This window comes from Oryctolagus cuniculus, chromosome 8 (genome assembly GCF_051225735.1).
Source record: "Oryctolagus cuniculus isolate XC-2025 breed Fujian yellow rabbit chromosome 8, ASM5122573v1, whole genome shotgun sequence".
Lineage (NCBI taxonomy): Eukaryota > Metazoa > Chordata > Mammalia > Lagomorpha > Leporidae > Oryctolagus > Oryctolagus cuniculus.
In genome coordinates, this window is record NC_142874.1 from 55883741 (window position 1) to 56172098 (window position 288358).

At 38.6% G+C, this 288358-nt stretch overlaps 1 protein-coding gene, 1 long non-coding RNA gene and 1 pseudogene across 5 annotated transcripts; 1 reads left to right on the top strand and 2 right to left on the bottom strand.

Moving 5' to 3' along the window:
- Nucleotides 1-5857: 5857 nt before the first annotated feature.
- Nucleotides 5858-111402, bottom strand: LOC100349010 (L-lactate dehydrogenase B chain-like; annotated as a pseudogene).
- A 3519-nt stretch (nt 111403-114921) lies between these two features.
- On the bottom strand, nt 114922-126839 carry LOC149125026 (uncharacterized). Its single transcript, XR_016212550.1, has 3 exons — nt 126736-126839; nt 123822-124047; nt 114922-115157 (listed from the first exon to the last, which is right to left on the bottom strand). It is a non-coding gene; the product is annotated as an uncharacterized LOC149125026 (long non-coding RNA).
- Nucleotides 126840-127514: 675 nt separating this feature from the next.
- SLC7A11 (solute carrier family 7 member 11) lies at nt 127515-233046 on the top strand. Of its 4 annotated transcripts, XM_089302476.1 has the most exons (13): nt 127515-127654; nt 147816-148084; nt 152841-152967; nt 156617-156732; nt 166571-166696; nt 171246-171345; nt 177632-177676; nt 214420-214543; nt 216328-216431; nt 217220-217316; nt 218824-218973; nt 220168-220345; nt 228540-233046. In XM_089302476.1, the coding sequence occupies exons 2-13, from the start codon at nt 147886-147888 to the stop codon at nt 228602-228604; spliced, it is 1431 nt and encodes a 476-aa protein (XP_089158602.1). In that variant the 5' UTR covers nt 127515-127654; nt 147816-147885; the 3' UTR covers nt 228605-233046. The 4 variants fall into 4 exon arrangements, with proteins under 4 accessions (XP_089158602.1, XP_089158604.1, XP_089158603.1 ...); XM_008267436.5 differs by lacking the exon at nt 127515-127654 and having other exon boundaries at nt 147525-148084; XM_089302477.1 differs by lacking the exons at nt 127515-127654; nt 214420-214543; nt 216328-216431; ... (2 more) ...; nt 220168-220345; nt 228540-233046 and adding an exon at nt 204822-205595 and having other exon boundaries at nt 147488-148084.
- Nucleotides 233047-288358: the final 55312 nt, after the last annotated feature.

A 288358-nucleotide genomic window follows, 5' to 3' on the forward strand; every position in this document is an offset into this window, starting at 1 on the left:
AAAGCATGATTTGTTTTTCCATCTGCCAATGTGGGGGTACTTCAAAAAGCTCATGGAAAAATATAACTGAAAAATGTTTATTTTGGTGAAAAATGTTGAAATCTGTATATAGTATTTTTATAATACACATATTTCATTAACTTTTTGAAGCTTCCTCATTTATGTCAATATTGTTAGAAATTTATTTTCAAATATGATAATAAATCTGTCTGATGTCTCTGCCATGTCTTTTGAGCTTATTTCATATTAGGAGCAAAGCAAAACAAAAAACAAGTTGTCTATTAGTTACATCTAGTATTTGTTGTCCACTGAAGAGAAAACTGTATTACTTTCCATGTCCTTGCTCCCCTTCAGATTGTTTATTTATTTTGTGGGGTGGGGCAGATGTGTATCTAGCCCCAGCAGACATGATCAGTCCAAAACCATTAGAGATATTTTTGCTAACATTTAAGTCAAGGACAGGCATGTGACTGGGTTTTACAGAAGGTTATGTAAGTGGAAACCAAATGGAGGCTTTTCATAAAGATTAAGCATCACTCTACGAGACAGGTACAAAAGAAGAAAGACTTTTTGCTTCTGCCCTCTTCCTGCTGGAGAAGACTGTGGAGTGATTCTGTAATGCTTGCTCTGCAGCCCACATGTGGTTGTGAAAGGATATATCATTGGTACTTTATAGGTATCAGAGCAAAAAGAAAGAGCCATGCTCTGAAGATACCATGGAGCTACTAAATTAACCTGCCATACTTCACATTCAGACACTAAAGTATGAAGTATATTATAGTTCCAGAAAATAAAATACTCAGTGAAACCCATAATGAAGGGACACGGGAAGCCAACTGGAGAGCTGATTAGAAAGCTTAATTCCATTTGTAATCATTTGTTTTTAAAGATTTATTTATTTATTTGCAAGTCAGAACTACAGAGAGAGAGGAGAGGCAGAGAGAGAGAGAGATAAAGGGAGGTCTTCCATCCAATGGCTCACTCCCCAATTGGCCTCAACGGCCGGAGCTGTGCCGATCTGAAGCCAGGAACCAGGAGCCTCCTCTGGGTCTCCCACGTGGGTGCAGGGGCCCAAGGACTTGCGCCATCTCCTACTGCTTTCCCAGGCCATAGCAGAGAGCTGGATTAGAAGTGGAGCAGTCGGGTCTCAAACCGGCACCCATATGGGATGCTGGCGTTTCAGGCCTGGGCGTTAACCCACTGCACCACAGCGCTGGCCCCTCCATCTGTGATGTTAAATCCTCTTTGTCATGCCACTTAACATATTACAGACTCCAGAGATTAGAACGTAAGACATCTTTGTGGCGGGATGCTAGAGTTCTGTCTACTATACCTGGCCAACACCACTTCAGCCAGGTGCTCAGGACTCACAACAGCAGTGATGAGTCATGTTGACAGGTCACGTGCACCTGACCTGGGGTGAGAGTGCTACTTTACCTCTATGGTCTTCCTCCTCCAGACCCATTACTTCAGTCTAATCATGAGAAGAAACACCAGACAAGTCTCAATTAAAGGACATTTTATAAAGCATCTGAGCAGTAATACTCAAACCGGTCGAGGGTCACTGTGGTGGGAATGTGGGTGACTCAGAGAAACTAGGAAAGATAAAGAAACAAATCCTCACGTTGAACCTCCAGTGAGATACAAACCCTCCCAATAACTTGATTGAAGTCCAGTTAGATCTGTATTGGACTTGTAACCTATGGAACTGCAAGAAAATAAATTCAAACAGTTTTATACTGCTAAATCTGTGCTACTATTTTACTGCAACAAAAAAGCTGATATAATCACTAAAAACAAGAAAATTTTGAAAAATTGTCACAGCCAAGAGGAGAACAAGGAGACCTGTCACCTAAATGTAATGTGTCTAATTGGCTGGGTCCTGGCACAGAAAGAAAATGGGTAAAAAAAGGACATCTGAATAAATATGAACTTCAATTAATAATAATGTTTCAATATCAGTTCATTAATTGTGACAAATTGTTAGTAACAGAGGAAGCTGAGTGTGGAGTACATGGAAACTTTTTATAGTAATCTTGATATGCTTCTGTGTTTTCCAAAATAAAACATTTATTTAACAATAAACACAACATAAAGGAAATGTATGTGTCCCAGTGTGTATTATCATTTTGTTGTAATTAAAAACCTGAAGTAGGCTAACTTTAAAAAGAAAAGAGGCTTTATTTTGGCTCATGAGAGTCCAAGATTGTGTAGATTGTGTGGGTTCCATTGGTTTGGCCTATGCTAATAATATTCTTGCTGCAGTGTTGAGGTGGTGCAGGGCGTCATCTAGCAAGAGACAGGGAGCATGCATGTCTGTTTCTCCCCTGGGGTCTCCACTTAAGTGTTCTAATCCAACCTGGTCACTTCCTAAAAGTACTAACTCTAAACACCATAACTGGGTTATGTTTCTACCTCTTAGTACCATTAAGATAGGACTTTGGGGATTCAGTTGCATTGTATCAGAGCTAAATCATTTTCAAAGCATAACATGATGCTTTAGATGAAAATATACAAATGAATTTTCTGGATAATTACTTCATTGAGTATATATTTTGTACAAATGTACTATAAAGAATAGAAAAATAATTTATCAAAATTTATCAAGGGTTCCACTTTTAAGGAACACAGGATTGAGATGGGAAGACAACATGTTTGTGAATTGCTGTAGCATAATGAGAAAGCAATATAGACATAAAAGTCAAAAGAAGGTCAAAGGACAGGTGGATAAGAAAAAGGAATTTCCACTTGAGGACCCTGTGAAGGAGGTAACATTTGCATTTTGCCTTAAAGAATAATTAGAGTTTGTATACGCATTCCTAAAGAAAACTGGCAAGCCAAAAGTATTAGAACAAAGGCCTAGAAAAGACGTTATTAACAGGAAATATGTAGAATTTTATTACCTTATAGACTGGAGCTACGGATCTTGTCCATCACTTGTAACCTCATTGCTTCCAATAGAACATGCAGCAGTTTCTCCATAAACACCTGTTAAGTGAAAGGTAAATATTTGGGAAATAAGACCTTGAATGCCAAATGAACTTGCTCCTAATTAAAAGTTTTAAGCAGAACAACATGATTTGAACTGTATTGTAGGAAGTTAAATCTGGCCAAAAAATGCAATTCAGATGCAAAGGGAGAGAAAAGAAAATACTGAAATTGTTCAGGCAAGATATTAAAATTCTGTTAGTCTTATTTATTTGCTAACATAATCACTAGTCTCTGTTAAAAATTAGATTCTATTTATATCAGATTAACAATTTAAGAAAGTGGATGATTATAAACAAAAAATACCAGTCTCCTATTCAAGTAAGACAATCCAATTTCTCTGCATCAGCGCTAAGAGCTTTCAGCTATTTTAACAATATTATTGCAATATTTATTACTTATGTTATGTATTATTATTATTCAACATTTGCCCCTTTATTTTTGCACATCAAACATGTATAGCTAGTTCTCATTCTTCTTTTAGATAATATTTTTGCCTCTACTGTTGAAAATGAGAATTTTGCTTTCTCACACTAATGTATGGTTTCCTATATTCACTTCCATAATGCCTTTCCCTCATTCTTCTAGTAAAAATACATTAACCATTTTTATTGAGTCAGTATTTGGTGTTAATACCATAATTAAATAAACATACATGGCTAAGCCATGTGGACCACTGTGATTACTACATTCCCATTCTTAGAGAACACTTTGTGTTGAAGGTAACCACTGTCTTGTTTTTTCTTAGCTTAATGTCATTCAGCTCTTTCAACATGGTTACACGCATAGAAAATCTAATAGATTTTGAACTCCTGCACCAGTTTGAATCAAATACTCTCTGAGATTCTTTTCAGGATAACTTGTTATTACATAAAAAGACGTATTATCTTTGAAATTCCAACTGCCTTTTTTCTTATTGACTAACCTACTACTTCAATTTTAAATTTCCCTCTTTATTATTGGTTTTCTTGTAACATATCCTCCAAATAGCTTATACAATAACTGGAAGGTAGTATTTTTTAAAGGTTATATGTCTACCTTATTCAAATTAATGCATTAAGTGGATATACAAGTGTAGTCTGAAATTAATTTTTCCTCCGAGATTTCAAGACAGATCAATTATCTTCCCTGGCTACTGATGCTGCTGAGCTCAGTATCGCTTTGATTTCTTCCGTGTGCTTGTTATCCCTGGGAGTTATTAGAAATTTTAGGATGCTCACAATGTTCTGAGACTTCACTAATGTGTGGCCTGGTGTGGGTGTGTCTTTCTCATTCCTCGTTTGTCTTTTTTCTGTTTTCTGGCAGTTATTCCCCCAAGTTTTAAAATCTAATATATTGGTAGAAACAAATATTCTTAATCTCCTTGTGCTATCTATTTTGTGAAGATTTTTTTAAAGATAAAATTTCTGTTCCCATTTTATGGCTGTAATCTTTTATCTTTCTAAGATTATTAATTACAGTGTTGGGAAAGTTTTACTCAGAGTTCTTTTTCCCACTGGTTTTATTTAGCCTTTCATGTCTTCAAACGGCTAATGATCCCTGACTTCCACTCAGTCTGATTTAAAGATCTGTACACATGGGTGAAACATCTCTGTAGGGTGAACAGATGGAGTGCCCACTGTTTTCACAGGAATCCTCAAGCGTCAAATGGATAGGTCTGTTATTTTTGGCTAGCTTGGGTGAAAAGCCCTCCAGTCTCTAATATTGCTCCCAGGAGTATCAACCTTCCTGATCTTCTCTGTGAGCCAAGCAGGGGCACTGGGATCGGCAGGGATTCCACAGTCTTCCCCCTGTAAACTTTCACTTACTCTCCCTGTTCCAAAATGGTACCTTCTGTTAGGCTTTAGAGTACAATGTCTACAGAAAGTAGAAACTCTCAGATTTAATTCCTCCAGAGAGTAAATATCACTTCCTGCTGTGATGGAGAACAGTAGGGGAGGAATCTTGCACCAGAAATAGCTCATTAAGCAGTTCTACAATCTCTTAGCTGAAACCCTTGGACCCAGATATGTTTAATGATTCAGATTTCATATTTTATAAAATGATATGGTACACAACTGATATATTACCTTATGAGATCTGTAGCAGCCTTCTTAAACACATTGAATGTTCTGAAGTGGAACATGAATATTCTCACTAGGATGGATGCATAAAGATTATAATTAGCTTTACCTATTTTAGATCGTATTTGACAGCAAAGTAATTTGTCTAGTGTCAAATTTTGCTACAAAGTGAGTTTTAAAAGTTTTCTTAGTTTTCAGAAATTTTGGACTTAGAAGTTGCAAGAAAAGGATTACTGAACCTTTATCTCTCACCTTTGGCTTTGAAAATAACAATGCCCCCAATTCCTCCTGTAAGTCTTATTGACTTTTCCCTTTGCAAGCATAGGGTTGTGTTTTTCTGTTCTAAGTTGTCACTATCTGTTCATCTGCTTTCCTTCCATCTCCCAAAATTTGATTGATATATGCCTTCCACTTCTGTATCTTCTGTCATAATGTTTGAACAGGTACCTCTTTACCTGTATTATTCCTTAACTGCTTCCTTAATGGAGTTCAGGGAATTAGCAGAGATCATTGGATGCATCCAGTATACCATGTTTAACTTGAATTCACATGGAAATGTTAACCAGAACCTTGTGATCGAGATGAAAATGGTTTACTGAGTTAAGAATTATATTTTCCTCTCTACACTGGTTAATTTAAGAGCTCATTTTGCAAGCATTAAACTGGGCTATGCTTTAAGTCTGAGCCTGAAATTCAGTTATTAAGAAAGAGAAAAGCAATCTGTGCTCCACATACATGGATGAAAACTATGGGCTCAGGACTAATCACATTATAGGTTTAAGTTTCCCCAGCCTAGGACTCAGGATTCATATACCTTTTGTGTCCTTCTGGTAGTCCCACAAGGTGTCTGTACCTTTCTATCTTTCTTTTTTTAATTACAAATTTATTTTTTACGTGCTAGCTCACTCCTCAAATGGCACAATGGCCAGAACTGTATCAAGCCAAAGCCAACAGCCCTGAGCTGCTTCCAGGTCTCTCATGTGGGTGCAGGGACCCAAGCACTTGAGCCACCTTTCACTGCTTTCCCACGTGCAATAGCAGGGAGCTGGATGGGAAGCTGTACTTTTCTTGAGCTGAACCACCTCATTGATCTTCAGCTTCTGGTTGATGAAACTGGTTAATCCCTGGGTGTTGATGACAACATGGAAGAAATCAAGAAGACTTCATTCTCAATGCCATGCATTCCATTCACCATTGTTGACACTGGATGAACCCTGGAGAGATTTTTCTTTTTTTTTAACTTTCATTTAATGAATATAAATTTCCAAAGTACAGAATATGGATTACAATGGCTCCCCCCCCAATAACTTCCCTCCCACCCGCAACCCTCCACTTTCCCACTCCCTCTCCCCTTCCATTCACATCAAGATTCATTTTCAATTATCTTTATATACAGAAGATCAGTTTAGCATATATTAAGTAAAGATTTCAACAGTTTGCACCCCCATAGAAACACAAAGTGAAATATACTGTTTGAGTACTAGTTATAGCATTAAATCACAATGTACAGCATATTAAGGACAGAGATCCTACATGAGGAGTAAGTGCACAGTGACTCCTGTTGTTGACTTAACAAATTGGCACACTTGTTTATGGCATCAGTAATCACCCTAGGCTCTTGTCATGAGTTACCAAGGCTATGGAAGCCTTTTGAGTTCACTGACTCTGATCACATTTAGACAAGGTCGTAGTCAGAGTGGAAGTTCTCTCCTCCCTTCAGAGAAAGGTACCTCCTTCTTTGATGACCTGTTCTTTCCACTGGGATCTCACTCCCGGAAATCTTTCATTTAGGTAATTTTTTTTTTCCAGAGTGTCTTGACTTTCCATGCCTGAAATGCTCTCATGGGCTTTTCAGCCAGATCCGCATGCCTTAAGGGATGATTCTGAGGCCAGAGTGCTGTTTAGGACATCTGCCATTTTTCAACATATTCATTTAAACCAGTTGATGCACGCTTTTAGCTTGATGACTTCATAGGCACTTTCCATCGCCATGTTCTGTACCTCTTTCCAGTTTTCATTATCATTGTCCATTCCTATATCTGGAAGCAGTTTCAGGAGAGAAACACCTGTCACATTCACTCTACTCCAGACATCCACACTTGAGTCACTGTGTTCTCCAAAAATCTAGGCATGGCAGCTGCTGTGAAGAATGTCAAGTTTTCAGACATGAGATAGCAAAATCTAGCAGAATCCAGATTATACTCACTTCTAATAACACAATGCTTGGGAAGTCCACTTAATTTCCAGATTACCTATTTAATTGGGTTGGAAATCATAGTTATGATTCAGTCAGGGGCTGGCGCCATGGCTCACTTAGTTAATCTTCCCATATAGGTCCCTGGTTCTAGTCCCGGTTGTTTCTATTCCAGTCCAGCTCTCTGCTCTGGCCCGGGGAAGGCAGTAGAGGGTGGCCCAAGTGCTTGGGTGCCTGCACCCATGTGGTAGACCAGAAAGAAGCACCTAGCTCCTGGATTTGGATCAGTGTAGCTCCAGCCGTTGCTGCCATTTTGTGGGTGAACCGACAGAAGGAACACCATTCTCTCTGTCTCTCTCTCTCACTGTCCAACTCTATCTGTCAAATAAATTTTTTTAACTTTTATTTAATGAATATAAATTTCCAAAGTATGGCTTGTGGATTACAATGGCTTCCCCCCCCATAACGTCCCTTGTGGGGAGCAATCCGGACTAGACTAAGTTACTCGAATTAGGACTTATTCTATGCATCTGCTCTCCCACAATATGGCGCTGGGAGAGAAGTAAACAGCTTCCGCACAGCTGCCTCCAGTTCAACTAATAAACTGTAGGACTTGCTCCTGATTGGAGGAGAGCAGCGTACTCGGCGTGTGGGCAGCCGAGTTGGGATTGGCGGAGGAGGACTATAAAGGAGGAGAGAGACGGCATGCATCAGGAACATCTAAGGGGAACATCTGAAGGAACGCCTGTGCAGCCCCCGAGAGAGCCGGCCGGCGGTGTGCCGCTCCCCTGCGGAAGTGGGGAATGTGGCCAGGGGGAACTGCCCTTCCACGGAGGTGGAAGGGATAGTAGCCAACCCGGGAAGAACCAGCAGCAAACCCGGGGAGGGCCGAGCAGACGAAAGAACAGCGCAGGGTCCTGTGTCGTTCCTCCACGAAGAGGGGGAGCGACATAATGGTGCCGTGACTCGGATAGGAAACCTAACTCGGATAGGAAACCTAGAATGGATAGCAAACTTAGGAGGGAAGAAACGGGAAGAACTGGGAAATTACCAGAGAGAGAGACTAGCAAACAGCCTAGGGAAAAGCCGGACGAAAAGAGGTGCCGGAAGAAGCTGTTGAAAGCCTAGGCATAGACTCGTATATGGACTACGGGGGGAAGCTGGGAGAAATCTCTAAGGGCGAAAGCGAAAGTGAAAGCTAGAACAAACAGACTCGGACGCGGACTGTGGGGAGAGGCCAGGAGAAATGAGGGAGGAATATTGTTGGAGGAAAGCTTGGGGAAACATACCGGGTAGAGAAAAGTGTTAGGGAAATTGAAGCCGTGGGGGGCAGGCCGAGGCGGATACGAAAGCCACTTTGGGATTCTCAAGTTAGCCCGGGAATAGGGGGCGAAAAGTTGAAACCAGAAGCTGAAACGTGAGCCTGGTTGGGATCCGTCTGAATAGCCCGGGGAGCAAAGGACGGGAAGCCAAACCGTGGGGCGGAGACGTACGCTGGGTTGAATTCGCCAGGCTAGCCCGGGGAACTTAGATTGAATGCTAGTGGCGGACACGTTAAGCTACGCTGTGTTACTCGCGGAAGCCGCCGCGTGCAGAGAGAGCACGGGGCGTGAATAGATAGGGAACGGGGCTGGCGTAGGCCGTGGTTCAGACGCGAAAGGGTTAAGCGTGGAGACCGCGGAGCGCGCGAAACCGAGCCCCGCAAAGCCGGGAAGCTGCGCAGATGAGAGAGGCGCGCGGGCTGAAGCGGCGCAGAGCCGGGAACCCGCCGGCGGGGCGAGGTGCCGGGAAGCTGCGGGGATAAGAGAAACAGAAGTTTAGAAGTAAGATGAGAAAAATAGGAATGCTGGAAGATAGAAGTAAAATGGGAGAAATAGGAATGCCCGGAGATAGAGAAATAGAGAAAAATAAGGCCTCCCCTCAACATGGCAATTAGAAGGCTTGGATTCGGTCTGCCCGATTAGTGAGGCGATGAGCACCTGGGCGGCTAGCAGCTTGTGCGCCGCAGGTCACCGAAGACGGGCACGAATTAACATCAGTAAGGCTTCCCCACAATACAACCATTAGGAGGCTTGGATTCGGTCTGCCTAATTAAGGCGGTAAGCGCCAGCAAGCAGCTCGACCAGAGTATGAGCTGCAGGTCACCGAAGATAGGCACAAACCAACACTAATAAGTCTCCCCCACAATACGGCAATGAGAAGGCTTGGATTCGGTTTGCCTGATAGGTTTTGTAAACACCTGCAGGCAGTTCTAGCAGAGCAGAGCATGCGCTGCAGGGCACCGAACACAGGCACGCATCAGCGCCTAAAAACCTCCTCACAACATGGCGAAGAGAGGACCCGGATTCGGTTTGCCTGATAGGACTTGTAAGAGCCTGTGGCAACTCTAGCAAGTAGAGCAGAGTGTGTGCCGCGGGACACCGAAGACAGGCGCGTATCAACGCTAAAAAATAAAAAGAAAGGGGGATCTGTGGGGAGCAATCCGGACTAGACTAAGTTACTCGAATTAGGACTTATTCTATGCATCTGCTCTCCCACAATATGGCGCTGGGAGAGAAGTAAACAGCTTCCGCACAGCTGCCTCCAGTTCAACTAATAAACTGTAGGACTTGCTCCTGATTGGAGGAGAGCAGCGTACTCGGCGTGTGGGCAGCCGAGTTGGGATTGGCGGAGGAGGACTATAAAGGAGGAGAGAGACGGCATGCATCAGGAACATCTAAGGGGAACATCTGAAGGAACGCCTGTGCAGCCCCCGAGAGAGCCGGCCGGCGGTGTGCCGCTCCCCTGCGGAAGTGGGGAATGTGGCCGGGGGGAACTGCCCTTCCACGGAGGTGGAAGGGATAGTAGCCAACCCGGGAAGAACCAGCAGCAAACCCGGGGAGGGCCGAGCAGACGAAAGAACAGCGCAGGGTCCTGTGTCGTTCCTCCACGAAGAGGGGGAGCGACAGTCCCTCCCACCCGCAACCCTCCCCTTTCCCATTCCCTCTCCCCTTCCATTCACATGAGGAATCATTTTCGATTCTCTTTATATACAGAAGATCAGTTTAGCATACATTAAGTAAAGATTTCAACAGTTTGCTCCCACACAGAAACATAAAGTGAGAAATAATAGATGATTTTTTAAATGCTGATGAAATCAGATCAGACCTATTGTCATGTTTAATCCCAGTGAGAGTCAAGTTGGGAATTGATAATTTCTTCTTCTTTTTTTTTTAAGAGAAGATCAGTTTAGTATACATTAAGTAAAGATTTCAACAGTTTGCACCCCCATAGAAACACAAAGTGAAATATACAGTTTGAGTACTCGTTATAGCATTAAGCCTCAATGTACAACACATTAAGGGCAGAGATCCTACATGAGGAGTAAGTGCACAGTGACTCCTGTTGTTGACTTTACAAATTGACACTCATGTTTATGGCATCAGTAATCTCCCTATGCACCAGTCATGAGTTTCCAAGGCTATGGAAGCCCCTTGAGTTCTCCAACTCTTATCTTGTTTAGACAAGGTCATAGTCAAAGTGGAGGTTCTCTCCTCCCTTCAGAGAAAGGTACCTCCTTCTTTGAAGACCTGTTCTTTCCACTGGGATCACACTCACAGAGATCTTTCATTTAGTATTTTTTTTTTACCGTAGTGTCTTGGCATTCCATGCCTGAAATACTCTCATGGGCTTTTCAGCCAGATCTGAATGCCTTTAGGGCTGATTCTGAGGCCAGAGTGCTGTTTAGGACATCCACCATTCTATGAGTCTGCTGAGTATCTCACTTCCCATGTTGGATCACTCTCTCCTTTATTTATTCTATCGGTTAGCGTTAGCAGGTACTAGACTTGTTTATGTGCTCCCTTTGACTCTTAGTCCTTTCATTATGATCAATTGTGAACTGAAATTGATCAATTGGACTAGTGAGATATCATTGGTACATGCCACCTTGATGGGATTAAATTGGAGTCCCCTGGTATGTTTCTAACTCTACCATTTGGGGCAAGTCAGCTTGAGCATGTCCCAAATTGTACATCTCTTCCCTCTCTTATTCCCACTCTTATGTTTAACAGGGATCACATTTCAGTTAAATTTCAACACTTAAGAATAACAGTGTATTAATTACAGAATTAAACCAGTCATATTAAGTAGAACAGACAAAAAAAACTACTAAGAGGGATAATGTATTAAGTTGTTCATTAACAGTCAGGGCTATGCTGATCCAGTCACCATTTCCCATAGTGTCCATTTCACTTCAACAGGTTTCCTTTTTGGTGTTCAGTCAGTTGTCACCGATCAGGGTGAACATATGATATTTGTCCCTTTGGGACTGCCTTATTTCACTCAGCATGATGTGTCCCAGATTCCTCCATTTTGTTGCAAATGACTGGATTTCATTGTTTCTTACTGTGGTATAGTATTCTAAAGAGTACATATCCCATAATTTCTTTATCCAGTCTACCGTTGATGGGCATTTAGGTTGGTTCCAGGTCTTAGCTATTGTGAATTGAGCTGCAATAAACATTAGGGTGCAGACCGCTTTTTTGTTTGCCAATTTAAATTCCTTTGGGTAAATCCCAAGGAGTGGGATGGCTGGGTCGAACGGTAGGGTTATCTTCAGGTTTCTGAGGAATCTCCAGACTGACTTCCATAGTGGCTTGACCAGTTTGCATTCCCACCAACAGTGGGTTAGTGTCCCTTTTTCCCCACATCCTCGCCAGCATCTGTTGTTGGTAGATTTCTGTATGTGAGTCATTCTAACCGGGGTGAGGTGAAACCTCATTGTGGTTTTGATTTGCATTTCCCTGATTGCTAGTGACCTTGAACATTTTTTCATGTGCCTGTTGGCCATTTGGATTTCCTCTTTTGAAAAATGTCTATTGAAGTCCTTGGCCCATCTCTTAAGTGGGTTGTTGGTTTTGTTTTTGTGGAGTTTCTTGATCTCTTTGTAGATTCTGGTTATTAACCCTTTATCTGTTGCATAGTTTGCAAATATTTTTTCCCATTCTGTCGGTTGTCTCTTCACTCTCCTGACTGTTTCTTTTGCAGTACAGAAACTTCTCAATTTGATGCAATCCCAATAGTTGATTTTGGCTTTGACTGCCTGTGCCTCCCGGGTCTTTTCCAGAAATTCTTTGCCTGTGCCAATATCTTGAAGGGTTTCTCTAATGTTCTCTAATAACTTGATGGTGTCAGGTCGTAGATTTAGGTCTTTAATCCACGTTGAGTGGATTTTTGTGTAAGGTGTAAGGTAGGGGTCTTGCTTCATGCTTCTGCATGTGGAAATCCAATTTTCCCAGCACCATTTATTGAATAGACTGTCCTTGCTCCAGGAATTGGTTTTAGATCCTTGATCAAATATAAGTTGGCTGTAGATGTTTGGGTTGATTTCTGGTGTTTCAATTCTGTTCCATTGATCTATCCATTTGTTTCTGTACCAGTACCATGCTGTTTTGATTACAACTGCCCTGTAGTATGTCCTGAAATCTGGTATTGTGATGCCTCCAGCTTTGTTTTTGTTGTACAAGATTGCTTTAGCTATTCGAGGTCTCTTGTGCCTCCATATAAATTTTAGCACCATTTTTTCCAGATCTGAGAAGAAGGTCTTCGGGATCTTGATTGGGATTGCATTGAATCTATAAATTGCTTTTTGGAGAATGGACATTTTGATGATATTGATTCTTCCAATCCATGAGCATGGAAGATTTTTCCATTTCTTGTTATCCTCTTCTATTTCTATCTTTAAGGTTTTGTAATTTTCATCATAGAGATCTTTAACGTCCTTGGTTAAGTTTATTCCAAGGTATTTGATTGTTTTTGTAGCTATTGTGAATGGGATTGATCTTAGAAGTTCTTCCTCAGCCATGGCATTGTCTGTGTATACAAAGGCTGTTGATTTTTGTGCATTGATTTTATACCCTGCTACTTTGCCAAAATCTTCTATGAGTTCCAATAGTCTCTTAGTAGAGTTCTTTGGGTCCCCTAAATATAGAATCATGTAATCTGCAAAGAGGGATAGTTTGAGTTCTTCCTTCCCAATTTGTATCCCTTTAATTTCTTTTTCTTGCCTAATAGCTCTGGCTAGAACTTCCAGAACTATATTGAATAGCAGTGGTGAGAGTGGGCATCCCTGTCTGGAACCAGATCTCAGTGGAAATGCTTCCAACTTTTCCCCATTCAATAGGATGTTGGCTGTGGGTTTTTCATAGATTGCTTTGATTGTATTGAGGAATGTTCCTTCCAAACCCAGTTTGCTTAGAGCTTTCATCATGAACGGGTGTTGTATTTTATCAAATGCTTTCTCGGCATCTATTGAGATAATCATATGGTTTTTCTTCTGCAGTCTGTTAATGTGGTGTATCACATTGATTGTCTTGCACACATTAAACCATCCCTGCATACCAGGGATAAATCCCACTTGGTCTGGGTGGATGATCTTTCTGATGTGTTGTTGCATTCTATTGGCGAGAATTTTATTGAGGATTTTTGCATCTATGTTCATCAGGGATATTGGTCTGTAATTCTCTTTCAATGCTGCATCTTTTTCCGGCTTAGGAATTTAGGTGATGCTGGCTTCATAGAAAGAATTTGGGAGGATTCCCTCTTCTTCGATTGTTCTGAATAGTTTGAGAAGACTTGGAGTCAGTTCTTCTTTAAACGTCTGGTAGAATTCAGCAGTGAATCCACCTGGTCCTGGGCTTTTCTTTGTTGGGAGGGCCTTTATTACTGTTTCAATTTCTGTCTCAGTTATGGGTCTGTTTAGGTTTTCGATGTCTTCCTGGTTCAATTTAGGTAGGTTGCATATGTCCAGGAATCTATCCATTTCTGATAGGTTTCCCTGTTTGCTGGCATACAAGTCCCTGTAGTAATTTCTGATGATTCTTTTTATTTCTGTGGTGTCTGTGGTTACGTTTCCTTTTTCATCTCTGATTTTAATGATTTGGGTCTTTTCTCTTCTTTTTTTAGTTAGTTGGGCCAATGGGGTGTCAATTTTGTTTATTTTTTCAAAAAACCAGCTCCTCATTTGGCTGATTTTTTGTAATTTTTTTTTATTCAATCCTGTTAATTTCTTCTCTGATTTTAATTATTTCTCTTCTCCTACTAGATTTGGGTCTAGTTTGCTGTAGGTTTTCTAGATCCTTGAGGTGAATTGAAAGCTCATCTACTTGGTGCCTTTCCAATTTCTTGATGTAGGCACCTATTGATATAAACTTTCCTCTTAACACTGCTTTTGCTGCGTCCCATAAGTTTTGGTATGTTGTGCTGTTATCCTCATTTACTTCCAGAAAATTTTTGATTTCTCTTTTGATTTCTTCTATGACCCATTGTTCATTCAGGAGCATGTTGTTCAATCTCCATGTGTTTGTGTATGCTCTAGGGATTCCTGAGTTGCTAATTTCCAACTTCATTCCTTTATGGTCTGAGAAGCTGCATGGTATGATTCTAATTCTTTTGAATTTGCTGAGACTTGCTTTATGGCCTAGTATGTGGTCAGTCCTAGAGAAGGTTCCATGTACTGCTGAGAAGAATGTAAAATCTTTAGCTGTAGGATGGAAAGTTCTGTATATATCTGTTAGATCCTTTTGGGCTATAGTGTCGTTTAAATCTACTATATCCTTGTTGATCTTCTGTCCTGTTGATTTATTTCTGAGAGTGGAGTATTGAAGTCCACCAGTACTGTTTTATTGGGGTCTAAGTCTCCCTTTAAGTCCGTTAACAAATCTTTTAGATAAACTGGTGCCCTGTAGTTAGGTGCATATACATTGATAATTGTTATATCTTCTTATTGAATTGATCCCTTAATCATTATATAGTGTCCCTCTTTGTCACTCTTAACAGTTTTTGTGGTAAAGTTTATGTTGTCCGATATTAAGATGGCTACGCCCTCTCTTTTTTCATTTCTGTTGGCATGGTATACCTTTTTCCAGTCTTTCACTTTCAGTCTGTATGGATCTTTGTTGGAAAGATGCGTTTCTTGTAAGCAGCAAATAGATGGGTTTTGTTCCTTAACCCAATCAGCCAAACGGTGTCTTTTAACTGGACAGTTCAGGCCATTCACGTTCAATGTGACTAATGATAAGTGGTAACTTTGCCCTGCCATTTGCCAAAGATAAGTTCTAATATATGCTTTGAATTCCCTGTGATCTTATGCTGTGAGGTTTGCTTCCTTTACCTTCTTTCACATTGATGACCGTGTTTCTGTGTTTCTGTGTGTAACACATCTTTAAGCATCTTTTGCAGGGCTGGACGAGTGGCAACAAATTCTTTCAATTTCTGTTTGCTATGAAAAGTCTTTATTTCACCTTCATTCACAAATGATAGCTTTGCAGGATATAATATTCTGGGCTGGCAGTTTTTCTCTCTTAGTACCTGGGCTATATCTCGCCATTCCCTCCTAGCTTGTAGGGTTTCTGATGAGAAGTCAGCTGTGAGTCTGATTGGAGATCCTCTGAGAGTAATCTGACGTTTCTCTCTTGCACATTTTAGGATCTTTTCTTTATGTTTCACTGTGGAGAGTTTAATTACAACGTGTCATGGTGAGGATCTTTTGGTCGTGTTTATTAGGGGTTCTGTGAGCTTCCTGTACTAGTATGTCTCTGTCCTTCTCCAAACCTGGGAAATTTTCTGCTAATATCTCACTAAAAAGGCCTTCTAATCCTTTCTCCCTCTCCATGCCTTCAGGAACTCCTAGAACCCGAATGTTGGGTTTTTTAATAGTATCCTGAAGATTCCTGACAATATGTTTTAGATTTCTAATTTCCTCTTCTTTTCTTTAGTCTGACTGTATCCTTTCCTGTTCTCTGTCTTCTAAGTCCGATATTCTCTCTTCTGCTTCACCCATTCTGTTTTTAAGGTTCTCTATTGTGTTTTTCATTTGATCTATTGAATTCTTCACTTCATTATGATTTCTCGTCACTATCACAGTTTCCTATTGTACTAGTTGTTTTGTTTCATTTTGATTCCTCCTTAATATTTCATTTTCACGAGAGAGATTTTCTATCTTGTCCATTAAGGATTTCTGTAGTTCAAGAATTTGTTTTTGAGAACTTCTTAATGTTCTTATCAATTTTTTGAGATCTGCTTCTTGCATTTCTTCTATCTCATCATCTTCATAATCTTGAATTGGGGGGTCTTTTTCATTTGGGGGCGTCATGGTGACTTCCTTGTTTTTATTATCTCGGTTTTTGCGTTTGTTATTTGGCATATTGGAGATATTTGGTTTCTTTACTGTGGTGCTTTTTCTTGTTATACTATGACTCTAGATTAAGTGGACTGTCTGTTTTTGATGGAGCCTTAGAGGCTTGAGATAGGTGTGGCCTGAGAGCCCTTTTTGGTGTGCCAAAGGTGATACTCCCAGGTTAGTCGTGATAGATCTCTCTCTCTCTCTTTCTTTCTTTTTTTGATTCAAAAGGGAAGCAATTCCGCACAGCTGAACGAAGTTGGAGGTAGTCAGCAGGCAAATGATATACCCACAGGAGCCAGAGATCGGAAGCTCTTTCCCAAGGACCACACAGGGAATTTGTTCTGCCCTCAGAGTGGGCTCAAATTCTCCTTCAGTCTCCCACTGGGTTGCCAAAGTTACGGAATTGTAGCGTCTCTGGAGAGTACTCACGTGAATTCTGTGAGTTCTCTCCCCCACCGTCTCTTTTTTCACAGTGTCAGTTCAGTAGCACCACAAATTTACTAGGTCCTAATCTCCTGTTAATTCGCCCCACCCAGAGTCAGGTTTTTCTGCTAGGCTCAGGGCCGGTGCAGACCTGAGGTCGCTCTGCTTATGACGTATGTCCAAGATGGTGCCTGCTCTTTGTCTTGCTCGCCCTTGAGAGGTGAGCGGAGAGAGAGAAACCCGTGTCCGTACCAGTCACCTTTTTTTCTCTCTCTCTCTCTCTCTTCCAGTTAGCCTGGTGAACTTTCCCTGCCCTGGGGGTCGTTCCCTCTAGTCTCCTCTCTCCGCTTGCCTGCCGGTGTCTCGGGCTATTGAGGTTCGGCTCACCTCGCGTTCCAGCGCTGGTGTGTTGAGTCTGCTGCTGGTGTCCCGAACTGTGGGCTCCCACACTCTCCACGCAGGTCCACTGTGAATCACGCGTTCCGGAAGAGTTTCTTCTGCTGTTTCCTCCCCTACTCTTCCTTGAACCTGCAGTATCTCCACTTTTATTAAACTATCTCTCCCCGGACTATCAGTGTGCTCCCTTCCTATTCCGCCATCTTGCCTCCTCCGTCAAATAAATTTTTTAAAAATGATTCATTCAGGACTGTTTTTGATGATCTGCCAAATAATGAACTGGAAGACATTTGCATTTCTCTCTACCAGGTTGAGATGAGTCTCCCCCACTTGCTGATGGACTCTTGCAGTTACCATGATGATCTTAGAATTTGAGGTCACAGGGGATCTAGAATGTGTGGATATGGAAATGACATGTGGACTTTGATCATGGGAAGATTACAGAAGAAAATCAGAGGAAGCACATTCCCAGGGGAGTGTTGGAGAGACGTGTGCTTTGGGATTTCTACAGAGAGACATTGTGGAGTAGCTTGGGGAGTACAAATATGCAGCAGCAATTGAGGATACAACTTTTTTTTTTTTATTTTTTTTTTTTATTTTTTTTTTATTTTTTTATTTATTTATTTTTTTTTTTGACAGGCAGAGTGGACAGTGAGAGAGAGAGAGACAGAGAGAAAGGTCTTCCTTTGCCGTTGGTTCACCCTCCAATGGCCGCCGCGGCCAGCGCGATGTGGCCGGCGCACCGCGCTGATCCGATGGCAGGAGCCAGGAGCCAGGTGCTTTTCCTGGTCTCCCATGGGGTGCAGGGCCCAAGCACCTGGGCCATCCTCCACTGCACTCCCGGGCCACAGCAGAGGGCTGGCCTGGAAGAGGGGCAACCGGGACAGAATCCGGCGCCCCGACCGGGACTAGAACCCGGTGTGCCGGCGCCGCTAGGCGGAGGATTAGCCCAGTGAGCCGCGGCGCCGGCCGAGGATACAACTTTTGACACCTGCAGCCAGAGGAAGGAGGAGACATAATTTTTTTCAAGTGAGTATATACCTCTAGATAGCAATAAAGCAGCAGATACTCCATTAAGCCACCAAAAAGCCATCAGAGGAGAAAACCTACAAATGTTTCCACAAATGCCATAAAAATAAATGTAGAAATACAAGGAACATTAACAAGAAAGACAACATGACTCCCTAAAAGGAACACAAAAGCACCTCAATATTAGAATGTGATGATGGAAAGATTGAGGAAATGTCTGAAAAGGAATTCAAAAGAATAATCATAATATCCCTCAAAAACACAGAGAAGCAAATACATGGGTTAAAGGAATCCATAGATTATATTGATGAAAAATTCTGCTGGAAGATAGAGACACTGAAGAGAAATCAAACTGAAATACTACAAATAAAGAAGATAATATTTAACCACAGACTTGATGAGGCAGAAAAAAGAATATCTAAGCTAAAGACAAATCTTTGGAAATATCTCAGATCAAAAACATAAAGAAAAAATTAGAAAAACTGAAAATAGTGTTCAAGGCTTAGAAGATACTATCAAATGACCTAACATTTGTCTTGGAGTTCGGTAAACTAATTTCAGTGAAATAATAGCAGAAAATGACACTCATTTGGAGGAAGATAAGGACATTCAAGTACAGGAAGAACATAGCCCCCTTAATAGAGATGATCAGCAAAGATCTTCACTACAACACATTATAGTCAAACTTTCAAAAGTAAAAACATCAAGAAAAGATTCTAAAATGTGCACGGGAGAAACACCAGATAACCAGATAACCAGATAAAAGGATCTGACAACAAATTTCTCATCAGAAACCCTGCAGGCTGGGAGAGAATTCCTAAAACAAAACAAAACAAAACAAACAAACAAAAAAACAAACGGTCAATCCAGAATACTTCAGCTAGAAAAGCCCTCATTTATAAATGAAAGTGAAATAAACACCTTCCCAAACAGAAACTGAAAGAATTTGTTACCACTCATCCAGCCTTAAAAATGATGCTTAATGGTGTGCTACACATAGAAGTGGAGAAAGGTAGTCATGATTATGAAAGAATGTGAAGGCAGAAAATCTTCTAGTTAAGTACAAAGTTAATCCAAAAGAAACAATAGGAATATTTATAGAAAAATGGCAGGACCAACTTGTTATTTATCAACAATAACCATGAATGTAAATGGCCTAAATACTATAACTAAAATATGCAAACTAGCTGAATGGATTATAAAACAAGACCCATATATTTGCTGCCTATAAGAAGCACATTTCACCAACAAAGATACATGTAGATTGAAAGTCAAAAGATGGAAAAATATATTCCATGCTAATGGAAAGCAAAATTGAACAGGAGTAGCCATTTCTGATATCAGACAATCTAGACTTTAGCACAAAAACTTTTACACAATCTAGACTTTAACATAAAAGAGACAAAGAAGGTCATGATGTAATGATTAAGGGATCAATTCAACAGGACAAGGAGATTATAGTAATCATGTATACTTCCAATGCCAGGTTGCCTGGCTACTTAAAAATATATTAATGGATCCGAAGGGAGACATAGTTTCCAATACAACAATAATGGGGGACTTCAACACCCCACTTTCATTAATGGAAAAATCACAAAGAAACAACAGGTCTAATCTACATTATGGAGCAAATGGGCCTAACTGATACCTACAGCACATTTATCCCATGGTTGAAAAAGACACTTTCTTTTCATCAGCTGGTTCACCCTTCAAATGGCCACAATGGCTAGTGCTGGACCAGGATGATACGAGGACCCCGGAGCTTTATTCAGGTCTCCCATGTGGGTGGCAAGAGTCCAAACACTCAGACCATCTTCTGTTGCTTTCGCCAAGCCTTTAGCAGGGAGCTGGATCAGAAGTGAAGCAGCAGGATGTGAACTGGCACCTATACAGGATGCCAGCATCACAGGTGGTGCTTTACCTACTATGCCACAATGCTGGCCCTGCATCTTAACATACTTAATAGACATTTATTTTCATCCTTTTTGTTTGGAATAGCTATTCTGATGTGCCTATATATATGGAAGCAGTAATATAATTTATATGGACAACCTGCTTGATTTGCTATGAATATGTAAGCAAAATAATTTCTAGAGATTTATTTATTTATCTATTTATTTATTTATTTATTTGAAAGACAGAATTACTGAAAGAGGGGGAGTGACAGAAGGAGAGAGGTCTTCAATCCGCTGATTCGTCCCCTAAGTGGTTGCAGCAGCTGGGGCTGGTCCAAGCCAGAGCTAGGAGTCAGGAGCTTTTTCCAGGTCTCCCACATGCATATAGGGGCTCAAACACTTGGTCAAGTCCTCTACTGCTTTTCTAGGCATAGTAGTAGAGAATGGGATCAGAAGTGATATAAACCAGTGCCTATATGGGATGCTGGTACTGTCGGTACCAATTTAACCTGCTACACCACAACAGTGACCCCCAAAACTATTTTTATATAAGACGTTTGATACATACATATATATATATATATATACACTTTGCAGAAGCTTATAAATGGATTATTTGAAAATAAAAATAATAGTAATCTCTATTGTTGTTGCCAAGATTTTTGTCTTCTCTTTTCCTTAATTCAAAACCAAAAAGAAATACTTGTAACAGCATTGCTACAAATGTAGATTTGCAAACTTTGTTTCGTAACTTTGTCAAACCAATGGTTGAGAACAATATACTTCTACAGTTTTAATGACCTCTGATTATTTCAAAATTTACTGTATCCGAGTGAAATGGAAATTTTTTCATTTGATTTTTGTTTCTAGCCTTTGCTTATATTCCCACTGAACTATGGTCTTCTTACCTTTTACTTGCTGAACTATATTTAGTGGAACATTAGGCCTTTGACTATAATGAAAATTAAAAATATGTTATCTCAAAAACTGAAAGAAAGGAATAAAGAAAGAGAGGAGGAAGGAAGGAGGAAAGAAAGGATAATGGAAAGAGGGAGAGAGGGAAGAAGGGAAGTATCATTGTATTCTTAGAATTGTATCTGTGAACTACATAGAATCAGTTTTCTTTGTATTAATACCACATTAACACGAGAATTGATAAATAAATAAAATTATCTTAGGTTTAAAAATTTTAATGGTTTATTGGTCATTGTCAGAAATGTTTAAACATTCATGAAAACCATTCTTAACTTAATTGCAATAGCACAAAGGCAGCTCCTCTTTTTGTATATAATCTATTATCACAACAGTATTGGGTGTCATTATTTATACTCCCAATGATTTTTGTTTTATTCTTCTGTTCAAAAGTCACTTTTTATCCTCTAGAAGATCATAGAACCTACCATTTCTTTCAACTTTTTTTCTTCGCTTAATATTTAAAAACAAATTTAAGAATAACTAATGCTTATAAAGCACCTACTATGTCCCTAAAAATCTTTCAATGGTCACTACTTTTATTAAATATTTGTGAGGCTGGTGCATTATCATCATCATCCCCACTTGATAAATAACAAAAGCACCAGAGCCCTGCTCTGTACCTGTAGTGGCTCTTGTTGTCCCGGGGACTGTCTAAACTGAATAGCTATTGACTTGGTGTGTTAACGAAATTCATCAAGACCTGAAAATCTTAGCAGGGCTCTACTGCATTAGAGATTTAGGAGAAATTTTGTCTTTGGTAACTGAGTAACTCTGCTTTATATATGTGTGTGTGTATTAAAGGGAGACCACCTGATAGCTCACCAGCTCTGCTCAGCTGTCTGACATGGAAATTTATAAACGAATCAAGCTCCAACAGAATTGTGTTTTCTAATAATCTAAGCAATAAAAATCCTTATGTTGTTATACTGGCTCACTACTCACACTTTACCTAAGCTTAGGGTTGCTTCCTCACTCTACACTGCATTTCCACAAGCTCATGGAGGTTAAGGTCAAGAATAGGCCAGTGTTTTCATGTTTCCAGATTTCCCTTTGTCTGAGAGCATAGGCGGTACCATTCCTGTGACAGAGAGCAACTGCACTGCATATGATACCCCAGGGAGAATGATTTTTCATAACCTAACTGACAGATAGCAGCCCTACAGCCAGTCAGCCATAAAAACAAGCATACTTTCTGCTAATGTAGGTAAGGTATTCTGTGTAGGGGGATTTTTGAGCTGTGGCTTATGCTCATTTCACTCTGAACAATTGAGCAATTGTAACCTGCTCTTGAATGGAGCTGGAAGCACAGTAGTCCCTCTTCTCCTAACTGACCTTCTCCTACACACTCCCCCATGTCTCTCTGGATGGATATGCAGTGACTGACATCAGAAGCTGCTGCTATGGGTGAAGAGTAGTGAATTAATGCAGGTAGCGTGGGCTCTTACATCTTAGTGGCCTCAAAGAAAGGAAGATCAAGAAGATCATGCACTGAGATCACATTACTGACTCTTGCACATTTTCTCCGTATATCAGTTTGCTCAGTGGAACTAAAGAAATGGAATTCTGGATACAATCATAGCTACCCAAGATTTAATAGGATAGGTACTCTCCTCATGTTGATTAGCAATTCATTTGCGTCATTAATTCGAGTTTATCCATTATTCCTTTAGCAGTTACTTGACAACATTTATTTATTAATTATCCAGAATAAGACTAGTGACATTTTCCAGTATTTCATGGTGTATCCAAACTATGGTAAGTTGTCTCAGGCTAATATGGATTTTTATGTTTTTAAAATGACTAAAGTTCTAATACACATCTTTCCTTGTAGTTCACTCACCTCTATTTAATAAGTAAAATGAAAGATGTAAAGGAATAAAAACATGCTGTGATCAATCTTATGGCAAAATATATGATGTTATCATAAATATTTATTTTATACTTTTATTCAAAGTTTCTAGGACTAGAAAATGCCAATACCAAAAAAGACATAGACATTGGACACTTATGTAAAGATAACTCAAATTATAAAAACCGTGTCTGGCATTCACTATCTGCAAAACATCATGCTAGATTAGACATGCAAAAATGAACACAACTTTCCGTCAAAGAGCTCATCTTCTATTCAAGAAGCCCACAGGCTAGTTTTGTACAAATTAATTCTAGTACACTCATAATAGTGTTGTTATTAAACTAATTATCCCATATGCAGTTAGAAATATTATTGTAAAACAAAAAGAACTAAAATTAAAACAATGGGGTAGAAAGAGGAACCAAATACAATCTACATCTCTCTGATGTCTGCTATTTTACTGACCCTGGTTTTGGCTGATGTGGGCTAGCTTACCACGCGTCTGTTCTCACTTCCTCTTGAAAGTCCCTTCCAAATCATGTTTTTAATGAACTTGCCCTCCTAGATAGACACTAACCTTGCGTGAGGGCTTTTCAATGAGCTGCATTCCTCTTAAAACAAGCTCAAGGTCTATTTATGATGAAAAAAGATTTCTCATTATTTCCAAGCCCTAGAGATGATATCGTGGTGTTTATTATTTTTTATGCAATAACTAAAAAGCTAGAAGCTTATTAGTCCCTGGTGTTCTTGTGTCCTCCCTTTTAGCTGGTTTCTCAAAGATTATAGAAGGATTTGGGAGATATTTACCAACTGAAGTTGTGTCAAGATTACAGGCAACTCTATTTGGAACCAAAACTCTCATTCATTAAGGCAAGAGCCAAAAATCCAGCCCTCTAGATAATATTTGATGGAAATTCACATGGAAAAGCACAGGGCCAAACTGACTATTTAAATTAATAGAGTGGAAAATGGGCTACAAAACTGCCATAGATCATAGACTATGAGAGATCCCAAGAATCTGATACTTCACCAGGGTGTGACGTTTGGAATAACTATGCATACACAGGCATAAAACAATATCCTTTCTCATAGTCCATGAGATGCTTTAGTTACAATCTATTAAAGGAACAGACCATGGGAATAGGCACCTGATATCCTTCAGGATATTTACCTACTGCAAAACATATATTTGAATCAGCATTCTCCCCAGAGTCAGTGTATCTGGGCTCAGGTGCCTTTTGCTTGTGGTATTTAAAAGTTGATTAAAATTGCATTCTTGAGGAAAGGTGGAATTCCATTCTTTTAGACTCTCTATTTTAGAATCTGTTTCTATCAAAGCATGAACGTTTGTGTGGGAGAAATACAATTATAACCCAGAACGTTACACTTTCACTCTGAGAGAAAAATATCCTGAGCTTTGCTAGTTGAAAATAACTTACGTAGTTCCATGCATCCGAGCTTCTTCTATTACACAGCTGTGGCAGATTACACCTTAGATCTCCAGAGATGCTCAAATATAGGTTTTGCTATCTAAACAGACTTGCCAGAGAGACTGCAATTACCCTGCATTTTGAGATTTATAGCATATGGTGCAATTTTAAGAAATACAAACATTTTTCAAATGTTTTAAATATTTGTTATTTCACATATAATTTACAACCTCTGTATTTCAAGTTTCATCAAATTACAGCTTCAGTATCATTTTCATATTGAGGACTTTTGTGTCCTTGTCACTTAATGGCAGAGCGTGGGGGTGAAAACGCTTGGATTTTATAGTAGAGTATCTCTAGATTGCTCTTTGCCTGCAAGTAAGTTTCAATTTCCTTTGCTTATATAATTCATGCATTTCTTCCTGATCCACTTTAACATTTTTGTTCTTTTAGGTGGTGGTGTTATTACTAAAGATAACCCAGAGACCAGACTCTTTGCTCACTTGTCTGTGTGGCTGGCTGCCACTTTGTGAATCTTCAAATCATTCATGGAAAATGCACATCATAAAAAAGCCACACATGATTTTCAAATGTTTTGCCCCAAAATAAACTTATCTTTTAATTGTATTTTTTCATTAACTATATTTAAAGTCTATTGACTTTTATATATTTGAAAGTCAGAGAGAGAGAGAGAGCAAGTTCCTATCTGCTGGTTCACTTTCTAAACTTTCTAAACAGCCAAGGCAAGGCCAGGTCAATGCCAGGAGCCAGAAACTCCATCCAGGTCTTTCACGTGGGTGGCAGGAAACCAACTCCTTGAGCTGTCATCTGCTGCCTCCTGGGATGCACATTAGCATCCTGGAATGGAAGTGGAGGTGGGACTCAATCCCAGGCAGTTGATACAGGATATGACATGCTGTGCCACAACACAGGCCCCTCCAATACTTTTTTTAAGTACCCATGTAGCGTTTAAATTGAACTATGCCCTACTAAGAATAGGACATATTCCTTGTCTTTGGAATCTCCATGCTCTTTTCCTGCTAATCTCTGGGAACATCTGGTAGTGGCAGAGTGAATATAAAGCACCCTTCCATTTGTGACCCACCTTCCAGAGGGGACACCACAAGGTATACCTGGTGTTAAACTGTATGTGACCTGAAAACAGAATCAAACCAGTTTTTACTTTATCTCTACTTATATTTTGTACCTTAGATAAGCAATTAACAATATTCTGATTGCCCCAAAAACACAATTTGAACAAAGTCTTCTTTTCTCCTTCTCCCTCCCCAACTTCAAAGCTATATGAAAGTTGTAGTGGTTTCATATTCATTTTTTAAATTTATTTGACAGATAGAGTTAGATAGTGAGAGAGAGAGACAGAGAGAAAAGTCTTCCTTCCGTTGGTTCACCCCGCAAATGGCCACTATGGCTGGAGCTACGTCGACCTGAAGCCAGGAGCCTGGTGCTTCCCCCGGTCTCCTTGTGGGTTCAGGAGCCCAAGCACTTGAGCCATCCTCTACTGCCTTCCCCAGGGCACAGCAGAGAGCTGGACTGGAAGAGGAGTAGCCGGGACTAGAACCCAGCACCCATATGGGATGCCGGCTCCACAGGCGGAGGATTAACCAAGTGAGCCGTGGAGCCAGCCCTCATATTCATTTTTAAGTCTCCCAGCAAAATCACTCACATCTATGTTTCATGAGTGTTGGGCTAATCTAGGCCTGTGAGAGATTAAGTAACCAGCTTATAAATAAATTGCAAATAGCACTGAGACAGGAAAACTATAAAGTATTAGTTCAAGGTACACAGATGAAGAATGTAGATGAATGTGATGCCAGTGATTTGCTAAAAAAGGATGAGTGCAAGCATGTCTATGTCCTGTGGCTACAAGTAACACATTTCTACTAAAGCAGTGGCTAAAACAACACAGATTTCTATACATTTCTGGAGGTCACCAGTCTAAAACGGGTCTGGCTGGCATAACATCAAGGTATTGACAGGGCTGCCTTCCATTCTGTAAGTGCTAGGGCTAAATGTGTTTGTTTGTTTTATTTATTTATTTATTTATTTCAGCTTCTGAGGTTGTCCACATTCCTGGCTCCTTTGACCTTCAAAGTCAGCAATGGCTGCTCAAGTCTCTCTGGCATCATGTCACTCTAATCCTGGCTCTTCTGCCTCCCTCTTTCACACGGATGGACCCTTGTGATATTGCCTGGACAATCAAAGAGGCAATTCCTATTTTCAGCTCAACTGCTAAGCAGCCTAATTCCACTTGAAGTCATAATTCTCCTTGCCATGCAATCCAACATATTCCGCTTCTAGGATCAAAATACGGGTATCTGGGAGGTGGGACCTTTTCTCTGCCTACCCTAAGAAAGTTTGAAGTTAAAGCTAGATAGGAGTAGGAAGTTCTGGGGTTCATTTGCAGAGTAGAGTGACTATAGATGATGAGAATATACTCTATATTCTTAAAAAATCAGGAGAAAGGTTTCTGAATGTTTTCACTATAAAGAACTGTAGAAGTTTTAGGAGACATTTATACTTGCCCTGATTTGGAGGTAAAATCACATATGCACACTCACACATGCATTCTATTTGTCACCTAAAAAATAAAATAAAAGGAATATAATATTTTCCAGTAATATGTTATAGCAAATATTACCTATCCCAGTCAAGTTAGGACTGGCTTTAACTTGACAATTAACTGTAAGGACTGACTTCATAAAAGCCTAATTATTTGCCTCTGGGGATCTACTATAATACAGGTCATAATCCTGAGCGTGATCTTCAATGGGTGTCTTTCCCACTAGCACTATCCAATTTTGTCCCAACATCTGAAAATATCTCCTGAATTTCTTGCCTTTGTTGCATCCCTTACCTTAGTTCAGTTTGCCATCATCTTTCACCAGAACAATTTCATTTATCCCCTAATAGGTATTGTGTTTATAGTCTGTGAAGTTGTTCCATATCTTTCCTGTACAAATATCAGGTGGATTTTTAAAACCCACATGTATTTACGTCTTTCACCTTTAAAAATCATTCAATGGCTTCCCATCCTTCACAGCAGGAACTCTCATCTGCATTGGAGGAATCAAAATCTTCTTTGAAGACATTTTGAAATGCACAACTATTTATGCACCTGTCCCAACTTTATAAGACGCTGCCTTAGGAATCAAACACCTTCCCTATCATTAACAAACGATTCGAAAATCACTGTATATGTGTCTGGTACACTACATAAGCACAGAGTGATTGTTTTGTCCTCTACAGTTCCTTAACGTCTTTTTCTTCTGTAATAGATGAAATCTCCAGCAATCCACTGACCTATCTAATCAATTGTAGGTAATCAATTGTAGGATCATCAAATACAGCTGGAGAGAAAATGTCACAAACAGAAACCTGAGGATGATATTCAAAATGTTATTCTCTTACCATTTACACAAAATATGTTCACCAAAATCTGTCAATTACGCTTATTAGATAGCTCTCAGATTTTTCTGGTTCCATGTTATAAAGTTTTTAGCTATACTCAAAGAGCAGGTATTTCCCTATTACTTGCTTAGGTTGATTAGTTGAAACCTTGTAGCTGGGGAAGTGTATGTGGTCAGCTTTTTCGTTTTAACCCCACTCTTCTTCCCCTAAGTTTGCAAGCATGGTTTCCAATCTTTTTAACCATGGTGGAGGAACAGATATGTGGGCTGGAACTAGACTACTCAACTGGTACATTCCGAAGTTGGTTCCATACTCTCAGAACCCCACTGAAATTCAAAGCCTGCTTCTTCTTGGGAGGTAAAACTTTGGGTCCATTTAACAGATCCTTTCTCTTTGAGCTGGTGTTTCTCACAGCAGATTAACCTATGGTTTATTTTCTCCAGTATCCCGAGAAATCCTCTCCAAAAGTCCTCCCCCAACTTTATCATATATATTTTTTAATTCAAGAAGACAATTTTTACTCTGAAGAAAATATTGTAGAACAGAGGAATATACCTATATCGTGTTTTGTAAAGGAATTTATTGATACCTTAGATCCTCAGGGTCACAGCAAATACATGAAAACTATGACAACATAATTCTCATGTTAATGGAATATTAATACAAAGAGAACCAACTCAGTCTAATGCATAGAAAAAATTCTAAATATGATATTTCCATTCATTCTTCCCTTCCTCCTTTCTCTTTCTTTTTTTCTTTCTCTTTCTCGCCTTTCTTCCTTTTCTTTCTTTCTTTCTTTCTTTCTTTCTTTCTTTCTTTCTTTCTTTCTTTCTTTCTTTCTTTCTTTCTTTCTTTCTCTTTCTTTCTTTCTTTCTTTCTTTCTTTCTTTCTCTTTCTCTCTTTCTTTCTCGTTCTCTCTCTTTCTCTTTCTTTCTCTCTTTCTCTTTCTTTCTCTCTCTCTTTCTCTCTTTCTCCCTCTCTTTCTTCCTCTCTCTTTCTCTCTTTCTTTTTTATTTCTTTCTTTCATCTTGTTTTTAAGATAATGTTTTTAATTTACATTACAGTCATTTTCTTTATATTGGTGAGAAGTTGAAGGTTTTCCATTTTACTTTTACTTCATGGGGCGATTAATGCCATGAGCTAATTTGACTGAGTCACAGATTCCCAGATAATTGTCCCACATTATTCCGGATGTTTACATGAGGCCGCTTTCTGGATGAGGCTAACACTTAAATAGACTGAGTAAAGCAGATTGCCCTCCGACTGAGGGGATGAAACCCTGCAAAGGACTAAAAGGCTGGCACTACTGCCAATAAGAGAGACTCCCTCTTGCCCAGCAGCCTTTGAAACAGGGACATCAGCTTCTTCCTGCTTTATACTACGACTAAAATATCAGTTCTTCCTGGGTCTTGATTTTTGGACAGGGACCACACGACCAGTTCTCCTGAGTCTCCAGGTTGAGGGCATGCACACACACACACACACACACACATCTTAGGGTGCCTTAGAACACTTAGTAATTTATCTCACAATTCATTTCGGTGCCTTATATGCTCAGCCCAATTCCTGTTTGAACATTCATTTACATATCTGGTATGTAAATGAGAATTTTTTTTTAGAACAGTAGATCATGCTTGTGGATGGTTTAGAGGCAGAAAAAGCATGAAAAGTCCTTCCTCAAGATCTGTGCTGTCAAATCCAAAAGACATTATTAACATGTGGTTATTTAAATTTAAAACAATTAAAATAAAATGAAATTTTAAAGAATTGAGCATCTCACTGGAAACAGGCATATTTCAAAGCACTTGACAGCCATATGTAACTGATGGTTATTAAATTACATGGTGCAGATTCAGAACATTTTCCTCTTTCTGAAATTTCTCTGGGGTAGCATTGTTCCATGTATGTTCAAGTGTATTGGAGGGTGTACCATGCCCTTCCTCCTTCAGCATAAGCCATCATCACTTTCTAATATGTCTTCATCCAGGCTATTAGAAAACCTTGTCACTGTTTAGACTTCACCCAAAGTGTAACATTCTTTCTTATTCTCTTTTTCTTCCTGTTCAACTTTTTCTTTCACTGAAATGTCCTTTATACTTTGGAATTTTCCTTATTTCCAGGAAAAATGAGATAGTTCCTATGATGCTTCATCTATACATCTACTGTAACACTTATTGACTATTACATTAAATTGTTATTGTTCACATCTTCTCCTGATTGTTCACTTGGTTCTGAATGTCTTAAAGACATGGATTGTGGCCAATGTGCCTGTATATAGCATCCCCTACACAACTTGACAGGAAAAAGATTCAAGCATATTCCTAAATAACTTGGTTGCAAAGATCTCCATTAAGTTAAAAGGCATTGGATGTATCCATTCCTGGATCAACCTGGAATCCATTCTTAATAATTTTTGCCACTTTATTTTACTATATTCTCTTATATAATTCAATTTATAATGTAGTGTTATGGGCTGAATTGTGTTCTCTCAAAACTCATATGTTGAAGTCCTAACCCATGATACTCAACTTGCACTGTACTTAGAAATAAGAACTTTGAGAAACTGTTGGGTTAAAATGTAGTCTTTGGAGTGGACGTTAGTTCAATCTGACTGGTGTCCTAATAAGAAGAGATTTGGATACACACAGAGTTACTAGGCTGCACATGCCCAGAGGGAAAAACCAAGCAAGAGCACTATGAAAACACAGTAATCTGCAAGATAGGGAGTGAGGCCTCAGAAGAATCAGCCCTGCTGCTACCTGATGTCAGCCTTCCAGCTTCCAGAACTGGGAGAAAATTGTTTCTGTTGTTCAGGTCACTCAGTCTATGGTATCTATGGCAGCACATGCAAACTTTATTTCTAGAAAGGTAGCTGATACATTCAAGTATCCTTTCAAAGTGTTAGTGTGTATATTAAGATACCACATTCCAAAAATAGAACAATTTTAATGAAGTGTTCAAGCAAGTTATGTAATGAAGCTATTTACTTGGTGTCATTGTGATCTAATGGTATATATGGGTGTCTCTATAGGCAACGGTGTCATTAGTACCTATAACACATGTAAGCAGGGTACTTCGTGGTATTCATGAATGTTGCACTGAGAAAGCAACTTTTTCTTTTCTTTTTTCAGAAAAGTGAAAATATTGGTGTTCCTGTTATACAAATTGCTCAAGTATTTGTATATACCTCATGCCAAACACCTTGGATTTCAAGATAAGCTAAATCTTAGGAAATTTGTGATGTAACGATTAAAATGCAGATTGCTGGGTTGTTGGGTTCATAGAGCAGATTATAGTTTTGAGGTCTCTAGCAGGTGGAAACCGGAAGCTGGCAGGGCTAGAAAGAAGAATGTAGCTGCCAGAGGTAACCACCTGATGGCAACAGAGGATAGGGCCCCACAAAGCTGCTTCCACCAGGCTAGAAGCTGGGCTGGGTTTCCCTAGACTGGGCTGCCATAATGTCTCACATTTGTTGGAAATTTTTCCCCAGAAAAAGACTCCAGGCAGAAACCCTGACCTAAGTCATTTCACACACTGAGAAAGGTGCTTAGCATACCACAGAGAGGAAACCCCATCACCTGCAGGGGGCCAAACTCAAATCCCATTGAAGTTTGTGTTTGACAGCATTTGTGGCTTGTAGGGGGTAAAGCCGCCCGCAGTGCCGGCATCCCATATGGAATCTAGTTTGAGACCCAGCTGCTCCACTTCCAATCCTGCTCTCTGCTATGCCTAGGAAAGCAGTAGAAGATGGCCCAAGTCCTTGGACTCCTGCACATGTGTGGGAGACCTGAAGAAGTTCCTGGCTCCTGGCTCTTGGCTCCTGGCTTCAGATCAGCGCAGCTCAGGCCGTTGCAGCCAATTAGGGAGTGAACCAATGGATGGAAGACCTCTCTCTCTCTCTCTGCCTCTCCTTCTCTCACTGTATTAACTCTGCCTTTCAAATAAATAAACAAATAAATCTTTAAAAAAAAAGAATTTGTGGCTTATTCTCACAGTTCCACTCTTAAACTTGGGGAAGTACTTTGCTCTTCTCCCTACTTCCTGATCTTGCTTCTCCTGATGGATGACAGCCTTGGGATCTTTTTTGATCGCTCTTTTTATTATCTTGGGAGCTTCTGCTGTTTTCCTATATTTCCATCTTTTCAGCATTTCACATGTGATCTGATGGTGTCTGTGATACTTACCTCCAATGTAATACCATATGGGACAAACTGTGATTCTAGACAGCAGTGTATCAGGAAACTTGAATCAAATACATTTTCAACTTGAATCTACTTTTAGAAATTAGAGGGACTAGAGGCTGGCGCTGTGACATAGTGTGTCACCTGGGGTAGCATCGGAAGATGTCCCAGGTGTTTGAGCCCCTGAACCCATGTGGGAGACCCAGAAGAAACTCTACTGGGTTTGGACTAGCCAGCTCCAGCTGCTGTGGCCATGTGGAGAGTGGAACAGCAAATAGAAGATCTCTCTGTGTCTCTGTCTGTGTCTCTCCATCTCTCTCTGCAACTCTGCTTTTCAAATAAATAAATCTTTAAAAAAGAAATTAGAGGGGCTATACTAACATGTTAGGTGATATAATACAAAGAATAATAATACATGATAAAGTCTTGAACAAGAAGCTTCATCTGGACAACCAGAATTCAAATGGACATTTGGTTCTGAAGGTTGAGCCTGTGGGAACAAATGGAATGTAAATTCTGTCCAGACCAGGGAAGCTGACTCAGTTCCTGTAGGCCCATACAGAGATTAAGTGATAGGATTTATCTTGACTATGAATTTATGCCTCACGATTGAACCTGTCTTACTAGATATATGCACAGATTATTTAATGTTTTAGCCTTTGACAGTATATTCTTTCTATTGATCAAGTTGATTTCAACCATGTCATTCTAGTGTTTCCTTTAACTTGTGGTGAGAAAATTAGAATATTTTCCAAAATTGTTATCCTCAGTTCCTAGCGCCTGAGGCAGACATCAGCACTGTTAGAATGAGCTCCTTGATTGTCTAATTCAGTTGAGTATGGAGGGGCTTGTGAAAGACCCAGAGTCACAATAGCTTTTTAGCTTCTGAAATTTTCACACTTGTTTTATAACAATGTGCAGAGGCCACCCTGTTGTGATACAAACCTGAATTTAAAAAAAAAATTTAAGTTTTATTTATTTGAGAAGGAGAGAGAGGGAGAGAATAAAAAAGAGAGAGCTCCCATTCACTAGTTCACCCCCCAAATGCCCACATAGCCACATCTTGGTGAAACTGAAACTGGGGGAAGCCAGGAACTCATTCAATATTTCCCACATGTGTGGCAGGGATGCCAACTACTGAAGCCATCACCTGCTGCCTCTGAAGTTGTGCATTAGCAGGGAGCTGGAATAGGGAGTAGAGTCAGTGCTTGAACTGAGATATGCCAAAACATGGTATGGAAGCATCCCAAGTGGCATCTTAACTGCTAGGCCAAATGCCCACCCTATACTTGAGTTCTGTAGTTCTGGGCTTTCAATACAAAGAGCTACATTGAGTTCCATCTGTAGATTTGCCATTCTATGATTTCATAGGACTGAATCTTCAGTTCTGTTGCTCCAAAGAGAAGAAATGATGGTAGGGGGGTCTGGCATTAGCACTAAAGGATTATCTTAAAAGTCATGCCTTATTGCCTTCTTTTAATATATCTGGTAGCCACCAAATGACCATTTTAAAAACCATACTTTTAAAGTGGAGGAATGTATGGACTGGGTAGGATATGTGTTTACATATGTTATACAAGAGTAGTTCAAAAAGTTCGTGGAAAACATGCTTAAAACTAAATTTATTGTGGTGCAAAAAATTATGAAGTCACAAACACTTTTTTCATAATACACATTTTCTATGAACTTTTTGAAGATTCATCCTATAAAATGCATGTGTTTATTTAAATTGGCATCTATTGTGAAATACATACCTTTCTATATTTTATAATTGGAAAAAATTATTTGTAGGCCACAGACTCAAATTCATGTAAGGAAAGAGTACTTCCTATGTACTTAAGTTTATTATTTAATTCTATACCCATAGGGACTTTTTGAAGTAGATGGTTATATCTCAGTTTTCCAGGTCCAAGGTCACTATAAAATAAGACTAGCTATTAGTGAAATAGTTATCTGTGGTTTAGCCCCACAAAGGTTAATTCTTACCCACAAACACTGATATAGAGGTTAATAGTTGGGTGGCTTTACCCCAGTTGGCTACTGAGGAATCTGGGTTTCTTCCACTATGCAATCTCATCATCTCTGAGACTTTCACTTCCAGATACACAGAGAAGGAGAATGAGTTTGGAAAATTACTTGGAATGTTTTAGGAGCCTGGGATGAAAGAGGCTTATATCACTCCCTGTTCCCCAGATTAGGCTTGGTCCAGCTCAGCCATTGTGGGCATCCGAGGAGTAAACCAGCAGTTGGGAACTCTCCCTTTTTCTCTTTCTCCCTCAAATAAATAACACTAAATAAATCACCTTTAAAAAAAATTAGGCTTGTGTTCCAACATGATGCTCTCTGTGTCCAAACAAGAGTGAACATTTCTCAAGAAAGAAAGCTATTGCAATTAATTTCTGAGGCCTTCAAAAGGCCCTCCAAATTCAATAGAATTAGAGAGTGAAGGAGCTTGTTCTAGCAGTGTTAATAACATTCTACTGCTTGACTTCAAACTTTCAGGCAAGGTAGCTGCAAGTAATGCTGAGAAACAGAGAGGTGCACACTGATGTGCTAATAGTTCTGGGCCCTTCACAAAGCAGAAAAACCCCAGAAACTCTAAAATTTATATTAGAAAATACGTTTGATAAATTTATTGGAAATCCCACAGGTGATTTAGGAAAATGAAAGAATATCTCAAACCTTCTTTATAGGACTTTCACTTATCAAATACAGATTTTAAGATATTTCCTGATTTTTTCTTGGACAATAGTAATCAAAAAACAAGCATGACCTTGGCTGGCAAAATATTCAAGGGTCCCCATTCTTGAAACTGAAAACAACTTTTAAGAAAGTCAGTATGTAATTTTTTATTAAATACTAATTAAATGGTGAAGAGATATGGCTTTCCAATATATCTATTGGCACCCAAAATAGTGTTTCTATCACTAAGAGTTTTCTAGGTAAGAAGTTTAGGGAAGTTGCATGCACAAAGTTTCAACATGTTGTACTATTTTAGGCATTAACAATTCTCTCTGAGTCTACCACTAACTAAACAGTAAATACTATTTCATACTATAAATATTGCTTTAATTTTCCCAGTGAATAGTATAATCTTTTGATTTTACAATTGTTAGTTTAATTTAGGGATGCCTACTATATGTGGCATAGCCAGTAACTTAGAAAATGCTGATTTACAGCAAGTAAAGTACATTATATCTGCCTTCCTTGCTGGTTGTGGCGTAGAAGTAGCTAGGTTTTTAATCTTGACTTTATTGTTTTGATGTGTGATCTTGGGCAAGTTTTTCCAATTTTACAAATCTCAATTGTTTAATCTGAAAAATAAAGATAAACCTAGCTTTTTGGGAGGTTTACCAGAGATTTATAGTTAAAGTACTTAGTTCAGAATCTAACATATTGTTCTTTGAAATTTAACTATAATAGCCATATAAACAATCATTGTGGATGTTACCACTATTATCTTAGTCTCAATTTCTCTTGTAGATAATAATATCTAAGTAAATGAGGTGTATATAACATGTCTGATATATAATAGGCACTCAATTGAAATTATTTCCCTAACTTTTCCTAGCCAAATGGAACCCAAATGTATCTCTCTGTTCAGCTGAAGGAAATGTGGTACGGTTTGGGGTACATCCTTTAGCTTCTAACAAGGTCCTTTAGTTTCTAATTCTACAGATAGACGTCTTATTTTTCATTGCTTGTATATAGAATATATATCATCTATTATGGGTGCCATATATAAAAATGAGTTATAGTTTATTGAAACAGTTGGATTTTTCTCTGTGCTATCTTCAGATTTAGTGCTCATGTTATGCTGCCTTGGATAATGTTCATTGTAATTACTCAGGCTTTAATTCATATACACGCCATCATTTGGCAACAGTATTAGACCCCCAAGGACACAGACTGGGTATCAGCTACAGCAGATCACATACTGCAGGAATCGATTCGTTGATATCAACTTTGTCTTCAACATTTTTAGCTGATGATTTTAAGCAAGGAAGAGAAGAAATAATGCCTAGAGAAAAATATCATCAGACCTTCTGAATTCAAAGATAGTTAATGTAATAGTGAAATGAGTTTCCCTTCAGAATGTGTGGTGTTTTCTAGTGAACTGTGGGTTTTGCAGTACTAGATTAAAGTGGAATCCTTAACTGAACTGAAGAAAGAAGAGGCTCTGAGTGAGTTCAGCTGTGTCTTGGAGTGGAGAATGCTCTTGAAAGCAATTCTGCTGCCTTGACAATTTCTCTTTCTCTTTGGGATTTATGGAAATAGCAGGTGTAGGAGAGTTGTTATTCTTGTTCTATATCGCAGTCTTTCTCCCCATCCATGTTTCTTTCTTAATTAGGATTATCTGCCATCTCATGCTGCTAAAATTTAGGTAAAAGCCACGCTTCTCCAGGCTTTTAAGCAGCAACATTGTCAGGAAGATCCGCTTCTGGCAGGAAAATGAAATTATTTTCAGTGTTAAACAAAGTAACTGCAGGATTCCACCTGCAGCCTATGTCCGACTGGGAAATGATAAAAGATGAAGTCAAGATATTACTCACTGATCAAATGGATTGCCTTTAGACATAGCTTTTAAAAAACCCACCCCAAATCACACAGTTGTCAACCTAAAATGTAATAAAAATGAACTACTTGGGGGAATTGGAGATTAGCAGACCCTGATTAAGGACCCAGGCAGAAGAAGCCATGGAAATGCAGTGTTGGGAAAGCCTGAACGCTGGCTGGACGCATTCGAGGGAAGCACAACTGTGTGCGTGTGGGGGGTGTGTGTGTGTGTGCGTGTGAGTGTGCTCCATTTGAGAGAAGCAGGAAATGTTCCAAAACATTAATGCTGCTTCAGGGAGTTGTGATAAACTAACCTAAACTCGCTTATTTATTGGGGAAGAGGTGCTGGCCCTTTCCAATATTTTCATATTAACTGTGACCTGTCAGAAAAATGTGGAAAAGATGGGTATTGACAACATGAACTAGAGGGTTGGGGAAGACCAGCCAAGCACGGGTAATGGGAGAAAGTTGGCAGCATGACTCACACCTCTCAGGTGATACTGATGCTTCTTAAATTGCTACAGGGCAGGAATCAGCATGGCTATGCTTGTGCAAAATGGATGAAGACCCACTACCTATTCATCTTCAAAAGGCTTTCATTTTCCCAAAATAAGAGCAGCTTTGCTGGGCCAAAATAATGATCTCTTCACCACAGGAAGACCTGTGCATTCAGAGTAAAGGCAGTGTTTAAAGAATGTAGATGAAGGTTCTTGATGTGCACTTATTTTGCAAAACATCCATTTAAATCAATAGAGCAGTAATATCTGTTCTATGTAGTAAGCAGATAGCCCTGATGAACGCCATTCTGTACCCAGATGAGAACATTCTTTCTATGGTTCAGCAACACTTTCGGAGAGATGGTTTTGCTTCAAGTCATTTGCTTGACTTTAGTTCTTCTTGTTTTCAAATTGGTTTTAAAGCTATTGCAGAAATGTTCTTGATCTCTCTCTCTCATACACACACACACACACGCATGCACGCACACACATGTGCAGTCAGTGGGGAAGTCCACAGGTAATCTTGACCTCCAGTGCACTTCTTTCATTCTCAGGAAAAGTTGCCAGGTGATAATGCAGAGAAAAAACATTAGGATGTGTAAACTATAGAGAACAGTCGCAGGGTAATCATTAAGCTCAGGTGAGCAGCAAGACTGCCTCTCATGTGCCCGGCTCACGGAACAGGCAGTGCAAGGCAGTTACTGCGTGTGGATAGCAGGGAGTACAGCTTAATAGAAACCGTGGCCTGTAATTATTTGGGAACTGACAGTTGCTGAACACCCCTTCTAATGATAGCTGATGCATGTCTTGAAGCTTTAGTCAGGAGAGAGTAAAGCATTTTACAACCACTGCAGGCACCTATGTTGCTGCCAGCTTCCTTGCTGGAGGGGCAATGGGTGGGACATGCCAGGACTTTGTACTTAAGGTCAACCTTTTTAACAAAATACTTAAACTCTTGAAATGCCTTCAATTACAGGTACAAGCACTATTTTTTGGATTATAATATTTAGGGAAGGTTAGTGACGGGTACTCTTGGAGCCTTAGGAGAATTCTGAGTTCCCCAGAAAAGTGCCCTATAAACTCAAGGTATAATTAGATGGATCCCTGTTGTCATTATTTCCATTTAAACGTGTTTCTATGTATGGTTGGAGATAAAAAGAAGTTTGTAGAATGTAGTTTTCAATGGCAGGAGAAATGTTGACCCTTGAAAGAAAAGCACCGTGTGGGAGAGGTCTTCACAGCTGCTGATGCATGAGTGTTTGTAGGAGTGCGGCAGTACCATCCACGGCCTTTCCCACAGCTGTGTTGTCTCACATTTGTGTCATCTGGTGAAGGTGACTACTGTGACTACAGAGGAAATAATGCCACAAATCATCCATTCAACTGCAATTGACAGAGCCAACAAGTAACACAGAGCATTTTCATCCTTTCACTGAGATTACATATCTGAATAGAGAGAGAACATTCAGAGGAACATCTGGGTAAGGTTTAGGGATGTGGAGGGCAAGGCGTGGTGAGTATGTTGTACCAGGAAGGTGGGAACATTTGTTCACTGACTATCCCGAGAGTTTGAATATACAATTTTCCAGATGTGCTGCAATAGAGATGGTGACCTCCAGATTTAAAAGGCAAGAAGAATGAGAAACTTCTGGGACCATCTGGAAGAGAAGTGCGTAGGACCCGGAGTCACTGTATTGGAGTGAGCGACGGAAAGCAAAAACAAACAAACAAACAAAACTTCTGTAGAAGATCTTTAGCTGAAGGGGGCGTAGAGGCAAGGCTACCTGAGGGATTTTAAGTTGGTTTATGTGGGGTGTAATATGCTAATCTTCTTCTCCATCTTCCTTACGAGTGTGTGTGCGTGTGTGAGTATATGTATATGTTTGTGTATATGTTTCCTTAGGACCATCCAAAGAATCACTAGTTCTGCATCTCTACATCCAGGTTTTCTCCAAGAGATCAAAAAATTGCATGTGCTGGTAAACTTAGCACCAAGAGGACCGGGTGAATGCTCACCTAAAGTTTAAGCAATATTTGTTTACATTACTGTAGAAGACAAACAGAAGCAACGAGGGGGGGGGGTACAGGGCAAGGAGATGATTAACTGTGTTTGATGATGTCAAGCCTAAGGGAGGAAAAATACCTAAATGCCGTTAAAATGGAACAGCTTGAAGGGAAGAAGAGAGTAAAATTATGTAAATTGGCATTATTATAATTATTACTAATTATTTTAAAGTAGAGTAGTGTTGAATATTTTCACACTGTCTTGCTGTTCCAAAACTTTGTATTCTACTGTCTGAGCTTTTGATTATCTGAATACTTGATGTAAGTGAACTCGGAACTTTCCTTTTATCCCTTTAGGGATGTTAGGTTAGAGTTGAAATAACAAGCTTGGTACTATCATGATATGCCAATTCAAACAAATTGAGAAAAGTTCAAATAAATAAAAGCCAAGTAGGATATGTGGAGATGTTTATTGAATTGCATCATACTCTGGTTTTCTGTTGCTATCCTTCCCTCCATCCTTAATAAAGACTGGGGAAACCTTGCATGTCATCTGACTCAGGCAGCCTGCGGATCATTAAGTCTTAAAAGCAAAAAGAACCTTAGAGATTATCACTTTCCCATCTATATTGAACTTTACCTGTGCCCTGACAATCTAGAATAGAGCGCTCTAGCCTCTGATTGAACTCTTGAGTGGTTTACAACCTGCCAATTACATTTTCTGAACCTCTCTGAATTATTGAAACGTTTGATGTAAGCTACAGCATGTTCAGTGGAATTTTTTTCTGTTGTCTCCAAGGGCCCAAAGTTAGAGAATAGACCATTCCAAATTGAGGGGTTAGATTTGCAAAGCAGAGAATCCTAAACTGGGTCTGCCTGTATTATCTGTCATCCACCTCAAGCACATTCAAAGAAATATGAGGTTGAAAGGCTTTGGAGAAGACATTTCTTTGAGGACTGTTTTCTCTGCATCACTCTTTTTTTTTTTTATTTGACAGGCAGAGTGGACAGTGAGAGAGAGACAGAGAGAAAGGTCTTTCTTTTGCCGTTGGTTCACCCTCCAATGGCTGCCGCGGCCGGCGCGCCGCGCTGATCCGATGGCAGGAGCCAGGTACTTATCCTGGTCTCCCATGGGGTGCAGGGCCCAAGCACTTGGGCCATCCTCCACTGCACTCCCTGGCCACAGCAGAGAGCTGGCCTGGAAGAGGGGCAACCAGGACAGAATCCGGCGCCCCGACCGGGACTAGAACCCGGTGTGCCGGCGCCGCTAGGTGGAGGATTAGCCTAGTGAGCCACGGTGCCGGCCTCTGCATCACTCTTAAGTAAGAAGGCTTCAAGGGAGGGCCAGGACAAAACCTTCACGTGTGTCTTGGTCAACTCTCGTTGGCTGAAGGTGTGCTACTTGAATTATTCTTAAGTAGTCTGATGGTGAGAGGCTGCAGCGGGAGCTGCATTTTCCTGGATGCAGAGGGAAGCAAAGCTCTGGGAAGGAACTGCACCTGATCCAGTGTTAAACAAAAGTGTGTCCTTCCAGGATCTAAATTTGAACCCTACAGAAGGGAACTGATTATATGCCCACCTGAGAGGAATCTCATCCCAAAGGACTGCCCACAGGGGCAAGAGGACCCCAGGAGAGGGGACCTCCAGAAACCCAAAGTAGTCATAAGCTGTCAGCTAGAGAGGTGGCCTTGCTCAGACTGACCTGCAGGGTGGGAGTGCTTAGGACAAGAGCCCCAAGGAGTCTGCAAAACACTGGTGAGAGAAACTGTCACCCAATGGGCCGCAATGTAACTATGGGAGTAGAATTTAAGCAAGAGAGAGGCACAGGAATATGGATGGAGAACTTGCAACAGTTTATTCATCAAAAGACTTCAGAAGGAGCCAGATATAACACACAAGTTGCACGAGGCCAATTTGAGACAGATTTTTGAATGAAGCTTCTTGCAAGCAAGAAGGACCCTCCTGTTTCCCCTTTCCTACATCCCACACACTCCCCCATCCCTTGCTATAAAAGCCCTGGTGAACAGTTTCATTAGGGAACTGTACCTTCCCACTGCCTCTTTTACTTGTCACAAATAAATAATGACTCCCTGTGAGCAACTCCCACTTGAGGCTGATTATTTGGTGACACCCTAAGTGAATGGACTCCTTGTGTCTGCTGATGTAATTGTACCTTGACCGTCCTCACGCAACAGAGCTCTTTTTGCTGAGTCATCTCTCTCTAGCTGGGCCTCACCCTGGAGCCAGCAAGAGAAAGGAAGTATGTGAGGATAAGAGGTGGAACTAGGAAGAGGGAGGAGGCCAGACACGCAATTCAGATTTCCAACCCAGATCCAAGGAAAGAAAAGACGGTTCTAAAGTTCTGAGTTTTTGTATTATTGGCTAGAAGTTTTAAAATTATTGCCTAAGACTCCTCTTGTGACTAAATGGAGCAGAGAGGTTTGCTGTAGATTCCATCAATGATAGGGAAAGAGGAACACCCTGGGTGTTTGGTCAGAGTTAGGTGGGTGACATGATACGATTCAAAGGTTACCATACAAAGTGTTTTTCCACATGGATATCTAAAACATTAATGATTCATTTGGTGTTTTCTACTGACCAGATGTATGACATAAAGTACCTTGCATTCCACTGTGCTTTTTTCCTTAACTATAAAAGGAAAAAGTTGGAATGAACTAAATCAAATTTCTCAAATATTTACTGAGTATTATATATAAAGTAGTAGAATACCAGATATTAAGATATGATTATATTAAAACTCTAGAAAGGAGTTTCCCAGTGATAGGGGAGCCAGACAAACACACAATTAACATTGGCACAGAGCAAATTGGGACAAGATGGAAGAAAGCAAGTGTCATGGAAGTCCATGTGGGCTCTCAAAAATATTTTTTGGACAAATGAATGAATAAGCCTCGTGCTTATTCATGAAGCCCTAAGAAGCATCTATGTCCTTTCTCATTCTAAATCCAGTGATTTTTGACACTGAAACTCTTTGAAAGAGATTCTTACCTTTGTGTAGTATTATTTGTAAATAGAAATATTTCTAGTATGTAACTTATTAGGTACATAAGATTTTAAAAATGACTGTATCAGGTTAATTTCACATTGACAGCTGTGTGGTTCTCCCAGAACTAGGAATAGCAGGTAACTTGCAGACAGGGCAGGTCTGACAAGGCAAGGCAAGGCAATAGATGATGTTTTCAAGAGGTGAAAGTAAGACACAAGCGGAAGCTATATTTACCTCCATGAGATTCTTAATGTAGTCCTACATAAGCAAACCCTCAACTTATTGGAGTATTTGTTCCTCAAATACTGCATAAAGTCACAAAGTTTAGGATAATAGAACTGGAGCAGACATCAAGATTGAAGAACTTTCATCCATACAATGGGAACAAAACAGATTCCACATTGACAACAGATCCTATGGCAGAAGAAGTTGGAATGGGGTGAGATGTGAAAGTGGGAGAATGTCACAGCTGGATTTTTCCTTAAACTCCTTGTAATCACTAATGTCACAGACCCTGGCAAGATTTGCACATAAGTACTAAATAAGGAATAATATGAGCTTACATATTTGAATAAGGTACTTACAACAGAATTGGATTAAGTCAAGTGGGTGTAAGAAGAGGGGTGAGATGGAGAAAAAGTGCTACTCTTCATGCATGGAGAAGAAATTTTAATAATACAAAGTTGCTTTTTGACTCATAATGGTCTAGTTTGGACATGTGAAATTACATAATGAGCTTAAGTAGAATTATATATTGGCAGGAAAAATAAAAGATGTTATCTGGTGAAATTTAAAAAAAGATAAACTAGGCCAGGGCCGCAGCTCACTAGGCTAATCCTCCGCCTGTGGCGCCAGCAACCCGGGTTATAGTCTCGATTAGGGCACTGGATTCTGTCCCGGTTGCTCCTCTTCCAGGCCAGCTCTCTGCTGTGACTTGGGAAACCAGTGGAGGATGGCCCAAGTCCTTGGGCCCTGCACCCGCATGGGAGACCAGGAGAAGCACCTGGCTCCTGGCTTCGGATCGGTGCCGCGCGCCAGCCACAACGTGCTGGCCGTAGCGGCCACTTTGGGGTGAACCAATGGAAAAAGGAAGACCTTTCTCTTTGTCTCTCTCTCTCTCACTGTCTAACTCTGCCTGTCAAAAAAAAAAAAAAAAAAAAAAAGATAAACTAACCATTATTACCCTCTCTTAAGTAGAATTCTCATAGCTCTCAAGACAGAGTAGAAGGAAATTACAATCAATGGGATCATAAGCCAAACAGTGGATGGTAGTGCATTTTATAAGTATTTGATCATCAATATTCTACACTTCAAGAATGACTGCAAATGCAGTCCTTTAATCTTAGCTTTGATGTGTGCAGCTACTCATTTTCTTATAAGAAGTAGGTCTGACAAAAGTTAGTTGCCTATGTGAGTCATGTGTAGTAAGACCGCTATCTCCTCTTTACCTGTTATTATTTTAAATACATCAATACTTCTTAAAAATGATCTTTTTGATTATTCATTAGGTATCTACCTTCTCCTTCTGTTTTTTAATGCTTATTTTTGTCCATTTTTATTGGCAAATGAATTTTACTTACAAACCAATTATGTGAAAAACAACAAATTATCCAGTTTTATTATTTATTTAATAAAATTAAATAAAATTATTTATTTAATAAAATTCATTTACAGATGTGGTTATTTAAATTATAGCCTAATCTTAGTCCTTTACATAATTATGACTTGTGGTTTTGTGCTTTGGGTTTATTACCCATGATTGCACTACAAATATATAATCTTTTTTTTTTTTTTGACAGGCAGAGTGGACAGTGAGAGAGAGAGACAGAGAGAAAGGTCTTCCTTTGCCGTTGGTTCACCCTCCAATGGCCGCCACGACCGGCGCGCTGCGGCCGGCGCACCGCGCTGATCCGATGGCAGGAGCCAGGAGCCAGGTGCTTTTTCCTGGTCTCCCATGGGGTGCAGGGCCCAAGCACCTGGGCCATCCTCCACTGCACTCCCTGGCCACAGCAGAGGGCTGGCCTGGAAGAGGGGCAACCGGGACAGAATCCGGCGCCCCAACCGGGACTAGAACCCGGTCTGCCGGCGCCGCTAGGCGGAGGATTAGCCTAGTGAGCCGCGGCGCCGGCCCTACAAATATATAATCTAATAACAACATCTGACTTTGTAATAAAAATCACCTGGCTCCCCCAGCTGAGGAAACCACAGGACAGGCAGAAATAGCATCTTTGGGCACTGTATGCTTTGTATTTTAATCCTTGGGGAGGAAATCTCTGATCACAAATGTAGTTGTTATCTGTTTTAACGGAAGTATTATTTAGTTTTTGTCACAATTATGTGTATAAAGATGGAGCTAGCTCAGTTTCAGTTTTGACTCAGTCCCTAACATAATACATGGTAAATGGACCCATGTTTCAAAAGGAGATGTGGAGCTGTCTGTGTGGAACCTTAAAGGAAGTGGGTATTTGTTGGAAAGGGGGTGCTTTCTTCTCACCAGAGTTGCAATGGGAGTTGCTCTAAACAAACCATTCAGAGATCAGGAAGGACATTGAGGACTGCTGCTTGCCTCGTGTTTGATAAATCTGAAAGGTGAGCATCAGCTTGAGGGGCCAGGACCAGGAGAACACAGGGATACCCTTGGGTTGGTTGGGATGTGTTATGGGTGGCATTGAACTCCTTCCCTAACATGTTAAAGTCCTGATTCTGAGTCCTGGTGACAGTAACCTTATTTGGAAAAAGGTCTTTGCAAATGTAATTAAGGTAAGGATGGACCCTAATTCAACATGACTGGTATCCTTATGAGAAGATAAGAGACAGAGACGAATAGAGCAAAGGGCACCTGCCTCGAGAACTGCTTTAGGATTTTATGCCATGAAGGTTTCCCAAGATCCTATGAATGCTCCCATTAGGGAAAGGGCTTACTCAAGCCCAACACAGCCATATTGGGGCCTACAGAATGGCTCTTGCTGGTTTTATTTCCTATTTTATTTTCTCGAGAATACAACAGATTCACCAGAGTTGTAGGAAGAGGTATTAAAGAACAAAGAGCATAAAATGAGAACACCATTCAGTCTGTCCTCTCTATCATTGGTGGTCAGTGTGAACCAGGAGCAAAGCTTTAACACAGAAATAAATCCAGAGTTGCTATTACACCGGGCAGAACACACTCATTAATATCCGAAGACTGCTTGGGTAACTGAATACTTTTCAATCACATGAGCCTGATTTGATATCACTGGACTGTCCCTAAATTCCATATAAGCTCAGGGTGTGTGTAGGGATAGAGGTTGGAGTTAGCACCTGTGGATGAATACCTACAGGAAGACTTCTTCAAGAAAAGAATGATAAGGTTTTCTATTTAACCCTATGAGTCTTGCTCACTCAAAGTGTTACAAGCATTAAATACTTTATAGGAAAAACTCCTTTTGTATACATTATTTTATTTTCTATTCACAAGAGGCCTATGAAGGAAATGGGTCAGATACTAGAAAAGAATAACTGAGAGAGAAGTAAACAGACTTGTCCATACTGATTTCAATGATGGTTTTTACATATATTTCCCCTCTGCCTGGTAAAAAAAAAAAAATGTTACCTTTCTTTGGTGCCCCAGAAAGCCAACAAGTAAAATGCTATTTTTAGCATTTCCATGTGTTTTGTGCTTGACCAGTTCACTTTTGTTTCAACTGGACTGCTTCCATCTCTTGGTAGCCATTAGTTTGATCATGTTTTCTCTTCAGGATTGTGCTAATAAAACCATTCTTCATCTGCTGTTAGTCTTGGAGTAAATGTTCCAGGATGTTGTTCTGTTTGTTAAAAATTTCCATGGAAAGCTCTGCCCCTGCTGCAGCTGATGTGGATACAGTATTTTTGGCACTTATTGAGTATACAGTTTGCTCTGCTTTAATATTTCAGTCAGAATTGTGTAAGGTGAACTAAGTGAGATATCTGTTGCACTTTATTTCTGCTATTAATTGTTAGTACTCTTCAATTTTGGCACAAATGCTGATACAAACTTCACCATCAATATTGTCTTTTTCCTTCTTAAAATGACTTATCCATTTGTAAACTCCTAGGTTCTTTTTTTTTTTGGGGGGGGGGGTGGGACACTGACCTAATTAAGTTTTTGTAGGCATTAATGATTTCATCATTCTTGCATCCAAGCTTCATTAGCAGACATGAGGAGTCTACTTGCTGGGGGTGCCACCAATTAATCAGCCTGAAGTGGGAGTAGCTTGGAAGGAAGTCTTTATTGAAACAAGTAAAGGAGACAGCGGGAAGGTATAGATCCCTAAAGCAACAGCCTCCCTGAGGAGCAATTTGCCGGAGCTTTTATAACAGGGTTTAGGGGAGTGTCCAGGATGTATAAAATGGGGAAGTGGTGAGTCCTTCCTGCTTTCAATACATATCTTCATTAAGTTGTATATCCCAAAATCTCACTCAAACTGGTTTCTTTCATCTTCACCCATCTTTTGGTTGTGGTGGTCTGCTCCCCTCTGAGCACAGAGCTTCAAGAAAAGCTTTCCTGGAAGATTCTTAGAAAACCAAGCTGAAGTGAGTAAGCTGCCTTCCACTGTTCTAGTGACAACCTTTCTGCCTAAATCCTACATTCTTGGTTACAGCTTAATTATCATGTTGATGTTTGTTCTTACTTCAATGTTGCAGAACTCAGGATTCTCGGATGGGGGTTTTTCAAACTGCTGTTTATCCTTTTTAGTTTCTCAAATTATATATATATATATATAATATATATACTTATATATACAATATACACAATATATATAAAATATACAAGTTCCCTTCATATATTTAAGGTAAATAACTCTGTTTATATACTTTCATTGAAGGTAGTCCATATGTTTCGTTATTCAGCTGTGTGTCTATAAACAAAGTGGTAACAAAATAGCAGTAAAAATATCTAGGAAGGGGGCAAAATATATACTCTTGTATTGGCTACCAGCAATAATCTGGAGTTTGTAAAAAAAAAAAACAGTGAGATTTTCTAGGCTTACGTAATGAGAACACAAAATGGTTAATAATAATAATGTAATAATAATAAAGATTTATAAGGATATGACAGTGTTGTTAATGACATAATAGCCCAATGCAAGCAGAGATGTGAGAAACCTAGGGTTCTGGTTTTTGTACTACACTGTGAGATAGTGAGAAGATTAGCTTATCTAAGCATCATTAATACAAATAAAATGGTGGTTTGGAAATTGATATCCAGGCAGCATTCAGAGATTCGGATTTAATAAATTTGAGGTGTGGCCCTCAAATCTCAGTGAACATGAAGCATCTCATATTATACAGATTGACAGCTAGTTTGTGGATATACTGATGAGATAATTTCCTAGATTACTATTCATTTCTAGTTTTATCCATATTTAAATTTTAATAATTATAACAGTAGCCACCTTTTGTGGACATTGAGTATGAATTGTTTCAGGCACTTAAATACATATCCAGTAATCTAATATCTTGCAGAGAGATCTTATTATTCTTATTTTCTGAAAGGAAGTTCATATTTCTTTCTTACAAATGCTGAGTAACTTTCCTAAGTCTATATGTGGAATATATTTTAAAAATTATAAGCTTAATTTTCCTTATGATCTGACACCAAACTGCTATTTCTATATTATCATGGTACTCATCAAAAGACTACTCCAAAATATCCTTAATAGTTTAATATTATTGATTTATTTCATCCCAATTTGTCAAATGTAAAAGACTGTAATTATCTTATAAGAAAGGATCTCAAAATTTTATAAAAGAAGAATGAATTGATGTGGTTTGTAAATAATAGTTAGCAATTTTACAATACTAATACTTTATTGCAAATTTATTTATAGCAGGCTAAGTGTTGTATTACATTATTTATTGCCATGATTTTATATAACTTACAATTTCTTAGTGGGATTCTGCCCATAACTTAGTGAAATTTCAAATTGAATGCATGTATTGATTTAAGCCCTTCACATTACCTTTATGAATACAATATCTCACATTGTTAGGAAACATATAAGCACTTGGTATTATCATAAATGACTTTCCCTTCTTGTATCTTCTCTTTTCATCCCTTTATTTGTTCTATTACTATCTTTCATTTCTTCATCATTTATTTTCCCCTTTTCTTTTTTTTTTTTAAGATTTATTTATTTGTTTGAAAGTCAGAGTTACACAGAGAGAGAGGAGAGCCAGAGAGCCAGAGAGAGAGTTCTTCCATCCAATGGTTCACGCTCCAATTGGCTGCAACAGCAGGAGCTGCGCCGATCCGAAGCCAGGAGCCAGGAGCTTCCTCTAGGTCTCCCACACAGGTTCAGGGGCCCAAGGACTTGGGCCATCCTCTACTGCTTTCCCAGGCCACAGCAGAGAGCTGGATCAGAAATGGAGCAGCCGGGTCTTGAACCGGCGCCCATATGGGATGCTGGCGCTCCAGGCCAGGGCGTTAACCTGCTGCACCACAGCACTGGCCCCCATTTTCCCCTTTTCTAACTCAAGGCTATACTGAAGAGAAGTCCCTTCTAGGTGCTTTTTTCTCATTTCAATTTCAAATACTAGATGTTGTTATTTTAAACTGGATATGGGTAGAGACACTCCTGCCATCTGGATATGAAGTGAGTGAATGAGCAGTATATGGATCAGACATAAAAAAATATCTTGTGAACTCTGTGATTCAGGTAAGTAGAAATAGTTCCTGTAATTTCTATTTGGGTTCTAAAATTCTAAGAAAGAATAAATGCAAACTTTTTATGTCACAATCAGATTTTAATAAATATTTCTGATATTTATTTGTAAAGACCTTTGAGTGTTTTGGGAGACGCTTTGGACTGATGGTACTGATTTAAATTCTGTCCATGCCTTCCCTATCTTACCCAGTTGCCTTTGTTTCCCCTCTCCCTCTATTTAATTGGAGATTTTTTTTTTTTCAAACTGAAGCTGATCTGAATGGAGTTGCGATGTGAAATTAACCAATTCCCTTGAAAGAACTAGGGGTAGCAATACTTTAGAAAGCTTGTTAATTCCTCTTTTCACTTTGCCTTCCTGCTCTGCTCTCAGGCCTCACTTGGAACCCCTGGAGAAGGAAAATTAACAAGCCCCCTGAAGCTGAACCACCACAGCCTTTCAAGGGAATTGGTTAATTTCACTTTGCCGCTCCATTTGTAGCAGCTGGGGGTACTGGTCTTGCGGGAAATAATAGGACCTAGTGCTTGAAATCTTTTACATTTTACAGAAAAACTACTAAGTTCTTAGCAGACTGAAAAACAGTATTCATCATATGTCTCCATCACTGGCTTACATGGTTGCATGTACTATTTGTATTTCGTTTTCAAGTTCCATTTCTTGAAGCAGTTTGAACCTTCCAAATTGTTTTGATTCTGATATCTACTAAATAGTTTCTTTTTAGTGTCCAATGATTGCTTATCAGTAAGCAACAAAGGGCTAAATTATCTCTTCTTCTAATACAGTTTGGGCTAGAGACACTCTGTTGCCCCTCTGCTCTGCCCCCAGTACTGTTTTTGAGAATCCTGAATCCTTTCTCCAGGGGCCTTGTTTAGGAAATTCCATCACAGTCTCTCAGTGCAGTTTATCCCATGCCTTCCTCGAGGGGGCATCAGAAGAGGGATCAGATGGCCCATGGACGCTCCATGATCTTCTCCCTGAAGTCTCTTAACACTTCTGTCACATTAGCACACTTTTAAATTCACAACCCAGTCTTTTTCTAGGTTAATAAATTCATTGAACACCAAGAGTTTTAAACTGTACTCTGGGGGCATCCCACCACGAACCTCTTTGCATTCTGAGACTTAGGCATTTGAATCCTCTCAGTTCCCCTCAAAGATGTTTAAATGACTGAACTTCACTTTTTTTTTTTTCTTTGCCCTACGGCAAATCAATCTTCTCAGTGCCCACTTGTGGAGAAGTTTCCTAAAAATCATCCTCAGAGTCTCAGCTGAATTGTCTGTAGTCTTTCTTTGTACAACCCTTCAATTAGTTCCAGAGTAATGAGAGCAAACTTGAGATGGGCTTGCAAAAGTTAATGTTCAAAAATATCACAGAGTTTAAAGTAACTCTCAACTTACCCACAGGCATTTCTGACAATCAGATGTAAGATGCCTCTTTTTTATATGAAGTTACACAAATTTCAGTGGATCATCAATTACTGTTGAGTGTTATTATATTGTGAACGTATTAAAAAGCATTTTTGAAATCCTGGAAAACTCTGGTTTGACACCAGAGCCTCTGACAAGTGCATCTGTTCTCATTATCTCAACATCTATCTTGGCTTCTAACAATCCTGCAGGTTTATGATGCATCATGATACCCTTCGCTACCTCCTCTTGTGCTTCAACATAAAGCTGCCACTTATGCTAAAACAAGCTTGATAAGATTGTCCTATATAGCCAATTCATTTAAACAGAACATTGCTGCGGACACTAACGCCCCTTTGTTGCAGTTCCTCTCAGGCTGAATTAAAATACTATGCTCAAGAGTTGGAAGGATGAGGTATAGAGGTACTATATGCACACAATCATCATGCACTCCTGATGGGTTAGAGCCTTAAATATCAAGATCCTCATTCTCATAGGAACAGAGGAAAAGTGCTGTTTTCACACTTTCTCAAATGAGGCCATAGACTTGAGCCATCTAATATACTATCCTTAGTAAGTGGACAATAAGAAGAATAATAAACCATGGTTCATTTTAGATGTTAACCCACATCCAAATACCTGAATGACCTTCTCACAAAGCTATTTTAAATAAATGGTGTATAAAATACACACCAAGAGAGTCATAAATGGCCAAGGTGATATTTGAGGCCTTATGGGAGGTACTGATTTCAAAAATTCCATGCTCTGTCACCTCTAATGATCTTTGGCTCTTCATTTAGATGATAGTTGGTTTTTTAATGAACAAATGCCCTAACCAGTCTAAATGGCATTCTTATTATGGTCATATATTTTGGAAGTGTGATGGGGAAGAAATTGATATAAGAAGAAGGTGTAAGAGAAGTAAAAGATTCCCTAGGAGATGGAGGACATCCTTGTCCCTATTAAAATGATAAATTTGGTGGGATAGAGGTACCTCTGGTGACTGCTAGCTAATGAATGAAGCCTGATATTTTGTGTCCTTACACTTTGATGAGATTGGATGTACCCGAGTATTTGCTTGGGTATAAGTCAGGGCTAGTGAGCATATACTCCAGTCCATAATCAGTATCTATGTGTCTTTTCAGGTCAGCTATAAAAACCTGAATGTTCCCTGAAGTTATAAAACAAACCTGGGTTTTCTGAGACATGCCAGGAAGTGTCAGGCCAACTTCTAAACATTTTGGAAAGTCTTGGATTCTTTTTTTTTTTTTTTTACAGGCAGAATTAGACAGTGAGAGACAGAGAGAAAGGTCTTCCTTTTGCCGTTGGTTCACCCTCCAATGGCCGCTACAGTAGGTGTGTTGCGGCTGGCGCACTGCGCCGATCTGAAACCAGGAGCCAGGTGCTTCCTCCTGGTCTCCCATGCGGGTGCAGGGCCCAAGCACTTGGGCCATCCTCCACTGCCTTCCTGGGCCACAGCAGAGAGCTGGCCTGGAAGAGGAGCAACCGGGACAGAATCCGGCGCCCTGACTGGGACTGGAACCTGGGGTGCCAGCGCTGCAGTCGGAGGATTAGCCTAGTGAGCCGTAGCGCCGGCCAAGTCTTGGATTCACAGAGAAGGAAGGGAAAATAGCTTATTAATAACTTGTTAACTTTCTGCTGGTTATCTTGACCAAGAAATTGTCTTCTGGAGATTGTGGTGGCAAAGTTTAAACAACCTTGTTTTCCCAGTCTTAACAGCCTCTGGAGCTCCTGGGCTGTACTTGGGTCCTGGCAAGAGTTACATATAAAGAGTTCCATGTCATCTTATACTTCTGTGTCAGATAACAAAAGGAACTTAACTACCATTACTTAACTACCACTACACATTGCCTCATGATACAAAGAAACATTTGGCTCTCTTCAGTGATTGTTACGGCTCCTATTCCATATGAAAGCATTTCTCCTTTGTGTTTGAAAGAGCATATTGGAGACTAAGGAGTCTGATTTATGTGCACACTGTCCACCTGCAAAAGTGTATCAATCAATCTTTGGACTTTGGATGTAGCCACATGCTATTTTAAAGGATATTGTAAAAGAAGGTGGAGGAGCAGGAGGAGAAGCAGCGGCAGCAACAGATCTTTGGCCTGGTAGTTAAGTCACTGGTTGGGATTCCCAGATTCCCTGGATTGACTGGGCTGGAGTGCTTGGGTCCCTGCCACCACCGTGGGAGACCCAGATTGAATTCGTACCTCCTGGCTTCGTCTGGCCCAGCCCTGGCTATTACAGGCATTTGGAGGACTGAACTAGCAGTTGAGAAAGATGAGAGATCTTTCTTTCCCCCCTGCCATCCCAGCCTTTCAAATAAAATAAATAAATTGAAATAAACCACATTGAGGTAAAAAAGAAAGTAAATTTTTTTAAAAAAGGAAGCATACTGTGCCAAATGATATGATCCAATTACATCTGGAGGAATTATAGGCTTTTTATCTACAAACAGAGTCATTTGCTTTTCTACTACACCAGGATGCCAGACTAATCAAGAAGCAAAAATGACATTTGATAATTGCAATAATAGAATTCCATGTGACTTGTCACCATATGGAGCAGACTAGCACGTATATCTCCAGCATATTAATTGAACTTGCTTCCAGTATTTTTAGATTTATTCTTTTTTAAAATTTGCATAATGTTTTTACTTAGATAACTGGAACCTAAAGAAAGGTAGCTTCTGTGAATTCTTTTCCATGTTGAGGACTTCATATCCAAATTCCATTATTCCAGATATAGTTCTATATGTCTGTTCCATACTTCTACCATTATGTTGATTTATGATAAGAAATGACTGTGTAAAAATGGATTAGCCATACACTTTGGTTTTTATTCTGATTTGTGTTTATAACCTAAGCTGTCAGGAAGATAAAATCAGGCGTCTGATGGAGGTACTGGTCATTGTACCTGAAATTCACAAGTTATGAGAAAGTGTTTGCTTTGTGCTGCTGTAACAGAAGATCACATTCTGGGTAACTGATAATATACCAAAAGTTATTGACTCACATTTCTGGAAGCTGAAAAGTGTAAGATTAGGAACTGGCCTCAGGCCAAGGCTCTCTTGCTGTGTCATGCCATGGTGGACGGCAAAAGGAAGAGTGAGAAGACATTAAATTCTATTCCTAAATTCTCTTACATTCAACATTCATCCATTGAGCTCTTATGATCTAAACACCTTCCCTCAGGCCCCATCTCCCAACACTATTGTAATAGAGATTAAGTTTCCAACACATTTTTTTTTTCAGGACACATCCAAATCACACAAAAAGGAAGAGTTAAAGGACATTTTTTATATTTGTCTCATAGGGCTTTTCTGTTGAATAGTGCCACCCTGCTTGGGAACAATGGCTCTTGAATATTAAAACAGAACCATTTTGTCTTGTACTGCTGCTGAAGAAGAGAAGGTAATTTTGGAAAATGAAACACCAAAATCCTTGAAGAAATCAGTTACCTTTGAAGACATTTGGCTTGGTTGCCTCAAGTGTGTATGTGCATAGGAGGAGAACAAGAAAATTGCTCCTTCTTCCATTGTCTTGAAAACAGGTTAGAATTGTCCTTGTCGTCCTTCAGACAATGCAGGCTAGAGAGTGATGGTAGGCTAAGACTGTTATATCACTGATCAACTCAATTGGGTCTGTATTTTTGTTGCTATTGGCAGTTGCATTTATTGTACCACTCTAGATGCTGCATAAATTGCTTTTTCCTTTTATGTAGCCATATCTGTCATTATTTTATGTTATAGAAAAGGAAATTTTTAAAAAGATTTTATTTATTTATTTGAGAGGTAGAATTGCAGGCAATGAGAGGGAGAGACAGAGAGAAAGGTCTTCCATCTGCTGGTTCACTCCCCAAATGGCCACAACGGCTGGAGCTGAGCCATTCTGAAGCCAGGAGCCAGAATCTTTTTCCTGGTCTCCCACATGGTCGCAGGGGCTCAAGTGTTCAGACCATCTTCTACTGCTTTCCCAGGCCGTAGCAGAGTGCTGGATTGAAAGAGGAGCAGCTGGGACTGGAACTGGCACCCAAATGGGATGCTGGCACCACAAGCAGAGGATTAACATACTGTGCGTTGACCACAAAAGGAAATTTTTTTAAAAATTGATTTCCTTGGATTAGATTATGTTATGCTCCATTAAAAAAAGTTCAGGATCTCAGTGACTTACAGTAAGAGTTTATTTTTCATTCTATGAGTGTAGGTTCTAGGAAAGCTGCAGCTCTGTCTACATCACATCTCTTCATTTAGAGATCCAGACCGAAGGAAAGGGGCTTCTTTAGTCCTGGGACAAAAGGGGAAAAGTGATGAGAGAGCCATGGGATGGGTTTCAGAGCAACTGCCCACATGTCACAGCTTTGGGCATTGTAAGTTACATGTCTTTCCCAAAGAGAAGCAGTGCAAGTCTCATGGTACAGGGAAATACGATGCTTTTTTTTAGGAAGGCAATGAAAATGAATAATTGATAAGGATAGTGGAACTCTAGTCCATTTTGAAGTCTTATGGAGGTAAACTATGATCATTTGGAAGCTGTAGATCTTGCTTTGCTGGCCTGAAAGAAGACAGACTGGCAGTAATTCCCAAACCTTAGAGTTTATAAGGACCACCAGGTTCTTTGTGTCAGCTCACCTCCATCATACCCTCACGCTCACCTCTAACATGGTAGACTTCAAGTAGGATCCAGAAATCTGTATTTGAAGAAGCACCTTAGCAACCTGTTGTGGAATCCCATCCCAGAAGATTGCTGTTTCTTTGTCTTTAGTTAATTTTTTAAAATAAATTTTGCGGTTCTGAAGTAAGGAGTACATTATCCAGAGAATTTCAGAAATCCCTAATCTTCAGTTTTCCTTATCATGTGGAAGACTTAGTCTTATCCAAAACTACATATATTAAAACATCTCTGTTATTCTCCATTCTTATGATAGGAGAACAGAAGAATAGCACACAGCCAGCTATGTTTGGAAGGAAGACCAGTATCACCAAGAAGGAGGTCTCTCTGTCTTAGAAACATTCTACTCTGAGGAACTGGAAACATACACAAGAAATGTGGTTCCTCAGAAGACCTAGGATCATTGACATATGGATGGAGGTTTGTCAGAAAAGGCAACCACGGCCGGCACCACGGCTCACTAGGCTAGTCCTCTGCCTGTGGCGCTGGCACTCCGGGTTCTAGTATGGGTTGGGGCGCCAAATTCTGTCCCGGTTGCTCCTCTTCCAGTCCAGCTTTCTGCTGTGGCCCGGGAGTGCAGTGGAGGATGGCCCAGGTGCTTGGGCCCTGCACCCGCATGGGAGACCAGGAGGAAGCACCTGGCTCCTGGCTTTGGATCGGCGCAGCGCGCTGGCCTTAGCAGCCATTTGGGGGTGAACCAATGGAAGAAAGACCTTTCTTTCTGTCTCTCTGTCTCTCACTGTCTAACTCTGCCTGTCAAGAAAAAAAAAAAAGGCAACCACCCTGGCCCCGATCAAGCTGGGATCCTGCCAGGATGGAACTGGGATTCTGCAAGGAAGACAGATACATAGTTGGCAATGAATAAGTAGAAAAAGAACATGCAGGGGAAGTAGTAAGGAAATGAGAAAGGGGAAGAAGTGAAGGGCAATTCTCTAGTAGTTTTAGACTGACCCAGCTCTCTCTCTTTCTCTCTTACAATTCTCAATAATAACCATAGCACATGCTGGGAGTGCAATATCTCGAATAAAGGAGGGAGCAGCATTCACTGTTAACCCTTCAATTCACAAATCACTATGCGTATGACAGATGCAAAATGAGCAGCTACCAGTCACCTCAATACTGTACGTGTGTTTTTCAATTAACTCACAAACAGAAAAGCATGCAACTTTTTTGCTTCCAAGTCTCTAGGTGATAAATTCATGAAATTTTACAAAACTGATGATTAAAAGAGGGAATCGTCCCATAAAGTGTAACTAAAAATATAAAACAATAATACTAGATGTGAAGTAGATGTGCTAAGAATATAGTTGACCATGAGAATGCTGATGGGGTTGTCATTTAAGTGTCTCTAGATTTGATCCCAGGAGGACTTAGTGAAAGAGAACTTAGCATAAATAAGAAAAGTCATTGTGATGAACAGGATGAAGGCATCCCAGAAGAAGTAATGCTGGCAATAAATAAATAAATAAAAGTTTCACATTAAAATAACTCTTGGAGATATTTAAGGACATTTAAAGCATGTAGTATAAAACACTAGAAGCTGATCCAAACTTAGAATATGACAATTCTCCAATGCATAGAAAGATGCTTGTTCCACATTGTTAATTAATGAAGAGAAGCAAGCACTATTCAAACTACTCTTCATTAAGTTTTTTAATGTAGAATTACAATTACAGTTTATATGCAGTAGCAAATGAAATTTGAGCCATGTTATTGATGGACTGGTGTTATTTAAACCATAGAAATGGAATATATATACTTATATATTTGTGTATATATCTGGATATGCGAAGTGAGGGCTTCCAGTGTTGTGTATTAAGCATGTGTTTTTTATCCTTATTTTTCTGGTTTTATCTTTATTTCTGATTGATACAAAATAATTATACATATCTATGGCATACAATGTGGTGTTTCAACACATGTATACATTATATAAAGATCAAGGTAATTGATATATCTACCACTCTAAGCATGTATCTTTTTTTGTGATATGGATATTCTTAATCCTTTCTTTCAGCTGTTTTGAAATATATGGGGGTAGATGTAAAAGGTCATTGAAAAAAGAATAAAAATAAGTTTAATTCAGAAATCTTGAGATTAGTACACAAGTTTTCTTTCTTTTTTTTTTTAAGATTTCTTTATTTATTGGAAAGTCATAGTTACATGGAAAGAAAAGGAGAGGCAGAGAGAGAGAGAGAGAGGTCTTCCATCTGCTAGTCCACTCCCCAGTTGGCCACAATGGCCAGAGCTGCACCGATCCAAAGCCAGTAGCCAGGAGCTTCTTCTGGGTCTCTCATGCAGGTACAGGGGCCCAAGGACTTGGGCCATTTTCCACTGCTTTCCCAGGACACAGCAGAGAACTGGATCACAAATGAAGCAGCCAGGATTTGAACCAGAACCCATATGGGATGCTGGTTCTGCAAGTGGCAGCCTCACCCGCTAAGCCACAGCTCGGCACCAGTGCACAAGTTTTCATAATGGGCATTTGCCATGAACTTTCTTAAGACCCTTATACAATGCATTATTGGTATCTATAGTCATCCTCCTCTGCAATAGATCTCACTCCTAGATGGAACTTGGAATGTGAGAGTAGAAGAGTAGTCACCAGGAGCTGGGGAGAGTAGAGAGCATGGAGAGAGGTTGATCAACTTGCACAATATTACAATTAGATAGGAGCTGCTAATATTTTTAGTTTGCATCATTTTTTAGGAAAAAAGTTTGTAATTTCTCCTAAGCAAGAGACTGTGCTTGTATGAACCTGCTGTCATGAAGATACCCAGCTTTTGATGGCTGAGCTGCATTGGTAGTAAGACCTGCAGAACTGGAAGATAAATGTATAATGTTTTAAGCCACTTAGTGGTAATACATATTCTGTGTAGTCATCAAAAACAAGAGAAGTCTGAGGAATTGTCACAGATAGAAGACTCTAAGGAGACTTGGCACCTACATGTAATGCCGATCTTGGACAGCATCCTGGAACAGAATAAAGGACGTTCTGTTTCCCTGCTATTTAGCTATTCAGGACATGTTGTTATTTTAGAACATTTGAATCCCTCTTTTCCAATGAAACTAATTGTGCATTAACCTTCAAGGCCGGACTCTAGTTTTCTAGGTGATCAAATGGTTACAAGTAATGAACTCAAGAAAGAAGTCTGCCTACCCTTTCTGTGTATTTAGATTCTAAGACTCAGAGCCAACTTCTTTCTCTTCCTGACTGAATCATCAAGCCTGTCAGTTCCCTTTCCTTATGAGTTTGTCTCCCACCCTTAATTTCTGTTTCTAGACCTAAATTCATGTACTCATTACCCCTTTTCCAGTACATGAGTTTAGTTTTAAAACACTGTTAACACTGTATTCCAGATACTCTTTTAAGTGCTTTACAAGCATTAGTTTATTTAAAACATCTTTTTTTTTTTTTGACAAGCAGAGTTAGACAGTGAGAAAGAGACAGAGAAAATGGTCTTCCATCCATTGGTTCACCCCCAAAATGGCCGCTACAGCTGGCGCTGCGCTGATCTGAAGCCAGGAGCCAGGTGCTTCCTCCTGGTCTCCCATGCGGGTGCAGGGCCCAAATACTTGGGCCGTCCTCCACTGCCTTTCCGGGCCACAGCAGAAAGCTGGACTGGAAGAGGAGCAACCAGGACAGAACCGGTGCCCCAACCGGGACTAGAACCTGGGGTGCCGGTGCCGCAGGTGGAGGATTAGCGTAGTGAGCCGTGGCGCTGTCCTATTTAAAACCTCTTAACAACTCTGTAATTCAGGTACAGTTACTGTCTTTCCCACTTTATAATTGATAAGATGTGACTTAAAGTAACTCTCCCAAATTCATAAACCTGGTTAAGTTATACAGAAACAATTTGAAACTAGTCAGTGTAACTACAAAATCTTTGCTTTAAATCACTGTATTATATTTTGTGTCATTCATTCACACATTCGTTCAGTCATTTGGCAAACATTCCCTGAGGGTTTACTGTATCAAATATTGTAAAAGGGGAGAAAGAAATGGTAAAATAAAAGGTGACGTGTAATAGATTACATGACAGGAGCATTGATAAAAAAAGGCATGGAGTCATGAAATAACCTGGTGTGTCTGGGCAAGAAGCAAGGAGTGAGGGAAGGTTTGAAGTCAGACAAAAAGTCTGAAATCACAGAAAGGACCAACGTAAGGGGACATACTTGGTTTTTGTAATGAAATTCGTACTTCAGATTCTGAGCTTCTGCCTGCGACAACACAGTCTGAATGTTTGAAGCTAAAATCAGGGAACCTGTATTTTTTAAAATAAAATTATCAAATCTTATTTTATAATCAACTGGTTTGAGACTCATGGCTTCAGTCAGGCGTCTGCCTTGACTACTCTTCAGAGATCCGCAGAAAGCTTCACCTTTCTTCTTAACAAGGCAAGGCCATTACTACCAACTCGGAAAAACCAGTCCCGATTGAATGCCTCCACCTTAAGTTCCTTTTTGAGAGAGAAGTATCTCTTGATTCAGTTCTGTGCAGTTTCACCATGCGAGGCACTGTGAATTAATACAGACAGGAAAACAGGAATTTAAATAAAAGACAAAAAGACTTGGCTTTTAGAAGTGCAACATATAGTAACCCACAACATTCTTTCACTATTTCATCATTAAGAGTGTATCATGACCTTTTACATTTGTTTATTTTTTGCCTAAAAGGTTTGAGGTAAACACAAGCTTTAAAGCTGGCTGGCATCTTTAACATTACACAGTGCATCCGACATTTGTGAATGTGAGTAGGGGTGCCGTTAGTTGATGGCTGGGCCTGGCTCGTGTGATTTTTCCATGACACCATGTTCTCTCTCACCGCAGCTGAGTTTTGGAGTTCCTGCTTTGATGTGTGACCTTTGTGGATTCTGAGCTTTCACATACGCTTTTTTTCTTTTTTCAGGATCCTCTTTCTTCCACCTCAGCTGTGGTCCCCTAGTAACCCTTAAGATCTGAGCTTAGAAACACTTCTGTCGAGCTTTTTGAATCATGAAAATTGTGCTTAGTGTCAATCCTACTTACCATCTCACTAACCTATACCTCACCTGTGTTAGCACCAACATTTTGTAAATAAATGTTTTCAACACTAAGCTGAAAGCTTTGTGAACATGAGAGAACACCTGCTTTGTTACTTCCATAGTCCTAGTGCCTAGCAGTCTTTGGGCATGTAACAGGGTGCCCCTGGTGTATTTGATGACTTAAGAATGAATCGATGATGTATTCTTTATATTTCCTGCATGAGAAGAAGTTTAATTTCTACTTATTCCAATAAACCCACACTGGAGCTGCATTAGAAGCATGCATTCAGTTCCAAAGAACTGTGTCGGTAGAATACTCATTGCTGCTTTCTGTGATAATATTTGACGATTATATTAAAATTGATGTTAGTTTTTGTGAAGATACTTTCAACGTTAATCACTCAAATGTTGGGAAAAAACTGCTACAACTTATGAAATTAAGTAGTTAAGGAGTGACATGACAAAAGTAAGCAATAGCAACTCTACTTTTGTTCAAACTGGGCTACTGAATCTACTTCCAGCTTCTCATCTACTTCTAGAAGCATGAATGCTAATTTGCAAGTCACCCAAAAACTCTTGTCTAACTGTAAGAACTCCTTTAATGTCTGTGAAATGTGGCACTCTAATCACTATATTACTCATTAGATGATCTCATCACCTGAAGTTAACTAGAAAACTCTAAATAGTAATAAGAATGATATTGATAACTACCCATTCTGCAATTCTAATCTATATGGAACACAGTGATTGAATGTTGAACATCTCATTTAATTCTCATTGCAACCATATGAATTTAGGTATCATAATCTGCGTTTCACTAAAGGGTGATAGCCAAGGTGGAGAGAAAGTTAAAAAAAGAAAGAGAAATCCATTGTTCATGTCTGGTAGTTAATAGTGATGATATTTATATTTTTGTCATGATGCCTATAAAATCCAAAGCCTTTTTTATAGGATATTGTGCTGATCCTCAAAGAATGAATTTCCTTATATTTACTGCAAAATTTTACTTCCATAATTCCATAGATTCATTTTAGTTTTGTCTTTCAGAATAACCTAGAAAAACCTCATTCCTTTTTTTTTCAGTCCAGTCCTTCAGAAATTTTTAAGTAGCTGTCACATACCCTCTAATATTTTCTGGCATGAGTGGAATTAGTATTCTTACAAAAGAGGCTACAGAGAGGGACAGAGGACCTTATGTGAAGGCACAGAGGAAAGATGGCATCTATGAAGTGGACCTTCCATAGGCACCAAGTCTATGAGCACCTTGATCTCAGATGTCAGTTGTTCATAAGAATCTGTAGTATTTTGTTATAGCAACCTGATGGACCAAGAAACTGTTACAGACTATCCCCCCAGCACACACAAATTTCTATGTTGAAATCCTAACACCTCAGAATATGACCTTATTTTTTTAAAGATTTATTTTATTTATTTGAAAGAGTTACAGAGAGAGGTAGAGACAAAGAGAACGGTCTCCCATCTGCGGGTTCACTCCCCAGATGGCCGCAACAGCTGGAGCTGCACCCAATCCAAAGCTAGGAACCAGGAGCCTCGTCCGGGTTTCCCATGTGGGTGCAGGAGCCCAAGGACTTGGGCCCTCTTCTACTGCTATTCCAGGCGATAGCAGAGAGCTGGATTGGAAGAGGAGCAGCCAGGACTAGAACCAGTGCCCATATGGGATGCCAGCGCTTCAGGCCAGGGCTTTAACCTACTGCGCTACAGTGCCAGCCCCAGAATATGACCTCAGTTAACAACAGGGTGTTTACAGGGGTGATGAAGTTAAAATACGCTTGATAGCATCAAACTGAAAAGGGGAATGTGGATACAGAAGCAAGCATAGTGGGAGAGTGCTCTGAGCACCAGGTATCTGCAGGCCTAGGAGACAGACTTGAAGCAGATCCTTCCCTCATACCCCTCAGAAGGAACCAAACCTCCAACACATTGATTTCAGATATCCAGACCCCATAATGTGAGATGATAAATGCCTGTAGCTGCCCTGTAGACACTTTGTTCTGGTAGATGTGGCAATCTACTACAACACCAGCAATCGATTTTTTTTTTATTTTTTATTATTTTTATTTTTTTTGACAGGCAGAGTGGACAGTGAGAGAGACAGAGAGAAAGGTCTTCCTTTGCCATTGGTTCACCCTCCAATGGCCGCCGTGGCCGGCGCACCACGCTGATCCGATGGCAGGAGCCAGGTGCTTCTCCTGGTCTCCCATGGGGTGCAGGGCCCAAGCACTTGGGCCATCCTCCACTGCACTCCTGGGCCACAGCAGAGAGCTGGCCTGGAAGAGGGGCAACCGGAACAGAATCTGACGCCCCGACCGGGACTAGAACCCGTGTGCCGGCGCCGCAAGGCGGAGGATTAGCCTAGTGAGCCACGGCGCCAGCCTCGATTTATTTTTTAAAAGGTTTATTTATCTGCTTATTTGAAAAGCAGAGTGAAAGAGACAGAGGGAGAGACAGAGAGAGGTATTTTACCTGCTGATTCACTCTCTAAGTGACCACAGTACCCAGAGCTGGGCCTGGCTGAAGCCAGGAGCCAGGGACTCCATCTGGGTCTTCCACATGAGTGTCAGGGCCACAAGTGTTTGGGCCATGTTCTACTGCCTTCCTAGGCTCATTAATAGGATGCTGGATCAGAAGCAGAGCAACTAGGACTTGAGCTGGACCTCTGATATGGGATGCCAGTGTTGCAAGCAGTGGCTTAACCCAGTGCATCACAACATTGGTCCCAACACCAGCCTCCTTTAGAACACTTTGCTATTCACATGGATTTTGGTCCCAGGTGTTCCAGCATATTAATATTGCACTTGAGGACAGCGCTGCGGCTCACTAGGCTAATCCTCCACCTGCGGCGCTGGCACCCCGGGTTCTAGCCCTGGTTGGGCGTCGGATTCTGTCCCGGTTGCTCCTCTTCTAGTCCAGCTCTCTGCTGTGGCCTGGGAAGGCAGTGAGGATGGCCCAGGTCCTTGGGCCCTGCACTTGCATGGGAGACCAGGAGGAAGCACCTGGCTCCTGGCTTCAGATTGGTGCAGTGCGCTGGCTGTAGCGGCCATTTGGGGGGCGAACCAATGGAAGGAAGACCTCTCTCTCTCTCTCTCTCTCTCTCACTCACTGTCTAACTCTGCCTGTCAAAAAAAATTAAAAAAAATATTGCACTTGAAATTTGATGTCAAAGCTAAAAAGATATTTTCTTACAATTGAACATAAGAAATAGCTAATTTTTTTTTTCTGTTTATTGTCCCTCAGTTAACACAGTGTAGGTTGTATTGAATTGTAACAGCTCAAAATACTGACTCTGAGTGAGCTTATAATTTTCCAACTCAGAAATAATGCTCTGAAACCCTCACGGAAGGGAATCTCTCTCCACATAGCTAATTCATCATAATACAAAGTTTGAAAAAAAAAATCAGTGAATTTCTTATTTTTCTCCACCTTGTCTCTTTGTTGATGAAGAAAGGGAAGTATGAGTTTTATCATATATTTTATCTTGTGGGGGCTAGTGTCATCCCATTTTGGAAAGCCTCTGATAGGGTATCACCTCTTCTATCCAGCTTCCTGCTAATACATGTGAGAGGCAGAAGATGGTGGCTCATGTATTTGGGTTCCTTCACCTACTTGAGAGACATAGATGGAGTTCCTGGATCTGGCATGACCCAACCCCAGCTGTTGTGGGCATTTGGAGATGAGCCAACAGATAATTCTCTCTCCCTCTTTCTGTTTCTCTGCCCTTCAAATTAATAAATTAAATATGTATAATAAACAAGCATCTACTTGTTATCTCAGAATACTAAACTGAAGATGCTCTAAATAGCTTTTTGTTTGAAAATAATGTGTATAAAATATTTCTGAATAAAAAGAGGATTTTTAAGTTATCAGTAAAAGTATCAGCCATAAGTATCACAGATGCTTACTGTAAACCTATGAAGAGTAACACTTCTAAGTACATATATAACAACATCAGGGTATATATTTGACAACATCCTCAGGTACGGATCATCTTTCCAAGCAAGTGACCTCAGTTGAGAAAGACTGCATAAATCATGATGTTGACCTTCTCTTTCTAGGCAATGTAACTTGAGTTGTTTTCATGTGGACTGTATTCAATCCACCCCTACCACCTCAATTTATCCATATTCTTTACATAGTCACAGAAACATATGCTATACAACTGTGTGTGTTATCAGTTCAGAGGAGAATGAAACCTTCAGCAATTTTTTTTTCTCTTACAAAACTAAATAACTCACACAACAGTTAGGCATATGACTTTGAATTAGTACCATGGTCCAAATGAGCTAAAAGATCGGATTTCAAGAAAATTTCTCATAGGGACATACTTGTAATATAGGCCTAATTTTTAGAAACATATTCACATGCAGAGTGTGATCATATTTTGCAAAAATTTGACATGACATGTTAGTAAGGTCTTAACTTTCTAGGCAGCAACTAATACAAATCCAAGGTTTTCCACCTTTATTTTCAAGAGTTGAATGATTTGAAGCCATTATTTGGATACAAATCTGAATGAATTCTAAAATGAGTTGCCACTGTTGTCATAAGGTAATGCCATCTTATCCTTTATCCAGGCCTCCTGCCATCCTTGCTGGTATCCTGCATTCCACAACTGTTAGTGATGCATCTGTGCTTCCCTGAATGACTTAGATAACTCTCAAGCTATTATTTTTTAATATTCGCTTTAAGAATTTAAGAGCTTTTTAAAATCCTGTAGCAATGTCATACATGTACATACTAGGTAGAAAAGCTACGCTAATACCAAGAAACACATCTGAAAATCATTAGCACTGGAAAGAAAGTTAAATGCACTGTATGATATATACAGAAGCCTATGATAGGTAGCTTTCTCAGAGGGCCTCAAGTGAGCCCCACCTTCTGCTATTCCCTGCCTTATATAATCCCCTCACCTGGAGTGTGGGTTGGACTTAGCAATTCTCTCCTAATGAATGGCTTATGGAAAAAGAGATGGGTATCATTTGTGATATTCAACAAATTTAAGAAATGCTTCAGACTTGTTGGCAAATTCTTCTCCCCTTTCTCTTTAGTTTTTCTTGTCTGCATGTTTTGATGAAGCCATTTCCCATGTTATGAGCTTCCTTATGGAGAGGCCAGAGTGGCCAGGAACTGAGAGGGACCTCTGATCAATAGCCACGAAGGAACTGAAGTCCGTAGTCTAACAGCCTATGAAGAAGGTGGTCCTGCTGATGGCCAGTCTCTAAGTGAGCTTGGAAGTCAACCCCTCCCTCAGCTGAGCCATGAGATCATTATGGTTCCTCTTGACAATATGATTGCATGAGAACTGGGAGAGACCATAGGATAGAGGCCTCAGTTAAGCCATGCCCTGATTTCTGAACGTTTGCAATTGTGAGACAATAAGTATTGTTATTCTAAGTCACTAAGTTTTAGGGTAAATTTTTAAACGGCAATAAATAACTAAATCAAGTCAAAGACCCACCGTGTTCATTTTGCTGTTAAGTTAAAGTCTCAATGGGACATAAGAGAGAGAGAAGACTAATGGAAGAAGACAGAGCATGAAAAGAAAAAGTATTACACCACGTAAGAGGAATCATTCCAAAATGTTTTCTTTCGTTTACAGTGTTTTCTACGGGAATGTTAACCTTGACTTGAGTAATTTGGAATTATTTGTGATGTTCTAGAACATACCTTTCACTCACTCTATATGTGACTTGATGCCATGTATTTTAACTTAACTGACAGAATCATACTCTTCTGTATTATCTAAAATGACACTTTTGATAGAACTTCCAGGTAATGAAAATTCTTGACCTTGAACTGTTTGTGACTATACTTTGAGTCTTCCTCCAACCAAGTGTATCTATGGACTATTGCAATAAGCAGCAAACACACATTGATAAGACTCAGCCTGTGGGTGCGATGCTGAGGAGGGACAGGCACAAGCATTGCCCTGTTATGGATGGAGAAAGGACCAACCATGCATGGCATTTGGGACTGAAGCCAATGTTTTTGTTTTTGTGTTTTCAGCCTCATGTGCCTCTCATTTGTACATTTGACTTCCTTTTGAGGATATATTGACATTCTCAGGCTAGCTAGATTCCAGAGTGAGTCATCTTTTGCCCTTTATGCTGAGATTGTTCTTGTTAACAATAGTTGGAGGAGTTATTATATCTGCAAGGAATGAGGTACTTCACTCTGCCTGCCTTTACTGTCAGGCTTTGCAGATGTTTAATTCATATGCTGGCCTTCTGAGGTCAGGATTATTATCCCTATTTAGAGGCTCCAGAAACCAAGGAAAAAGGGTTGAGTAATTTATCCTAGGTCACAAGAGGGATCAGTGTCTGAGCTAGGATTACAGCTCAGAAACCCTCCAATTCCACGACCTATGCTCAGGCTGCACTGGCCTCCAGCCCGCTCGGCTGCTTGAAATAAGTCTTCCTCCCCACTGCTGCTCGCAGAGCCCTCCATTGAGTATTTGAACTGCTGTCAGCAAATGTGAAAGAGGTCTAGAGACACAGCCTAGAAATTATATGAGACATTGGCTGCGTGGAGTGGAGCTTCATTACCGCTTAACAGGCAGCTTCACCTCCCAAACTGATTTTCAGACAGGGTATTTCAAAAAGGTTTTTCTTTTTATGTAGGGATATTAAAGCAATTTAGTCAGATTTCATTGGTCTTAATGTTGTACCTCAAAATTCCAACTCTTTGGGAGTAGGGAACATTAGCAAAAGAAACTTCATCATCACAGTGGATAATACAGACGTTCACATAGCTTTTGGCACATATGCTAGCACCTGGCTTTCCAGGCAGAATACTTCCTGAGGAGAACCTCTGTACTTACTACATGCATTTATTTTACTTTCCAGAGTTTTTTGAAACATAACTTTACAGGAAGATATAAAAAGATACACATGTCTGCATGTATGCATGTGGTTATGGATTTGTTATTAGTGTTAATATTAATAAAAGCAATGAAGCTTCTCTGAAGGAGAAAGAGAAGTTCAGAAGAAATATTTTTAGAGTACCAGGCTTGGCGGTAAGATGCCTGGGAATGTCTGCTTTTTGCCTGTTTCATGATTTTTTTTTTTTTTTTTGGACAGGCAGAGTGGACAGTGAGAGAGAGAGAGAGAGACAGAGAGAAAGGTCTTCCTTTTTCCATTGGTTCACCCTCCAACAGCTGCTGCGGCCAGCGTGCTGCGGCCGGTGCGACATGCTGATCCGAAGGCAGGAGCCAGGTGCTTCTCCTGGTCTCCCATGGGGTGCAGGGCCCAAGGACTTGGGCCATCCTCCACTGCACTCCCGGGCCACAGCAGAGAGCTGGCCTGGAAGAGGGGCAACCGGGACAGAATCCAGTGCCCCGACCGGGACTAGAACCTGGTGTGTCGGCACCGCAAGGCGGAGGATTAGCCTAGTGAGCTTAAACAAATGATCTTAAACAAATCACTTACCCTCTCTGAAAATACAAATATAAACCTAAAGGCTCTTGTTCATTACAGTGCCCAGAGGTGGGAATGATACTTAGATAGATGATAGATAGATGATAGATAGATAGATCAACAGCCATGATGCAATGTGATTATGTACATCATATTATGATTTCAGTGCTTGGAGAGCATAAAGAAGTAACAAAGCCCAGCCATGATTTTCACTGCATGCAAAACAAAGTATTTTCATTAGAATGACCGTTACAATCCTGTGTTGCAAAATTGCACAGCCCAGGTGAGAAAGTACAAGCCTGGAAGACAGGACCACTTGAATGAATAACAGCTTGAGAAAAGTTACAGGAGGTGAAATGGAAAAGAAGAGAGGAGGCAAGTCTGGAATGAGACTAAGTCTACATTATCCTGAGAAAAATGGAGCCGTTTATGAATAAAGTCCTCCCTCCCTCCCTTCCTCCCTCCCTCTCTCCTTTCCCCCCTTTCTCCCCTCCTTCCTTCCCATCTCACTTCCTTCTTTCAAATTGACAATTGCAGTGCCATGATAACATCTAGTAGTGACAAAGAGGTGAAAGTTAGAAGTACCCACTTAGGATTCTCCATGTGGAGATTACAATCATTTGCAATACAGACAAGTAAACAGCCATTTCCAGAGAACAAGTGAGTACCATGAAATATCAAAGCACAGGGGTACAGAGATAGAGATGGAATATCCAGTCTCACCTGGGAGGGACAGCAAAGACTTCGTGGAAAAGGAGGTGCTATGGATGAGTCCTAATGGGGAAAAGGAAGGGAAGGGACAACAAAAAGGTCTGGGTATTGAGGCATAAGAGCAGTGAGTATGGAGACAAGAGGAACCAAAATGGGATGCCCTCTTTAGATGATGAATAAAGCCCTGTAGGAATTTATTTAATTTTCCAACTGACTTGAGCATTATAGAAAACGCGAGACAGCTGTGGCCTGAGATGCACAGAATGGGATGCCAACAGAGGACAGATCTAAGAGAGAGATGAGAAGCAGTGCTTCCTGAGATTACAGAGAGGCACCGTCAGGACTTTGAGGAGATGTCATGCCCAGTACTCTTCATTGCCCAGGGTGAGGACAATTGAACATTATGTTGTCAAATTAAGTTTTAATGATGCTTGCCTCTTTTGCTTATTTTACTGTCCAGGAAATATTTCTCATTTTCACCAACTTAATCGTAAATTGAGGAACTAGGAAATCAGGAGTTGAGACATGGGGTTAAGAGAGCTGAGGGAGGGGCTGGCATCCCATATGGGTGCCAGTTCAAGTCCTGACTGCTCCACTTCTGATCCAGCTCTCTGCTATCGCCTGGGAAAGCAGTAGACAGTGTCCCAAGTGCTTGGACCCTTGTACCCACATGGGAAACCCAGAGGAGGCTTCTGGCTCCTGGCTTTGGATCGGCTCAGCTCTGGCTGTTGTGGCCATTTGGGCAGTGAAGCAGCAGATGGAAGATCTCCCCTCCCCCCACCAAACACACACCCCGTCGCCACCTCTGCCTCTCGGTAATTTCCTTTCAAATAAATAAATAAATCTTTTTTAAAAAAGAGATAGTTGATACTGATGGATACAGAGGATTATTACAAAGGGAAGGGGACTGGTTGGCAACTGAAAGTTGGCAGATTCGGTTGGGTGAGTATCTGAAACAATATGTATGAATATACACTGTTGGGGCCAGCACTATGGGGTAGCTGGAAAGGCTGCTGCCTGCAGTGCTGGCATCCCATAGAGGTGCCAGTTTGAGCTCTGGCTGTTCCATTTCTGATCCAGCTCCCTGCTAATGCACCTGGGAAAGCAGTGGAAGATTGTGCAAGTCCTTAGGCCTCTGCAGCCACATGGGAGACTTGGATGAAGGTCCTGGCTCCTGGCTTTGGCCCAGCCCACCTCTGGCCATTGTGGCCATTTGGAGAGTGAACCAGCAGATGGAGGTTCTCTCTCTCTCTCTCTCTTTCTGCCTCTACCTTTCTCTTTTTGTAACTCTGGCTATCAAATAAAATAAATATTAAGAAAATAAAATAAGAGCATACCTAATATTCACCGTAATAATAGCTCTCCAGATCTATAAAATGGGAGAAAATGTGACTCTATCTAAAACAAATCTCTCGATAACTTGGTGAGAGGACTACTTCTCTAGACCACACTTTTAGAACCTGCAGAAGAAAAATAAGTATATCTAAGGAGCATAAAGTAAATGGTACAATGATTCATAGGTGAATGATTTTATTATAATTATGCTGGGTTATAATACAACCTAGTTCCTGAGTTATCACGGAAAAAATACATCTTTTGCTTGCTTGATTTTAGAAGAGGAAACTGTGGCTAAATGTGAATATTTAGAAAAAACTGGAATGAGAAGTTTAAAGAAAATCTTTAAAATCTTTAGAATGGAGAGCTTCTTTTATTTATTTATTTATTTATTTATTTATTTAACAGGCAGAGTGGACAGTGAGAGAGAGAGACAGAGAGAAAGGTCTTCCTTTGCCGTTGGTTCACCCTCCAATGGCCGCTGCGGCCAGCGTGCTGCGGCCGGCGCACCGTGCTGATCCGATGGCAGGAGCCAGGAGCCAGGTGCTTTTCCTGGTCTCCCATGGGGTGCAGGGCCCAAGCACTTGGGCCATTCTCCACTGCACTCCCTGGCCACAGCAGAGAGCTGGCCTGGAAGAGGGGCAACCGGGACAGAATCCGGCGCCCCAACCGGGACTAGAACCCGGTGTGCCGGCGCCGCTAGGCGGAGGATTAGCCTAGTGAGCGGCGGCGCCGGCCAGCTTCTTAAAAACATCTTATTGGAAGTCCAACAGAGATGGCTAATGCATACTAATACAACTGAGCTATTAAATAAAATCCGTGTGGTTAAGTTATGAATAAAAAATTACTTTTTTTGGACAAGAACAGCTTATGATGAATCGTCTAACTGTGGACTGAAGAAATGACACAATGTGACAGCATATAAATCCGAAGCCAAATAAATCCATATTTCTTTAGGTTTAATGCACTTTTTTTTTTTTTGAGAGGATACAAGAAACTAGAAGACATAGCTCCTTCCCTTAAGGTAACTTATCATCTTGGGAAACTAAGATATACAATAGAATACACTGAAGAACAATGAAAGGCACTGATGTTTAAAAATAGGGTAGCATCACTGAAATTACAACCTCTAAAGGGTAGATTACTACAAGTAGGAGCAAACAGGGACTTCCTGGAAAAGCAGGATTTGGGGATGGACTTTAATGAAATGTAGCAGTTGGATTGATCACAGGAAGAGAAATAACATTTGCACATCATAATCAGAAATATAAATGAAAAGAAAAGCATATTTAAGAGAAGAATGAATGATGAAATGAGCTAAAAGTGGAACATATATATAAAACAAAGAAATCATTTAATAAATTTCCAGTGAATAGTCTGTGAGCATTTATTGATTCAATGATTCAATATTTTTTGTTCAATAGTTGCTTAACTCATGGCTAGCTACAGTGGAAGGAGAAATTTCTATGTTGAAGGCATGAGTGTGACATGAGGTAATTTACACTACTTCACAATGTGATATAAGCTTCTGTTTTCTGTTTATCTCTTTGGCACAACCCTACATTGAGTAGAGTTTAGGAGATGGAGAAAGGAACAGGGTAAGAATCAATGACTTCAGGAAGGAAATGGGGTAACATAAGCTTGGAAAGATGGCTGAAATTCAAATAAGTATCACCAACCATAGAACATTTCCTGAAATCAGCCCAGTGTGATCTTCTGTAGTTACTGTTATGAAAGACGACTTAACAACAAGGGGTCCGTATTTAACCCTGTTTGAATAGATGGCTCTTTCTGACTTTGTGTGAAGTTCATATTTCCCATGGTTTTTTTTTTCTCTTTCATTTACTTTCTAATTACAGTAGATAATGCTAACTTCTTGTCTAATCCTTGAGGCAGGAGAATATTTGAAATTTAAAGCTTCCTTGTACTGTGAAACTTAGCTAAGAATAAATCATTGACAATAATAAGCATCATGTCCTGTTTCTAATACCTGTTTAAGTAATAAGACATAATTAAGATAAAGTATGTGTCATGCCATTATTATCTATTATTATTATTACCCTAAAATGTAATTATATTAAAATGTATTTTTAGTAAAATTTAATTGAAAAATTTAGGTAATGTGATGGCTTTGAAAACTGATAATAATTATGAACCAAAGCTGAAATACAAATGTAAACACATGTGGGAGGGAATAGGTATTTGGCCCTTTGGTAATATTCCAGTTAGTAAAATGGCACCTCATATCCAAGTATCTGGGTTCAAGTTCCAGCTCCATTCCTGATGCCAGATTCCAGCTAATGTGCGTTCTGGAGGTAGCAGGTAGTTCAGGTAATAAGGTCCTGGTACCACCGAGGTAAGAAACCAGGTTTGAGTTCCTGGCTCCTAGCTATGGAAACTTGAGAATGAGTTAGGGGATGGGAACTCCCAATTCTCTCTCTTTTTATAAATAAAGCATGCTTAATGTTCTCACAGCACTTTGAAAGATGTTTGGGGGGAGAAAGTGAGATTGAGGACCTTGAAAGCATAGACAATAAAGATGTTGGTTAATAATTAAAATGAATATTCCATCCCTAGGAATATCTTGTATCTTGGCTAGTGGTTGGTCTTCTAGGAGAAGAAAGTGAAAAACTGAATACATTGTAGTTGCAAATCCTGAAACATTCTGAGGTAGCTCCTGGCTTTATTCTAGTCTAAAGAGATCACATTTCATGATGAAGGTTAGAATTACTCATGATACACTGAAATGCTGGAAAGCAATTGTACTTAAAACTCTCCCCCTAAACTTTCAGTAGTGCTGAATGGCTGGTGTAAATTGGTGTAGATTGGTAAATTGGTCATTTTTTTAAACTTTTATCTAATGAATATAAATTTCCAAAATACAGCTTATGGATTACAATGGCTTTTTTCCCCCATAACTTCCCTCCCATCCGCAACCCTCTCCTCTCCTGTTCCCTCTCCCCTTCCATTCACATCAAGATTCATTTTCAATTATCTTTATATACAGAAGATCAATTTAGCATATATTAAGTAAAGCTTTCAACAATTTGAACCCACACAGAAACACAAAGTGAAAAATACTGTTTGAGTACTAGTTATAGCATTAAATCACGATGTACAGCATATCACTTTTATGAGTGGTTACAGATTTGACTGAAGAGATTTCTTTATGAATCAATGACTTGGAAATTGCTGCTATCCTTTGGTCTCCCAACTATTGACAAATTGTTAAATATTGCAGGTGATTGATGTATTATATAATTAAATATAATATAGCTGATCATTTGCAAAACAACAAAAAGATACCCATATTTTATTTACAGATATATTTAGGAGACAGAATCAGAAAATGATAGGCTTAGGGATCAGGTAGAGTAAATGAAATTTTCAACCCACTACTTTTGATCTTAGAGAAGTGACTTAGCCTCTCTTAGCCTGAAATTCCTGGTTTGCAGTTGAGATTAATAAGATTAACTGCATAGACTTGTTCAGAGATTTACATGTGATAACCAATGCAATAATCTATCTACCTTAGTGAATGTTCAATAAATATTAGTTCCTTTCTCTTACTCAGTGAAGATTAAGTCATTGAAAAGTGGGTTTGCCAATAGAAATTAGAAGTAATTGCCAACAAATTCTAGCCTATGAGTTGCAGATAATAAGAATAAAAGATGAGAAGGCTATATTTAACATCTTTGCTACTCATCTGTGTTAATCACACACATGCAGCCCAAACTTTAGGTGGAAAGTTGTAATTAAATGGGTGGAGTTGCAGTTTTAGAATCAAACACAGGTAAAGCTTGTAAGAGAACAGACAGATGAGTGTTAAGAATCTTATTTGCTAAATAGCTCACTAGTTGAGCTTCGGGGAAGTGGATCTGTCATAAATTTGAAGTTTGTGAATTCCTCTTCTAGGCAGGTTCTTCAAGGGGAACTGAAAATAACCTCTGTCTAATTCCACTCAGTATTTCATTTCTCTTTTGTTTGCAAGGTATTAATTATTAAATGTGCTTCATATTGATAATTATACTGCATCTTATTTATTAATGACTCACTATTAAGCTTAAACTTAATATCTCAAGAGGTTCTCAGGTCTCTGTTTTTACAGGTCATTGCTCTTTTTCTCTTTGCAAGACTGAGAGCTGAGAAGGTTGCAGGCTTTGGGGTTTAAGGTAGATGGGTCTTGGTGGTGTGATTACCCATGACACAGTTCATTACCACTAATGGAGTCACCCATGCAGCCAAAGAGAGAAAAGTGAGGCTCTGAAATGGTGAACTAATAGGCAATAAATTATTGCACCAGGGAAAGGCATCATACATAGCAGCAGTAAATGGATAGAGCCCAGTAGAAAGGTCTATACTTTTTATTTTCCCTGAAGAGTGTGTATGTGTGTGTGTGTGTGTGTGTGTGTGTGTGTTTGGTTCTATTTCAGAACGGACCTCATTTATAAAGCAAAACTATTTTTTCCCACTTCTTCTTTGGGTCAGTGTTGCTACTGTAAGAGATTCAAAATTATCAAAACAAAAGTTGAGTTCAATCCTCAAAATACTACTTAGAACCCTCACTTCCTTGTTTGGGTTTCTCTCAAACAGGAAAATTTACCTGAATCCTTATGTTCAGGATTTTAGTGACATGAGTTGCAAATTTGCATTTGAGAGCATAAGAATTCACTGACTTGTCCCACAGGGAAAACACATATCCTAAATAGTAAATACTCATAAAATTGTTTTTAGGAATACATTTCATTAAACAATAAAAGCCCATAAACCTGAGTTCTCCAATACCCACGTGATACCTTTGAGACTACAATGCCTTTGGTATCTTGGTCTCCCCCAATCAGGAATCATTTCCTGACATCCATCACATTTCACTGAGCAGGCACCCTTTTCTACCTCTGCACCCCAAAGGGGTTTCCTACAACGTTTTCCTGTGGTTTACTGCTCCCATAGCTCCCCTATTTGGAAGTCTACTCCCAGTGTCTCCAAAGTAACCCCTCGGATTTCCTCATCAAGTAACAGAAATTGTTAATGGGTCCTTTCTCACACATAAGAAGGAAAGCTTCCCCGCTGCTCCTGTGCTCAGCTGCGATTTCACAGTTCCCATCCATCCCTGGATTTAGGGAAACCACAATCTTTCATCCAGGTAATGTTGCTTTTCAGTCCCTCCCTTGGGCTGAGCCAATGACTCAGGTGAACCATCCCCCTTTATGGTGACTCCAATTTGGATATCTTGGAGTCCATTTTGCATCATTTGGTCAGGAGTGGGGAGTGTGTTTTCTCTGCATTTTTGTCAAGGAGGTTAAATGAGTATATGTGGTGTGTGTGTGTGTGTGTGTGTTTGTGTACAACATGCTGTTTTTTATAAGTTTGACTTTTTAAATCATTTCAGATGTATTAAAATTAAACTGGATATGGTTCATTCAACTGTGGTAAAGATATGAGATGTTAATCGGGGAAATGGGGTAAGGGGCTTATAGGAACTTTTTGTACTATTATCTCACATGTTGTTTTGGAAATTTTAAATTATTCTCATATAAAATGTTAAAAATAAATAAAGTGACTCAACGGCCTTCAAAAATGAGAGAGCTCCTGTCTACCTCTTTCTGGTTTCCTCTGTTCACATTCTTTATGATACGTTTGTCACACTTAAGGTATCATCATTGGTAGATTATTTTTAGCTCAAATCCACATTGTATATAGATTTCACTAATTGTTCCCTAACACCCTTTTTATGTCTCAGGATTCCATCCAGTACAGTACACTACAATTTTAGTTGTCATGCCTCCTTAATTTCCTATGTGACAGTTTCTTAGGTTCCTTGTGCTTGATGACCTTGACAATTTTGAAGGGTATTGGTCAGATATTTATATTCTGTCTTTCCATTTGGATTTATCTGACATTTTCTTCAGGATTATACTAAGGCTGTTGTTTTGGAGCAGAAGGTTACAAAGGTGAGGTGCCATTCTCCTTAGAGCATGTCAAGTGCACATGCTACAGATGTGCACTTGCTAGCACTTGATGCTGTGCCGGGTTTCTCCACTGTAAAGTGACTCTCTCCTCTTTCCCTTTTCCATACTCTACTCCTTTAAATCAAATCAAGAAGCTGAACCCACAATCAAGGAATAAGGAGTTAAGCTGTACATCCTTGAAAGAGAATATTTATATAAATTATTCAGAATTCTTCTGTAAGAGAGATTTGCTTCTTCTCCCATTATTAAAATTTATTCAATCATTTATGTGTATGAAGATCGTAACTTATTTTATTCACTGATAAGATCATATAAGATCTTACAATTTTTAAAACTTTATTTACTAAGCAGAGCAAGAAAGAGCAAGATAGCGAAGGAGATAGAAATTTTTTAGCCACAAGTTCACTTTCCAAATGCCCACAACACCTGAAGGTGGACCAGGCCGAAGCCAGGAGCAAGGAACTCAGTTTAGGTCTCCAAAGTGGTAGCAGGGACCAAGTACTTGAACATCATTTGCTGCCTCCTAGGGTGCACGTTAGCAGGAAGCTGAAATCTGGAGCAAAGCTGAGACTTGAACCCTGGCATTATAATATAGGAAGGATGTGGAAGTCCCAAGGGGTGTCTTTACTATTGTGTCAAAGGCCTGTCTCTCGATTAATAAATCTAAAATGAATTAATGTCTCCATACAATCACAAGGAACTCAGATCTTCTCTGATAACTTCAATATAATTTAATGCAAAAGATTCTGCTAGCTCCATTTTTAAATATAAAAACTGGGAACGTAATGTCTAACCTGCAGAATTATTGTAAAACAGTGTCGAGTGTAAGCCAGCTCAGAGAACATGGGTGTGTTGCAGTAAAGTTGGCTATTCTAATTTTCTAGAGATTTTCACCAGTTCAGAAGCTCAAGACTGTGAGACACTGAAATTCTCAGCCATCATTGCTGAGATTACCTATCAATCTATATCTATCTATTATGTATCTCAGATGATCTTCCTTTTTAAAGTACTGAGAATCGAATTATAAATTAATGCTTAATTTTTGCTAATATAAATAATTTTTGCTAACATAAAAATAAATTCAAATTTTAAGATTCTATTCATTTCTCTACTTTCTCCACCTAGGTAAAGTTTTGGCCTATAGAGGGTTTAGTTATTTATAATTTACATAACAGAAAATAAAATTGCAAGATGCTTTCCTTTGCTGATGTAAAAGCTCTTTTCATTCTTACATTAGAATGATAAAATTGTAAAAGTGATGGATAGATGATAGTAGTACAGACAGCTAGACAGAAAAAGATATGGTAAAGAATCTTAGAATTTGAAACATGATACACACAAAAAATCGATTCCAAAAGAGAAAGGGAAATAAAAACTTTCCAACGTAATTCCTCCATTTGCTGTTTTACCTCAAAGGTAAGAATGTCAATTTCTGATATGTAGTCATGTGCTGAAATAGTGGAGAAAGTGATTTCAATACTTTCATTTGTCTGTTCACAGACTGTAATTGGGGAATCAGCTTTGGTTAGTAGATCAAACTGTGGGAGAGTTACAATACAGGATTGTGCAGAAATAGTGTTTACTACGTCAAACACATGATTTTTTTTTTTTTTGGCCTAGTTCTGTTTGTAGCTTTACCCTGAACTAATGCTGATGCTATCCTAGAGCGTTCAAGTTCCTTCCAGCTCTGGTAAGATCTGCTGCTGAGCTATCATTGCATGTGATACGCATGACGACGAACAGACAACACACACTCTCCTGTTCTGGAGAAACAATAAGACATGAAATTTAGATAGAAGAAGGGTTATAATTTATGCTTTTATGTTAGAAAGATCCATTGACAGGGTAAAAGGTCAGGCAAAGGTCTGAAGGAAATGAGAAGTGAGGGTATCTGAGAGGAGAGCATTCCAGCCAGAGGAAATAATAGATGCAAAGGCCCTGAAGTGGGGGAATCATCCAAGCATCTAAGAAACTAATACATAATAGAGCAGATCTTAGGATCTGGATACTTAGTATTTATGACTAAGCCAAAACTGAGTTAAATTAAGGTAATCCATTGTTCAAATATGGGTATACTTTTAAAAAACTGAATTAGAGGCGGCACCGTGGCTCACTTGGCTGATCCTCCACCTGTGGAGCCGGCACCCCGGGTTCTAGTCCAGGTCGGAGCGCCAGATTCTGTCCCGGTTGCTCCTGTTCCAGGCCAGCTCTCTGCTGTGGCCCGGGGAAGGCAGTGGAGGATGGCCCAGGTGCTTGGGCCCTGCACCCTCATGGGAGACCAGGAGGAAACACCTGGCTCCTGACTTCGGATCGGTGCAGCGCGCTGGCCATAGCAGCCATTTGGGGGGTGAACCAACGTAAGGAAGACCTTTCTCTTTCTGTCGTTCTCTCTCTCACTGTCCACTCTGCCTGTCAAAAAATTGAATTAGAGATATGTCAAGCAAAGTTACTTTAAACTTCAAAACCTTGCTTTATTACTAAAAATACACCCCTTGCCCAACAAAATAAGTGTGTCAAAATCTTCGAGTTCCTGGTACTCTCTGCTTTTCTTTAGTGATAAAACTTCCTTAAACTTGCTAGTAAGATCTGACTTGAGGATCTCAAGCTTTGTAAGTGCTCTTTTTCTTTCCTGTAGAACATGCTGGAAATGTGCATTCTACTTATGTGATATTGTGGAGTATCGCCTTCTTCTTCCAATGTGGCCACAGATTGCTTTGCTATAACCGGATTAACTGATCTTTGAGTCAATTTTTAATATAAGAAGCAAACACATGAGTACTATTACAGCCCTAAGAAGTGTGTTTTTCAATATTTATAAAATTTCAAAACTAGATTATGGTATCTATGACCTCTTTGGTTTCATATTTGGACTCCTTTCAATGCTATAAAATATTTTGGCTGAAAAAATCTTCGCATTTTTCTCAAAGCATTCACGTACAAAAAGTATAAGATTCTAAATTCAGACATTTTATTCTTTGTCACCAATTCAAGGTTCACAGAGGCCTATGTTTTCATTGCCGCAGGCAGTCAGATTTTGACAGCAAGTGAATATTATTTTGCACTTGTGGTATCTATAGGGACACATCTTCAGATGGGTTATGCCTGCTGCGAGCTCTATTGTCCTCCCTGTGAATTTCAGACACCCCAAGGAGTGTCTTCTTTGTGGATGATAATCGCTGTATTTTGATTGAAAAAATATGGCCCCCCTTCAGTGCACATACACGTGTGTGTGTGTCCTGTGTGTGTGTGTATATATAACTGAACTTTAAAGTTAGGTCAGTGGTTTGGTTCAGGATAAGGACACTTCAAGTGTCTTTGGAAATATTGAAAAATAAGTATTTTTAAATGACATAGGATTGATGAGGTTAAGTCAAAATTCTGTGTGGGGGCAAACTGATGAAATCTTTACTTAATATATGCTAAATTGATCTTCTGTATATAAAGATAATCGAAAATGAATCTTGATGTGAATGGAATGGGAGAGGGAGTGGGAGATGGGAGGGTTGCAGGTGGGAGGGAAGTTATGGGGGGGAAGCCATTGTAATCCATAAACTGTACTTTGGAAATTTTTATCTACTAAATAAAAGTTTAAAACAATTAAAAAAATTTCAGTCTAAAATTTTTGTCTAAAATATTGCTTTTCAAAGTAATCCATTGTGGCCCATTTGTATAGTTGCATGGGTTTTGTATTAGTCTGATTTGTGTTAGTTTGTGTTAGTCTGCTTTGTGTTATTAGTCTATTTTGTATTAGTCTGCTGTTTCAACAAAATAGTTGAGGCTGAGTGGTTTATGAAGAAAAGGGTTTACTCTGGCTCATAATTCTGGTTGGTGACTGGACGATTGCTTCTAGCATCCTAACCAGGGCTCTCTTGCCACATTACATGATGCAGGAACAAAAACCAAGCCGGCCATGTGCAGAACGGGGGCTAGCACACAGGTTGGTCCTACAGGAATTGACTGGGGTCCTCTGAGAACAACATTAATTGCTTCCCTTCCAAGGGCGGTGACCCCAGTGACTTAATTACCTACCACTGGGCCCTACACCTCAACAGTACCATACTGACGATTAAATTTTCAACACATGAAAATTTAAGGACTACAACTTAAGTCTTATTAAACCACAGCATGTTTTTTAGATAATTTCTAAAAATGGAGACATAAAACATTTATAAATTTTGAAAAAGAGAAACAGTTGCCTCAAAATGAATGTTTTCCAAGGAAATAGTTATTTTTATTTTTTTCTAAAATGGAAATATACTACAACATCATTTTTTTTTGTATGTACCAGGCAAACGAATTAGTCTTTGAGGGGAGTAAAAGTAATTGCTGCTTTCTGTATTGTACATACTCCCACTATGGGTAATTTTTAGTTACTAACAATGCAACAACTGGATCATGAAATCCCATAAAATTTTACTATCGGCTCTTTTGACTTCCTAAAAGAAGCTTCCAGGACATTCAGCAGGTATGTATCCTCTTTCTCTGGAAAAATGTGAATTTGGGATTTACTTTGCTCACTTTTAAGACTTTTTGAGTTTTCCACTTCAAACTTGTCTTTATTTCTTTTCTGATCTTGGCCAGTTTTCTTTTTTCTTTTTCTTTTTTCCTTTTTTAATCTAGGAAGGATGGACAAGTATTCTCAATATGTAGGAAGTAACAGAAGTAATGGAACAACTGTGACCTTGAAATTTCCTAGTAACTTGTTAGACTCATGTCACGTGGTGAAATGGGTAGTGGATGTCATGCTGATCCTTCTGTTTCTTCAGTTCCTTCTCTTGATGTCCAAGGAAATCCCTCTCTTCTTAGATCAAGGCTTCCCTGTACCATAACTTCTATTAACCAGACAAATAAATCTTACCTGAAATTTGGAGGCCTGAATGGCCAGTATTTTCTTCATTATAATATGCCTTCAGTTGCAAAATATATCTTTAATTTTATAGTAGTTTTCATGGGAAACAATCTTTATTCAATAGCAAATGTAAAATGCATCCATTTTCCAGAATCGGGTAGTGTGTGTGTGTGTGTGTGTGTGTGGTGTGTATGAAAATGAAGACTACACATTTTGCAGTTAAGGAAGCATGGTAATGGTAGATGGATTATTTGAATGTTTTGGTTTAGAGGCAGTACACGTATTCCAGGATTGTGCTTTTTCAACCAGGGAAGGAGGAGGAGTGAAAAGATGGATTTTTTCCCCTTACAATTAGTATTTTCAAATCATTTGAATGTCTGTATCACAACAGTGTAGGTGTTATGTGTGGATTCTAAATCTTTTAAAAAATTAACTTTGCAGCAGTTGTACTGTCAGCATTCTTAAAAACTGTACTGAAACCCTCTCAGTTTTAACTGTTAAACAATCTGATGCCCCAAATTGGAATCCTATTGGGGCCGGCGCCGTGGCACAGTAGGTTAATCCTCCACCTGTGGTGCCAGCATCCCATATGGGCGCCGGTTCTAGTCTCAGCTGCTCCTCTTCCAATCCAGCTCTCTGCTGTGGCCCAGGAAGGCAGTGGAGGATGGCCCAAGTGCTTGGGCCCCTGCACCTGCATGGGAGACCAGGAAGAAGCACCTGGCTCCTGGCTTTGGATTGGATACAGCTCCAGCCATTGCGGCCATTTGGGGAGTGAACCAGTGGAAGGAAGACCTTTCTCTTTGTCTCTCCCTCTCACTGTCTATAACTCTAACTCTCAAATAAATAAATAAAATCTTTAAAAAATAATAAAAAAGAGAATCAACAGATGAGTGAAAGTACTGAAATCACCTCTTCACTGTTTCAGCACATGACTATGTGCCAGAAATCAACATCCCTACCTTTGAGGTAAAACAGCAAATAGAGGAATTACCATGGAAAGTCTTTCTCTTTCGCTTTTGGAGTTGGTTTTTGTGTATGACATGTTTCAACCTCCAAGATTCCTTACCATTTCTCTCTCTTTCATACACACACGCACACACACACACACACCTCCTTCACTACCTCCATCTCTATATCTATCTGTATCTCTACTGTCTCTACTATCATCTATCTAATATTTTTATATCATCTATCTATATCTGTCTATCACAGTATTCAAGATATGTGCAAGAAAACAATGGTAGATTCAAAGTCTGAGCTATGAAATCAGTGTTTTCCACTATTTTTCAAAATTTTATTTAGTGAATATAAATTTCCAAAGTACAGTTTATGGATTACAATGGCTTTTTCCCCACCATAACTTCCCTCCCACCCGCAACCCTCCCATCTCCTGCTCCCTCTCCCATTCTAATCACATCAAGATTCATTTTCAATTATCTTTATATACAGAAGATTTAGTATATATTAAGTAAAGATTTCATTAGTTTGCACCCACACAAAACATAATGTGTAAACTACTGTTTCAGTACTAGCAATAGCATTACTTCACATTGGAAAACACATTAAGGACAGAGACCCTACATGAGGAGTAAGTGCACAGTGACTCCTGTTGTTGATTTAACAATTTGACACTCCTGTTTATGGTGTCAGTAATCTCCCTCGGCTCTAGTCATGAGTTGCCAAGGCTATGGAAGCCTTTTGAGTTCGCAGACTTTGATCTTATTTAGACAAGGTCATAGTTAATGTGGAAGTTCTCTCCTCCCTTCAGAGAAAGGTACCTCCTTTTTTGATGGCCTGTTCTTTCTACAATGCACAAAAATCAACACCCTTTGTATACACAGGCAATGCCACAGCTGAGAAAGAACTTCTAAGATCAATCCCATTCATAATAGCTACAAAAACAAGCAAATACCTTGGAATAAACTTAACCAAGGATGTTAAAGATCTCTGCGATGAAAATTACAAAATCTTAAAGAAAGAAATAGAAGAGGATATCAAAAAATGGAAAAATCTTCCATGCTCATGGATTGGAAGAATCAATATCATCAAAATGTCCATTCTCCCAAAAGCAATTTATACATTCAATGCAATACCAATCAAAATACCGAAGGCATTCTTCTCAGATCTGGAAAAAATGATGCTGAAATTCATATGGAGACACAGGAGACCTCGAAGAGCTAAAGCAATCTTGTACAACAAAAACAAAGCTGGAGGCATCACAATACCAGATTTCAGGACATACTACAGGGCAGTTGTTATCAAAACAGCATGGTACTGGTACAGAAACAGATGGATAGACCAATGGAACAGAATTGAAACACCAGAAATCAACCCAAACATCTACAGCCAACTTGTATTTGATCAAGGCTCTAAAACCAATTCCTGGAGCAAGGACAGTCTATTCAATAAATGGTGCTGGGAAAAGTGGATTTCCACCTGCAGAAGCATGAAGTAAGACCCCTACCTTACACTTTAGACAAAAATCCCATCAACACGGATTAAAGACTTAAATCTACGACCCGACACCATCAAATTATTAGAGAGCATTGGAGAAACCCTGCAAAATATAGGTGCTGGCAAAGACTTCTTGGAAAAGACCCGGGAAGCACGGGCAGTCAAACCCAAAATTAACATTTGGGATTGCATCAAATTGAGAAGTTTCTGTACTTCAAAAGAAACAGTCAGGAAAGTGAAGAGGCAACCGACAGAATGGGAAAAAATATTTGCAAACTATGCAACAGATAAAGGGTTGATAACCAGAATCTACAAAGAGATCAAGAAACTCCACAACATCAAAACAAACAACCCACTTAAGAGATGGGCCAAATGGCCGGTGCCGCGGCTCAATAGGCTAATCCTCCACCTAGCAGTTCTAGTCCCGGTCGGGGCGCCGATTCTTTCCCGGTTTCCCCTCTTCCAGGCCAGCTCTCTGCTGTGGCCTGGGAGTGCAGTGGAGGATGGCCCAAGCGCTTGGGCCCTGCACCCCATGGGAGACCAGGAGAAGCACCTGGCTCCTGCCTTCGGATCAGTGCCGACCGCAGCGCACCAGCCGTGGTGGCCATTGGAGGGTGAACCAAGGGCAAAAAGGAAGACCTTTCTCTCTCTCTCTCTCTCTCACTACCCACTCTGCCTGTCAAAAAAAAAAAAAAAAAAAAAAAAAAAGAGAGAGAGAGAGATGGGCCAAGGACCTCAATAAACATTTTTTTTAAAAAGGAAATCCAAATGGCCAACAGACACATGAAAAAATGTTCAAGATCACTAGCAATCAGGGAAATGCAAATCAAAACCACAATGATGGTTTCACCTCACCCCGGTTAGAATGGCTCACATTCAGAAATCTACCAACAACAGATGCTGGCAAGGATGTGGGGAAAAAGGGACACTAACCCACTGTTGGTGGAAACGCAAACTGGTAAAGCCACTATGGAAGTCAATCTGGAGATTCCTCAGAAACCTGAATATAATCCTACCATACAACCCAGCCATCCAACTCCTTGGAATTTTCCACTACTTGTTCTACTAATAAGGTCATCTCAATTATTAGTACATAATAAAAGTTACTTCATTTAGTATTCTTGGATTTTTTTCCTTCTTTTCTTGCTAGCGATTTTAGCCAAGAACCTTATTTTAGCCATTCCATAAAATTTTCTACTTATTGGGCAGAATAAATAAAGTAGCAAGTTTATGTGATACTGATAGTGTGAGAGTTCATTTAAAGCAAAATAAAGTTTTTAGACTGTGTCATTTGGGTGTCCCTAAATAATTGCCTCAAGGGTGAGTTGCTCAGAGGAAACCATTTGTTCACTTTACAAGTAAAGGAAGCAGTGGGAAGGTGCAGTTCCTGGAATGAGACGTCTCCCTGAGCAGTAGTTTCACAGAGTTTTACAGCAAGGGTTAGGAGAGCTTCCACTGTGTAGAAAACCAGGGAGTGGGTACAGGGATCCTAATGCTTGGATGCTGCAAGCAGAACACTTCTTGCGTTGAGTGGTAAAAAGATGGTGGCAATGTTCTTCCATGGGAGGCAGTCTATAATTATACTGAGGCAACGTCAGCTTGGGTCTAGAAGATATGACTCAAACTGGTTTCTTGCAGCTTTAACCCTTGTTTGTGCTGGTCTGGCCTGCTCTGGGGACAATATTGCAAGATAGGCTTTCCTAGAACATGAACTGAAAAGCAAGCTCAAAGGATTCTGCTTACAAACTGTTTGAGAGTCTCTGTATATCTCCCCATGCTCCCTTTTGTCTCAATCTCATGTCCTTGGTTACAAAGTAAGAATTTTATTTGGTTAAGGTATGTTTTATTGATAAATTCATAATTTATCAAAGAAAAGTAGAGATATTGCATGCAGAACATATTAATTAATTCAGTAAGCATGCTAGACCAATGCTTAAAAAGACCAATAGGAGTAGAAACTTTCCTCTAGGATTTTAATGTATTGTGTGAAATAAAATATAGAGTTCAAGAATCCATCCAAATCAAGACCATCAATATCCACAGAGGTTGGACCTCAGCATATGTTTTTAATAAACCTAAAGATATTTTCATGGCAATTTTCCTGCAATTCCATGTTTAGACATTTATGGCCCACAGAAATTGACCGGCATTTCTGTCCCCAGCAAATGGGATCCACAGAATGAATCAAATTGGCATCAGGAGCACCTGTTTTCTGTTTATGCAACAGGCAAGTATTAGCTCCCACCCCCTCTTACTCCATTCACTACAGAAAAAAAAAAAAAATTCTTTCTGAACATCTCCCAGCACTGGCATTTCCCACTATTCTGTAGTCTTAACTGGAGAGAAACTATTTTCATTTGGGAAAACCCAGCCAGACAAAAAGTCACTCTCAGTCAATTCTTTCTTTTCTTTTTTTTTTCTTTTCTTTTTTTTTTTTTTTTTTTTTTTTTTTTTTTTTTTTTTGACAGGCAGAGTGGACAGTGAGAGAGAGAGACAGAGAGAAAGGTCTTCCTTTGCCGTTGGTTCACCCTTCAATGGCCGCCGCGGCCAGCGCGCTGCAGCCTGCGCACCGCGCTGATCCGATGGCAGGAGCCAGGAGCCAGGTGCTTTTCCTGGTCTCCCATGGGGTGCAGGGCCCAAGCACTTGGGCCATCCTCCACTGCACTCCCAGGCCACAGCAGAGAGCTGGCCTGGATGAGGGGCAACCGGGACAGAATCCGGCGCCCCGACCGGGACTAGAACCCGGTGTGCCGGTGCCGTTAGGCGGAGGATTAGCCTAGTGAGCCGCGGCGCCGGCTCTCAGTCAATTCTATATTGCTTTGTATGGTGATTAACCAAGAGCTTTTGAAATTCTTTTTTCTACTTATTTAATGAGTCTTTACTGAACTTTTTCCAGGAAGAACATTAGGATAAGTAAGACACATGCTTCTATTCCACTGGAGAAGATCAATGAATCTTAGTATCACACGAGGCAGAAGTCCGTTTTGTGTTAACAGGGTAAAAGTTTACAAGTCCCCAAAGCTTGTTTTATGTTCAAATGAAACAGCTCAAGACACACGCTGCGAGTTCACTGTCATGTCTAATGTTTCTGACAATTCCTGCCTGCGGGTGCTTATAGTCTATGAAGTGCCTGCCGGCTTCTTTCTCTCCAAACCCAGTTCTTGATCAATTTCATCATCCTTGCCTGTGTACTCCTGGTTCTTAGCGCTTTGTCCCAAGTATGGCCACTTCTCCATGTTCCAAGAGGACCATTAGATAAGGCTGCTGTTATGGGCAGCTGAGGTTTTAGAGACAAGGGGGGTCATTGTAGTATAGAGAACAACAGCACTTGAACTTCAGATGTTATTCTGAGATTCCATGTTTAGGTCAGACATTCCTGCACATGGAAGTCACTCCCTCATAATGTTTGTCTTTCAATACAAGATTCCCAACACATTGCTGATTCATGCCCTCACAGGAACTAAAATCTACTTTACACCTCATTTCCTGAATTTTAGGGAAAATTTCCAAGTTATCAGGTAGACTCAGAAGTTGATGATAACTAGTTATGCAGGATAAATTTGTTCCTTTTAATTTAAATCTCTGTCTTGTACACCATCCTGGGAGGCAGTCTGGATGCAACCTCTAGGCCCATATAAACATTTTTGAAAATCCGACAAATTTCCCTCAAAATCTATTGCAATAGTAACAATTCTTATTTCTTGGCCCATTCCATTTTAGAAATGTAAAATAAATGCCATGGAAATGTGAAATTTTTGAATGAGTGCATGTTTTACATGAAGGAGGGAGAGAGAGGGAGGGAGAAGGGAGACAGGAGGGGGGAAGGAGAGACCAATCTTTTTGAGATGACGGACCATCTTTCTTTATTATACTGCTAAACGCTAACATAGTTACATATTTCCTGTCACAACACTGTCATTTGTTATATCTTGTTGAATGAATAGATAATTGGATGTTAAAAAAATATATGTCTGGCTATTCTAGTCATTAAAGATGAGCACCCAATCATCTGAGAAGTCTAGGAGACATGGAACACCTGTGTGGGCTGAGAAAGGATGTCTGGTGGGGTGTGGTCATCCACTTAAGCAGGCGATTAATTTTTCAACATAATTAGCTATTTAATTGTCCATTTACATAATGTTAATGAATTTGAATTCATAATTAATCTTCATTTTATTGAAAACATCTTATATCTATAATTCCAAACCTAATTTCACAGCAAGTGGCCTTGACTTTTTAAGTGAGTTTACCACCAAGTGCATGCATGTACACATTCGCACAAAAGACCAGGAAAATTAGAGGAGGAATATCTGCCACATTAGGTTTTTAGCAGACAATTTCTTTTTTCTTTTAAAGATGTATTTATTTATTTGAAAGTCAGAGTTACACAGAGAGAGGAGAGAAGAGGGAGAGAGAGAGAGAGAGAGAGAGGTCTTCCATCCGATGGTTCACTCCCCAACTGGCCGCAACAGCTGGAGCTGCGCTGATCCAAAGCCAGGAGCTTCTTCTGGGTCTCCCACGTGGGTGCAGGAGCCCAAGCACTTGGGCCATCTTCTACTGCTTTCTCAGGCCATAGCAGAGAGCTGAATCGGAAGATGAGCAGCTAGGACTAGAACCAGCACCCATATGGGATGCCAGTGCTTCAGGCCAGGGCGTTAACCCACTGAACCACAGCGCCAGCCCTGATGACAATTTCTAATGGTTGGCTATATATTATTTACACACAGAATTTTGTTGTAAAACATAGTTTTATTGCAAATTTTCAACTTCTTTTTCTAAGTTAATGTTTAACCAAAATTTTCTGTTAAAAAAAAAAAAAAAAGACCAGGTAGTACAGGTTTTAGACTTTGTGGGCCATCCAGTCTCTTTCCAAAGTCCTCAGTTCATAAATTAATGACTATTGCTGTGTTCCAGCAGAGCTTTATTTACAAAGCAGTGGGGGATTGGGGATCCCATCATATGATTTAGATTAATCTCTTGCAAATTAAGAGGGTTCTTGCTTTTAACTTTGTTCTCCTCCATTAAAATGTTTTCTACCCTCTCCTCCATGCCTCTCCTCTCCTCTTCTCTTCCTTCTTTTCCTCTCCTCTCTATATTTAAATAGATACAGTCTTTCTGTTTCAAAAATGTGCGATTAAAGAGATGCTGTCCTAAGGCAGGCAATATCTTGCCATCCTTTTTTCCTTTTTGTGATCTACCTCCTCTTCTACCGTCTGTTATTCCTTAGTTGTTTCAGGTCTGAGTTGCCCAGAATCCTCTTGAGGTGGAACCCTGATTTTATATTCCTCTTGACCTAGCATGATAAAAATCCTGTAGTCTTTTGACACAGAAAGGGGCTGGCGCTGTGGCGTAGTGGGTAAAGCCACTGCCTGCAGTGCTGGCATCCCATATGGGCACTGCTTTGATTCCCAGCTGTTCCTCTTATGATCCAGCTCTCTGCTATGGCCTGGGAAAGCAGTAAAAGATGGCCTAAGTGCTTGGGCCCCTGTGCCCAGATGGGAGACCGGAAGAAGCTCCTGGCTACTGGCTTTAGATCGGCACATCTCTGGATGTTGTAGCCATTTGGGGAGTAAACCAACAGATGGAAGACTTCTCACTCTCTATCTGCCTTTGCCTCTCTGTAACTCAGCCTTTCAAATAAGTAAATAAATAAATAGACACAGAAAATTACTCAATAGCATTATTAATATTTAAATATATTGCCACTTCTTATTTCAATGTATAAGTGTTAAGTAGTTATACTTGTATTACGTATGATTGCTTGTCTTTGCCTTTACAATTTAATTATATATTTCCCTGTTATTTTGCATTTTTATAAACATTCTTTAGTGATTACTTTTTTAAGGTAGATATGTTATCCTTTAATTCCTATTTGATTATTAGCACTGTATTAATTATTACATAACAAATAACCTCTTGCATTAAGTTAAAGAAATTACTTGAGGTTATTTAAGGTATATTCCAAATGTGCAAGTATTGTGTCACATGGTATAAATTGTTTGAAGGCAAATAAAATGTATTGCCAAATAGTTGTTATGAAAGGTTTAGGTCATTTATGTTTGTTCAAGGAGTGTCCCCAGTCAGAGGTGTACTGGAACTCAATGAGATCAGTTTATGCGAATACACATTGAGTATCTCTTCCCGACCCAGTGTTCAGGTTCTTCCAGTTGGTAGCTTAAAATTAGCCACGGTGAAAGTACTTGCAACATGGAAATTAGCAAATAGGTGTTGCGTTTGTAACCTCTCCAGACAGCAGATTGTTGAGCACGAAACAGCACATCATTGGAACACACCTTTTATCATCATACATTGAATAATAAGATTTAAATTTTTTGGCTAATGTAAAGGTTAACTATTATATATTTAGGGAACAGCCTAGCAATTAAAGCATCTGTGTCCCACACTGGAGTGGGTGGGTTAGAGCCCCACCTCTAGCTCCTGATTCTAGCTTCTTACCAATATAGACCTTAGGAAGCAGTAAATGATGGCTTAAGCACTTGGGTCCCTGCCAATTACCTGGAAGGTGCGGGAAGCCTGCATTGCATTCCAGGCTGTTGGCTGTGGCCTTAGACAAGCCTCAGATGTTGTGGGCATTTGAGGAATTGACCAGCAGGTAGGAACACTCTATCTGTCAGTCTCTGTCTTTCAAGTAAATAAAAAATATATTTGAAAATGTTTTCTTTTAGATTAATTTCAGATGTGGTTATATATTTTTGCTAACCAGCTGTTTTCCTTTTTTTTTTTAATTGGTTTACATGTTCATGCTTGTTTCTCATCAAGGATGAGTTTGTGTTTTGTGGAAAACTTTCACAACTCTGGTTTCGTCTCCCCCAACCCCATTCTAAAACTGGGCACGTTTCCATGTGTCTCTCTGGATCCTCCAGATCCACCGTGCTTCACACACAGTGAGTTCCCAATAAGTAGTTTTTAATTTGGTGAGAACAGACAGTAAATCTTAGGAAATTTCTGCCCCTACTTGCTTACACTAAGATTTATTTCATTATAAGAATATTTTTAGGAAACAAGTGCTTAATATCAAGTAAATAGTCAGAAAAAAACAACCTGTTTCACAGAGGCAGGTTGAAATACTATTTTTCTGAGAAATTATTTCTTAATGATTAAAAAATGTCATAAGAGCTATTTTTTCAATGAGTATAAGTACTGAAGCTTTTATAAATAATTATTAAAACCCATTGACATTTAGCTTATTTATATAATATAAAAGAACAAGGATACACCTGAAGCAAACAAAATAAAAAAGATCACTTTGTACTTCCATTACCATTTAAAGAAAATATTTATTTTTATGTACTCAAAGGGCAGAAAGAGAGAGAGAGAGAATCCTCCACCTACTGATTCACTCCCCAAATGCTCCCAACAGCAGGGCTGGGCCAGGCCAAAGACAAGAGACCAGAACTCCATCCAGTTTTGCCATGTGGGTGGCAGGGGCTCAGGACTTGAGATCAGAAGAAGAGGAGCCTGGTTTAGAACTGGCCCCCCAGTGCAGATGCCATCTTCCCAGTGAGGCTTAACCAACTGTGCCACAACACTAGCCCTTTCATTTCCTTTTGAAATCAAATAAAAATGTACAATAAATACAATCATGTATATGCGTGTTAGCGGTAGAACTGGTATGGAGCTGGTGGAAAGAAGAACATGAATTGGGAAGAAATTTTGAAAGAAAGATAGGATATTAGGCATATCTAGAATGGGAAGTTCCAGTCCCACTTGGTAATGCCAATTTAAGACTGAATATATTTTTCTTAGCATTAGTTTGTCGAGATAACACTTCACTTAGAGCTTTAATTAGGAATGTGAGTGGCAGAACAGGCTAAATTAGAGTCTTCCCAGACCTGTGGTACAGGTCAGATGTTCAATCCATGTGCTTTGAGATCCATCCTAAGAAAACGTATCCTTAGATGAGTACAGCTTGAGGTGTGAAACCTGGACACAGATATTCGAAAATAAAGTGCTGGACATATGTGAGCCTTGGGATAATTTAGGATGGAGGAGATGAGAATAAAGCAGATTAGGGAAGAAATGAGCCAAGGAGCTGCCAACAGATCAGCTAGAAAGGGAGTCTTTTTAAGGTTTAGGAACACCTCGTATGGGCAATAACCACCAACTAGTAGAAGCAGCTCACCCAGTACCTTAGATCATACCTCGGGAGAATTTTCTGTTGGTTTGCTGCTCTCATGTGTTCTGATGACATTGCACTCTAAACTCCTGATTACTTGAGTAAAATTTTCCTCTGTAATTTCTACTTCTGTAAACAGATTACTCATTTTTTTAAAAGATTTATTTATTTATTTATTTGCAAGTCAGAGATACGCAGAGAAAGGAGAGACAGAAAGATGGAGATATAGAGGTCTTTCATTTGCTGTTTCACTCCCCAGTTGGCTGCAATGGTTGGAAATGTGCTGATCTGAAGCCAGGAGCCAGGAGCTTCTTCTGGGTCTCCCACGTGGGTGCAGGGGCCCAACAATTTGGGCCATCTTATACTGCTTTCCCAGGCCATAGTAGAGAGCTGAATCAGAAGTAAAGTAACCAAGACTTGAACTGGTGCCCAAATGGGATGCTGGCACTTTAGGCAGTGGCTTTACTGGCTATGCCACAGCACCGACATCCAGACTACTTGTTTTTGCCTTAAAGACCTGTCTCTATCTTATTCCATTTCTTGGTCTCTTTTATCTGGTCAATACTCACATGTGTACATTTCTGCAAGGAGATCCTCTTTCCTAATTTTATTTTATTGTTATATTTTTACAAAACCACATAATTGCTTAACTTGCTTGTTTCTAGGCCATGCCTGGACCTGGTGCTTCCTTTACGTTTCTGTCAAACTAGCCACGTATTTTGCCATTCTCCATTTCCTGAATCTACATTTTAAGTTAAATTTTGTTCCAGCAGATGTTGACTTAATCTTGTTCTTATTGTGTTAGGTTGGTGTAACCAGGTATGCGGCAAGGGGGTTAATTACAGAACAAATTAAAGAAAAGGAAAGAGATTGGTTATTGGGGAAAAGTTAGAAATAAGGCTTGAGGGATCTGATGGATCCAGTTATACCCAATTGGCACCATATCTAAGTTATTTCCAGTGACTTCAGCAAAGAAGATTGGGTGCCCCAGATCACTGGTCCATGATGAGAAACACTGATACAAGTTCAGGCATAGATAGAATAGCTAGATAGATGATAGATTACAGGGGAGAAACATCCAGCTGTGTATATGGCATGGTGATGGATGATACAAGTAAATCGTGCATGGATATGATGGGACTGAAATATATTCTGTGTAGTTGGGATTAGCATCTTTAATAAAGCAGAAACAAGACAAAACAAAACAAAATAGCATTAGCCTAGACAATAATGATATTTAATTTTCTGTTATAAACTAATTCTAGAGGTACTTGCAGTGGCCTATTGTAGTGGCTTCGTGATATCATTAGTGGCACAAATGCCAATCTTTCTGCTCCAAAAACTCAGCCACATAGTTTCTACTTGATTAACATAGATCCTAGAGCTCCAGATGTTTTTTCTGCATTCCAGGACAACAGTAATAGGCAGCAGAGGAGGTCCAAACCATGTGGTCATTTTCTCCCTGCTTTAGAAGGGGCTCACTGATAGAATGGTCATACAGTGCAAACATACTGTGCAGAAATAACGGGAACTGTAGTCCTTTTAACGGGTGGCAAAACCCAAGCTAAAAATTCTTGTTTTTTAGCAAAGAAGAAGAGTAGAATGGATTTTAGGAGACAAATAGGAACCTCTTCTTAGGCCTTACTTTACTGCTTTTCAACCTATATGACTTGACCAGAGAGTTAGTTTTATGGTGTCTTTTTATGACTTAAGTTGAGTGAGGGTTGAGTTGTACAATTATGACTAGTTTTTAAATCTCACTTTAGTTTAATGAGTGTTCTTGAACACCATATTTACAAAATCCTGGGAATATAAATAAGATTTGATTCCTGCCTATGCAGTGCTTACAGTACACTGGAAGATTGGGAGAATAAATAAATTAATAGCTCTTGGGTGATATGATAAACCCAATGATAGATGTGGAAATGGTATATAAATACTTGCTAACTCATGGATTTATTTATAAGAAAAATCTTACAATGGTGTACATTTACATTTTGTCATTTCCTTGCAAGTTGTCCTTTATAAAGATAAAATGTGCAACAGGAAAATTTTAAAAGAATGCAGAAATATATACATCAAGTCTTGTAAGTTTTCTCTCGGCAATTTTCAGCATTCATTTGTAATTGAAGATGATAGGTATTGTTTTTCTTACATTTGATTGAAGAAATGCCTTTTCAGACTGCTCTTGGCAAGTCTCAGGGTAGTGTGTGCCTTAGCTTATCAACATAACAGTTTCAGTTATAAATGATTAGGCTTTCTGTCCCCAGGAATTTGCTAAACAATAAAATGACCCCTCAGTTTCAGTATTCACACCAAATAATGAGAAGATAATTTCATGAATTTGTTAAATGCTTGACATGCTGGTGTTTTCTTGTTAAAATCACTAAATAGCTTCAACTCCTTATGATTGTATACACGTCCTCCAGGTATCATTAAAATATGATTTGAACTCACATCTATCATCACAAAAATTATTGTACAGAAGTAAATTCATACTAAGAAAGCAATAGAAATTTAACTCAGAGAACTTAATGTGCGTGCCTCCCTTTGCCTGTTGCCTTAGCTCCAAACCACTGTGAATGTTGTGAGCAGCTGTTTTTGCTCATATTTATTGGTATTTAGAAGAAAGCGATGATTCTGAAAAATTAAAAGTATTCCAATGTAGTTTTCATTACTCATATATTCTATCTGACCATTTTGGAAATCAGAAAAATAGAAGAAAAATTGTATAAGCACCATCACAAAGTTTCTTACTTCTAAAGTAAGGTGCATTAGACCATTTAAAAAAAAACTATCAACATCAGATATTACAGGAAACTGAAAAATGAAAGAAAATTGGAAGAATCTAAAGTCTTATTTCTAGTTGCATTTTTGAAATTCAAATCTTCACATATTATTCAAATTATATATTTTGTTTGTTTCTGGAGTCAATATTTTCCTCACTCAAAATACATTGCAGCTTTTTGCTTTGTTTTAAAACTTTTCTGTGATGTGTAACACACATAAGAAAAGCAAACAAAACGTATATGAATTGTTACAAAGTATCAAGGTCAAGAAACAGGACACTATTCTCACTCAGATGCCTGCTTTGTGACCCTCCAAATCAATATTATGTCCTTCTATCCAAAATATAACTGCTAATCTGACTTCCCAAATTGCAGTATAATTTTTTGGTTGTGAACGCTATATTAATAGAATCATGTACCATGTATTTTTCGGTTTCCCTCCCTTGCCTCAGTATTAAGTGTGAGATTAACCTATGCTGTTCTGATTGCTGGGGACCACTTGCTTTCATTATTTTATATACCCCAATATATGACTATGACAGTTACTGAGAATTCTCAGCTCTTAACTCTTCAAATATTACTCTTTTCTCTTCAATTACATATATGATAGACTCTGTCACCTCTTGATCGTCACCTTTATGTTTTCAATACTCATTTCTGTAAATTCCATTAGTTCTCCTCTTCATGTTTTAGGTTGCCTATTTCCTTATCACTTGACTTCAAGCTAACTCTTTCTTCAGTTGCATTATTGTGCTGTTTAACCTGTACTTTACAGTTTTCTTATTACAATTTTATTTTAATATTTCTGTTGATTATCTTTATGGTTCCTAGGATTTTGCCAAAATTCTTTGTCATGCCTTTTATTTTCTCGAACTTAAGTAGCATGCTTGTTTAAATTTTCTTATGTTTACCTGGATTCTCTGAGGATCTCTTCCTACTGTTGTACTGTTTTGTTGTTTTTATTAGTGTTGTTTTTGTTCAAGTTAACCAGTCTGTTTTTGTGCCTATTTGTTGTTGAATATGTTATATTTGTTATGAAAATCTCTAGAAATAACTTAGAGCTTAACATATAATGATCTTTATTCAGAGAAGATTTACCTTGGCTTCTGGCAAGTGAGTAGCAAATCCAGCAATCCTAGATCATTGGAACACATTGATTGTGTTTTTGGAAGACTTCAGGCTCAGTAAGGACTGCTGTGTTTCCTGTATATTCTTATCTCTAAGCTTTAACCTTCAGGTTCCGAATCTGAGGCCCAAAATATTTACCAGGGCTCTGGATTCTAAACATTTTCCCCTTTGCCTCACAAGTAAGTCCAAAGCTCTACTCTGCCTCTGGCTCCTTGGATAGTAATTCTTAAATCAGTGGATTCCCTAGGAGAAGGACAGTCTGAATAGGATACCACTTGCATCCTATTCAACTGCATGGGGTAAAACAGTGTAATAGCATTTCAGAATAGTGTTAATTTGAAATCTCTCATGTAACATTGTCCAGACTTATAATAACTTCCTTAGCCACATGAAACTGCCTCTTTATTCCCCAGATCTTGTCCTTGAAATTTGTAACTACTTTGGTAGGTCTTTGAGATCTTCAAACAGATTTGTAAAATGGTTAGCCCTAGTAGTTTTAGTTGGTCTTAGGAAAAAAGTTGAATTTTTTATTTGATAAGTTTTTACTGAAAGTAGAATTGATAAATACATTTTATAATAATAATACCTTTAAATGAGGCAGAATCCTTATAAATAGAGAGAACACACATGTTGTAATATGAATAAAGACACTGTAATAGATTGATATTATGAACTATTAAATTAAACACTGACTATATTTTGGGGAATACTAATGTTATTTTTATTTATTTACTTACTATAAGACATTGTAAGATAAAAATGAAGACTATGGACTCTGGATTCATAGCCCACCTATGAAACTCTCTATTTTTGTGACCTCAAGCATGTATTTTGTTTTTTTGTAGGCTTGTTTCTTTCTCAGTAAATCAAAGATAATCAATATCCTTACTTAGAGATTCGCTATGAATGGTAAATTAAATAATTCATTCAAATACTTACAATGATTCCTACCCATTATATATGTGATGAAGTGTTGACTATTATTATTGTCTTAAAATTAGGAGTTATTTTATAATACTTTGTTTGCGTATCAATTCTTTTCCAGAGTTATTATTGAATTAAAAAACAGGTAGTGACTATTTAATAGAAAAAACTGATCACTCAGTGGTAATATTCAGTTAAATGGGATAGAAAAGTATAAAGGTTTTTGGAATTATGGAACTCTCATATCTCTTACATAGTGTCTTAAATATTTATAATGTGTTGCCTCAGCTGCTTGATTTAGTCAGGGCATTTGACAACTGGGTATTTTTTATACCTCCCATATACTCAAATTATTGTCTGATAATCATGAAGAACATCATGTAAATATACTTGAAAATCTTGTTCCTTGCTAACCATGAGGGTTTTCTTGTAAGATTTAGCTTCTATGTATATTTTGACTTTTCAAGGAAAAAATCTAACTGTAATTATTTCTGCTTCCATATTACCACAAAATGAAAAAAGAATTACGAAAAGGCTCAGAAAAAGGTGATTATAGCAAATATAACAAAATGTTATATACTAAACTAAATTTTTCTCACATGTTAAGCTATAAATGGTATTATATCTGCCTGATAATTTATGTGACTCATAGACTGGTAATATATCACTGTATTTATTCATTTAGTTTTAGGTAAACTAGTGACACACAAGTATGTTTATTTATTCATTATTTTATGTATGTGATTAATTTAAGTCCTCTTGCTTTTCAGGTGAAACAATTCATGTTGATAATAACCAAATATTCTGAATATTGCAGGGATGATGTAGACCAGTGAGACCACCAAAATATCAGTAAATATTAATTACTAATAGTTATTAAAATATCTTCCCTAATTTCAAATTCTACAAAAATCTATCATTATTAAAAATGATTTTGGAATATTTTAAATAGAACTACTGTGTTTGGACAATAATTTGCATTTAAGCATAATGTTAGAAAATTTGATATTAAAACAAGCAAGTTTAGGTAGATTTTCAACACTGAATTTAGGAAGGTAAGAAATAAATGGAAGGGCTGGCATTGTGGCTTAGTGGGATAAGCTGCTGCCTGCAGCACTGGCATCCCATATGGGTATTGAGTTAAGTACCAGTTCCAATCCAGCTCCCTGATAATGTGTCTAGGAAAGCAGTGGAGGAGGACCCAACTGTTTGGGTCTCTGCATCCATGTGGGACACAAGGAAGAAGCTCGTGGCTCCTGGCTTCGACCTCTCCCAGCCTTGGCTTGTGGCCATTTGGGGAGTGTATAAGCAGATGGAAGAGCTCTCTCTGCCTTGCCCTCTCTGTGTGTCTGTCTTTCAAATAAGTAAAATAAATCTTTAAAACAAAAAAGAATTGAATGGAAAACTAGCAAAAAAAATGCAGTCCTTAATTGATTGTTTTCTCTCCTTTCCCAGAAGGAGAAAATTTAAAGTTTTCTACATGGCAAAATGCAACATAAAACATAAATATATAAAAACTTGTGAGAAACTGCTTGCAAGACATATGGTATAATAAATGTAATTATCTCTAGAATCAGAAAGCTCCTCCAAGTTGAGAAAATTAATGGAAGAATTAAGAATTACTTGGTACAAAACTGAAAAAAAAAAAACACAAAAACAGGCAAGAAACAGAAATGGAAGTGAAAATGGAAAATAAATTTTGGAAAATAAATGTTAGAAAAATTATTAATCTGAAAGAAATTCAAATTAAATATCAATACTATTCCATTTCTACCCATAAGAATATCCAAAATTAGAGAACTGACAACATTTAGTTATTTAAAGAGTGAAAAAGGTGAGTCTGTATGCACTGTTCTTGGAAGTCAAATTTTCAATGTTTTTTTTTCCTAAAGATTTATTTTATTTATTTGAAAGGCAGAGTTACTGACAGAGAGAGGGAAAAACAGAGAGGCCTTCCATCTGCTGATCCACTTTCCAAATGGCTGCAATGGCCAGGGATGGACCATGCCAAAGGCAGGAGCCAGGAGCTTCTTCCAGGTTTCCTACTTGGGTGTGGGTGCCCAAGCACTTGGGCTCTCTTCTGGTTTCCCAGGCGCATTAGCAACTCAAATCTGTGCCCATATGGGATGCCAGCGTTGCAGGTGGTGGCTTAACCTACTATGCTACCATCCAACCACGCCACATTTTTTTTTCTTAAGATTTATTTACTTATTTGAAAGGCAGAGTTACAGAGAGGGAGAGAGAGAGAGAGACCCCAGCTTTCTAAATGTGATCTTAGAATACCTACTAAAATCAAGAATACACATTCCATTTGACATAGCAGCACATTGTTTGGGAATCTACCTTAAAGGTGAATGTTAGCCTCATGTGCAAGGGTGTTTGGAAAAGGCTGTGTGAATCAGCATTGTGTTCTGTGACAAAACTGGGAAACAAACTTAAATGCTTAGTAACAGAGAAATGTCAAAGACATTATGGTTCAGTTCCTGTCCAAACTGTACTGTTTTATATAATTGATAATTTGGGAGTGTAAAAGAAATACTTGTTCTGAAGGATAGAAGAAGTGGGTAGCATACAGTAACACTAAAGAGCTGTGATTTCTGTGGTTATATTACTTCTCTCAGGCTCCTGGTGTAGGTAAATTATCTTGTTCATTTCCTTTTGGAAAATGCAATGGGATACTGTTAAGAAATTAATTTCCAAATCTACTTATTTCTCTTCTTTCCAATTTATTTTCATATTGTTCTCAGACCTAGATGATTTTTATTTCCATGTCATGTGTACCAGTTTTCTATGGCTGCTATGAGAAGTCATCTCCACACAACACAATTGTATCATCTTAGTAGTTCTGGGGCTCAGAATTCCAAAACCCGTGTCACTGGTCTAAAATCCAGATCTTGGGAGGGCTGCATTCCTGTTACCCTCCTTTTGCAGCTTCTACAGGCTGCCGAGTGCTCCTTGGCTTTTGGCCTCATTTCATCTTCAAAGCCAGCAATGACCATTCTAATTTCTGTGGCGTGTTCTGACAGTGACTGACAGTGAGTCTTCTGCCTCCCTCTTCCACATGCAGGAACATTTGTGATGAACTGGACTACCCTGGAAATGTATGATAACTTTCACATTTTAAAGTCAGCTCATTATGAGACTGACCTTATTACATCTGCACACTGAATTACCCTTTGCCATGTAAGCTAGTATATTCACAGATTCTGAGAATTAGGATGTAAACATCTCTTTGGGACCATGATTCTGTCTACTACATTGTGTTATACAAGAATGAAATTGATTAGGACCTATCAGAAAGACAGCCAATCTTTCAAGAAAAATTAATATCTCCACCAGTACTTTGTATGCTATTGATTTTAATTTTACTCCGAGTTAAATAAAATGTGTATATATATATATATATATATTTAGCAACAGGAATATATACATTATCTTTGAAATTTAGATATCCAAACATTTTCATAGACCCCAATTATAGAATTATTCATTTTAGCAATTATTCCTGAATTATCATTGTCCCTTTTTAAACAGTTTATAGTATAAAAATACATCCTTTTTCACTGTTCACTCAAGAAAGGGGATATGCTTGTTTTTTAAGTAAAAAGAGTAATTTAATTCAAAAGTAATAACTACTTTCTCTAAACTACATTTTGTTGGCAATGAAGTCTTTAAGGTTTGTCTCTCAAGTCTGCAGTGTTGCTTATCCCCTCATCTGATCAGTAGTTACTCTGCAGCAAGGTTACTGAGGTGGCCATGGTATGTTTCTTCAGGCAACACCATATGCAAGATTTAGAAGTCAACATCACTTCAGATTACTTTGTACTCTCAAAGAAGGGCATGTCCAACTCCCTAATCTTCTCTGTTGCAATAAATAAATAGAAATAAATAGATAAGGAACTTCCATATTGTTCTATTTACATGACTCATGATTGCACTTGGATATGATTTACACTCTTCAGCAATCTTAGGGGTCTTGTTTATATAAACTTGCGGTAGGATAGTACAAGGGGGAAGTGCAATAATCCAGCAGTCATGGCACATGTGATATTTCTCCTTAGATCATTTTGCTTCATTTTCCTAATTTGCAGAATGCCTACTAATGACATTTACTTCACATAAACTTCCAGGTCCAGATTTAAAGATCTCCTTTTGTAAAACAAATAAATAAATATTGTATTTTTAAAATCTGTCTGAAGGTTAGAAAGACAAGGAGACAGAGAAAGAGACAGACATTTCATTCATTGGTTTACTCCCCTTATGCCCACAACAGATGGGGCTAAGCCAGGACAAATCAAGGAACTAGGAACTCAATCCAGACTTTCTACATGAGTGGCAGGGACCCAAGTCCTTGAGCCACCACCTGCTGTCTTGCAGGTTGGACATTAGCAGGAAGATGGCTGGGATGTGGAGCTGGGACTTGAATACAGATACTCCAACATGAGTGGCAGGTATTGCAAGCAGTGTCTTAAGTCTTAACTGCTACACCAAATGCTCACCTTTAACGTTTTTTTTTTTTCTGATACATTGTTCTTGTTAATGTAATATTAATACAAAGGGAACAGAGTCAATGTAGTTCACAGATGCAATTCTAGGAATATAATTTCTCCCAGCCACTCTCTTTTTCTCTTTTCTTTCCTTCATTTCCCTCCCTCCCTCTCTCCCTCCCTCCCTCCCTGTCTCCCTTCCTTTCTCTCTCTCTCTTTTTCTCTATCTTCTTTCTTTTTTTCCTTCCCCACAGGATACCTCTGAGCACTTGTCTTTAAGGGTGGTATTGTTGCAGTTTCATGGAAAAAAACAAGGGAGCTTTTCTTTGAATTGGTGCTTTTCCAATGTGGGCTCATGGGTGGGAATCTTTGCTTCATCAGCCTTCTTGGAGCATGGGGGAGAAAGTGTGTCTCTTACCACATGTTGTTTCTTGGACCTTTGGACCCCAGAACCTCATATCTACTCATACATGTTTTCCTCCCAGATTTGTAGTTTTATTCTTTCTGTAATCCCTGGGGACTCATTCTGTTTGCTTTCCTCTGTCAAGTTGCCATTGCTCACTGGGTACCTAAAAGAACATCCCTGCACAAAGGAGGCTGACAAATGGAATGTAATCCTTCTTCATAGTAGGCACCCATTCATTAACTCATTAATTCATTTTCTTGTTTAACTCACAACTTGCCGATTTTTAACTTCTTTTTTTTAAGATTTATTTACTTATTTGAAAGTCAGAGTTACACAGAGAGAGGAGAGGCAGAGAGAGAGAGAGAGAGAGAGAGAGAGAGGTCCTCCATCTGACGGTTCACTCCCCAGTTGGCTGCAATAGCTGGAGCTGAGCTGATCCAAAGCCAGGAGCCAGGAGCCTCCTCTGGGTCTCCCATGTGGGTGCAGGGGCCCAAGGACTTGGACCATCACCCACTGCTTTCCCAGGCCACAGCAGAGAGCTGGATCAGAAGAAGAGCAACCGGGTCTCGAACTGGTGCCCATATGGGATGCCAGTGCTCCAGGCCAGGGCATTAACCCACTGCACCACAGCACCGGCCCCCAATTTTTTTTTAACTTCTTTGGAGTGGCTTACTGTCTCACAATGCTCCACCTTAAAGAACTTCAATACCTCAAGCAGGGGGAGTGCCATGAAAGCATCCTATGCATTAGTCTGGGTTGCCTTTCCTTTCTGCTGTATAGACATGGATTTCTTCTTCTGTTAAAGGCTGCATTCTCAGAGAAGACTTTTCTGACCACTGTGTGAAGGCCAGTTTATCTCTAGTCTTAAAAACGCAGCCTTCCATATTAGTTTTTGTTTTCTAGTAGAATCCTATCACTTCACGAGCAAAATAAATCTTGATTTTGTATCAGATACTTTAGTACTCACTCAAGGAAGCAGGGCCTTCCTGCCTAGTTTACTATCTCAAGACTCTAGAGCCATCACATTAATGAGATTCCAAGTAACTCCTACCTGGGATCCTCACAATTGTGGTTTTAAATGTTTTATCCATTTATCTCTTTAGTGACTTTGGCCCTCTTTTCCTTTTCCCAGATTAACTTTGTTAACTTCAGGAAAGTAGTAGGGGTCTTAAGGTCTGCTCTAGATGCCATAATAAAATACCATAGACTGGGTGGCTTAAACAACAAACATTTATTTCTGCCAGTTCTGGAAGCACAAAAGTTCAAATGCAAGATGCTAACACATTTGGTTGTTGCTGTAGGCTCTCATACTGGCTTGCAGATGACTACCTTCTTGCTGTGTCTTTCACGAGGGCACTGCTTTCATAATGGGCTCCACCCTCACAGCCTCATCCAACCTGATTACCTTCCAAAGGCCTCATCTTCTGATATCATCATATGAGGGGTTAGGGATTCCACATCTGAATTTTGAAAAGACTCAAACTTAGTCTGTTTTATGCTGCTATAACTTAATAGCATAAGCTGGGTAATCTGCAATGAACAGAAATGTATTGGCTCATGGTTTTGGAAGATGCAAAATCCAAAAGCAAGTTTCTGGAATCTGATGAGTGGCTTCTTGATGTGTCATCTTGTGCCAGAAGGCAAGAGAGCAAGAGAGGGGGAGCCAGGGGAATGGCACTGTGGAGTAGTGGGCTAAGCCTCCGTATGCAGCACCGGCATCCCATATGGGTGCCAGTTCTAGTCCCAGCTACTCCTCTTCCTATCTAGCTCTCTGCTATGGCCTGGGAAAGCAGTGGAAGATGGCCCAAGTGCTTGGGCCTACGTCAGAAGTCCCTGGCTTGGGATCGCCCTAGCTCTAGTCGTTGCAGCCATTTGAGGAGTGGAAGACCTTTCTCTTTGTCTCTCCTTCACTTGAGTGTCCATAACTCTACTTCTCAAATACATAAATATATACATTAAAAAAAGAGAGGGAGGGGACTGAAGTCATAATTTTATAGCAAAACAATTCATATGATAACAGCATTAATCAATCCATGAGGGTGGAGCTCTCATGGTCTAATTTCCTCCTGTTAGTCTTCGTCTCCCATCAGTGCTAACATCGTTGCTTTGGGGATTAACTTTTCAACACATGTGTTTTCGGGGACACAGCAAACCACAGTTCACATATCCCAGCTGTGATGGTAGGCTTCCCTTATTATTCTTGTAGATTGTACCTGCCTTCAGAAACATTAACTATGGCTATAGCAATGACTTCTGTCTGTTAACCCTGGTTGTGAATTCTGCTACCTCAGGTTACGGTCTGAGCATCTTTCTAGAGAAAGGTTTCTAACCTTAACGTATATGCAGAGAAGTTATTTTCCTTGCTCTCTGATATATCTGTAGACATTTTATGCCTGCAGTCCTTCCTGGTCTTTTTCACAGCTTTCTGCGTACAGCATTTTTAGCACATGCTATTCTACAGAGCAGAATGGGAGAGACTTTCTTTTTCATATGAGGTATCTCTGTGACCCATTTGAACCAGGTCTCAAAAATTGCTTTCCGAACAGGTCTTCAAAGAAGGAGGTACCTTTCTCTGAAGGGAGGAGAGAACCTCCACTTTGACTATGACCTTGTCTAAACAAGATAAGAATCGGAGAACTCAGAGGGCTTCCATAGCCTTGGAAACTCATGACTGGAGCATAGGGAGATTACTGATGCCATAAACAGGAGTGTCAATTGGTAAAATCAACAACAGGAGTCACTGTGCACTTACTCCTCATGTAGGATCTCTGTCCTTAATGTGCTGTGTATTGAGATTTAATGCTATAACGAGTACTCAAACAATATATTTCACTCTGTGTTTCTATGTTGAAATCTTTACTTAATGTATACTAAACTGATCCTCTGTGAAAAAAAAAAAAAAGAAATTATCAACTCCCAACTTGACTCTCACTGGGATTAAACATGACAATAGGTCTGATCTGATTTCATCATCATTTAAAAAAAATCATCTATTATTTTTCACTTTATGTTTCTGTGTGGGAGCAAACTGTTGAAATCCTTACTTAATGTATACTAAGCTGATCTTCTGTATATTAAGATAATCGAAAATGAATCTTGATGTGAATGGAAGGGGAGAGGGAGTGGGAAAGGGGAGGGTAGTGGGTGGGAGGGACGGTATGTGGGGGAAGCCATTGTAATCCATAAATCGTACTTTGGAAATTTATATTCATTAAATAAAAGTTAAAAAAATTGCTTTCCATGGGGCATGTCCAAAGTTCACTGCAGATCAGTGCCTTCCTGCTTTTCATAGAAAGTTGAACGCTAGAAGCTACTCTGTCCGTTCTGTTAGATGAACCCCTTTCTCTGTTAGCATGTTCAAACACTCCAGGGAGGGATACCAGGTTGTAAGACTTGGGCTACTCTTGTACAGTATTTCCCTTCCTTCCTTAGGATGAGACTCAGGTTTTGAATTTAAAAAACAGTATCTGAGTTGGTGTTTAAGTATCATTTTCTAGACACTCACTTTTGTGAGAGGTCTCTGGAGGCTACAGAGGAATTGGCGTCCTCCACAAGCCCTATTATAGGAGCATTCATGAGCAGCTTGAACGTCTCGTCAAGCACTTCAAATCTGTACGGAGCTTTGCAGAAAAGCTGTAGAGGCCTCTCTGAGGCCGTGTCTGGGCTCTCTGGTGTTTCTGAAAGCTGCACTGATCTCGACGTTAACGCGTTGGCTTCTGTCCTCAATGAATGTCAGGGCTATTATTTCAAAAGACTCATCGTGCCTGTTTCTGGGGATGGTAGTTATTACTCTGCCAATGGAGATACCCCATATTAATGAAAACTTGGGATTGTATTTGGCTATCATGCTCTGGACATTTAACTGTGATACTGGGAAAGCTTGAAACTGGTGGGGCACAAAAACATCAAGCTGCCCTACATTAATGTGATTTAATCTCCCTTTTATGTGATTTATGGCAGAACTAGAACTTTCTTGTCACTTCTGAATAGAAAAAAGTGCAGTCTGGTCTAGAACAGTTTAGAATTTCAATCTCATTACTGATGTAAAACTCTTCTCCTCTTCTCCCCTCTCTAATCAGCTGTGAATGCTATGACAGAGTAGGGTCGGGGAAAGCTCTACCCCTGAGACACTGTTGTCTTCCTCTTGGATTCAGAAAAATGGAAAAGCAAAAACTAAAATAAATGTTGCCCAGTTATATTCAAATTTCACATTTGAAATTTGCAATTTTTTTAGTGCAAGTAAATTCCAAATATTGTGTGCTATTTACTTGTGTGTTGATTTTTTAATTTATTTTACATTCGAATTTAAGTGGGTGTAGGCTGGTGCTATGGCACAGCAGGTTAACGCCCTGGCCTGAAGTGCCAGCGCCCCACATGGACACCGGTTCTAGTCCTGGCTAGTCCTCTTCTAATCCAGTTCTCTGCTATGGCCTGAGAAAGCAGTAGAAGATGGCCCTTTGGCCCCTGCACCCGTATGGGAGACCTGGAAGAAGCTCCTGGTTTCTGGCTTCAGATCGGCACAGTTCTGGCCGTTGAGGCCATCTGGGCAGTGAACCAGCAGATGGAAGACCTCTCTCTCTGTCTCTACCTCTCTCTGTAACTGTGTCTTTCAAATAAATAAATAAATCTTTAAAAGAAAAAAAAAACAAATTTAAGTGGGCATAATTTATCCGGTAACCCTACAGTTACAGCCTCTGAACTTTCCAGGTGTTAGAATAAGAATTAGTTCTTCTTTAAATGTCTGGTAGAATTCAGCAGTGAATCCATCTGGTCCTGGGCTTTTCTTTGTTGGGATGGCCTTTATTACTGTTTCAATTTCTGTCTCAGTTATGGGTCTGTTTAGGTTTTCTATGTCTTCCTGGTTCAATTTAGGTAGGTTGCATGTGTCCAGGAATCTATCCATTTCTGATAGGTTTCCCTGTTTGCTGGCGTATAAGTCCTTGTAGTAATTTCTGATGATTCGTTTTATTTCTGTGGTGTCTGTTGTTACGTTTCCTTTTTCATCTCTGATTTTATTGATTTGGGTCTTTTCTCTTCTTTTTTTAGTTAGTTGGGCCAATGGGGTGTCAATTTCGTTTATTTTTTCAAAAAACAAGCTCCTTGATTGGCTGATTTTTTGTAATGTTTTTTTTTTTGGATTCAATCCTGTTGATTTCTTCTCTGATTTTAATTATTTCTCTTCTCCTACTAGATTTGGGTCTGGTTTGCTGTAGATTTTCTAGATCCTTGATGAGTTGAAAGCTCATCTGTTTGGTGCCTTTCCAATTTCTTGATGTAGGCACCTATTGATAAAAACTTTCCTCAACACTGCTTTTGCTGTGTCCCATAAGTTTTGGTATGTTGTACTGTTATCCTCATTTACTTCCAGAAAATTTTTGATTTCTCTTTTAATTTCTTCTATGACCCATTGTTCATTCAGGAGCATGTTGTTCAATCTCCATGTGTTTGTGTATGCTCTAGGGATTCCTGAGTTGCTAATTTCCAACTTCATTCCTTTATGGTCTGAGAAGCTGCATGGTATGATTCTAATTCTTTTGAATTTGCTGAGACTTGCTTTATGGCCTAGTATGTGGTCAATCCTAGAGAAGGGTCCATGTACTGCTGAGAAGAATGTAAATGCTTTAAGTGTAGGATGAAAAGTTCTGTAGATATCTGCTAGATCCATTTGGGCAATAGTGTTGTTTAAATCTACTGTCTGCTTGTTGATCTTCTGTCCTGTTGATCTGTCTATTTCTGAGAGCGGAGTATTGAAGTCCCCAGTACTATTATATTGGGGTCTAAGTCTCCCTTTAAGTCCCTTAACAAATCTTTTAAATAAACCGGTGCCATGTAATTAGGTGCATATAAATTGATAATCGTTACATCTTCCTATTGAATTGATCCCTTAATCATTATATAGTGCCCCTCTTTGTCTCTCCTAACAGTTTTTGTGGTAAAGTTTATGTTGTCCGATATTAAGATGGCTACACCCACTCTTTTTTCATTTCTGTTGGCATGGTATATCTTTTTCCAGCCTTTCACTTTCAGTCTGTATGGATCTTTGTTGGAAAGATGTGTTTCTTGAAAGCAGCAAATAGATGGGTTTTGTTCCTTAACCCAATCAGCCAATCGATGTCTTTAAACTGGACAGTTCAGGCCATTAACGTTCAATGTGACTAATGATAAGTGGTAACTTTGCCCTGCCATTTGCCAAAGATATTTTCTAATATATGCTTTGAATTCCCTGTGATCTTATGCTGTGAGGTTTCCTTCCTTTCCTTTACCTTCCTTCATATTGATGACAGTGTTTCTGTGTGCAACACATCTTTTTTTTTTTTTTTTTTTTTTTGACAGGCAGAGTGGACAGTGAGAGAGAGAGAGACAGAGAGAAAGGTCTTCCTTTGCCATTGGTTCACCCTCCAATGGCCGCTGCGGCCAGCGTGCTGCGGCTGGCGCACTGCGCTGATCCGATGGCAGGAGCCAGGTACTTATCCTGGTCTCCCGTGGGGTGCAGGGCCCAAGGACTTGGGCCATCCTCCGCTGCACTCCCTGGCCACAGCACAGAGCTGTCCTGGAAGAGGGGCAACCGGGACAGAATCCAGCGCCCCGACCGGGACTAGAACTCGGTGTGCTGGTGCCACAAGGCGGAGGATTAGCCTGTTGAGCCACGGTGCTGGCCGCAACACATCTTTAAGCATCTTTTGCAGGGCTGGATGAGTGGCGACAAATTCTTTCAATTTCTGTTTGCTATGAAAGGTCTTTATTTCACCTTCATTCACAAATGAGAGCTTTGCAGGATATAATATTCTGGGCTGGCAGTTTTTCTCTCTTACTACCTGAGCTATGTCTCGCCATTCCCTTCTAGCTTGTAGGGTTTCTGATGAGAAGTCTGCTGTGAGTCTAATTGGAGTATTTTAGGCATGGAAAGCCAAGACACCCTGGAAAAAAAAAAGAAGACCTAAATGAAAAATCTCTGCGAGTGAGATCCCAGTGGAAAGAACGGGACCATCAAAGAAGGAAGTACCTTTCTCTGAAGGGAGGAGAGAACTTCCACTTTGACTATGACCCTGTTGGAATAAGATTGAAGTCGGCAAACTCATAAGGCTTCCATAACCTTGGCAACTCATGACTAGATCCTAGGGAGATTACTGACGCCATAAACAAGAGTGTCAAATTGTTAAGTCAACAACAGGAGTCACTGTGTACTTACTTCTCATGTGGGATCTGCCCTTAGTGTGTTGTCCAATGTGAAGTAATGCTATAACTAGTACTGAAACAGTATTTTACACTTTGTGTTTCTGTGTGGGTGCAAACTGATGAAATCTTTACTGAATATATACTGAATCGATCTTTTGTATATAAAGATAATTGAAAATGAATCTTGATGTTAATGGAATGGGAGAAGAGTGGGAGATGGGATGGGTGTGAATGGGAGGGAAATTATGGGGGGGAGCCATTGTAATCCATTAACTGTACTTTGGAAATTTATATTTACTAAATAAATTTAAAAAAAGAATAGGAAAAAGGGGGTGGGCGCTGCGGCTCTCTAGGCTAATCCTCTGCCTCTGGCGCCGGCACCCCGGGTTCTAGTTCCCATTGCTTCTCTTCCAGTCCAGTTCTCTGCTGTGGCCTGAGAAGGCAATGGAGGATGGTCCAAGAGCTTGGGTCCTGCACCCACGTGGGAGACCAGGAGGAAGCACCTGGCTCCTGGCTTCAGATTGGCGCAGCGTGACAGCTGTAGTGACCATTTAGGGGGTGAATCAACAGAAGGAAGGTCTTTCTCTCTGTCTCTCTCTCACTAATTCTGCCTGTCAAAAAAAAAAAAAAAAAGAATAGGAAAAAGGGGGAAAAAAAAGAAATGAATTTCTTTGGTGTAACTCAGTGCCTTATGATAAGAATTCCTTCTTATAACTATTAATAAAACGTTCATATTGTTTTAGGTATTATACAGAAATGATTTAAAGTATATGGGAGGATGCATCTAGGTTATCTGAACATACTACAGCGTAAGGGACTTGATTGTTTCTCAGGGTTCTACTTTGTTGCCTTGGGTCCAGCAGTTCATGTGTGGGCCCTCTACTGGGGCAGCACATTCCCTTGGGAGGCTCTGCAGAAGTTTCCGAGGACTCAGCTCGTGGACCCAGGAAATGTCCTTTGTGTGATCTTTGTTGAGTCTTCCCAACCTCTGTCTCTGGTAGGTGACCCCACAGCACCCACAGGAGTTCAGCAGGCTTACTGACAAAGTAGAAGTCCAAATGCATTTGAAAGCCTTCTCTCCCCACTTTTTGGTTGATACCAGATCTCTCTGGGGGTATTCTTGATGACCCCTTCTCCCCCTGGTTTTGGGGGAACATTATTTTGGGTGGCAATTTAAAAGTTATCACTTTTAAAAACTTCCCCAAATGGACTATAGTGTTCCTCTGTATTTGGGGGCTGCATATCCATGGATTTAAACAACCACAAATCCAAAATATTAAAAATAAATTTTCTCTGTACTGAACATACACATGATTTTTCCCTTGTTTCTGTTCCCTAAGTAATACATATAGCAGCTATTAACATAGCATGTGTATTACATTAGGTATTATAGTAAACCTAGAAATGATATAAAGTGTATAAGAGGATATGTATAGGTTGTTAGCAAACACTTCCATTTTATTTAAGGGACTTGAGCATCCATGGATTTTGGTGTCTGTAAGGGGTCTGGAACCAATCCCCCATGGATCCCAATGCACATTCTTAAAACACCTCTTTATATAAGAAAGATATTATAATATTTCTTCTAAAATATGGAAAGTTAATTCATGCTTTCTGTGGGATAACTCGTTGAAATTTGCCTTTATTGATAGTTTTGCCACATAGTAATGCAATCAAATTGATTTTTAGTATTATTATAAAATTTAGGAAAATCTAAACAGCACATTTATAATTGCATACACAGTTATTTATCAAGTATTTTTGACATGAATTAATTCTTTCTTTAAAAGATTTATTTACTTATTTGAAATGCAGAGTTACAGAGAGAGGAGAGACAGAACAAAAGATACCATCCATCTGTTGGAACCAATGGCCAAGACTAGATCAGGCTGAAGCCAGGAGCCAGAAATTCCATTCAGGTCTCCCCTGTGGGTAACAGGGGTGAAAGCACTCAGACCATCATCCACTGTTTTCTCAGGTTCATTAGCAGGGAGCTGGATCAGAAATGGAGCAGCTGGGACTTGCATAGGTGGTTTGATATGGAGTGCCTGCACCCAAAGCAGTGGTTTAGCCTGCTGTGCCTGTCGCTCCCCCTCTTCGTGGAGGAACGACACAGGACCCTGCGCTGTTCTTTCGTCTGCTCGGCCCTCCCCGGGTTTGCTGCTGGTTCTTCCCGGGTTGGCTACTATCCCTTCCACCTCCGTGGAAGGGCAGTTCCCCCTGGCCACATTTCCCACTTCCGCAGGGGAGCGGCACACCGCCGGCCGGCTCTTCTCGGGGGCTGCACAGGTGTTCCTTCAGCTAGATGTTCCCCTTAGATGTTCCTGATGCATGCCGTGTCTCTCCTCCTTTATAGTCCTCCTCCACCAATCCCAACTTGGCTGCCCACACGCCGAGTACGCTGCTCTCCTCCAATCAGGAGCAAGTCCTACAGTTTATTGGTTGAACTGGAGGCAGCTGTGCGGAAGCTGTTTTCTCCTCTCCCAGCGCCATATTGTGGGAGAGCAGATGCATAGAATAAGTCTTAATTCCAGTAACTTAGTCTAGTCTGAGTTGCTCCCCACAGTGCCGAAACGCCTGCCTCAGGAATCAATTCTTTTTGGTTAGGTATCAACATGAATCAAATTTTCTGAGTACAGTTTTAACTTTACAATGATTGGAAGAATTTTCCACAATATAGCTTCTGGCTGTTTATATTTCATTTCTTGAGTCTTTTCTACCCACGTGCTACTGATACTAGGTGCTATAGAACCGGTTTTCCTTGTGTGCTGTCCTCTCCATTTGTCTGTCTGTGTCATCACACTGGGTATATTCAAATGGTATCATGTATCATGTCTCTGGAAGCCTATTCCATCCAGCAGCAATTTAATCACATGCAGAAATGACTGAAAACCACAGAATTATATCTTGCCAAACTCAATATATATATATATATATAGATATAGATATAGATATATATATATATATAAATGTATCCTCAAATCAACTTTCACTTTAGCGCATCCCTAACATCCCTAACAAGCACTCCAAGTGCAGAGCAAAGGTTGGGTTAGAAGGAGTTGATAGTCCTTAGTGACTGGAGTTGAAATATCTTATGTTTGCCTAATGTAAAAACCTCTTGACCACACAAACACTTCTTTAGATCCTGTTAGTACATTGATGGCTTCTGATGCTTAAGCTTCCTTTCCTTCGTGATAAAACCACCTCTGCTTCCCAACCCATTGAGTGTTTCCTGTGTGACTAGCACAGGTAGCTTCTCAGGTACTGAAGTCCTCTTGGGAAATCCAGCACCCCAAGGGGCTGGTGGGATGCAGTAGATTAGGCCTCTGCCTGCAGTACTACCATCCCATTTGGGCACTGGTTCGAGTACTGGCTATTTCACTTCCGATATTCAGCTACCTGCTAATGGTCTGGAAAAGCAGTGGAAGATTGTCCAAGCCCAAAAAGAAATGCAACATCTTGTCTTGTCTCCTTCAGCCTTTACAATGTAATCTGTTCAGAGTCAGTATCTGTGAGTGTTGGATCCTTTTGTTACTCTTCCCACAGCCTCAGGTACTTTAAAAAATATTTAGAAAGACAACAGTGTAAGTTTGTTTTTTCCCCCAGGAGAAACCTTAACCTTCAGGTAAATCAACATGTACAACTGAATGCTTTGGGGTTAGCTCACCTGTATATCCGTGCTCCAGCCTTCTCTTGGCCAGGAAACCCAGATACATGATGAAGTTTAAGAAACTTCAGGATGCCTGGGATAGGCTCCCTGCCCACTTGAAGACTATGGAGTACCCCGGTTTGACTTCCAGCTCCCATCTTGATTCCAGCTTCCAGATAATGTGTTCTCTGGATGAGTCAAGTAGTTGGGTCACTGCCACACACTTGAGAGACCTGGTTTAAGTTCCTAGCTCCTGTTTTCGTCTTGGCTCAGTCCCTGATGCTGTAGGCATTTGGAGAGTCAACCAGCATGTGGAAGATAGCTCTGTGTCTATCTACCTTTTGGGCTTCCAAATAAAATAAACAAATAAAAACTTTTTAAAAAGAAAAACTTTCAAAAATATCCTTTAGGATAGTATTGACTGATATTGTACAGAAAATTGGTGCATGCCCATGTTAATATTCCATTTCATTTTTAATCATCTAGACAAAAAATTAAATCTTGAAATTACTTTTGGGCCTCTGAAAATGTTATTGTCAAGGCACTTAAATGGGCTGATAACTCTCGCTCTTGTAATTTTAAATGAAGCCAGCTTCTGAGGAGCCTCCGATTAAAATTCTTGTTTCTTCATTCTGTGAAGTTATGGGTAGAATACCAAAGTCAAAAAGACCTCTCTCTGAGTATCTGAATAAAATATTCCTCATCACACTGAATTTTGCTGTTGCTTTTTTTCTTTGCATTTTTAAATTTGTAATTTAAATTGTGATTACATATAGACAATTATGCAGGTGTGTGTTGTCTATTTGAAAGGCATATAAATTATTCCTATATTTGAGACAGTTTAACAGGAACAGTATTATGTCCCTATTAGTAGTAAATTGTCTTGCCTTATAATGACATAAGCGGGGGTCACATATTTACAATAGGGAGCAATGTTAAACTACTAATACTTCAACTGCAATTTAGGAAACCGATGCATACTAAATGAATCCTTTATGACTAGCCTACAAAGTTAAGGTCAGCTGCTTTTTTGTTGTCATGGAAAAAGTACAAAAGAAAATGCTAGAATTAACACAGGAAGAGAAATTAGTATGCAGTGTATGTGCAGGGTGTGTAATAATAACTAAATTACCTATGATATAGTGTTGTTGTGACAGGCAAATAAGGTAGATTACATGAAAACACTTTGAAAAAGCACAAGTTTCTATAGCTAAGCTTAATTACATTGTGTTTTACAATTTTATTTCTCTCAATTTAAATATAAATACTGACCCAATAATCTGTGCATGGCAGGGATACTTATTAAAAAAATTCACAAACACTTAAGAGGGTTTTCTAAAAATTTCTTGGGAGCCTTATGTCTCTAATTATTCCCATTGAGTCAATATAGTTTTCTAAAAATAGCTTCCTGTGGAGCAATGCAGGTTTTAGCAAATAGTAATATGAAGAGTCTTTTTCAATGAGGGGACAAACACAAAGAAAAATAAAGAAATAAAAGCATATTCCTGGCTTGAATAAACACAGTGTAGTAACAGGCAAGATAGGGGTGAGATTTGGGCTAACAGTAAAGCTGGTTCAGATGCCTCCACCCTGTGCTGAAATACCTGCTTCCATGGAGCACCTCCTGCTAATGTGCATCCTGGGAGACAGTGGTGATGGCTCAGCGGTTTAGTTCCTACCACTCACATAGGAAATCTGTATTGAATCCCTGGCTCCTGGCCTGGGTGCCGGTTGGGGGCTGTTGTGTACATTTAGGAAGTGAACCAGCAGACACAAGCTCTCTCTTTGTCTCTCTGTTCCGAGCTCTCTGTCATTGTGCCTTTGTCTCTCAAATAAATGAATAAATAAATAAAATGATGGTTATAATAATGATGACAACTGTATTTTCTAGAAATTGCTATTCAAACTTTTTCCCCAAAATATTAAATATAATAGTTATATTCATGACATAAATAATATACATTCAAATATGAGTGGAAGTATATGTAATTTAACATAGATGTGTATATATATATATATGATTTTTAAAAACAGAATTATGGAAGAGTAGACTTTTATTTTTCTATTTAAGCTGTGATATCCAAGTGATAACAATATAATACAAATGAAGCATTTTGTTTATTGGGTTATCAAAATTGTGAAGAAATAATGCCATTGCTTAAAAAATTGTGATCATACACAATTTTTTAAGCCATAAAAAAACTAACACCCAAAGTTACTCTGACAGATGGAGATGAAGGGTACATATCAAACCAAAAAAACAGGCATAAAAGCATCTGATTTTTCATTCTAGCAAGACTCAGGCCATATTTCAGTTTATGTCTTTTCTAATTGATTCAACAGATCTGACATTGAACAGCACACGACAGAACCAGTTTAATGAAGTGTGACCTGTCTTAAGGTCACCAAGTAACTTTAAAAAACTTGCAAATACGTCCCCTAAGTTTATAGCCTCAAAATTTGACAATATTACTTGCAAATATATTAAACTATCCTGTTGCTATGCAACTTTAAGTCTTATAAAAAAGGGATGTTTGTAATAAACAGCAATATTGGAGGCAAAATCAAGGAATATTCATAATAATCAATACTGTATTACAGTACAGCAACGATTTTTGCATTTCATTAATGAAGCAAAAATTCCTTTACTGTAAATTGAGGATGTGTATCATTTCCTTTCTAATGGAAACAATAATGAAAGATCAATATCCTGAAAAGAAGTACGGTAGGGTCAAGTGGAGGTTTACTTCTTATATTCCAAGACTTGAATCTCTGTTCTGACGTTCTCTTTGAAGGATGTTTTCCTTCAACACATCTTAAAGAAATCATCAAGCTCATGTCAAGCAAAAAAACTGAATGATGAGATAAATCAGGACAAATCCAGAGAGCTGCTGTGCTGACAGTCATACCGACTTGCTCATTTTACTGTGAAAACGGAGTTGCTATTTGTATGTTGCTAGCAAATTCCTTAGCAAACAGTTTCTGCATCTGTTTTAACGTTAGAAGGGAGGGGCAAACAATAATTTGATTTCCACTCTCCCTGATAGTTTCTCTCCTATTGCAAAGAGCCATTAGAAGAGTGTTTCAAAGCTCATATTTGTGACAGACCCCAGAGAAGCAGCTACCAGTTCTACACCACACACAGCTGTCAGGCATCAGAACTGAGGGGCATCTAAGCAGAATAAATAGCCAGCATTGCCTCAAATAAATTATTTGTATTAGTCATGATTCATCCCGGGCATCTTCAACGTTGGACATCTCTCTGAATATATTTTCCTTTACCTTGAAATTCATTTTATATTTTTCTCTTTTTAAGAATTTTTATCGATATAAAAAGATTTCAGTGTTTCACGGGTACAATTCTAAGATAACCGTGCTTTCCTCCCACGCTCTCTCCCTCCCGTTTTTCACAGTTATTGATGAGCAGAGTTGATGTGGACTGACACCACTGAAAAGAAATTCCTTTAATGAGAATAGTGCTAATGTCCATGATTAGAAAACGGGTGTAATTTACCAAGGTGACACATTTGCGTTTATTTTTAAAGAATATTTCTTTATTTGAAAAGTAGATGGTAGAGAGAGAGAGAGAGAGAGAGAGAGAGAGTCATAGAGAGATCTTCTGTCTGCTGGTTCACTCCCCAGATGCTTACAGCAGCAGGTTTGGGCCAGGCAGATAGGATGGAGCTTTGACTGGAGCTAACAGTGCATCTGGGTCTCCCACTTGAGGAACAGGGACCCAAGTACTTGAGGCCATCATTTGCTTCCCTGCCAGGTGCATCAGCAGAAGCCAGATCGAAAGTAGTGGAGCTGAGACAATTGTACCTGTGGGAACACACACACTGATACAGTATGCAGGTCTCCCAGACGGTGGCTTAACCCACTGTGCCGGGACACCTGCCTCTTGTGTTTACTTTTTGATATGTCTCCCCATTCATTTAGCATTTCTAAGTTGAGAGTAAAATATTGAGATCCAGAAACAAATGTGAAAAGGAAAATATGGCAAGGATATTTACATACTAATAGTGGAACAAAACATCTAAAATACCACCATTCTTACTCTTGATGTAATTGTCTTGATGCAGGAATTCTTAAATGCTTAAAAATTTTAATAAATAAATATAATAAACTGAGATTTCAGATAAGGTTGTTGCTCTCCAACCACCCAATAGGAGAAATAATTGATGTGTTTCTAAACACACTTTTCCTTTTTTTTTTTTTTAGATTTATTTTATATATTTTAAAGACAGAATTACAGAGAGAGGTAGAAATAGAGAGAGAAGTCTTCCATCCTCTGGTTCACTCCCCAGATGGCTGCAATGGCCAGAGCTGCGCTGATCCAAAACCAGGAGCCAGGAGCTTCCTCCGGGTCTCCTACGAGGAGCCCAAGGAGTTGGGCCATCCTCCACTGCTTTTCCAGGCCATAACAGAGAGCTGGATCAGAAAAGGAGCAGCCAGGATTAGAACTGGTGCCCATGTGGGATGTGGTGCTTCAGGCCAGGCATTTAACCCGCTGCGCCACAGAGCCGGCCCCATTCTAAACACACTTTTCAATGCAAAGAAAAAATGAAAAATATTAGGAAGTCAAGAATTATATAAGCATAGGTAGAATGAAGTTTGAAAAGCAATGGAATAAACACAAGGAAGCTTCCAAATACAGATAGATCTTCAAATAAACAAGTGGACACATAAAATGCAATATGCTTTCATGGAAGATGTTTCAGAAGAAGAAATAGGTTTTGTTGGCACTCAGTGGTCAGTCTGAAGCAAGACTTAGCTTGTCAGAGTGAGGATGAAATGGAGGTCAGTAAGAATTGAGACTAAGGGAGTAAAACTTCATGTGAGGAGAACTAGAATTTAAAAATATGTGTATTCCCTCTCTCTTAAGCATATGATTCCAAGTTCATAAAGTCCATAATAAATGTAGAATTGTGGATGACAGCGTAACTTTGGAAGCTGTTATTTACAGGTTCTCTCTATCTGTAAAATGTGGATAGTAACTTAACTTACCAAATGATTAGCACTTTTTAAATTCTTATTGTGTACCAGGAACCAAGCACCTTACACATATAAGCTTGTTAAACATCAATATAATGAACTGGGCTAAGTTCTAATGCTCTTGTTATGAGGATAAAGTAGGCAAATGAATGCCAAGCATTCAAGTGAACATAGCAGGCACTCTGAAACACTAGCAATTAGGATGATCTTAATGAGATGCCTTTAAATGAAAATGAACATAACTTCATCAAGATCTAGTTACAGCGTTGTTGGTAGTGATGTCACGAATGTCGAGAAAGTCAATGAGCAGTTACAGCTGAAGTTATTTTAGTTCAAACCTCACTTTGACATCTGAAGATCAGAATAAATCACCTCGTAAATGCTGCAGTGCTTCGTATTTGTAGGCCAACTCTGTTATTCATTTTCTTTCTGCAGGTGTCTCACTGATACTCATTTATTCACTGACATGCCCTGAGAATGGGTTTCTCAAGAGATACTTCTGTGTTTGGCCACGTAGTTCTGCTAAAATAAGTTTAATATAACAAGATCCATTGAGTGTAGCAACATTTCGGCTTCTAGCTAATCCCTTAAGAATTTCCACCCTCTATCCACAGTAATTTTACTCACTGTGCCAAGGGTTAGCAAAAATCTCACCCTTCTTAAGAGAGCTTTGCAGAAACTTTGGGCCCAAGGTTCTCCAACATGTTTGAGCAGGTACTGATCCTAAAGGAGTGGAAGTTAATGACTTCAGCTAAAGTTGAAACTTGTCTTAACATTTCCTTCGTCTGTAATACAGAGCAATTAGAGAGAAGCAAGACTTGTATACTGTCTCTGCTGTGCCATTCTTTAAGTGGTGCTTATGTCCATTGCAACTGAAGAAAACGACAAAGTATCAATGCACCCTGTATGATGAGAAATGGAATCATATTTTTATTAGCACCAGCCACACATATATTTCAATTACTAATTTTTCTCTAGGGACTGAAAGAAAGAATATGGGTTTAGATTTCAAGGCTCTTTGAAAATGATAGCAGATTCTCCACAGTTGAAGAGGCCATTCAAAAACTGTTGAGAGATACATCTCCAAGCCACTCAAGTCACTTCTTTTGGGATTTAATAACCAGTCTGTCTGTCAGTTTTCTTAAACTCCCTGAGACTCTGTTCCTTCATGGGTAAAATAGGTACTGTAGTGTATACCTCACAAGTTATCATGAGCATTAAGTGGGACAATGAGTGATTAGCAGAGTAAAACATCAAGAGCAAGAGATGGATATTATAAGGGGAGGAACATTTTATCAAATTCCCACTTGTTTTTTAAGTCATATTTGGTTTTCCTCTGTAAAAATATAGAGGTAAAGTATATGAGCCAGGGATATATAAAAATAGTCAGAACAGAGGCCTCATGGATGACCTTCTCTGACAATGGAGAATAGAAGAGAGAAGCACACCCTTCAAGGATTGTGGAAGAGATTTCTAATGAACAATGGGCCCCGTCTGCATCAACTAAGTAAAGTGAATGCAACAATTTAAGCAAGGTCACAATATCCTGTATCTCTTTGGCACTGTTCTAGGCAAAGAGTGTGGCTGGAATAATGAAAAAGAAGCAAAATATCCTGATTGCTTAGAGTTTATATATGAGTTGAAAAGGCAGCTAAGATAAATAAGTAATTTATGACATATAGTTGAAAAGGAATGAGTACTTTAAAGAAAAATCAAGCAAAGAGCAGTTGTCAGGACTGTATGGGAAAAAGGACTGTTTTACTCAGAGTGGTCAGGGAAGACCTCATTGCTCATGACTTGAAATCAGTAAGGAGTAGCAGATTGCTGGGACTAAATGTTCCAAACATTTAGAGAAAAGAACAAGTGCAAGTGTGAATGCCTTAAGGCAGGCAGGAAGGTGGCAATACCCAAGAGAAGCCTGACTCACAACATAAGGGTTAACTGGGAGGAGGAAGAGGAACAAACATTAGAAAATGATTGAGGGAACTCCTAGTTCATTGGAACAGCTTCTGTTTCCACGTGGCTTCAGCTGGTAAACCAGAAGAGACACCTGACAAGACTTAACATTTTAGATCCAGAGTCACTGTGCTTCTCTGTTGCCAGTTCTCAGTGATCTGTGAAGAAGACTGGGAAAATGATTTGTTTAAAATCCTAAAATGAAAAATCGAAGAGTAAATAATAAGAAGGGTGTATTCATTCATTTTTTGCTGCTACAAGAAGATATTTGAGACTGACCAATTATGAAGAACAGAGATTAACTTGTTACAGTATGGAAGCTGGGATTTCTGTGGCCTATTGGTTCAAATCAATGACAGACTTCTTGCTAAGTCATTCCATGGTGGAAGATGGAAAGGCAAGAAAGCACATACACAAGATGTTGATAAAAGACCATAGCCTCAAGCTCTTTTATAATGTCATTAATCTATCAATTAGGCCCTAATGACCTAATGTCTGTCATTATGTCTTACCTGCCAACACTGTTGTATTGGGGATTAAGTTTCTAATACAAGCTTTATGGGGGCAGGCACATTTAAGCTAAATAATTTTTCTGCAAGGCCTCAAAATTAACATCCTGTGACATGAAAGATATATGAATCCCAAGTTGAGAGTCACAAAGTCTTAATTCATTCTAGCACCAAGTCAAAAGTCCAAAGTCTCATCTGACATATGTATGAGTGAACTTTGAGGAGTGATTTATCTGAGGCAAGTTTCCTCTGACTTGACTATGAAATCAAACAAGTTATATAATTCCAAAATACAATGGTAGGACAGGCATAGAATATATAGTCCCATTCCAAAAGGGAGAAATGGGCAAAAAAAGAGGGGTAATTTGTCTTAGGTAAGTCTGAAACCCAAAAGAGAAACATTAAATCTGAAAGCTCCAGAATAATCTATCTTGACTCAACATCCTAAAGTTTCAGAATAATCTTTCTTGACTCTATATCCTGTTTTCTGGTCATAGCTAGGAGGAAGGGGTTGTGCCTCAAGGTCTCAGGCAGTCAGGCCCCTTTGGCTTCACTGGGTACTGACTATGCTGCAGCTCTCATTGGTTGGAATCTTGTGCCCGTATGCTAGAACTGCATGTGGGGAGCACTACTCTTCGGGACTTTTGGAGGCAGCCCTGCTCCCATGGATCAACTAGAGCAGTGATTTATTTCTTACAGCTTTGGAGGCTGAGACATCCAAGATTTAAGAGCTACATCTGAAGATGTCCTTGATATGTCACAACGTGGTGGAAGAAAGAAGAGCAAAAGAGAACTTACCTAGTATAGAGTAAGTCATAGAACTCATAGCCTTAAGCTCTTTTTTTTTTTATCTATATTAATGTATTCATGAGGGATTAAGTTCTGAGACACACATTTCTACAGATCTATTCAAGTCATAAATAACAATCTGTTTATTCCAAGTTTTACTATTTACTAAATCCTGTATAGATTTAGCATTACATAATCTCATTTAACCCTCACTACTAATTTAAGTACATCATTATCTTTATTTTATAGAAAAGGAAATGAATTTACGGAGTGCGAGTAACTTGTCTAAGTTATCACGATTAGTAGGTCACATTGACATCTGATTCTAGAGTCCAAACTCTAATATGTCTCCCTCATTGAACATTGAATTAGAGTTTGGAATTTAATTTTTGTAAATTGTGTATTTATAGTTTTTCTTTAAATTTGGTTCTTTCTACAATGCAACCTAATTACTAATTTTTAACATAGCACATCACCTATTGTACTAATGATTGTGAATACATAAAAATATCTTCCCATGTTCAGCTATTATACATTGTAGTAGTAATTAAGGATTAATGACAGTTTTCTATAAATCATCTCAAATCTTACTTAACCTAACAAATGATTGTTTATTTAAAATTGATTCATAAATATTCATGGGTACTTCAAAATGTTTGTAGAAGATTAAATTAAAAAGTGAATTTATTTGGGTGCCAAAGTTTTGAAATCCTGCATAGGAGAAGTCTTCAAAAAGTTTACGGGGAAGTGTACCATGGAAAACCTGTCTGAATTTCAATTATCCTTTAATTCCATTTTCCCATAATTTTTGAATAATGCTTATGTGCTCTGTACTTCTCAATGCTTTTTTAAAGAGTCACTATATATTTATTTCTTCCTAAATTTTGACTCATGGTGTTTGTTATCCTAATGAAGTTTCTCAAAAAAAAAAAAAAAGCAGATTTTGAGAAATGGGTTATGATAAAAAGGCATTCACCTTAAATCTAAATCTCTTCCTCATCACTGAAATTCCTTATGCTCAGGTTCCAGTAACATGGATAAATTGAAAATGCAGTGGTTATTTTCAAAACACTAGCTTTTTCTCCCAATATCCCTGAAGAATCAGTGTAGTTTTAAGCTGTAGTGGAATATGAACATAATGATGAATCATGCCTTTAAGCAAACAGAAGACATATCTCACTTTGCATTTCGTTTAGAGAGATGCACCTTAGCCTGCTCATGCTGGTAGGCTGAATAATATCCCACATTTGTCTATATCCTAATACCTTAAGCTTATGAATGTGTTATCTTTTTCACATGCTCCTCAATTTACCATAGAGTTAAGTCCCAATAAATCCATAGTTGATAGAAAAATGTCATGTTGAAATTCTTTTTAATACACTGGACCTACTAACCTGCATAGTTCAGCAACACAGTTGAACACTGTTGAAGTAATAGCTTCATGATCACATGGCTGACTGGGAGCAAAAACTCACTGCCCCTTCTCAACATCATGAGAAAGTATTGTATGACATATCATTAGCCTCAGAAAAGATCAAAATTCAAAATTTGAAATACAGTTTCTACTGAATCTATATCACTTTGACACCATTTTAAAGTTGAAAAATCAAAAATGGAACAATCGTTAGTTGGGTGCATCTGTATTTGAGATAGGGAGATTATTGCTGATTTATTGGGTGGGCTCAGTGTGATCATAAGGAGTCTTTGGAAAGGGAGGCCAGGGATGAGAGAGAGAAGAATAGAGCCATGCTTCTGTTGTCTCTTCTTGGGACAATAATCAAAACTACTTTACCGACTAGATGTTAGGCACTGTGCTGAGTAATCTATGTCCATTATGTAATGTGTTCCTCAGAGCTTTATGCAAATTTGTTAGCCCCGTTGTACAGATAACTAAAAAACCCAAACTAAGTGAAAGTATTTGGTTAGCACAAAGTGGTGGAGAGAGGTATCTATAGAACCCTGGCTCCGCAGAGTGAGAAAGGGCAAAGAACTCAAAAGAAAGATTCAGTCAGGGGAGGACTTCTAGTGCCAGCCAAAGAGAGTATGTGGAGAAACTGAAGTAGAGACTTCACATGAACTGGATTGGTGTGTTCCGTGGGTTTCGGAAAGTAATAACAGGCTATGCGTGTGTGTAAGCAGGATTAGCTCAGAAGCTGAGCATGGTGGAAATGGTGACAAAACTTTCTAATCTTAGCTCCTCGCTGAGTGAAGCTGATAATTCACTGCCTATTCTCAACAGTACCAGGCTTGAGGACTTTAGAGGAATGAACATTGGGGTGACAGTAAATCCATGAATAGCAAGAGGAATGTTGTGGAGTCAAGAAGAAAGCTCTATGCTACAAAGAGAATGATGCTGCCAGTTTTTAGCAAGAGTCAACAACTTATTAGAAAGTCTACTGAATTGTGTAATTACTCTAAAAACACATGAAATTGAAGCTACTCTCTCAAAGTAAGCAAAGTGTGCTTTGAATGCTTTCATGCCAAAACAAATAAATCAAAACAAACAAATCAGGAAAAAAAAACCTTCCTACACAAACCACCAATTGATTTTCATTAACAATACTCCTTTGAGGTTTAGGTTTGTACCAGTCATTCACATTTAGCATGAATGTCTCCAATAAGTTCTTTTTTTAAGTTATTATAAGTAAGATAGAACTTTTTTGTGGAAGAAAGGATTATTTTATGTTATGGATGGGGTAATTTAGTGAAAATTAGATTAAATGGGGGAAGTTGAATAGACCAAAACCAGAACAAAATTATTCATCTGAAAATGGGGAAAAGGATGATCAAATGCTAACTTTTCCAGAATTTGCTAATTTCCTACGTGTGCCATTGACAAATGCTTTCTTTAGAAGACTTCACATACCACAGATTGCTTTCATGCTTTTAAACAACAAAAACGTTTTATTATGTCAAAATGGTAAAAATGGTGGCTCCAATTTCTATTTCTTGTATTTAAAAATGTGTCATACAAAGATGAACTATTATAATTGGGTGCTATCCTCATGACACTCTGTCTTAGATCATTTGAACTGTTATATAACAAAATAGCATAGATTCTATGGTTTATAAGAAGCAGAAAATTTTTTCTCCCAGTTCTGGAGGCTATGAACGCCAAGACAAAGGTAAAGGTAGCGTTGGTGTCTGGTGAGGGTCTATTTCCTGGTTCATAGATGCCACCTTCTTGCTGTATTCTCACATTGTGGAAAGGACGAGGTATTTCTCTGGGGCCTCTTTGATAGGACACTAATAATATTCAGGAGACCTCTGCTTCCCAATGGCCACACCTCCTGATACCATCACACTGGTGATTAAGATTTCACTAAGAATTGTAGGAGACACAAACATTCAGACTGTAGTAACCTCACAGTTAAAATGATGAAAATAACACAACAAATTGCCTATTTTAAAATAATAAATTCCTCGGCCGGCGCCGTGGCTCAATAGGCTAATCCTCCACCTAGCGGCGCCAGCACACCGGGTTCTAGTCCCGGTCGGGGTGCCGGATTCTGTCCCGGTTGCCCCTCTTCCAGGCCAGCTCTCTGCTATGGCCAGGGAGTGCAGTGGAGGATGGCCCAGGTGCTTGGGCCCTGCACCCCATGGGAGACCAGGAAAAAGCACCTGGCTCCTGGCTCCTGCCATCGGATCAGCGCGGTGCGCCGGCTGCAGCGGCGGCCATTGGAGGGTGAACCAACGGCAAAGGAAGACCTTTCTCTCTGTCTCTCTCTCTCACTGTCCACTCTGCCTGTCAAAAAAAAAAAAATATTAAAAAAATATTAAATAATAAATTCCTTTACTTTTTCCCTTTCTTACCCCCTCCCTCATCCTCTTCATTTCCTTTCTCCCTGTTTTCTTCCTTCTTCTTTCTTTGTTTTTCTTAAAATGCAATCCAATGTGGATGCAGCTTGCTAGGAAAAGCTATGTAACACTAATAGCTATAAGAACCTTATTTCATTGGCATGATTAACACCAAGATTTCAAAGCTATAGCTTGCTCAGCCTACTACCATTATTATCAAGAAATCCAAGCCACAAAAATGTGGCCAAACAATTATCTATGACAAACATGCTGAATATTGCAGTGAAAATGACAGCGTCTGACTGGACATGAGCGGAAAGAAATTTGGCCCTCTTTGTCAAATTAAAAACTCACTTCTAAACCCAGAGGTTTGCAAAATGTAAGTTTTTATCAATTATGTTATATTAGAATGTGCAGTCTCCAAGTAAAGCATAATTACCTGCTATATCACAAAATTTTGGCCATCCTTTCTTTGAATCATCTTTACTTATCATCTTCCCTATCCTTCTCAGCCTTCTCATGAACAACTGTCAAGTCTCTTCTTTAATTTCTTTTTCAAAAGGTATTATTTCATATTCATTGACACTTTTCCAGCATATGATATATGTCGTTGGGTAGCTCCAGGCTGACTTTCTTTTTTTGGTTATTCCACAAGCTCTTGATCACTGTAGGATTGGATAGGATAGACTGCGAGGTTTCAGTTTGCTCATTTACTTGGCAGATTGATCAATTCATAGTTTTAGCAGAAAGCAGAGCAAATGTATACCATTGGTGTACTTTGTCATTTCCAAGGCTACTTTAGGAGTTCTGATCATTAACAATCACATTCTTCCCTACTTTTTCTTTTCAGTCCCAGTATCCAACACACCTACAATCTACCTGACTTTTAGTGGCCATAACTACACCTGCATTTCTGAGGTCTCTGTTATTGCTTGCCTATTAACCAAAGTCTTGACATCCTTTTTCCTTTGTCCTCATATTGTACTATACCATATACTGGATTTTTTTATTACTATTTCAGAAACTGATGGGTACACATTCACCTGTATACATACAAACTGAATAAAAATTGGGTTATGCTAATTAGTGGAGAGAATTCTATTCTACCAGTTTCAATAAAGTATGATTACTGTGTGATACCAGTCAGAACTTTTAAGCAATTTATTATGGTATATTTTATCTTTCATTACTATGTCTTGTAGATTTTATTCTCTTTGCTTTATTTTTTTTCAATTATTATTTCAAAACTGTAATAAAGAGTAGAAGAGAACCTGTTAGTTTAAGAACTGGGAAAGAATTTCTCTTAGTTGAAATGATAGGGTTTTTTTACATACAGAAATTTATTAAAGCTAATATTTTCCAAATTCAGTTTAGCATAAAACTTGTATCATCATCTACGATATTATTTACGGACTTTTTTTCATATTACAAATCAGACATAAGTGGTTTGTAAAATCAATTTACTAGTCTATGCCATCATTTACATAAATAAAAATAATTGAAATGGAAGAGATAGCATACACAAAAAAGATACATTATGTTTCATGGATATTTTCTTTCTGCTGTGTGTGTGTGTGTGTATGTGTGTATGTGTATGTGTTTGGGATAAATGGACTGAGATGTTAAAACATGAATTTTTATTCTTGAAAAAAACCTTTTAATTTTTTCCAATTTTTAAATGAATGAAACCTAAAAACTCATTAGGTGGTGACATGAATATATTTTTTAAAGTAAATAACATTCCTTTAGTGTTTATTAACACTTTGGAAAACATATAGGTTATAGACATAATTAATTGAACCATCAAATAATGGATAATGATACATTTCTTAAGGTAAACACCATGGTGTACTACTTATTTTGTGGAATGTCTTCTAGTACAGAAATAGACTGACTAGTAGTGATGGAAGCAGACAAGTTGCTCTGAATGACAAAGAAGAATTTGGAGTTTCTCTAGGCAGTCGGAGAATGAAAGAGAAGGTAGAAGTAAGGAAGGCAAGATAGATTAGAAATTTAGGAAAAGGTGTTACATGCAGAAGGAGGGTGACTAGGCAAAAGTCTCCTGTACTAAGAATGACTAAGAGACTATAAAAACAGAGACTATGGTTTGGACGTGGTTTGCCCCCAAAGGTTAACATAACGAAAGACTAGTTCTTGGTATGGCTGTGCTGATGTGGCTGAAACTTTGAGGATGGCTAGTGGTTAGTGGGAAATAATTACATCACAAAGACACCACCCTTGTGGAGGGATTATCAGTGGTCTCACCTGAGTGGGTTGGTTCCTCTGAGAGCATGTAGTTACAGAAGAATGAGGCAAGCTCCTCTTCCCTCTCTTGTTTCCTTGTTCACACAATGTCCCTTCTGCATCCAACTGTCTTAGTCTCTACCATATTACATTGCAGCCAGGCTGGCACCAGGCTGTGTGGACCTTCCAGCAACCAGAATCATGAGCCAAATAAACTCCTTCCAGAGTTACCCAGCTTCAAGGATTTTGTTATAGCAACATGCAATGGACTAAGACAGCAGATAGGTCTGGCCTTTAATTTTGAGTTGTTCCTGAGTTGCTCAGAGTTGTGACCTCCGCTTCTCCAACTTCCATTTCCCCCCAAACATCACAATAGTTTTCTGAGTACACATAAATATGAGAATAAGGCATTGAGAGATTGCCATTTGGATGTGCGTTTAAAGGTTGGAGGCAGTGTCAACTGGGTGAAGAGGTGAGGAAAATTAAAGCATAAGCAAGAGGCAAAGGCAAGGTACTGATATACAAGGCAGCAAAAGTGAAGATTCCAAGCCCACAGTGAGAGCAGAAATCTAAGTGCAAGAAGTGAAGTTTGTCAGCTTTACCTAAAATATCTGGAGCACATTTAGGAAATAGGGGCTATCATCTGCACTACAATACAATCTACATTTATGAACTGAATCCAGAAGATAGCCCACAGCATCAGCTTAAAACTGTGCATTTATGAGTACTGATAGGCAAGGAAGACAAGTAGGAAGTCAGGGAGAAAGAAAATGGGGAGAAGAGAAAGATGGGGCAGTGAGATGAAAAGGTGTCAACATTCTCCTTTTATGGAGAATATGGGATTTCTGCTGGTGACTTCTCACCTCTTCCTTTCCATCTTATCTTTACCACCCCCTTGATTCCTTCTCTCTTTCCTGCCTTTTCACTCTCATTTTCTTCCTATCCATGAAAGAGAGTAGATGGAGGTAGGAGTCAAAAGTAAGAATTTAAGGAAAAGGTAACTTTCAACCAGCAGTGGCTGCCTTCTCTTTGGCTTGCGTTACAAAGGGAAATAACTGTGTGATGGCTCATGTGAGTCTCATATTTTAAACGGAGTGAAGTATGTTTACCGAAATGTGGAAGCCAAATGCGAGGTCCTCAGTGAAGAGCTGATCAGGGCATGGGAGGGAAGACAGAAGGAGGGAGGAAGTAGTATCAGTTTTCAGAGAAAAGCAATAATTGGCAACAGCTGCAGGATGAAGAGCACTGGGTGAAGCCTGGCACTGTTCTTGGGCTTGCTCAGGGCCACCAACCCTAACATTCAGATTTCCTTCTTAGAACTTATTTAAATTGTAATCATTTTTTTTAGTTGCTTCTTCCCTACTAGACTGTAAGCTTCAAGAAGGCAGAGACTATAGAGTGCTTAATCATTGCCAGACCCATAACACACATTCATTATTATTTTGCTAAGCCACTTAATGATATTCCTTTATACATTCTCACTTCTTATAATGCCTGCCACATTGTAAATACTCATATGTATTTGCTGAAGAAAGAAGTTGTCAGATGCACAAGGGAGAAGCATCAACTGAAGTGGGCAATGGATTGGCCTGGCTTTTCCAAAGCATCTGTTCTCATTGAAGGTTTGTTAGGTAGATATGGCTTTATCATTTATATGCCTACAAAAGATGTTCATGTGGAAGGAGAATTTACTTAGCAAAATTAATTCAAATATTAACTATCATAAAGATGTTTGAAGCATAATCCTATTCTCACAAAGCAACTTTGAGATAGGACTAATCAGGGAGATAGGATTAAGTCCATGACCTGGAGGCCACACCCCCTTATCCCTGTGAGATCTCACTTGTTTCCACCCACCTGTCAATCAGACTGTAACCACTCCCCTTTTGGAAGTGAGAGGCTGGAGTGTACTAGGCCTGCCCCAGATCTTCCCCCTGTTCTCTCTCCGCTACCTGCTTCCATTTTGCTCGCGCTCTCCTGCCCATTCGCCTCTCAGTTGAAGTCTGTCCTGCTCTCTGGAAAAGGCTGGTATGGAACACCCCGTCTACCCTTCTAGCCCGCTTTCCCTTAATAAAGCCCTCAAGTTCCTGCGTATTTCTCTCACTTTCCAATCCCGAACTTTACCATGCTGCCTGTCTCATTGGGGCCAGTGCTTAGAATTCTTACCTACGTGAACATCAAGAACTGAAATGTTAAATTTGGGGACAAGCTAACGCATAACATAAATGGTAACCATGAAGGGATTAGGAATCTGTCTAAAAATGGCAACATGGTAAAGGGCTTTCAAACAGTTTCCCGTGGCTTCCAAGTTCTGAAAATCTGTCTGTCTTCCAGCCTGTCTTCTCTCCGCTTTCATGGCTTCCCTCGGAAACACACTTTCGCAAACATGTGGTTTCATCTCTCACTCAGGAAAGGGGCCTGAGCAAATGCGTGAGGTTTTTGCCTCAGGCGGTTTTTCGGTTTTCTCTCAGTGTTTGCAGTTTGGGAAGAAAGTGTAAAAATGCAAGGGTTGATGTATTTTGTGTTTCTAACATTGCTGGTTTTTGAAATACAAAATGTTAGCGTTAATGGAGTTATGGAAAAAAGGCAGGAAAAAGAGGGGCCTGTTCGTTAGAGTTTGTTGAAATATAGAAGTTTCCAAATTGCTTGTGATGGGTTTCTAAGGATAAGGTAAAATTTTAAAGTTTCACCGATGGGTTTAACTTTACCTCACAATTGCCTGCCCTTGCCTCAGGTCTTTTGATTTTCAAATCAGGCATGCTTTCAGCTGTTAACTTCTGATAGGCTACCTGGTCCTGTTGCCTAGCAATTGATAGCATCAGGAATGTGGGACTCTAAACATGCTGCCTCCGCCCCAAGATGGCAGTCTCTGTGATAAACACGTGTTTGCCAAAATGGTGAACGCCGCTGGGGACTTCTGCCCTTACTGGAAGATGGGAACAGATTCCACCCCAAGATAGCAGCTAGCAGCTCCTATGGCTGGCCACGTGCTGCATGCCTGATTAAGGAAGTGACATTTTATTATGGACATTTAAAATTTAGCCTTATGCTAAAATTTATCGTTTTGGCTTTATGCTGGTTTTCCCTTTGGTCTTCTGGGACAGCATTTTCCCAGCCCAGGCAGCTTTCCCGTTTGCAGTCTTTATTTGAGTATGCTATGTTATGGCTGTGTGCTGGAAGTGGAATTCTTGGATTCCCAATCGTTATTATTCTAGATTGTTATGTTTTGGGTATGCACTGGATTCTGGAATTCTTGAATTCCCATTTTTTTCTTTATTATTTTAGTTCCTTTTCTTGGCTATGTGTGGGAATTGTGGTACCCCTAGGGTTTAGTACACCAGGAGTGTCATGGCTCTCTGGGATGGTATGTTTCAGACTAAGCGGTGTTTTCTTTTTATTTTGGTATGGTATTTTGGCTTTACAATGATTTAAAAGTGTGTAGTCCACTGTGGTTAACATGTTTGTGAAAAAATGTATATTCTAGTTCTGTCTGCCATGAGGGTACATTAGCTCGAGAGTAGAGTTGTTGAGGAGAGTAGATGAGGAACTCTGGCATAATGTAGTGTGATTTGTAATGAAATGTGGATTATACACTTCAGGGATGGATGGCATAAACTTGATCTGGATGAGGTGGTACTGGTATCTACAAATTAGTTTACACACACATTGCTTCAATGCTATTTGTGTCAGACTAGGTCTGGAAATAGGGTGTCATACTAACAGAAAGCTTAGACTTCACTCATCTTGCTCTTATGTGACAGACAGCAGTTGGTGAACTTGAACTGTCACTGAGATTTCTGCCTATGCCTTCCTCTCTATACTCTATATAGATAAGCCCTATTTGATGTTTTTCAAAATATTTATTTGTTTTAAAGGCAGAGTTACAGAGAGGCAGGGAAGAGAGAGAGAGAGAGAGAGAGAGGTCTTTCATCTGCTGCTTCACAACCCAGATAGCCACAACGGCCAGAACTGCGCTGAATCTAAAACCAGGAGCTTCTTCCAGGTTTCTCTTGTGGGTGCAGGGGCCCAGGCATTTGGGCCATTTTTTACTGTTTTCCCAGGCTATAGCAGAGAGCTGGATCAGAAGTGGAGCAGCTGGGACTCGAACCAGCTCCCATATGGGATGTCAGCTCTGCAGGCGGCCACTACGCCGAAGTGCCAGCCCCATCTTTATTTGATTTTCACAAGCAGTGCTGGTCTTCCAGTTTATGTTGTTTATTGACAGATGTCAATAGGTAGCTATGTAGCTAATAAGGTCACTTTTTCATGTCCTTTGCCTATTGAGTTTTCTCTTCTGTGAATAATCTGAGCAAATGCTCTACACTTTACATCTCGAATGGTTTGCTTTTCTTATATATTTGCACATATATCTTTTTACATCTGGGCTTTATGACACTCTAACATGCAAAACAAATGATGTCTCAGATACAGCTGATTGCTATGTTTATAGTGACTTTAAACATATGAAAAAGTTTTTAGTTTAATATAACAAACTTATAAATAGTTTCCTTTGTACTTTTTTTCATGGCATTTTTCAAATTCTATTTAGGGACTAACCTGTGCCAGGTAATAGAAAATGGGTTTGTAGCAACCAACACAGGCAATAGTGTCCCTACTTATATCTCAGTAGTGATAATCATTGCTTGAAGAAAAGTAAAGCAATGTACTAGTGTAGAGAATGATACACAGTAAGTATATGGAGTAGAATTTTGAATCTCATGAGAAGAGATAAAGTTTTTGATTAGATGACATGAGAGTAGAGAACTGGTTAAGTAATGGAGCAAGCCATGTAAATATCTGTCTTGTTTATATTTTTTTTCACTACTCAGATGATGCAAAATTTGCTCCTATAGATTCTTGGAAAATATTTTGTTAAAATTTGCATTTAATATTAATCCTTTAATCTGTCCCAAATATTTTTTGTTTATAGTGTGAGGTAAAGATCTAATTTCAACTGTTCTGTATGGGTAGATAGCTGTTCTGACACCATGTGTTACATTGGTCATTCTATCTCCACTGTTTTGTAAGACTGCCTGTCATGTATCATTGGTGCCCTATATGAGGGTACTTCCAAAAATTTGTGCTAAAGTAGAATAATAAAAGTTTATTTTGATGCACAAATTTTTGAAATCCATGCATAGTTTTTCTCTCTCTTTCTTTCTTTCTTTCTTTCTTTCTTTCTCTCTCTCTTTTCTCTCTCTCTCCTTTCTCTCTCTCTTCTATCTTTCTTTCTTTCTTTCTTTCTTTCTTTCTTTCTTTCTTTCTTTCTTTCTCTCTCTCTCTCTCTCTCTCCTTTCTCTCTCTCTCCTTTCTCTCTCTCTCCTTTCTTTCTTTCTTTCTTTCTTTCTTTCTTTCTTTCTTTCTTTCTTTCTTTCTTTCTTTCTTTCTTTCTTTCTTTCTTTCTTTTCCTTCCTTCCTTCCTTCCTTCCTTCCTTCCTTCCTTCCTTCCTTCCTTCCTTCCTTCCTTCCTTCCTTCCTTTCTATCTTTCAATTTGACAGATAGAGTTAGACAGTGAGAGAGAGAGACAGAGAGAAAGGTCTTCCTTCCATTGGTTCACCCCAGAAATGGCCGTTACGGCTGGAGCTATGCCGACTTGAAGCCAGGAGCCAGGTCTTCCTCCTGGTCTCCCATGTGGGTGCAGGAGCCCAAGCACTTGGGCCATCCTCCACTGCCTTCCCGGGGCCATAGCAGAGAGCTGGACTGGAAGAGGAGTAGCCGGGACTAGAACCCAGCACCCATATGGGATGCTGGCACCCCAGGCGGAGGATTAACCAAATGAGCCATGGCGCCGGCCCACATAGTTTTTCATAATATGCATTTTTCATAAAATATTTGAAGACCATTCCCCTAGTATAACTGAATTGAATAAAATAAATTTTGTATTCTGTTCCACTGGCCTATTTGTTTTTGTATCAATATTGCAGTGTTTAATTACTATATAAGAAGTCTTGATTTCTTTTGGGTTGTGTCTTTTGTTTACTGTATTTTTTTTCTATTGATTTTTCCTATTCTTCACTTTTAATCTTACCTTGCAAATTTGAAAATGAACTTGTCTGAGTTTTATGAAGTGCTATACTTTGATTTTGGTTTGATGTATTGATTCATGTTAGTGACTACTACCATCTTAAAGACACAAAGCTTTATCATCCAGTTAAAGAATGTTTTTCTCTATCCAAATTGATAGACTTAAATTAGGCTTTTTATAAGTACTTCAATAATTATAGTTTTCTCTCCAATTTTTAGACATTCAATTTTTGAATGATTTCAGAAAATTACAAATTCCATATCTTGTAGATCCCAGTGTACATACTTTAAATCCTACATTTATACAGATAAATAGAAGTTTTTCCTCTTTTACTGTCTCTCTATTACCCCTATTTTCCTCTTGAAGTTTTTTTTTTTAGATTTATTTTCATTTATTTGAAAGACACAGTTACAGAGAGAGGTAGAGACAGAGAGAGAGGTCTTCCATTTGCTGTTTCACTGCCCAGATGGCCGCAACGGCTGGAGCTGCGCCAATCTGAAGCCAGGAATCAGGAACCAGGAGCTTCTTCCAGGTTCCCATGTGGGTGCAGGGGCCAAGGGGCCATCTTCTATTGCTTTTCCAGGCCATAGCAGAGAGCTGGATGGGAAGAGGAACAGTCGGGACTAGAACCGGTGTCCATATGGGATGCTGATGCTTCAGGCCAGGGCTTTAACCCGCTGTGCCACAGCGTCGGCCTCCCATCTTGTGTCTTTTTTACCACACTATGCTTCATTTGTTAGACTTTCAGAACGATTTTACTTTTGTTGCTTCTTATTATCATATCAAATTTCGATATTATCCTGTGAATCTCTTTCTCTATCTTCTTTGGACTGTTATCATTGTTCTTTGTTTCATTTTTTTTCTTGTTTAAATAGTTTTCCATTCACAATGGTTATATAGCAATAAAAAAAAGTACAGAGTGAAAGTACTCTTACCCCCTTCTAATTAGTTTCTATACAGGAATTTTACACTATCATGTTTATGCATACACAGAATTATTCTTTTGTTATTTAATATCCTATATATACTATATTTAGATATATTCCTGTATCAGTGTATTTAGAGATTTTTAAATCTTTATAAAAAGCTGGTTAGTATTCCATTGTATATTTGGATAATCATCTATCCATTACCTTCTTGATGGGTGTTGATATTATTTCCAAATTTTGCTATTATAAATTATGATGCAGTAATAAAAAGTTTTTTGTATTTGACTTATTTCTTTTATACTTTTGTGGAGCCATTGGAGAATAAATTGCATATGTCATAACATCTTAGCTGTATATTTTTTCATATGCATATCTGAAGAATAAAACTATTCTATGAAATCACAATTTTATTACATATAAAAAATTAACAATAATTCCATATGTAATACAAAATCCAATTCTCATTTGTATTTTCTCAAATTTTTCAATTACATCTTTTATATTTTTTGAAAAAATCTAATGCCCAATAAAATTTCACAAATGTGTCATGTCTCTTTAGTTTCTTGTAATTTAAAAAATCTCCTCTCTTTTGGTGTCTCAAGATTTTTTTTAAAGTTTTATTCATTCATTTATTTGCAAAGCAGAGTGACAGACAAAGAGGAAGAGGCAGAGATCTTGGGTCCACAGTTATCATGAGTGCTGGTTCAAGTCTGGTGAATTCCTGGCTTCCACCTGGCCCCGCCCAGCCATTTCTGTCATTTGGGCAGTGAATTAGCAGATGGAAGATATTCTCTCTCTCTCTCACTCTCATTCTCACTCTCACTCTCACTTTCACTCTCTTTCACTGAATTTCTCACTCTCTTATAACTCTGCCTTTCAGATAAATGAATAAATGGAGAGAGAGATCTTCCACCTACCGTTTCACTCCCTAAATAGGGCCAGGTTGAAGCTAGGAATCGGGAACTCCCTGTCTGCTACATGGGTGGTAGGGGCTCAAGTATTCAAACTGTCATCCACTGCCTTCCCAGGAGCATTAGCAGGAACCTAGAATACAGGCAAAGTAGCTCAGACTCGAACTGACACTCCGATATGAGATGCTGGCATTGTCAGCTGTGGCTTAACTTCCTGTGCCACAACACCAGCCCCTCAAAAGTTTTTTGAAAAATTTAAACCAGTTATTGAATTGTTTGTCATATTCAGAAGTTTTTTGATTGTTTCCTCACTACTGGATCCAGATTAAACATGTTTGCACAAATTCTACGTAGGTGATATGGTATTGAGTTATCAGTGTTGGTTATGTCAATAGATTTTACTGCTGATAATTATTTTTGTCATTCATTAAGGTGGTATAAAGATACATTTGATCACTTAATTAAGATGATACCCAGGAGGTATACTGATAACTGTTGTAAATATAACTTTTCCTCTGAAAATTTGTAAATCAGCTCTGGATGAATAACTCTAAAATATGTGAATATTCTTTGTCAGCAAGGTTTCACCTATTGGCTTTGACCTGTGTGATCCTAGTCTGAGGCAGTTATTACATTGAACTTGAAAATCATTGATTTTCTAATTCTTTCATTCTTGTTATACCTATTAGTTGTGAATCTTTTAAAAATTTGCTTCGGGGTCAGCACTGTGGCATTGCAGGTAAAGCCGCTGCCTGTGATGCAAGCATCCTATAGGGAATCTGCTTCTGTGGAGGCTGTGCTACTTTCACTCCAACTCTCTGCTAATGGCCTCGGAGGCCGTATGAAGATGCCTCAGAAATCCGAATACAGACCTACCACCTGATCCAGGCATCCCACTCCTGGGAATTTACTCAAACCAAAGGAAATCAGCATATGAAAGAGTTATCCGTGCCCCTATGTTCACTGTAGCTCAATTCACAATAGCTAAGATATAGAATCAACCCAGATGTACATCAACTGTTGACTGGATAAAGGAATGATAGTACATATGTACTGTGGAGTACTAGTCAGCTTTAAAAAAAATGAAATTCTGTCTGAACAAAATGGACTCAACTGGAAACTATTATATTTAGTGAAATAAGCCAGACTGAAAAAGACAGATAGCATATGTTTTCCCTGATCGAGGTAAATGAGTTCCTAAAGTGTAAGGTATTGGAGTGAAATGGACATTTGAGATTCAATAATTGTTTACAGCCCTTGTCTCTTCTGTTTTTTTCCTTCATACTATTTGTTGAACCCTTTTACTTAGTGTGCGGTTAACTTTATGATCATTAAGTAAACAAAGTAGATCTTTGTAAAAATTAAGACTGGGAATGGGAAAGGAAGGAGGAAGAAGGGTTGGAGCATGGACAGGAGGAAGGGTGTGTGGGGGGGAAGTGTCGCTATGATCCCAATCTGTATGTATGAAATACATGAAACTTCTATATCTTATTTTTTTTTAAAAAAGGAAGAAAATGAAGCAGAGGATGGCCCAGGTGCTTGCATCTGGGCACTTGTGTGGGAGGCCTGGAAGAAGTTCTTGGCGCTTGGCTTCTGCCTGGCTCAGCCCCTGGCCATTGCAGCCATTGGGGAACAGTGGATGAAAGATCTCTCTCCCTCTCTGCCCTCTCTCTATGTAACTGTTACTTTCAAATAAATAACATACATCTTTAAAAAATGTTTTCCTTTTCTTCTTTACCTTCTTTTTCTCCTTTACTTCTAAGTAAACTTCACTCATCATTTTTTAAAAGAAGTATATAATTTTTTTGTGTTTCTTTTTTTTTTAAAGATTTATTTATTTTATTTGAAAGTCAGAGCTACAAAGAGAGAGGAGAGGCAAAGAGAGAAAGAAAGAGAGATCTTCCATCCACTGGTTTACTCCCCAGATGGTCGCAACGGCCAATGCTGCGCCGATCCAGGAACCAGAAGCTTCCTCCAGGTTTCCCACGTGGGCGCAGGAGCCCAAGGACTTGGGCCATCTTCTACTGCTCTCCCAGGCCACAGCAGAGAGCTGGATCAGAAGTGGAGCAGCTGGGACTCTAACCGGCACCCATGTGGGATGCTGGCACTGTAGGTAGTGGCTTTACCTGCTACACCACAGCACCAGCCCCGTGTGTTTTTTAAAATAGTTTTATTCTTTCTTCTAGCTTGCTTGCTTATTTATTTATTTACTTATTTATTTCAAAGGCAAAGTTACAGAGAGGCAGAGATAGAGAGAGATAGGTCTTCCACCTACTGCTTCACTCCCCAAATGACTGCAATGGCCAGAGCTGTGCTGATCCAAAGCCAGGAGCCAGGAGCTTCTTCCAGGTCTCCCATGTGAGTGCTGGGGCCCAAGCACTTGGGCCATATTCCACTGCTTTCTCAGGCCATAACGGAGAGCTGGATCTGAAGTGGAGCAGCTGGGACTCTAACAGCACCCATATGGGATGCTGGCACCGCAGGTGGTGGCTTTTCCTGCTATGCCACAGTGCCAGCCCTCCCCCCAGTACTTTTTTTTTTTTTTTGCTCAGATTATGCTGTCTGAAGATGCTGCTTCAAGAAAACCTCTTTTCTTGACCATGAACCTTCATGATTGAGCATATCCTTGATCTATGCAATTGCATTGATCTAAATATAAGTAAGGTTGAGCATTTTATGTATAATAGGTATTTGTCTTTCTTTATATTGGGAAGGATTTATTAATATCCCTTACTCTTAATTTTTGTTGAGTTGTTTGTCTGCTTTCTATTGATTTGTTTGAAATTCTTATATTTAGAGACTAAAACTTTAGCTGCAATATTAAGTATGTCATTCTCATTTTATTTCTTGAGTTTGTTAATTGTTTAATTATCTTATTACAATTTGTTATGGCTTCTGCAGTTAGATAAACTTTCTTCAAACTAGATTCTAAGGGAATTCTGCTATATTTTAATATAGGATTTTAATGATTTCATTTTTATATTCCTATCTGTATATATATCACAATTTTGTCCCTATTGTAGGGATTATAAAAGTGATCCAACCTTATGGTTTTCTAAAAGTTTATATAGGTTTCTTCATATCATTATTAGATCATCCATATTATTCCTTTACTTTGAGATAACACTTTTATCATTTGATAAAATCCTGAATTTACTTGGGTCAAATAGTAGGCTTTGTATTCTGTTCTATTATTTTGTTCTTAATGAACCTACACCATAAAGTTTTAGTTCCTGATACATTGATAGCCTAGTATTCTCTCAAAGCTTGGATTTTCAGATTTAAAAAACATTTGTGTATAACTGCAGAATTTCTTTTCCTGGTTAAAAAGAATACTTCTAAGGTGAGTGATGTGTCATAGTGGCCTCAGCCCTCTTAGGACACCCTAATCCCATAGTAGAGTGCCGGTTTGGGTGCTGGTTATTCTGCTTTGGATCCAGTTTCTTGCTAATGCATCCTGGAAGGCAGTAGATGGTGGCTCAATTACTTGGGCCACTGCTACTAATGTAGGAGAGACCAAAATGGATTTCCAGGCTCCTAGCTTTGACCTTGCCCAGTGCCAGCTGTTGTGGGCATTTGGGGGAGTGAACTAGTGGATGAAAGATTCTCTCTCTCTCTCTCTCTCTTTCTCTCTCTCTGTCTCTCGCTTTCAAGGGTATAGAAACACATATATAAAAAAGACACAAGGAAACAAAAATTTCTCTTGGCATTTTTATTTGTATTATGTTCTATGTATAAATGAGGGAATATACATAATAGTCTATGATTAAGACAAGCACATCCCACATCAGTGTGCCCAAGGTCTATCCCTAGCCTCAGCTCCTAACTCCAGGTTCCTGCTAATGTAGACTATGGGAGGTAGCAGTGATGACTTAGCAATTGGATTCCTGCTTCCCACACGGGAGACCTGGTTTGTGTTCCCTGTTCCCAGATCCAGCCTCAGCCATTGCAGGCAATTTGGAGAGTGATTCTAGTGAATGGGAGCATGCTCTATCTACTTGTCTCTGTCCCTATCTCAAATAAGTTCATTACTTAAGTTTGAACATAAATTAATTAACTTAGGAAATTGGCAGCTCATGGTATGAGTATTCTTATCCAAGTGCCTGACATACTTTTCTATTTGATCAAACATGCCTTTTATAATTTTATTTTATTTTATAATTTTATTGTTAAGTGTTAAAATCTGTGTTGCTATTGTAAATGTCATAATGTCCTTCATTATTTTATTTAACTTGTTTATGCATAAATAAAAATCTGATTTTTCATACTTATTTTGAATTATTACCTAACAAATAGTTTAAATCACAGTAGTACAAATTTTGTTGTTAAAATTTTTTAGGTAATTAATCATAAAATGAGAGCTTTGTTCCCTTTTTACATTTCTCATGCTTAAGTTCTTTGTTGTTGTTGTCTAATTACAGAAGATAGTTAGTTAACAGATAATGTTAAATGACAGTGGCGACAATGGACTGCCTTGTCTTATTCTTGATGTTTCTGGTGCTCCTAATTCCAGAGACTGTACAAGTCAGTGCATCTCTTCCAACTGTGTTGTATACAAGTTCACTTGGGGTGAAAGTCTTAGTAATTGTGATACAGTAGCTTGACAGGAGCTCTCAAACTCTGCCTACTAATGGAGGTTGGTGCCTTGGTGCTTTTTGACAGGCGAGTGAGTAGACTTTAGATCCCTTTTAGAAAGTCTGCATGTCGGGCTACTTCTAGTATCAGCTGTTTTTAGACAGGTTCTCCAGCACAAGATGAGCAATTATAAGCAAGTGATTAGTGCATATATGAATACTGGTCAGGGAGTTCAGAACACAGTGTGAGAAGAAGGAAGATAAAGGTGCAATGACAGGTAAAGTTCTAGCCTGAAGCTGCAGGAAGAGCTTGGGATCAATTAGACCTTAGAATTTGTCTCAACTTTGCATGTTGGACTTTCACATCCTTGGATCAGGGACTCAGTGGCCAACACCCATAAGGGTAGAAAACTTGCAGGCACTCCCTCTGGGAGAAAAGTGGGTCCATTCCTTAATTCAAGGGCAGTCCTCTGAGCAGAGTGACAGGTATGCCCTTCCAGAACAAAATCACGAGGTAGGAAATGGGTACCCAGAAACAGGACAAGTAATAGCATGAAATGTAGATAGAACATCAACAATTGGTTGCAATTCACGCTTTTTTTTCTTATTGATTTATTAAATACTAAGAGCAGTTGTTGAATTTTTCAACAATAATTATGTATTAATTTGTTATTCCATTGGATTTGTTTTACATTTATTGTGACTATTTTCTCAGGTGCATGTATGTGCTCTATCTGTGTGACTCTTCAGCCATAATAATTTTATGCCTTAATTTTATATTTTTAATAAATATATCTTAATGGGATGTTAATTTTTTATAAACCGAAGAAAATTAATTTAACTGGTGATTTTAATCAATTTAAATTTATTGATAGTGTTGATGTATTGCAATGTATTTTATCCATTTGTATTTATTTTTTCCTCACTTGACTCCCCCCTTTTCCTGATTGTAATTTAGAATAAATGAGGTTTGTCCATTTTTGGTTTTTGTTTTTTAGTTTCTTCTGGTTTAGGAGTTGCACATCTTTTTCTTTCTTTCCCTTACTGGTTTTCTTCTTCCCTCCTTTTCTCTTGCTTGCTTTTTTTGCTCTCTCTTCCTCTTTCCTTTTTTCCCTCCTTCCTTTTTTGCAAGCTATTAATACACATGGGTTGACATAATCTAAATGAGTTAATGCCTCACCTACCCAGCTTTGCTCTACTATAATAAAACACAAGCCTAACTTTATAAAGAGGTTTATTCAGCTCAAAATTTTGGAGGCTGAAAGTCTAAACAGCTCTGGTGAGGCCTCCATGATAGAGAGTGAAAACTAGTGAGAGGAATATCACCCGGTGAGCCAGAAAGCAGAGAGGGACTCAGGGGTCACACTTTGCCTGTTATAAAAACTGATTCCGCTGAGAACTTATTCCAGGAGACCAGTATTACTTCCCAACAGCCACACACCATGACCTGAGGACCCACCACTAGGCACCACCTCGGGAAGTTTCCAAATCACCACCCTAGGGACCAGGCCTCCAATACCTGAAATGTTGAGGGGACACATTTAAACTATATTCCAACCTTAGCACTTCCTACCTTCAAATAAAAGAAACATGTCTGCTTTTAGTTAGTTTTTATCTGTCTTATTTTTTGAAAGGGAGATACACACACACACACACACACACACACACATCTCCCATCCACTGTAAGTCTGAATTCCTGCAACAGCTAGGGATTTGCAGGGCTGAAGCCAGGGGTCCAGAACTCCATCAGGATCATCTGTGTAGGTAGTAGGGATCCAAGTCCTTGAGCTGTCATCTGTTGTCACCCAGGGTGCACATTCTCAGGAAGATGGAATTGGGAGTAGAGCAGGGACTTGAACCCACACATTCCAATATGGGGTGCAGACACCCTGAGTCTTAACTTCTGTGTCTAATGCCAGTGATGGTTTTTAATTTTTCATTATTTTATCTCAAATATATGAATAGCTTGTTTAATTTTTAGTTTTGTTTTTTAGCAAAGAACAAGAAAATAGTTTGAAAAATCAAGTTATCCTACAAGATTTAACACATGAACAAGTGTCCATTTAAAAAATACCCCTTTCTGGCCGGCGTCGCGGCTCACTGGGCTGGTCCTCCGCCTTGCGGTGCCGGCACACCGGGTTCTAGTCCCGGTTGCCCCTCTTCCAGGCCAGCTCTCTGCTGTGGCCAGGGAGTGCAGTGGAGGATGGCCCAAGTGCTTGGGCCCTGCATCCCATGGGAGACCAGGAGAAGCACCTGGCTCCTGCCTTCGGATCAGCATGGTGCGCCGGCCGCAGTGTGCCGGCCGCGGCGGCCATTGGAGGTTGAACCAACGGCAAAGGAAGACCTTTCTCTCTGTCTCTGTCTCTCACTGTCCACTCTGCCTGTCAAAAAAAAAAAACAAAAAAACAAAAAAAACAAAAACAAAAACCCTTTCTATTCAGGCAGGACTCCCTTGCCTTTCTCCCTAGATACGACACATTCTTCCTCTTCATCTGATTTTTTCCCCCCTTTTTGGCCTCTATATCTCTAAATAATAAGCCTATATTGATTCTTAGTTCTTATGTTATATTTTATATATCAACTTTCTATTATAAAAGATGGTGACAACTCTCTTGCTGACTCCAATGCACTTCTTTATTTTTTTATTTTAAGATTTTATTTTTATTTGAGAGGTAGCATTACAGATGGTGAGAGGGAGGGACAGAGAGAAAGGCCTTCCATCTGCTGGTTCACTCACCAAATGGCCACAACGGCTGGAGCTGTGCTGATCCTAAGCCAGGAGCTTTTCTGGGTCACCCACACAGGTGCAGGGGCCCAAGCACTTGGGCCATCTTCCACTGCCCTCCCAGGCTATAGCAGAGAGCTGGATTGGAAGATAAGCAGCCAGGACTAGAACCGGCACCTGTATGGGATACCAGCACTGCAGGTGGAGGAATCAACCCACTGCACCACAGCTTCAGCCCCTTCAATTCACTTCTTTCACTTTCCCAACCAGGCTATCTAACAGTGTTGTTTCTATTGGTGGAAGATAATAGTTTTTAAATATACTTAATAATTAATATTCTGCAATAAATAATGGGCCATGTAATTTGGAATACTGAACTAGAAATGCAATCCAAGATTAGAGATTTTATAATCTTACGAAGGAGAGAGAAATTTAGCAGATACCCCTTAAGGTAATTGTTGTGGTAATTAATAGCAGTTAGGACAAGAGGTGAAGGAATGTGGCATGTAGAGGTTAACAGGATTTTAAGCAGAAGGAATAGTGATTTCAAATGCCTAAAGGCTGGGAGCTGCTGCTTATAGAAAGAACAAGCAGTGAGAATGCTAGCAGAGCTGTGTGTTCTGTTCCTGTGTGTTCTCTTAAGCCAAGGCCAGCAAACATTTTCTGGAAAGAGAAAGACAGCTAATATTTTCCACTTTGTGGACTACGTAGTTTTTTTTGCCACTAACCCAAGTCTGCTTTTGTGGTGTGTGAGAGGCCAGACAATGTGTTCTAATAAAACTTTATTTATGAAAACCTCAGCTGTGAGCCATTGCCGTGACTTTGTATTACCTTATCATAATTGCAATCAACATATTACCAGACAAGAATTGGCAAAGTATACTGGAGCTAAGAATTCTTTTTACATTTTTAAATGACTGTAATACAAACACAGGAAAAACACTGGGCAGAGACCAGGTATGGCCATAAATTCTAAAATATTTACAACCTGGCCTTTTACAAGAAATGTTTGCCAACTTCTGCACTAGACTCACAAAAATGAGTTGGGCAGTTTTTCCTCTTTTTCTTTCATTCTCTGAAATAACTTCTCTAAGAAAGGGCTATCTTTGACTCAAAACAGAAAATAAAACAAAACTATCTCCTGTTGCTTTATAGATAATGCCAAGCAAAATTTTGTGACATAATCCCTTTCTTGGAGAAGTAATTTCAGAGAATTGAAAATTTAGCTCCATTTCAAGTACTGATAACTACATGTGGTCAATGGCTTTCATATTGGTTAAATAGAAGCTTCAATGATATACCGTTCCCATTTAGCTCTACCACTCACATACAAATGAGTTTTGTGTAGCATGGGATGGCTTACCTAGAAGGAAACCAGGTAGCTTATGCAATTAAAAAAAAAAAAATCTTGGGGCTGGTGCTGTAACATAGCGAGCAAAGCAGCTGCCTGCAGTTGCCAGCATCCCATATGGGCCCTAGTTCGAGTCCTAGCTACTTCACTTTGATCTGGCTCTCTGCTATAGCCAGGAAAGCAGTGGAAGACAGCCCAAGTCCTTGGGCCCCTGCCCCAGTGTGGGAGACCTGGAAGAAGCTCCTGGCTCCTGGCTTTGGATTGGCGCAGCTCCAGCTGTTGCAGCCAATTGGGGAGCGAACCAGCGGATGGATGACCTCTCTCTCTCTCTGCCTCTGCCTCTGCCTCTCTGTAAGTCTGACTTTCAAATAAATAAATAAATCTTAAAAAGATTCAGAGCCATTTTGAGTCTCTTAAGAACTAACATAGGACCTGATGATACTATAATTATCTAAATAGTTACTATTTCTGCATAATTTTTATTCCATGAAGATTTTTGCAACGTGGCAGGGGACATGGCTACCAGTAGTTCTGGTGGTATCCTATTTATTTTTTTTGAGATTTATTTCATGTATTTTAAAGGCAGATTTGCAAACGGAGAGGGAGATACACACACACACACACATACATACAAAGAGAGAGGGAGAGGAAGAAAGAGATCTTTCATCCTCTGGTTCACTCCCCAAAATGGCAGCAACTGCCAGGGCTGGGCTGAAGCCAAGAGCCAGAAAATTCATCTGGACCTCCCACATGGGTGCAGGGCAGCAAGCATTTGGGCCATCATGCACTGGTTTCCCAGGTGCATTAGCAGGTAGCTGTATTGGGAGTGGAGCCAGACATGAGCTGGAACCCATATGGGATGCCAGTGTCCCAGGTGTTGCCTTCACTCACTGTGCTGCAACACCAGAACCTGAGGTAACATCTTTATAGTTTCCAACAGATGAGAAAAGAGTATGTTAATCCTGTTTAGAAATATTGCACCTTGGGTCACATTCTGATAGCCTGCAGCCAGAATGATTATTTTTGGCCTGGCCAAGCTTATACCCGTATTTTTAATCATAGGACAAAAATTGTTACCAGAAAATGGTAGCCATCACAGTGTATCACATCCCTATCTTCTATTAGTTGTTTTTAGGGAGCTGGGACTATTCCTGGTATATAGTATGCACTAAATAAATATTTGTGAATGACATTAAAATGGCCTCGATTTGAAAGGAATTCTTTTTTTTTTTTTTTTTTTTTTGCTCTTTTTTTTTTTTTATTTTTTGACAGGCAGAGTGGACAGTGAGAGAGAGAGACAGAGAGAAAGGTCTTCCTTTGCCGTTGGTTCACCCTCCAATGGCCGCCGCGGCCGGCGCGCTGCGGCCGGCGCACCGCGCTGATCCGATGGCAGGAGCCAGGAGCCAGGTGCTTTTCCTGGTCTCCCATGGGGTGCAGGGCCCAAGCACCTGGGCCATCCTCCACTGCACTCCCTGGCCACAGCAGAGGGCTGGCCTGGAAGAGGGGCAACCGGGACAGAATCTGGTGCCCCGACCGGGACTAGAACCCGGTGTGCCGGCGCCGCTAGGCGGAGGATTAGCCTAGTGAGCCGCGGCGCCGGCCGAAAGGAATTCTTCAAATAAGAACTAAAGTAGGAGGAAAAGTACAAATTCATTTACTTTGAACTCATTTTTATGATCAACATAGTTTTGAAGGCCATCCAAATTTTAGTTTACAAGTTAAGAACTAGTGATTATAAGGGCTTGGTAACTTTAAAGGTAATACAACATTTTCTTTGTAACTGGATTTTCTGCAAACTTTCTGGGTGGTTAAGCAAAACGTCCTGCTTTCTTGGTCGCTACATGTGGCTTTGCAGAAATTGAGTGCGACTCTTTTTAGTACAGTTCTTTTGACCATAATATAACATTAGCAATTTCCCCCAAAATCTATATATTCTTTAATTCAGCAAGGGGTGAAAATGTCACTTGACATGGAAAGAACATTTACCCTCTTTTATTTATCTTTCTTTTTAAATGTGTCTTTATTCACTTCATTACTTGTGTTTTTCTTTTTTTCAGTTTTCCAATTTTTTTATGTTTTTAAAAGTTCTTACTAATATCAAGAACCCAGATTTTTTGCATTCCATAGGTGCAGTTCCAAGAAGACAACCACACTACTCCCCACCGATTCCCCTCTTCTCATCAGTTTTGCAAAGACATAATTCTCATCCACTGTGTATCCTCTATCTAACTTCTTGTCTGAGGGAGTTTTAATTTCAGCTTAGTAGTTTAGTCATTTATAAGAAAATTTAAAATTGAAGCCTAGTACTGTGTTGGGGAGAGAAAGCTCATGAGTTTTCTAGGGTTCTACAGGCCTCATTTTTCTTCAGAAAGAATGACTTCCCTTTCTGTGAAACAAACGCCTCTCCTCTCCCCCTCATGTGCATTAAAAAGAGAATTAGGAGGAAAATCTTTGTCTTACTTCATTTTTTAGGAGTTTCAACAAGATTGAATGGGGAAAACTTCCTATTTTTATTTTCTGAAAGACATAACATCTGACAAAAAATATTTATTTGGGCTTCATAGAAACTCTGACTTGGTATGTTGGAAACAATTTTATATAGATTTTTTTTAAAGTCACTCTTTTATTTTAATTTTTACTTACGTATTTGAAATGGAGAGAGAGAGAGAGAGAGAGAGAGATGTTTAAGGTCTTCTATAAAAAATAAATTAAAAAAAAATTAAAAAAGGGCCAGCGCCGTGGCCCACTTGGTTAATCCTCTGCCTGGGGCACCAGCATCCCATATGGGCACCGGGTTCTAGTCCCGGCTGCTCCTCTTCCAGTCCAGCTCTCTGCTGTTGCCCAGGAGGGCAGTGGAGGATGGTCCAGGTGCTTGGGCCCCTGCACCTGCATGGGAGACCAGGAGGAAGCACCTGGCTCTTGGCTTTGGATCGGTGCAGCAACGGCTGTAGCAGCCATTTGGGGAGTGAACCAACGGAGGGAAGACCTTTCTCTCTGTCTCTCTCTTTCACTTTCTAACTCTACCTGTCAAGTAAAAAGAAAATAAGGTCTTCTATCTGCTGGTTTACTTCCCAAATATTCTCAAAAGTCAGGGCTGGACCGGGCAGGATCCGATAGCCCAGAAACCAATCTAAGTCTCCTACTTGGGTGTCAGAGACCCAAGTACTTGGACCATCACTTGCTGCCTCCCAAGGTACACAGTAATAGGAAGCTGGAATTAGAAGCAGAGCCAACATTAGAACCCCTGCACTCTGAGCAGCCTCTCCACCACTGTGCCAAGCACCCCTCTCAACTAGGAAGAATTTGGGTAGATAATTTGAAAAGGAAATGTTGTAGCCTCAGTTATTTGGGTGGTGAGGCATTGATGTGGTGTAATTTTCCAGGTGCCAACATAACAGAAAATGGTTCTGGCCTTCTCTATGCTACTTCCCTAACAGCTGTTGGCTGTGTCTTTCTTGTATCATCCTGGGCCCCCTTTCCACCCACACCTACCCTGGCCCAGGCCCACCTCTCACAGGTTTTTGTTTACTGCTTCAGGAGCAGAATTTAGTGTTCAGGAGCATATTTAATGGTGTGTGTAAATGTAGCTTCAGGGTGATTCTAACATGGCATTTTTTTTAAAGATTTATTTATTTATTTGAAAGTCTGAATTAAACACAGAGAGAAAGGCAGAGAGGGAGAGAGAGGTCTTCTTTTTATTTATTTTATTTTATTTATTTTTATAGGCAGAGCAGACAGTGAGAGAGAGAGATAGAGAGAAAGGTCTTCCTTTTTCCATTGGTTCACCCCGCAATGGCTGCTGTGGCCGGCGCACCGCGCTAATCCAAAGGCCGGGGCCAGGTGCTTCTCCTGGTCTCCCATGCGGGTGCAGGGCCCAAGCACTTGGGCCATCCTCCACTGCACTCCCGGGCCACAGCAGAGAGCTGGAATGGAAGAGGAGCAACCGGGACAGAACCGGTGCCCCGACTGGGACTAGAACCTGGGATGCCTATGCCGCAGTCGGAGGATTAGTCTAGTGAGCCATGGCGTGGCCAAGAGAGAGAGGTCTTCTATCTTCTGGTTCACTCTGCAAATGGCTGCAACAGCCGAAGCTTCTTCCAGGTTTCCCACAATGATGCAGGGGCCCAAGGACTTGGGCCATCTTCTACTGCTTTCCCAGGCCATAGCAGAGAGCTGGATCAGAAGTGGAGCGGCCGGAACTGGAACTGGCACCCATATGGGATGCTGGCACTGCAGGTGGCAGCCTTACCCGCTATGCCACAGTGGGAGCTCCCATCCCCTTCTCACTGAACCTGCAACCACATACAACCATCGCCAAAAATGATATCTAGAGTTCTTTTCCTTTTGTACTTGGTTTTCAGATGCCTGGGCAAGAAAGTTGGAAGGGCTTAAAAATGTTGTGCCTTTTGATTTTTTCAAAGTAAGCATTTTAATCTCAGGTTCCATTTGTAATGCATTGGAAATGTAAAAGCATTTATAATAATAGTTCATGTAATTCAGAATAAATCTAATGTATAATTGCCTTTCTACAACTATTCTATGAGTTCATTTTCAGGTTTTTGCTATGTATCTGATTCTATGTCATTGCAATCATTGCTTAAATTTGAAATTAGAATTTTTTGATAATTTGATGGAATAAGGTGCAAATAGGAAATAAATTTCTTCCACTTAGTCCAGGAAATCACCTAGTATATCTATTTTCCAGAGTCACTGTGATTTTTAAATTTGCCACACTCATTTGAGTGTGATTTTAAATACTGATTGACCATGAGTCATAAGAAATAATTTTATCTTTAATGTGAGTCAGACTCATAGTTGTTAGGTGTGTTGCAGCAAGTAAGAGTGAAGATCGTTTTAGCTTTGTAAATATTAGATTTAACTGTGTTGCTAGGAATCTCAAACGGGAAAAAGTGAAAATAAGTATGATACAAATAATGAAATCTAAAAATGCTTGTTGCAAATAGTCTAGCTCTGCAGTGCATTCTGTCACCAAAAAAGTTGCCTGTTAAATATTTTTACTTGTGAGTTTAGGAAAAAAAGAAACTCCCTTACAATGAAGAGATCATTTCCTGTTTCATTTTTCATTTTGTTTCGGCGTGAAGAGCTTTTGCCCCTCACTAGGAGTTGCTTTCAATCTCTCTGAAGGTCTGTTCTGAATTTACTACTTTGGGATTGGTGCAGCTGCCTTTTAAGTGCGTGCTTTGTTCTCTGAAAGGCTTATGTCAGTTGAGCAACATGCTGCTACTGTTAAAAAAAAAAAAAAAGCTGAGTAATGCTGGAGCCTTCTCATGTGGCTGATGCAAACCTGGAGAATTTGCATCATCATGTAGCCGGAGTAAGTTGGTGTGACAGGCAAGAGCTTAAATACAAGCCCACGAGGAAGCTGAGCTGGTTTGTAATGATAGGGCAGCAGCCGCTGCAGCAACAGTGGTAGTGCGAGGAGGTGGAGAACTGAGGGCACCATGAACACACAGGTGTTTCTGAGTAGTAATTAGATAGCTGGGAAGGATAAAATACACCTCTGAGTTTCTACCTGTGTTCGTAATAGCGTTGAGAGAGACAATCTGAACGCAAAGAGGAGGAGATCAGTCACACCAAGAGACACTGAAGTTGAAAGTTTTGGTTTTCTTTTCCTGTGTTGTCTTTTTGCCCTGGTATCACTACTATGGTCAGAAAACCTGTTGTGTCCACCATCTCCAAAAGGAGTTACCTGCAGGGAAACGTGAACGGGAGGCTGCCTTCCATGGGTGGCAAGGAGCCCCCTGGGCAGGAGAAAGTGGTGCTCAAGAAGAAAATCACCTTACTGAGGGGAATCTCCATTATCATTGGCACCATCATCGGCGCAGGAATCTTCATCTCCCCCAAGGGTGTGCTGCGCAACACCGGCACCGTGGGCATGTCTCTGGTTGTCTGGACGCTCTGCGGAGTCCTGTCCCTGTTCGGTGAGTACGACTTCTTTCCTGGGAGGTGTGGCTGGGAAGTTTGCAATCTGCTAACTTTGAGGAGTGAAGGAATGGCAAAGCCTGTTCCTCATTATTTGATTTTTGTTGAGGTATGTGAAATGCTGCAACAGAATGCTCACTGTTGTTCTGATCCTAAGTTGCCCCAAATTGCTTCCTACAGGCTATGCTGTCTTTTCCTGACTCAGACAGACTATTTTCTGACTTTCCCCGTGGTGATGTGCGCATAGGCAAACTTTGATGACCTAGGAAAATGCATGCATGCTTTCTCTCCTGGCTGTTGTGCTTAGTTATCTCTGGTGGGGGCATTCAGGCAGCTGGCACACTGAATGAGACACCTGTGAGGCAAAACCCAGAGTGGCCTATTCAGACCCAGAACTGAGCATTCAGCTTGAGTCTCACTGACTTCTGATTAGCAAAACAAATGGGCAGCAGTCTCTTCCTTCTAAGTTCATCTGCTTGTCAATTCCTGATATTCTTTCAAAAGTCAGTGACATGGAAAGATGCATGCAGACCCTTAACTCAGTCTCTCTCATCCGTGGGAATGTGGCAATGTCCTGAACATACTTCAAATATTTTTCAACCTTTATCTCTCCTTAACACTTCTCACCTTCTGCAATGCAAGTTTTAAAACTTCCTTGGCTGTTAGCTTGTTGTGCCTGGCTGGGTCTGTTCTCTTCCTCTGTGTTTCACTTAGTTTCCAGGAAATCAAGTAATTTGTCTACCTGTTCACTGAGTTAATTTAAAGAGAAGTGGTCAAAGAAGTATGATTTTTTTTTCAAGATTCATGTCTCTCCTATTGATTTATGAGTTAATGATACAGAAGTAATAAATGATGCTTCATATCATTGGCAGATTGCTAGAAAGTTACCTGAGTTAGTTGGAAATGTTACAAAAACTGCAGTTATCAAAAATTAACTTGATTTATGCTATGCAGTGAATGCCTAAGATTATTTGCTCATCTCTGAAATAGATTGTTTTGATTTTGAAAGTTACTACGCTTTGAAGTTATTGATCTTTTCCTAATTCTAGGACCAAGTACTAACTCTTAGTCCAATAGGTACCCATACATTCAGTCTTTCTATTTGAATCTTGTGATATTTTAATCCATTGCTTTGGGCAGTCATCGGCAGGCTTATATTTTTAGGAGGAAAGTATTTTAAGTAAAATCTGTTAAAACAAAGTCAGTGTCAAAAATATTTTTAGGTTTTCAGAAAGAGTTTGTAGCATTATTTATGTGAAGAGTTTGTGTTTTATAAAATATTCAGTAATATTGTGTGTCATTGTTTTCCAAGTGTTACTCTCCATCCTTATAGAATACCTTGAAGTAGTCTGATTATGGCAAACTGACAGAACCCTTGGCTGTGATTAATATTAAAATAGTTCTTCATATACAGTTATAAATAAAGAGAAACCTAATTGTTTATCTTCATAAAGACTCTGTGCACCCTCAGCCTTGAATCTTCTTGCAGTACTTGGGCTGTTCAGAATAAATCAATATTTGATCAGAAAAACCACAGCCAGTTTCCTGGACTTTGCATACTTTTGTATATGCATTTTTCATAATGTGATTCCATTCTTGCACATACAAAAACTTATTGAGATGTAACAAACTAGGCTACTCTGAGTATTCAACTGGTAAAAGTGATGTTGACTTGGCACTATGACAACATGGTAATGCATTAGTATGTCATTTAGAGCAGTAACTCAGAGAAAACAAGCCAAAGTCACATGTGAGTTGGTATTTTTTGATTACTAATTGCAGGGAGGGAGTGTGCTCTTGTATTAATCTACTTCTCTGTATTTGCATTGACTTTGTCACTTAAAGTACTAGGAGCCTTTTGACAGGAGCACCTCCCTAACAGGAAGCAAAGCAAATGTAAGGAAAACATTTTTTTCTGGGACTAAAAGTAAAGAATCTGTGTACAAACAGTCCCTAACTCAAGATCGTTTGATTTATGATTTCACAGTGGTGTATAATAATAATAATAACTTATCCAATAAATCATCCACACTGTTCAATACTTTATTATAAAACAGATTTTGTGTTAGATGACTTTGCCCAACTGTAGGCTATTGTGAGTATTCTGAGCATATTTAAGATGAACTAGGCTAAGCTGTCATGTTCAGCATGTTAGGGGCATTAAATGCAAAGTTCATATATGTCATTTTCAACTTACACTGGATTTATCAGGAGATAACCCCATCATAAGTGGAGGAGTGTCTGTATTTGGTTTACAAATAAAAAAAAAATTATTTGGAGGGGGAGTGGGAGGAGGAAGAGAGAGAGAGAGAGAGAAACTGATCCTAACCACTGGTTCAGTCCCTAAATGCCCAGATGCCTGGAATGACCAGGTCTGGGCCAACACTGAAGCCTGTAACCAGGAATGCGACCCAAGTCTCCCACTTGGCTGGCACAAGCTCAATTACTTGAGCTATCACCATTGCTTTCTAGGGTCTGCTTTACCAGGAAGCTAGAGTTAGAGCTGGGGTTGGAAATTAAACCAGATACTCTGATATGAGGTGTTGGCATCATAACTACTAGGCTAAGTGCAAGCTTTTGCTTTGCACTTTTTAAAAGCCAGGGTCAATAGATAGATTTTTACATCCTGTTTTCAACTTTGTTTTTCATCTATGCAAAGTGATTATAGAGCTTGAAATCTTTAAATGAAAATCCTATTCCCCTAGAACTCAATTCAAATCTAGAGCAACCATCCTGGAGTTACAGCAAAGCATACATAGGTGTAGGCATTGATTTTGTGACAATAAATTCTGAGGTACTTAAGAGTTTTTCCAATAACATTTTGTATGAGAGATTCTTGGTCCCTCCTATGGGAGCTTAACTCTATTGGAGAGTAGGCGTGTAGTGTGGTCTTACAGTCTGTCTTTTATTTATTTTCTTTTCTTTATTTATTTTTTAAAGACAACTTGTTTTTCTTTTTAAAATTTATTTATTTATTTGGAAGGTAGAGTTACAGAGAGGCAGAGACAGAGAGAGACAGATCTTCTATCTGCTGGCTCATTCTCCAAATGGCCACAATGGCCAGAGCTGGGCCTATCCAAAGCCAGGAGACAAGAGATTCTTCCCGATCTTCTGCATGAGTGCAGGAGCCCAAGGACTTGGGCAGACTTCTGCTGCTTTCCAAGATCATTAGCAAGGAGCTGGATTGGAAGTGGAGCAGTCAGGACTTGAACCGGCACCCATATGGGATGCCGCTAATACAGGCTGTGGCCTTACCTGCTATACAACAGTGTCTGCCCCTCATTTGTTTTCTTTTTCTTTTTAAAGATTTATTTATCTACTTATTTATTTATTTGAAAGGCAGAGTTAGAGAAAAAGAGAAATCTTCCATCCACTGATTCATTCCCCAGACCACCCAAAAGACTCAGGCCATCTTCCACTATTTTTCCAGGCCATAGAAGAGAGCTGGATCAGAAGTGGAGCAGCTGGGACTTGAACCATGCCCATATGGGATGAGGCCACTACAGGCATTGGCTTTACCTGCTATGCCACAGCACTGGCCACCCCCCCCCCCCCTTTTAAGATTTATTTAGTTATTTGAAGGGCAGAGTTACAGAGAGGCAAAGAGAGAGAAGAAGGGAAAGAGTAAGAGAGAGAACATTTGTTTGCTACTTAAAAATTATTTCCAGGTGATTCTTGCATAGTGCTATGTTCAGGGATAAAGTGCTACTAAGATTTCACTGCATCTTCAAAATTTACTTTTGTTGAATAGCTGTACCAAAAGCATAACTGATTAGTAGCATTTTTCCATCTTTTGTTTCTGATGAAACTTGGGCAAAAGTTGTATGTTACATTTGAGTGTTTAGCAGTATAGATAAAACTTTTCAAATAATATTATTTTTCATTTTCTCATAATTGCTCAAGTTAATAGATATATAGATATAGCTGTATCTCCTGCTGTCACATATATGCATACAACTCCCCTGTGAAGTGAAAATTGAGGTCCATCTCATAGGAGATGAAACTGAGGTTCTGAGAGGTTATATTTCATGCCCAATTCCATGTGACTTGCATTCCTAAATGTTAACATTTCTGTTTATAAGTAATTTTACCTAGTGTTCTTAAATATAAACTGTAACATCCCTTTTTAATTTTAAAAGTATGTTCTTTCAACCACCCAGAATATATACTTCACAAACATCCAAATAACCTTTTCTAGCAACAAAAAATGGAATCAAAATTCATTTCAATCACAGAATATATATCCTACAAATGAAATGGAGTCTCGCAGGTCATAGGATCCATATTTTCCTGGAGAGCAGCCAAAAATTTACTTATTTTCACTTGCTATGGAAGTATCATTTGTTAAAGGATTCTCAATATAATAAGGTCAGGTTGGGACAATTATTTATTTTGGTATGAAGTTCTGTTCTTCACGAAACAAGTCACTATGATGGGTATCCACCTTCTAGTTTTCCCTTGCTCAACTCAAAATTCTGAAACCTATGGTACTATTTTAGAAGTTTGTCCTTACCATTTTAAGTAAAATTATATTGTTCAAATACAGTGAACTAGAGCTCCAAGAGAGGAATTTGGAAGAGGAACTTGGTAGGTTTCAGCAAGTACATGGCGGTTATTTGTCTTGAAATAAGGACGCCATTCACCCCAAGGAAATAGTTACAACTCAGGCAACATAAACATTGCTTGAGTGATTCTTCTGCTGGGTGGCTTGATAATATATTAAATTTGTACCTTTTTATTATAAATATTTCACAGGAGCCTTGTCCTATGCTGAACTGGGAACAAGTATAAAGAAATCTGGTGGCCATTACACTTATATTCTGGAAGTCTTTGGTCCATTGCTAGCTTTTGTACGAGTCTGGGTTGAACTGCTCATAATACGGTAAGAACATAGAAAAATATTAAGAAAAAAGAAACCTATGTGTATGTCATTCTTCTGAATCACCTTGGTTATTTTTACTAATTAGAAATATGCACCTCTTGTGACTGTGTTGTAAACATGTAAACTTTAGGATATAAAGTCTGTGATAAATACCTTTCTGAATTAACATTTTAAAACATATTTGTCACTGGCAACAGTTCACTAAAAATGCCACACTTTTAAGGTAATGCTTTTTATTAATCTTGAATTATTTTCCATGACATTTCTAGGAAAGATGCTTACTTGCAAGGATATGTAGCATCAAAGTTCACCTTGATAAATCGTACCTTTTGACTGACTGACAAAGTTCAGCATGCTGACTTGGAGATTTTGTTTGAATTACAGGGTATATCATTTGGTCATTTAGCTATTCAATTTCGTGACTAAGAAATTTCTATGCCTAATAACAACTTGGTGTGTCACCAAGACCTGCACTTTACAAAACATTAAGTTTACATCCCATAAATGACTCACTTCCTCACCTTAAGCAAATCAATGAGCTACAGTTGCGAAAATCTTTTTTGTTATTGTTTTAAGAATGTGTTCCTCTTCCTGATTGTCTTGGCAACAAATAGTGCTAAGTCACGCTGAATAGCAAATTGCTTTCAACTTCGTGGGGGAACTTATGACATCATATGAGCAGTGTACTGGGTTACATGGCCCAAAGGCTAACTACATCCATCCAAAGTGACAGAATTCAGTAGAAATAAGTGGAGAACTAGTGGTATAGGTAAACTTATCAGACCTCCAAGGAGATTCACAAGGTTCATGGAAAAATGGAATTAAAACATAATGCATATTTTCCATGAAACTTTTGAATACTCCTTTTATAAAGCTGCACACTCTAATGAGCTTATATTCTGTTATTTATGGTAAGTGGCAAATGCAGAACTATTAAGTTTATCCATTAACACTCATCATGAATTTTATGGTGTTAGATGTCTCCTTTTTATATATATCAAAGAACTTCAGAGTAGTATACAACTCATTGTTAAGACTCTTCTAATTTTGAACAATTCTGCATTATTTAAAACTTATTATATTGAAATAATGATAAAGGAGAATTTTGTTCTTTTTCTAATATCCATCATCCTGGGATGTACTTCTACTTGTTTTGAATTATTTCTTACATATTCCCCAAAGGTCAACTTTAATCCTGTCTTTTCCAGAGTTAATTTCATGCTTGTTCTAGTTTATAGAATTTCTTTTATCTCTTTATTTCTGAAAAACATAATCTCTGCTTCTCATTTGACTTTGGCCGCATACCTTGTATCCTTACTTAATATGTTAGGTGTCTGAATTCTGTTTCTTTGTTAAAATTGCAAGTATTTCAAATATGTAAGGCCAGGTCTAACAAAGTGTAACAAAAAAGTATTAGACCTGGATATTAAATTATTTTTGGATAAGTGAAATTTCAATGTTATATATTGAATACAACACGTTCAATTTTCAGATGGGAGAACTACTTATGTATATTGCCATCCCATCAGGTAGCAGGCTCTTGCATTTTGGAGCCTGATGTATTGAATTTATCTCCTTCCATCTATTAGTTACATAAATTTGTCTAATTGCTTGGTATTATTATTATTATTATTAGCATGATCATTCCATTTGCAGTAGCATGGATATGGTGCTCATTCACTAATTTATTCATTTCATAAAGTGCTACTGAATATGAATGACAAGACAGAGATATCTAAATTGGAATGAGCCACAATTCCTGCTCTCAAGTAACTGATGATCAGATGTTGCCTTAATTCTAAGACAACTGCCTCATGGTGCAGTGTTGGGTTTGTGTGTGTGTTCACAGAAGGTATTACCTAGATATATTTTAAAAACTTTAAACATGTGTTTGTTTACCCTTTTGTCATGATGGACTTGTGCTGCTGATTTGGTCCTTCAAATAGGCAGATAACAAATAGCTTAAGGAGGACAAGATGTTGAAGTACTTCAGCATTTCTCTTCTATTTCCAACACCCGTGACAGCGCAATACTTCCCAGTAAAATTATATTTTCAGATTGACTCAGTTTTTCCTGAAATAATCTGTAAAGCAGATTTCAAAGAAAGACAAATCATCCATCAAAGCGCAGTAAGGAAGAGGGTCATTCAATTCACTTATTCACTGTATATTCAATATATATTCAGTTTCTGTTGTATGACAGACTATATACTAACCAATGGGGGTAAAACCATGATTAGGAAGGACACAGTCTTGTACCCCTGGAGTTCGGGGTTAGTTGGGAGAAATAGTGATCAATCAAGAAATCATGTCAGTGTATATAAAATTGCTGTGATGAACACTGTGGAAGGGAGGACAAGGTGCAGTGGGAGTGTACTCCAGCAGCTCTGACCTACCAGAGAACTGGAGATGCTTCCCCAGGTGAAGGGAAATTGAACCAATATCTGCGATATTAAAAATAGCCAATGAGTTGAAAAGGCTTTGGGAAGAAAAGGTGCAGCTCCTCTATGTGGGAGGCAGCTGATTAAAGAGGTAAGGAGTACTTAGACCAGATGGAGGCTTGAATGCAGTATAAAGGACTTTTATACATTCTGAGTACGTTTGAAAGTGCCAAGATGGCATAATCAGCTTATATTTTATGAATGAAAATGATGGAAAACAGGAAAAATAGTCTTGTTTGGAGAGAAGAGAAGAGGAAAAAAGAAAATCAAGAAATGAATGATGCTGGCTAGTACCAGCAAGCCAAGATTAGAAACACATAATGGTGGTTGGATTTCTGATAATACAGGGACCAGGCATGGGTGTTAGATAACATAAGAAAGACGAAAAGCTAAAAGGGAAATTTGTCATAAATACTGAGATGATAACATGGACCTGCTCATGTATATAAAGAATATGCATTCATATGTACATATATTTAAAATAAGAATATGTGATATTCTCATAGAAATATTTGAAGAATTACATTAGAACATTGTATTCCTTATGTTGGTACGTACATGAACTTATTTATCTAAAATTACAAGAGTACTATTAGTTTTAAATTATACTTTGCATCAAAATATTTTTATGGAGTTAAGAATAATCACTTGGCTTTGAGTTTCTGTCTATACAGGAAAAATAAGAATAAAACTATGTCAAGTATTTAGTCATGTATTTTCAAAGGACACTTATCAAAACTCATTTTTTGGATCAAGTTTTGTGTTCATTTTCTTGACCATGCCCTAGCTCAGTAGATCTGTCATGTTAATAAATGCATACTGTGGCTGGAGCTTAATTATTGATTTATTGAGAAACAAGATTACTTTTAATAAGGCCCAGCTTTGTCAGCATCTTCTGTAATAAATCAGATTTTTAAGTGGAAAAATGTCAAATTTGGGAGAGTAGAGGCAAAGTTGATTGTATCTACCCTTGCTTCCAAGAAAATGTGAAGTTAAAAATTAGCCACTAATATTATAGGCAATATTTCATTTGGAATGTCTATGACAGCATAAACAAATATGAAGCTCTGAAAATTGCAGATTTTATGTTTAATGTTTTCCATATGATAAATAATAATGCCTCAAAGTAGAAAAAATTAAATGAAAATATTGTTTATATTTTCCTGTAGTTCACCTAAATATAAATATATATATATACACTTTTTTTAGCCCTGCAGCGACTGCTGTGATATCCCTGGCATTTGGACGCTACATTCTGGAACCATTTTTTATTCAATGTGAAATTCCTGAACTTGCGATCAAGCTGGTTACAGCTGTGGGTATAAGTGAGTATTATAGATAAAAATATCAAAAAAAAAAAGCAAGTGATTGAAGATAAAGTTTCTTTAGACTTTTTGCATGGTTGTACTACTTTCCACTTTGTATTCTTTTTGGTTATAGTTCCAAATTTGTGTTGGAAACTAAGGAAAAGAATACAACTCTCTGATGTTACATTTCATGCCTGGTTTGCATTCAGGCAATAGATATGATGACTAATATTTTAAAACAAGAAAACTTGTAAGTAAAACATTAAGTGGATTGTGTATAAAAAACTACTTTAAAAGTGAAAGTCCAATTATTTTATGATTTTTTTTTCAATTGGAGATTATCCTACCTCAGGGATATTTTGAAATATAACTCACACTTGTTGTGGAGCTATGTTAATGCATTGGGTGTGTATCTTGTGTTCATAAGTTTTATTCTATTAACAGCTCTCACCCTCAGTGTTACAGTTTTAGCTCTCTATTGATGCTCATGATTAGATTTTTCTTTGAAGATTTGATTATTAGTAGCATTTTTCAACTAGGAGGTTTCTTTATGGTCTCAAAATTAGAAACTTGTTCATTTCTTTATCAATGGTATTGGCTATTAGGAAGTGAAAAAAAGGAACATGCACTAAGTGATGTGAGTGACATAAAGGTCAAATATGTCTCTAACTTTCCCTAAGATTCCAAATAACAAACCCTTGAGCATGATGGGAAAGGACAGCATAATTTGCAATGTTCATTGAATCACTGTTTTTAAAAAAGTCAGTATGAACACTTTTGATTAAGTTTTAACTGCTCAGAAATGGGAAGGTAGTCAGAAATAAATGAATTGTGTACTCATGAAAGAATTTTTGCCATGTACAACTTAGGTGTTTCAACAGAACAATGAAGAAAAATACGCACTTTTGACAACAGCAAGCTGAGTGGTTACTTTCTAGGCAATCATTAGAAATTACACAGAAATTATAGAGTGCCAAGTAAATATAGTTCTTATTTTTAAAAAGATTTATTTATTATTTGAAAGAGTTACACAGAAAGGAGAGGCGGGGGTGGGGGGAAGAGGTCTTCCATCCATTGGTTCACTCCCCAATTGGCTGCAACAGCCGGAGCAATGCTGATCCAAAGCCAGGAGCCAGGAGCCTCTTCCAGGTCTCCCACATGGGTTCAGGGGCCCAAGGACTTGGGCCATCCTCCACTGCTTTCCCAGGGCACAGCAGAGAGCTGGATCAGAAGAGGATCAGCTGTGACTAGAACTGGTGCCCATATGGGTTGTCAGCGCTTCAGGCCAGGGCGTTAACCCGCTGAGCCACAGCGCCGGGCCCTAAATATAGTTCCAGGCTTAATTAGGTTCATCTTGAATTTCCCATTTTAACCACCAAATATGTGAGTATAATTGTTCTTCAGTGAAATCTCTGAAAAGCCAAAGAATACTGTAAATGGAGATTTCTGAGTTTGGCGAGGCAATGGTGTATTTGATTCATCTTGCCCCTGACACACAGTACACACGTGACACACGGAGGCAAATCACTGAACTTTCCCTCTGCACCTCAGCATTCTTATCCGGCAACCGTGCTAGTGTTATACAGTGTTGGGAGGACTAAATGATGTTCAATGAGACAATATATAAAAAATGCTTTCAGTAATACCTGCAAGTTTTTAACACAGTATTAATGATAGCTATTTAATGTAATGATAGAACTTGAAGTTCCATGAGACTAAGGACTATTTATTCACTGTTTTATTTCCAGTCCCTTCACACTTCCTGGCATGTTGTTTGTGCTCAAAAAATATTTGTTCACTGACTGATCTTATTAGAAGAGATATAAAAAGCTTTTCTCTAGCAGAATAGTCTATAATTTATTTATGTTTTAAACTTGGAGGATTGGGGCTGGTGCTGTGACATAGCAGGTAAAGGAGCCGCCTGCAGTGCTGGCATCCCATATGGGCGCCGGTTCCAGTCCTGGCTCCTCCACTGCTGATCCAGCTCTCTGCTAATGGTCTAGGAAAGCAGTGGAGGATGGCCCAAATGCTTGGGCCCCTGCATCCACGTGGGAGACCTGGAAGAAGCTCCAGGCTCTGGGCTTTGGATTGGCCCAGTTCTGGCCATTTGGGTCATTTAGGGAGTGAACCAGTGTATGGAAGATCTCTCTCTCTTTTTCTCTCTCTCTCTCTCTCTCTGCCTCTGTTTCTCTGTAATTCTGCTTTTCAAATAAATAAATCAATCTTAAAAAAAAAAAAAAAAAACAGGGCCGGTGCCATGGCTCACTTGGTTAATCCTCTGCCTGGGGCGCTAGCATCCTATATGGGCATTGGGTTCTAGTCCCGGTTGCTCCTGTTCCAGTCCAGCTCTCTGCTGTGGCCTGGGAAGGCAGTGGAGGATGGCCCAAGTGCTTGGGCTTCTGCACCTGCATGGGAGACCAGGAAGAAACACCTGGCTCCTGGCTTTGGATCGGCACAGCGCGCCTGCCATATCAGCCATTTTGGGGGGTGAGCCTGCGGAAGGAAGACTTTTCTCTCTCTCTCACTGTCTAACTCTGCCTGACAAAAACAAAACAAAACAAAACAAAACAAAACAACCCCAAAAAACAAAAAACCCAAACTTTGAGGATTGGACTCAAGCATCAGAAAATTGATGGTAAAATGAAACAGTTACCTTGAATATGCTGTTCCTATTTAACATGATGAGTTTTTATGGGATGAACCATTTTGGCATAGTGGTTTATATTATAGCTCAGGATCTGGAGGTAAAAAACCTGAGATTGAAATTTAGTGTAACAGTTTCTTAATTATGTGATCCTGAGCTAATTACTAAATTTCTTTAAGCCTCAGTTTTACTTATTACTAAAATACTTCTGGAAAGATTGCTTATCTTGAATGGCAGTAGAAAAATAAATTAACTCAGAAATTTGAAGGCCTTTAATAGAATGCCTTACCCATAGGAAATTCTTAAGAAACCTGTTGTTGCAGGGCTGGCGCCGTGGCTAACTTGGTTAATCCTCCACCTGCGGTGCTGGCATCCCATATGGGCACCGGGTTCTAGTCCCGGTTGCTCCTCTTCCAGTCCAGTCCAGCTCTCTACTGTGGCCCGGGAGGGCAGTGGAGGATGGCCCAAGTGCTTGGGCTCCTGCATCCGCATGGGAGACCAGGAAGAAGCACCTGGCTCCTGGCTTTGGATCAGCACAGCACCGGCTGTGGCGGTCACTGGGGGGTGAACCAATGGAAGGAAGACCTTTCTCTCTCTCTCTCTCTCTCTCTCTATCTATCTAACTCTATCTATCAAATAAATAAAAAAAGAAAAAAATCTGTTGTTGCATTGAGTTTGGACTAACATTTTTATATCACCATATTCTTTTCTCTTGAATGACTGATGTAGAACCTTATTGAAATGATCATATTTAGAAAAAAAAAAGGCTAGAGGTAGTATTTTTGAGAGCTATGCAAGTTAACAATAGAGGTTATTAATCCAAAAGTGCAACAGCAGTGAGCATTTTGGCTTGGCAGGCTGTCACTGCATGGGACACCTGCATCCCATATCAGAGTGTCGATTTCAGTCTGCACCACTTCGAATCCAGCTCCCTGATGATGAACACGGCAGGGCAGTGGAGGCTGGCCCAAGCACTTGAGACCCTGCCATGTGGGAGACTCAGATAGAACTCTGGACTCCGGGATTCTGCCTGGCCCAACCCCTGTCATTGCAGTCATTTGCAATTCAATTTTCTCAACCACTCTCTGTCACTCTGCCTTTCAAATAAATAAATCCTAAAAAATAATGCTATAATCAGAAGACTTTAAATAGGTCTTATGTAATCTTTTAAAAATCCACAAGTTTTGTCCACTTTGTGTTTGGAATTGGATAGATAATAATATATTTCTATTTTTGTCCATATAGATGACTCTTCTTATTTGTCCAAATTCTATAAAACTTCTTAAAGAGAAAAATTTGTATTTAGAGTATTCAGTGGAAACTCTTCAAACCAAAACTTTAAAGTAGTTACAGGAAAGGATAAGTAAGTTGCGGTTCACAAAATGTATGTAGCAGAGATTGGAGTGGAATAGTTAACAAAGAGCCTGAGTATGTCTTGGGTGAACCTAAACATCTCCTGTTTGCCACTGTTCTATAGGATTAATTTATAAGTTTTGATGCTCCTTTTGCAAGCTTGAGATTCTGAGAAGGAAATGTGTTTCCAGGGTAGAAGCATTGAGAAAACTGAATATCCTTATAACTCAGTGGGAGGTAATGTAAATTGGTGGCCTAATTGGGAAAGTCAAACTGTCTCTAACAGAATTTAGCTTTAATGGAGCAACAGGAGGTGGAGTTGCAGATAGAGAAGGAGAAATTTACCTGGGGGCAAATCTCTCACATCCTTCCTTCTTCAAAGTGAGGAGAGGTGATTTTCTGCCTGTTAGGGGCGGAAGGTTCCTGAGATGTAGAAAATAGAGTTTAATTGCATGAATTGCTTCCCTGTGTTCTTTGGGGGAAGGAAACAGTCTGTTGCACTTAGAAAGCTCTAGTTCACTGGAGAAAAAAAGTTTTGACTTTTATGAAACATTATTCAAGTATTTGAGAAATGATAATAGGGTAAGGGTGGGGGTTAACTGAATGCTTATTTGCCTCAATTTAAAAAAAAATTCTACTTCATTTCTCTCAGATTAATAAAGAAGAAAATTTTTTTGCTTATTCAAAATCCTGTTCTGGTAAACAAGTCAGGCACATGGAGTTTTAATTGGAAAATCATACTTTCTCACTTGGCTGCTTTCTGTAGCCCAAACTGACATTTGTCTCTTTACCTTCTATAAAAGATGGGAGTTCTCATGGCTGTTGTAGTTTCAATAAACATTAGTGGATGTTCAATATTTAGAATACTGTTGTCCTTGTCTCCTAAAACTACACTCTGTATAAATACACATGTGAATGGCAGAGTTCTTTTAAACATATGTGCCTTAAGATGTGAGATCTAGGTCCAGATCCACCCCTAATAAACTCAGTCTCAATTTCCTTGCTAGCTTATTTTACATGTTGAGGTAAGAGCTCCATACTACCTCTCAGACCTTGTGAGAGTGATTGGGAGGAGCAAACAAAATACCATTTGTGTGTGCATTGTGAAAACAATTAGCTGATTCTACAAATGTCCTGCCATATTTTTGTTTTCAAAACTGCATTTTCCCATCACCATTAAACTACAGGAAAGAACTTCTAGGGCTAGTTCTGTGTTAGCATTTCAGTATAGCACATGGAATGGCTCAGGTTAAAACTTCTGAAGCCTGCTATGCCCTCTCCTCTTCTACCAAAACTAAATTACCAAGACAAACAATTCTTAGAGAGAAATCCTGCCTAAGATAAATCTGAATCTTTGCAGGGAGGAAGAGTCATCCCAAGCTAGAAAAAAACTAGTGCTAATGAGATCATATGTATTTGAGCCAGTTCCTCATTGTTTATCTGTGAACTAATGGTGAAAGTGTGGGCTCCAAATTTGGACCATCTGGCTCCAGTCCTATCTTCACACTTACTACTTATATGAACATAGACAAGGTAAATAATGTGCTGATTATCAGCTGCTAATCTGAAAACTAAAGCCAGTATTAGTAACCTGATAGGAGGATTAAACAACATTGTCCATGTAAGGTCTTTGTACTATATTGGCCATTAATAATAGTTTACATTTCTTTACATTTTATTCCCAACAGGGAGAGATTAGTTACCAATCTGCTGTCTGCTTTTGAAAAGCATTTATTGCTACATATCATCTCTGAAGTAAATGCATCCTCGAAATGAATGCTAGCAGACACAAAAAGAACTCAGGCAGCTATTACAAAAAATGGTGGAACCCACATCATCTCACCATGTAGCATGCGGGGATAATATCCATTTATTTTTATCAGCCTAGCATGCAATAGTTAGAAGCGCAAAAGAACTTGAACCTGGAAGAAAAATTTATGCATCCAAACTCTGTAATCTCATTCTCCAAAACCAAAGGCAGTCCCAAATTATGGAGAGTGTGCAAGAAATATTTGCTAGTACACAAATCACAGTGTCAATCTTTAACATTTCCCTAAACATCCTCTGCAAATACAGCTTCCTACCAGTATGTATTTCTTATGTCCAGGATTTATACATGCAGCTTTCATTGCTACATTTCAGTCCTTAGGAAACCGTATCACAACCAAGAAAATAAAAACTACCTATCCCTGTATTTTCATTTTGATAAAATTTAAGGCAAGCAAAAGAAAAAAAAAAACCCCAAACTGATGTAATTATTTACTCATGTGTGAAATTAGTAATTGTTACTCAAAGGAAGTAAAGCCAGGATCAGAGCACTGTCTCAGATTGCCTTCATTATTACCATGTGAGTAGATAGTATATATAAAAAAAACAGATGTTTGTTTCAGAAGCTCAGAAAACTCTTGCATTTAGTGAGTCCCAAATCCCTTTTCAATATTGTTGGGTAAGCAACATGCATAGTCTTAAATATCACTGTAAAGACACATGATGAAACAGCGGTTACAGCCCCTTGAGAACCGCTGCTGTGCCTCAGTGCTGGCTGCCTCTTTGCTTGTTAAGCTGTACCTGCAGGGTCACACAAGTCCGTCTCAGCTGGAATTTGGTGTAACAAATAATGAGTGCGAGGTCTGGATGCCCAGATAAAGCAGGGTTTTGAGAAACCTTTGAGAAAAACCAGTCAGATCCAGAATTTTGTTTCAGTTTTCTGAGAGGAAAGCAAGGTGAGATTATTAGTCTGTAATATTTGTTTGGTTTTGTCCTCCCTTTGTCTAAGAAAAATTTGCAAAAAGGAGGGCCCAATACTCACTTTTTTTTCTGTTTCAGTAGGCATCATATATTTATATATTTCCTGAAAGTAGGAACCCTGTTCCCTCTTTTTAAATTCATAGATGGTTGTCTGCTCCAATAAGATCTCTCTCCCTCCCTCCGTCTTCTTTTCCTTCCTCCTGTTTCTTCCCCTCCTTTCCTCCTTTTCTGCCTTCTGCCTCCCCACCTCACTGTTTTCTCTTTTTTCCCTCTTTCCTTTCTTTTTCTTCCTTCCACTCTGTATAATAGTTCTTTTCTATTGTCAGTACTTTCAAAAATAGAAATTAGTTTGGATTTTAAAAGGTCTATCTGAAGCAAAACAGTGCTCTTTTCTTCCTGGTGGGAACATGAGACCAGTTTTTTCACTTTCTTGCCAAAGTTGAAACTCCTTAATTTAAAAAATAATTTTCTCATGGTGACTCATTTATCACAATGTTTCACATAGAAAAGAAATCACTGGATGGTGAAGAGGGCAGCTGAGTTGCACTAAATTATTTTCAACATAAAAGTGCTTTAGGTTGGGGAGAGGTAAATAATTTTGTTTTATTTTTCATTCTTAATAAAGTAACACATTTTGTTGATGACAATGGGCTTATCCTTTCATGTTTTCAGCTTTGAACATAGATAAAATATCCTCCGTTAGCCTCTTCTGTAGGTTATTCAGTATTCTAACCTTTTAAGCATTTCCACTGTTACTTCTTCAAAATATTTTTTCATTAATAATCCTCCATTTGACTGTGTGTGGCATCTTCTGATTCTTAAGTTTTTCTCATCTTGGAATTTATTTCAGAAGTTAAATTTGCTCTACTGCTTCATTTATTTAAAAACTTCTCAGCTATATTGAAGCATGTTTGATAAATAAAATCGTGTTATTTTGAAGTATACAAAGTAATGATTTGTTGTACATACACTTTGTGAAATGATGACTGCAACCAAGTTAGTTAATGTATCTATTGTCTTGCTTAGTTAGCTTCCTTCATTTTCTGTGTGTAAGAAATCTAAGCACATTTCAAGTATGCAGTACACGTAACACATTTTTCTATAGTTCTGATGCTATACAGATCTTCAATTCATTTATGAAAGACTAAAATGAATGAAAGAGGAAGAAATTCAGTACTGCCAACAATATCATCAACATGTTATATAGTCATCATAAAATATATTTAAATAGTGCAGAAAAATAATACTAGAAGTGGAAAATTTGATGTTCTGTCATCCATAAACACTTGCTGTTAATGATTTGGTAAATAGTCTTTCAGATCTTTTCCTTTCTCTCTTTGAGTCTGTCAGTAGATAGGTTGATCAATAGATCTATCCATTCATCTCTGCATAACTTACTATATTAATAATATATGATGAACACCCTTTCATGTAGTAATTACTTAACTGCATCATGATTTTAAATATTTGCATATGAATCATTAATAGAAGCAATAGAAAAGGAAGACCTTTCTCTCTGTCTGTCTCTCTCACTGTCCACTCTCCTGTCAAAAAATAAATAAATAAATAAATAAAAAAGTATACATCCTAACTAATCTCCATGTGGGGATCTAGGTTCTTTAAAAAATTTTTCCCATTTTATATGATGTGTTGATAACATTTGGCTATTTTTTAATTTTGAAATTTTATTATTCGTTTATTTTATCTACTTGATAGGGAGAGAGAGAAATCTCCCATCTGCTGGTTCACTCTCTAAATGCCCTCAACATCTGGAACTGGGTCAGGCTGAAGCCAAGGACCTGGAATACTGTCTGGGTCTCTCACATGGAGTCAGGGACCCAACTACTTGAGTCATTACCCGCTGTCCCCAAGGGTATGAATCGGCAGGAAGTTGAAATAAGGGGTGGTGCTGGGACTTGAACCCAGGCACTCTGATATGTTGTGCAGGCATTGCAAGGGGCATCTTTACCCCTATACAGAATGCCCACCTCTGTACTGAGATACAAATTCCAAAATGAGCTAGTGATTATATTATGCAATGGAAACTGTGAAGATAAATCTTATTGCTGTACGTAAGGAAAACTTACAATTGAATTATAAAAATTCTGTGTTTGTGTTCATCCTCTGAGACATAGTTTCACACAGTTTTAATATTTGGAGAAAATGACACTTTATAAAAAATAAAGGTTATAGATAATACCTGCAATTGTCATAAATGTGGCAGCATTTTGTTGTTATTGTTGTTGTTACCATTAAGCATGAGGTTTTGGGAAGAGAATAAAGTTGATATTTACTGTCTAGAATAACCTCACTCATCCCAGCAGGAAGAAAGGAAAAATCTTAGAGCATCACTATTCTCTTTTGTGCCTGTTTTTCTGAGGATCCAGTTCGTTCATTAATTCAATAAAATGTGTCAATTGTCTACCTAGTTCTGAGTTAGAAACTAGCAATACAGAAATGAATAGCCTTATTCCTTCCCAAGGTTTTCATGGTGCACAGGCAGGAAGGGTGAATACTAACTGCTGCTTGGGAAAACTGTAGACCGACTAATTAAGTCTACACTTCTAGGGTAGATTAAAAGTCATGCTTGATGTACTCATTAGAAAGCAGAGAAGAAAACGAAAAAAAGAGTGCTGGGTAAGGTTAGCCCTGGAGGTGGAAAGTAAGATCCCTCTCAACTACTTTTCATATCCTTCCTTTAGAGTGGTCCATACTGCAGGTGTCCCATTATGGAGGTGCTATATCAAGTTAATGTGTCAAACATAGTCATCAGAATGCACACTGGCTTGGCTTCAGGATTTAGCTAGAAGATATTTTTGACCAGCAGAGTCCTACAATATATACTCATTCTAGCAATGTATGCGAAGAACAAGAGAGTAATTCTTACTGCTTAGAAGTTTTATCCAAGCTTTTCAAAATCATATGGAGGCCTTGTTGAAGTGAGATTTTCATTCATTAGGTCTGGAGCAGGGCCTGAGATTCAGATTTCTAAAACTCTTGTAGGCAATGGTAATACTTTTGGCTTGTAGATTACCCTTGGGTGACAAGGACCCAAGATGTCCTCATGTCAATGAGGATTTGCCTTTTGTAACTTCTTCTGTTTGTTTGCAGCTGCAGTGATGGTCCTAAATAGCATGAGTGTCAGCTGGAGTGCCCGGATCCAGATTTTTCTAACCTTTTGCAAGCTCACAGCAATTCTGATAATTATAGTCCCCGGAGTTATGCAGTTAATTAAAGGTATGAACTGAAAAGTAAATGCTTTTTAAAATACGTATCTGCTTTTGGTCTCTTCTAACATTAACTTTTGCTTGTACTAGCAGAATCCTTAATTAGTCTCTGCCTGTGAAAGTTAAACTCTACTGTCATCTAATTGATATGAAAAGCTGCCACATTGGGGGTGAGTTGATATTTATGGTTGAATGGCAGCAAAATGATTAAGAGTGGGCCAAGCAAAAAATAAGGCATCAATGATTTCTCTAGTAGTAAGTCTTGGAGTGAAAACCTACACTGGAAAAAATAAACCTACCATTTGGTTTTAGCTACAGATAAGTATGTCCTTTTATTTCTACTTTAAAATTTCTTGATTATAGTAATAAAGAAGAGATAATACCAGGAAAGTAAAGGAAGATGACCAATCTTTTTTTTAAAGATTTATTTATTATTTTTGAAAGTCAAAATTACACAGAGAAGGAGAGGGAGAGGGAGAGGAGGTGGGGGAGAGAGAGGGAGAGAGAGAGAGAGGTCTTTCATCTGCTGGTTCACTCCCCAATTGATTGCAATGGCCAGAACTGTGCAGATCCGAAGCCAGGAGCCAGGAGCTTCTTCCAGGTCTCCCATGTGGGTGCAGGGGCCCAAGGACTTGGGTCATCTTTTACTGAATTCCCAGGCCATAGCAGAGAGCTGGATTGGAAGTGGAGCAGCCAGACTGGAACCTGAGCCCATATGGGATGCCAGCACTGCAGGTGGCGGCTTTATCTGCTACGCCCCACCAATCATTCTTTTACTGTCTGGTTATTATTGCTTTTATCTAGAGAGTGGTTTCCTGAGAAGGGGAGTGAGATATGACACTAGCATTCTTAAGCACCACATATAATAAAATAGTTGTAAAATAAGATAATTATAAGCAAATAAGATAGTAAAAATGGGAGGTTTTATTATTAGTTTAATGTAACATTTTTTTTTTATTGGAATATGACATTTTCTGGTATTATCTGACTTACAGAGTATACTGTTTAATGAGAAAAGGAGTTGAAAGGTGATGAGTTTTAGTTGTTTTAGGGAGGCAGACCTGTAATTGCATGGATTCAGTGGAAACTGTTGGCAGAGAATGAGGTCCACATGAGATATTTAATTGGCAATAGGCAATATAGTTGGATATAGGAAAGTGAGAAGAAATTGTAAAGGGATGACATATAACTTGGGCATGTTAAGTATTTAGTGTTTACATTGATAATGTCTGGTCCACAAAAGGGAATTTATAGAGAAACTTAATGACGTTGCATGAGAAGAATTACGCACAGTAAAAGGAAATGTCAGAGATCAGCACAATAATCACTGTTGGCATTAAACACTAACAAACAATGCAAGATCAGTCCCTCTGTAGTTTGGGAAAGGGAGCTGCTGGTATCCATTTAATAAGCCTTGAGGGAGATCTTAGGGTCCTACTGGCTAAATACTTTCATTAAATCCAGCCACCTCAACTGGCTCAAGTAAGTACAATGGGTCTGAACACTGTAGCTCTCCCTGAAGGGGAGTGAAGAGCTTGCTATTCTAATTCATCTTGGCCTCCATCAAGCTGGCCAGCTCCTATTCTATCCTATTCATTAGGAATGCAGGCAAAATAATCTGTGTGGTGCTTTCTTTTCCAGGCTCACTTTTTTGTCTTCTGTAAAGAATTTCTTAGAATTTAAACAGTATAGAAACTCTTGATTCACTGGCCTTTCTTTAGTACTAGTTTAAATTTCTGAAATTGATATATTATTTATTGAAAACATATTTTCTTTCCCTTCCTTCCTTCCTCCTTTCCTTTCCTTGCCTTGCCTTTCTTTTCCTTTCTTTTTTTCTTTTCTTTTCTTCTTTCCTTTCTCTCTTTCTTTCTTTCTTTCTTTCTCTCTCTCTCTTTCTTTCTTTTTCTTTATTACTTTCTTTCATTTTTGTTTAATTTGTGACATTGGTGGCAGCATAGACTAGTTAGTTTTACAAATCATTTATCATGTGTGTGGGGCAGGATTTGGTTGCCCAAGTGTTATTGTTATGTAGATTCCTTGAGATCAGAGGTCATGACACATCTCTTGAATTTGTTTGGTAATTATAATAAAATGATAATTAGTATTCATATTATCAATGCTTAATGTGAGCAGGGTTCTCCAAAGATCTCATTCAGAAATTGTCTAAGAATGTTAATACATTTAAAGTAAGTTTTAACATCTTCAAGAGTATTTAAATGGGTATCTTTGCTCTGTTACTATAAAATTACGATTTTCTTAGGGTATTTGGCATGGTGGTTTGAGGGCTCATATCAGAATGCCTGGGCCTGAGTCCCAGCTCCACTTGCAATTCCATCTTCCTGTTAACTCACATTCTTGGAGGCAACAGTTGAGGGCCAAATAAATGCGCTATCAATGCATCTCAAGGATCTAGAAAAACAACAGCAAACCAAACCCAAAAGTAGTAGAAGAGAAATAACGATAGTGAAGAAATCAACAAAATTGAATCCAAAAAAAATTACAAAAGATCAGCAAAACTAAGAGCTGGTTTTCTGAAAAGATAAGAAAATCGACACACCATTGGCCCAGCTAACACAAAAAAGGAGAGAGAAGATCCAAATCAATAAAATTAGAAATGAAGAAGGGAATATAACAATAGACACCACAAAAATAAAGACTCATCGGAAATTACTACAAAGAGTTGTATGCCAATGAACTGGGAAATCTAGCAGAAATGGATAGATTCTTAGTCATATACAACCTACCTAAATTGAACCATGAAGACATAGAAAACCTAAACAAATACATGACCAAGTCAGAAATTGAATCAGTAATAAAATTCCCTCCCAACAAAGAAAAGCCCAGGACTGGATGGATTCACTGCTGAATTCTACCAGACATTTACAAAAGAACTAACTCCAATTCTTCTCAAGCTATTCAAAGCAATTGAAAGAGAGGGAATCCTCCCAAATTCTTTCTATGAAGCCAGCATCACCTTAATTCCTAAACCTGAAAATGAAGCAGCAGAGCAAGAGAATTACAGACCAATATCCCTGATGAACATAGATGCAAAAATCCTCAATAAAATTCTGGCCAATAGAATGCAACAACACTTCAGAAAGATCATCCACCCAGACCAAGTGGGATTTATCCCTGGTATGCATGGATGGTTCAACATTCACAAATCAATCAATGTGATACACTGCATTAACAACTGCAGAAGAAAAAACATGATTATCTCAATAGATGCAGAGAAAGCTTTTGATAAAATACAACACCCTTTCATGATAAAAACTCGAAGCAAATTGGGTATAGAAGGGACATTCCTCAACACAATCAAGGCAATTTATGATAAACCCACAGCCAGCATCATATTGAATGGGGGAAAAGTTGGAAGCATTCCCACTGAGATGTAGTACCAGACAGGGATGCCCACTCTCACCACTGCTATTCAATATAGTACTGGAAGTTTTAGCCAGAGCCATCAGGCAAGAAAAAGAAATCAAAGGGATACAAATTAGGAAGGAAGAAGTCATGTGTTTCATATATACATTTTTAAGAACATAAGCAGAGGCCACATTGTGACATAGTAGGATAAGCCTCTGCCTGTGGCACCAACATCCCATATGGGCAACTGTTCATGTTCCAGTTGCTTTTGTTCTAATCCACCTCTCTGCTTATGTCCTGGGAAAGGAGTGGAGAATGGCCCAAGTGCTTATGTGGGAGACCTGGAAGAAGCTCTTGGCTCCTGGCTTTGAACTGGCCCATATCTGGCCGTTGTGGCTATTTGGGGAGTGAACCAGCAGATGGAAGACCTTTCTCTCTGACTTTCTCTTGCTGTCTGTAACTCTGCCTCAAATAAATAAAAAAAATCTTAAAAAAAGCATAAGCAATGCATTATCTTCAGTTTTTTTTCAAGATTTATTTATTTATTTATTTTAAAGAGTTACAGAGACAGAAAGAAAGACAGAAAGAGAGGGAGAGAGATCTTCTATCCACCGGTTCACTCCCCAGATAACCACAATGGCTGAGGCTGTGGAGTCAGGAGCTTCTTCTAAGTCTCACAATTGGGTGGCAGGGGCCCAAACACTTGAGCCATCATCCCAGGCTATTACCAGGCAGCTGGATCAGAAAACAGAGCAGCTGGGACATGAACAAGTGCTTGTACGGGTTGATGATGCCCATCACAGGCTGTGGCTTTACCCGCTACTCCAGAACGCAGACCCTTCTCTTCATTTTGAAGAATTCCATCACCATCCCCACATTTACAGTTTACAGAAACTCCTGTAGCCTTTTTTTCATTGTCATAGTAGAGGCATCTTCGAATGGTTTTTAATGCATTTTCTTCTTGGTTATAACCTTATTAAAAGCAAAATGTGAAATTGCATTCATGGTGATCAATGGTTTTGAGACTCCTAGAATGGATACAGTATTAACAGATAAACTTGGCAATGAGAAGAGTAAATCTAGAGTTAAATGTTCATTTCCTATTGTTCCCTTTCCCTTGTGTTTGTAGTTAAAGCACAAAAATAATAACCGATTCTTTGACAAGTTTTAAAATGTCTCAATTCTAATTGCAGGTCAAACACAGCACTTTAAAGATGCCTTTTCAGGGAGAGATGCCAGTGTTATGGGATTGCCCCTGGCTTTTTATTATGGAATGTACGCATATGCTGGCTGGTAAGTTGATCTCTGTAATTCTGCTCATTTGTATGCTTCATGAATTCCTTCCAGTTCTTTAAGTACAAACAGGTGCTAGGTAAGTGCTGAGCCACCATCCAGTGTGATATGCTTTACCTGAAAAGAGATATATGGTGTGATGAAGCCAATCACTGTGCACATGAAAATCAACAACCCAGATTCCTAGTGGTAGGTGTGGAAAGATATAATACTTTTTCTCACTCATTTTAAGGGCCACACCCCACACTCTTATACAAGAAACAAGGTAGTAAGGGACCAGCAAGACAAATTTATGTTATCAAAGTTTTATGTGACATGGGAGCCCTATGAAATGAAGCCCCAAAGACCCAGGGAAAACTATTATGGTAATAGTAAGACGATGTTGGAGATGGGGTGGCGGAGAACCTGCCAGACTTGCCTATTTAGGTTCTTCTCTGCCTCTCTATGTGGCATTGTTTCCTCCTTGGAATGGGGTAGGATCCCTCTGAAATGAGGACTTTATACCTTACTATCGGATAAGGTAGGTCAGCGAATTTCTTTATGACCAACTCCAACACAGGAAGGTGGTGGTGGCTGGGCGTAGATTAGAATTAGATTTCTAGACTTTAGGACTTGCTCTGGGGGAGATGAGTTCTAGTTTCAGTGACACACTTTATGAAAGAGGGATTCTAGTCTCCCACTTGCTTGCATGAAAAAGGGAAGCAGGAGAGAGCGGGGCAGGAGATCAGGTAGATCTTAGCTTCCATAGCCCTTTTGGATTTCCTCAATTTCAAATGTTCAACAAACCATTCTCTGGTTTTCTGAGAACCAACTCAGTAAAGAAGACTATACAATTTAGCTGCATGTCATAAAAAGCAAGCAAATTCTAGGTTTTAAGAGTGAGTATGAATCCCCTTAGCATGTTTCCGCAAGGACAGAATAGTGTCATGCGGTATCAAACATTAGTGCTTTGCTCATCAACATGCCTTTCAGCTAAAGCTCCAAGAGTACTGACACATATGACAAATGACACATGGTAATTAACTGATCTTTCCAAGAAAAGAAAGTAATTCTGACAAACAAGTAAGTGGCCTTAGGAGGTAAAATGGTGCTGTCCAGGCAGGGAAAGAGAAGCTGAGATAATAAAATCAGTAGTAGTAGAAAATCTGTTGCATTTAAAAGGCCTTATCCTTAAAAGATCCTTAACATTCCCTCCACATCTGAAAACAAAAATGCAGCAAAGATGATTAAAATTGTGAAGCTTTGCTTGCATTTCTTTTGGTAGACGTCTATCTGTGATATCTACTATTCTGGTTAAAGCATTGGAAGTTTGTTTTTATGCTTTGCTTGACTCAGATACTTGAATAGCAATAATCCTTTCCTGACTTATTTTATATACCTAATAAGATTTAATGGAAGCGGCTGCTGCAAGAAAGCCTCTTGGTTAGAAAAGTTTTATTCAAACATCAAAATAGTTGAAGTAAGATTAATGTTAACAGTTTTGGAGTAAATAATAGCAATATTTCTTTTTAATTACTTATATGACTAATAGTCATACAGTTTGGGGTGTGAGAATGTTCTATGAGGCTAGACATAAAATCAGGAAACTGCACTAGCTCAAACATTATGTAAATATACTTCCAATACAAACGTAATTTCCTGGTTTTTTTTTTTTTTTTTTTTTTTTAGTTTTTTAGTTTTTAGACTCTTACCTTCCATGAGTGCATGGAACATAAAGATATATTTCAAAATAAGTGGAATGTGTACCCTATTAATCTTATGGAATTATGAAAATATAGCATCAGAAAAGATTTATGAGGGTGTAGGAACTTAAAATTTTAACATGGCTTTGAAACAAAATAAGTTTGAAGGTTAGAAAATCATAGCTCAAAGGAGATGATTGAAAAATGTTTATATATTCCCAGAATATTTTGTTAGCCATTGTGTGTAAGCCTCAGTTTTGAATCACTCAGTGCGTTTGAAGTCTTTTTACTTTTGTCCAAAGCACAATGTGGTGCTGGACAGAGAAAAGAACGAAGTGTGATTACAGGGTGAGAAGCAGAATCAACTCTTCTGTGGCTGTTCAGCGGGGATCAGAGTTCCATGCCCTGGGGCAGCAGCCAAGCTACCAAAGGGTCACTGGGAGATGTAGAGCAAAGTCTGGGCGGTGGGGGTCTGGGGGATAGCAAAAGCTCTCAGCTGCAGCCAAGCCTTGGGAACCCAGCAATATTCAATCAGGAATGTGGAATGTGGAGATAGTCACAAGGGGGATTTGATTAATTCTGTTGAATGAAGTTTCTTTTGCCTGCAAGTACCATGCGTCTGTTCCCATGGAATCTTAAAAATATTTCTACCCAGCGCTGAATATTCAGGTCACCTGCTTTATTAAAGTAGAGCAAATTGTCTCCACTTCTGTAAGCTTTTGAGGACCGATAGATTTCTTGGTGCATAAAGACTCTACTTATTTTGAATTATCTTATTAGCAAATTTTATTGCTGTTCAGCCTAAAATGTTATTCTGTTTACAAGCTAAAAGCAGTTGACATGAACCTTTATTTATACTTTTACCCTTATAATCTTCATGTCTACTCCCTATTTTAAAGATCAAGAAACCATTGATTTTCTTATATTCTTGAGAGTTCAATCACAGTATTGGAAAATAAGTCCCGGATTTTAAATGGAATGTTATCTGATACAACTGGCTTTTGTAGGGGACAGATAAGTAACTGCTTCTATAACAGGTCGTTGTGCTACCTGAATGCTGCTTTGTGAAGAAGTAGAAATAATAGGTTGTTAATCTATGGCCATCAGTTTTAGAAAAAGGAAGCTGTGTTTAGAAAAGCTAGTCAGTTGGTTTGGTGTTCCAGGTCAAAAGTTATTATCTGGATGTAAATGAAACGAGGGAAGCTAAAAGCATTCCAAAAGAGAGGAGCATGTATTCACTCTCCTAGTGTTTTCCCTGCTTTTCTGAGCTCTCTCTTTCATGATCTAATTAAAAGACAGGATTGTAGAACTTAATGGAGGCCTATAAATGAAACTTAAGTGAACCTCCATCCCCAGGGCTGCTGCTGGGATAATATTTAACAAAATAAAAAAATAATGTTGAGACATTGCTAATGAGTGTGACAGCAGTGAAGCAGAGCCAGTCATCAGAACTTACTGCCCTGCCTGTTAGCCTGTAAGTAAAAGCAGCAAGACCACTGTTGTCCTGGAGACCTTGCTCTATGAGCCATTCAACTCCTTGGAAAAAGACACCAGCAAACCTTGGGGAATCTGAATAGGGTAAGCTTTTGGCTCTGAGGAGCACAGAACCTTTCTAGAATGATGAAAACTCCTTCACAGAAACATGATTAGGGGAAAAGAAATCATTAACAAAGCCAGGTCACAGAGTTGGGTCAGAACAACTTTAATATTATTGCCAATGTCTGCATTCAGAGAAATCCATACACCATTCCCCCTCTGGCCCTGGGGAACTCAACCAATTTCAGTCCCATCTACTGATCCAAAGCTAAATGCTGCTTGGTGTGATTTTTATTTTTTATAACTGTGTGATAGAAAATAGTTTTTCAGTGTCTTTTTTTCCCTTCCTTTTTAAATCATATCCTCCATGGATTTTGTCCTTCTAAAGCACCTGCTGGGATTATTTTGTACCATTGTGTCAAATCTAATCTAAAGAATAAGCTTCTTTTAAAAATAAGTCACAGAGTTGGGAATTGGAATGCATTGCCAGCATTGCAGTGTCTTTTATGCACAATCATGGAAAAGCTGGAACAATAGATCTTGTGGACATTCTCTAGAGGCTGTGAGGAGATGTAAACCAGAGAGAATACGACCGACTTATTGCTAGAGACTAGGAGAGCATGAAGGTGTATTTCCCACAGGATGTGAATATTTGGACTAAAATAAGAAGCGTTCTCCTTCCTGTCCCCAACCCGGCCCCAATCCCTTTCCTTTTCTCTGTTCTCTGGAGCTATGGCAAATATTTGAAATTGTGTGTTTTTTCATACATGTACTTCCTTTCTTGCTTTAACATTGTTGGAAAAGACCAATTTCTAAAATAATTATTATGAAGAAACTGGCTATTTTGGACATGAGAAGCCTAAAGATACAGAGTCTTCAAATAGTTCATGAAAAATGCATATGATTAAAAAAAAAGCCTGGATTTTAATATTGTTGCACCCAGATAAACATCTTTACACTTGACCTTAGCCAAAAGACCGAGAAGTGATTGCCAGAGAAACATCTTTTAATTCTACTTTTTCCATAAACTTTTTGAAGCACCCTCCTGTTTCTCAATGCGTGTGATTGTTGTTTTTTCCATTTTCTTCCTGTACTTCCCATTGCCTCAGGCTTATAACAGATTTCTCTGAGTGCATATTCCAGATAAAGTATTGATTGGTGTTTGCCTTCTTAATATAACTACAACCTCTTTTTTTTTTGAAACTTAACTTTCTAGTCATTAAAAAAACTCCTTGGCTGCTAACGTTTTAGATCACCCTTATTACTACTGTTCTCTCAGCTTTTCAAATGTTTCTGCATAAATCACAGTCCTTAAAATTGTAGACACCTTCACCTTGAACATCTGCTGCCTACTTGTGAATTGAGATGAGGTTTTCATGAAAGCGGAGCAAGACAGGTTTCCTTATCTTAGTTTCAGATTGTGAGATACTTTAGCGTCTTACGATCTGATAGATTCATATTCCAGCCATTTGGTTTTAGACTGTAGAGATTTTGTCCCTGTATACCTATGCTCCTATGTATCTATGTAAAAGGGTAACTTTGACTTCTAAAAAAATAACAAAATATATTGAAATTTTTACTTTTATACTATGTGAGAATTTCCTAAGACTGAAATGAAGAGGTTGCAAGGTCTTTGTCTTTATATGTTTAGCTCTTGCCAATCGTGACCCTTGGTTTTCCCATTCTCATAAACTGATTAGCCACAATTATATATTTGAAGATTAAGTCTGCCTCATTGTTCACATATGGAAACTTAGGAGAGAACCGTGGAGCTTTTAAAAGGGCTCCAGTGGGGTTAATCTGGAGAACAAAGTCAAGGATGCAAGGTGGTAGTCCCACCCATGGGTGGGACTGGTAGAGCCACAGATGGAATAAAGGATTTTGAAATTTTCTAGGGCTTTGACATTGGGATGATATTTGCAGTACTATGGAATTTGAAGCCGAGAATGCTCCTAGCCACATGAAATTTCCAGTAAAGTGTTCTGTATTAGGGACGTGTTGAAAGTTTCTGATGCTTTTGTTACTAAATTATGGTGTGACAAGTAGCAATATGCTGAAAATCAACTGGCTGCATATACAAAAAGAAAACGGAAACGATAACTTCATCATTTTATGACTTGAGGTTATTTGGGACACGTTGGAAAACCATGTCTTTAAAGGATGAAGTGCAAATTGAGAATTTATCATCTTTTAAAATTTTCCATTTTTAATTTTAAGTTGACAAATTATAGTTGCATGTATTTATGGGCTGTGATGATTCATAAATAAAATGTGAAATAATTAAATCAAGCTAGCTGACATATCTATCACCTCACATACTTAACATTTTTTGTGGCGAGAACATTCAACATTTACTTTCCTAAATTTTTGAAAAGTACAAGTCATTATTATTTACATTATTTTGGTTCCTGTTTGTAACTGTGTTTATATCTAGGAAGCTATGAACAGTTCCCTAAAACGAGAAATGCTTTTGTCATACTTTTTGATTGACTTATCTATACCACTAACAGTTAGATTCCCAGGAGTTGCAAATCATCTCATACTTAAGTTCTGTTCCACTCTCCTGGCCACACCTGTCCTGCAGAATTCGAAACTGTTGCTCATATTCCTTGGCATGACTCCTCTGTCACAGTTCTGTGCTCATATACTAGGCCCAGGCAGCAATACACCACTGCACTATCACCAGGGCTAGAGGATCAGCAATCTTGAAGGCTGAAGCTGGTGATGTGGCCTCTAGGAAAACCTTCCTTGACCTACGTGGCTGTGCCGGACCTACCCTCTGGCTCCAGTACTGCATCACATTATTCTGTAGGCCCTTGTGTAAACCGTGAGCTCCTTGTGGAGAGTCTATGGACTTTCTGTTCTTATTTCTCCAAATGTCTGACACATAAGAAGCATCCCACAATTGTGGTTTAATATGAAAATCGTTGGTGGGAGTTTTCATCACATCAAAAGTTTTTTTATATGAAGTTTTCATAATTCTGATTTTAATTTTAAATATTTAAAATGTGTAACTTTGTATTACAATAGTAAAATACATTAATGGTTTGTAATTTATTTATTTTCAGGTTTTACCTCAACTTTGTTACTGAAGAAGTAGAAAACCCAGAAAGGTAAGTAGCCATATTTACTTGGTAATTTTTATGTGGAGTAAAATTTAAGATTACATAGTTGAAAGTGTGGACCTGAAGAAGGAGTTCAGTGTGGGCTGGTTGAATTTGTTATTATCATTATTGTCTTATGCAGATAAAATTATTTGGTATTTTATAAAGTAAATATAAATAACTTAATTATATAGTCCATCTTTAATACTAAATTTCCTTATAGCCAGAAGCATAAAAGAATAGTTACATTTTAGGTAAACTATCCTTTATAAATGTATATGTATAACTTAACATAGACTCCTACAACTGTAGCTGAGACTCGAAATGTTGAATGTTAATCATATATCATTTTTTATAACTATTGAACTAAAGGAATTGATGTAATTATTGAGTAATTAGTTCTGAGAGCTTAGAAATACTCACAGATTGTTACAGAATCTTGCAAAGTTTTGGACCTGAATTATGTTTTTTAATGTTTCTTCCTAGATATTAATTTGGTAATTTGGTGATTTGATGATGATTTATATATTTCTAAAATTAACTTAGACAAATAACTTATTTTTATTTGTGAATAAGCATCTTATTTGCACAGAAAAGTAACATAAAAATAGGCAAAAGATGGAAATATTAAGAAGTAAAATGTGAAGCAGACTTTAAAGTTATTTAATTCACCTCACTTTTATTAAGCATCTTCTGTATTCTAACCCTTATGCTAGGAACATCTTACATGATGAAAAAGGTTTGTCTTCAAGTATTTCCGTGTCCAGTCAATGAGTTCAATGTATAAACAAATATAACAATGTGATCATACTACAATTAATGTACTACAATTATATTACGATTAATAATACTACAATTGGTTACCCACTTTGGCAGAGATGAAAGGAGGAGATGTTTAAGTATATCTAGGTAGATAATATAATATAGAGCTTCAAATAATGAGGAAATGTTTTGGAGGTTGGGGGAGAGATGGGAAGCAGGAAGAGGAGGAGGAGGAGGAGGAGGAGGAGGAGAGAGCAACAGAGAATGAACAGCCAAAAGAAAGTGAGTCAATATAAAATAGTCTGGACATCAGAGATTATGCCTAAGGGTTGACAATTCAAATTAAAATATACTAAGAAATTCTGGGACAAAGTGTATTGGGAGATAGCTGATTAGATCTGGCAAGTACCAGGATTGTCAGGGTTTAGAACACACAACCCAGCAATGGAGGTTGAAGTGATGCTTCATAGTGTCTGATTCAACTGTTAGGTAAGTTGATGTGTAATATAATATGTGAAAAGCTGCTTTCTTCAAACTTCGGACCAATTTATAGCCAAATTATCATGTTTATAATTCAAAGTGTGGGTAGAGAACAAATATTTACCAGAAACTAATGTTGTAAGTTTTAAGTTTTTTTAAAAATTATTTGCAAATGGGGGCCAGCGCCATGGCTCACTGGGCTAATCCTCCACCTGCGGCACCGGCATCCCATATGGGCACCAGGTTCTAGTCCTGGTTGCTCCTCTTCCAGTCCAGCTCTTTGTTGTGGCCCTGGAAGGCAGTGGAGGATGGCCCAGGTGATTGGGCACCTGCGCCCATGTGGGAGACCAGGAAGAAGCACCTGGCTCCTGGCTTTGGTTTGATGCAGCGCTGGCCGTGACGGCCATTTCTGGGGTGAACCATCAGAAGGAAGACCTTTCTTTCTCTGTCTCTCTCACTGTCTAATTCTACCTGTCAAATAAGTAAAAAAAAAAAAAAAAATTATTTGCCAGTGTTAAACTACCTTATGACCCTAAGCTCAATGATTACAGAGATAAAGAGGTTGGCCTGTTTTATATATTTTTCAAATAGTGTCGAAGTGGCAACATGGATTGAAGACAGGGCTTATCATATTTTACACAAAATATTTATTTAATTTCCACTATGTGAAAGAAATTACTGTAGTTTATAACTAACTTATGTCTCAAATATTTTAAAGAAACCAGTTACTAAAATCTAGTGAGTATGTTTCTTGTGAAAAAAATGTCAAAAAATTGTATGTTTGTGGACATGACATAGTGTAACATTTATTATAATTTATTATATGTTACAGCAGTAGCATAGATATAAACATCCTCTTTTAATATTGTTAACAGTTTAAGCACAGTTTTTGTTTGCTACATGTGCAATATTATTGGATATTAATATATTAAACATTTTTAAACTGTTAATACCATTAAAGCCCAAGTTGAATTTCTGGTGTATTCCACCTGAGTACAATGCAGTGAGATTCTCTTACTTGCCTCTCTGTCCTTCCCAATTTAAGAGCCTTGGTTTTGCATACTGATATGGTCCATGATTTAGGGTAGAAAAATACTGAGCAGCCATGATGTTGACGGATTGACTCAGTGTTTTTTACCTGTTGTAAATAAATTATGGAAAATATACACTATGGAATTCTACACAGTGGTTAAAAAAATAAATTAATCCTATCTTTTGCAGCAAAATGGATGCAAGTGGAAACCATTATACTTAGGGAAATATGCCAGTCTCCAAAAGACAAATACCATGTTTCCCTGATCTTTGGTAACTAATAAAGTGCCTAAAAAGTAATATATAGAAGTGAAATTGACATTTTGACATTGGATGATTGTTTACAGTATTGGATGATTGCTTACAGCATTGGATGATTGCTTAAAGTAGGGACTGTTGAGGAAAAGTTTTTTTTTTTCATACTATTTGTTGAACTCTTTACTTAGTGTAGAGTTAATCTTATGAATGAGTATAAAGTTAACTGCAAATAGATCTTTGTAAAAATTAAGATTGGGAATAGGAGAGGGAGGAGAAAGAAGGGTGGGATCATGGGTGGGAGGGAGGGTAGGGTAGGAAGTATCATTATGTTCCTGAATCTATATAAAGAAAACACATGAAATTTGTATATCTTAAATACAATTTAAAAAAAATTCTTGTCTCAAAAAATGAAATGAATAATAATTGCAATATATACCTCACTAGGTTTTGTTGATGAATTAATATGTATAAAATACTTAGATTCATGATTGTTGCTTTTTAATTTCTACATAAGTGTGGGGTTACTGTTACCACTAATATTAACTCCTTACTCTAGACCAAAGTAAAATTTTATTTACATGATAGTATTTTCTAGGTTTCAATTTTCCAAGCAACTATCTTTTTTCAGTACTTTTGAAAAAATATGAACATCTATTCCACATCGTACTGAAATCTACTCTACAAAACTTTCAATACTGAAGTTAATATTCATTTTGTGAACTCTCTTATTCTTGTATAGATTTTACTGAAGTCTTATTTTTAAGATATATTTATTTATTTATTTGAAAGGTAGAGTCTCAGAGAGAAAGGGAAAGATAGAGAGATCTTCTAATTACTGGTTCACTCCTCAAATGACCACAACATCCTGAACTGGGCTGATTCAAAGCCTGGAGCCAGGGGTTTCTTCCCAATCTGCCATGTGGGTGCACGGGCCTAAGCACTTGAACTATCTTCTGCTGCTTTCCCACGTGCATTAGCAGGGAGCTGGATCACAAGTGGAGCAGCCAGGACTTGAACTAGGGCCCATATGGGATGTGACACTGGCTTTTCCTGCTATGCCACAGTACTGGCCCTTCATTGAAGTTTTTTTATTATTTAGAGAAAACAGTTTAATTTTAAAGGGAAAACATCAAATAGAAGAGTTTTATAATCAAATATAATCTTACTTAAAGATTATCACTGGTTATACTGGATGAAATATTTTCAATTTCTGGAAATCATGAACCTGTCTACTTCATTAAATATATCTGGAGTAATTTGAATTTCACATATTATTAAAGAAGTTGTCAGGAAAGATTAAGAATTTCTAGACTTTTAAGATCAACAGCATGAATAACTACTTAGTCTTTAGGGAAGAAGGACATTGCTGATGAATCTGTGTTCTTCTACTCTAGATATTCAAATATTCAATTCTTCCATGGAGGATACTGTGTAAAACCTAGCCAACACATTTATCTCCTCAAAATTAAAGTATGCAAAAAAACAAAGAATCTCCTTCATGTAAAAATTAATGTTATTATTATGTATTTATATATATATATTATATTTTTAAACCAAAGAAAAGTTAGGGTTTTGAGCAATTTCATCAATGTCTTAATTTTTCAAATGGCATTCCTTGTAATTTACCATCATCCTAAGTTATTCAGAACTGAATTTTATTTTTTAAACACAGAAAAGGCTTTGGGAAATATTAAGGACTGAATATGAAGATCCTAAAATTCTGTGGCTCTATTTCAGATGTACAATTTGTATTATTCTGTAGGTAGACACAGCCCCAAAATACATTTAACTACAAGAGAGAATAATTATGATTACATCTCCTTTGTGATGTGCCAAGATAAATGTGTTTTGCAATCAGTCACGGGAGCCTGTGTCCAGGTGTGCTGCAACATGCAACTTTCTGGCAGCTGGTGAAATGAATCATCAGCTGAACATACAACATCTTTCAGTATCCTCCTCCACCTGGGCAGTACAATTTTCCTACAATTGTGACCCAATGGAAAAAGTAATTAATTTGGAAAAGAGAAAATAGCAATGTGATTTAAAATATATAGAATGCGGGCCGGCGCCGCGGCTCACTAGGCTAATCCTCCGCCTAGCGGCGCCGGCACACCGGGTTCTAGTCCTGGTCGGGGCACCGGATTCTGTCCCGGTTGCCCCTCTTCCAGGCCAGCCCTCTGCTGTGGCCAGGGAGTGCAGTGGAGGATGGCCCAGGTGCTTGGGCCCTGCACCCCATGGGAGACCAGGAAAAGCACCTGGCTCCTGGCTCCTGGCTCCTGCCATTGGATCAGCGCGGTGCGCCGGCCGCAGCGCGCCGGCCGCGGCGGCCATTGGAGGATGAACCAACGGCAAAGGAAGACCTTTTTCTCTGTCTCTCTCACTGTCCACTCTGCCTGTCAAAAAAAAAAAAAAATATATAAAATAAAATATATAGAATGCAAGCAGAGCAAGTTTTCATTATCTCTGTTAACTATCCTTCTCATTTCTTTTTGTCAAAGGAGTTAATTATTTACTTGAAAGTCAAAGTTACAGAGAGAGAAGAAGAGGTAGAGAGAGATCTTCCATCCATTGGTTCACTCCCCAGATGGCTGCAAGGGCCAAGGCTGGGCTGGTTGAAGCCAGGATCCAGGAGCTTTCTCTGTGTCTCCCACATAGATGACAGGGGCTCAAGTACTTGGGCCATCTTCCTTTGCTTTTCCTAGGTCGTCAGCAGGTAGCTAGATTGGAATTGTAGCAGCTGGGACACAAACCTGCATCCAAATGGTATGCCAACATCACAGGCAGTGACTTCACCCACTATACCACAGCGCTGGCCCCCATGCAATTTCATTTAAAAAAAAAATTCATGAAAGCTAACATTATTCCATGAAAGAATTTCAGAGCTGCTATTATAAACACACTGTATAGAATAGTTCCTTAAGTGTTGCAACATGAGAAATAAATTTTAACAAAATTTCTGCTGATGTGATTACATTTACAATGTTGGGAAATTTGCTCAGGGTCTTATTTTTTTATAATGCTTTCCAAGAGTCACTTTGGATTTGTAGAAGAAACAATCTTTGAGATTTGATTATTTCTATTGAACATTTATAGTAACATAAGAAGAATGACTTTAATAATTACCCATCACATGGTAGCTGGCTCCTTAACTGGAAATATTACAATAAGAAGAGTGTTTTAAGGGGCAAGAATGTCTAAATTTTTGGACCATGAAGGTGATAGAATCCCAAAGATCTGGATTTAAAATGTTATTTTCCCTTGTGCAGTTATATTGGCTTATAATGTTATACATTTGTTTTGAGAACTCAAAGTGTTTTTGCAAATATAATGAGTTTTGCCTTGTGACATTACTTTTGTGGGGATTGTGCAATCTGTCATTGTTTAAGAAGTTCTACAGTGCAAAGAACCTATCATTGAGATGTATAATGTTTGTAGTCCTGCTCTTCGATTGATAAATCATGTCTTGTGTTGATGAAAGCCAAGAAATGAATTGCTTTGCTTTGACCTTGGGGGTCTGAGATTAGTCAGTTTGTCTATTAGATTTGTTTCAGTGTTCTTCTCACTTCATTTATTCCTTCTGTTCAGAAGAGTTGGAAATAGTAGACTTAGAGAAAGTCAGTAAAGCTTGATATCATCAGTCATTTTTGAAGAACAGGCTATCAACATGCTCTGACTAATCAACTTTAATAGAAGGTTTAAATAATCAGAGTGTCAAGTTTAATTAATACTTTTCTAGCTTCCAATTTATATTAATTGATGCCTCAAAGTCATCACACCTTGTACCAATGATAACTTAGAAGAGAAACTTGATTTGGGAAAAATGTCCAGAGATTTTTAAGGCAATGTGATTGATCAAATTGGTCCAGAAGTGGCCTAAAATAATCACATTATTTTTGCAGCCAGTTCAGATATTGCAGTCTTGCATTCCTACTGTAAGTGTTTTAATTCGTTGTCGACTGTTTAATTCATATGACCTATTGTTTATATAACAAACATCAATGTTAATGTTGTCTAAAGGACAGTGTTATTAAAAAAAATGGGAAAAAGAAAAAGAAACAAAAAACTTTCCCAAATGTGTTGTAGCAAAGTTGCATGACAAAACATTGAAAACTGATTTGAAGACTTTTATCCTGCATTTTGGTATTTAAAGATGATGTTTTTCTATGAGAGAAATCTTCCTCTTTATATGGATCATAGTATTCTAACTAATGAACTACTAGAAAATTAGCATATGGGGAATCTTCAAAAAGTTAATGGTCAATGCTTATAATGAAAAAAATAATAGATTTCAAAAACATTTTGCACTAAAATGCAATTATATTTTGATTCCATTTTTTCATCAAAATTTAAAAAAATATTTATTTATTTGAAAGTTACAGTTACAGAGAGTTACAGAAAGTGAGAGAGAAACAGAGATCTTCCTTCCTGTGGTTCACTCTGCTGATAGTCACAATTGCTGAGTCAGGGCTAGTCCAAAGACAGAAGCCAGAAGTTTCTTCCAGATCTCCCATGTGGGTAGCAGGAACTCAAGCATTTGGGCTATATTCCACTGCTTTTCTCAGGCCATTAGCAGGGAGCTGGATTGGAAGTGGAGCAGCCAGGTGTCAAACTCATACCCATATGTGATGCCAGCATTGCTACGCCACAGCGCTGGGCCCTTTCCATAAACTTTTGAAGCCCTTCGTATGTCTTCATTGCATATGGGTACTACAAAAGTTTGATAGAAAGTACAGTTGAAACATAAGTTTATTTTGGTGCAAAAAAATTGAAAAAATGTGCATACTGGAATTTTTAAAAAGTTCATGGAGGGGCCGATGCTGTGGTGCAGTGGGTAAAACCGCTGCCTGCAGTGCCAGCATCCCATATAGGTGCCTGTTTGAGTCTCAGCTGCTCAACTTTTTTTTTTTTTTTTTTTGACAGGCATAGTTAATGAGAGAGAGAGAGAGACAGAGAGAAATGTCTTCCTTCCGTTGGTTCATCCCCCAAATAGCTGCTATGGCCAGTGCGCTGTGCTGATCGAAACCAGGAGCCAGGTGCTTCCTCCTGGTCTCCCATGTGGGTGCAGGGCCCAAGCACTTGGGCCCATCCTCCACTGCCTTCCCAGGCCACAGCAGAGAGCTGGACTGGAAGAGGAGCAACGGGGACAGAATCCGGTGCCCCAACCTGGACTAGAACCCCGGGTGCTGGCACCGTAGGTGGAGGATTAACCAAGTGAGCCACAGCGCCTGCCAACTGCTCCACTTCTGATCTAGCTCCCTGCTGTGGCCTGGGAGAGCGGTAGAAGATGGTCTAAGTCCTTGGAAAGACCAGGAAGAAGCTCCTGGCTCCTGGTCTCAGATTGGTGCAGCTCTGGCTGTTGTGGTCAATTGGGGAGTGAACCAGCAGATGGAAGATCTCTCTCTGCCTCTCTGTCTCTCTCTGTAACTCGACTTTCAAATAAATAAATAAATCTTAAAAAAAGTTTATGGAAGTTTATGGAAAATGTGTATTATCAAAAAACTATGCATGAATTTCAAAAAATCTTTGCACCAGAAAAATTTATATTTTAATTCTATTTTCCATGAGCTTCGTGAAGTGCACTTGTATGTACCACTTGTAGAAATATTTTATTTTGTGAATTTTTTGTTATAAGGTAATATTGTCTACATTCTTAATACATTTCCAGTTTTAATTACAATCACTCAGGTAATATATGTTATTAATTTACATAGACAAGTTTTTATAGACAGTTATCTCACTATAAACATGTATATACAGGAAAATCTGGATTATTATACATTTGATTTGAAAATGTATTTGCCAAATGAATGTCAAGAAATGAGGTCTCCTAGTAGAGTTAAGTTTGAAGTTGAATTGACATCCAAGTTTACAAAGATCTTTTCTTTGACAAAATGTGACACTGTTTTTTTAATTATTGAAATAATTGATATTTGAATTAAAATATTTTCAAGTGGTGATCTCCTGGGAATATACATAAAGTGTGGTAAATTTTTAAACGTGTTTCACCATAGGAGTATAATTATATTGGTTGAGCCACTGAGGCAGACAGAGCCAAATATTGGATCTGATGATTCTGTGTTCAGGGAACAAGGTCACCAAGTTGTTCTTCCTGGCTTTTACTCAGTCAAAATTTCTCACTAATGGAACATGTGGTTGATGTACCTTGGGATCAAAATTCTTGCATTTCTCAGCTTCACATATGCATAAAAAATACATTTGGCTCAAAGACAGTTTGTTCATGTAAGGCTGAAGTGTCAAATAAGTGGTGCAGAAATTATAGGATTATATGATAATATTTCATCATGGGGTAATCAAAGAAGACAGATATTAATCCTTCAAGTGCTTTGTGGAAGCCATTTAGCTTTTCTTTTTTCTCATTTTTAGATCTAAAAGATTCTTACCCCATTATGAGCAAAAGTTCAAGGGCAATGCCTAAGTGTTTTGCTTCCTTTCGTATTAGTTATTTCTAGTTTCTAATTTTAGTCTTATTGAAGTTTATGTTTTGATTTTAGAAAAATAAATTCATGTTTTAAGAACGATAGCAGTTGTTGATTAAAGTTTATCCTAAATTTCTGTTCCCTTTAGCCAAAAATGAGAAACCAGAAGTAATATAAAGTATAGAAAGATAGACTCACAGAATTTTAGGATTAGCAGAGACCTTGGAGATCATATAAAATAGTTTTTAAATTGATGCACAAGTCTCCTCTATAATACTTTCTACAGCATAATTCAGCTCAGAAAAGGTGAGAAACTGGCCAAAATATCATTTAACTGAGCTGGTAGTATTTTTCCTTTGCTTATGCTGGTAACAACCTGCTAGTTGCATGACCATGTCAAGCTAAAATAAACTGTTGGTTAGGTGGCATGTGTAGTGTTGGTCAAATATCTTTGCTGCGATGGGTCTAACTCAAGTAAGGAATTAAATAATACTTAGCTGGGGGCAGGGGGATCTTGCGGTATAGTGGGTTAAGCCACTTCTTGGTATGACAGTTTACCATACTGGAGTTCTTGTTTGAGTCCTGGCTACTTCATGCTTCCTATCTGGTTTCCTGCTGATGTGCTGGTTTCTAGATCTGTTATCTGAAAGCAAGTATCTTCCATAATCAGGAGCATTAGTTAGTCATTAGCATTTCTCCTGCTTTTTAGACCACATCTTTGAGTCTCCCCTAATCCACATTCCCATTTATGCAAATAAGTTACCCTCATACCCTTCTATATATCCAAACTGAAAAGTTAGAGGAGTGTGTCCAAAATGTGACTTATAAATAAATTTTTCATTCTAGGTTATGCTTGGTAAAAAGTATAAGCCACTAAAATCTAGTCTATGGCCTGCTGCTGCTGGTCTTTCAGGCAGAGTTGGTGTTCAACATGCGCACTGACATAGTCATGTCACGTGTTGTTTGTCATGGGCATACAGTGGATGCATCTGGGCATCGTATTTACACATACCATGCACTGAAATTCTTTTAATAATTTTGTTTTAGTCACATTCAAACATTGACTCAGTGTATCGATCTTAGGAAAATGAGCAACTGTTCAATTTGTATTGGCACAAAATAAAATTGTATTGCCAATATAAATATCTAAAATGAACTAAATGAGGTTGAAGAAGAGATTTTCTTCACTTTTATGAACTATAAAAATATTTACTTACTGAGTTTCTGAAAATAGCACTGCTTCAGGAAATCAAAAATTCTAAGCCTCTCTCTCTCTTCTGCACTAGATCTTTGACCTTGGGTGGACCTCTAAATTGTTTCTGAATCTTTGTTTATCACCTTTAAATGGAGAGTAATAATTCTTATATTACAGTTCTTGTGAGTTGTAAGGATAAAATATGTGAAATTCAAAAATGTTAATGAGCTTGACAAGTAATATACAAACACCATCTGCAACCAAAACCTATATTCTTCAAAGACTACAGTATTTCATAATCTTTGAAAAAATTAGAGGTTTAGCATAATTGTTTTATGAATAAAGGGTGCCTTTTCTATACACATGACCTATTAATCAGCCTGAAAAGTTGTTCTCCATCATCAGCTGAGTACCCAATTATTAGTGGTCAAAAGGTTCAGAAGATGATTAGAATTGCTTCTTATTTTATAGTGTCTAACTAACCTCCCTCAGGTAACAATATGCTCATGCATCAAAATCAGAATGAATTTCTTGGCTGATTTTTCCCTTTCTGAACCAAATATATGTATGCCTACACCCATATATTCATTGTCACCCTGTTGGCTGATTGTGCCTGTATAATGGATGGACTGTTTGTACTTCTATTGCAGTATATTTTTAGGTTCACTGTCTTCCCAAGAAATGCCTTTATGAAATCTGACAAACAAGGTCTTGATCTAAGTGACTGATGTTATGTATTTTAACATTGTACTTCTTCCCAAAAGATGCTATTGAGTTGGTATAGAACAAGGGAATGTAAAAACACATTCACTCCCAGATGGATTTTATAAATCTTTTCCCAATTTAAAACTATTAAAAATGCAAATGATATTTCTTGGATTATAGGGTAGAAATATCACAGTGGGTTACTTTTAATAACATAGTGCTATAGAATAGGGTGTTGTAGGAGACAGGATAGGACCTAAAGAAGTAGAACAGAGAAGTGAATTTGTCTCAGGAAGTAGAGGGGCATACACAGAGCCATAAAACAGTTTGGGAGAATAATGTGTTGGTTGCTCTGACTGTGAAGAGGAATCAAAGGCAAAGTAGTAATGGGATATCTTTGTTGGGGTAAGAGAGTCTCAGCCCTCATTTTAAGGACATTGAATTTCATCCAGTAACCAATGGGATGGGGGGTGCTGTTATAATTTCTGTGCATTGTGTACAGGAAACTGGACCTGATTCAGGTCCAGTGGATTTTGTTTTGATGACATACATGCAAGTAAAAAATTATTTGAAATTCAGAGAGACAGAAAGAGATGTCCCATTTGCTGATTCACTCTTCAAATGCCCACAACAGACAGGGCTGGTCCAGGCTAAAGCCAGAAGCCTCAAATTCAACCTGAGTCTCCCATATGGGGTATGCGGATCCAGGTAGTTGGGCCATCACCTGCTGCCTCCCAGGGCGTGCATATGCAGGAAGCTAGATTTGAAGTGCAGGTGGGACTCAAACTCAGGCACTCTCAAATGGGATGTAGGCATCTCAAGAGATTTCAGAGCCAAGTGTCTCTGACCCATATGCAATTTAAAGAGTTGTAGTTTGTATTTTTAGTGAATGCAAATATCTTTGAAAAGTTAATTGCCTCCTATACTTGCTGTATTTCTGAAGTTGGAAAAGGTTCCAAATCATGTGCAGAAATTCTGACAAATAGCATCATTTTTTTTTTTTTTTTGACAGGCAGAGTGGACAGTGAGAGAGAGAGACAGAGAGAAAGGTCTTCCTTTGCTGTTGGTTCACCCTCCAATGGCCGCTGCAGCCGGTGCACCGCACTGATCTGAAGTGGAGCCAGGTGCTTATCCTGGTCTCCCATAGAGTGCAGGGCCCAAGCACTTGGGCCATCCTCTACTGCACTCCCGGGCCACAGCAGAGAGCTGGCCTGGAAGAGGGGCAACTGGGACAGAATCTGGCGCCCTGACAGGGACTAGAACCTGGTGTGCTGGCGCCGCAGGTGGAGGATTAGCCTATTGAGCTGCAGCGCTGGCCCTGACAAATAGCATCATAATTCCACACTTTGTGAGTCCAAAGGTATGGATTAAACTACTTAGAGAAAAGGAATAAATCGGTATACTATTCATATAATCTCTTTAGAAATAATCTATCTTTTTTGATGAAAAATATGATATTCTTTATTCTCTATTCCAATGGAGGAGAAAGTGGTATTAAATTAAATGGGAAGATGATTCATTTTAAAATTAGTATTTCAAAAGTTTTGAAATAGGGGAATTTGATTAGGCATTCGAGTACTCAAAAAAAAGACAAAATATATTAGTGTTTGGTAAAAAATCATGATACTTAGGTTGAAAAATGAAGTATATTATTGCCTAAATTTGTTTCCTGTTTTAAGACACCGTGGTTCTGTTTTTAGATTTGTGAATACACAGGACACCATGTGGGGATGCACACACTATACCACAGGCCTATCTTTTTGGTGGGGTTGGAGGGAGGTGTCATACACTAGCAAGATAAAGGAAACTCCTTTGTTAGATTTGGAGGTTGACTCGAGGTTCTAGATCAGAGTTTGGAAACATTTCAGGTAAGAGTATGGTTGAAGACTTGACTATCATTCACTTGGCGTTGTAGGTGAAGGTTTAGTGTAAAAAGCAGGAAGTATTAAGTTGTCCATTAGCAGTCAGGGCTATGCTGATCAAGTCACCATTTCTCATAGTGTCCATTTCACTTCAGGAGGTTTCCTTTTTGGTGTTCAGTCAGTTGTCACCGATCAGGGAGAACATATGGTATTTGTCCCTTTGGGACTGGCTTACTTCACTCAGCATGATGTGTTCCAGATTCCTCCATTTTGTTGCAAATGACTGGATTTCGTTGTTTCTTACTGCGGTATAGTACTCTAAAGAATACATATCCCATAATTTCTTTATCCAGTCTACCGTTGATGGGCATTTAGGTTGGTTCCAGGTCTTGGCTATTGTGAATTGTGCTGCAATAAACATTAGGGTGCAGACCGCTTTTTTGTTTATCAATTTAAACTCCTTTGGGTAAATTCCAAGGAGTGGGATGGCTGGGTCGAACGGTAGGGTTATATTCAGGTTTCTGAGGAATCTCCAGACTGATTTCCATAGTGGCTTGACCAGTTTGCATTCCCACCAACAGTGGGTTAGTGTCCCTTTTTCCCCACATCCTCGCCAGCATCTGTTGTTGGTAGATTTCTGTATGTGAGCCATTCTAACCGGGGTGAGGTGAAACCTCATTGTGGTTTTGATTTGCATTTCCCTGATTGCTAGTGACCTTGAACATTTTTTCATGTGCCTGTTGGCCATTTGGATTTCCTCTTTTGAAAAATGTCTATTGAAGTCCTTGGCCCATCTCTTAAGTGGGTTGTTGGTTTTGTTTTTGTGGAGTTTCTTGATCTCTTTGTAGATTCTGGTTATTAACCCTTTATCTGTTGCATAGTTTGCCAATATTTTTTCCCATTCTGTCGGTTGTCTCTTCACTCTCCTGACTGTTTCTTTTGCAGTACAGAAACTTCTCAATTTGATGCAATCCCAATAGTTGATTTTGGCTTTGACTGTCTGTGCCTCCCGGGTCTTTTCCAGAAATTCTTTGCCTGTGCCAATATCTTGAAGGGTTTCTCCAATGTTCTCTAATAACTTAATGGTGTCAGGACGTAGATTTAGGTCTTTAATCCACGTTGAGTGGATTTTTGTGTAAGGTGTAAGGTAGGGGTCTTGCTTCATGCTTCTGCACGTGGAAATCCAATTTTCCCAGCACCATTTATTGAATAGACTGTCCTTGCTCCAGGAATTAGTTTTAGATCCTTGATCAAATATAAGTTGGCTGTAGATGTTTGGGTTGATTTCTGGTGTTTCAATTCTGTTCCATTGGTCTATCCATCTGTTTCTGTACCAGTACCATGCTGTTTTGATTACAACTGCCCTGTAGTATGTCCTGAAGTCTGGTATTGTGATGCCTCCGGCTTCTTAATACATTATCCCTCATAGTATTTTTTTTTTTTGTCTGTTCTACTTAATATGACTGGTTTAATTCTGTAATTATCACACAGTTATTCTTAAGTGTTGAAAATTAACTGAAATGTGATCCCTGTTAAACATAAGAGTGGGAATAAGAGAGGGAAGAGATGTATAATTTGGGGCATGCTCGGGCTGACTTGCCCCAATTGGTAGAGTTGGAAACATACCAGGGGATTCCAATTCAATCCCATCAAGGTGGCATGTGCCAATGCCATCTCACTACTCCAAGTGATCAATTTCAGTTCACAATTGATCATAATGAAAGGACTAAGAGTCAAAGGGAGCACATAAACAAGTCTAGTATCTGCTAACACCAACCGATAGAATAAATAAAGGGGAGAGTGATCCAACATGGGAAGTGAGATACTCAGCAGACTCATAGAATGGTGGATGTCCTAAATAGCACTCTGGCCTCAGAATCAGCCCTAAAGGCACTCGGATCTGGCTGAAAAGCCCATGAGAGTATTTCAGGCATGGAAAGCCAAGACACTCTGGCAAAAAGATCTCTGTGAGTGAGATCCCAGTGGAAAGAACAGGTCTTCAAAGAGGGAGATGCCTTTCTCTGAAGGGAGGAGAGAACCTCCACTTTGACTATGACCGTGTCTAAACAAGATAAGAGTCGGAGAACTCAAGGGGCTTCCATAGCTTTGGAAACTCATAACGGGTGCATAGGGAGATTACTGATGCCATAAACAGGAGTGTCAATTGGTAAAGTCAACAACAGGAGTCACTGTGCACTTACTCCTCATGTAGGATCTCTGTCCTTAACGTGCTGTACACTGAGGCTTAATGCTATAACGAGTACTCAAACAGTATATTTCACTTTGTGTTTCTATGGGGGTGCAAACGACTGAAATCTTTACTTAATGTACACTAAACTGATCTTCTGTAAAAAAAAAAAAAAAAAAAGAAAGAAATTATCAATTCCCAACTTGACTCTCACTGGGATTAAACATGACAATAGGTCTGATCTGATTTCATCATCATTTAAAAAAAATCATCTATTATTTTTCACTTTATGTTTCTGTGTGGGAGCAAACTGTTGAAATACTTACTTAAGGTATACTAAGCTGATCTTCTGTATATTAAGATAATCGAAAATGAATCTTGATGTGAATGGAAGGGGAGAGGGAGTGGGAAAGGGGAGGGTTGTGGGTGGGAGGGACGGTATGGGGGGGAAGCCATTGTAACACATGAGTCGTACTTTGGAAATTTATATTCATTAAATAAAAGATTAAAAAAAAAAAAAAGCAGGAAGTAGTGCCACTTAGGACGGGAGCCAGACTGAAGAGAACTGACAGCACCAGGTGCAGGGAGAGTCACACTGGTGTTGAGGAGGTAACTCAGAACTTGGCGTCAAGTGACTAAAGTTTCTCATGTTCATTCTTAAAACATTTAATTTTGTGGACTAAGCCCTGGTTTATCAGCTATAAAAAACAAATGATAGAACAGCAAATTCTGAATTTCCTTTTATCTCTAGCATGTTCACTGTTCATGGTATAAGATATTTGTCTTAGAGATGTTCATATCATAGGTGATATGCAAATACCTAGTTTGACAGGGAGAATATGTCATCCTGCGAGCACAGTCAGGAAGAGGAAAAGTAAACAAGAGGTCTCTCTCAGGAAAATTTAAGAAAAAAATGTCAAGGACACAGATAAAGAGAAAGGGAATCTGTGGCCCATGTCCAGATCCCATGATGATTAGGAGATTAGGCAGGACCCAGCTATCCTGAGTTATCTCAGAAAATGCTAAGAAATTTAGATAGTCACATGGAAGAATGGGTACCATGCAAATGGTAGCAGATAGGGTTGGAACTTAGTTATTAGGTCCAGGTTCTGAATCTATCCTTAAGTACAGGGTCTTGGGATATGTGGAGAAATACTGATGTGAATAACACTTCTTAAGAAAGTTACTAATGTTGTATGAAGATTAATCATTGTATCTGATTACTATTTTTATAGTTTGTAAACCTCCCTGGTCCATAGTCTTTTACAATGTGATTCAGTTGTTCTCAACTGCATAGGCATACAGGGAACTGCCTTTGTAGAGAGCAGTTTTCTCTCACAGGTATGCAGCATGTTAGTGTTCAACATTTCCAATAGTTCAGTAATGATTGCACTGGTTTATTGATAGTTTTATGCTGTCTACCCAAAAAAAGAGCAAGAACTTTGTAATAATTTTTCAAATGTACATGCATTTCTTTCCCTGACTCTTAAGTGAAATACCATGTCATTAGCTCATTCTTAACCCCATGTAGATTATCAGATCTGGATAAACAGACCATGAGTAAACACACTCTTTTTTTGGAGTTTATTGTCAAAGTGTGGATTTAATATTCATTTCACAAGGTGAAAGACACTCTTGTTTGCAACATTTTACCCTGGGAAACAGAAATTTTTTCAATCACAGAGATAGGCCTTTCTAATCTGTTGACATTGGAAATTGTTTTACAAAAACACATATTTTTATAATTGGATTTCTAAGGAGTCAAGCTCATAGTTTTCAAAAAAAAAAAAAAAAACCTCATGTTTTTCCTGGCTAACTATATACTGTTGTGTCATATTCTCTTTTATTCCATTTTCTTGTATTCTGTCGCTTAAAATTATAGAATTAAAGCTACAGCAATAGTTGTGAATGCAGTGATCAAATATAAAGACCACTGTTCATATATTAAGTTATACAATAGTATACAGAAAATAGTTTATGAAATCAAATTTGCAGAATAGTACTTGAATGGCATAATATGTGAAAAACTGAAGTTTATAATTTTGGCAGCAAAGTTGTTTATAGGGCCTGCTCAAATTACCCATGTCACCATTTTTTTTTCCCATTATTTTCTTTTATTTGAGAGTGGGAGTGGGCAAGGGGTAGAGCGGGCTCCCACCTGCTGGTTCACTCCCAAATATCTGAAACACCTGGAACGGACGAAGACAGAAGCTGGAAGGCAGGAACTTAATCTAGGTCATCTCTCATGTGGGTGGCAGGAAGCCAATTAGTTCAATCATCAATGCTACTTCACAAGGTCTGCACTGGCAGCAAGCTAGAATCAGGAGCTAAGATGGGTACTGGACCCAGTTACTCTCACATGGGAAGTGCTCTTTTTTTAAAAAAAATTATTTATTTATTTTTATTTATTTGAAAGAGTTACACAAAGAGAGGATAAGCAGAGAGAGAGAGAGAGAGAGAGAGGTCTTCCATCTGCTGGTTCACTCCCCAATTGACCGCAATGGCTGGAGCTGTGCTGATCCAAAGCCAGGAGTCTCCCATGTGGGTGCAGAGGCCCAAGGACTTGGGCCATCCCCCATTGCTTTCCCAGGCCACAGCAGAGAGCTGGATCAGAAGTGGCGCATCCGGGACTTGAACTCGCACTCATGGGATGCCGGCACTGCAGGTGGTGGCTTCACCTGTTGCGCCATAGCGCCAGCCCAGGAAGTGCATCTTAACTGGAGTCTTCCAGGTAGTCTAAATGCCTGCTGCAACACACAGTGCATTTGCTAGTCACCTCAAGTGACATAACCTCCAAAGTGGTTTTTTTCTGTTTTTTCCCAGATGCTGCTCCCTTGTTTTTAATGTTCTACTGCCATGATCATTCTCTCTGGGATAGATAGAAAAGGATGTGATGATGCCTCGAATTTGCAAAATTGTTTCAACTTTCCTATTACCCCTGAGTGGGAACAATTCTGTTTTACCCATTTACCTTCTCCTATTGACACACTGACATGGCCTAGCTCATTAAACCAACTCATAGTCACAGTTAACAGCATAATAACTTTGAAAGAATCAATCACAAAGGTTGGAAAAAGGGAAGTAATCATAGAGTTTCCAAAGCTTTCTTTGTAATGATGAGAAAGCCATAGAATTGGATTAATTTGTCTGTATTTACAAGTTAACATGCTCATTCCTTTCTAGAACTCATTCCAAACAGTGTTATTGAAAACAAATTTAAGAGAGATAGCTATGGTAAGATTGCAGCCTTGAAATTAGCAGGGAAAAAATGTAATCTTGGGAGTGACCTCCACATCATTTGAGAATAGAACAAAACTGCTTTGAAGTATACGAAAAAGCACTAATATTTGTTTGCATTCAACGTTCTAAAGCTGTTATCCATACAGATAATGAAAGACGGGCCTAGCCTGGTTGATGTAAGAAGTCTATTCCAGGTCATTTACTGAAAGTCATTTGGTTACAAGATTAAAACAGAAGCTTTATGATCAGGAAATGCTGACATGTTAGAATATGATAAGGTAATAGCTGCTTTTTAAGATCTCTAACATCTTTACACATACACTGGCTCTCAAAAAAGGTCTGCTGTTTCGTTGGGGGGCAATATTTTTGTTATTGATATTGTCAAACAATCAAAATCTCTCATCCTATATTCTGGCCTGAGACGAGAAAAAGAGAAATTGATACAGAAAACACGATTGACTTTTGTTTTCAGGCAGAAAATGACAAAATAAATGAGTGAGATGGATAGCCAGTGGAGGCTGTGATTCCAAGACAGAGTTTTGTATCTGCTCAGCGTCTTCTGGAAGGAAGGTTCCATATGTTTTAATATATGTAAGTGCTTAGCTGTTTGATCCTCAAGATTCAGCGTCCTGGTACCAAGGAGAGGTGCTCCAGTGGGAAGCACTGGGGAATAGCATCTGCAAGTTGAACTCAGGGATGTCTCTTTCTGAGCCCAGAGGCTGTTTGTCATCATGCCAAGCCACAGCTGAACTCTGAACTGCAGCTGGGCAGAGTGCTTCAGTTTCTATGTGGATGTGCTTTTCAAACCATTGAGTTTATGAGGCAAGCCTGTGACTGGGCAGAGCAGGTATTTCCTGTTCTCCAGGAGGCTGCTCCTGTTGTTGCCATTGCTATAGCAACACCTGGCTGGAATTCCCTCCCCTCCTTGCCCTTCCCCGCCCCACTTATCCAGGGGCACTTGGAAGTACAGGACATCCTGCTTGGCCTGTTCTATGTCTCTCCTAAAGGACACATCTTGCTTATTACATTTTTAAATGTTTCAGACACAGATCACCAACTAATAGTTCTAGCTCAGTGATCTACCAAGGTATTTCAAAAATTCATGGAAAATAGAATTAAAAGATACCTTCATCTTGGTGCAAAAATATTTTGAAATCCATGTGTAGTTTTTTAAATCATACGCATTTTATGTGCACTTTTTGATGACTCCACATTTGCATGGATTTCAAAAAATTTTTGTGCCCAAATATACATATTTTAACTCTGTTTTCTACCAACTTTTTGAAGTACCCTCATATTTAGTCAAGTACTAGAAAGCAAAATTTAAATATATTTGGTACCCTACTAGAAGAAGTTATACTTGGTGATTTTCTTAGTGATTTCAACATCAATATATACTCTTTCCCTTGTTTGAATTATAATAGTCAAATTTTAAAATGATGAAAAGTTATGCAGAAAATATTTAAGATCACCTGTAAGCTCTCAAACACACAAAATACCAGTATTCATTCTTACCAGTTTGATGGCCTTGTTTCCCCAATGCGTGTTGTGTACATGCACAATTTTCTTCATAACTTTGGTCTTATATGATGGATTTACCTGTTTGCTTATGAGGGCCATGGATTGGTCTGTGTTGATACTGCTGTATGCCCCAGCAGCTGCAAGGTACCTGGAAGTGTGCCCTGCCTTCTGGATTTGCAGGATCTCAGGCTCAATTCTAACCCTTTCTATTCATGTAACTGTGGATTTGTCCTGATTTTTCCGTTTCATTTCATTTTACTAGTTTTCCCAATGTCACTAAAATCTTAGTTAATGCCATTTTTAATGGTGGTATATTTTTCAGATGACTCTACCGATATTTATTCATTTGTCTGTTAGGCTTTTTAAATATTTTCACTTTTTAACATGTATTAATGCTGGTGTACATTTCATATGTGTCTTTACATTTCCAAAAATTTCTTAGGATAAATTTCTAGGAGAAAAGTATTGTGTTTAAGGTAATATACTTTTAAAAAATATTTATTTATTTGAAAGGCAGTCACAGAGAGGCAGAGGCAAAGCCAGAGAGAGAGAGAGAGAGAGGTCTTCCATTCCCTGGTTCACTCCCCAAAAGGCCACAAAGGCCGGAGCTGCGCCCATCTGAAGCCAGGAGCCAGGAGCTTCTTCTGGGTCTCCCACGTACATGCTAGGACCCAAGCACTTGGGCCGTCTTCTACTGCTTTCCCAGGCCATAGCAGAGAGATGGCTTAAAAGTGCGGCAGCCGGGTCTCAAACTGGTGCCCATATGGGACGCGGGCACTGCAGGCAGCAGCTTTACCTGCTACACCACAGAGCTGGCCTCCCTAGATTTTCAAGCCATTCAGATTTCATTATGATTACAGCTTATAGGACTTTGAATTGTACCTAAATATAATACTTTTTAATTTTTATATATTACCTTTATGATTATACATTTTTCTGCATTTCCTAGATCATCTACAACTCACTCCTATTTTTCTGTTTGTTTAATGATTTTTCCTGATTGTTTTTATATTGAACCCTTTGTCTGGAGTGACCTTTTTTTGTAGTGTGATATAATGTAGTCTTTTAGTCACCACTCCTGCCCTGAAGTTCTCAAAATCTCAGCACCACTGAACTGTCATACTAGTCTTCCAGTTAGGAAGAAATGACAATGACAGTTATTAAGTTTTAATAAAGTTGTATTTCAAGGTAATCTGTTTCTATTGGTATCAGCCAACTACTACACAAATTAATTATGCAAAGTTTATAATACTCTTTTTCTTACCTGGAAGGAATGGTGACCCTCAGTTATTACTATTTGCCTCTGAATAAAAGAACATTGGGTACAACCTACATTTACATGGAGGCAGTTTCTCCTCTGAGCTTTTCTAGCATCAAATGGGAATCTGCATTATACTTTGAAATGTAAAGCTCCTGGCTTTTCAGATTTTTTGGTACTTTTCTATTTTTTAAGATTTATTTATTTATTTGAAAGGCAGGTTACATAGAGGCAGAGGCAGAGAGACAGGTGTTCCATCTGCTGGTTTACTCTTCAAATGGCCGCAACCATCAGAGGTGGGCCAGTCCAAAGCCAGGAGCCTGGAGCTTCTTCCAAGTCTCCTGTGAGGTTGCAGGGGCCCAAGGACTTGGGCCATCTTCCACTGCTTTCCCAGGCCATAGCAGAGAGCTGGATTGGAAGTGGTGCAGCCAGGACTTGAACTGGCGCCGATATGGGATGCCTGCACTGCAAGTGGCGGCTCTACCTGCCATATCACAGCACCAATCCCAGTACTGTTAAACCCTTTTAAGAATACATTTTTTGAAATATTTTTAGCAAATAACAAATGGCAAAATATTAACAAAAGTTAATGGAAACATGCAAAAATATCCTTTATGAGCCCTGTAATTATTGAAACTATACTATAAGGTATTAAACATAAATATATTTAGTTATATATGTGAATACATATTTTATATATATGTATTCAATTAATTGGATTTATAATCCTGAGAAATAATCCTTTACTTTTTGTGTTATAAAAATGATACTAAACAGGGCCAGCGCTGTGGCTCACTTGGTTAATCCTCTGCCTGCGGCACCAGCATCCCATGTGGGCGCCAGGTTCTAGTCCCAGTAGCTCCTCTTCCAGTCCAGCTCTCTGCTGTGGCCCGGGAGTGCAGTGGAGGATGGCCCAAGTGCTTGGGCCCCTGCACCCGCATGGGAGACCGGGAGGAAGCACCTGGCTCCTGGCTTCGAATCGGCGTAGTGCACCGGTCACAGCGGCCATTTGAGGGGTGAACCAATGGTAGGAAGACCTTTCTTTCTGTCTCTCTCTCTCACTGTCTAACTCTACCTGTCAAATAAAAAAAAATGATACTAAACATACATCCTAGGCAATATGATGGGACTTCAAAAAATTAATGGAAAAATGGAATTAAAATATGTCTATTTTGATCTAAAAATTGAAACTCTTACATACTTTTCATGAACTGTATGAAATGCTGCCAAATATATTAGAAAGATTAAGATGCCTTTTCCTTCTTGACATCTTTCATCTATTTGAACCAACTTATCTATAGGAAACTATTTGAATCATGTATTTTTGAATTTCTTCTATGCCTGCTACTTTTCTTACAAAAGAGGGAATAGCAAAGTTAGCTCACTTTATGTCTAGCCTTTGTTTTCCCACAGTGATTCCACTTCACTTGGTAGAATCTAAATTATACATAAAGCATGAAACAAAATGTAGTTGCATTGTTCTTTCATGTGTATTAGTGACTAAGGAAGCTCAGTACCTGGATGGGGAGTGTGAACTGGCTGCGGGAGTCTATTTAGACTGGAGTCCTCCTTGTGCCCATTCCTGGTGTTGCCATCATCTCAGTCTGTCGTTCTTTGGCCATTTCCTGTAGATTTGTGAGGCACGCTCCCTTGCAAGGCTCTGAGGCTTTGTTGGTACCCTGACTCCCCACTGATGGCTGCCAGCTGATTGTACTGTGCTGTTTATGTGTTTTATGAAGAAATATTCATGTGTGGCTGCTGTGTTTGATATTAAATCTGAGATGAACTTCAGGAGGTTTCCTGCTTTTTATTAAAAATGATTTTGGCTAGGGGCAGTGTTATCCTGTTCATAAATCAGGTGTTCTCAGAGATTTAATAATTTAGAATTCACATGAGGATTTTGTGAAATAAACATTTCCTTTCTCTGTTAAAGCTGCCTCTTAACTTCCTTTTTTATTTTTTTCTATTCTTTTCATGGCTCTCATCTATATTTTAAATTCTTATTTTGGAAATTTGTACAGATTTATCTCATGGCTGTGGAAAATAATGTCAAAGAAAGAGTAAAATGATAATTTAATTTGGTTGAAGTAATTTAAATTTGGTAAGTTGCATGTCTTCCCATCACTACTTCAAACACACTTTTAATTGATTTTTTTAAATCTCAATTTATATTTTCCTAGGTAGTCATAACTCTCCTTGTTTTAGGGAATCATTTCTTTTAGGAAAAAGTTGACAAAAAGTTAAAGAAAAATAACAGAGGCAAAAAGGACCAGAATCCCTTCTGTTACAAACTACACTCAACACAGAGTTATCCTTGAGGGTGAAAAACAGCCCTGTGGATCCTATCAGAAATGTTTGCACTACAGCTTCAGGAGAAATACCTCCTTGAGGCTACTTTATAACATTTGACGAACAGTTTTAGTTTCTTAGTGGAACTTGGGGAGTATGAACATATAAATAAACATATTTGAAAAGACTGTTAGGAGCCAGACAATGTTTTGCCTTTCCTCACATTACTGATTGAGAATGGAGGGTGTTGAGGTGGGAGGCCTGTCTAGACACAGAAAGGAAGATTTCTCTGAGGGGAAGACTTTGCTCTGAGAGCAACTGATGAGAATGGGGTATCTTTGTGAAGATCTGGGGTGGGGTAGCATTGCAGGGAGAGGGCCCCTCATGAGTTTGCCTGTTGGATTTTGGATTCCATGAAAGGATGAATTTTCTGTGTAGTTGATGCCTTTATCGGCTTACTTATTAATGCATGGCATACAGAAAATATTTTATAAATGTTGGTTAAATGAATGAACTCTATATAAAGGATGGTGACAGATGCAACTGACAATAAATATCCTTAACAATGTTACCACAACTGACCTCTTGAAATTCAGATGATTTAAACTTTTTTTGTAATAAAGATGCATACACTAAAGGTGCATAATATTATAGTGATTTATGAAGATATTTCACACATGTGTATGATAATATGATCTATGCATGTGGCCTTCCAGAGATCTCCATGTGAAACTTTTTTAGACTTTTGTGGTGGGGACAGAACTTCCATCCCTTAAATGATCTTCTGAAATCATCCTGGTTTTTTTTTTTTTCAGCCATGCTGACACTTTGAAGTTAGAGCAATGGATTGTGCTTTGAGCACTGTATTCCTGGTTAAGGAGAGAATCATGTCTCCAAAAGACAGGAGAAGAGATTATAATGTTAGCCTCTTATTCTCTACTCTGAATGACAGAACAAAGCAAAGGAAGAAATTGCCTTAGGTTGATCTGATATACGAGTAAATGCTCAAACAAGTTTTCAAAGAATTCTGTTTTTAAAAATCTTGTGGATTAACTTTATATGCTAACATTATTGAATAATAAGTTTTCAAAGGAATGGACTTTACAGTTCACTAATTTAACACCCTCTTCAGCTGATGAGGAAGCTCAGAGGTAACTAGTGGTCTCTTGTGTTTCCACCACTCATAGAGACATGAATAGACCCAGCCTTCAGATTGGAGTCCAGAGACATTTTCATAATTCTATGAATTAAAATAAAGCAAATATCAAAGGAAAAACACCACATAAAAGATGGTGCCAAAAGCCAGTTTTCATCTTGGATGGTATATTTACATATAGAGAGAGCGTTCTTCACCATGGGAATTTCAGGAATGTAGTTGAGGAAAAATATAGAAAAGAAGAAAAACTAAGGTGTGGCTGAAGGTACATATTGCCTCTGATTCCCATGGGAAGGCAATCCCAGGGCCATGAGATAGCGTATTTGCCTTGAGAAAATTACCACTAGACAGAGGTTTGCCCGTGAATTTTTGTTGCCTAATAAAAGACATTAGTAAACATAAAATGAAGGCCCCAAAGATTATTTTTCAAAAAGTTTAACTTTTGAGCTCAAAGAGAAAAGATCACAGCATTTCCATTTCTGCTGGGAATATGAATCTTTGTAAATGGACAGCCTGAGGAGAGGAGAGGGAGAATTGTAGGAGGTTCTGCCTTCCTGACCTTTTCAGGGGGCTGTCAACGCTTCCAACCAGGGGTCTTCATCATCAATTTCTTGGCACAGACATATGATCTCTTTACCCTGGCAGGGTGTTCAGTCCATCAGGTCTACTTTTCTTTTTCTTTCCCTCACCTTTCCGTTTGCTCCCTTAAGGAGCTGTGTCATGTCCTCTGCAGTCCTGCATGGGACTTGCCACTTTGACTAAATCCAGTCCTGGACCCCCTGTCAAGTTCATACTTCTTTCACCAGGGTTAGCTTTATTTGCTGAAATTATTTTTTCCTTAATTATCCCAGGAGTATAAAAAGGGATTTGTTGCAGGGGAAAACTATATTCTACTTTATAGGATGAAATAGGTATTTACATGCATACCTGTATATTCATTCATATATGTGCATTTTATAAAACTAATTTATGTGTCTTCATAAACTATACTTTAGGAAGCCAGCTTAGGGTGCAAAGTTTGATGTAAGGGAATGACTTATGGTGCCTTTAGCAGTGGTTTTAAAGCTATCTTAAAGCATTGGAGCACACCATTTGTTTTATGGAGTTTTAATACATAAAACTAGTGAAAGACTTAAATGGTTTGACAACAATGTAGTCTAAAATCCTATCCATTATACACCCAATTTGAAAGCTACTTGTCTAGTTGACCACCAGACACTGAAGTAAAATGATTCCCGTTCATTAGACCATTATTGGCCAAAAATGTTTGAGGCAAATTTTGAAGGTAGAAATAGTTGTTCATTTGTCATGACTGAATGTCTCCATGTTTACCTGTTCCATTTCTTATCGTGCAACTATCAAAAATGAGACTGGACCTGGCTTATGTGTTTATAGTACAAGTGTTATCAGTTCCTTCTGAGATATGTGTTTGCAGCCTGAGGAGGAATTTTAACTTTTATTCCCATGTACCATGCCAAAGTGGTATATTTATTTTAAGGTGCCTTGTTCTTAGCTTAAGAGTATATTTATTTAACATTGTGTGTCTTAAGATGTGTCCTTGGGCAAAACGGGGGCAATTGTGCTTTGATCTTTGCTGTGTTGGTAGCAATTTTTAGAAGCACAGAAGATTTTGTATTTCAAAATAATGAACAATGGGGTATCTTTGCTTTGTTTCTGGGAAGTTTTAATAATAATTCATTTTTCTCTATCCCAGCTTTTCCAGATTAAAATTAGTTTTTGTTTGATATTTTAATTTGGGATACTACTTTAAATATTTTAGATCATATTTTGGCCTCTGATAAAAATATTATACTATAGAATAAAACTTAATGTGACCCCTTTTAACTAAAAGCTACCTAAGAGTCTTTATATAATTCATTTAATTTTTTTTAAAGATTTTATTTGTTTATTTGAGAGGTAGAGTTACAGACAGAGAGAGGGACAGGCAGAGAGAAAGGTCTTCCATCTGCTAGTTCACTCCCCAAATGGCCCCAATGGGCTGGAGCTGGGCTGATCCGAAGCCAGGACCTTCTTCTGGGTCTCCTACAAGGGTGCAGGGACCCAAGCACTTGGGCCATCTTCCACTGCTTTCCCAGGCCATAAAAAAGAGAATGGGATCAAAAGAGGAGCAGCTGGGACATGAACCGGCACCCTATGGGATGCCAGCTCCACAGGCGGAGGCTTAGCCTACTATGCCACAGTGCCAGCCCCCTTCATTTTTTTTTTTTAGTTAGAGGTGTGCTAACTACTGAAACATAAAGCACAACATTGCAGTAGCTTTAAGCAACCCAAAGTTTAAGTCATGACAATAGCCCATTATTGTGTGACTCACTGGCTGGTAGGCTTTCTTCCACATGCTGCCTCTGTGATCTGGACTCCTACCATAATGTGTCTTTGTCATGTTACAGTTCCTTTACAACTGACCCCCACTAGGAAAAGGGTGACAAGGCCACCTGCTTCTTAACCACCTTGATGTCAAGTTGACACAACTGCTCATATTTTGTTGGGAAGACTAAGTCATATTCCCCACAGAACTACTACGCAGTCTCAGAAATGTCTCTGAGTAGTGGATTCTCAGGCATGGCTTGTGCTTTGGATAGAGGAATGCAGTTTTTTGGTGGGTAGTTAATTTTCTTAGCCATAAATCTGAATTCTGAAACACTCTTAGGACAGGTATTTGGTGCAGCAATTAAGACAATGCTTCTCACGCCCACATCCCATTTCAGAGTGCCTGGGTTCAAGCCCTTTCTCTACTCTGAATTCTTCCACAGTGTGCACCCTGGGAGGCAGCAAATGACAGCTCAACTGCTTGAGTTCCTGCCACCCATATGGAAGACCTGCACTGAATTCCAGACTTCTGACTTTGGCCTGGTCTACCCCTGGCTATTGCACATCTTTGTGGGAGTGAACCAGCAGCTGCAAGATCTCTCTCTGTCTCTGTCTTTCTGTCTTTATAATTTCAAGACCAAAACACTAGCATAAAAGAGTTCACACAGAGATATTTCAGTATCTCAGTGTATTCAGAACAAGTCCAGAGGAAAATAATGACATTCAAAAATACATATTTTAAAAATAATATAACAAAATTAAGAACTGGACATTAATGTGAAATTTACTGTGATTAAATGTTTTGTCTCCTTAATTATTTAATTGCCAGCATTTTATTCAAAACCAATTTTGCTTCTGAACACTGGAATTTGCCTGCAAATAGGTTTGTGTTTATCCATGATAAATATGGATAACTGTAAGATATATGGGAGACATACTTTAAATCTTTAGAAAATGAGAAAAAATGAGATGCAAACAATGCAAATTTTTTGTTTGTGTGAAATGCAAGCAAATGGAAACTTACTCTGTAGCTACATTTTGCCAAATAATTTGATTCAGTCATGAATTTACTCTAATGGTGGGATAAAAATATTTATGGGATAAAAATGCTTATATTTATGTTTCTGAATGCTCATTACCCTGTTTCTGAGTTGTAAGTTTGCATTTTAGTTTATTTTTCTATATGGTCTTGATTAAAAGTGATCCTTTAAGCGGTTTTTTCTGTCGTTGCGCTGCAGTTTTTACCCTCTTTTGTGGATCTCTGTACATTTTTCCAAGCGCCTACTTCAGCTCTGCAGTCTTAATCTGTGTCTTCATTTCTTCCCTCTCCCTACAGGTCTCTCTGTCTTCCCTTTTTGTTCTTCATCTGTTTCACAATGGAGAATGGTGAGATTTAGATTAGACATTGGTGATATTGAAATTTAAAATGTTTCAGTAAAAATACCGATAGCCTTGCCATGGTTCAGTAAAAAAGAACAGGGCAGGTATTTAATGCTAGTAGAAATCATTGGGATCATTGTGTACATTTATGTGACAATATGCTTGTCACATCACTATGTTCAGCCTTGGCTCAGAATTGCCATTAAGCAAAAAATATGAACCATGAGCCTTCAAGAATTTCACAAACAGGCTTATTAAATGTTTTCTTCTCCATGTACAATTATTCGTTCCTTGAAAACCTATGCCTTTCCCACAACTTATTATTTCTCCTCAAATTCACTTCTTTTCAAATGCTTTTAATAGCCCCTTCCTACTTATAGGGGATCACTAGAGATATAGCCACAGTACCAAATGACAATTAGGCCTGCTACTGAAAACCCATAAAGAAATTGGCATGATTTTAGTCACCTAAAGTCTATTTTTTTTTTCAAGTCTGGAAAACTTTCAAGAAAAGTTACTTGTAATTCAATCCCTCTTTCCCTGTTAAAAATGTCAGAAATCACATAGCCAGATAGAACAGTTCCATGTCTAGGGTCTCTAGAGAGTCCAGTCTCAGTAAGAGTCAGGAAACTGTGAAAAAATGGAAAGAAGAGAAAACATATGAACGAAAAAATATGGGTAGTTTTTTGAAATATATTCATTTTTTTTTGTTTGCAATACATGGCTGGAGCTTGGAGGGTATGATAAAATTTACAGGTCTAGTAATAAACGGAAATTCAACACAAAGCAGGTTGGTGGATCAAAGAAAAGTTGCTGTTGGGTCAGTTCTACAGCTAAGCTATCAAAGTCTCTATAGGGTCACTATAATGAAAATCTGAAACAAGCCTGATTCTAAAATAAGTGCTTTCAATCAAAAGGAACTTAATATAATTATAAATACTTAATGTTAAAATGAATCACAGTTGCATTTCAATTATATATAGCAAATAGTTACCAGTTTGCCAGCAGAATAAAAAAAAAAAACCTTGAAAAACTCCTGAATTCCATTTTATTTTTGTCATTTTACAAATTAAGAAGTTTGCCATTTTCTTGCCCTTCTTGAAGTTTCATTTTTTTCTCCTTCCTCCTTTTTTTTTTTTCTGAATGCTTAATATGAGTGTTAAAATATTCATGTTTTTTAAACAGAAGATGTGAAGCATCACTATTTCCTGTAGAAGAATAGAGCACAGGAGAGAAGGTTTTAACAGAATTGACTGTCATTGTGCCCAGACCATTGAGCAAAGACAAGTTTAGTTGCATCAGGATTGCTGAGTTCTTTGGTCCTTTTGTGTAGAGCCAGCACAGGGGATTGTGTGAGACCTATTTTGGCTGACACAAATCTCAGAAGATTTTGTTCAAGTTATAATACAGTCTTGGAATATTCTAAATATAAGTAATTAGAAAATTACTTATGTGTTCTGAGTTTCAGAAATCCCTCTAACCTTCAGATTTCTTTGTCTCTTGAGAATCAAGCTGGTTTTATTCATTCTGTTGTCATAGCAGGAGTCACTTTAACCAAAATGGAGTATTAGAAACACTAGTCATTTTTGATGTTTTATCGGAGTTATAAGGCACATTAGAAAATGCATCTCTTGCTGTCTAACTTGCTAGCTGTTTTTGTGCTATTAGGTGCACAGAAAAATAACTCTGACGTAGAATATGTCACACTGCAACAATGGGTCTTCTAATAATCATGTCATTAATATAGACTGGAACACTTATTTGTTAGTGTATAAGAATCCTGGGGAACTTGTATGGAGGGTTAAAGCAGACACGAAGCAGCCACAATGTCATGACAGGATGTATCATGTGTGGAACTTAGAACTGGAAGAGCTGGGGTCAAATTCTCGCCCTCACACTTATTGCTGTTGTGGCCTTAGTTATGTCATATAGCCTCTGTGAGCCTTGGTTTCCTCCTTCAGAAGGCGAGGGTATTACCTCCCGTTTCAGTGAGCTGCTGTGAATTTTGTTTGCTTGTTTGTTCATATTCTGCCCATTCCACAAATGACTTCAAATGGCATGCATATATTTAAATATAAAATAAAATATATTTGCTAGGACTGGTGCAAATATAAGCCATCAGCCATGGGAGGTCTCTTATTTATTTATTTATTTATTTGAAAGAGTTACACAGAGAGAGGAGAGGCAGAGAGAGAGGTCCCCCATCCGATGGTTCACTCTCCAACTGGCTGCAATGGCTGGAGCTGTGCCGATCCGAGGCCAGGAGCCAGGAGCCCACTCCAGGTCTCCCACACGGGTGCAGGGGTCCAAGGACTCGGGCCATCCTCCACTGCTCTCCTAGGCCATAGCAGAGAGTTGTATTGGAAGTGGAGCAGCCGGGTCTTGAACCTGCGCCCTTATGGGATGCAGGCGCTTCAGGCCAGGGCGTTAACCTGCTGCGCCACAGCTCCGGCCCCAGGGAGCTCTATCTCTTAACAATGGATATATTTGAAGATGTGTCAGAGACTTCCATTTAGCAATTTCAAATAAAAGAAACACTACCCATGTGTGACACAGGCTGGTTAAAGATGCCTATTTAAAGTAAGCCTTTAAGAGGGAGTGGGTTTTTGGTGTAGCAGTTAGGATGCCTTTTGGGATACTGATGTCCCACATTTAAGTGCCTGGGTTTGAGTTATGGCTTTAACTCCTAAATCTAGCTTCCTATTGATGCATACTCTGGGAGATAGCAGGTAATGGATCAATTAGATCCTTGCCACCCACATGGGAGAGCTGGAAGGAGTTACGGGCTCCTGGTTTGGGCCTGGTCCAACCACAGCTATTGCAGGCATTTGGGGGAGTGAACCAGTAGTTGGGAGATCTGTCTCACCAGCTCTCCTCTGAGTAAATAAAATAAATAAAAATTAAAAGCCTATAAGAAGAGTAGACTACCACAGACTTAAAAAAAAAAGATTTATTTATTTGGAAGGCAGAGAGATAGAGAAAGAGAATCTTCCATCTGCTGGTCCACTTCCCAAATGACAGCTGGACTGGCCCAGACCTGGCTAAAGCCATGAGCCAAAAATTCCACCTGGGTCTCCCCTGTGGTGGCAAGGGTCCTTGGGCCATCATCATCTGGCTCCAAAGTGCATTAGCAGGGAGCTGGATGGGAAGTAGAACAGCCAAGACTGGAACCTATACTTCAATATGCAATGCTGGTGGTGTCACAAGAGGTGGCTTAGCCCACTGTGTCACAACCCCAGCTCCCCACAGATCTTTTTGATTTAATGTCATTTGCAACTGATAAAACCATCAGAATCTCACACATTTATGTCTCTTAATTGAAAATAGCATATATGAGAACAAGGTCTTAAGGATTAAGTGATTCTTTTCAATAAATTTATATTTTGTTTAACCTTTATGTATAAATATTTGAGAAAGGGTAGAACTCACTGATGTGTCATTTTATTCAGCTTAAAGACAAAGCTTTTGTTGTACTTGAGACTGGTGGATAAGGTAACAGGAGCCTTTGAAGCACCAGTGGTGTGCTGGTTCATCCTCTAATTCCTTTTATTATCCTGTGCCATTTACCTTAATCTTGGGTTCCTAACCATGCTTATCTGCCCTCTGCATCTAAAGCCTCCACAAAGATTGCTCTAGCATGGCCTAATAGCTTTTATCAGCTCACCCAGTTGCTCTTATTCTTTGATGCTTGAAACCTAGGAGTTAACCATGTGGTGCGAAGCCCTTGTGAACCAGTCATCTGCTCCCCTCTGTAAATGATGCCCTTTATGCCACAATGGCTAAGAGAGCCCCTGCCCTCTTCCCTTAGTCAAAGTGAAGTAGAATCTAAGGACAGAAGCTGGTTGTTGCTTTGCCGCACCCACTCCCATTCTCATGGCTTAATTTTGTCTAACTAGAGAGAAATCACTGAGTATATTGTGCATTACAAGATTAGGCCTCTCATTTTTACTTTAAGTCCCTGTGATCCTCCCTCCCACCCCATATCTATATAGTACATTTGGTTGATAGTAAAGTTGCTAATGATCCATTTCAGACAAGTATGCTTGGTTGACTCTTTTTCTAGAAGCTTTATCTGGGAGAGTTTAAGAACGACTCTGTTTCTTTCTAAATAATGGATAATAAAAATGCCTGTTTCTTAAACAGTGAAACCTTGTGAAAACCATCACTTGACATTGGAATCATGTGATAAAGAAAAATGATCAAAAAATATGGAATTTTCCCTGCTTTGTACAAGGAATACGTTACTCATAAGGACTTTCAAATACACTTTATATTTTTTTCTTTATGGGGGAAAAAAGCCACTGTAATCCAAAAGCTGTACTTTGGAAATTTATATTTATTAAATAAAAGTTAAAAAAAAGAAAGAAAAAAATATCAAGTTTATTTGAAAGTTCTTATGAGTAACGTATTCCTTGTACAAAGCAGGGAATGTTTCACGGTTTTTATCATTTTTCTGCATCACATTATTCCAATGTTTCACTGTTTTATAATAAGTATAAAGTACTGTTTGAATACTAGTTCTACCATTAATTCACATAGTATAACATATTAAGGACAGAGATCCTACATAGGGAGTAAGTGCACAATGACTCCTGTTGTTGATTTAACAATTGACATTTTTGTTTATGATGTCAGTAATCACCCGAGGCTCTTGTCATGAGTTGCCAAGGCTATGGAAGCCTTTTGAGTTTGCCAACTCTGATCTTATTTAGACAAGGTTATAGTCAAAGTGGAAGTTCTCTCACTCACAGAGATCTTTTAGGGTTTTTTTTTTTTTTTTTTTTTTGTGTGTGTGTGTGTGTGTGTGTTTGCCACAGTGTCTTGGCTTTCCATGTCTGAAATACTCTCATGAGCTTTTTAGCCAGATCCAAATGCCTTAAGGGCTGATTCTGAGGCCAGAGTGCTGCAAATAAACTTTATATTTAATAATTATAATTTCCCTGAAAATGAATAGAGTTTAGGCATTCACATGCATTAGTGACTAAAATGCCCTGATTTCAAGGTAAGAGTGTGTGTGTGTGTGTGTGTGTGTGTAAAATGCAGCTGAATTCTGCTTTTCCTATGACCAGTATATCCTTGAACAATTATTTAAACTTTGGAACACTCTATCTCCTCATGTGTAAAGTAGTGCTGACATTTCTTTTTTTAATTTTAAGTTAAGCCACCATCTGCAGCACCAGCATCCCATATAGGCACTGGTTCAAGCCCTGGCTGCTCCACTTCCGATCCAGTTCCCTGTTAATGCATCTGAGAAAGCAGTGGAGCATGGCCCAAGTCTTTGGGCCCCTAAACCCACATGGCCCCTGGTTTCTGCATTTGGCCTGGCCCAGCCCTGATCATTGATGCCATCTGGGGAGTTAACCACTAGATGGAAGATCTCTGTCTCTATGTCTTTTTCTCTTTCTCTCTCTCTCTAATTCTGATTTTCAAGTAAATAAATACATCATTTAAAAAAGTAAAAGTGTATTTATTTGAAAGGCAGAGAGGGAGAGGGAGGGGGAGAGAGAGAGGGAGAGAGATGGAGAGAGAGAGCGCGGAGTCTTGCATCCTCTGGTTCACTCCCAAAATATGCACAACACCCAGGTCTGGGCCAGGGTGAAGCCAGGAGCTGGGAATTCAATCCAGGACTCCCACATGGTTAACAGGGAGGCAAGTATTTAAGCCATCATTTGCTGCTTCCCACGGTGCTCATTAGCATGAAACTGGACTGGGAGTGGAGCTAGGACTTGAACCCAGGCACTTCTATATGGGCTATTGGTGTCCCAAGCAATGTCGGAACTGCTGCACCATAATCTTCTTTGATGTTTCTAATTCACAAAATTTTTTTTCTGTGATAAAATGGGACCAATAAGGAAAGTGCTTCATAAAAGCTGGGCACAGAGTAGCCCAATAGCAACAGCTGCTGCTGCTGATTTTGTTATTAACAAACTGAGAGAGAAGGGAAACTAACTTAGAAGGTTGGTATGTTTAGGATCCCTTCGGCTAAGATTCATTTAGCAAATCTCCCTGAGTGACCATAACATCTAGGCAGGGAACAAGTAGGGATGCCAACTTGGAGGAGTGGGGCTGGGAGGCTCCATTCTGTGCTGGAGGGCCATGGTCCCAACTTTCAGACTTGTTTCTGCTGTTTTGCAGTGTTGTGTGATGTAATAGTGTTCCCTATCCTGGACAGGTCAGGCAACTTCATTGCACTTAATAGCAAGTCCCCTAGTCTAATCCTTTTTATTAGAGGAAGATTTATATATATTAATCATATGCTTTTAAGGAGTTGAGAGTTTTTTATCTCCTGCTCTCCCTCTGTGTTTCTTCCATAGAAAGAATTTATTCCTCATCTGGAGATATTATAAAATTTGAAAAGATTCAAGTTGAAAATAATACAGTGAGTGGTAGAAAAACTGCAGGTCTACTTTCCTGGTTCTCTACTCTCCCTTTGGCATTTACATATAGCATTTCTTTCCAGGAAACTGAATTAGTCTTTCATTTGCTTTATGCTATTCAGACTCTTTGCATTGAGCTAGCCTTGTGATTTCCTCGGCTTGACTCCAACATTTATCAATCACAACTAGCAATGCATATGATGATGCTAACAGAGTATCCCATAGGACCTTCCTCACACAGGGGCACAGGAGCATCTGCTATTTTCCTATCAGGATGCCAGGATTTGGAGGTCAATGTATTCCCCCATCAAGGCATAAGACTTTGGGGAGCAGGGGAAGTGTCAGGCTCCAAGCAGAATAATGAATGGCAGCCTCTGACTGGCTGGGTTTGCCTGTTCTCATCAGGGGATGTTGCTGTTCGGCATAATGAGTTGGGTCTTCGTGTTCTAAACACACCCGGTCTGGGCAGTGAGGCAGGCTGTGCCTTTTCTTCCCCCCTGGTTCTGAACTGTGATTTCACCTTGGAAGAAATTATATTGAGGTCTTCATTAGTGGCACCCAGCAGGGTGAAGGCTCCATAACGGCTGATAAGCACTGCTGCTAAAACCGATCCGCCTTTGTGCAGGGAGTTGAAGGTTTAACTTGCCTGAGCTGGAAAGAGTCTGAAGAGGCGATTATGTTAAGCAAGTAATGTGTATCGGTAACATGGAATCAAATTATTAGGGTCAGTAACTTCCCAACTTTCCCAGCGCATTAAATGAAGACATAATATTGCATTTGTGCTGGGTACTTCTTGATGCCACACAATGTCAGCACTGTCTGGTCATCTGTTCTTCACAGCACGTCACCTCTAATTTCATGGGATTATCTGTGCTGTGGCTTTATTAGATACTCATGATCTTGAGCTTCCTTTGAACTCACAGCAGGGCAGTGCAAAGTCATTATTGTGAACACTTCTGTACTTCCTGTATATGATATACAAAAATATTATTGCCATCATGTAGAAAGGTAGACATATTCCTTTATCATTCTTCCAAAAAGCCTGCACTTATTTGCTGAAAAGGGAAGCCTCTGAAGGGGAAAACACTGAGTGTGGAAAATGGTTTTGAGACTAGTATCAGAAAGGTGTAAAAGTGGTCGCTTCATGTTAGGTATTAGAAGATATTCATTCTCAAAGTGTTGCTCTCCTGGTCAGCTGTCTCAGAATCACCTACAGATTTGGGGGAAATGCAAATCAGAAACTGGGGTAGGGTTCAGCCATCTCTCTCTCTCTCTCTCTGTCTCTCTGTGTGTGTGTGTGTTTAAGATTTATTTATTGAGGCCAGCGCTGTTGCGCAGGTTAGTCTTCCGCCTATGGAACAAGCATCCTTTCTGGGCACAGCTTTTAGTCCCAGCTTCCTCTCTTCCAATCCAGCTTTTTGCTGATGGCCTAGGAAAGCAATAGAAGTTGGCTCAAGTCCTTGGGCCCCTGCACCCATGTGGGAGACCCAGAGGAGACTCCTGGTTTTGGATTGGCACAGCCTCCAGCTGTTGCGGCCATTTTGGGAGTGAACCAACGGATGGAAGACCTCTCTCTCTCTGACTCTGCTTCTCACTGTCTGTAACTCTACCTGTCAAATAAATAAGTAAAATATTTTTTAAAAAGATTTATTTAATTTATTTATTTGAAAGGCAAAGTTTAGAGACGGGCAAAGAAAGAGAAAGCAAAAGTGGTCTTTCACCATCTGGTTCACTCTTCCAATGGCCACAATAGCTGGGTCTGGGCCAGGTCAAAGCCAGGATCCTGGAAATCCACTGGGTCTCCCACATGGGTGGCAAGAACCCAAACACTCAGGGCGTCTTTCACTGCTTTCCTGGCAGAGAGCCGGATAGGAAGTGGAGCTGCTGGGACTCAAACTAGAGCTTACATGGGATGCTGGCATTTCAGGAAGTGGCTTAACCTGCTCTGCCACAATGCCTACCCAAGCAGTCTGTTTTAGCAAGGCTTCTAGGTGGTTCTGATGTGTGCTTAAGTTTGTGGAATATTGTTATAGCATTTATGGAGTATATGAATGGAGTAGATCCATATGTTCCAGGGGCATAGCAGCAGTGTAGACAGATGAATCTGTTCCCAGGGACCTTATTAAATTACAAAGGAACATGTAGCACTTTACCCTGATGAAATGTTTAGGTATACCCAACAGAGCCTATAATTATCATGGATCCCATTATATAGTCTGTTATCTTCTCTAGTGTCAGTGACTAAGAAAACATTACTAATAGGTGATTTCTTTGTGCATTTCAGAACTGTTCCTCTTGCAATATGTATATCCATGGCCATCGTCACCATTGGCTACGTGCTAACAAATGTGGCCTACTTTACAACCATTAGCGCTGAGGAGCTGTTGCTTTCAAATGCAGTGGCAGTGGTAAGTCCAAGTTGGGAAAATGCCAATTTGAATTTAGGTTAATGAGTTGATGCAATTTTGTAGTAGTTCCCTCCAGCAGAAAGTGTTTTGAAATTCAGTAATCTTTTCTTGACCTGAATGAAAATGAATATTTTAAAAATTTAGAGCACACCTTAGCATATTCCATTTTACCAATGCAGACAGATTCTTTTTGTGATGTCCCTTTATTTTTAATTTCTTGGAAAGCATTTCCACGCATATATGCTTGAAACCCTCTCTTTAAGGGGAAGTGGGCAGTTACTGAGTCTTAATGAATGCCTTTTCTAGGTATGAAAATTACAATTTATTATGCACTCTTTTCTGTTTGTAAGCTAGTCACATGATAACTTTGAAGCCTTTTCCCAAGGTATAACTTAAGAATTTTCACGTGGATCATGTGTCCACATGTTTGTGCCAGTGTAACATATTGTATATTAATCCAAGGATATTAATAAATTGGGGAAAATACTTGGTTATTCAAAGTTAAACAATTGCTAAGGTACTTTTTTTGGAATATTAAAGATGCTAATAGACATTTTAACTCCCTAGAAACTAGATACACATCATTTTCCAAAATGTATTTGACTTTAAGACTATCTTTGTTGCTGAAGAGCATGTATTAGGGCTGGTATTCTGTGTCACATGCTTTTTTTTTTTATTGCTAAAAACTTAGCTAGTAAGAGAGCATTCACTCACGACCTCATAACAATGAACTTCCCATCAGTGGATGTCAGTTCCTTTTAACATAGTGTTACCTCACATCAGCAACATCCAAAGAGAATAAATTATCTCATTTCATATGAACTTATGTGTGAGTTCACCATATTAAAATAAGACTTCCAACTGCTTTAAGTCCTATCAGACCATCAAATGTACAAAGCTTATTGCTGTCAGGTCAGTCATTTCATCTCTCCAGACAAAGGGCAGCACTTATTCTTTGGACATAATGTGCTCCATTAATTATACAGCACCAGTCACGTCAAGGTCGATCGCAGAGTCCCACGTTTTTTGAGACAATACATCCTTCATGGGAATTTGCGGTATTGCGTACATACCATGACACAAAAATAAATTTCAGAATTTTTGTTTATCTTTCATACTTTCAGTGGTGTGTTGGATTTGTATTTGTGTTCCAGCTTTAAATAGGAAACCACAGAATGAACTGACAGATCCCTAAGGGGGAGGATGTGACTCCGTACCAAGAGGCTCAGCTAGTGTTATTTTTCTGGGAAAACGATTTTCAGAGCTAATCATGTATATGCTATAAGTGATCACATCATCAATTATTAATCCCCTGAGAGTATATTGGTATATGAAACAGATATCTACAAATACTTCTTAGTGTACATGTGTGCATCCGTATAAAAATGTGGCCTTTGCGCTAAAGAGAAGGTGTTGTGCAGAAGGATTTCTGGCTTCCAAAGCTGAACTTCTGAACTGCATTTTTTCCACTTACCAGGGTCAGAGATGACACACATCACAGTTGATAAAGATTCGGCAAATGGATCATTGCTTTTTGAAAGGAGAGAGAAGGTGATTGTTTAGACCTTTGCCCATAGTTTTGCAACAAGCAGTGCTGTGGCACCTGCTTTTGATTATTGTCTGTGGAGTTAGTCTGACCCTAGCCACAGAGAAGGATTATAAAACATCCACGTATCAGCAGGCTAATAGAAAGTCATAGAGCAAGTTTGGCCTAAATTGTTTCATTTTATTCCACTTTCTGGCAAAGCATTAATTTGCCTTTTTTTCTTTTCTTCTTTCACTAGACCTTTTCTGAGCGGCTCCTGGGAAATTTCTCATTAGCAGTTCCGATCTTTGTGGCCCTCTCCTGCTTTGGCTCCATGAATGGAGGTGTGTTTGCTGTCTCCAGGTGAGTGGGTTCACGAATTTCCAGAAACACATTTCTGTTTTTGAAATTGGATGTGATAAGGATAACTTTAGAAAGAAAAGAAATAGTGACTCCAAACCAGTTGTTTTTAAAGGGACATGCAAGGCTGTGGATCCTTACTGTTCCTATTATCAACAGTTTATTTTATTCTGCCCATTAGAGGGCACTGCTTGTCTACGCATAGCCTGCTCTGAAGATGGGCATGTGGCTTTTTTTTTTTTTAATAGTATGTCTACAGAGTCTAGCAATAGCATTTTATTTCTACTGATAAAATCTTTGTTTCTTTAAAGTTACCAAGAAAAATATAGACACTGAACATCACCACCCTACCATCTGTATCTCCTTCGTTTTGTTTGATGCAAAATTCCTTTTGTTGTAATATGATAAGATTAAAATCTAGTCAGATAATTATGAATGCTATGTGAGTGTGTGTATGTATGTTTGCTGGACTGAATTGACACCATATGTATTTAAAGTTAAATTTAAAGCTAAATTCATCATATCTATGTGTATGTAAGGAACAAGATTAGACAGATATTGCTATTCTTTCTCCTCAAAGAATAATATAATATGTTGTCAGATTTTGTAAAATTCAAATTCATATTTCTTATGACATTTTCTCTGAAAAATGAAACCTCAGTTATCACCGAAACAGCTCCTAACCATTTGGTATGAATAAGATGCAAGTTTTTTTTTTCTGTGGTTTCTGGATTTTCCCTTTGAAATAATCAATTATACAGTGAACTCCACCCACATTTTTCTCCCATCAGGTTATTCTATGTTGCGTCTCGAGAGGGTCACCTTCCAGAAATCCTCTCCATGATTCATGTCCGCAAGCACACTCCTCTGCCAGCTGTTATTGTTTTGGTAATGCATATTCACAAGTATATCTCGATATAACCTCAAATAACAAGTTAGCACAGAGGAATTCAAGCCAGATTTCTCAGACAATGCTTTCCTTTCCCATCCATTACTGAATCGGCTCTCGGGGTGTCGAGGAGTTTGAGAGGCAGGATATTTCCTGTTGCTTTCCTTTCCTCAGTGATGCTGACGAGTGTTTGATGCTTTGGGGTAACAGTCACACCATTTCTCTTTTACCTTGGTAGGCATTTGCGAGGTTGCAGGAAAATGATCAGACGGCACCTCTCGCTGTCATAGAGCCTCCCAGAATAGGGTGTAGGGTCACAAATTTCAGCTCTGAGAGCAGAGCTGGAAGCCACAGCACCAGATTACCCAGATGTCTTATCATAGGCCCCTTATAATGAAATGTACGCAAAACCATGCAAAGAATCAGTGAAATCCTAGGCAGTGCAATGATTCTGTGATTAAAAGTGAAACATTTGAGAGCAACCCGACAGAAAAGAAATTGAAGCACCACAACTGAAATCTGAGTTGTAGAACTCTTTTTGTAGAGAATAATGTTTGTGAAATGTGGGACACAAAAGATTGTAGGAGGTGTAAAAGTCCGCAGATACCCATTGGCAATGTTATATTCATTTTTACCCACGTTTTTGGAACGTTTTTCTCCACTAGAATCTGCTGTCAGGAATATTATAGAATACCTTGAACATTTTTTTTTCCCCTGCGCATTTAATTTGTTTCAGAATGTTTCCTTGAAATTTCTTTTTAAGGTACGCACATTCTCTGTGCATATCTGGAAGTGCAAGTCACTTGTGGGAACAGAATGTATTACTCCGTGAAGAGGGCTTTCCTTTTAAGCCTCTGCTATCAGTCATGCTGTCCTTGGCATGTGCAGCTGCAGGGACTTACTCTGCTGATCTCCGCACTTCATTCTTTTCCACAATCTTGAGGGTCACACACGGCAGGCACACGGGGAGAGCAAATGTGGAAGAAGCAAAGGTCATCGTTTTGCATTCGGGAGCCAACAGGGTCACCTAGAAGTGGCTGTGTTTCCTGTGTGTATGCAGTCAAGAGCTCAGCAGGAGACTTTCACAGTTTCCTGTATATTTTCCAACTGAGTGCATTTTAAATTTTTATTACTACTTACTTCCTAATCTCAGTCTCTGGGCCTTTACATTTTGAGTCATTGGATATCCTGTCTTTTACTCTTTGAAAACCCGGTCTGTTCTCTTCTTTCAACTGTACAAGGAACTAGGAAACAAAATAGCACACTCTTACATGATTCCACTTGTTTGCAGGGTAATGAGGATGGCTCTCTCACAGGGTCTCTGGTGTGTAGTGGGGTTGTGAGAGCAGAATATAGAAAATAGGTTAACTGAATCTAGGTTCTAACTGTGTTGACAGTTGGTCAGCATGGATCATGTGACCAAGATACTAGTAATGTGTGGTGTGGAGGTGTTTGTTTGCAGTGTTCTAATCCGCCAATCTTGGTTTTTCTGCCTTTTCCCTCCAGCACCCTTTAACAATGATAATGCTCTTCTCTGGTGACCTCTACAGTCTTCTGAATTTCCTCAGCTTTGCCAGGTGGCTTTTTATTGGGCTGGCAGTCGCTGGGCTGATTTATCTTCGATACAAACGCCCAGATATGCAGCGTCCTTTCAAGGTAACCCCAGCCATCTTGACGGGTTTACATAAATCTTTCTCCTAATCCCCAGTCCTCCCTTTGTCATAACTGCATGATGGAGAGTTGGGGCTGGGGGTGGCATCCCGTGGGATTGAACGTTTAACTCTTACGGGGAGTGCCTTCAGATTGGATTTATTTTAACTTGGAAAAAAAATAGTTCATCACATTCTTATGTGAGGTACTGAACTTTGGATGTCACATTTTTGAAAAGAGAAAATATATGAGGTATGTCGGCGATGCTGATATTTCATGAATGTGTCCAGTGACCTGATTCCGTGCAGAGTGTGGGATGTGTGTGTCTGCTGAAGACTGGCCATGCTGAGAAAGAGTGAGGCAGACACTTATTAGTTCAAACTTTTACAAGGATGCTATTTTACACAACAGGTGCTGTTAAACACATGTTGTGACTTGTTGCTTTGCTTTTTCTCTGCATTACACACTCTAGAAACAACATATACAAGGTGTATTTAGAACATGAGTTCATAGGAAAGCAAAGATCCATGCATTTAGCACATAGTAGAATGCCCATTTGCCGTAAGCAAGCATTTCCTTTGGGGATCGCTGAAGAACATGCTTGCCGTCCCCTTCAGCGTTGGACATTCATGGATTGATCTGACCTCGCTATGTATTTGCTTTTAAGAAATAGCACAGATAATGTTGTCAGTCATGTTGACAGAATTTGTTTCTAATTATATTCATTGCCTAATGCTGGCGGCGTCTTTATTAGCGGTTGAATAGGAGTTGGCCTGTTTTATTTCTGTCAGTTCTTGTTGTGAATCTCAACAGAAAATCAATATACACTGAAAGGCTTTAACATGTAACAAGCAGCCGGTGCTCTTGACTCCACATTAAAGTGGATTCTAATCATAATTATCAGAGAGCCAATCTTTTAAAATCAAAAGCATAAATCATAATGGCATATAGTTACTAAAATAACTCAAATACGGTATCTCTAATGAAATGCCCTTTGTTGTCCTTAGATTCTGTTCTATCCAAAGATTTAAACATAAATTAAATTAAATATAAGGGAACATGTTTTGTACAGTCTCTGTGCCCCAGGAAAGAGATTTTGCTACTGAGGTCAGGTAGGTTGGTGCCTGTCGCTGGGCACATGGCTGAAGCCTGTCCCCTGATGTGTTGGTCTAAGTGACTTCTTTCTGTGCTGTGTTCCAGGTACCACTCTTCATCCCAGCTTTGTTCTCCTTCACCTGCTTCTTCATGGTTGCCCTTTCCCTTTATTCGGACCCATTCAGTACAGGGATTGGCTTCGTCATCACTCTGAGCGGGGTCCCTGCCTACTATCTCTTTATAATATGGGACAAGAAACCCAAGTGGTTTCGAAGAATGTCAGGTAAGATATTTTTTTTAAACTGTTTTCATTTGATTTTTTTGTCTGTTTGAAAGAAGAGAAACAGAAAGAGCGACAGACAGACTGACAGAGTTATCTCTCCCCCACAACAGTTAGAGCTGGGCCAGGCCAAAGCCAGGAGCCCCTAACTCTATCCAAGTCGCTCATGTGGGAGACCCAGCTACTTCACCTATCACCTGCTAGTTTCCATGATGAGCATAAGCAGGGAGCTGGGATCAAAACTGTAGCTGGGACTCAAACACAGACACTCTGATACGGAATGTATATGCCAAGCAGCATTTTAACCACTGTGCCAAATGCTAGCCCTTGTCAGGTAAGAGTTTTAAGCAGCTTCAGGAGCTTGTGAGAAACCAGGCTGTAGAAGGAGCTGGCATTGTGATATAGCAGGTAAAGCTGCCACCTGTGGAGCTGGCATCCCAAATGGGCTTTGTGTCTCAGCTCCTCCACTTCTGATCCAGGTACCTGCTAATGGCCTGGACAAACCAGTGGAAGATGGCTCAAGTGTTTAGGCCCTAGCTACCCATGTGGGAGACCGAGAAGAAGCTCCTGGCTCCTGACTTCAGACTGGCCCAACCTTGGCTGTTACAGCCATCTCGGGGGTGAACCAGTAGATGGAAGGTTTCTCTCTCTCTGACTTTGAACTAACTACTAACTAACTAAATCTTAAAATAGAGACCATGCTGTAGAAAACTTACAAAGGTGTACCTCTTTGACAAACATATTTCAAAATTTAAAAATGTAAGTGGCATCTTTGCTAGTGTTAGTTTATTATTGCATCTTAATTGAAACCAAGGGAGGAGAAAGCAGGAAGGACATTTAGGGTACAACCATTGACTCCTTCCTGGATATTTAGTTGGGGCTCTAGTCACTTCTTAAGAGAATCACTTTAGATAGAAATTTATCAACAGTTCCATAAAAGACCTATCTTCTCTTTGGAATCCCTTCCTAGCCTAGTAATTTTCCTTTTGGATTGGATGGTGCTTAGTGATTCTATATCATAGCATATAATTTGATGAGTGACATAGAATTTTTTGTGGAGTTCAAAATGTCTTAAATATCATGGTTGTACCTTCAAGGGAACTGTGTATCACAGAAAGGTGTTAACAACAGCAAGAACAATGAAAGAAAGAAGAACAATCTCATTCATGGTGTGATTTCTATGTGTTTGCATCCTTCTGGGGTTGGAGAAATTATTATTCCCATTTTATAGATATTGAATTATAATGGGCAAATTCATGTCACTTATTCTGAATCATACAGATATGAATTGAAAAGCTGCAAATACAACTCAGGCAGCTTCCTGTTTTAGAGAAATCATGCTGGGGTCCATGAGGATGGATTAAAGATGGCTGAGGCTGAAGTCAGTCAGGTTTAGTGGTCCCTGCAGCAATCCTGGTGAGAATTGAGGAGGGTCTGAACACGGCCTTCTCCACAGGGTTTGAGAAACAGGGAAAGATATTAAGAAAGGGAAAAATATTAAGGACAAAAACCCAGCAGGACTTGGTTACCAGTTAAGGTAAGGGAGAGAAAATACAGTTGATCAGTGGGTAGGAGTAATATTTAAGAAGAGTCTGTTGAAATCTTATCTCTCTGGCTGGGACTCTGCTGAGTCTGCTCCCCTCCATCACCATCATTTCAAATTTCAATCTTCAACAAGATCAGATTTAAGATGAGATTTTTTCCCTTATCCATGTGAAGGCTCAGGGAAACAGAGAATTTATTTTTGACTTTACAGATTTTTAAACCATAGAGTTAGAATTTGAACCCACATCCACTGGACTTCTAAGTCCGTGCTGTTTCAAGCTTTGGGTGCCTGGCAGAATATAGAGAGAGAGGTAAAATGAAAAAGGGGCCAGAGGAGCAGATATGTCCTTGCTCTTGAATTTGGTGAATTTAGAACACAGTTTTTTATTTCCCCTTTGTACTTACTTCACCATAATTAATTTTTTAAAGTCCTAGTTAAAAGTTCAGAGAGATTTCTGGTAAAATTATTAATAAATAATGTCAGTGTTGCTGAAAAACAAAAAAGAAAAAAGTTTCATACATTTTGAATCTCAAGTGCACTACACAAACTAATTCAGAGGCCAGTCCTTTAAAGCAGAGTGCTGCTGTTACTTTCTAAGAGCTTCTAACTGGCATATGAGACCTTTATTCCTTATTCTGTCTACTCTTTGTACCTGGATTTTGTTCCATAGATGACAACATTACTCCACAAATACATGTACCATATCTGGGGTCTTCTACAACTTTGTGGAAAATGTACATTATGAGAAAACCCTGCATGGGTTTCAAAAGATTTTTGCAGTAAAATAAACTTATTTTTAATTCCATTTTCCACAGACTTTATTGTTTTATTTTTAAATGTTTATTTTCATGTGTTTGAGAGAGAGAGAGAGAGAGATCTTCCATCTAATGGTTCACTCTCCCAAATCCTTGCAACAGCAGAGAGCCAGGAACTCTATCTGGGTTTCTCTTGTGGGTGACAGGGACCCTCTGCCCGCCCTCCTTCCCCCGCTAGTGCATGTTAGCAGAAAGTTGGTTGCGAAGCAGAGGTGGACTGCAACGCTGGAATACAGAATTCAAGCATCCCAAGTTGCAGTTTAACCCACTGCACCACAATATCTGTACCTCTAGGAAACTTTAAAGTACCCCGGTCCATGTTATATTCTTTAAAACTAGCTCGGTGCACTGATTGCCTTAACCAAGTATTTGATCTTTATTTCTTGTTATCTCACTTTAGTTTTTGTGAAATATTTCTAGGTAGGCTTTCTCAGTCATGCATACTAAATTTAGGACCCATTCCAAAGGGAAAAAAAGTCAGTGAAACACTATTTACCATTAGAATTGCCTTACTCATTGCTGATATTTAGGAGAGAATAACCACTCATCACTGTGAGATCTTCATCTATTTCCAATCCTAGATAGAGACGGTTCAAATCTCTGAGCACCCTGGAAAATCAAGAGAATTTATGAACAAACAACTGAGTTTAATCTGAGAGTGAAACAAGAAACATGATTGACAGTTCATTGCTCTATCTCATTTAGTGGTGATTTTGTTCCTCCTGTTGGTAGTCAGACCCTGAAAGTTCTTTCCTTTTGCTCAAACGCATGCATTCTGGACCATTCCTTGTCAGTGCACACCCACAAGTAGTTTCCCTGTTTGATGCCTCTTCCTTGTCTTTCCATGGTTAGGTCATTTTGAAGGTTTTTTTTTCTTTCTATTTTTCTGTCTCTAATGATGTTTTGAACATCTCCAAAGCCTCTGAATTTAGTGGTAGCCATTTGTGAAACTAGCAGCAATGGAGTAGTCCCATAACGGTTATTTGGTTCTCAAAAATGCCATTAAATCTTACCAGGGTGCATGGCAATTCTGCCTTTCAACTGCTATCATTGAACTCTTTATCTTTATAGCCGCCTGGAAAGTGAGTAGCAAGAAGCAACAATCCTTTGTAATTTGGTTGATTTTCCTCTTAGGCAGCATTCTTGTAGTAAAATAAAGAAAAATCATAATATTTATTACTATGATAGTAAGTAATTTCTTAGCCTTTGGCCCTAAAGCACTTACACACAGATGGATGTGCAAAACATCCGAGTCCTGAACCACCAGCCCTGTCCATTCTCCAGCGATGTCCTTTTTGTTAGAAAGAAGCTCAGTGTGAACTTGCAAGCCAAAAAGAGCCTCTGCTTGGAGCGGTTTGTTCAGTGGTTTTATTTCATATTCTTTTGTTCGGCAGAATTCTTTAGCCTTTATATTTTCATTTATTTTTACCCTAATCTATATGAGTAGATGGGCTCTGTGAAAATGACAGTCTATCAAAATGCATCTTACTGTGGCTGCTTTCCTGAAAAATGAAAGCAGCATTCAGAAAATGGTGAAAAGCTGCCTAGTTCTGACAGCCAGGGAACATTCAGAACCCAAGGAGCTAAGACTGTTCAGAAATTTGATGAATTTTTCTGGCCACAGGATGCCAGTATTGAACCACTTTTTTGTGTGATAGCATTTCCAGGGTGAAAAGAAAGTGTGCTCTTAAGGGGGTAGTCAGATACACAGAAAGATTTTTCCTGCCCTTTGTATTGGTAATTTATATTATTTATGCATTTATGGAAATACAATGTTCTCATAGGAGGAGGAGAAAGGGGCAGACCCCACCCCCTACTGTCATATGCAAAAACGTGGAAGTAGCAAGACCTGCAAACCTATATTAGTGCTGGCCCAGATTTGCCAGGGCTTGCAGCAGCTGTTTCACTTGCTTGCCTCTGTCAGCCAAACCCTATTGTAGCTGAGACTGAGGGGAGTGATTGGAAATCGGTGCCACTTGCTCAGGGAGAGATGTAGAGGGCAACCTTATTTAAACAAAATCCTTGATTCTAAAAGATGATTCTGGGCCACACCAGCAGAGTGATTATAATCCATCTTTTTTGGTCAGTGACTTTGCAGTTCCAGTCTAAAAGCATATGCTGCAGTGAGTCAAAGTAATTCATTTATATTATATGTCACTGAAAACTGGGTAATGCACTTGACCGAAGTTTCACCAAGACTGCAGTACAACATTGTCAATGAATTAAGCTCACCTACACTTCCAAGGGGCTCAGACTATCTTCACCATAGGGATAAAAAGAGATAATGTGCAGGAAACCTTTGAGAAAACACATCCTATTATTCCTAAAATGACTTCCAGAGCAGATTGCCTTTGCATTACTTCCCAAACTTTCCATCTGGGCTTTTGGTCCCATGGTGGAACCAGGTGTAGGATTAATCAGGTGTTGGGTCAATCAGATTTTGCAATTTTAGTTGTTGTCTCAATTGTTTCAGAAATAAACAATGAACAAGAACAGTATTTTAAAAAAGCTAAAAATGCTACAATTTTGTTCTATAGCTTGTAGTTACTTAAAACCCCCAATGCAGACTCACACCAGCTCACCTTTGTTCAAAGAAGTACTATCATGGGTTTGGTTACCCCCAAAGCCAAAAGCCTTACCATGGGCCTGAATGTAGGCTTGGCAATCAAGTGCCACATGCTCTGAAATTTTCCTGGGCGTGGAGGAAGCTTCCATCGAGGCTTGTCTGGTTCTATTAAACATGCCTGTCTTACTCCAGGCCTGTAAGATAACCTAGCTGGGCAAGTTGTTGTGACTCCAGTAAGATACTCATGAACCAACATCTACCCTCTGCAGAAACCTTCATTTTTAACGATAGTCAATCAAATCTTAAAGCCCCAAGACAGAGCATAAGAAAGCAACAGGGGAGATTGATAACAGGGGTGACTGAATGCAGAGAAAGAGCCAGGACTACATGTGCAAGAGCAGGTGAGAGATTCTATGGCTTCTCTGTGCTGCTGAATGGAGGATCCCAACTGAGCTATGGAACTGAGAATAACACAGCAGGAATGCTTCAGGGTCTTAGTTGCTCCCATTTGTCTGTAATGGATGCAGTATGATATGGAGGAGCAAGGTGTCTAAGAAGACAAAGGGCCAGGAGTCCCAAAATATAGAAGAAAGGCTTTGTGTTGGGAGTAGAGGAGCAGAGGTGAGTACAGAACACAGCCATTGAGGAGCTTAGCTCAGGAGGCTGCAGTAGGACCTCTGCAGGAAGAAGAGCTGCGGAGGATGTGTCTTTAGGTCTGCTGCTTTTCATTTGAGCTTTGCAAATGTGTAATCCATTTTGCTTTCTCTACCTACTCTCAGATAGCCTTTGCCCTTTCACGCCTCATGGAAGCTGCATCTCCCTTTCTCCAAAAGTCTGTTTTCTGTATCGTAGATATAGTGAATTGAACTGCTCTAAACATGGGGGTATAAATTACTCTTTCACATGCTGATTTCATTTCCTTTGGTAAATTCCCAGTAGTGAAATGGCTGGGTTATATGGTAGACCAATCTTCATATTTTTGAGAACTCTCCTTACTGTCTTTCATAATGGTTGTACTATACATTCTTACCAACAATGTATTAATGTACCCTTTTCTCCACATCCTTGCCACCATTTGTTATTTTTTGATTTTCGAATGATGACCATTCTAACTTGGATAAGGTGAAACCTAATTGTGGTTTCTATTTGCATTTCCCTGAAGGCTAGTGATCCTGAGCATTTTTTCATGCGTCTGGTGGCCATTTGTATTTCATCCTTTGAAAAATTATTGGTTATGTCCTTTTCCCATTTCTTAACTGGGTTGTTTGTTTTGTTTTGTTATGTTCTTGAGCTTCTTATATATTTTTGGATATTAATTCTTCATCAGATGTATAGATTGAAAATATTTTCTAACATTCTGTCAGTCGCCTCTTTGTTGAGTGTTTCCTTTGCAGAAGCTTCTTAATTTGATGTAATCTCACTTGTCTATTTTTGCTTCTATTGCCTGTGCTACTGGAGTCTTATGTACAATGTCTATCCACTGATTACTGGATGATGAAAATATGTTATATATACATGATAGAATACACTCAGCCTTAAATAAGAATGACAACCTGTCTATTGCAACAAAATGTATGCAACAAGAGACCATCATACTTAGTGAAATAAATCAGATCCAAAAAGACAAATAGCGCATTTTTTCTCTGATCTGTGGTAGCTAATATATAGAGTGCAAAAAATGTGATTGATCTGAGTGAAATTCATATCTTGAGATTTGATTGTCGTTAATAGCCCTTCTCCATACTTCTGCAGAATAGAAGTCTTTCTATTTGTTGAAATGTTTATTAAGTAGATGATTGAGCCTGTGATTAAAATGTAAATTGAAAGTTAAAAAAATTTCTGTTTTCATAGAGTTGTTTTACCATTTACCTTTTCTGTCAATATGAGATTTAATTACCCCGAGTTCTCCTCTTGTATCTCCATGTGAAGAGTGCACTGTAAGAAAATACAATTTATTTAGAAAACATTTGACCAGAAATATACTGGACCCTTTACAATTAATGCTAACTATAGATATTAGGGTGCTGAGAAAAACAACTTTGGGAACATGATTATACAGACAGGATGAAACTAAATACCTTTTTGTGGTATTATCAAATACATTATAATTATTGCTTGGAAGGGGCTATGTCAAGAATCAGATAAAAAAGATGACCTGGATTGGAAACTATCAAGTAGGTAGATAGGCACTAGACTGCTCCAGAACAAGTAGAAATATGAAAAAGTTGTGTAGGGATTGATGACCAAGATAAGAAGCAAACAAAAACTCACATCCTTGGAAGATGGGATCACAGGATTCTGGGGATGCTGATATTAAATGGCCTTAGAAATCGTCCAGCCCTGTGGTTCTAACATGTTAGTATCTATCAGAGTCATGGGCAGCTAGGCTCTACTTTTGGGTTCCAGTATATGGTATAGGGTTAGGCTTAAAAAGATACATTTCCTGGGTGCCGGGTTCTAGTCCTGGTTGCCCTTCTTCCAGTCCAGCTCTCTGCTATGGCCCAGGAAGGCAGTGGAGGATGGCCCAAGTGCTTGGTCCCCTGCACCCTCATGGGAGAACAGGAGGAAGCACCTGGCTCCTGGCTTCAGATCAGCACAGAGCCGGCCATTTGAGGAGTGAACCAACGGAAAGAAGACCTTTCTTTCTGTCTCTCCCTCACTGTCTATAACTCTACCTCTCAAATAAAAAAAAGAGATACATTTCCAATATTTCAAGTGATGATAATATTACCGGTTTGGAGTCCACACTCTGGGAACCGATGATGTACTCCAAATCTTGTATTTTACCTGCTAGGCAAATAAAACTCAGGGAGATAAAATGATTTGCTCCATAAGACACTACAAATTCGAGTCTGGCTATCATATTCTGATTCTCCTCTTGATTCTTCTGAAGGATTGGTAATGATCTCATAGTTGCAAAAAGAACAAACCAATTTTAAATGGAATAAGCAGAATGTTTTTGGACATTTACTTATATCTTGGCTTAATTATCTCAAAATATTTTCAGTCTTTTGTCATGAATAAAAGTCCCTATTTGAATATAGAATATTAACATGTTCTTACTGAGAAGCCATCACAGGAAGTTACAGAAGTAGCAAATAAATTAATTGAGCATGATAGGATTCTAATGAAGTCAATAATTCTTGAAAGTACTCTTTGAAAAAGGCAATTGTGTATTTTCCATATACAATCTAAAATAATTCATATTTTACTGTTTTTATGCATTTCTAATTTCCATGCATTTTTAATTTGTCTTTTATTTCTTTGTAGATACAATAACCAGAACATTACAGATAATACTGGAAGTTGTACCTGAAGAAGACTGTCGTAAATAACAAACTAATGAAGTTGAAATCTTGGCAATTTGCACTTGAGCAAAGACACAGCATGGATATTTACTGCATTTTCTGAAAATCCAGAAAATTGAAACTTGATGGTGTACTAAAGGATTCAATTATTTTTATTCATATATTTTAGTGTATTGAAACTAATTTCTAAGAAATTTAGTTATGACTCCATGTAGTTATAGAAAGCTAATAGGCAATTGAACCATGAGTTCACATAATTCTTGAGTCTCTGTTAGGGTTAAGGAGAAAGACTGAGGCAATGGATGGTTACTTGAATGGTCATTCTCTACAACATATCTTATCAAAGTTAAGCACCTTCAAATTGAAAACTGAGATGTTTTCTGTATATATGGATTTGTAAACACGGTTTTATATACTGTAGATTACTATACTGTGAAAAGTGTTTTCTATTCTTCTGAAAAAAGTATAGTACACATCATTATGACAAAGAAGATAGAAAAATTATTTTATATTGGCATTGCATTGCTTCCCATTAAATAACAATTTAGCTATCACTGATCTTTAAATGGATTATACCTAGAGCATTTTGAACAAAAGACAGGGACAGAGAGAGTAGGCCTACTTATTTGAATACATTAAAGAAGAGCTTCTAGGGGGCTGTTACTTATGAGAAATCTGACATTTATGTTTGAGCAAAAATCTTTGAGAATTTACTGTGTTACATGTTTTTTTTTCAGTCATTATCAGGAAGTTCCACGGTTATGTGCCATTTAGTTGTCATGTCAGTCAGTTTGATCAGGGAAGTTTGTAATGTTTCTTAGGGCAGGTGTCATTTTGGTGTTAAATCCTCTGAAGGATACCATCTGCTTCACTAATAATTTACCCTCTGATGAATACAAACACACACACACACATGCATTTATATTATATAGCTAATAAATTATAATAGTATGAGAGAAATCATGAACAAGGGAAATGTCTGAAATGTCCAATCTATTCCTATAATCATACTATATGCCATGTTAGTAATTCTGAACAATTTTTTTAATCTTATTGCTATTTTTACATGGTGATGAATTTTGACAGTGTGTAAATTTCCTTTATACATTTTGTATTCTGCTAAAATATCTCTTTGGATAAAAACGTCCAAATAAATTAGGAAAAGGCATATATTTACATAAAAATTGAGGAAGAAATGTCACTGCTAAATAAGATTTACAACTGATGCTTCTAAAAATTTCCCATGTCAATGTCTAGGCTTAGTCAGTAATTTCTTCACCTTAATTATCATTCAACTTGCAAAAGAGATAACTGTTAGTAAGTTCATTGAAAGAAGAAGAAACTGTGCATGGATGTGTGCTGAAATGTATTATGCCAGGATTAGAGAATATTGTGGAATTTTCAAAGGAAGCTAACATGATAAAATGTTTTACTTATCATTTATAACTACCTAAGATTAAATGGTTAGTCATAATCATCTTTAAACTTTCGTTCATTTCAAAATAAGAATTTTTGAAGGAATTACAATGATTAAAATCATTAAAAGTAGACATAGAGTTCACTGAAATTTACCCAAAATTGAGATGGAGATTTATAATTTGAAGCAATTCCAATTCATTAATTTCGATTTTTGATCCTGATAAATTTAATATATATCCAAGATTGCTGATTTTTAAGCTAAACCTATAATTTGAGTCACTAAGGGAATTATTATCAATTTCTTTTTAAATAATAAATATTTATTTATTTATTTGAAAGGCAGTGAAAGAGAGAGAGAGAAAGAAGTATCTTCCATCTGCTGGTTCACTCATTTTTTTAAAAGATTTATTTTATTTATTTGAAAGATAAGAGTAACAGTGAGAGGTAGAGCTGTTTCACTCCCCAACTAGCCACAATGGCCTGAGCTGAACTGATCTGAAGCCAGGGACCAGAAGCTTCTTCCATGTCTCCCACATGGGTGCAAGGGCCCATCCACTGCTTTCCTAGGCCAGTACTTGAACCTGTGGCCATATGGGATGCCAGAGTTGCAGGCCAGAGCTTTAACTCACTGGGCCACAGTGCTGTCCTTGGCTCACTGTTCAAATGGCTGCATCAGCCGGGTCTGGGCCAAACTGAAACCAGGAGCCAGGAACTTCATAGTGGTCCTCATGTGGGTGGCAGGGACCCAGGATATGGACCATCTTCTGATGCTTTCTCAGGTATGTTAGTAGGGAGCTGATTCAGAAGTGGAGTAACTGAGACTTGAACCTGCAGTCTTATATATGATGCTGGTATTGCAAGCTGTGGCTTAACCTGCTGTGTCACAACACCATCTCTAAAAATTTTCTTTATTTTACTCTTAGCTCCAGGTTTTCCAGATTTATCTGCAGTCCTTATTTAAAATATACATTTTCCATTTCTCAGCATCTCTCCCTTGGATGTATTGGTAGAAGTAAAACACTTTGTATCTTCCTATGTTTTACACAGTCTAGGCCCATTGAATCTGTACAAGGAAACTCTTCCTGAGCTGAAGTTAATGTGCAAATATTGACAGTGGTAGATTTGGCTCATTTATTTGATTGTTTTTGGTTCTAATATTTCTTTAAATGTGTCATTACAAGCTAACTGGAATACATATGCATTTCTCTCTTATTTTCAAGAGGGATTTTTGTAGAGTTAAATTTCTAATGCCAATGGAATCTCATTTTAGCCAAAGTCATCTAGTAATTAAGAAAATGGAGAGGGCAGGAGTGGTGGGAAAAATCACCATATTCCTAAAGTTGTAATTATGAAATGTATGAAGTTTGTATTCCTTTAAGGTTTCTGATGAATATAAAAGAAAATGGGGTAGGGGTTATGTGTACTTCAGCTTATTTTTAGGATACACCATGAGAAGACAAAAGATTTCTTTAATTGCAGAATCAATATTCTTAATTTTTGTCTAAACTGGGGACATGTGAAGCATATCTAATTCAGAAGCTCTTGCATGATTATTTATGCATATTTCTTGAAAAATGTTTAAAATTTTATTTAAAGTATACAGATTTCATGTATTTCATATATACAGGTTTAGGAACATAGTGATACTTCCCACGCTTCACTCCCTCCTGCCCACGCTCCCACCCATCCTCCTCCTTCCTGTCTTATTTTTATAGAAAGTAAAATGTTTCTCATATTTCTAAAATAATATACAAAAGGGAGTCTCAAAAAAACTTGTATAAAACACATATTACAAAAATATTTTGCTTGGATTTCAATTTTCTTACACCAAAATTAACTTACCTTTTAATTTCACTGTCTATGAACTTTTTGTAGCACCCTCATAAATGCTCTGAGTGTAACACAAAAAGTACAAGTGGCCAGTACTATTTAAGATAACAAATATATTTTATTATCCAATATTCTTTTTCTGAGTACTTAGAGTCTCAAAGATTTAATTTTGATTTTTACAGATCTAGTAAAGACTTCCAAATCTAAAATATAATTTGATTTTTTAACAAATAAAAATATACTCTTTACACAATTATGAATATTTTTAGAAGAATTTTTCTCACAATGCTATTCTGACCCCATTTTTAAAGTGTTAGATTATTTTTCTTTGATCAAATAAAGAAAACTGGATCACTATAAATGGTGATTTGGTCAGCTGGAAGCAGGCTCTGTTCTTTTCTTTCTCTAGGAGATGAAAGATTTGTCCTAGAAAAGATGCCTAACTCCAGTTCCAAACCTAAAAGTCAAGTGTGTGCCATCTACTTGCATGTACACTTGTCCAGAAGTACCCCCAGCTTTCTGGTACAAAATTTGGACAGTTGATTAAGTTGCATGACAATGCAAGGCAGTTTCTTTGTCATTAAAATATACATATTGAAAAATATTTCCAGAATGTCTTATATGTCTGGTAAAACTGTTTTCCCACTTACTATTTGACATATCAACAGATGGTTAAGGTGAATATAATTATACAAGAGAATTCTTCATAAACTGTAATCAGTCTTCAAGAAACTCATTATTTTATCTTGATTTGCAGATAATGTATAATGCTAAGAAGTTTAGCACCTCTGACATTTGTTAAAATCAATCTCTTGTAATTGAGTTGTAGGTTATGAAAAGATGAAAAACTGAAGGTCTGAGTAGTAGGAAATAAAAGACAGGATAGCATTGGAAATAACAATACTTTGATGTTATACAATGCTATATGATCAGAAAAAAAAATTAAGGACTGTCTGCTATGCATGGTGGATATCCCAAACATAAGTTGCCCAGCCTTTCACTCAGACATGTCCCTCCCAATTTCCTGTACCTAACTTTGAATTAGGAATTTTGTATTAATTTTCTTGAAGAAGACTAGTAAAATTGTTTATCGCTCTGGCCCCACTATATCTTCATCTATCCCTGTGAAGAAGCAATAACTCCCATTATTTTTCTTTTAGTAATAAACATGGGGTATTTGTAGGATATAATTTAAGTAATAAAATTGTGTTTAATTTAAATATCTATATATAACTGAGTGCCTTCATCATTATATTTATTTTGTGAAATATAAAGATATAGCAATATGTAAAGATACAGTTTCACCCTTGTCATACTTTATTTTTTCATTTTGAATGATAGACAATGGATTGGATTCTAATTGTAAATCTTTTAACTAATTTGGAAAGAAATACTCATATAGAGAGATTTTGGATTTGAATGCAGATGACTCAAGAAATTTGATTTTACTTGAATATAATTTTGCTTCATTTTGCCCCACATGATATGCAGTACGTTGGTGCTGATAATGTTTACAGTTACATTTTACTTCCTTAAGGGTTCAAAGTCAAGAATTAAAGCATGTCATTGAATAACTGGCAAGAAAACCCTTAGTGGATTTGAATTAGAGTAGCTGTTGAGTCATCTTGATAGCTTCTGTTTATATTATTTATATATCATTAATTAATTTCCTTGTAAACAGTATTTCAAAAAAATCTCTCTCTCTCTCTCTATCTGTATAATACCAAAAGTGTAACCTGTAGGTAGGCTCTAGCTTATTAGAACTGTACTTATAAAAGATATTTTAATAGTCAATTTTTTAAGGGATCCTTTCTTAATTTTGTTGAATTTTCAAATTAGTTTCTAAAACTAAATGCACTATTTTTAAATTGAATACAGATGCAAAAAAATGTAAATCATGCTCTCACAGACACTTTACCAACTTTCTGTATGTCATGAGATATTCTCCTTGTTTATCCTCTGATAATAATATTAATTTGATTTTTGGCGGCCGGCGCCGTGGCTCAATAGGCTAATCCTCCACCTTGCGGCGCCGGCACACCGGGTTCTAGTCCCGGTTGGGGCGCCGGATTCTGTCCCGGTCGCCCCTCTTCCAGGCCAGCTCTCTGCTATGGCCAGGGAGTGCAGTGGAGGATGGCCCAGGTGCTTGGGCCCTGCACCCCATGGGAGACCAGGAAAAGCACCTGGCTCCTGGCTCCTGCCAGGATCAGCGCGGTGCGCCGGCTGCAGCGGCGGCCATTGGAGGGTGAACCAACGGCAAAAGGAAGACCTTTCTCTCTGTCTCTCTCTCTCACTGTCCACTCTGCCTGTCAAAAAAAAAAAAAAAAAAAAAAAAAAAAAAAAATTTGATTTTTGGACTAGTCCCCCATTATTTGAATTTGTTAATGATTACATTAGTTTTATTTTTTTGCATTATGTCCTCTAGGTAGGAAGTGAATTTTACTTTGAATTTACACAGTTACACAGATTTGCTTAATATGAGTCTGTTAAAGGTTATTTTTATGAGAGCTTTCCTCACACCAGTCTTTGTTACCATTGGCTTTAAAATGCACAGAGGATGGTTTTGTCTCCAAATACCTATCAGCTACATGTCTACCATCTAGTGAACTTGGGTCAAGGGTACATATCTATCAGCAATAATTGCCTTCGTGCTTTAATAGATCCCATTCTCTCAAAAAACCAAGGAACATTGGGTATCAGAGCCATACAGATGGCTGCAGTGGTTTGAAAGCTGAACATTTTTCTCAACTCATACACTACTGATTAAAAGAACAAAAGTGACTTTCTAGCGAATTAATTTATTGGTTAGTAAGCCTGCTTGCTATGTACTTATTACCTCTTGTTGAAGCTTCCTCTGAAAGATACACACACACACACACACACACACGACTAATGCACAGTTATCTCTTTTGCAGGGGTAGCTGTATTTTGAGCACTTGGTGCAGCAGGGTATTTGCACAGCATTTATGGAAAAATGTGTTAGCCTTTGGAAGGTAGAGCTGTATAACTGGGTCAGGCGATGAGTGCCCTGATGTAAATGTGGATTGTGAAGTTGGACCTCACACATTCCTACTAATTAACCTTGTTAGATGTATGTTTGGAAGTACTGTCTTGTTACACCACAAAACAATGCAATGTGACTCCTTCGTTCTAGGTTTGAGCTGTCATATTTCAAAATTTTCTTTTATTCTAAACTCCTTATTTTTTTAAAAATATAGAGAATGCTTTATTAAAGCAGAAAAATACTTTGAGCAATATAACACAGTGTTTCAAATGAACATGTGCCCATAACAGAATAGAAACAATTTACATTAAATTAGTATTTATACTAATTATTTCAAACACTACTCCATAACACTTGTTTAATGCTTTGAAAGCAAAAACCAATATATATGGATATGGTTATTGCACAAGCCACCAGAATCCTACAGCACCCTTAAATAATCTAAGCCTCTCCTTGGAGAAATTTTGTTACTGATAAGTTTGCCTTGTGAATGTTATTGCTACTGCTATACATCTGGAACGAAGCTTTTAATAGCTCTCAAAACTAGGTTTATTTTTAATGTTATCCATATTCAGAGAGTGGAGTAACACTTAACCCTTTTAAGGTAACTCCTACAATACATTGTTATGTATTGTTATATTAGGGTATATTTTGCTTTAAAATTTAGGTATTTTAAACATGAATATTGGCCCCAAATTTTTCTGTATATGGATTACAGTACAATAGTAATGAATGTTCAGTGCCATATCTCAACTTTTGGGGACTTTGCAAGCATAAGCATCAGACATGTTAAGAATGTATAAGTTACTACTATGAAATACATTGTTTTCTCCATAAGCCAAACAGGGAAGCAAACATGCATCAGACATGTTCTACTGATGCTAAATGTTGGGTACCTGTGGTTTCTGACATAATAAGCATATGTCAGAAAAAGACAAGACAAACGGTCTCTTGTATGACTATTTGATGAACTTAATTTGTGTTACTTTTCCGACAGGATTAGACTATACATTTTACAGAACTTGGTTCTTACCTATCTTAGAATGGATTACATGGTAGTGATGCACTGGTAGAAATGGTTTTTCATTATTGACTCAGAATTTACTTTATGATGTCTTTCTGGTATTTTTATTGTAAGTGTATCTGGGATTATTTTGTTAAACTGAGTTTTTAGAGCCTTGTCTAAAAATCTGACTTAATAAGTAGCTTCTTTTTCAGTTGTGAAGGGGTGAAAAATTCATATGTATGTGTTTGTATGTTCACATTAACATATGTCTAGGTACTACAGATGAATGTATTTAAATGCCTTTATATTCTATGGCAAGTTCCAGTAATGTGCAGCAAAAGAATCAGGTGGTGGCATGTTACTCATCAGGGTTATGCTGGTAGTCATCTCTTTGATCTTTCCTTAAACATAATTTACAGACCAGCTCAGTTCCTAACTTAGGTCTGGAATGCATTTGTCATGACTGTGAACCATTCCCCAAATTGCAGGGTCATGGGAGGTTTGGCCCGTGATCTAAAATACAGGGACAGAAAGATCCAGCTAGAGAAGAGTGATCCTCAAAATCCTAAATGGTCCTCTCTTGTCCACTCTGGCATTATGGTAATGAAACTTGGCAGGTGATTGTGGGTGTTTTATAAAATTGTAACACAATGTCTTATGTCAGTTGATAAATTCTTAAAGAGGAAAATTGCTTTTCTGCATCTACATTCCACGCACATTAGGAGTAGTAATATACTAAACTACGAAAACATAAATGGTGTAAAGGGATTTTCATTTGTGGATTGTGTCATGTTTCTTAGGGTTCCTTGGCACTGATGCATAGACCAGCATGAGCTATGTGAAATAAAATGGATTCTTCTACGGCTAAATGATTTCCCTCTGGGGAGAGATCTGGTGCAGCAGTCACACTGCCAGATGGTGTTTATGGGCTATTTGTGTAAGTGGTAAAATGCTATGAAATAAGTGTGCTTTCATCTGATGGAACCTCTTGATGCATGTGTTTTTGTATGGAATAAATTTTGGTGCAATATGATGTCACTCAACTTTGCATTGAACTTAATTTTAGTTGTGTTTATGTGTATATATATATGTACCTCTCATGCTTCTAGTTGCTGCAACCTTTGTATATCTGTTTTTGTATATATTTTTACTTAAAATACTTTAAATGGAAATTTAAATAAACATTTGATAGTTTCCATAATAAAGATCATGTTTTGCTTTCTTTTTTAGCTACACACAGTCCTTTGAATGGATAGTTGTGGTTTTCATGATTGTTCTTATCTCACTGATTCTGTGTATTTCTGAGAGCATAGCACTTCACATCAACTTCCCATACTGCAAACTGCAATTGGTGGCAGAGAGAGTCTCTTGTAAACATTTCTTTCTCAGGGCCCACATGCAGCTGACCTCTGATCTGAAATATCTAGCCCCTTTCCTACATTCACCATGCAAGTTCAGAATCTTTTAACAAGATTCTGCCTTTAATGAGAGTTTTGTCCCTTTTTTCTCTTTCTAATTCAGCTTTCTTATGTTTTCCTGGTCTGTTCTTCCTGAAGCACAAATAAGGTCAAAATTTTCAATGCTTTCACATTGATTTCTGGATGGATAAAATTAAAATTCTACCAAATAACAAACAGTTTTTCATAACCTCTCACCGTTCTTTCTCCAGTTTCCCACATTTACTGCACACATGGTAAATGTTCTTTTAGAAGCTCCACAAAGAAAAGATAGCATTATTTCTTCTACACACTGCAGAGTCTTACAGGAAAATTGTGTTTCTTCCCCTTTCTCCATGCCCTTTACTCCACACAGAGTGGACGTGTACTCAACACGCAAGACTGAGTGCAAAGTCACCGCTTCTGGAAACTGCTCAAGTTAGTTGAGGACCTGACCTCTGAGCTCACTTATCACCTGGACATCTCTCGTTCATAGCAGTCATTGAACACTGTTGTCTTTGACTTACTGCACTCCTCTGCATGCATTTGCACACTTTTGTCTTTCGCTGGTAGAAGCACAGGTGTGCAATTAATATTTATTAAATTTATAAATAAATGAGCACATGAATGAATGACTTATTCATTAGGCTTCATGATATACTTTTCTTTGGAGCAGTTTTTGTTACCTCTGCATTTAAATAACCCATACAGATTCTGTGGAAATACAATTTCTATGAAATGCCTTACAGTCAGTACAAAAGCAAACTGACTGGAAGTTTGAGTCTCTCTTCCTGTCTTTGTTCTTCCACCTCTCCAGTTCCTCCAGAGGTAGGTGGTTCTTGTTAAAGAAAACTCATATGCATATGAAATATTACGAATTCTTCCTATTAGAAGATATTTATGTTCCTGAGTTCATGATTAGGTATTTTTTCATAATATCTTGAGAAAAATATATGGCCCAAAATGAAAGAAAAAAATTTATGATTTGAAGTGTACCACGAGCCAAAGGAAACCCACATTTTTATTATCAAAATTCACTTTGAAATAGACATTGTAGTTAGTGTTTTTGCCTGGTAAAATGTCTTGGGAAAGCATGAAGAAGGAAACTAACTTTGGCACCTGTTAAATTTAAAGAACCTCGAAAGAATTATGAACCATGTGATGTGTATGTGTACTTATTTTAAAACTGATGAATATGACCAAACATGTGTTTGATTAAAATGTAGAATGTTTGGCCACTTGTTTTTGAGCTATTAGGCATTTAAACATGTAGGTTCAGGTTCATCAAGAATTTGGCAACTGAAATACATCTAATAATTTTCTACTTGCATTTGTAGGCTCTAATTTACAAAGATCTGAGCTGATTATGTGTACCATACTGGTTTTTTTTTTGGTGCCAAATGCCCTAAAAATTACATCTTCTGGCTCCCTGGGCATCTGACTTTGAAAGTCAGGCTTTTATAACCCTCTAGCTGTTTTTATGGTCTTAAATTTAAGAACACCTGGTCACCAGCAGGCACCGGCTAAAAGTACATTCTGAAAAATGTTTGATGTTTGAAGGGATTCATAAATAAAAATATAATTAGGATTCAATGTCCTTCAAAATTTTTGCTTTTAAAATGTATTAATCTCTGAAAGCCACAAAACAGGATTTTGGAGTTGTGAATATAGGCTAAGCACTACCAAAAAATCAAAATACTCTCCATCTACAATAAAATAACATATAAGTGAATAAATATATTTTAATATATGAAGATAAATGAATATAATTCTAGGAAATGTACAGGCAAGTTAGTTATCTCTTATTCTAACTTTTCTTAAAAAGGAAACTAATTTTGCTTTTGTTGTAGTAATTTATGTTGAAATTATGTAACATGTTTTATTGTCATATATTCCATTTTCTAAAATCCAAACATGCTTACTTCTTTCCTATTCTGAATTCTGGCTTAAAATTGCTTATGTTTACTTCTTAATCCAAAATTGCCTGTATCTTTCATAATTGGTTACTCAATAAACTGAAGTGGAAGTTCAGTTTTTCATTTATTGATTCAACAATAATTCAATTAGCACCTTCCTTATGCCAGTCTATGTGGTGAGTGCTAGAGGTACAACAGTTAGCAATCCAGGTGTTCCTCTGCTTCATGAACCTGCTATTGAGTTGAGCCAATGGGTTTTTTTTCTTAATCACTCAAATGTTTTCATTCCAAGAAATATTGATTACAGGACTCCTATGAATATCAAAACTCACAGGTGATCAATTCCCTTATATAAAGTAGCAGAATGTTTGCACATAACCTAGGTACTTCCTCTTGTATACTTTAAATCAACTCTAGCTTATCTATATACTGAAAATAATATAAATACAATGGAAAGTTGTTATGCTGTATTGTTTAGGCAATATTACAAGGAAGCAAAGTTTGTACATACTCAATAGAGATAAAAGTTTTTCCTTACATGTTTTGTATCCCTGATTGGTTGACTCCATGAATACAGAACCTATGTATATTCAGGGCTGACTACAAATTAAGATGCTTTCCAGATTCTGTAAGAAATGTCAACCAAATGGATGTAATATAATCTTGGATGTTGGTGAAGGCTTTCCTGGTGGTGTAATATTATTGACATTGAAGAATGGGTACACAGTAAAAAGGAACAGAGGAAATAAGGGGAAGGGTATTACAAGCAAGGTGAACTGGGTGACAAAGGCCCTAAGCCACTATTGTCCTATGAAATAAATGAAAAACCAGTTAGCCCTAGCATTGTCACAAGTTGCAGAATTCACCCAGAGAAGGACAGCTGTAGAGTTCTTACTAGGTAATGTTCTAAACTTTGGTCTTCATACCATAAAATGGAGATATGACTTTTGACATAATATAAACAATTGAACTTTATCGAAACTCAAATCTCCCTCTCCTGACACCTCTAAAAGGGATTCTTTCAGAACAATAATGAAATAATTTGAGTTTTACTTATTATTGTTTATTATTCTTTTTCTAATTACTTCACACCACTAAAAGTATTTGTAAACTGCCAGAGGCTTCCTGTTGATAAAGGAAATAATTGGTGGAATAATATGATCTACAGATATAGACAATCTTGGTTCTAGCAGTTTTATGGTTGTCTCTCCTCTTTTCCAAATTAAACTCTATTTGATCTATATTATTGAACACTCACTAAGATGGTTTGTGGTCTTTGATTTTGGAAATACTCTTCTGCTGCTTTAATGTTTATTTTAATGAAGTTAATATATTCTTAGCAATGTAATCCTCACTTCAAATTTTATGGTTTTGCCCACATGTGAACAGTAAATCAAACCATACTTCAGCTAAAATGCTGTTAATGAAGTTATCCTACAAGTAAAGCACCATCCATTTGATTCTAGTGGTTTACTAGTGAATTATTTATTTTCTCTGGTTCTTTCAAAATACAGAGGATAGATTTTTAGTTTTTCCCACTCTCCTTTTTTTAAGATTTATTTTATTTATTTGAAAGACAGAGTTAGAGAGAGCTAGAGACAGAGAGAGAGGTCTTTCATCCGTTGGTTCACTCCCCAGATGGCCGCAACAGCTGGAGCTGCACCAATCTGAAGCCAGGAGCCAGGAGCTTCTTCTAGATATCCCACATGTGTGCAGGAGCCTAAGGATTTGGGCCATCTTCTACTGCTATCCCAGGCCATAGCAGAGAGCTGGATTGGAAGTGGAACAACTGGGACTAGAACTGGCACCCATATGGAATGCCGGCACTTCAGGCAAGGGCTTTAACCCACTGCGCCACAGTGCCGATCCCCTCCCACTCTTCGTAATTCACAAGGAAGGAAGAGTGGCTCTTCTAGCAGGAGAACAAGATTTTGGGGAAACAATTCAGGAAATAAATATCATTTAAAGAAACTTTCTGTGAAAAATGGGGCTCTCTAGTACATTTTTGTACTCAAGTGTCCCCTACCTGAACTCCCATTACCAGATATTTTCCTATGCATTTATAGTGATATATTGGTTTCCTTAAAAGAATAATTTGATATCATCCAGGTGTGTCTAATGATAAGAAAAGGTTAATGCTGAAAGTCTATGATTATTAGTAAAACACTTTCTCAAATTAAAGCTCTCAGATTTCAGTAAGAGAATATTGAATCAAAGATCTGAAAGGGCAGTAGAAATTGAACAATGGTTCAATTTTGTAATAGATGTTATTTATCATTTTTATTAAACTTTGTATTAGCCATGTGCTTTGCATTGAGTGGGCCATTCCTCCCTACTCTCCATGAATAAGACAGATGACAAGGCTTACTTCCATTTTTGGATTAGGAAAATGAGTCCACAACAGCTAAAATGGCTTGCCTAGAGCAACAGAGAAAGTCCAAGAGGTCAGAGTAGAGTCTCTGATTATCAAATCACTCTTAAATTTAAACAGTATTGAATCAGACCATCTTTTAGGTAAAGAAAATATTGTGTGCACAAGTCAGTCAGTCATTAAATTCTTTTATCTACTATGTGATTTACAAAGAATTTTCTGAAGTAGGAAAAATGCCTTGATTCTTCAGCTCCAGGAACTCACAGTATTCTGGCTTGGGGACAGATGAATCTTTAATATACAACAGAAACACACAAGTTAAGACAGTATGTGATTAACTGTGGAACTGTGTGTGACCACTGTTGGCGCATTAAAGGATAAATGCATTGAACACTGTATTAGTCCTAAAACATTTGGAGACGATAGAAAAGAGAGTAGATGTTGGTTCTGGATGAAGATATGTATGTGGTTTTTTCATGTCTACTTAAGGCAAACCCTTTTTGAAAACGGAGCCCCTAAAGGCAGTTTTGAAGGAATCATCTGGTCTAAGAGGTATCTGGGCAAAGTTATATTGTCTGCTCTGCTAGAGAGTATATCAGGAAAAATCTATGATCAGCAAAGTCTAGCTGATGAGCTTTTGCAATAAACAGGTATGAAGAAGTCTATAGTGGGACAGAGACACAAGGGAAAATAGCTAGAAATTCTGGAGAATAAACTATAGAGTTCTTTGTTTCACTTACCAAGGAGGATGAATTATTGGTGAGTTGAGGTTTTAAACCTGAATGAGTTGGTGAGTGAAGGAATATGTGAAGGAAACAGGCATGTTTGATGGTAAATTCAATTTCCTTTCATGGGGTAATGGGAAATTGGATCACATTTCCGTTTGCAAAGTGCTGCATTTGAGGTGGTGAGGATTACATTTGGATATACCTGTTGACCACTAGAATACAGGACAAGAGCTCAGTTAAAGGACAATATTTCGGATTCACATGTTAATGTTCTTGAGGAGGTTTATAAATAATGCTGTTCCCAATTTGAAATATGATTCAGTTAAGACATGCATCAAAATCAGAACACATGAGCATAAATAGTACCCTTAATGCTGTTACAACTTACTAAGGAGAGAGACAGAGAGTGCAGTGGAGGAGAAAGCCATCCTCCACTGCACTCCCTGGCCACAGCAGAGAGCAGGCCTGGAAGAGGGGCAACCGGGACAGAATCCGGCGCCCCGACCGGTACTAGAACCCGGTGTGCTGGCACCGCAAGGCAGAGGATTAGCCTAGTGAGCCGTGGCGCTGGCCACATAGACTTTCTAACATTGAAGTCAGGGTTACAAAAACTTGCCCATCCCATTATAGATGGACTTTTATCAGTTAAGCCTCTTCTCACAGATCCCTGACTTTGTACAATGTAAGAAAAAGGGAGCAACGCAGCAGAATTAATGCTCTCTGGTGTCAAGTTGTCTACCAAGAAGAAAGACATACAGCCAGTGTTACACCACTATTCTAGAAAAAATCAAAAAATATTTCTGTGCAGTAGCTCCTTCCACAGGGAACTAAACATCAGAGATGGGGAAGAATCATCTTCTCTTCCCTCTACTTCATGACATTTAGGAGTGACCTGAAGAGAAACGCCCTTGGTTCAGAAGCTACAACATTTGTACTCTATCCACAATCTTCCTCAAGCATGATGCCTGAAAAATGTTATTTACTCACCAATAGTTTTTGATGGAAGGTGTAGATAAAACTGGCAGTTGAAGATAATGTGAACTGATGACTTTCCATGGGAGAGAGTTTAACAGAGAAGAACACAGCCTCATGGAGAGAGCTTGCAGGAGCCAAGTAGGGAACAGAGAAGCCAGGATAACTAAATGGGGAAATGACAGAGTAGGTGTCCACTAATGATCTCTGAATTTGAAATGAATTCTGTTTAATGGGATGACAAAAGTTCTTGCAGTTCTAGAAAACGTTCATTGATGGTATCCTTGGTTTCTTGCATGTGTTCAAGTTGGATGGACAGCAGGCATCCTGGGCTTTGTGGTTCAGGTATGATGTGAATAAAAGATGTCAAACAGAAATGACTGTATTCTCTTCTTATCCCAGAAACAGCCAAAGACAAAATCTTCAGCCCTAATATGCTTGTTGGGTTGATTATATTGTATTTTTGAGATTCTTTTAGATGCAAATAATAGAAAATAAACTAATTGAAGCAATGGATGAAGTATGATAAGGATATAGTTTATCTTGGAGAATTCTTTATCAATAATTAAGTACGGCCTCAGAAAAGGTGCAAAAATCTGGAAATGCTAAGGTTTAGGAATCTAGGCAGCACTCTCTCCATTTGTTTCATATTCTCTCTCTCTCTCTCTCTCTCTCCCTTTCCCTCTTTCTGTTTCTCTTGAAAGGCAGGGGTCTTGGGGGAATGGGAGCAGACACAAGGACAGTTTCTTTCTGCTGGTTCACTTGTGAAATGGTGGCAGCAGCCAGGGCTGGGATAGGCTGAAGCCAAGAGCAGGAAACTCAGTTTGAGTCTTCCATGTGGTTGGCAGGCACTTAGGCATCACCTGATGTGTCCCAGAGTATGGGAAAGTGGAATCAGAAGCAACAAAACCTGGACATCCCGGACATGAACCCAGGCATTCTGATATGGAATGCAATTGTCTCACATGCTGTCTGATGCACCAAATGCATCCTCCTATGTATCTCAGTTTCTTATTTCTCTGTCTCTGTGCAACTGCATTGATCTTCTATTCTTCCATGTACTTAGTTTCTCTAAACAATTTTTGAAGGTATACATTTCCCCCAGTCAAGTGTGAACTTAAATCCTGCAGAGGCTTAAGTCAGCCAGTATGATGCTGTCTATGCTGTGAAGATGCCCTGCAGCTGATTTCCCAGTAGCAAGATCTCTCATCAAACCTCAACTGTGACCATCATCAGCTATGGGCAAGAAAACGTATACTGTACCTTAGAAAGGAGTCAACTTCATGTCTTAGGATCATTGTAGGAAGAGTGATTATCAGCCCCATTGTTAGCTTCACCCTGCCTACACATAATATCCCTTGTGGGAATGAATTTGGGATGTAATGTACCTCCCTAATCAATAATCAAGTCTGTTATGTATTACCCAGTGTTCTTTGATTTTCAAGGTGATTGATAACCACTCATAAATCTGTATCGCTTAAACCTAATTCAGTGCATGTACTCTGGAAGAAAAGCATAAAATCTGTAATCAAACTCAGGCCTGTGGAACAGCTACCTTAGGCAATTGACTAGTTGTTTCCAGGTATAAATTCTCAGTTTGAGCAGCCGAATAAAATTTTAACTTTGACTTCTCAACGAGACTCTAATTTTCAGTTCACACAAGAAAACAGTTCAAAATTCAAATCTCTTGCTTTCAACTACAAGTACAAAATACGAACACCCCTCCTTGCTAAAGAGTCCAAAATGGCCTTCGGGTCCCTCCACAAGAAGATGGCCATCAAAGAAGGATGTACTTTTCTCTGAAGGGAGAAGAAAACTTCCACTTTGCTTATGCCCTTGTCCAAATACTGATGGAGTCTGTGGTCAGAAAAGGCTTCCATAGCCTTGGCAGCTCATGGCAAGAGCCTTGGGTGATCACTGACGTCATAAATAAGAGTGTTAATTATTAAATCAACAACAGAAGTCACTGTGCACTTACTCTCCATGTAGGACTTCTGTTCTTAGTGAGTTGTACTATGAGAATTAACTGCAAAACTTGTTCTCAAACTGTACTTTATATATTGTACATGTGGGGGGAGTGCAAACTGTTGAAATCTTTATTTAACATAGAGTTGTTCCTCTGTATATAATGTTAAACTAAAAATGAACCATAATGAAGAATGGGATGGGAGAGGGAGTTGGAGGTGGGACGGGAGTCAGGGTGGGAGGGCAGGTATAGGGGAAAGAACCATTATATTCCTAAAGTTGTACCTATGAAAAATGCATTGATTAAATAAAATCTTTTAAAAAATAACAACTTCTTAAATTATTTCTTTTCTCTGACTACCAAATGTCTTTTATTTTTTGAAATGCTTTTATTTTAAAAACATTTAACAGATTCAAATGTTAAATATTAAAATAGTTTTTAACAGATTCAATATAGTTTGTAGTTACAATTCTAAGAATATGATATTCCCTTCCTCTCCCTCCCCCTTGTTTTAAAAAAATTGTTTATTTACTTGAAAATCAAATTGAGAGAGAGAGAGAGAGAGAGAGAGGTCTTCCATCCAATGCTTCACTCCCCAAGAGGCATCAGATGGTCAGGGCTGAGCCAGACTGATGCCTGGAGCTTCATCTAATTCTCCCACATTGGTGTCAGGGGACCAAGCACTTGGACCACATTCCACTGCTTTTCTCAAGCCATTGGCAGGGGGCTAGATTGAAAATGGATCTGTGGGGACTTGAACTGGTGCTCAGATGAGATGTTGGAATCATAGGCAGTGACTTTACCCCCTATGCCCCAATTACGACCCCCAAAGTATCTTATTTTCAGTTAACTCATAATTGTTGAAATGTTTTGATGTACTTGGAAAATGTATCAGAAATGTTTTTCAGCAGGAGGGGTGATGATGGATATTACTTGATTCTTCTGGATATCCATTGGTCACAGGGCACAGTGGTGTTTAGCTAGACAATGTCTCACTTAGCTGTGAGGGGATGATAAGGATGACATTCCAGCAAATAGCAAGCAATTCCAGTCAAATAACACGCCTTTTTCCTGTAATCCTACCATGAAGTTACAGCTAGTAAATGTGATTTTACTTCTAATTTAAAATTTTGCCATTCCCTTCGTTTCTTGGTTTCAGAAGTGTCTGTTTTGGGGGGAACAGAGTGTACTAGGTTTATGTAGAGATTTTGAATACTTCCTCAGAAATTATTTAGATCAAAGCAACAAAATATGAATGTTGTAAATCTGTATACACACATAAAAAGCTGCATTTGTTAACATGTACATATATATTTAATACCTAATAAACAAATATGACTTTTGGGCACACCAATGCACCATTCACAAAAATTGTATTTTTATTTAGATTCAGTGAAAATCAACTTCTAAGGTTTCAATGTCATGGAGATTATGTCAAAATAGAGCAAAATAAAAAAAAATCAGTAACAAAAGGATAGCTTAAAATTCTGTACACTGAAAAACAACTTGAAGTACCAAACACTTGTGGTTCCAAGCATTTCATATAAGGGCATTTCCATTTATACTAAGTTTCAGAGAAAAACCTAGTATAGAACAGGCTTTCTCCTTTCTCAGCTCCTCTGGCAGAACCTATGATCTAATAAGTTGTAGTATCCAGGTGATATAATTTTCAAATAAGATATTCTCCATAAATTATCTTTAATTCTACAGTAAATGAAGTAACAAATAGAAAACTTGAGTTAGGCCTATTAAACTTTTTAGCCATATAATAAGATGAATGTACCAATGGAAGATTATTCCAGAGACTCTCTGAATTGTAGCATGAATATGGATCTGAAATTACTGCTTTGTTCTGTAAAATATTTTTTTCATTTTCCAAACATTAATCTTATCTGCATCAAACCTACTGAAATGATAATTTATATTTTAAACTGAAAATTTCTCATTGTAACCCTGATTTGTTTTTATAGTACTTCCTCTCATAGATGGGTTTTCCACGTTATAAATAACTGAATGAGTTGTGGTGTTTTATAATATGCATTGAAACGTCTTGCACTGGTGACATGTGTTTCTTTCACAGTTTTTCAATATTGTTTCAATTACACATTAAATATTTTTCTTCCCTTTGCTAGAAACTAATCTTTTTATAGATGTATAATTTTATAGTTTAATTCAATAGCTTCACTCATTAAATAAACAATAAGTAACTACTATATTCCAGGTTGAGTTTGGGTATTCAAAGATAAAGCACAATTTTTCTCAAGTATTTAACAATTTGATGAAAGAATGAGCCACAGACAGATATAAAATAGTGTTTTATGGGTTTGCTCAATACAAACATGCAGCTTATGGAGCAGAGATGAGATTCTGGAGCTATGATTCATGAACAAAGTTTGAGAATCCAGCCAAGCAAAGGGAGGTTGGAGAGTTGGGATGGTGCAAAACACTCCATCTAGGGGTTTCTGCATGTGAGAAGTGAAGAGGAACATTGTATAAATTACACAGTATACCTGTGCCGTGTTTAAGGAAGGAAGAAAGGACACAGGCTGCAGAAGTAGGCAGAAGTAGGAGAGGTCATGTGGAACCAAGCAGAACTTGGTTAGAGATTTCTACAATTGCTTTAGGTGGTAAGCAAGGGGCACTCTCAGATAATAGCAGGGAATGGATGATAGAGAATAAACATACAAGATGGCTTATAATAAAGGGGTTCTAAAAGTTGTGACAGGCAAGACTTTTTTTTTTTTTTTTTTTTGGCCAGGCAGAGTTAGACAGTGAGAGAGAGAGAGAGACCGAGTTATAGACAGTGAGAGAGAGGCAGAAAGAAAGGTCTTCCTTCCGTTAGTTCACTCCCCTAATGGCCGCTACGGCTGGTGCTGTGCCAATCCAAAGCCAGGAGCCAGGTACTTCCTCCCAGTCTCCCATGTGGGTGCAGGGCCCCAAGCACTTGGGCCATCCTCTGCTGCCCTCCCGGGCCACAGCAGAGAGGTGGACTGGAAGAGAAGCAACCGGGACTAGTACCCGGTGGCCCCACCCGGGACTAGAACCTGGGGTGCCGGTGCCGCAGGTGGAAGGATTAGCCAAGTGAGCTGCAGCGCCAGCCAACAGGCAAGACTTGATAAGAACAAAAGAGGTAGCCTGGTTTCCTATTGCTACTGTGTTAAATTACCACATACTTAGTGGCTTACAACACTGCAGGCATATTATCTTACAGCTCTGAAGTCAAGAATCTGAAACAGTCCTCTGGATTAAAACCAGCATGTCCACAGGGCTGTGTTTCTTCTTGTTGCTTTTGAGGAGTGCCTACTTCTTTCCAGCATTCCTGCATTCCTTGGCTCATAGCCTGTTCCTTGCATCACTACGACCTCTGTTTTGTTTGTCACACTTCCTTCTCCAAATGTCAGCCTTTTGAGCCTTGTGATTATGCTGGGTTTGGCTCTCCCAGATTTTCAGGATAAAGTCCTTATGTCAAGAGTTTTAACTGAATCATGAATCACATGTGCAGTCTCTTTTGCCATATCATAGACTCACATGAGAGATGAGGATGTGAGTCACTATTGTGCCTGTCACAGGTGACAAATTGAAAAAGTGTTTGAGAAGACTCAGTAATTTACAAAAGTGGAGGTGGTGAGTAAGAAAGAAAGTAAAAAAAAATACTACCTGGTATTTAATTCAGCTGATTTTAAGAAGAGGGGTATATTAACTGAAATGAATATATAAACTGAGAGAACAATAATTCTGGTGTGAGAATTCTAGTATTGCAGCAGATGGAGATTGAGGTACCGGTGGACCCTCTAGCCAATAAGGGATGAGTGGCAGTTGCCTTTGATCCTTAAGCCTACAAGAAAATTACATTGGAGGAAAGGATTTGGATGCTCTTAGCCATTTCAGGAATCAGAGTCAACACCATACTAGTTAAAAAGACAGGGAATAGCAGGAGTGAGATGAGCAAAAGAAAGGCAGCACTATGGATGTTTGGAAGATAAGAAGCCCTCAATGTTGACTGATAGGACTTGGCAGAAATGGAAAATTGGGAGACTATTTTAGGAGCCAAGGAAAAAAACTATGATTTTTACACTGCTCTCCCAAAGTCTGATAGGGTCATCAGTTTGTAACAATATAGAGGAAAGAACAGATGCAACTCCACATCTCTAACCAAAGTCAGAATAAATGTGCTTTTATCTGAGGTATAAGTTTATATTTTCCACATGATTTTGTTTAAATACATGAACTTATGGTGAAATCGTACTTATACTTTGAGATCCTCTGAAACAGAGAATTGTTCATATGGTGAATGATAAAAGTTGCTTGGCCATTGACTCCAGCACTGTGTCAATGTAGCCCAAAGGAAGCAAGCACTGATGACACTTATCAATTCTCATAATTAATACTAAGCTCTATGGTTCCCTGTGTTCCCAAAGCAGCTATACATAGCTTTTTCAAGGAGTTTTTTTCATAATCTGTGTTCATTTTTCTTTTATCATCTTCGTATCCTCCTAGACACTGTGAACATGCAAAAAATGCTCTCCAGTGGCTTTCATATTTGTATTGCAAGTTAAAAAGATGAAGAAAACTTTATTCATTAGAGCTCATCCTTAAGAGAAAACTGCCTGTCTGCAGAAGGAGGGAGACAGCTCTCAGAAGCATACTAAAGCAATACAAGATGTTACTAGACTACTGTGCAGGAGAAAAAGAGAGGAATTGGTTTGTTCCTAAGAAGAGCAGATAGAAAAAAAAAAAAGAAACAAAAAACAAAGGGAGAAAGAAAGCCTGCAAAAGAGAAAATAGATCTTAGGGTGCCCTACCCGTTGTCGATAATGCTTCTTTCAGGGCCGGTACTGTGTCATAGCAGGTAAAGCCGCCACTCGCAGTGCTGGTATCCCATGCGGTTGCCAGTTTAAGTCCCAGATGCCCCACTTCTGATCCAGCTCTCTGCCATGACCTGGGAAAGCAGTAGAAGATGGTCCAAGTGCTTTGGCCCCTGCACCTGCCTGGGAGACTCAGAAGAAGCTCCAGGCTCCTGGCTTCAGATAGGCCCAGCTCCGGCCATTGCAGCCAGCTGGGGATTGTACCAGCAGATGGAAAACTTCCTTCTCTTTCCCTGCCTCTGCCTCTTTGTAACTCTGCCTTTCAAATAAATAAATAAATTTTTAAAAAATCCTTCTCTCTATATACATCATTTTCTTGAAATTAATATCAGACTAAGGTTATGAATTTTTGGTTGAGCTAATGTAGAGCAAAACAGGGATGGTGTGCATTGAGCAGATGTTGGAGGAAAGTGCAGTGAGAAGTGTAGTATCTTGGAATTTAAAGAGATAGTGACGAGGCTTTGAACTTTTATAGGCTAAGGTGTTTTGCTTTTTTTAGACCAGAGCTACCCAGTAAAAATCTAATGTGAGCCACAAAACACAAGCAATATAGATAACCTTAAATGTTCTTCTGGTCACATTAAAGAAGTAGAATTAAGTAGGTGAAGTTAATTTTAATAATATGTTTAACCAAATACATTCAAAATCATATCATCTGGGCTATTCTACTCAGTTCCTGTTTATCTTAGGACGCCACATTCACAGAACATTCTGCAATTACTCTGAGAACCACAAGTGAGAAAGAAAAGGCTATCAAAAACTTGTCTTGCAGAAGCAAAAAAAAAAAATCTAGGTCTCCATAGTACAAGTAACATGCATTCAATATTAAGATTACATTTTAAGGAGGCAATGATCCAACATGGGAATGAAAAACACAGCAGACTCATATAATGACAAATGCCCTAAACAGCACTCTGGCCTCAGAATCAGTCCTTAAGGCATTCAGATATGGCTAAAAAGCCCATGAGAGTATTTCAGGCATGGAAAGCCAAGAAATTGTGGCAAAAAAAATGACTTACATGAAAGATCTCTATGAGTGAGATCTTGGTGGAAAGAAGGGGCCATCAAAGAAGGAGGTACCTTTCTCTGAAGGGAGGAGATAACTTCCACTTTGATTATGGCCTTGTCTAAATAAAATTAGAGTTTGTGAACTCTAGAGGCTTCCATATCCTTGGCAGCTCATGACAAGAGCCTTGGGTGATTACCGACATCATAAATAAGAGTGTCAATTGTTAAATCAACAACAGGAGTCACTGTGCACTTGCTCCCCATGTAGGATCTCTGTCCTTAATGTGTTGTACTATGAGAATTAATGGTAAAACCAATCTTCAAACAGTACTTTATACTTTGTGTGTCTGTGTGGGTGCAAACTGTTTAAATCTTTACTCAATATAGAGTTGATCTTCAGGATATAAAGCTAATTAAAAATTAATCTTAATGAAGAATGGGATGGGAGAGGGAGTAGGAGATGGGATGGTTTGTGTGTGGGAGGGAAGAACCACTATAATTCAAAAGTTGTACTTTTGAAATTTATGTTTATTAAATAAAAATTTATATTAAAATTACATTTTTAGTGTTACTGATGAACTTACACCAAATGTGGATTTGGATCTTGGTTAATTATCAGTAATACATTCTCAGCTGATTGTTCTAACTGTTGGATACATCAATTTAGCATCAGTGAACACTTTGTTAAAATAGTTGCTATTTAAATTTAAATTGGGGCCGGTGCTGTGTTGCAGTGGGTAAAAAGCCCTGGCCTGAAGCGCCAGCATCCCATATGGGCGCAGGTTCTAGTCCTGGCTGCTCCTCTTCTAATCCAGCTCTCTGCTATGAGCTGGGATAGCAGTGGAGGATGGCCCAAGTCCTTGGGCCCCTGAGCCTGTGTGGGAGACTGGATGGGGCTCCTGGCTCCTGGTTTCGGATCAGCACAGCTCCGGCCATTGTGACCATCTGGGGCGTGAACCAGTGGATGGAAGACCTCTCTCTCTGTCTCTATGCCTCTCTGTAACTCTGTTTTTCAAATAAATAAAATAAATCTTTAAAAAAATAAAAATAAATTTAAATTAATTAAAAATTTAAATTACTAAAAGTCCAACTTATTGATTGCCTAGCCATGTTTCATATCTCAGTAGCCTTATGTGATAATAGGTATTTTATGGATAAGATGAATACAGGACATTTTCATCATTACAGAATGCTCTATGTATCAATCTTGTTCTATAGGTTGGTGAGATTATTGAGTGACATGAATTATAGAGGACTTTGTTTTGAGTTAGAGTATTCTTTTGAAATAATGTAGAGATGACAGATATGAGAGGAGGAAAATAACTTCAGGGATGGAGAAAGTAGAGAACAGGTGAGAGGTATAATGGAGAGAGGAGCAGTGTCATAGAGAGATGGGAGAAATTTGTACATTCAGCTCTATAATTCTATACCAAGAGCATCGAATTTTTATTTATTTATTTATTTTTTCTTTTTATTCCGAATTTTTTTTTAATTTTATTTTTAACTTTTATTTAATGAATATAAATTTCCAAAGTACAGCTTATGGATTACAATGGCTACCCCCCATAACGTCCCTCCAACCCGCAACCCTCCCCTTATCCACTCCCTCTCCCCTTCCATTCACATCAAGATTCATTTTCGATTCTCTTTATATACAGAAGATCAGTTTAGCATACATTAAGTAAAGATTTCAACAGTTTGCACCCACATAGAAACACAAAGTGAAAAATACTGTTTGAGTACTAGTTATAGCATTAAATCACAGTGTACAGCACACTAAGGACAAAGATCCTACATGAGGAGTAAGTGCACAGTGACTCCTGTTGTTGACTTAACAAATTGACACTCTTGTTTATGGCCTCAGTAATCACCCTAGGCTCTTGTCATGAGCTGCCAAGGCTATGGAAGCCCCTTAGTTCACTGACTCTGATCATATTTAGACAAGGCCATGGTCAAAGTGGAAGTTCTCTCCTCCCTTCAGAGAAAGGTACCTCCTTCTTTGATGGCCCATTCTTTCCACTGGGATCTCACTCGTGGAGATCTTTCATTTAGGGTTTTTTTTTTTTTTTCCCAGAGTGTCTTGGCTTTCCATGCCTGAAAGAGTCTCATGGGCTTTTCAGCCAGATCCGCATGCCTTAAGGGCTGATTCTGAGGCCAGAGTGTTGTTTAGGACAACTGCCATTCTATGGGTCTGCTGTGTATCTCACTTCCCATGTTGGATCATTCTCTCCCTTTTTGATTCTATCAGCTAGTATTTGCAGACACTATTCTTGTTTATGTGATCCCTTTGGTTCTTAGTCCTATCATTATGATCAATTGTGAACAGAAATTGATCACTGGGACTAGTGAGATGGCATTGGTACATGCCACCTCGATGGGATTGAATTGGAATCCCCTGGTATGTTTCTAACTCTACCGTTTGAGGTAAGTCAGCTTGAGCATGTCCCGAATTGCACATCTCTTCCCTCTCTTATTTCCACTCTTATATTTAACAGTGATCACTTATTTTTTCTTTTCTAAGGACAGAGTTACAGAGAGAGGTAGAAGACCTCTCTCTAGAGGTCTTCCATCCACTAGTTCACTCCCAGATGGCCGCAACAGCCAGAGCTGCTGATCCAAAACCAGGAGCCAGGAACCTCCTCCAGGTCTCCCACATGGGTGCAGGGCTTCAAGGACTTGGGCCATCCTCCACTGCTTCCCCAGGCCATAGCAGAGAGCAGAATTGGAAGTGGAGCAGCCAAGATTAGAACTGGGACCTGTATGGGATGCTGGGGCTTCAGGACAGGCCCCCAAGAGTGCTGAATTTTTAATTGCATTTCTGAACTGGACAATAGGCAAGTGCGTATGCACATGTGTGCATAATCATACATGGGTTTACTGTTAAAGGTGTTAAGTGTCCTTTATGAATAATTCTGGACGTGCAAGGCACCAAGATAAAGTCAAGGCCTGGAATCTCAAAAGCTGATGGAAAACTTTGATTTTACATTTATTTTAGACTTTGCAATTCAAGCCATTTAGCTAGGTCTCTACAAAAGACAGGGATGATACACTTGATATGTGTTATATTCATATATGACATTGTGGCTGACCTAAACTAGATCCTCAATAGAATGGTCAAATGAATGGGAAAGTTCAGTGCCAATTCACTTCCTTGAACCAATTTTTTGTTCATAGACAGCTATTGGTATGTGGAAGGATAATGTGCCACAATCTTTGACTTGTTTTGATATTATAATGATGACATACCTTTAGATCAATCACAGTTCAGATAATAGTACCTTAGAATCTAAAAGGTTGACTAGATTGTACTGAAGTACCTTGAACCTTTATAAGTTAATAAAGTGTCTTTATTTTGGATTTATTAGTACACTCAAAACTTTGAAGTGGCTAATCAGGTTTTCATCTGTAGCACATCTTCACCAACTACAGCTTAAACCTGGTAAGTCTAGAAGGATTGTTTGGAGACCATCAAATTGAAAAAATGTGCAAAGTAGATCATGTGAGTACATTGACCCTTTTAACTCATGGTCACAAAGATAATGCTGAAAGGGCATCTCTGTATTGATGCCAGCAAATCAGTCCTGAGATCTAACTTAAGTGCTGAAATTGTCTTGTCTGAAAAATAGTTTAAATTCAGTGTTGCTGAACTGTATAAAAAAGACTTGATTAAGTTGGCTTTCATTCTATTTATACCATTGTCATTTCCTTTAGCGTTTAAGTGAAAATAACAGATAATAAATCATAGCTGACAGGCTTAGAATTTGACTTTTATTATTTATTGTGAAACTCCCTTCTACTCCAACCAATACTCCAAAAAGTCAAATAGTAAAGAGGTATTTAAGACCCTGTAATTCACAGCCTAGTATCTATTGTGACTATATTTTAATGACCAGTACTTTCTTCAAATGAGTTAAACTTATTATTGTGTAAGCATTTATTTTCACTACGATACTACCTTGGTAAAACATTTTCCTATTTCTCCATTTCTTTTCTGATCTCTTGTAAATTTAAATCACAGAATAGCTAAGGAACAGAATTAGATACTGCACTAACCAGTTTAATAAGTGTAGAAAATTATCCCCATATTAACAGAAGGATACACACGCACACACACACACACACACTCACACAAAAATCTTGGTTTCACTTTTTTTTTTGACAATTTCATGCCCACATGAGACGTTTACTCTTCAAGTAATCTTGGGTGTTTCTCTCTTAGAGATTAGTATTATCATTTACCTTGTTTCTCAAATCAGAAATTTGGTTATCATTCTCAATCATCCTCCATGACTCCCATCTTGTATATGCATAGCATTTAGTAAATTTTGAACCTAATAGTATAGATTACAAGGTAATTTGAATAAAGCTAAGTTCTGTCTCATCTCCTTTTAGAATTATATAGATTGTCTACATGAATGTGTATCATCTGTGAACTACTATTTGCACAGATGATAGCATGTCTTCCACTTCCATTATTTTTCTAATACACATTTAAGCCAGTCATAGTCATTTTTTTTTTGACAGGTAGAGTGGACAGTGAGAGAGAGAGACAGAGACAGAGACAGAGACAGAGGCAGAGAGAAAGGTCTTCCTTTACCGTTGGTTCACCCTCCAATGGCCGCTGCGGCCAGCACACCACACTGATCTGAAGCCAAGAGCCTGGTGTCTCTCTTGGTCTCCCATGTGGGTGCAGAGCCCGAGCACCAGGGCCATCCTCCACTGCACTCCCGGGCCACAGCAAAGAGCTGGAGTGGCAGAGGGGCAACCGGGACAGAATCTGGCGCCCCGACCAGGACTAGAACCTGGTGTGCCGGTGCTGCAGGCGGAGGATTAGCCTATTGAGCTGTGGCACCGGCCTCATAGTCTTGACTTTATAAAACTTCATTTTATTTAGACCTAAGGTAAATGGGACCTGGATTAATATAATACTTTTTTTAACCTGTATATCTTAGTTCGTTTTCTAAAGAACTCTAGTGAAAGCATGGCTACCTACATCACAAGTATAGTAAAGCTCAGTTATGATACTAGAGTTGACCTTTCTGGAAATAACAAGGTTTATGTCGTGAGATCATGCATACTGCAGCTATCCTTCAGAAACTGTTCCAAAATCCTGCCATTTATCTCTGTAAAAGTCAAATATAAATATGTTTGTAACATACTGGTTAGCTAGCCAGTTAGAATGATTGTGTATCAGCTTATAGTAATTTACTGAAATAAGAAAATAGCAAATATGATATGTTTATACAAGAAGTCACAGATTAATGCAAGGAATGATAGAAAATATTTTTCCCCAGAAACCTTTTATTTAAGATATTCAAATTTCATGCATTTCATAAATACAACTTTAGGAAGACAGTGATTCTTCCCACTATACCTGCCTTGCCCTCCCACCCACACTCCCACCCTTTCTCCTCCTCCATCTCCTATTCCATTCTTATTTTTTACTAAGATCCATTTTCAATTAACTTTAATTTTTAATTAACTTTACACAGAAGATTAAATCTATACTAAGTAAAGAGGTCAATAAGCAATATGAAAAAAAATATTCCTCAACAATTTTTTTTGTTTCTTCTATGAAACATTAAGAAGCATGTTGTTCAATCTCCATGTGTTTACATATGTTCTAGAGATTCTTGAGTTGTTGATTTCCAGCTTCATTCCATTGTGATCAGAGAAGATACATGGCATGATTTCAATTATTTTGAATTTGCTGAGACTTGCTTTATGGCCTAGTATGTGGTCTGTCCTAGAGAAAATTTCATGCTCTGGTGAGAAGAAAGTGTATTCTGTTACTGTAGGATTAAGAGTTCTGTAGATATCAATTAGGTCCATTTGGTCTATAGTGTCAATAAACTGCTGTTTCCTTGCTGCTTTTCTGTGCGGTTGATCTGTTCATTGCTGAAAGTGGGGTGTTGAAGTCCCCCGTTACTGTTGTATGGGAGTCTATGTCTCCCATTAACATTTCTTTTAAATAGTCAGGTGCCCTTGTAATTAGGTGTGTATACATTTATTATAATCACATCTTCCTGTTGAATTGATTCCTTAATCATTGCATAGTGCCATTCTTTATCTAACAGCTTTTGTATTAAACTTTATTTTGTCTAATATTGGGTTGGTTACACTAACTCTTTGGCTTATGTTAGTATGTAATATATTTTCTACCCTTTACTTTCAGCCTGTATGCATTTTTTTTGCTGAAAAGTGTTTCTTGTAGGCAGCAAATAGATGGGTTTTATTTTTTAAACCATTCAGCCAGTCTCTATCCTTTAACTGGAAAGTTGGGGGCATTTACATTCAAGGTTACTATTGATAAGTAACAACTTGGATCTGCTATTTTTCTATAAATATTCATATTGTTTACTTTGGATTTTCTTTGTACTTTCACTGGGAGATTTTCTGCTTTCACCTTCTTTCATATTGATGACCATGTTTCTGTGTGTAGCAGATCCTTAAGCATCTTCTGCAGGGCTGGAAGTGTGGTGACAAATTCTTTGAATTTACGTTTGTTATGGAAGGTTTAATTCATAAATGAGAGTTTTGCAGGGTGCTGTATTCTGGGTTCACAGTTGTTTTCTCTTAAGACTTTTGTGGGGAAATTAGGCACATGTGGCAATTCAAAGATGGCGCCCAAAGGAAGTAAGGTGGGCAGTACCCAAAGTCGTTTACCACCAAAGCTGATTGGCCACGCAGCATCAAGGGAGGTGACGACAACTGATGATGAGTGTACAGACATATGGATGGTCCTGTAAAAAGTTGCCCTGTAAAATGACCTTTTAAGTAATTGGTTGGTCCTTAAGCCCTGCCCCAGTAATTATGTGGTCTTGTGCTTTAAAAGCTTTGCCATGTGTCAATAAATGGAGTTCTTGCTTGCTTGACTTGACTCCCCACTCTGTCATTGTCTCCGGGATCGGGAGGCTGGGGAACGGGCGAGCAGCGCACTTACCTTTCTTCGGACCCAGTCCATCCTCATTCAGGTGGACTAAGATCCAGCAACTTTGAGTATATCTTGCCATTCTCTCCTAGCCTGTAGGGTTTCTGATGAGAAATCCCCTGTGAGTCTAATTGGAGATCCTCTGAAAGTAATCTGGTGTCTCCTGTGCACATTTTAGAATGTTTTCTTTAGGTTTTACTGTGCAGAGTTTGACTACAATGTGTTGTGGTGAGGATCTATTCTGGTCATGTCTATTAGGAGTTCTATGTGCTTCCTGTACTTGGATGTCTCTTTCTTTCTCCTAATCTGGGAAGTTTTCTGTAATTATTTCACTACAAAGGCCTTCCAATCCATTGTGCTGTGCCTGAGCAACTGTAAAAAGAGGTACACCACTCATTGATAAAATTTGATGGCCCTTTATTTGATGGCCCTTTATTGATGGCCCTTTATTGATGAGAGTAGTCTCATGTTCTAAAGAACTCTCAACACCAAAGCTCCAAGCAACAGGGTTTATAAAGGCAAAAACCACAAGAGGGGAGGGAGAATACAGGGTTGCTAGGATTGGGGGGAATACGTGGTTACTAGGGTCAAACTAACCTAAGTCATATGTGAAACTAGTATCAGTTACAATCTTGACAATAAACAAGTTACAATCTTAACATTGATTGAAGTGCAGCCTATGTTTTAAGCTTGAGTGATCATGCTAGGGAGATTTTATAATCTTCCAAGTGAGATGCAGTGTACTTACTATTATTGTCTAAGTTTTAAGACTATAGTTAGTTTCAGACCATAGTCACCTGTGGAGTATGCTTTCTTAAGATGGAGTTTCAGGTCCTCTGAAATGGAGTCCCTACTGTCAAGGTGTTACTTTAATTCTCTCTTTCCTTGCCTTCAAGAATTCCTAAGACCAATATGGAATATATACACTATAGAATACTACTCAGTGGTTTAAAAAATGAAATCCTCTCATTCACAACAAAATGGATGTAACTGGAAACCATCACACTTAGTGAAATAAGCCAGTTCCCAAAAGACAAATACCATATGATTTCCCTTGACTGGTGTAACTTAATAGAGTGTATAAAATAGATCATTGTAAAAATTAAGAGTGGGAATCGGAAAGGGAGGAGGAAAAAGGGTGAGAGAGTATCAAAGAAAGAGGGTGGGGTAGGAAGTACAATTATGCCCCTGAATCGATAAGTAGGAAACACATGAAATTTGTATATCTTAAATAAAAATTTTTAAAAAAGTGAACTCATGGCTGGCGCCGTGGCTCACTTGGCTAATCCTCCACCTGCAGCACCGGCACCCTGGATTCTAGTCCCGGTTGGGGCACCGGGTACTAGTCCTGGTTGCTCCTCTTCCAGTCCAGCACTCTGCTGTGTCCCAGGAGGGTAGTGGAGGATGGCCCAAGTGCTTGGGTCCATGCACCCAAATGGGAGACAGGGAGGAATCACCCAGCTCCTGGCTTCGGATCGGTGCAGCGCTGGCCGTAGTGGCCATTAGGGAGTGAACCAACGGAAAGAAGACCTTTCTCTCTGTCTCTCTGTAACTCTCTCTCTGTCTCTCTCTCACAGTCTAACTCTGCCTGTTAAAAAAATTAAAAATAAAAAAGTGAACTCATGCAGATGATATGAACCCCACAAAGACTCCATAAAAAACTACTAGAAATAAGAAACAAGTTAAGCAAATTTGAAGAATACAAAACCAATGTGTGAAACCTATAGCATTGTTATACCCCAACAGTGAGTAATCTGAAAACGAAATCATATTTCCAATAATGACAAAAAAGGTATTGAAATAAGTTTAATAAAAATATGATCAATATTTGTAATAATCAGTATAAATTATTGATGAAAAAAACTGTAGAAACACAAAAAATAGGAAGACATCCATGTTCATGGATTGGGAGAGTCCATATTATTAAAATATGCATATTACTCAAAGCAATTTATAGGTTCAATAAAATCCCTATCACTGACATTTTTTTCCAACCAAAGAAAAAATAACTACTAAAATTTCATGGATCTAGAAAAACTCCAGATAGTTAAAGCAATCTTGAGAAAAAGAATAAAGCAGGAGGCATTATACCAGCTGACTTTAAAATATATTAAAAACTACAGTAATTAAAACAACATAGCCTTGGCATAAAACAAATCTTTATTTAGTGTAATATAATAGAGACCCTAGAATTAAGCCCATACATCTACAGCCAACTAATTTTTGACAAAGTTGTTCAGAACATGCATTGGAAAAATGATAGACATTTTAATAAATTTTGCTAAGACAATTGGATATTCACATGCAGAAGAATAGAGCTATACTCTGTCTCTCACCATTTGCAAATATCAGCTCAAAATGAATTAAAGACATAAATGTAGGGCCTGAAACTTTGAAACTATTAAAAGAAAACATAAGGAAATCACTTCACAACTTGGGAATGGGCAAGGATTTTTCTAGATTAGACCCCTAAAATATATGAAATAAAAAGAAAAATGCAAACATAAGATTCCATCAAATTAACACTTTTGCACAGGAAAAGAAACAATTATCAATGTACAAAGACAACCTATAGAATAGGAGAGAATAGTAACAAGCCATACACACAACAAGGAGCTAATATCCGGTTGCAAAAGGAAATCAAACAACCCAATATTATATAAACAAGCAATGCAATGGAAAAATGGTCAGTAGATTTTAAACAGACATCTTTCAAAAGAAGACATACAAATGGGCAACAAATACATGAAAAGATATTTAACATTACTAATCATCATAACAAATGCAAATCAAAACCACAATGAGAAATCTCCTAACTTCAGTAAGATAGTTGATTATCAAAATGAAAAAAGATAACAAGTGTTGTAGAAGATGTTGAGAAAACATCACATACCCACATTGTTGGTGGATAAGTATGTTGGAAGATCCATTGTGAAAAACAGTAGGAACATTCCTCAAAAAGTTAAAAACAGAAGCACTAAATAATCCAGCAATTCCACTTCTGGGTATATTTGCAAGGGAGATCAAATATATTTGTCATAAAGACATCATAGTCTCATTTTACTGCAGCATTATTCATAATATCCAGGAAATTGAAACAACCTAGATGCCCATCTTTCAATGAATGTATACAGAAAATATAGCACATATACATAATAGAATATTATTCAGCCACAAAAATTATGTAATTTTGTCATTTGCAAGAACATAGAAGGAATTTGAGATCATTATGGTAATGGCAATAAGCTAAGCACAGAAAGACATACATCATGATCTTAACTAATTTGTAGATAATAAAATGTATATGACCTCATAGAAGTAAAAAAAAAATGTAATGGTGGTTACCAGAGAGTGCAGAGGAAAGCAGGGAGGGAATATTGGGGAAAGGTTGGTTGACAGATATTGGGTAATAGCTAGAAAAGAATAAGAAGTTTCATTGTTGTATTGCACAGTAGTGTGCCTATCATAATGCTAATGTACTGTTTTTGTCCACTAGGGAAAAACTTAGAGGAAGGATTTTGAATGTTTTCACTATGACAGAAATATTAAATGTCTTAATATCTGACTAGATATTATATGGTGTATATGTACATATGATGAAGCATTGCATAGTGCACTGTCAATATGCAGTTTTTATATTTCTATCAAAGTTTTCATAAAGTAAAATTTATAATCAACATATAACTTATGTACTAAAATTTAAATATCAAGATGAGTATCATTTCTATAGTTTCATTGACAAGGCAAATATTAGGAGACAAACTAAATACTAATAGCACAAGCAAATATATTGGCTGTAACAAAGGGAAGAGAGGGAGGGAGATTGGATGAGGAGAAGGATTGGGTGAGGAAGGGGAAAGGAGGGAAGTATGAGTGTGTTTTTGGAACTGTACCTATGGGATGCATGAAATCTGTTCTCTTTACATTAATAAAAATATAAAAAGAAAAGTCTACTTTCTAAAAATGTATAAAGCATAAACAATGATCTGAGTAAAAAGTGTAATAATCAAAATCATATACATAGTGAAAAAAAGTCTATGCTGTTTCCAGAAATTACCTTTAGAGCTTACGTAGGAAAACAGATCTCTTTTTCAGTTCAGTTCTTATAGCTGTATTATGCGCTGCCACTTCTTATTGATGTCCTTAGTCTATGAAAGCATTGACACCTGGTTTAGATCCATTGGATAGGCTACATCACACTGCAACAGTAGACAATTCAAAACTCTTCTTGGCATATAATGCCAAATGTATGGTTTTCCCTCATGCTAATTTCTTCTTCTGTTTTCTCTCTTGAACTCAGAGTAATGGAGTCATCTTTCTCTGGATTTTTGTCTGCACCGGGAGAAGAGACATAGCAAACCACATAAAGGCTTTTAAGTCTTCTACTTTTTATTAATTCACCTTACTTCGTGTACATGGTAGCAGAGAAATTTACATAACAACTACTAGATTTAACAGAGTGGGAATGTGGAAACATTCTTTCAAGAGAGACATTTCATGGAGAGAACTAAATGTTGGTTTTATACAAAACATTAGCCTTCATCTCTCATTTCCTTCACTACCTCACATCAAAAAGTTTCCACCATAACTCCACTTTAACTATCCATGCCCATGTCACATCCTATATTACGGTTTTGGTCTCTGAATGGAGCTCAAATTCTGTTTACCCATGTAACATGCTAACTCTTCAATCAAGAAGATATGAAACTCTTCATTTAAATGAGGCTCTAAAAGATGTATTGCTCAAAGCATTGTTACCCACTTGTCAATGGATATGACTTTCTCTGTGCTGAGTGAGAAGAGTGGTCTGGCACTCTTGGTAGCATGAAGTCGCTTCTTTCTCATAGATTCTAGGAGTGTTTCAACTTACTGTGTCTCTGCCTTTTATATCCTTTCCTACATACTCAGGTAGGATGGATGAATGGATTGGGAATTAGACTAGTTATCTCTTAATAAAAATCCTAGTAACTGAGGAAGCACCTGGCTCCTGGCTTCGGATTGGCATTGCTCCAGCTGTAGCGGCCATTTTGGGGGTGAACCAGCAGAAGGAGGACCTTTCTCTCTGTCTCACTGTCTCACTAACTCTATCTGTAAAATAAATAAATTTAAAAAATTGTAGTAACTAATTTTAAATCCTTTGTTTTCCATTCTGCTTATTTTTGAAAAGAAAACATTTTCTTGCACTGATTAAACAAAATATATGACCATTATTTGGGCTTTGGTCTAGAAGTAGAGATTTCCTATCAAATTCTATAGTTCTAGAATTTTTAGTTTAAAACACATAGAAAGTTCTTTTCAAAACATTAATAGCAATTCCTTCTGGTTTGTGGGATTTATATGTTTTTGTTTCTTTTGTTTTTTTTAGATTTTTCAAATAGCTATTTTCATCGAAGATATGATAAAATGCAATTAAATTCCCTTTTAAAACAAAGTAAGAAAAAAATAAAGCATAGAGAATAACTAGCGGAGACTGGCATCTGAGAATTCACGGAAGCTTCCAAATCATTTCAGAGTCTGTATAATGCCTCGTTCATTTTTAGTTTTATCAAAGTTTTCATGTTGCCAGGTGTACATGGTGGCTTTATGGTTGTCTTATTCCTAGTGATCAACAAATGGTCCAAAATCGGTGCTCAACAAGAGCTCAGGCCTTTTTGCAGGCCTGGGCAAAAATGAATACAGGTGAGAACACAAGGGAAAAGACACTGGGGAACAAGACACTCTAGGCTGATACTCCAGTAGAAAGTTCTTGTGAGTTATCCTGAGTGAAAAGAATGGAGAGTCTTTTAGATGAAGTTCAGCACTTTGGATTAAGTACACCTAGGAACCCATAAGCAAATACCTCTGTATGCCTTGCCTTGTAATTCCCTTACTGAAGAGCAAATATGTTTCAAAACTTGTAATTCAAACACATCTACCAGTGAGACTAGAAGAGAGGAACACCATACATTTCCTCCAAACCTTGGATGCTTACTTTGAGCATTATTCTTAAACCTAGAGCATGTTTTTGTTTTGGAATTCCTTTACTTAACAGATGTCAAATGAGGAAATATGGAGTCATTAGGGGGAAAGATAAAGAGAGATTCTGGAGGGGGGAGCGAGAGACAGAGTGAGAAAGAGAGATAAATGGAGGAGGAGGAGGAGGAGGAGGTGGAGGCGGAGGCGGAGGTGAAGAAGAAGAAGAAGAAGAAGAAGAAGAAGAAGAAGAAGAAGACGACTCGATATGAGAGTTCAGAATACCTATATACCCACGTACATTCACTAGCAAAATGTTGAAAAGACATCCTAGAATATGAGCATTTCAATACAATACTCTTTTGTATTTGTTGAAGAAAAGGGAAACTTACTCTGAGCATTCTGTAGCCAATTTCTGAAGCAATTGCAAAGCTAGCCCCTTCGTGTTGAAAGGAAGAGATGGCTGTTTAGGATGCATGAGTCTTCTAATTTATCAAATGTATTAGAGGATAGATTCAAATTTTTGTTTCTTAGAGAAACACAATCTTTATCCTTTATTCATCATTATTAATGATGAATCTTTATGTCAACCAAGCAGAAAATTAATTATACAATTTTCATGCATAAATTTTATGAATATTATTTTTACATTTTAACATGCAATAGATTTTCTAAGAAACTTTTGTCTGAATTATCAGACTAATAGTCACAAACTGAACAAAGAATGCACTTCACTGGGTTGGCACTGTGGCATAGTGGGTTAAAGGCTGGCATACAATGCAAGCAGCCCATACAGGCACTGGTTTGAGTCCCGGCTGCTCTACTTCCAATCCAGCTCTCTGCTAATATGCCTGAAAAAGCAGCAGAAGATGGCCCAAGTCCTTGGTCCCCTGAACCCATACAGGAGACCCAAAAGAAGCTCCTAGCTCCAGGCTTTGGATTGGCTCAGCTCCAGCTGTTGAGGCCATTTGGAGAGTGAACCCCTGAATGAAAGATCTCCCTCCCTCTCTCTCTCTCTGTAACTCTTTCAAATAAATAAAATGAATCTTTAAAAAAAGAAAACTTTTTTTTAACTTTTATTTAATGAATATAAATTTCCAAAGTACAGCTTATGGATTACAATGGCTTCCTCCCCATAACGTCCCTCCAACCGGCAACCCTCCCCTTATCGACTCCCTCTCCCCTTCCATTAACATCAAGATTCATTTTCGATTCTCTTTATATACAGAAGATCAGTTTAGCATACATTAAGTAAAGATTTCAACAGTTTGCTCCCACACAGAAACATAAAGTGAAAAATACTGTTTGAGTACTAGTTATAGCATTAAATCTCAATGTACAGCACACTAAGGACAAAGATCCTACATGAGGAGTAAGTGCACAGTGACTCCTGTTGTTGACTTAACAAATTGACACTCTTGTTTATGGCATTAGTAATCACCCTAGGCTCTTGTCATGAGCTGCCAAGGCTATGGAAGCCCCCTGGTTTCACTGACTCTGATAATTTTTAGACAAGGCCATGGTCAAAGTGGAAGTTCTCTCCTCCCTTCAGAGAAAGGTACCTCCTTCTTTGATGGCCTGTTCTTTCTTTTTTTTTTTTTTTTTTTTTTTTGACAGGCAGAGTGGACAGTGAGAGAGAGACAGAGACAGAAAGGTCTTCCTTTGCCGTTGGTTCACCCTCCAATGGCCGCCGCTGCAGCCGGCGCACTGCGCTGATCCGATGGCAGGAGCCAGGATCCAGGTGCTTTTCCTGGTCTCCCATGGGGTGCAGGGCCCAAGCACCTGGGTGATGGCCTGTTCTTTCCACTGGGATCTCACTCGCGGAGATCTTTCATTTAGGTTTTTTTTTTTTTTCCAGAGTGTCTTGGCTTTCCATGCCTGAAATACTCTCATGGGGTTTTCAGCCAGATCCGCATGCCTTAAGGGCTGATTCTGAGGCCAGAATGCTGTTCAGGACATCTGCCATTCTATGGGTCTGCTGTGTATCTCACTTCCCATGTTGGATCATTCTCTCCCTTTTTTATTCTATCAGCTAGTATTTGCAGACACCATTCTTGTTTCTGTGATCCCTTTGGTTCTTAGTCCTATCATTATGATCAATTGTGAACAGAATTTGAACACTGGGACTAGTGAGATGGCACTGATACATGCCACCTCGATGGGATTGAATTGGAATCCCCTGGTATGTTTCTAACTCTACCGTTTGAGGTAAGTCAGCTTGAACATGTCCCGAATTGAAAACAGGCAATTCTTTCATGTTGACAACCTTATTATTCATTGCATCATTTTACAAATATCTTTTAGAGATACTAGGATATTTTGGGACAATGTATTTGTGTCATTATGGCATTATTGACTGTTACAAAAATGCTGTTTTTTTTTTTTTTTGACAGGCAGAGTGAACAGTGAGAGAGAGACAGAGAGAAAGGTCTTCCTTTGCCATTGGTTCACCCCCACAATGGCTGCTGCTGCAGGCGCACTGCTGCTGGTGCACCACGCTGATCCGAAGGCAGGAACCAGGTGCTTCTCCTGGTCTCCCATGGGGTGCAGGGCCCAAGCACCTGGGCCATCCTCCACTGCACTCCCTGGCCACAGCAGAGAGCTGGCCTGGAAGAAGAGCAACCAGGACAGAATCCAGCACTCCAGCTGGGACAAAAACGCTAATTGAAAATACTTCAAAAGATATTTCTGATTAAAAAAGTAGAGGTCAGGTAGTCAGGTTAAATGATGAAAATCATGTAATTGTAAAGCTGAACTTGACATATAAGAAACAAATAAAATTCAGGATAAGAAGAAAAGTTAGAGGAATAATTGAGAGTTTCTTGAAAGAAATTTATGTATAGAAAAAGAATTCTTTATTGCCTTAATCCATTATTAAAGGTGACCATTCATCCTTAGTAATCAAATCAATTCATGGCTGAAAATTTAGTTCTATATGTGTGGATTGGAAGTGATCTTATTAGTGTTCTACTACATCAAGTTTGATAAAATCCCCAATCCATATCAGTTAAGTTTCTATTGATCCACTTAAGAGATCAATTTGAACTTGTTCGATTTTTTTGTCAAGGGATTTCATCTGGCTTGAATTCAACATTATGAAATACATGTGATTTAGATATGTGAAAAGGAATGAAGGAGCCCAGATAAGTGTTGACAGTTATTTGAACTCAAGTTTTTACATCTGAGCTTTTGATGATGTATTGCCATTTCAAAATGGCTTGGAAAAGCAATAGTGTAAAGGGTCAAAGAGTCCTATTTAAAGTAGTTGTCTCTTCCCTCACTTCTTTCAGCAGTCATATTTTCTGTGTCATTTAACAATTTGAAGTCTATTTGTCACTCAAAATATAGTTTTAATATTTTACATATTTTCTATATAAGAATACGTCTAAAAATTCATGGAGGAGATTCCAAAATGGTGTATCAAGGAATGACATATTGTGCTAGGCTACTGATAAACAGTAAAAAAAATGTGCTTTCAAGGGAGAATTGGAGAGAAAACCACACAAGAATTCCTAAAACATTACGGACCTGTGTGGAGGGTACAGGCACACAGCACAAACAGAAACACAACACACAACTGCAGCAGCTGAGAGCAGTACCAGGCAGCAGCTTGGAGACAGAGATAAGAACAGATTACTACAACTCATAGTAATATAGTCAGAAGGAGAGCATTGCATGAGTCCGGGTAGAGCTCTTGGGGCTAGCAGTTACTAGCGGTAGCCCGTGAACCCAATGGAAGTAGATAGGGCACTTATCTTGCCCCAACTTCCCCACAACACTACCCACTGCCCAGCTGAGAAAGGAGGGCATGCCATTTTGGGTTTGGGCAGGAGCAGCAGAAGACTTTGTGCACCTGAACAGCAACTGGCTGAAACAGGATGCCATCTTCTTGGTAATACTGGTAGCAGTGGTGAGGTGAGAGCAACATTCAGTCAGTGGTTCTTGTGTACCTGTGTGATGGAGATTCTAGCAGGGGGAACAACCCACAGACCCCACTGACTTTGAGCCTGATTGGGATGTGGCTGGGCAACCATGTAGGACACTGAAGTGCCTGCAGCCTGCCAGGTTCAAGATGCCTAGGTGGAGATGTTTTGGAGAACATCTGCCTCACTGCTGACTGGGCAGATGGATAGGGTAGAGAAACCTCTGCAGCCAGTGATTGTGGGAAACTTGTGTGCTGAGACCATGAGGTCTCAGTGGTTACTTAAGAGGGGCAGGGTGTAGCTGGGTCTCTGGGCAATCAATGGGTAGGGATCCACTTGCTCAGAGCTCTTTGGTTGCCTGGAGCAGGTTGGCTGTGCAGATCAATTGTGTGGTTCATACTATGGCTTGGAACACATTGGAGGCTAACACACAGGCATGGAGATCTGCCATTCCAAACTTGGGTGTTACTCAGGATACTTGCCCCATTTTGGAGCACTGATCAGAGCTCCATGGCCACACCCACCACAAACCTCTTTATATTCACTGAGTGTAGACATTCTATTAAGCCACTGAGGCATAGATCAAAGATAAAAGCAATCAGAGGGAAAAAATAAAAATCAACTTCATAAATGCCTAAAAACAAATCCAGAAATTCCAGAAGCAAGAATAAGGAAGACAACATGATCCCCCCACAAAGAAACACAACATTTTAATATTAGAATGCATCTTCCCTGACCACAATGGAATGAAGCTGCAAATCAACAACTCAAGAATCTCTAGCCGTATGTAAACAAAATGAGACTGAACAACACATTCTTGAATGAATAGAGGGTAGAGAAGAAATTAAAAGAGAAATAAAAAATTCTGGAAACAAATTAAGACAACAATACATCAGATCAAAACTGATTGGAGAGGCCTGTGCTGTGGTATAGTGGGCTAAGACTCTGCCTGGAGTGCCAGCATCCTGTATAGGCACTGGTTAAATCTTGGCTGTTCTACTTCTGATCCAGCTCTCTGCTATGGCCTGGGAAACCAGTAGAGGATGGCCCAAGTACTTGGGCCCCTGCACCTGCATGGAAGACCTGGAAGAAGCTAGTGGCTCCTGGCTTCAGACTGACCCAGTACTGGCCATTGCAGCCATTTGGGAAGTAAATCAGCAGATGGAAGGCTTCTTTCTCTTCCTCTGCCTCACTGTAACTCTGCCATTAAAATAAATAAATAAATAAATAAATAAATCTTAAAAAAGCCTTTTGGGATGCATAAGCAAAAGCATTGTTAAGATGAAAGTTTATAGTAATTGCTGAATAAATGACGAAATTGGAAAGGTACCAGATATATGAGCTATAATGCACCTTAAAGATCTAGAAAAGCAACCAAAAACAAATGCTAAATTTGTAGGAGGAAAAAATAATTAAAATTAGAGAGGAAGTAAGCAAAATTGAAACAAAAAATACAAAAAACCCAGTGAAAAGAAGAGCTGGTTTTTTGAAAAAATAAACAAAATTGTTACACCACTGGTCCAACTAACCCCTACCCCCCCCAAAAAAAGAGGGAGAAGACTCAAATCAATAAATCAGAGATGAAAAGAGAAATGTAACAGCAGATACCTCAGAAATAAAAAGTAAACTAGAAAGTAAATCCTCAGGAATTACTACAAAGAGCTGCATGCCAGCAAATTGGGAAAACTAGAAGAAATAGATTCCTAGACACATGCAATCTACCTAATTGAGTCATGAAGACACAGAAAACCTAAAAAGGCCAATAACAAAGACAGAAATTTAATCAGTAATAAAGACCCTCCCACCAAAGAAAGCTCTGGAATGGACAGCTTCATTGCTGAATTCTACCATACATTTAAAGAAGAACTAACTCCAACTTTTCTCAAGCTATTCAAAACAATTAAAAGAAAGGGAATCCTTGCAAACTCTTCCTGTGAAACCTACATAACCTTAATTTCCCAACCAGTAAAAGATACAATAGAGAAAGAGAACTACAGATCAATATCTATGAAGATCGATGTAAAAATCCTCGACAAAGTATTACTAATCAAATCCAACAACACATTAGAAAGATCATTCACCTAGACCAAGTGAGATTTATCCCTGGTATGCAGGGAAGTTTGAACATTCTCAAATCAATCAATGTGATACATTACATTAACAAACTGAAGAACAAAAACAATATGGTTCTGTCAATAGATGCAGAGAAAGCATTTGATGGAATACAACATCCTTTCATGATGAGAACCTTAAGCAAATTGGGTATAGAAGAAATATTCTTCAACACAATTGATGACAAACCCATGGCAAGCATCCTATTAAATAGGGGAAAGCTGTAAGTCTTCCACCCCTCCTCCAAGATCTGCAACCAGAGAAGGATGCCCACTCACTATCACCATTTAATATAGTCCTGGAAGTTTTAATCAGAACCATTTGGCAAGAGAAAGAAATCAAAGGGATACAAATTGGAAAGGAGGAAGCCAGCTATTCCTATTTGCAGATGACATGATTCTCTCTATAAATATGTGATCCAAAGACTCCACTGAGAGACTATTGGAGCTCATAAAAGAATTTGGTAAAGTGGCAGGATATAAAATCAACACAGGACTATCAATAGCTTTTGTATATACAGACAATGTCATGGCTGAGAAAGAACTTTTAAGATCAGTCCTATTCACAATAGCTCCAAAAAGAATTAAATACATTGGAATAAATTTAATCATAGGTGTAAAAGATCTCTACAATATAAATTACAAAACATAAAGAAGAGAATAGAAGAAGACATTAAAAATGGAAAAATCTTCCATGTTCATGTATTGGAAGAATCAATATCATTAAAATGCCCATTCAGCAAAAGTAATTTATAGACTCAATGTGATACCAATCAAAAACACCAATGACATTCTTTGTAGATCCTGAAAAAATGATGCTAAAATTCATATGGAAACACAAGAGACCTGAAATGTCTGAAGTGATCTTATATAACAAAAACAAAGCCAGATTTCAATACATACTACAATATAGTTATAATCAAAACAGCCTAGTACAGGCATAAATACAGACTTGTAGTTCAGTGTGACTGAATAGAAACACAAGAAAAAAATCCATGCATCTACAACTAACTTATCTTTTACAAAGGAGGTAAAATCAACCCATGGAGCAAGGACAGACTGTTTAACAATGATGCTAGGGAAACTGAATCTCCAAATGGAGAAGTATGAAACTAGACCCCTACCTCACACCTTACACAAAAGTCCTCTCAAAATGGATCTTCCTGGAAAAGATACCAGAAGCACAGGCAATCAAAGCCAAAATCGACAGACAAGATTACGTCAAGCTGGAAACCTTCTGCACTGCAAAAGAAACACTCAGCAAAGTTATGAGGCAACCAAGAGAATGGGAGAAAATATTTGCAAACTATGCAACTGATAAAGAATTAGCATCCAGAATCTATAAAGAGCTCAAGAAACTCAACAACAGCAAAACAAACAATCTAGTTAAGAAATGGGCAGAGGGCTTGAACAGAAATTTTTCAAAAGAGGAAATTCAAATGGCTAATAGGCACTTGACAAAATACTTAGGATCAGTAGCTATCAGGGAAATACAAATCAAAATCATGGTGAGACCTGAAGCCAGCAATGGGCATCAGGTTCACGTCCCAGCTTCTCCACTCCAACCAAGCTCCTGGACATGAGAAAACCAATGGAAGATGTTTCCCTGCCACCACATGGAAGACCCGGATGAAGTTCTTGGCTTGGGCCTGGCCCACCACTGGCGGTTGCAGCGATCTGGGGAGTGAATCAGCAAGTAGAAAATAGTCTCATCTGTAACTCTTTTGAAATAAATCTTTAAAAACTTAAACATAAATGGGAACCAGGCCATCATCAGCCATCCCTTCTCAGGACTCTGTTTTCTTTCATTAAGGAAATAAATCCCAGTGATTTATGTGCCCTATATTAAAAGTTGTTGCCTCAACCTGTAGCTTCTTGGCTGGAATAAAAAAAAAAGTACCAAAAGGCTAAAGTCACAGTGTAGCTTTATACTTTTCACTTTATTTTAGATGGTATTTTAAATAAGTTATTTTGTAAGCAGTTCTATATGTTGGTTCTTAGTGTTCCTATTACTAAATGACAACTAATAGAAGAGGGAAGGTAAAAAGTGGCAGTGGTGACAGTGGCAGGAATGGTGAGTTTAAAAAAGACTATGATTGCTGTTTAAATTGTACCAATATATTTATTATGTAAAAGATGCAAAATCCTTTTTTTTCCTTGCATGTATAATTGTATGTAAAACTGAGACACCACTGAGGTTCCTCAGCTTTGTGGATGTTTACTATTCCACTGTTGCCCCTTAGGCTTTCTTGAGCTGTTTTTTAAGTGTTTTTTTAAATATTGTTTTTTCTCATCCTGTTAAAAAAACTTTTATTACATATCTGAAAAAGTAAAGTCTATATTTTTATATAAGTGATCCAGTCTTATGGATCATGTATAGAGATAACTTGTAAATCACACAATAAATAAAGTTTCTAAGCTTTAAAATAAACATGGTGAGGTTTCACCTCACTCCAGTTAGAACGACTCTCATACAGAAATCAAAAAACAACCAATGCTGGCGAAGATGTAGGGGCAAGAGTACCATAATCCGCTGTTGGTGGGAATGTAAACTGGTGCAGCCACTGTAGAAGACAGTATGGAGGTATCTCAGAAATCTGAATACAGACCTACCTTATGATCCAGCCAACCCACCACTGGGAATTTACCCAAACCAAATGAAATCAGCAAATCAAAGAGTTATCTCTACCCCCATGTTCAATGCAGCACAACTCACAATAGCTAAGCATGTAATCAACTTAGATGTCCATCAACTGTTGACTGGATAAGGAAATTAAGATGTATATACATTATTGAGTACCACCCAGCTGTAAAAAAGAATAAAATCTTGTCTTTCGTAACAAGATGGATGCAATTGGAAACCATTATACTTAGTGAAATAAGCCAGTCCCCCAAAAAATCATACATTTTTCCTGATGCAAGGTAACTAAGAGTGCCTGAAATGTAATGTATTGGAGTGATATAGACATTTTGAGATTTGATGATTGTTTATAGCCCTTGTCTCTTACATTGAGGAACACTGCTTTTTTTTCTTCATGTTATTTGTTGAACTCTTACGTAGTGGAGGGTTAACCATATGATCATTAAGTAAAATGAAAATAGATCTTTGTAAAAATTAAGAGTTGGAATGTTATAGGGAGGAGGAAGAAGGGTTGGATTGTGTTGGAGTGTGTGCAGGAGGGGTGACTAGGGAGGGAAGTATCACTAAATCTGCATATATAAAACACATGAAACTTGTATAACTTGAATAAAATTTTAAAAAAATGACAGCAGCTCAGTGATTCTACTGCTCCATTCTGTTTTCCCCTGTAACATTCAGCTATTTTCACATCAACTTTTTAATGATTGAAAATGCCTGGGAAAGCTCAAACTTATTCCAAAAGGTAGAAAAATAAAAAGTATGAAAAGGGTAGAATAAAATAGTTTTTCAAAGATACATAAATATACGGAAAACATTTACAGCAAATTTCAGGGTATATTTTCACATAAGAAACCTTTAGGAAACTGGAACACATTATGAGCTAAAATCTATCCTAAAATTTCACAGTCAAAACTCAAACACTGCTGGTATAGCAATAATAAAAATTAGCATGCCTAAGTTTCTGTACCATCTAATTATCTGTTTTGTCTTCCTTCTTCGTGAGATTCATAAGATGACCTAACCAAATTACAGTCAAATTTGGGTTTGCCTGTTGATTTTTCACTATCACTCTGTTTATTACATGTAAAATAGTAAGTTGCTCATGTCATTGATTAATAGACAAAGCAAAACTTGATAGCTTAATCAATTTTCAAATAATTTATTGTGTGTGCAGTTTACAACTGTCTTCAATAGAGTTCTTTCTTTTCAGACATTTAAAATGATAGAAAAATTGCTTTTCTTTCTCATTCTGGGTGGTAGGCTATTTCTTACCTGACTTCTTGGAAGAGGTTTGTAGGAATGAGTTATTGTCAGCTTTTCAATGAGCTGCTGAAGATGAAATACATGTTTCAGGAGGATAGATGTCAGTTTACCATCCTCTTTCTTGTGCCAACAGAGGACTGAGAGCAAAAGCACATTTGGGCAAATAAAACATAACTAAAATCAAAGTGATACAGCACCAATTTCCAGGGAACAGTTAATGAAGAATGAATGAGCTGAGAGGAAGAAGATAGTGTAAGTGTGCTGAACCCAGAGGCATTTCTGTTCTAGACTGTCACATCTGTGCTCTCTGTGATTTCTTCTCCATAACACTCATCTACTCTTGTTCACTCTTCAATTCACTTCCTTCTTTCCACTTGGTTACTAAACTAACCTCCTGTGTTCGGTTAAAGGAAAGGTATTGGCAAGCATATGTATGCAATCTGAAGTCTGGGACTCACTTTTAGAAAATGAAAACATCAATGGATAGTAGTTGTGTAAGTCACCCAGTAGCCATAGTTCCCATTCTTTCCACCAAGATGATGTTTCCTCAACAAGATGAGGATTTAGGGTCTGGGTAATTTCAGGTAATATTATGAAGCATCCTTTCTGTTGACTTGTCTCATTGACTTTCTTATTGTTCATTTCAAGTGTATGTTATAGTAGAAAAGAAAATCCAGTGCTGATCTGTTCCATGTCTGATATCTGTTCCGTTTTGAGAGAACCCATTGAACTGGACTTAGGAAAACTACAAATGGTTAAGGAAGGGTCTAACAGATGATAGAAATGCTAAGGAAATAGAAATTCATGAGAAAATATGGTTACATAAATTGAGTCATTTCTCATAAAGGAATGAAATAAGAGCAGAGATTGTGAACATATGGTGACAAAAATTCTAGCCAACACAATGCTTGGAATGAAAACATGAATCAACTAAAAAGTTCATGGGATGGAACTATAAACACCAAATTTGATTATTATACCCACAGATGCTGAGGAAAATGAATTGACTTATTATATCCCATGTGTTGAATTTATATTATTTTTTTGCAGTCACAATTTAAAAAATATTTTAAATTGGCAAATAACTATGTGTATTTAAAGCATAATAGGGTACAATAGGATATTTTAGTCTATTTTACACTGTAGAAAGATTAAATCGAGATAGTTAACACATACATCACCTCACAAACTTTTTTATGATAAGAACATTAAAATTATTTTAAGTAATTTTGACATATCTACAATGCATTATTATTAATTATGGTCATTATGGAGTGCAATGTATCACTAAAACACATTCCTCCAGTCTAAATCTAATTGAAACTTTGTACTCTTTGATTAACCTCTCCCTACTCACCCCCAATCTCTGGTAACAACCCTTTTACTCTGTATGTGATGGACTTTCTTGGATTCTATGTACAAGTGGAATTATAGTTTTTGTCTTTTCTTATAGTTTATTTCATTTGGGATATTTTCATTCAAGGTCAGTCCTATTATTGGAAATGATACAGTTTCCTTAATTTTTTTAAAAAATTATTTATTTATCTGAGAGGCAGAGATACATAGAGAGAAGGAGAGGGCGAGAAAGAGAGAGAGAGAGAGAGCGAGAGAGAGAGTGTGTGCTTCCATCCGCTGGTTCACTTTCCCAATGGCTGTAATGATTAGAGCTGGGCCACTTTGAATAATGTACAAGGAAGTTTTAGTATTTCTTTGACATGCAGGTTTCAGTTCCTTTGGATGTATACACAGAAGTGGGTTCTATCACAATGTCTCAAAGCCCCTCTCTAACTTCACCTCTTTCATGAAGTCTTTTTCTATTTCTCCTTCTAGTTAATCCTTCTATCCTACAAGTGTTATCTCTTTTATTGTATCTAAAATCTACTGCCAGTTAGAGTACTTTTTATTAATTATATTACTTTCATAGTGACATTTATGAGGAATCTGGACTTCTTGAAAACATGAGTCACATTCTTTTAATGCTCTTCATTAAATATCTACCACAGTACTTTATGTATAATTATCACTCAAGGCATATTTTTAAAAGAAAATCTTAAAGAAGTTGGCTAGTTAATTGTGCTTGATTTTGGAAAAACAAAGACTAGCAAAAAAGGCTGAACACACATGGCTTCTTTGGAGTATTAGGAAACTGAGAACCGAAGTAGCCATATTTAATTACAGCATGAGTCTTCCCCTACCTTCTTGCCTTTTGCCATCTTTTCCATTCCTACACATTTAAACAATTCTAACCATTTACAGGTTCTTACAATTATCAACCAAAATGAACTCAAACCAAAATTTAAAACCTCAGAGTAGATAAAGAAAATGAGTACATTGAAGAGGCCCATTCTCATTCACACAATCACTGATTGACTTTTCAATGGAATCTAGAACATCATAAGGATATACTGAATGAGCTGATCTACTGAGCAAGAAAATCGAAGCACAGCATAATCTGCAACTTTGGGAACAAAATAGTAGTGAGAATGTATTTACTGATGGAAACTGGCCCTCATGGACAGGAACAATCCATTTATTCAATATTCATTGAATTTGTTTGTCCAGTCATAATTAATTTCTATGAGTGGCAATTACTAATCCAAATATTCAAAAATAGCTCTCCAGTACTTATGGTAAGGGCATGTAGTACATACAGCCTTTTAGCAAAAAAGAAAGACAAATACAGAAAGTTGGCCCCTTGAATTTTGATTTTGACACTGTCATCATCTGCTTATTTCACCAATATTCTCCCATTGCTGCCCTCATTTTCTTCTTTTTGTGAATATCGCCACCATGCCTAATACAGTTCTTCTACATAGAGGAATTTAATTCTTGGGCAGAGAGATGTCACATACCCTTTTAAAGGATTTTGTGAAAAAAATGAGAAATGAGGACTTTAATAAGCAGACTGGAAGGAAACAATTCTTTATGTTGCAGTGATGAACCCATTTAGCAGCACTGAGGTCTAAGTCTGCAGGTTGTTGCCTATTCTGCACACTAAGTTAGACATAACATTTGTCACCAGAAGATAGCAAGCAAGACTTTTAAAATTGTTGTTTATTTGTGAGAGGGAAAGGGAGAGGGGGAGGGGGAGGGGGACTGGGAGGGGGAGGGAGAAAGAGACACTCTCTTGTGTTGGTACACTATCAAGTGTCTCAGGGCTGAGACTGGGCCAGAACTAGGAGCAAGGAGTACAGCTTAGGTCTCTCAGGCAGGTGGCAGGGAGTCAACCACTTGAGCTATCTCTGCCACTTCCCAGGGTAGGAAGCTAGACTCAGGAGTCAGACCTAAGTCTCAACCCAGCTACTCTGGTATGGGATTCAGACATCTAAACCACCAGGCTAAATGGTCACTCCAGAAAGCAAGATTCTGAAATCATTGTCCAAGTTTAATGGCTGATTTGGTGGTTTGAATAATGGGTCTCTTAATGAAGTTTTTAATGTGAGCCTTATTGTATCCTAGCTACATGAAGGGATGAGCACTGAACAGTGGATAAATAGGCTCCATGTGTTCTAAATGATAGAATATTGACCTCTATTCTTTCTAGCAGGGTGGTAGAGCAGAATAGTGGAGATGACTTATGAGGCGATGCGCCCACATTAATTTAGGTGACATACTCTTCCCTTCACAAATAGCTTCAATGCTCACTGCCCACACAGCAAGTGTCTTTTTTTGAGTCAGCAGTAACATTTGCTCACTTCTGCACATTTAAGTAACCAGTTCATGAGAAGCCTCATAGTTTGCACACATTAAAAACGGAATGGATTTTGTACTGGTGAAACTTTACAATTTGCACAAGACTTTGTATACTTGTTTTTAGCTAAAGTATTAAGTTTTAGAACATTCTAGTTGGTAATTTATTATTTATTATTACTACAAATATGAAAGTTATGGCAACAAACATGAGAAACCTTCATTACTTTAATAATGACGTTGTAATTCATCATCTTTAAATTCTATTTTCATTTTTATTTTAATGAAAGAACTGTATACTTTTAAAAAATTTTATTGAACTTAAACAAGTTTAATGTATTTCATATATACAGATTTAGGAACATAGTGATACTTTAAACTATAGTCCTCAAGGAGGGTTTTTGGAATGCTGAGTGGTCAATGATGTAGCATATTTATTTCCTTGAGAGATTCCTATAGCTTGGAGAACACAGTCCTGAATGAATATTACTATTCTGCACATCTTATAAACTTCTAGGTCTCTACATATCAGCAGCTGTTTTGAAAGTTAAGATTTCCCATCTTTATACTTTAGAATTATAAAAGTAAGGCAGATGGGCATGTTAGAGTTTTATTTATCTTACCCTTTAAAGACTAAGAGACAAAAATTAATAAATGACTTGCCTTTGTGTTAGTAATAAATGAGATGGATAGATTTTTCCTGAAACCTCCAACTAGTTTTGAAATCATTGTACTTTCAAAAAGTAGAACAAATATGGCCCTCTCTTTTCCATAGAATAATATATTCCTACATATTTGACATTATGATATTGAAGAGTGAATAAAGTAATTTTGATGTTATGTGTTTATGTTATGCAATTTTAAAAATACTTGAAGAGACTTATAAGATATACTATTTTTTAAAGTAAAAATTAGAGAAATGGGAAATAAGTAGGAAAAATTTAGATAAATCCAGGAGTAATATTTAATTATGATTCTTATAATGCCAATTAGATTTTGCTGAAAATTTGGTGACAATTTTTCCATCAGCTAACAGAAAACATACAAGAAGTATTTTACTTTTGATATGTAAATTTTTTCTTTGCATTATACTAGGACCTTAGGTTTTTCCAAAATGATTGTACATAATAGAGGGAGGAAGGATTATTAAATTAAAAATGAAAGCCAACTAAGTTTTAACCAAAGCATTACCTGTATTTCTCCTGTTATCAAATTTTTATGTGGGTTGAGACCATCTCTTGGTTATGTTAAGAAGAACAAAAGAGAATATTAAAATGGACATGTCTCTATTTCTATGGAAATTTAGCATCCTTCATATGGCTTGAGATCATAGTGAATAATTTCATAGTGATAAATTATCTGATTGACTAGAACTTCGAGTAATTATAAGTAAATATTCAGTAAAAGCTAAACATATCTAGTTATCTGTATAAAACATACTGGAGGAAGGCCAAAGAAACTCGCCAACAGGGAAAGCATCCAAAAGTACATTTAGACCTTGATACCTCTTTTGTTGTTCCATAGTTCATAAAAATATTTTTACTCTCTCAGATGTTAGTCAGAATAATGTTAAGAATGTTTACTAAATAGCAGCTATGTATCTTGGTATGCTGATACTACAGTTGATATGAAGAAAGAAAACATTCATAATTTACAACATACATAATAAAGTTGTGTGAGCATAAATGAAAGATTAATCCACAATGTAGGAAGGAATGCCATCAGACAAGTACCAACAATGTCTGATGGAGTGCAGAAGAGGGAATGATGACCTCTTTCAAAGGAAAAGTGCTAAGTTGCACCAAGGAGATAATATTTGAGATGGATCTGGAGGAAATGATATGATTTAAACCAGAAGAGGAAGATGAAAGATGCTATAGTTATAAGCACTCAGGGGGCATGCAGTTCTATTCACTCTCTATCCCTAAAACCAAGAAAAGCAGTCACAATACAGATTATTGATAGAGAACAGTCTCCAAAACTGGATGGAGAATTTGCTATGGAACTTCCAAAGTGGTGTCTGCTCACCCAACATGTAAAGCAAATCACTGATATTGGTGAAGTGGGAGAAAACCAAAACATTTATTGCAAAGTTTAGAGCAAGAAGCCCCCAAGCTATTGCTTAATTCCTAAGCTCCCAAAGTAAGATATTAGGGGAAAAGTTTCTTTACAGATTGGATTCAGTTTGGGTGGTTTGTGTTCCACTCTCATCCAAGTTCCTGATTGGCCTGCGGTGCTGGTGTCCCTCCTTCAATCGGTCAGCAATACCATGTCCTTTAAGACGTTTTGGTGACAGCAAAGTGGGCTCCTGTCAATCTGGCAGCTCCGTGTAGGTGGTGGTTAAGGTTTGTTCAGGGTCTAGCATTCCTGGTGAAGGAACTCCAGGAGACAAGACTGACAATCAAGATAGTAGCCATTGAAGAAACAAATGAACCCATTGGTCTGGTGATTAGAACCTTGTCGAACCAGGGACTAAGGATCTTGCAGGGCCAGTTGCACCACTCCCTCAACTCATTGAATTAATTTTAGCATGGGACTTGATGATATCTAGCATCCTTCAAGGCACAGTATTTGGGTGAGGTTTCAATGCCATTCTACTTCTTTTCTCATTTATAGTTTCAGGATGCATCTCACACCTTCATACATGTTGCTTTTTCTACCTTATTCCTGTAGCACCAATTTAAGTGGACACCTTATTTGTACAGTCTGCATGCTTTTCCACTGGCACCTCCGAGGGATACTCTGATTCAGATCCCTCTCTTAGTTGCGTGCCAAGTGGCTAAACATAAGATACAAAGGCTACCTTTCCTCTTTGACTTCCCTCTCTCTCTGAATCAGGCATCTCATACCCCATACTCCAGACTGGTGAACTCCAGGACCCTGATTCTCTTGCTTATATAGGAGATGGGATCAGACAACAAGAAAGCATCATGTGACACAGGACCCATGAGTAAACTGGTTTACTAGGAAAACTAGGTACACTTAGGAGATAGGTCAAACACAGAAACCTTTGCATGAGGTGCTGAGAACACATCTGCTTGCTAAGCAGTAGCAATCCAATGGGAAATTTTGAGCAGTTTACTCTTTGCATTCCTCTCTATCTCTAGGTTCTCTCTCTGTGTGTGTTTTCCATTAGACATTCTTATAAAAATAAAGATAGAACCTGTCAGATTTCTTTGCATAGTGGCATTCACAATTGTGTGCTCATCAGAATGGATTGTGGAGATGAGGATGCTGATAAAAATTGGGAAACTTTATGAGACCATTGCTTTTCACAATGTTGTGTTCATAAAGGGGCTCTAGCATCCTTGGATGCCTGGGAAACGTATTGCTTATCAAGGGGGAAGTAGTCAAGTCTAGTAGAAATGGAAATATGTTTTTACCCCATGCAAGGCTTTAGTTTTAACTGGCAGAGACTAAATGGAAACTGAAACAAATCTAAGAGATTCATGCTCTGCTGGCAGCAGAGATGTGGTTCAGTTAGCGTCTAGCTGAGTGTATAAGGGATGTTGAAACTCTTCCAGTTTACAGTACATTTGGCAGCTTTCTCTTGAATAATCTTTTTTTTAATGTGTATTCTGTTTGGAAGTGAACTCTACACCAGTTATTTTAGGTGGTATTTTTTTTAATCTGTTGCTGTTTTAATTATGGAAGGGATGGTGGCAACACAATCATAGACTGATGTGAATGTTTTATTCAATGAACCAAGGAAATATCCATGAGGGCTGTGTAAAAATTGCAGTGGACTGAAAATAATCAAATATGAATGGGTTTAGGTAGCCAATGGCACTGACAGCTTATGAAGCTGAACACCATATATTTTTTTTTCCTTCTGCTGCAGTTTATGTGAGAGTCACTGAAGAAAGAAACCCTTGGAATGATTATATTTTCTTGTGGAATGTAACTAATTTCACAGTGGAATAATTTTGACAAGAGTTCTTAGTTTCCTTCCATATGTTTTATTTCACTTTCTTGAAAAGGGGTCCTTGGATTGGCACATTTGAGTGCTATTGAGCACTGTAGGAAAACTGTTTATTTTTTGTGCAATCATCAGAGGCAAGAAAAAAATCATGGTGAATTGCTCTCATGCAATTGCATGCCAGCACAGGGAACTCAAAAACAAACAGTGAAAGAGGCTGTGTTGACTCCTTATCAAGCTCTGAACCAAGAAGAAAACAATGGATGAACTTGGCAGTGTGGAGTTCCACACTTTCTCTCTGACCAGGTGGACAACAACCTTCACTTTAAACATAGGGTGAGGAGCCCTATATATCATCAGAGTAAATGGGTAATGTTCTAGAAAATAGCATTAGAGTAAGTGGCTAATGTTCTATAAAATTAAATGTTTACTTTTTTTCTATTAAAAGCTGTTCTAAAATTTGTATGCATAATATGTAAAGAGGAAAATCAAGAACACACGGAAGTATGTTCCAGTTAATACTCTGAGCAGTTCAAAAATATTTATCTTCAAAGCCCTGGAGTCTCTAAACACCTGCTGTTTTTGAAAGTTGTGTTCAGGGGCCAGCACTGTGGCGTACTGGGTAAAGCTGCTGTCTGCAGTGCTGGCATCCCATATGGGCGCCAGTTCGAGTCCTGGCTGTTCTACTTCCAAACCATCTCTGCTATAGTCTGGGAAAACAGTAGATGATGGCCCAAGTCCTTGGGCCCCTGCACCTATGTGGGAGACCTGGAAGAAACTCCTGGCAGCTCTGGCTGTTGCAGCCAACTGGGCAGTGAACCATGGGATGGAAGATCTCTCTCTCTCTCTCTCTCTCTCTCTCTCTCTCTGCCTCTTCTTCTCTCTATGTGTAACTCTGACTTTCAAATAAATAAATAAAACCTTTAAAAAAGAAGAAAGTTGTGTTCAGTTGTAATCCTGTAAGAAACCACCAACCCCTGTAGCTAGTCCACACCCCGTCACAAGAGCAACATCTGTGCAGACACGGGTTAAGAGTATCTAAATGTCACTCTTTAATTTTAATGCTAGGATTCCTACCCTTGGAGAAGCATAAGCCTCATTACCATACCATATAATGCATGTGAGACTGTTTCCAAATTGCACCTGCATGAGTTAATGCCTGCTTCCACATGACAAAACTTCCCCTCTTGAATAATCATTCCCCATCCAACGAACAGGTACCCGCTTTCCTTGCTCAGGAGGCTATGGCTTTGGAAATGATTTCCCATGGTCTCTTTCTTTGTTGCAAATAAAAATTACATTGTGTGTGCTGAGAATTACTTCTGAAGAAAGTTTTCATTTCTACTCATCAAGAAGGGAACTGACTCTATTTTGGTAATAGTAGTACTGACTGATCTTGGATTTGTTGAAGAGCAAGTCTCTCATTTCTTTCAAGTTTTCCATTGATTTACTCCAAAGGAATTATTTGTAAATAGCTTTTGGGATGGATAAACTTCATGTATTCTAGGAGGCTTTTACTCTGGCACTTGGTTGTTTTATAGACTAAAAAAGAAACTTGGATCCTTTGGTGAGCTTACTTCCTCTACCTATAACTGTACACAGGAATGCACGCACACGCACACATACATCCACATCTAGTTTTTCTTGTTTGTATTTAAAATGTTATACCCCAAATAAAAACCAATCTGTTAAATAATTTTGGCTTGTTTTTGAGGAGGAGGAATATGATTTTTTTCTCTATTCTTTCTGAGTTCTTAGTAAGAATCTTCCATAACAAAAGAGAAAGTAACAAGAGAAAAAGCAGACATTTGTTTTTCAAAGATGTTATAAGGATTTATTTATTTTTACATGAAAGGCAGAGTCACAAAGAGAGAGGGGAAGGGACACGTGCACATTCACCCACATACATGCAGAAGGAGAGATAGAGAAAGATCTTTTATCTACTCTTTCACTCCTCAAGTGCCAACAACAGCTAGAGTTGGGGCAGGCCAAAGATGGGCACCAGGAGCTCCATCAAGGTCTCTCACATGGGTGACAGGAACCTAAAACTTGGGTCATCATCTGTTGCCTTTCCAGATGCATTAGTAAGAAGTTATATTAGAAGTGGAGTAGCTAAGACTCCCGAAGGCACTCTAATAGGGGATGCATGTGTCTGGATTGGTGGCTTAACCTACTTAACTGCAATGCTGGCCTTAACAGACATTTATTAATATGTACATGAATAATTCAAAATGTTTTGGACAAAATTGAAGACCTCTTTTATTTCTCATGTATACATAAGAGATGCCCAGAAAAATCAGCATATCCCAAAGAGGTAACTTAAACTTCACATTTAGATGCCACTCTCTGCTGAAAAAAATGAGGATTTTGGAGACCCAGTAAAGGGCACCAGGAAAAGCATGGTAAAGAGCAGTAAGATTTGCTACACATATATAAGTTCCTATCTTATGTATTGATAAGAAACAAGAATGATTTAGTCATCCCTCTATCCCTGGTACAAAGAGTAAAAGATCCTTAAAAATAAGTGTGCTCAACCTGATTTACTATAAAAGGAATGAAAAGTACAATTACTCTGAAATAACATCTCTTACCTTTGCCTATTGTCTTTGTCTTTGTCTATTAAGATAGACAAAGGTACATAAGCTATGTTACCAAGAATGATGAGGGAAGCAAACACTTCACCTATTGCTTTGGAAAAGATACACTGGTATAGAATGAATGAAGGCTAAATGAAAATGCTTAAAATATTTTGTGCTCGGCCGGCGCCGGCCGTGGCTCAACAGGCTAATCCTCCACCTTGCGGCGCCGGCACACCAGGTTCTAGTCCCGGTCGGGGTGCCGGATTCTGTCCCAGTTGCCCCTCTTCCAGGCCAGCTCTCTGCTGTGGCCCAAGAGTGCAGTGGAGGATGGCCCAAGTGCTTGGGCCCTGCACCCCATGGGAGACCAGGAGAAGCACCTGACTCCTGGCTTCGGATCAGCGCAGTGCGCCCACCACAGCGCCCCAGCTGCGGCAGCCATTGGAGGGTGAACCAACGGCAAAGGAAGACCTTTCTCTCTCTCTGTCTCTCTCACTGTCCACTCTGCCTGTCATAAAAAATTTTTTTGTGCTCTCTGATAGAACAATTTCAATTTGTCCTATAGGTGCATTTGGATGTATTTCCAAAATGACATATGTACAAAGCCATTAATTGCAACTTTGTTTATGATAGAAAAAAGTTAAAAATCACTTAAACCTTAATTAACAGGAGAGGAATTGAATATATTATGCTATTACACTGAAGTAAAACACTATATAGTTGTAAGAGAATGATGCTATACTCTAGGGACTAAGATGAAAACACCTTGCTCCAAAACGCACAATTAAATAAAAAGCAATCATGTGCGGATAATACTTCATAGCATCCCACCATTTGTGTAAAATCAGTGTAAACATCTGCTTGTTTTTGCTTAATATTCATAAGTATCTTTAGACTCAACCATTGGGAAGGAAAGCTGAGCAATGTATGACAATAGTGGAAAGGAGACACTTCACTGTGTGTCTGCTTACTATATTTTTTTATATTTTAAACCATATGGGTGCAATATCTATTTGAAAAATTAAATTAATTTATAATGGAAAAGAGGAACAAACATGTAGTTCTAACCTGAATGGTAAGGAAAGCCTGTGGGAAGTTGAATCTTAGAAGATGAGATGACGTTCAAGTAAAGAGTAACAAAGGAATGAATATTATGAACAAGCACTTGAAAGAATGAAAATATGTGGAGGGTGAGCACAACCATAAAACTGTCCTTGGAAGGCAGCTTCAAACAGCTGAGAGGAGAGCTGTGACAAATTTAAAAAACAAAACATAACAAAACAAAACAAAACAACCCAAAGAGAATTGGAAGTTCCAGGGAGCAGGGCATGATCGTTAGCATAGAAAGCCACAGAAAGGTCAGGCAAGGCTGCAGCACGCCTGTGGTTTAGCTGGGGTTGATCTCCACTTCCCACTCTTAACTTCTTGCCATTGAACAATAAGTTCAATGGTGTTGGTTTTATTTCTAGTTTCCCTATTTTATTTCTAGTTTCCCTAACCAGTACTTTACAGATCATTTGCTATGATCGTGTCCCTATGTTAGACACTTAGATAATAAAAGTGTAACAGGAGAGACATAACAAATGAGTTCAACATTTCTTTGTTGTTATTTTTAATTGGTACATAAAAGTTGTCCAGATTTATGACACACCACATGACATTTCAATATGTATGTACATCATGTAATGTTCAAATAAGAGTAAATAGGTAAATATATCTATCTCCTCAAGCATTTAGCATTTCTTAACAATGAAAACCCTTTTTCCTACATTGTATCAGAAATTATAAAATCTATTGTGTGAGCAAAATTGCATATACTAAGGAACTCCTAGGATGCTCACAAAGCAGTATATCTAACTGTGCAAAGTAATATAATCAGATCTTGATATTCACAGCACCTAGTTTATTAAGATACTTAATAGTCCTTGTTGAATGGCAACCAAATCAGGCAACATCATATAGCGCAGGAAGAACAGAAGAGATGACAACAAAGATGCTGCTGCTGACACAGTTATGATCATTAGAATAATCATGATGATCCTGAAATGAAGTAAATATTTACTGCAGTTCAACTGGACTGCTCTACCAGTGTTCCTAACACAGAGGCAAGATATCACCCACACTCAGCTCCTTGGGATCTCCCATCTTGAGTTTAAGGTGTTCTTGCCTTCCCTTTAGGATTGCTAATTAAACACCTAACAAAAGGAATTAACTGAATTGGATGATTGGTGCAATTGGCCCAGAAAAATCTCTGGTAATTAATGTCTGTCCAGTATCATCTCATAGGGTCTCCATTCAGGGGAATTCTGACCCAGGGAGGAGAGCACCTACCACTTGCATGTGACCTCAGATGGACTGAAGTCCACTTGACCATCATAAAAATTCCCTGAATAGCACAGTGTCACTACCACTCAAAGGAAGGTTGTGAGTACCACTGAGCAACTAGATACCTGGACATGAGCTAAACATGTATCTCTTCTGCCTGACTTCAGTTTATGAGAAACTTCACCCTTCACCACTCAAGAAGCCTGGGAATTTCAGTAATAACTACCTGGATCCTTGCCCTGCCCTTCACAAGTAAATACCCACTTTCTTCAACCATCCCAGTATCAGTGATTGGTTTTCTCTGCAAGATGGGGCAAGTTGTAGAATGCAGATCACCGAATTATGTTGTGGGGGTTGAGAGCCCTGGCTGAGCCCAAAGAGACCTCCAGGTAGACTTAGTCCAGGTTGTTGTCTTTCTCCATGTATGAATACAACGTGTAGACACAGATAGAGGTGAACTGAGTAGCAGGATTTATTGAAAGACCAAATGATAGTACACACTCAGATGTGAGCGTGGGAAACCTCAAGAGACAGAATCACAATCATCCAGGCTAGGGAGATCCTTTTACACAGTAAGGATGGTACTCAGACCAGGGCCTAATTAAAGATACAAAATAAACAGTATTTGGGGTGCACCTGATCATCTCCAGGACAGAGTCATAGAATCTCATGCACAATGGAAAGTGAGGTTTAGCTGCACAATTAGGAGTGGGTGTTCTGAGTCTTCAGTCACACTGAATCTAAGAACAGATTTCATGTACTTCATAGATAAAATTCCAGGAAGATGGACATACTTCCCTTCCTCCCTCCCCCATACATCTCCTTGCTTTCACCTTTCCTTTTTTTTTTCCTTTCATTTTTGCGATAGCATACTTTCAGTTTACTTTATAAGCACAGGCTTACTACGCTTGATTTTTCAAAGAGAAACTCTGCCTAGGAAACCAAGTAACAGAATAGTGATGAAAGTTGCTCTGGCTGAGAAGGAGTGGCCATCAACTGTTGTCTTTCCTCACTACCTTCGAGATGGCCTTGGAATGAAGATCTGATGGCTCCTTCAAGTTCTAGCATTTTAATTGTCTGAGTCATTAATATTCTGAAGGCAATGGAAAGGTGATTGCCCTGAAGATGTGATTATCTTAAGCAAGTTTTATTCTGTGTTTCAATGTTCTTTTTTTTTTTTTTTTGTAATTTCAGTAGTTTTTTGGCTTTGAAAAATAAGGAAGTCTTTCTCTTGAGCATCTTTGAGCACCTTGGTGATCAAGGTCTCCCCAGTGACCTTACTAATATACCAACTTTAGAATCTTATAAATAAAAGATTCATGGGCTGGTGATTATATAACAAATAAACTCAAAGGGCAAAGACAATGTGAGTTATTTAAAACAATCTCAACTCAATCATCAAATTGTAATTACTGGATTTTATATTTATTCTTGTATATTATATCTACATGGAAATCAATTCCTTTTGAACAGAGGAGCAATGGATCAAAAAGTTAATTTTCCTCACAGTATGGATAAAAGATTATGTCACTTGCATATTGAAATATAATGTATTAGGGTTCTCCAAAGAAACAGCCAATAGTGTTATATTTAAACTTTTTCTAAAGAATGAGATTTGTTATAAGGAACTGGTTTCATTGATTCTGGAGACTGGGGAATCCCATGAAGGCCCATGATCTTTCTTCTGCAAGCTGGAGACCCAGAAAGCCAGTGGTACAGCTCAAAGGTGTGGGAAGATTAACAACTCTGTTCAAGCAGTGGGTTGAGTGAATTGAATATTTCTGTTTCTTGTTCTTTTGGGGGGGGTCCTCAACAGATTGGATGATTCTCGCTCACATTTGAGAGGGTCATATAGTTTTTACTTAGTTCACCAATTCAGATGTTCTGGAAACACCCTCCCAGACATACCCAGAAGTAATATTTAATCAA

Bases quoted from the DNA above. Each gene is read 5' to 3' on its own strand.
- SLC7A11 (XM_008267436.5), top strand. From the start codon at position 147,808: ATGGTCAGAAAACCTGTTGTGTCCACCATCTCCAAAAGGAGTTACCTG. The intron at 148,085-152,840 runs GTGAGTACGACT...AATATTTCACAG, and splicing joins CGGAGTCCTGTCCCTGTTCG to GAGCCTTGTCCTATGCTGAA. The intron at 217,317-218,823 runs GTAATGCATATT...TTTTCCCTCCAG, and splicing joins TGCCAGCTGTTATTGTTTTG to CACCCTTTAACAATGATAAT.